Source organism: Bombina bombina, chromosome 10 (genome assembly GCF_027579735.1).
Source record: "Bombina bombina isolate aBomBom1 chromosome 10, aBomBom1.pri, whole genome shotgun sequence".
NCBI classification, from domain to species: Eukaryota; Metazoa; Chordata; class Amphibia; order Anura; family Bombinatoridae; genus Bombina; species Bombina bombina.
The window spans coordinates 181339083-181627440 of record NC_069508.1 but is presented as its reverse complement, the minus strand read 5'-3'; the positions used below and the strand labels follow the sequence as shown (position 1 = coordinate 181627440).

Sequence of the window (288358 nt, the reverse complement as noted above, 5' to 3'; positions counted from 1 at the left end):
AACTAAGAATACCAAGAGAAAAAAGCAAATTTGATAAAAGTAAATCGGAAAGTTGATTAAAATTAAAAGTCTTATCTGAATAATGAAAGTTTAATTTATACTAGACTGTCCCTTTAAGCAGAACAACTCAAAATTCTAAAGGTAGCTCATCCCATTAACAAACAATATGATTTTTTTATGGTAGACAGTGAGTCATTAGCAATGATTTAATGTCATTTTCTGTTAAATACAGTTCACACAAACATTTTGAGATTGTCAGCATGGATAAGATCATATAAGCGTTCAAAATGAGTATAGTAAATGAACAGCAGAAAATACTAGAGTATGCTAACCTGTGGCACTTGCACACTACAGTAAATATGGTTTTATACTTTATTATTATATATATATAAAAACACAACACCTTACTAAACCATCAGATTTTGTATTGAGGAGAAAATTCAATTCCTACAGAAAAGCTGATTTTTTTTTCTACTAATTAATCATTTTCATGGGAAAAATACATTTTAGTAGTTGTAAAGTGTTTTGTTTGATTTTGTAAACTAATATAAAGTGCAGGTTTATGTAAAAACTGATCCTTGAGACACAGCACTAACTGGCTGATATTAAAAGAACATTAAACACTTTGAGATGGTAATATAAAATGATAAATTGCATATATAAAAAGAAGTCTGCAATATACTTTCATTGTTTATTTTGTCTGCTTTTCCTGTAATTCTATTCTGAAATTGTGAGCATTTCAGTTCCTGTTAGAAATGGAAGTGCAGAACACTGTTATATTCCACACAGCCATTGGCTGCACACTCTAGTGACCTATTTATAACTGCCCCTAATTGGTCACAGCAGAGAAGGTAACCTAAGTTACAATATGGCAGCTCCCATTGTTTTATAGACACTAAAACTTTACACTTATTTTGTCACTATTTAAACAGCTAATGGAACTTAAAAAAATACATCTGTTTTTCTTAAAGGTGACTAATATTTTCTTTGAATGCATCATTCTATATAGCATTTATTTAGTGTTTAATCTCCCTTTAGCCGTGCGCAATCACACACACTCTATTTTACTTTTTTTTTTCCTTAGCACAAGAACTTATTTATTTTGCAAAGAACAAAAACTGCAACACATTTTAAAACATATTCTAAAAAACAAGAAGAAAAAAATATTTTATACCCCTTGAGAATCAAAATAAAATTCTATTTTTATATAATCAACCAACTCACCATTTTTTGTAGACGTATTCAAGGTAGGAAGCGGTAAAGCGAACCTCAAACTCTGAAGCATACTTGGTATCGTAGATTCCCGCTGGGAACATTTCTGACAGGTCTGCGATGAAATTGCCAAGACTGTCTGGTAGGTGAGCATAAAAGCACTGGTACAGGAAGGCCAAGTCTATGAGACCATTGTGAAGGACCATGGGCTTCCTGGCACGGAGTAGCTCCAGAAAGAGAGTGCGAACACTCTGCACGCGACTCTCGTCCCCCTAATAAACAGTAAATATAGAATCTATTCCATGATGTTGTAAAATGGAACATGATCAATAGAGCTGCAGACTGTCTTGGTTTTAAATAGGCTAATTAAACAACAACAACAACAAAAAAGTGTTTTGGGGAAAGAAGGATGAATACAAAGCAATTATAAACCCAGAACATAGTTCTTAAAAGGGACAGTATACTATAAAATGTTTTTTCCCTTAATGTGTTTCTAATTACTTGTTTTTACCAGTTGCAGAATATAAAATGTATGATATTTGCTTTATTTAAGGCTTATTTGTGTATTTGAATTAGGTGATTTTGTGTTTTGAAGCCACAACCTAATAAAATGACTTAAGCTTGTAGGTATAATCTCATTACTGTATCACATTGCGTGCATATACCTGCTTCTTAATCTTATATCTGTCTATAAACCAATCACCAAAACTTGGCGAGAACAATGGAAAATTAACATTTTATTACCTTATCTCTTCTATAACCCACTGGAAGTGTAATTTCTTCTGTTGGCTGTTTTTACACAGCTTGGCCTTAAGGCCAAAATCAGGATAGGACGGGATACCACAGGCTAAGTCAACTATTTCAAATGCCAATATAAGGTTAATGGAAATACTTGTAAACGATTGAATACACTCCAGCAGGTAAAGTGAATCATTGGGAACAAAATAAAGGGACACTGAACCCACATTTTTTCTTTCGTGATTCAGATTGATCATGACTTTTTAAGCAACTTTCTAATTTACTCCTATTATCAAATTTTCTTCATTCTCTTGGTATCTTTATTTGAAATGCAAGAATGCAAGTTTAGATGCCGGCCCATTTTTGGTGAACAACCTGGGTTCTCCTTGCTGATTGGTGGATAAATTCATCCACCAATAAAAAGTGCTGTCCAGAGTACTGAACCAAAAAAACAAGCTTAGATGCCTTCTTTTTCAAATAAAGATAGCAAGAGAACGAATAAAAAATAATAGTAAATTAGAAAGTTGCTTAAAATTACATGCTCTATCTGAATCACAAAAGAAAAATTTTGGGTTCAGTGTCCCTTTAACAGGAGGGAAATGTTTGAGTAAACTGTCCCTTTAAGGAATATGAAACACAAAAGGTTTCTTTCATGATTCAGATACATTATACATTTTTAAACAACTTTCCAATTTATATCTATTATCAATTTAGCTTCATTATCTTTATATCCTTTATTGAAGGAGCAGCAATGCACTACTGGGAGTTCGCTAAACACATTGGCAAGGAGGTATAAATATGTGCAGGTACCAACCAGCAGCTAGTTCCCAGCTCCTGAGCCTACCTAGGTATGCCTTTCAACAAAGGATACCAATAGAACTAAGCAAATGAGACAATAGAAGTACATTGGAAAGTTGCTTAAAATTGTATGATCTACCAGAATCATTAAAACATTTTGGGTTTTATGTCCCTTTAAGTATAGTGCAAAATATTATCAAAATAAACTGCTCATTTATATACCATGGTTCTGGCAATTGAATCATTACCTTGTCATTGCCTTTGTGATAAGGGATCCCCTGAGAGTACTGTTTGTTGAAGTCAAAGCCATGCTGGACAAGGAACTGAACTGACTGTGGCTCTATGGTGTAGTCCTCCATACACAGCAGAGTCAGATTATAGATTTGGGACAGATAAGCATTTTCCCCCTGGTAACAAAGGAAAACAAAAAAGAAACCTACATTACACCAAAGATACAGCTAATACGCGTTTTACTGCCTTGTTACATAAACCACTGAAGAAAAATAAATCACCAACATCCGATATCTCAGAAAACAGATTTAAGCAATTTTAGCTCCTATAAATTCCTTGCCACAGCATCCAGAAAACACAGTAAATACTTTTACATTGGAATATAAAATGCTTAAAAGGGACACTGAAGTCAAAATTAAACTTTCATGATTCAGAGAGTAGTCCATTAATGTGCACACTTTAAGGCACCAGCTCCTACTGAGCATCCGCAAGAGATCAATGTATATTAGGAATGTGCATTCAGATCCTTTGTGTGGAAGTAGGCAGCTGCTCAGATCTTTTCGTATCCATATTGATTCTAGTGTAAGATCACTACACTAAGATCTGGAACTGTGCATATCTTAGTGTGGTGATCTTGCACTAGAATCAATCCGGCTATGAAAACACCCAAACAGCCATCTACTTCCGCATTTGGATCCTCACAAAGGATCTGAATGCACAACTATTGTATTTACGATTTATGATTGGCTGATAGTCGTCACGTGATGCAGGTGGCATGGAAAATGGAAGAAACGGATGTCAGCAAAATATATATATATATATATATATATATATATATATATATATATATATATATATATATATATATACTCATTTGAAATATACAGTTGTGCTCATATGTTTACACACCCTGGCAGAATTTATGATTTCTTGGCCATTTTTCAGAGAATATGAATCATAACACAAAAACTTTTCTTTCACTCATGGTTAGTGTTTGGCTGAAGCCATTTATTATCAATCAACTGTGTTTACTCTTTTTAAATCATAATGACAACAGAAACTACCCAAATGACCCTGATCAAACGTTTTACTTACCCCAGTTCTTAATACCGTATATTTCCCCCTTTAACATCAAGACAGCTTGAAGTCTTTTGTGGTATTTGTGGATGAGGCTCTTTATCTTCTCAGATGGTAAAGCTGCCCATTCTTCCTGGCAAAAAGCCTCCAGATCCTGCAAATTCTTGGGCTGTCTTGCATGAACTGCACGTTTGAGACCTCCCCAGAGTGGCTCAATGATATTGAGATCAGGCGACTGAGATGGCCACTCCAGAACCTTCACTTTATTCTGCTGTAGCCTATGACAGGTCGACTTGGCCTTGTGTTTAGGATTATTGTCATGTTGGAATGTCCAAGTACGTCCCATGCACAGCTTCCGGGCTGATGAATACAAATTTTACTCCAGTATTTTTTGATAACATACTGCATTCATCGTGCCATCAATTCTGACCAAATTTCCTGTGCCTTTGTAGCTCAAACATCCCCAAAACATCAGCGATCCACCTTCGTGTTTCACAGTAGGAATGGTGTACCTTTCATCATAGGCCTTGTTGAAATGTAGCGTTTATGGTTGTGGCCAAAAAGCTCAATTTTGGTCTCATCACTCCAAATGACTTTGTGCCAGAAGGTTTGAGGCTTGTCTCTGTGCTGTTTGGCGTATTGTAAGTGGGATACTTTGTGGCATTTGTGTAGTAATGGCTTTCTTCTGGTGACTCGACCATGCAGCCCATCTTTCTTCAAGTGCCTCCTTATTGTGCATCTTGAAACAGCCACACCACATGTTTTCAGAGAGTCCTGTATTTCACAAGTTATTTGTGGGCTTTTCTTTGCATCCCAAACAATTTTCCTGGCAGTTGTGGCTTAAATTTTAGTTGTTCTACCTGACCGTGGTTTGGTTTCAACAGAACCCCTCATTTTCCACTTCTTTATTAACGTTTGAACTCTGCTGATTTGCATTCTCAATTCCTTGGATATCTTTTTATATCCCTTTCCTGTTTTATACAGTTCAACTACCTTTTTCCCACAGATCCTTTGACAATTTTTTTGCTTTCCCCATGACTCAGAATCCAGAATCGTCAGTGCAGCACTGGATGAAAGATGCAAGGGTCTGTCAGGAGTCCAGAAACTCATTGACCTTTTATACACACACACTAATTACAAGCAAACAGATCACAGGTGAAGATGGTTACCTTTAATAGCCATTCAAACCCCTTTGTGTCAACTTGTGTGCATGTTATCAGGTCAAAATCACCAGGGTATGTAAACTTTTTATCAGGGTCATTTGGGTAGTTTCTGTTGTCATTATGATTTAAAAAGAGTAAACACAGTTGATTGATAATAAATGGCTTCAGCCAAACACTAACCACGAGTGAAAGAAAAGTTTTTGTGTTATGATTCATATTCTCTGAAAAATGGCCAAGAAATCATAAATTCTGCCAGGGTGTGTAAACTTATGAGCACAACTGTATTATTGCATTTTCTTTTTTATTACACATTTGTTGACTATGCAATACCATTATATTTAGGGACAGTCTACTCCAGAATTTGTATTGGTTAACCCTTTGGCTGCTAAGCCATTTCCCACCTGGTGCTAATATTTTATTTTAATTTTTCTATTTTTTTAACTTTTATTTTTTTTACAGACCCCCAAGACTTACACTGTTGGAAAGGTTAGGCGATTACCTTTCCAACAGTGGGTCTTGAAGGTCTGTAGCTGCTTAGATGCCTGAGATACAGGCTTCTAAGCAGCATGCCCCCTCCTCCTATACTTAACATTGTTAAGTATAAATAAAGTTGCGCGGTGACATCATCACGTAATTGTGCGTGACGTCACCACGCATCATGTGAAGCCCCGGCGATGCCTGTCACTTAACAGGCACGATTGCCGGGGTAGAAGCAGTTAGGAGCCCCCAGATCTCCCTCAAGGTGGGAGAGTGCTCATGACGGCTCTGAGCCGTCATTAGCACCAGAGTGAGAAACTCTGTGACGGCTCAGAGCTGTCATTAGAACTCGAAGGGTTAAAAAGGATTTATAATCCCTTTATTACCCATTCCCCAGTTTTGCATAACCAACACAGTTATATTAATACACTTTTTACCTCTGTGATTACCTTGTATCTAGGAACCTTTTTCCAGCCCCCTGATCACATGACTGTGACTGTTTATTATCTATTGTCTTCAATTTAGCATTGTATTGTGCTAGATCTTAAATAACTCCCTGTGCCTGAACACAGTGTTATCTATATATGGCCCACATGTACTTTGTCTCTTTGTATTGAAAAGAGATTTAAAAAGCCTGTGATAAGAGGCAGCCCTCAAAGGCTTAGAAATTAGCATATGAGCCTACCTAGGTTTAGTTTAAACTAAGAATACCAAGAGAAAAAAGAAAATTTGATGATAAAAGTAAATTGGAAAGTCAATTAAAATTAAAAGTCCTATCTGAATAATGAGGTTTTTTTGGACTTGACTGTCCCTTTAAAGGTGATATCAGATCTCATTATGTTCTAAGTTTGTGTAAACAGACTTGCTTCCTTATCTTTTATTTGGCTGGAGCACCAAAGCTCAATACATAGAGAGAACAATGGAAAATGATCATTTTATTACTTAAAGGGACAGTAGTCTAGTCAAAATTAAACTTTCATGATTCAGATAAGACATGCAATTTTAAACAACTTTTTAGTTTACTTTTATCATCAAATTTGCTTTGTTCCCTTGGTGGTATTTTTGAAAAGCTAAAGCTAGCTAGGCTCAAACTGATTTCTAAACCGTTGAAAACCGCCTCTTAGCTCAGAGCATTTTGAAAGTTTTTAACAGTTAGACAATACTAGTTCATGTGTGTCATATAGATAATACTGTGCTCACTCCCGTGAAGTAATTTAGGAGTCTGCACTGACTGGCTAAACTGCATGTCCGTCAAAGCACTGAGATAAGGGGGCAGTCTGCAGAGGCTTAAATAAAAGGTAATTACAGAGGTAAAAAGTATATTATTATAACTGTGTTGGTTATGAAAAACTGGGGAATGGGTAATAAAGGGATTATCTATCTTTTAAAACAATACAAATTCTGGTGTTGACTGTCCCTTTAACTATCCTGCATCCCACTGAGAGTGTAATCTCTTCTGCTGGCTGTGTATACTTAGGCTATTCAATAGCCTATACTCCAGTATTAATTTGTTCAGTATAGGTGGCGATACCACAGGCTAAATCAGCTATTTCAAATGCGGAAATAGGAGTAAAGGAGCTACTTGTAACCAATTTAATACACTCTAGGAGGTTAAAAGGATCATTGGGAATAATTTAAAGGGGAGAAAACTTTTGGGTGAACTGTCCCTTTAAGTTTAGTTATTAACAAAGAATACCAAAAGAACAAAGCAAATTTGATAAAAGTAAATTGGAAAGTTGTGTAAAATGGCATGCCCTATCTGATTCTTGAAAATGTAATTTTGACTAGACTGTCCCTTTAATGGTTCTTTTCAGTAGTAAGACATTTCTGTAATATACTTTATTTTGTGCCCCTTTTCCTGCAATTTAAATTTGTGGGCTTTCCAATTCCTTTTAAAAGTAGAAGTGCAGGCTCCAGATTTAAAGGGGCATGAAAACCCATTGTTCCCCCCTTTCATAATTCAGACAGAGCACACAATTTTAAAAAACTTTCAAATGTAACTATTATCAAAATTGCTTCATTCTCTTAATATCCTTTGTTAAAGGAGCATCAACACTACTGGGAGCTAGCTGAACACTGGGTGAGCTAAGGACAAAATATTTTTTTGAAGACACCACAAACAAGTAGAGCATGGCTCCTCCTGAGGCTACCTAGGTATGCTTTTCAACAAAGGTTGCAAAGAGAACAAATTAAATAAGATACAAGAGGTCAATATAAATAAATTATATGCTCTATCTGAACCATGAAAGAAAAAAAAATGGATTTCATTGCTGCACATTAGTGATCTATTTATATCCGTCCATAATTGGCCTCAGCTAAGAAGTTGCTTTATTGATACTAAAACTTTAGTATGGTTCTAAAACGTTACACTTTTTGTTATTTATTTATACAATATCAAAATAACAAGAGTATTGCAGCAATACCCTTTTATTGGACTAACATTACATAGTAAAATACAAAATTTGGGAGATTCCTCTCTTCCTCAGGTCTGAAGCATTACTGATCAATATGATAGAATTTGTTCATAGATATCTTGTAAAAGAAGAGGTGTCTATGGGGACAGGAGGTGGGAGAGATAGCTGAGAAAATGAGCAGAGGGTCCTAAATAGCAGATCAGTCCGATGCTGAATAATGCTGGGGTGGGGGGCACTGGCAGGGTAAGTGCTGGATAATCTTATAACAGAATTGCATGCTGGGATATACTGTATATAAATAACATATACACACACAATGCCGAGCTATTATATATATCTATATCTATCTATATCTATAAAAATCATATATACACCACATGCTGTGCGCTGTATCATGTACACCACATTTGTAGACATACATGAGTACTCTGCATAAATATAAAGAGAGAAGCGCTCAACCTGAGAACAAACAATAACATAATAACTTGTTCTATGACTATTTACCGCCCAAGAAGCAGCCTCTTTTTGCTCAACATGTGCGTTTCACAGAGAACTTCCCTGTAGCATATAAAGTCTGATCCTGACCTTAACAGTACAGCACCTAAATACCAGGCAATCCCTCACTGAACGAGAGAAACGGAAAAACCCCAGACCTACGTTTAGGCCTATTGTGGGCCTCATCAGTAAGGTTCAGCCATATCCCTTCTAGGCACACTGAGCAATTGGCAGGGTCAGACTGATATGCTACAGGATATTTTCTCTCTGTAAAGGGGCATAGTGTGCTTAAAGAAAGCGCACCCTGAGTTGCAATATAAATGAACAGGCATGCTGTTCTCTCTCTTGACATTTATGTAAATTATGGGGAAACCAGACATTGACTCCGTGCACACATGCCCTTAGAGAATTACAACTGCACCTCACTGACGAGGCCCATAGAAGGCCGAAACTATCGTCTGGGGTTGTTGCTTCCCTTGTTCAGAGAAGAATTGCCTGGTATTTTGGCGCAGGACTGTCATTCGGCAGGGTCAGACTGATATGCTACAGGATAGTTTTTCTCTGTGAAGGGGCATAGTGTACTAAAAGAGTATGCACCCTGAGTTGCAATATAAATGAACAGGCATGGAAGCTATTCTAGCTTTTGTTCTATCTCAGGAGTGCTGTTCTCTCTCTTGACATACATGAGTAGTCTCCCTTAATGCTGTAAGTTTTGTGACTGGCTGTGCTGCTACTACATATGTAGTGACACAGCTTGCAAACTGCTTTATTTTAACGTTTGGTGCTATTCTGTATGTTATCCTGTTCTGAGATCAGGGCTGGATTGGCCTACCAGGATACCAGGAGATTTCCCGGTGTGCTGCAGCAGCTGGGGCTGGAAAGTTACAATTTAAAGGGGTGATTAATGGGCTGTAGGGTGCCTATATAATATCCCTCTGGCATTTTTATTTAATGCAAAGTAATATAATTTAATTATGAAAAACATATTGGGAAAGGAGTATCCCAGTAATCCCCTTTGAGAAAAAATGGGCATCTGCATTCTACCGACTAAACAGAAAATAGGGCTGGTCTTCATATTTTTCCAGGGCTGCATTTTATTCCCAGTCCGGCCCTGTCTGAGATCAGTTTATGTTTCAGGTTCGGGGGCTGTTTAAATGCCAATATTGGGGGGAAATTTATTTAAGTGTGGTATCCTCTTCAAGAAGTGGCTGTAGGTCTTATGATTTGGTTTATGTTCTCTAGAATCGGGTTGTATAGGACTACTGAAGGGGTCAGTGTTGTGCTTATCTTCATTTTGTATTGCAGTGGTTCTCGGGGTGCTTGTAGGCCAGATTTTAATGTTTATTGTCCTTGTCTTATATCCCTTTGCTCTGAATGATTCAGAAAGTGTCTTTAGATTTTTATCACGGTCCTCAATATCAAAGCAGATCCAATGGTATCTGATAGCTTGGCTATAGATAATGGCTTGTTTGGTATGACTGGGATGAAAGCTGATGCAGTGCAGGTAGCTACATCTTTTTTTTTGTAGATGAATGAACAGAGTTTCCCATTGTTTATGGATACTGTGCAGTCTGAAGCTAACACTGCTTTTAAAAGGTTAATTGATGGATGGAATGAGTTTAATGAGTTATGGAATGTAGCGATAATATTTATGAGGTTTATAGGGGCGAGTGGTTAGGAAACTGTGTTTAAGGTCAGACATAAATAGGTTTGCATATTGTGGGGCCGTTTTTGTGCCCATAGCAGTTCTAGTCATTTGTAAATAGAAGTTATTGTTGAAACTGAAATAATTGAAGGTGAGGATAAATTCTAGTTTAGTATTGTATTCAGTATTGTGTTTTTGGCTGTGTCTTTGGCATGTGAGGAATTTGGAACAGGCTTCAATTTCATCTTTATGGGGGATGTTGCTATTCAAGGATTCTACATCCATGGTAACTAGTATGGTATTGGGAGGTAATTCTAGGATCTGGCTAAGTTTATTTAACAACAAATGTGCAGATTATTTTAGATCATATTATTCTCAGGCTAATGTTTGCTGTGAATCATTCTATCTAACATTTATTTAGTGTTTAACATTCATTTAACTAATGGATAACCACAGTTAGAGATGTGACTCAATTTCCAGACTGATAAGCGAATCTAGCAGCATTTTCTGGTAAAGATGTTTCTAAGCCTGACGACTGTGACAGGAGCATGTGTTTACATACCTTTTCTGGCAGTTCTTTAAAGCAAGCAATACCCAAGGACAAAATGGAACGTGTTCTGGCAGCGTGGCATATTGCTTTATATCTCTCCTCAACGCACCTAGAAAACAACTCACATTTTATATTTATATGAAGACCAGTCACTGTGAACACATGGAGCGGAGTAAAAACAATTCAGTTAACGCGCAGCCTTCACTCTGCATCTCCAGTAATAAACTTGCAGGTAGGACATTAATTAAAGTCTAGAGCAGAGTTTCTCAACTCCTGTCCTCAAGTCCTAACAGGCCAGAGTTTTATGAGCGGAGGTGAAATAATCAGCTGATGGGTGAGAGCAGGTTAGTAACCATGGTTACTAATCAGCTGATTATTTCACCTGTGCTCTAATTTAGAGGATATGAAAATCTGGCCTGTTAGGGGTCCGGAGGACTGAGTTGAGAAACAAACACTTGTCTATACCATTGTTTCGCACCTGCGGTCCTCAAGTACCCCCAACAGGCCAGGTTTTCATTATAGCTGAACCAGTGCACAGGTTAAATAATCAGCTGATGGGTGAGAGCGGGTTAATAACCATGGTGTTACTGATAGGGATGGCTGAATAGGTTTATATTCGAATACTAGAACGAATTATTGTATAAATTCGATTTACATAATCAAATGTTAATAAGAACGAATATTCTTAAAAATTCTGTAATTTATAGGTTACAGTCTTCGAATTTGAATGTTGATTATTAGATTGAATGTAACATTTGATTTAACAAATACTATTCACAAATTCAATAGTTCATGTTTTAGGGAATTTAGTAAATTGATACATAATAGGTACAAATATATAAATTCAAATGTTTCTATTTTGAATATTGCATTTAAAGAAAGCATTAGAAATACTATTATATTAAACAAATGTTAGAACGTTGTACAAAAACTTGTTTTGTTTTTCAAATGTTACGAAACATTCGCCCATCTCTAGTTACTGATCAGCTGATTACTTCACCTGTGCACTGGTTCAGCTATAATGAAAACCTGGCCTGTTGGATGGACTTGTGGACCGCGGTTGAGAAACACTGGTCTAGACCACTGGTTTTCAAACCTGTCCTCAGACCTCCCCAACAGGCAAGATTTTCAGGATTACCTTGGAAGAGAGCAGGTAAAATAACCCAGTTTACTAATCAGCTGATTTCACATGTGCTCCAGTTCAGATATCCTCACAATCTGGCCTGTTAGAGAGGTCTGGTCTAGAGGATTGAGATTTGGCGAAGTGATGTTATCCTCCAGCATTTGATATTGCTTCCTAAACAATGCATACTTACTGGTTAAGTAGATTCTTTCTTGTGCCAAGGCCACTTAGTTCCTGAAAAGACACAAGTTGCATATTTGTGTTTTTATAGCTTAATGTACAAGTTCCTCATATGCCAGAGAGGCAAAGGGATAAAAATAAAATATCAGTAGCTTTTCCCATTCTTAAAAAAAGGATAATTTCTTTATTTTAGTGCTATCTGTGCAGTTACAATGTGTGTGTTAAGAAAAATTAAAAGGGCACTCTAGTTTAAACAAAAATTAAAGCTCTATTCCATCACAGCATTTTATTTTTAAAATGTATTAAGTTTCTCTGAAAAGGTTAAACACATAGTCAAGGTTACTCCACTGAACACCCCCCTTCTGCAAATACAGAACTTTAGGGATATAAAACACATTTTTCTTTCATGATTCAAATTTTTTTTGAGTTTCATATCCATTTAAGTGTATATGAAATCTAGACGCCAACTCAATGCAACACAGTCTTAATAGATATAAAATGTGCAAAGTTTAGAATCGAGTCAGAGCTCATTTTATTTTTTTAGAACAGTTATGCAGTTTAAGTCTATAGTGAAAGTAGTGTCACTGATGGCCATGTCAGGTGGTGCCTAGGATATGACGCTCAAAAATTCTCTTTTGTAATTTAGATTGAAAACATTTTATAAATTGTACTTTCTATGTACTTCTATTATCAAATTTGCTTAATTCTCATGATATTCTGTGTTGAAGAGATACCTAGGTACTAGGTAGGCATCTGAAGCACTACATGGCAGGAAAACTGCTGTCATATAGTGTTCCAGATATAGGCAGGCTCCTAAGCTTATGTCCCTGCTTTTCAACAAAAGTTACCAAGAGAACAAAGAAAATGTGATAATAGAAGTACTTTAGAGCATGATATTTGAAACAACTTTCTATCTGAATTATGTAAGAAATGATTGGGCTTTATGTCCCTTTAATATGGAAGTGTTATTACACACTATAATTATCCGGCTGTAACCTCACAGGTAAACTAGCACAGTACTACACAGTCCCTCTGTACACCTGCCAACTCCTCCCATTTCTCACTTTAGTCGATGATTCCATTTCAGTTGCATGAACTCAGCTACTTTTACTGCAAGTGTGCGCATAAGGGTCAGGAACCATCTGCAAACTTTAGTTTCCCAGGGGCTCGATAGGTCATTAATGCTAGACCTTCCGCTGCAACCGGTATCAGACTTAACAGTGCAGCTCTTGGTAAGCAGTATGCGAATATTTAAGGGGTACCAGGACCCCAAAATGTAGGCCCTATTTTAGAACACCAATGGTGAGTAGGAACCTTGGAAAATTTAGACCGACTAATAAATGGTAAAGGCTGCACTGCTGTGCCACTACAGATGAGGATGCATCTAGTGAGAAAATTAGGAATAAAAATAAGAACACAGATCAAGGGAGTGCTTGACTACTGACAAACGGCACCTATAAATGCGGTAGCAGGAGGTGACGTGCGTGTGGCTTTATTAAAGTGACAAAAAGTCCTATACCACCGATGAAGAGTTCGATGTTAAAAGGCTGTATCAACTGCACCACAGATTATGTGGTGTACGCGATAGAAGGCTCAGAACATAAAAAGCAATATATTGGGATGACAACTCGTGACGTGAGGACACGTATAAGAGGGCATCCTACATATATTGAAAATGATGTTCATGTGCTAATTAGGAAATGTATACTTTTGTATTTAGGACACATATATATCTATTGTGGATATTTTGTACCCTCTCATTTTAGGTAGATGGTTTGCCTATATATTGCATATAATGTAGAGCCAAAACTTATTTTGGTAGATTACCTATATAAATGTATTAATATATATCAGCGGCATCAAGATCAAACAACTTAGTCTCTGTGCGTGAAACACATATATACTAGCGGGTCTATGACTAATTCTAAAATGATATATTTATCCCTAACAATGAATCTACCTACATACGGCCAATATATGTATAATCAAGGTATTGGTTTTTATTGCATAATATTTCAAAGTTAAACTTTGTATTAAGCTATTAATTAATAATCTTAGTATTGTTAGTGGCTCCCGGGTTTGTCGAGCCCTGGTATAATGCATATTAAAAAAAAAAAAAAAAAAAAGTTATCAGCGTATATACAAAGCACTTATATTAGATAGAACTACTTAGCTATTGTATATGACTCACATAATTAGCTGGTTTATGACGGATCGTTATGTATTTATCCCTAACACAGAGTTTACTTATACATTGCCATTGTATGTAGTATCTAGCTGTTGGATTAACAGGTAACTTTTGTGGTTAAGCTGTTAAACAATTTCCATAATTTTGTCCAAATGTATGGGAGTGTAGCGGGTTAAAGCCCTATTGTTATTGAAAGTTTATGGGTTTACGGTGTGAACCAAAACTAGTCACTGAGGTATTGGGGTGAAAATAGTTAAGTGGAAGTGGTGTAGATACTTACTTGGGTTTATAAGCCACAGGTGTTAGGATTGCAAGTATGGTCTATGATTACGGCACAATTGTAAGCTGAAACACGTAAGACTGATCTCTTCACCACACTTGTTTTTTATTCAAATAAAGCGTGTTGTTTTAGAAACGCCTGGATCGTTTCCTTTTCTCTGATGAAATTTCCTTGCAAGTGAGGGGGAGCTTGCTACACGGATCCAGGTGCCGAGACGACACAGGACGATACCGAGGCTGGATAGCTTAGTTGCAAGTTTCCCCAGGTCTCAAATGTATGCAGCACTAGCAGTCCAGATACAACATATACAGCACAGCAGCAATTGCATAGGTAAAGGTGAAAGGAGACGGGTGCCACACTACAAACATAAGTTCTCTGAATTAAGAGGCTGCCATTTTCATGGATGGAAGTAGATGTAGGCTTAACCCCGTACATCTAGCTGTTGAGTTTTGTAATCTATTTGCTGCTGGTTTCCGTTGGACATTGAGTGTCTACGCTGTTAAAGTCCTGAGTATTACTTGAACTGATGCTCATATAGAGTTTGGGCTGGGGATTTGTATACGGAAAATGAGAAGCAGGCATACATGCATAGCCTCCGTTCATTGGCTATATCAGATTGGTTGATCCTTACCAATAAGCTGTTTTAAAAATACTATTATAATCAAACTATTATCTGTGCATAAATAAATATCTCTCACGGTTGATCTAATCCCTAGATAGGGGCCGGTATTTGCTCTTATTAATGGTTAACAACTAGTGTTAAAGTTACTGCATCCTATGAGCTGCTTGCACTTCTAATAATAGTGAATGCCTATAACTCACAGCAGTAGATGATTTGAAATTAACTGCATCCTAAGGGCTGCTTGCATTTCTAATACTAGTGCATGCTTATGACTCACAGCAGTACAAGACTTGTAATTCCATTAATTTATTCAGGTCTCTGCTATCCATCTACAATGGTGATAACTCAGTTGGATTAACACCTTATATTTTATTGATCAATTGGATTTATTGTATTCATGAGGTAAATATTAACTGAAGTTGATTCCATTTACAACTTCGTTTGAGCTATTTGTATCTAGCTAATTAATATAATACCTATTAACTAATTAGACCAAGTTGAAATATATTCTATATACAATATAATTTATCCAACCATATGTACATGGTATACCACAATATACCATAACCACTACACTTTTGTATACCGATACTCCATCTGATCACTATATCTGACCTATACCTAACAGCTGGAATTCCCACGTCTCACCAATAAGTAATATTTTATTAGCATATGAGTGTTAGGACTATGGATTAATTTGACATCCGAGGTCTTTTTAACCCATCTGACTAGCTGATATTTTATAACAACAAGGTGTTATCTTTCACTAGCTACCGTTGATCGTGCCCTCATTTAAGTTAATTCAGGTTCCTGTAATTTTAAATGTATTGTTTTGCCTTTGATTTTAAAAGTCCCAATAAAAGTTAGATTTTAATATACCTAGTTTATCCGCCATCCACATTCAGTCTAATATCTAACATAAAGGGAATGTGAGTGCTAACTATATGTGCTTATTTTGGAGGTTCACACCTCTTTGTTTCAATTGGCTGTATCCTTATCTGGAGCAGAGTGGAGGAATTCCAAGAGACTACTTGTTTAACCCTTTTTAATAAGGTAAATGCTTATCAAAAGAAGAGAATTTGTTTAAAAATAAAAATGCCTTATGCTATGTGATATTATGTGAGAACTCAGATATTTTTTATTTTATTTGGGTTTTAATATCAGTGTCATTTTCAAAATAAAAAGAAGCGAGCAACATCTTGTACAGTAATAAAACAAGTATCTAACACAAATGATTGTAATTACTGGTACAATAAACAAGAACAATAGCTGGTATTATAATATAGTGCAGGCGCCATTAAAGGGACATGAAACTCAAAAAATTTCTTTCGCCATTCAGATAGAGAATATAATTTTAAACAACTTTCCAATTTACTTCTATTATTTCATTTGCTTCCTTCTCTTGTTATCCTTTGCTGAAAAGTTTATCTAGGCAAGCTCAGGGGCAGCAGATAACCTAGGCTCTAGCTGTTGATTGGTGGCTGCATACATACAGTATATTGATTGTAACTGGCTCACCTATGTGTTCACTTAGAAACCATTAGTGCATTGCTGCTCCTTCAACAAATAATACCAAGAGAATGAAACAGATTAGATAATAGAAGTAAATTAGAAAGTTGTTTCAAATGGTATTCTCTATCTAAACCATGAAAGATTTTTTTGGGGTTTTATGTCCCTTTAATATGACTCAAAAAGGTGTTTAGGATTCTTTGTCCTCATAATTTTAAAGAAGGAAAAAGAAGGTGAGGGGAGAGATAGAAGGATGGGGGTGGAGGTAGTGGACAAGGGGTTCAATGATTAAAAGGGACATGAAACCCCCAAAAAATAAAAAAAATATTTTTTTTAAATAGAGAACAACATTTTAATCAACTTTCCAATGTAATTATATTATCTAATTTGCTTCATTCTCTTAGTATCCTTTATTGAAGAAGCAGCAATACACTACTGGGATCTAGCTGAATTATTGGGTGAGCCAATATCATGAGAAATATAAGTGCAGCCATCAATCGGCAGCTCCTGGGTCTAACTAGGCATCCCTTTTAACCAAGGATATCAAGAGAACAAAACAAAATTAGATAATAAAAGTAATCACGTGCTATCTGAATCATGAAAGAAAAATAATTGGGTTTTATGTCTCTAAGTATATATCTAGATATAGTTAAAGGATCATAAACTGCAGCAAACAAGAGTTAACCTGCTATTGCACATGAAGCATATCTAGATATTCTCAGAGTACCGGAATTTTATATACTGCAGCTGCTCAGAGTGCCAGTGGGGCTTGTTTCAAGTCAGCAATTAAACAGAGTCATTACCAGATGGTACAAGCACCTTAGGCTCTCTGAGCATGTGTTGTGTATAAAATGCTGGTGCACACTTAAATACACTTTTGAAGCAGCTATAGCTTTTATTAGAAGCATTTTTGCTAATACAAGTAAATTACAAAACAGTTTTTATTGAAAGCTGGAATATTCCTCTAAGCTTACTTTTAGTTGTAGACATGAAACAACGTTTTAAAAACAACGGCATCACTTACTGTATCAACGGCTATAAATGCGGATGTTTTCAGAGCCAGCAGGAGAGACGGCCAGAGCTCACTAAAGTTATCATTCTGGACATCAATCACAGGGACCGTCAAACATGTCATTGTCACCAGGTTATCTGCCAGTTTTACAAAAATAGTAAGATCTCAGCCCAATCTAAAAGAAAACTAAAGTGTATGCTCATATATACAAGAATACAATATAACAGATTTGTATTACATTTAAAGGGACACTAACACAATTTTTTTCTTTCATGATTCAGATAGAGCAGGAATTTAAAGCAACTTTCTAATTTACTTCTATTATCAATTTTTATTTGTTCTCTTGTTATATTTTTTTTTTTTTTAAAAACAGGAATATAAAGTTTAGGAGCTGGCCCATTTTTGGTTCAGAACCTGGGTTATGCTTGCTTATTAGTTTGCTAAATGTTTCTACCAATAAGCAAGCGCTATCCAGGGTGCTAAACCTAAAATGGGCTGGCTCCTAAGCTTTGCATTCTTGCTTTTTAAATAAAGATAGCAAGAGAACAAATAAAAATGGATAATAGGAGTAAATTAGAAAGTTGCTGCTCTAAATCATTAAAGAAAAAAAAATTGGCCTTAGTATCCCTTTAAAGTATTTCTATGGTAACCATAGATTCTCCAAGACTGCAGAGCAATAAACCTTATAGAAGCAATAGTATTTACAAACTGGGGTGTACTAATTAGTTTATAAACCAATGAATGGCTAATAAGTCTATTTTCCAATAAAGTATTAAAAAACCATTTTGCTTATCATATATAGATGTTTGTTTTATAACTGATGTCCTTACAGTCCTTTAAATTACCACTGTCGCCAAGGGGCGTTGATATTTATTAGATGTGGTTGTAAATAACTCACCTGTTACATGCAGGGAGATTATTTTTGCTTTTAATAACCTTGAGGAGAGGGTGGGCAACTCCCCAAATAAGTAGTAACCAAAAGGACTCCAGCATGTTGTCTCTCCCTTCAAAATAAGGTCAGCATGTTACCTGGAAGCAGGGAGGGAGCTTCCTCACTTTAAGGGACACTCAAATCAAAATTAAACTTTCATGATTCAGATAGCAGCAGTTTTATACAACTTTTTTTATTTACTTTACTTCCATTAACAAAATGTGCACCATTGTTTTATATTTGATCCTTTTTAAGTGACCAACTCCTACTGAGCATGTGCAAGAAGTCACAGAATATATGTGTTTGTGATTGGCTGATGGCTGTCAGATGATACAGGGGTGTGGAAATAGACATAACTGAAATTTGTAAGATAAAAAAATGCTACTTATTTACTTGTCCTTTAAACCATCTGCTGAAAAACTGAGTCTGTGCTGCTTATAGTACAATACATCTAAATGTAACCACCAATCAGCAAACGCTACCCAAAAATGGGCTGGCTCCTAAGCTTACATTCTTGTTTTTTCGAATAAAGATATTGCAAAGATTATGGTTAAAAACAAACACTTTATTAACATATATACAGACAAAACCAGTATTCTGATATTGGAATATTAAGAAAGTGGGATGATCACTACCACTTCTTCATTTAATTTATTCCAACACTAATTTAGTGTTGTAATAAATTAAATAAAGAAGTGGTAGTGATCATACTGGTTTTGTATGTATATTTGTTAATAAAGTGTTTGTTTTTAACCATAATCTTTGCAATATATAAGAGAGTCTAATTAAGCACTTGGCTTCAATGCCACAAATCCTATTTGTTGTCTCCAATATAATATTTTTCAAATAAAGATACCAAGAGAACGAAGAACTGTAATGAGTAAATTAGAAAGTTGCATGATCTATTTCACCGGTTTTCAAACCTGTCCTCAGATCTCCCTAACAGGCCACATTTTGAGTATATCTGAACTAGAGCACAGGTCAAATAATCAGCTGATTAATAAACAACATCCAAGGTAATCCAGAAACCCGGAACTGTTAAGGTGGCCTAAGGAAAGGTTTGAAAACCAGTGCTCTATCTGTATCATGAAAGTTTCAATTCAGTTTTCAATCTAACAATATTCAGAGTTAAATTACAGGAAAAGGGAACAAAATAAATTATGAAAATATATTGCAAAGTTTAACTACACTTTTATATTACATATCATACTGTGTAATATCTCTTTAACAAAACATGTGAAATTTGACCAGAGGCTAAGATTAGCTAACATTGAGAAAGACGTCACTAGTCTGGTGGAATACCATCAAGTTCACGGTAGCAATTAAAAGGACAGTAAAGTCAAAATTAAACTTTTGCGATTAAGAGAGAGCATGCGCGTTTAAACAACTTTCCAATTTATGTTATCTTATTTGCTTTGTTATTTTAATAAAGAGTAAAGCTTACTAGGCTCAAGAGCAGTGATGCCCTACTGGAACCTAGCTGAACCAATGACAATAGGCAGCCACAAGCTAGCTCCCAGTATTACATTATTGCTCCTGAAAACTGACTAGACCAAAGGGAAAAAAAATAAATGAGCCTCTCAATTATAAAGGGACAGGAAACCCCAAAATTTTCTTTCATAATTTGGATAGAACATACAATTTTAAACAACTTTCCAATTTACTTCCATTATCAAAATGTGCTTTGTTCTCTTGTTATCCTTTGCTGAAGGAACACTATTGTACTACTGTCAGCAAGATCTAGTCAGCCAATCACAAAAGACAAATGTGTGCAGGCACCGATTAGCAGCAGCTCCCACTAATGTAGGATATGTGCGTATTCTTTTTCAACAAGGCACATTTGAAAATAGAACAAAGCACACTTGAAAAAAGAAGTGAATTTAAAGTGAAGGTCCATTTTGATGAATTAGTGCCCGGTTTTTAACCCCTTAACGACCGAGGACGTGCAGGGTACGTCCTCAGAAAAAAGGCAGTTAATGCCTGAGAACGTACCCTGCACGTCCTCGGTGTGGAAAGCAGCTGGAAGCGATCCTGCTCGCTTCCAGCTGCTTTCCGGTTATTGCAGTGATGCCTCGATATGGAGGCATCCTGCAATAACCTTAAATGGCCATCCGGTGCAGAGAGAGCCACTCTGTGGCCCTCTCTGCACCGGACATCGGTGGCCGGTAACGTTGGTGGGTGGGAGCTGACTTGGGAGGCGGGTGGGCGGCCATCGATGGGCCGGGTAATGTAGAGGGGGGCGGGATCGGGGGCGGGGGCGCGCACAGGCGCGCGCGCGTGCACGTCGGGCGGGCGCGTGCACGGGGCGGGAGCGGGTGGGAACCGCTACACTACAGAAAAGACTGTTGTAAAAGTTTGTGTAAATCTTTTTATTTTCTAAACAAACCCAGTCAAAGGTATCTAGGAGGGGGTTGGGGTTTGTTCTTTGGTGGGTAGGGGAGCTACACTACAGAAAATGGGGGATAATAATAATAATAAAGCAACTATTTTTTTTTATAAACTGGGTACTGGCAGACAGCTGCCAGTACCCAAGATGGCGGCCATTAAGGCAGAGGGGGAGGGTTAGACAGCTGTTTGGTGGGGGATCAGCCAGGTTGGGGGCTAAGGGGGGCTCCTACACAGCAGCATATGTAAATATGCTTAAAAAAAACCCCAAAAAGCATAAATATATATTTTATTTTAGTACTGGCAGAGTTGCTGCCAGTACTTAAGATGGCGGGGACAATTGTGGGGTGGGGGAGGGAAGGGAGCTGTTTGGGAGGGATCAGGGGGTCTGATGTGTCAGGTGGGAGGCTGATCTCTACACTAAAGCTAAAATTAACCCTGCAAGCTCCCTACAAACTTCCTAATTAACCCCTTCACTGCTAGCTATAATACACGTGTGATGCGCAGCGGCATTTAGCGGCCTTCTAAGTACCAAAAAGCAACGCCAAAGCCATATATGTCTGCTATTTCTGAACAAAGGGGATCCCAGAGAAGCATTTACAACAATTTGTGCCATAATTGCACAAGCTGTTTGTAAATGATTTCAGTGAGAAACCTAAAATTGTGAAAAATTTAACTTTTTTTTTAATTTGATCGCAATTGGCGGTGAAATGGTGGCATGAAATATACCAAAATGGGCCTAGATCATTACTTGGGGTTGTCTACTACACTACACTAAAGCTAAAATTACCCCAAAAAGCTCCCTACATGCTCCCTAATTAACCCCTTTACTGCTTTGCATAATACCCGTGTGGTGCACAGTGGCATTTAGCATCCTTCTAATTACCAAAAAGCAACACCAAAGCCATATATGTGTGCTATTTCTGAACAAAGGGGATCCCAAAGAAAAATTTACAATCATTTATGCCATAATTGCACAAGCTGTTTGTAAATAATTTCAGTGAGAAACCAAAAGTTTGTGAAAAAGTGAACGATTTTTTGTATTTGATCGCATTTGGCGGTGAAATGGTGGCATGAAATATACCAAAATTGGCCTAGATCAATACTTTGGGATGTTTACTAAAAAAAAATATATACATGTCAATGGCTATTCAGAGATTCCTGAAAGATATTAGTGTTCTAATGTAACTAGCGCTAATATTGAAAAAAAATGGTTTGGAAATAGCAAAGTGCTACTTGTATTTATGGCCCTATAACTTACAAAAAAAGCAAAGAACGTGTAAACATTGGGTATTTCTAAACTCAGGACAAAATTTAGAAACTATTTAGCATGGGTGTTTTTTGGTGGTTGCAGATGTATAACAGATTTTGGGGGTCAAAGTTAGAAAAAGTGTGTTTTTTTCCAATTTTTTCTCATATTTTATAATTTTTTTTAAAGTAAATTATAAGATATGATGAAAATAATGGTATCTTTGGAAAGTCCATTTAATGGCGAGAAAAACGGTATATAATATATGTGGGTACAGTAAATGAGTAAGAGGAAAATTACAGCTAAACACAAACACCGCAAAAATGTAAAAATAGCCTTGGTCCCAAACGGACAGAAAATGGAAAAGTGCTGTGGTCATTAAGGGGTTAATAAACCTATTAAAAACAAGGGCACTTTAATTCATCAAAACTGACATTTCACGGTTTTCTTCAAAGACGTAACTTTTAATCCTGGCAGCCGCTCCAGGACTTCCTCTGCCCGTTGCAAGCCGTCTTCGCGGGTTCAAAATGACGAATCCGGCTTCTTCCAATCACAGCGTTGTATCAGGCCAAGATTCCCCAGGGGAATCGCTGGAGCGGCATTCAGGATTACAAAGGTACGTTTTTGAAGAAAAACAGTGAAATTTCAATTTTGATGAATTAAAGTGCCCTTGTTTTTAATAGGTTTATTAAAAACCGGGCACTAATTCATCAAAATAGACCTTCACTTTAAAAGGGTCTTAAAATTGCATGCTCTATCGGAATCATGCAAGTTTAATATTGACTTTCTTATCAATTTAAAAATGTGGAGGGGAGAAAAAAACCAATGTATTTACTCGTCCACTGCAATGTCTTACTCATCCGGTGTTCTGGTAAGAAGGCAAACTTTGGAAAAGAGCGAACCATGTCACTTCCCGTTACATCAGCTGTTTCACAAATTTTGGACCTAATGCGCATGCGTGCCAGTGTCATCACATACCTGGCCGTATACGTCACTGGTAAAATATTTAGAGCTGTGAAATTTCGGAACCCTTTCTAGAGCGCATGCGAAGGATTTTGTATCACAAATGGTGCGCTCATGGAAAGCCGTTTATTAGGCTTCTCAGCAATATACGGAACTCTGCCCCCCATTGCAACTACTCCCATTACTACTACTCTAAAGCTTAGTCTCCGTGCTCGTGCATGACAAACAGCCACTCAGCACTTTTCACAGGCTCCCTTTCAATGTCATTGTGTTTCACACATCTCCAATTCATTGTTCTCTTTGTTAATCAACCAATAGATTTACTGCTGCAACAAATGTTTAAACAAACACTGAGAGGCTGTTTGTCATGCACGAGCACGGAGAGACTCAGCTTTAGAGTAGTAATGGGAGTAGTTGCAGTGGGGGCGGAGTTCCAGATATTGCAGAGGAGCTGAATAAACAGCTTTCCAAGAGCGCACCATTTGTGATACAAAATCCCACGCATGCGCTCTAGAAAGGGTTTCCGGAATTTCACAGCTCTAACTATTTTACCAGTGACGTATGCAGCCAGGTATGCGATGACGCTGGTACGCATGCGCATTAGGTCCAAAATTTGTGAAACAGCTGATGTAACGTCACAGGAAGTGACATGCTTCGCTCTTTTCCAAAGTTTGCCCTATTACCAGAACACCGGAACTAGTGGGCTAAAGGAAATGTCTAACCTGACTATATTTATTAAATGCTAGTACCAATGATAAAAGTACTAAAAACAGACATCCCAACTCTCCCTGAAGTTCAGGGAGTCTCCCTGATTGTAATAGCGGCTCCCTGATGCCAGCAAATGGAATGCAATCTCCCTGAAACTCCAAGTACCATGATCCAATGTGGCTGAAATCCAGAAAAGTGTTTCTTTAAGGAATGCCTTTAGTTGCTGGGACGTTATAGAACCCTCAAAGCATCAGTAACCAAAAAGCCCCCAATGATTTTAATAAAATAAAACACAAATACTACCTTATTTACTGCACGTAATTAAAACTTCATATTCTAAAATATTTAAGCATTCACTGGAAAATAGGTTTGTTGTATGTGGTTGTGCAATAAAGCTACTTTTTTTTTAATGTGACTTTAGTGGAAAGCTACTTTAATGATAAGTCCCTATCTTATTTAGTGTTTCAAGGTGTCCAATATATAACTGGGAGGGGGGTGGGGGCACACAGTAGCGGGTGAAGCCACCTCCCTGAAATAATTTTTTGCAGGTTGGGATGTCTGTAAAATATAATACTAATGCGTTACAATGTTTTATTATTTCTGTGTTTATTAACTGTATTTAACTCCTGGAAATGGTTTAAACACATAAATAAAATCAGCTCCAGGGCAGCAATGCACTGACTGAACACATCTTGTGAGCCAATAAAAAGATGCATGTGTGTAGCCACCACTCTTCTCCAGTAGCGCTGCTTGTGAACCTAGATATGTGTGTTTTTCAACAAAGGATGATGATTAAGTACATTTTATAATAAAGGTAAACTTAAACGTATCTTAAAAGTTGTATGCTCTGTCACACATGAGTTTAATTTTGACTTGCACGCCTCTTAATAAATTACACCGATAAGATGTTTACTATATCAAACAAATGTACCTTCACATTTCCTTTACGTGAACGACCAACCTAGAAAACAATGACACATGAGAACGTTAAAATGATAAACCATTACATTCCTTACGTCAATCAGCTTCCTCTGCTCAACAAATTCACTTCTTCCGGCGCATGTCAGTGACGTCCCGTCATGCAGCTGCCTATTGGCTGGTATGGAGGCTTGTCAGCGATACCCACGCCTACATTCTGGCTATAATGAACCAACCAGAAAGTTTCAAAATGCTACTTCCATCGTTTATACTAGGAGAAAAAACACTGCTGAATTCATTTTGGCCAGAAGAGCTACAGCGAGTAAAGTGCGCCCTTACTTTAACCAATCACATCTTAAAACGTGAGTGTGTGGGCGTGGCTTGTATGAAGAACGAGGCGTGGAACTCATAACACGCTGACACGCACAGGAGTGAATGAGAGAAGACGTGAGTTTGTGTGTAAGATATTATGGTACTTCCAATTGTTCGGTTTTTTTATAGAGGCATTTTTGCTTGTACAGGGCAGTAACTAATGTTCTGCAATAAATGAGCAGAAATGGTGCTTGTATTCTATAAAGTTTTTTTTCCATTAAAAAACCCAAAACAAACAAACCTATATGGGTGGGAAAATATAATCGTGAAATACTGGTTCATTCAGTTTTAATTATAGGAAAATTCTTAGTTGTCATGATTTCCAGCAATGCAAGTAGTTTAAAAAAACACTTTGATTATTATTAGTAAAAAAAAAATGTCATGTACAGTGTCATGTGGCCCCATGAAATGTATCGGTTGTGTCAACGTACTAAAGTCAATTGACTATATTGTGGTCAACCATTCTAAAAACATGTCACTACACCATGGTCAATCTTTCTTCAACATCACAGGCTTGAGTTATTTGCCCATTCCGAGGTAGTATAATTTAATTATAAAAGGCTGGCCACTTCCCTATGTGAATATATAAATAATTCATATCAAATATAAAGATAAAATGTATCAAATTGATAATGTGGTCGGACATAAGGTTTATGGAATGAAACATTTACAGATTGAACTAAATTTATGTATCTGCAAAATTATTTATTAGAAGAACCCTGTTTTTCTCCTGCCAACTCCAAAACTCCCATTTAATATATAGGTTTTCTCAATTGTTGTATATAGGTCCCCTAAGTTTCAGTTTGTGAAATAATTTAGCAAATACATCAATTTTAGTTAAATCTGTAAATGGTTCATTACATAAACCTTATGTCCGATCACTCTATGTAGACACAACCGTTACATTTCGTGGGGCCAATTGTACATGATGTTTTTTTTAATGTAATCCGTCCTATACTTTAAAGGGACACTGTAAGCAAAAAATATCTAAGCTTGTAACGAACTAACTACCCTAATCAAACATTTTCTCAATATAATCTCATAATGAGATTGTTACCGTTTTGCCGATTTCTTTCTTCAATTATTTATTGCTTTCCAAACCCACTCCGTGGGTATCCTTAACTCCTGTGCAATCCGGGCTGACAACCGCGGTTTGAATATGGCGCCTCTAATAAGCTCTGCGCATGCGCAAGATTGCGCAACGTCACAGAAACCGTCACTCCTTGTAATGCGCAAGCGTGATTCCTATCTGTGGGTAACTTCGGATTCACTAGTTGAAAATGCGCATGCGATATTTCGCCGATTTTATGCGCAGTAGGACAAATTAGTCTCTTAATGAGATGCATAAACATGCAATATGATTGGTTACTGTATCCTAACACATAGTGCCGACATTTGTGGGCTGGATATCGTGACGTAATCACCGAAAACTAAATATGATTTTTCTACCGTTATGCTTCTTCGTTTTACAACATTTATAGGTCAGTATGTTTTAGTTTATGCTTATTACATGTTATATGGGGTTTGTTTATAATAAAAATAGTAAAAGATAGTAATCCTTTAACTGTTGATCATTTGGGCTTCACATATATTTTTAAATATTATTTTAAATTGTATGTTTTTTTTTCCATTGTACGCTAGTCACCGCACGCATGCGCACTGAAGGCAACGCGCCTCTATAAATCCTGAGCCTTTATTCATCTGATCGGGTTGCATGCGCGGAGTGTGCCTGGAGCGCAAACGCAATGAAGGTTATTGCCCATATAACTCCTCAACCCTTTGCTTTTACTACAACATCTGATTTTGGGAGGTTAGGCCTCTTGCGCATGCGCAGTGAGCGACACACACCTTCAACAGCTGGTGTCACGTCACTAGAAGTGACGCGGGTCAGGAATTCTTATAAGTCGACGCAAAATTTAGAACACCCCTAATATACCAATGTAATCTGCACCTGAGTTATCGAAAGTGGAGACATGTATAAATGTGCTTTTTTTTTTTAATTTACATTTTGTATTCCAAGCAGTAAAAACAAAAACAAAATATACATAAACATTGGTATTATATGTTTACACATCCGACGCAAAAAAGACACCACTTTCCAAAATATTATTAGTATATTGAACCGTATTGTCCTATACATATTTACAAAGACAATGACCCTTGCAAATATAAAACATGGTACCTTACAACTACATAACATGGACTCATCTGTATAAGCACCTTACTACATTATTAATGTCCAACCACTGAACAAGTTCAAATCCAATTCTTTCCCCCAGCGTCCATAACTATTTGTGTCACATATCAATGGTGACAAAATTTGTTTCTGAACTGGGATCTCTAAAACTTTAATGAAGCTATGTCATTTATCCGAATAAAGTTTTCTAATCTTTGTTCTTTTTCATACAAAACATCAAACACTTCAATAGGCGCTTGATTTTTTAAGGACTCTAAAATCTCTAATACTGGGGATGCTAGAGGAAAGCCACAATCTCAGAATACATTTCCTTGTTAAAGTGAAGGTAAACTGAAAGCAATCTCTAATTGTCATATGAGGCTATACTAAAAATAAACATGAGTTTAAGTCATCAAAACTTACAATGTTAATTTTAATATCTTTATTTTGAACGCAACACCTACTATTTACTGCTATCCGCCGACTGCCCCAAGACAAACAACAACAAAAATTTCTGACGATGATTGCGTTGTACAATCCAATCAATGGCGTTTTGGCATGTTTCAGTGAAAAAAAAATCAATTACTTTGCGCATGTGTTAGTGACGTCAGGCAGCTTCTCATCGTTCCTTACTCGCATGCGCAGTTTAACTTTGAAGACATATCTGCCCACAGTTCAGTAAAATATGGAGATTCTGCATAGTAAAGATTTTGATCAATCTTAGTATATCACTGCAGCGAAAAGGTAATAACTGCGTCATCAACATTTAGATTGCGGGTGCAGCCGTGATAGAAGTAACAGTGTCAATAGAAGAAAGTAGAGGGGGCGGAGCATAAGAATGAAGCAACAGATTGGTAAAGATTAAAAATTATTAATTATAATGCATATTAAAATTATTTATATATATATATATATATATATATATATATAGCGCGAGTAATACCTACTAGATACATTTAAAACAGATTAGATGGTATAAAATAGTGAAAATTACCATCACTTTAATCCCCTAACGACTCATGTTGTACAGGGTACGTATACAGCCGCTTTGTGGTTATTGCAGTGATGCCTCAATATCGAGGCATCCTGCAATAACCCTTTTTACCCCTCCGGTGCAGAGAGAGCCACTCTGGCCCTCTCTGCACCGGAAATCGATGGCGAAAAAATTGTTGGTTGGTGGGTGGGCGGCCATCGATGGCTTTTTGGATTAAGAGGGGGGCGGGATCAGGGGTGTGGTCGTCAGGAGGGAGCGGGTGGGAACCGCTGCACTTCAGAAAAAAATACTTTTAAGTGGGAGAAAGGGGGGAGGGAATGGGTTAATAAGTAGCTAAGGGATCTGGGAAGGGTGGGGGGGAAGCTACACTACAGAAAAAAAAAATATATATATATTTTTGTATAAACTGGGTACTGGCAGACAGCTGCCAGTACCCAATATGGCTCCAAATAAGGTAGAGGGGGAGGGTTAGAGAGCTGTTAGGGGGGGATCAGGGAGGTTGAGGGCTAAGGGGGGACCCTACACAGTAGCATATGTAAATATGCTTTGGGGGAAAAAAGATACCTTTTTATTTTAATACTGGCAGACTTTTTGCCAGTACTTAAGATGGCTGGGACAATTGTGGGGTGGGGGAGGGAAGAGAGCTGTTTGGGAGGGATCGGGGGGGGGGGGGTGATGTGTCAGGTGGTAGGCTGATCTCTACACTAATCCAACCGAATGGAAAGATGATATAAAGAATACCACAATTCCAAAAGTATGCACTTTTAGCACTCTGGGCCCTAAACTAAAGGGTGGGTGGTCCCTGCTGGGATTGGATAAAAATTAACTTTTATTGTAACCTTTAAAAAACCAAATTGTTGGTTGAAGTACACATACTATTAAAATACACTCCAGTACCATATACCAATCACTACACACTAAACAGGTGAATATATAATTAAATAAAATAAAGAGGAAAAGCCCGAGGAGTGCCACTATTCAATTTTGTGTGTGTATGATCTCTACACTAACCCTGCAAGCTCCCTACAAGCTACCTAATTAACCCCGGCACTGCTGGGCATAATACACGTGTGATGCGCAGTGGCATTTAGCGGCCTTCTAATTACTAAAAAGCAACGCCAAAGCCATATATGTCTGCTCTTTCTGAACAAAGGGGATCCCAGAGAAGCATTTATAACCATTTATGCCATAATTGTACAAGTTGTTTGTAAATAATTTCAGTGAGAAACCTAAAGTTTGTAAAATAAAATTGTGAAAAAGTGAACGATTTTTTTTATTTTATTGCATTTGGCGGTGAAATGGTGGCATGAAATATACCATAATGGGCCATCGATCAATACTTTGGGATGTCTTCTAAAAAAAAAAATATTCATGTCAAGGGATATTCAGGGATTCCTGAAAGATATCAGTTCCCCAATGTAACTAGCGCTAATTTTTTTTAAAAAGGGGTTTGGAAATAGCAAAATGCTACTTGTATTTTTTGCCCTATAACTTGCAAAAAAATCAAAGAACATGTAAACATTGGGTTTTTCTAAAGGACAAAATTTAGAAACTATTTAGCATGAGTTTTTTTTATTGTGGTTATGTGACAGATTTTGGGGGTCAAAGTTAGAAAAAGTGTGTGGGTTTTTTTTCTAATTTTTTCCTCATATTTTATAAAAAAATTTTATAGTAAATTATAAGATATGATGAAAATAATGGTATCTTTAGAAAGTCCATTTAATGGCGAGAAAAACGATATATAATATGTGTGGGTACAGTAAATGAGTAAGAGGAAAATTACAGCTAAACACAAACACCGCAGAAATGTAAAAATAGCCCTGGTCCTTAACGGAAAAAAATTGAAAAATGGCCTTGTCCGTATGGGGTTAACATTATCATTACCACAAAAGCCTCACATTAATTTTTTACTGCTAGGTTTGCCAAAGTTATAATATTTCGGAAATTTAATTGCACTCTTGTTTTCAGCACTTTAGAGACCCAATAGCTAATTTTAGCCCAGAGTTGTTTAATCTTCGGGCACTCCCAAAAATAGTGTTTAAGATTAGGGTTACCCAGTTTGCATTTAATGCATTGAGATAGTTTTAGCCAAGCAATGAGTTTTCCATATAGATGGGTGCTTTTGCAGAATATCATTAATGTAGTGAGAAATTTGACCATAGGCGAAATAGTAAAAATCTGGTATCTGAACCTTACGTTGTAACTCTTCAAAAGATATTATTTTCCTTTGTGGTATATTTATTAAGTCACCTATTGTTTGTATGTTTGCCTTATGCCAACCTTTTAGAAAAACCTGAAGACATACATGGTAAAAACAATGGGTTTCCCCTTATAGGTAGAAATAGTAAAAAAGTGCTGTTGAGCCCCCATAACCTTATGGTCTTTCTGCCAGGCCCTAAGTATACTCACATACATGATGTTATTTCTAATTGCGGGTAAGAGATCTTTCCATTTTTGATGTAACAACGAGGACACTGCTATATCTTCTAGAATTAAAGCATCCATAATCAGAATCATATTCATTGGGTATAATAGTTTCAGGAAAATTATCATCTTTATTAAATGGGCTCTACCTGTTAAACAAATAGGTAGCCCTTTCCAATGCATAAAATCCTTTTTGATGTCTTCAAAAAATTTGGCTAAAGTTTTATTTTGTACCAATCATTTGGGTTACTGGAGAATACCCAGGTATGTTAGTTATTTGTTTACTTCAACAAAGGGTACTTTACTTTTATTAATCCACAGGATCTCTGCTTTATTCTCGTTTATTTTATAGCCTGATAGCCGCCTAAACGCCTCATTTAAATGCAGTTCTGGATCTTGTATGAAAAGCAACATGTCATCCGCGTAAAGTGCAAGATTAAAACTACTCTCCTTTATCTTAAAGCCAAAAGGGATTTTGCAGAGTTTGACGGCTAAGGGTTCCAATACCGAATTAAATTATAAAGGCGATAAGGGACATCCCTGCCTTGTTCCCCTTTCTAGGGTAAACCTTGTGAATGACTCCCCATTAACAGACAATAGGGCAGTTGGTTTGTTATAAATGTTTTTAATAAGAGAGAGGAAGAATCCCTGAATATTATATTTTTTTAGACAGGAGAATAAAAATGGCCATTTGACCCTTTCGAAAGTTTTTTTTCTGCATCTAAATCTAAGAGAGGAGCATTCCTCTTAGGCTGTTCTGTCGGCTGTTTTTGCACATGCTCAATAGGAGCTGGTGACTCAAAAAGTTTTAACTATAAAAAGACTGTGCACATTTTGTTAAATGAAGTAATTTGGAAAGTTGTTTAAAATAGCATGCTCTATCTGAATAATGAAAGTTTAATTTTGATTGAGTGTCCCTTTAAGTAGCCAAAAATGATTTACTATGTATAACACTTTTCTCATGTTCTTTGCTGAGGATCTTGCTTGAACAAAACCTGACTGATCATTGTGTATTATTAAAAGGTAAATCTGTTTTTAATCTGTTGGCTAACATTTTTGCCAGTACAGTATTTTATAATCTTGGTTGAGCAACGAGATTGGTCTATGAGGCAACTTTAAGAGGATCCTTCCCTGTTTTTGGTATGACGATTATACATGCAGCTGAGAATTATTGAGAGGGCTGAATTTCTCCTGATAAATATGGGTTGAATATTTCTATCAAAATTTTAGAGGTTTGCTCTTGAAGTATTTTATACCATTCCATAGTGAGACCATCTGGTCCGGGTGCTTTTCCTAATTTTAACTCCCCCATAGTTTAAAGGGACACAATTCTTCTTTCACAATTCAGATAGAGCATGTAATTTTAAGCAACTTTCTAATTTACTCCTGTTATCAATTTTTCTTAATTCTTTTGCTATCTTTATTTGAAAAGCAAGAATGTTAGTTTAGAAGCCGGACCATTTTTGGTTCACAACCTGGGTTGTCCCTGCTGATTGAACAGCACTAATAAACAAGTGCTGTCCAGGGTACTGAACCAAAAATTGTCCGGCTCCTTAGCTTAGATGCCTTCTTTTTCAAATAAAGATAACAAGAGAACGAAGAAAAAATTATAGGAGTAAATTAGAAAGTTGCTTAAAATTGCATGCTCGATCTGAATTATGAAAGAAAAAATGGGTTTTAGTGTCCCTTTAATTAAATTCCTCTAGCGTAATTACTACATATAGATCTTACTGTTCTTTTGTAATTTCTGTCATGGGTATCGAGTCTAGAAACAATTTACTTTCTTGTTTTATATTGCTGTGTTTTTCTGATGTATACAGTGTTGCATAATATTTACTAAACTCTTCAGCAATTTCTTCCGATTTTGTTTAAATTCCCTTCTCTGATTCTATTTGAAGAACTTGCTTATTAGATTTACGATTTTTAACTAGACTAGCTAGAAATGTCCTTGCTCTGTTGCCCTGTCTATAGAATTTAGCTTAAGCTTTTTTATGTCTCTAGTGGCTTGATGGGACAAGTAAATATTAATTTCCTTTTTAATAGATAACTTTTTAAATTGTTATAAGAATGGTTCCCCAAGTTCAGTGCATATGCTGCTCCCAGTTTTTCACTTAGGTGCCTATACTGCCTTTGCATGATCTTATTGTATTTAGCTACAAAAGCAATAATGTGACCTCCCCATAGGCAGAACTTTCTTTCACTTTCTGCGATGAGATTTTTTTAGTGAAAATGTTTCTGCAGGTCATTTTTAAATAAAATTCAATTTTAAATTAGGCAGTTACACTAAAGCACCAGTACAATTGCAATGTGTTGATTAACTGGAGAATAAAGCCATTTGTAAAGTTTTAGACTTTAAAAATTGCATTGCAAATTAGCTGCAGACAAAAAAAGAAATTGTAAAATGTCTCTTAAATAAATTTGTTTCCTTTTCTCTTTGTCTAACATAGAAGTGCAGTATTAAAAACGGTGCATTGCTCATACGAACGTCTTACATTCAGAAAAAAACAGCTTTGCAGACTGGCAAAAGCTAGGGGGACGAGTTTGACAATAACCCCTGAGAGCCAGTTAACAATCAATACAATGCTGCTTTGCAGCACTACTGCATTATTTGACTGTTCTTCAAACAGCACTTTGCTCTGAATGCACTGTGTTAAGGAAAACTTACACAGCGCAGCCAGAGCACAGCTCTGTTTGAAAAGAACAGCCTAATGTGGAGCAGTGCTGCAAAGTTAAAGCACATAACAGTTCCTGCATGTGTCCTGTTCTTTCTGCAGATATGCTACATTTTCTGCGATGACATCTCAGATCACTGTATGTTCTGCCTTGGGGGTGACCTCTAATAACCGCTTTCCCTGCCTCCAAAATTGTTTGAAATATACAATCATCACCTTTTATTGTTCTCGATAAATTCTTCCCATTTTTCTTTTTAATAGAGCCTCAAATTTTTTGGAACCATATAAAAACTTGAGAAACTTAAATCTCAATGTTTGTTTCCTTATACTTGATAATGACAACATTATATTAATTGGTGCGTGTTCAGAGATTATAATTTCCCCTATTCTTACGTCTGATTTGTTGCGCTAGGTCCTTTGAGATAAAAAATAAATCTATCCTAGACATCGATCCATATTTTTTTGACATGCATGTAAATTGATTTTTGTATCTCCATGTATCTATTAGATCTAATGCTTCCATCAGTAGTAAGCTAATTTTTTTTTTGTCAAATTTACCTCTTTTATCTTTATTTTTCTTGGGTGACTTATTTTCTTTGTTTAATCTATCAATTTTGGAATTGGGGGTTAAATTAAAGTCGCCGCCTATGATCATTTTTGTATCACCAAATTTATTTAGTACTTCAATGATTCCCAAAAGGCTCTGCTGGACTCATTAGGGCCGTATATATATTACATAAAGTTAACACTTCATTATTTAATTCCCTGGGGATCACGAATTGTCTTTATCTGATAATCTAATTTTTTATTAAACAATATTGCTATACCTCTACTACTTTTCTTGTAGGATGAGAATATGATTTCCTTAACCCATTCTCTTTTCAATATCATATGTTCCTTGTCAAGTAAATGTGTCTCTTACCAAATCCGAATTAAAGCATTTTCTTAAGTGATTAAAAATATTTTTCCTTTTAATGGGGGATTTTATACCCCCCACATTCCACGATTAGGGATGCCCAGAAATAAAAAAATTTGGACCGAAACCGATACCGAAAATTCAGGATGCCCCCTGCCGAAAACCGAAACGAAACCGAAATTATTTTTTTCTTTTTTTAAATACAGTGTGTAAGTGTAGCTGATAGAGCTTGTAAGCGGGAAAGCTCTAACAAATGGGCATGGTCACTTGTACCGTAGGGCGCAATCTACAGTGAAACTGGTGGAGCTCTACAAGGGAGAGCGTGGTTATAGCCAAACAACAATACGAGGTGGACATGTGTTTTGTTTTTGGGTGTAGTTATCCGTGCGATAAGCATGGCTGCACCTGATCGTCTCATCGTATCTCCGCCTAGTTCCTGGTTTGGGTCTCACACTGACCCATCAGATTATATGTCCGGAGCCCCAAATGGAGTCTGCCTGTCACCTATCACCAGGACCACCGGACTTAGCTACGACCTTACGTGCAAGGTGGTTATAGAAAGTCAATGTGCTTTTTTGTATACACTGTCTGGTGGGTTCTAATTCGTACCAACTGTGTGCGAGCTTGGGACTTATGCATATATAGTGTGCACGGATATTTGCCTCAGGCGAATAGAATGTCTATGCACAAGAGGCTGATGTATGAGCACTGTATATAAGGCTTATACATATTCACTGTGTGTGCTTAGGGCTGTGTCTGATAATATCAAGTGTGTATAAACATGTTACGTATCCTCCTTTGAATCCTGTATTCAAAACTTTGGTTTCCTTCTTTAAAAAAAAAAAAGTCACTGCTGGTTTCAAATATCATCATGTCATGGTACTTATGTGTGTGCTCTGTGTACCATGCCAGTGCATGATAAGGATAGACATTTAACTCAATAGAACAGGAGAGGGCTGTACATTTTTAGCCATTTTGGGCCGAAATTGGAATTGCACGTTTTCGGCGGCCCAAATATCGGTGCATCGCTAGTTTTATTCTTTATTTAGTTCTGTGTAACAGAATCAGATTTAACCTTTTTTTTTTTTTTTTTTTTTTACCAATTATCAAAATAAAGTATAGTCCTAGAAAACTATTATTATATGCAAAACAGTAAGTCAAGTAATGAACTCAAACAGCAGCTCTAAGCTGGCATCAAATTTGAAATATGCTACACAATAATTTTACCGAAAAAAAAGGCAAATAAAAAAACAAATAACCAAAAATGCAATTTTCGTCCAAAACTTTCTGCGGCCGAAATTTTGGTGCATTCCTATCCACGATGTAACATTTAACATTCATAATAGAAAATAATGCCCGTAGCTTAACCGGCAAGGCGGGGAGCAGATAAAAAAGCAGAGGTGAGAAAAAAAAAACTTATCAGTGAAAACAGAGTGAATCTGATTAAAAAAAAAAATAACAGTTATGTGAGGGCAGTGCAAGCTTAGCTTGATATAAAATCATTTATTCTATGTAGAAGTCAAACATTTGTGACAAAATCTGAATCTGATCTCAATAGATTGAGGGTTCTTAGTAATGCTTAGTTGAAGTGAAATTCGTGATTCGTAAGTGTATATCAGTGTATCTTAAAGGGACAGTCAAGTACAAAAAACACTTTCATGATTTAAATAGGACACGTTCTAATTTACTTTTATCACCAATTTTGCTTTGTTTTGTAGGTATTCTTAGTTGAAAGCTAAACCTAGGAGGTTCATATGCTAATTTCTTAGACCTTGAAGGCTGCCTCTAATCTAAATGCATTTTGACTGTTTTTTACCACTAGAGGGCATTAGTTCATGTGCTTCATATAGATAATATTGAACTCATGCACATGAATTTACAGTGGAGTCATCACTGATTGGCTAAAATGCAAGTCTGTCAAAAGAACTGAAATAAGGGGGCAGTCTGCAGAGGCTTAGATACAAGGTAATTACAGAGGTATAAAGTTTATTATTATAACTGTGTTGGTTATTCAAAACTGGGGAATGGGTAATTAAGGGATTATCGATCTTTTTAACAATAAAAATGCTGGTGTTTACTGTCCCTTAATGTAGATATGAGCATTATGCTCTGTATTACAAGCAAGGTGAGAGAAACAAAAACACAACACTAGTGATACATTGTGTAAATGAGTAATTACTCTATATTGATCTATTGGTATGTTCCACCCTCTGCCCACCCCTTGCCTCACAAACCTTCACTAACAGGCCATCTTACACTTTAGAAGCTTCTAGAAAACTGTAGATCTCTTCTTTATTTTGCAGAAACGTTACCTCATCTTGCAAGATAACTGATTGTAGCTGGGAAAATAACAAAGGCTCTAAACTCTTTATTGTTCAATTCATTTCATAATGGGATTAGCTCTTTTCTAGCTTTGACTGTTTGAGCTGCAAAGTCTTGGTACAGAAAGATTCTATCACCCCGATATAGTAGCTTATCCGTTTGTTTATATGAAGATAGTATTTTTATCTTTAAAACTTGCAAATCTTACTATAACCGGCCTGGGTTGGTCTCTGTAAGTTTTCATGTTGATTCTATGTACTCAATTGCAAAGGTGCCCTTCTCTGTCTTAAAACCCAGCAAGTCTGGTAGTTCCTCCAGTTGCTGCCTTAACTGTTTCTGGGATACTCAATACTCTCAGATTTTTGAGTGTCAAGTGTCTATTTTGTTGTTCTAGCTCCCTGATTCTATCTAGAATATTTATTTGGGAGTCCTCTAAGTCAGAAATCCTTTGTTCAGCTTCTCTTAATCTTTGTTGAAAGTTTTTAATTTCTGCTGATAAATGTTGTATGTCTTTCTGAACTTCCCTTTGTACACCCTCAATTTTGTGGTTCAGGATCTGGGTTATCTGTGTGATAATTTTAGCATTTTCTTTCTCTACTGAACCTTCTAAACCTAATTGAGGATGCTCTACAAATCTGTTTAATCATTTCCTTAAACCCTTTTCTCCCAGTTTGTTTTTAGGTGGCCCCAGAGGCAGAACTTTTTTTCATTTTCTGCAATGAGTTTTTTTTAGTGAAAATTTTTCTGCAGTGTCTTTAAGAAGCTGGTGTTGCTGTCTTTGTTGCCCTTACTCGGTGTGCATGAGGACAGGTTCATGTACAGCCTGTGTATACACCATATATACACACACACTATACATACATCACATACACACACACACACACACTATACATACATCACACACACACACCATACACACACACACACACACACAACATACCATATACACACACACACACCATACACACACACACACACACACACAACATACCATATACACACACACACACAAACAAAATATACACACACACACCATATACACCATACACCATATACATACACACCATATACGCAACATACACACATACAACATATACACAACATACACACCATATATACACAACATACATATACACACACCATATATACACACACACGCCACATACACACACACAACATATACACACACACACAAGCTATATATATATATATATATATATATATATATATACACACACATACACACACCATATGCACACACACTATATACACACACACACACACCATATACAGACACACACACACACACCATATACAGACACACACCATAACATATACACATACACACCATATACACACACACACACCATATATATATATACACACACACACCATATATATATTAGGGTTGCAACGATACCGATACTAGTATCGGTACCGATACCAAGTACTTGCATGAGTACTTGTACTCGTGCAAATGCACCGATACTTAAACCGATACCTCCACTTACTACCCATATGCTATCTTGTGGTGTTTTTTTCAAACTGTATGTTCCCATTTCATTTAAAGCTGAAGTGGAGACTAAACTAAAAATTGTTTACTACTGTTCTGCCAATAGAATTGCTGTTATTTGTATTATTGTAGGAGAGATCACTGTACTGCGTTCAGACAAATCCCTGAAGTACTGGGCAGTTAATAAACTGAGATTTCAAGCTCTGGCTAAAATGGCCCAAAAATATCTTTCTGCCCCATGCAGTAGTGTGGAAAGTTGAACCTCCTTAGTGATAGCAAAAACAGACTTATAGCTGAACATGCAGAGATGCTTCTGTTCTGTTCCTTAAAAAGAACTTGCCACTAACTTTTGAAAAATTATTCTAATTGCTAGATTGCCTTTTATACTGCTAGTTCTCATCTTGCACAATTATGTTCAAAACATACTGTACTCTGAGGAACATCTTAGCTTATATAATTGCAGGAAGAGTACTCATAGGAAAAATTAAGTTAATCCCAATGAACACTTATCCTGCAATTATAGGACTAGATTTAGATTATATTTGATTGGTAAGCTTTACCAATGCTCTGTTCACATTTCCAATTCCATAGCCTTTAATGGAGTAGGACGTGTAATGAGAGCATTGGTAAAGTTTACCAGTCAAATGTAATCTAGTCCATAGTGTTGTTCACCATGATTAAACAGTATTCTGTTATATTTTTTACTGTATGGCACTTTTGGTTGGTTGCAATTTTATATTTGTTATTTATTGTTGTTGTTAATATATTTTATTGTAATATTTTTATTTCTAAACATGTTCTGTGAACTTTGTGACAAATAAAACCTGTTTTATTATTTCATAATGTCTTTTGAGCTACAGTCCTTCATAATTATAAAGAAGGAATCTTAAATAATTAGTCTGTATTGTGCTTGGTAAACTGTCACATGACATTAAAAAAAAGTATCGGTAATTGGTATCGGCGAGTATTTGAAAACAAGTATCGGTACTTGTACTCGGCCTTAAAAAAATGTTATCGGTGCAACCCTAATATATATATATACACACAACATAAACACACACACACAACATAAACACACACTTATTAAAGAACAAAACAAAAACACATCTAAGTATTTTGGTTGGCTCCTACACTCCTAGAATACATTTTGTTAAGCCCTGACTTACCTTTTCTGCAATGTGCTGTTCCCTGTACCGCACTGGAGATCAGGAAGTGAGAGGAAGGTAGCAAATATTTCCATTGAGATAGAACAGAACAGTGACACCCGCAGGCAGAAATTAAAAGTGCAGGCAAAATTATTTTTTTTAACTGACACTGCCGTTGTTTCTGCAGAGATCCTTCAGTTTCTGCGATAAGAACGTGTTCTGCCTTGGGGTAGGTGGCATATTGTTGTTCACCAAATTTTCAAACTGAAGAATAGGAGATTAACCCAAGCTAACCACCAGAGAAAAGTGCAGGGGTCATTTTTTCTGTTAAGATATATTTTCTGAATTAAAATGTCTCTTACTTTTACTTATAGGGTGCAATAATTTTTGGGCCAATTGAATTATTATATTGTTTAGCTTTTTTAAACGTTTTAGTGCAGTTTGGGAAAAAATTGTTGCGTTTTTTTATTTCTTAAAGGCGCAGTACACATTTTTCTAAAAGTTGTTTGAATCAATAAATGAGGGGATTTATGACTATTGTGGCTATTACTAGTCTGTTCAACATGTCTGACATTGAGGAAACTAATTGTTCTATGAGTTTAGAAGCCATTGTGGAACCCCCTCTTACTTTGTGTACCTCTTGTACTGAAAGGGCCTTACAATGTAAAAAGCATATTTTAGGTAAAGAAAGTGTGCCTAAGGATGATTCTCAGTCTGAAGAGAATCCGGATATGCCATCTAATTCTCCCCAAGTGTCACAACCTTTAACGCCCACACAAGCAACGCCGAGTTCCTCAAATGCGTCTAATTCTTTTACTCTGCAGGATATGGCTGCAGTTATGTCAACTACCCTTACAGAGGTATTATCTAAGTTACCAGTGTTACAGGGTAAACGTAGTAGGACAGGAATTAATGTGAATACTGAGTCCTCTGATGCCTTGTTGGCTATTTCCGATGTACCCTCACAGGGCTCTGAGTTGGGGGTCAGGGAATTGTTGTCTGAGGGAGAACTTTCAGACCCAGGAAGTATGTTAACTCAGACAGATTCGGACGTCATGTCCTTTAAATTTAAGCTTGAACACCTCCGCCTGTTACTTCGGGAGGTTTTAGCGACTCTGGATGACTTCTTTCACAGTTGTCTGTAAACCAGATAAAAACCAGACCCTATTGTGATACCACCAGAGAAATTGTGTAAAATGGACAAATATCTTGAGGTGCCTACTTACACTGATGTTTTTCCGGTTCCTAAAAGAATTTCGTAAATTATAAAGAAGGAATGGGATAGACTGGGTATACTATTCTCTCCACCTCCTAATTTCAAGAAAATGTATCCCATATCAGACACCATTCGGGACTCTTGGCAGACGGTCCCTAAGGTGGAGGGAGCTATATCTACCCTGGCTAAGCGTACAACTATTCCTATTGAGGACAGTTGTGCTTTCAAAGACCCTATGGATAAGAAGTTAGAGGGTCTTCTAAAGAAATTATTTATTCATCAGGGTTTCCTTTTACAACCAACAGCTTGCATTGTTCCAGTTACTACTGCAGCAGCTTTTTGGTTTGATGCTCTAGAAGAGTCTCTGAAGGTTGAGACCCCTTTAGAGGGCATTTTAGATAGAATTAGGGCTCTCAAGCTAGCTAATTCTTTTATTACAGATGCCGCCTTTCAAATTGCTAAGTTGGCGGCAAAAAAATGCAGGATTTGCCATTTTGGCGCGTAGAGCGTTATGGTTAAAATCGTGGTCTGCTGATGTGTCATCTAAATCAAAGCTCTTAGCTATTCCTTTCAAGGGGAAGACCCTATTCGGGCCTGAGTTGAAGGAAATAATTTCTGACATTACTGGAGGTAAAGGTCACGCTCTACCTCAGGATAAGTCTGTTAAGATGAGGGGTAAACAAAATAATTTTCGTTCCTTTCGAATTTTTAAAGCAGTACCCTCTGCTTCCTCTTCGTCCACAAAGCAGGAAGGGAATTTTACTCAGGCCAAGTCCGTCTGGAGACCCAACCAGGCTTGGAACAAGGGTAAGCAACCCAAGAAGACCGTTGCTGCTACAAAGACAGCATGAAGGGACGGCCCCCGATCCGTATCTAGTAGGGGGCAGATTTTCTTTCTTTACCCAGGCTTGGGTAAGAGATGTTCAGGACCCCTGGGCACTGGAAATCGTGACCAACGGGTATCGACTAGAATTCAAAAATTTTCTCCCAAGAGGGAGATTTCTTCTTTCACAGTTGTCTGTAAACCAGATAAAAAGAGAGGCGTTCTTACGTTGTGTAAAAGACCTCTCTACTATGGGAGTAATTCGTCCCGTTCCAAGATTAGAACAGGGACAGGGATTTTACTCAAATCTTTTCGTGGTTCCCAAAAAAGAGGGAACGTTCAGACCTATTTTAGACCTCAAGAGTCTAAACAAGTTTCTCAGAGTTCCGTCCTTCAAGATGGAAACCATCCGAACAATTTTACCAATGATCCAGGAGGGTCAATATATGACTACCGTGGACTTGAAGGATGCATACCTTCATATTCCTATCCACAAGGATCATCAGTTCCTAAGGTTTGCCTTCCTGAACAAACATTTTCAGTTTGTGGCTCTTCCCTTCGGGTTGGCCACAGCACCCAGGATCTTCACGAAGGTTCTAGGGTCCCTTCTGGCGGTTCTCAGGCCACGGCATAGCAGTGGCACCTTATCTGGACGATATTTTGATTCAGGCGTCGACTTATCTGACGAAATCTCATACAGACACAGTGTTGTCCTTTCTGAGAACTCACAGATGGAAGGTGAACCTAGAAAAGAGTTCACTAGTTCCACGGACAAGGGTTCCCTTCTTGGGAACTCTGATAGATTCTGTAGACATGAAAATATTTCTGACGTAGGTCAGAAAGTCAAGAATTCTAAATACTTGCCGAGCCCTTCAATATAATCCTCGGCCATCAGTGGCTCAGTGTATGGAGGTAATTGGATTAATGGTGGCGGCAATGGTCATCATTCCGTTTGCTCGTTTTCATCTCAGACCACTGCAGCTGTGCATGCTCAGACAGTGGAATGGGGACTATGCAAATTTATCTCCTCCGATAAATCTGGATCAAGAGATCAGAGACTCTCTTGTTTGGTGGCTGTCGCGGATCATCTGTCCCAGGGGACGTGTTTCCGCAGACCATCGTGGGTTAGAGTGACAACGGACGCCAGCCTACTGGGCTGGGGGGCAGTCTGGAATTCCCTGAAGACTCAGGGTGTCTGGACTCAGGTGGAATCTCTACTTCCAATCAATATTCTGGAATTGAGAGCAATATTCAATGCGCTTCAGGCATGGCCTCAGTTGGCTTCGGGCAAATTCATCAGATTCCAGTCGGACAACATCACGACTGTGGCTTATATCAATCATCAGTGGGGGAACGAGGAGTTCCTTAGCGATGACAGAAGTATCCAAGATAATTTGATGGGCGGAAGCCCACTCTTGTTATCTGTCAGCAATCTACATCCCAGGAGTAGACAACTGGGAAGCAGATTTTTTAAGCCGACAGGCCTTTCACCCGGGGAGTGGGAACTCCATCCGGAGGTATTTGCCTCACTGATTCTCCAATGGGGCAGACCGGAATTGGATCTGATGGCATCTCGACAGAATGCCAAGCTTCCAAGATACGGATCCAGGTTGAGGGATCCTCAGGCCGAACTGATAGATGCCTTGGCAGTGCATTGGTCGTTCAGCCTAGTTTATGTGTTTCCACCGTTTCCTCTCCTTCCCCGCGTGATTGCTCGGATCAAACAGGAGAGAGCTTCAGTAATTCTGAGCATGCCTGCGTGGCCACGCAGGACTTGGTATGCGGATCTAGTGGACATGTCCTCTCTGCCACCGTGGAAACTTCCATTGAGACAGGACCTTCTCATTCAAGGACCTTTCCAACATCCAAATCTAAATTCTCTGCAGCTGACTGCTTGGAGATTGAACGCTTGATTTTATCTAAGCAGGGATTCTCCGATTCAGTCATCGATACTTTGATACAGGCACGTAAGTCATAAGATATGGCGTAAATATCTTTTTTGGTGTGAATCCAAGGGCTACTCATGGAGTAAAGTTAGGATTCCCAGAATTCTGTCTTTTCTCCAAGAAGGTTTGGAGAAAGGGTTATCAGCGAGTTCCTTAAAGGGACAGATTTCTGCTTTGTCAATTTTGCTACACAAACGTTTGGCAGATGTTCCAGATGTTCAGTCTTTTTGTCAGGCTCTAACCAGAATTAAGCCTGTCTTTAGACCAATTGGTCCACCCTGGAGTTTGAATTTAGTTCTTAGTGTTCTTCAAGGGGTTCCGTTTGAACCCATGCATTCCATAGATATTAAATTGTTATCTTGGAAAGTTTTGTTTTTGGTTGCTATTTCTTCTGCTCGTAGAGTTTCTGAGCTTTCAGCGTTACAATGTGACTCGCCTTATCTTATCTTTCATTCTGATAAGGTGGTTTTAAGTACCAAGCCTGGATTCCTTCCTAAGGTGGTTTCAAATAAGAATATTAATCAGGAAATTGTTGTTCCTTCTTTATGTCATAATCCTCCTTTTAAGAAGGAGCGTCTGTTGCATAACTTGGACGTGGTCCGTGCCTTGAAGTTTTACTTGCAGGCAACTAAGGATTTACGTCAATCATCTTATTCATGTTTTTTTGGAAAGCGTAGGGGTCAGAAAGCTACGGCTACCTCTCTTTCTTTTTGGCTGAAGAGTATCATCCGCCTAGCATATGAGACTGCTGGACAGCAGCCTCCTGAAAGAATTACGGCTCATTCTACTAGGGCTGTGGCTTCCACATTGTCTTTTAAAAACAATGCTTCTGTTGAACAGATTTGCAAGGCTGCGACTTGGTCGTCTCTTCAAACTTTTTCCAAATTTTACAAATTTGATATTTTTGCTTCTTCTGAGGCTGTTTTTGGGAGAAAGGTTCTTCAGGCAGTGGTGCCTTCCGTTTAGGTCCCTCCCGTTTCATCCGTGTCCTGTAGCTTTGGTATTGTATCCCACAAGTAAGGATGAAATCCGTGGACTCGTCGTATCTTGTAGAAGAAAAGTAAATTTATGCTTACCTGATAAATTAATTTATTCTACGATACGAGGAGTCCATGGCCCTCCCTCTCATTTTTCAGACAGATTTAGATTATATTTTTTATAAACTTCAGTCACCTCTGCACCTTTTTCTTTTCCTTTCTCTTCCTAACTTCGGTCGAATGACTGGAGGTGGAGGGAAAGGAGGAGCTATATATACAGCTCTGCTGTGGTGCTCTTTGCCACTTCCTGTTAGCAGGAGGTTAATATCCCACAAGTAAGGATGAAATCCGTGGACTCGTTGTATCGTAGAAGAAATTAATTTATCAGGTAAGCATAAATTTCCTTTTTTCCCCTGTGACCAACACTAGCCGGTGTCGCCAACTGCACCTGCAATTAGATAGTTTTACTGTAGCAAATACCTCCAGAATAGATTATAGTAATACAGACTACAATTCATTTTCCCTGAATCCACCACTAGCCGGAGTCGCCAGCAGCACCTGCACTCAGTTAACTTCAGTATTTAAAAAAAGCACCGATTTTAACAAAAGTTAATCTTAAAGAGAATATGATGGGCCATACTGTAGTGCCTGTTCTTTAATAAGGGCCTGTTATAAGCTTCTTTTCTTGGTGAAGGACAAAGAGTATAGAAATACAGAGTCTGCGAGAACCTAGTAAATAATGTTCCTCTATGCCAGAGGCAGCTGCTACCTTAGTTGTAAATATTTCTTTTTTATTAGGTGTACATAAAAATACTTTTTTTTAACAATTGGCTTGATAGCTCTTTCCTCCTTTTTTTTTTTTTTTTTTTTTTTTTTGCTCGCTGTTACATTTTTACCCAGCAAGTGTGAACATTGCAAGCAGAATTCTGACACTTAAAGGGACAGTCAACACCATCATTTTTGTTGTTTTAAAAGATAGATAATCCCTTAATTACCAATTCCCCAGTTTTGCATAACCAACACAGTTATAATTATACACGTTTTACCTCTTTAATTACCTTGTATGCAAGCCTCAGCAGACTGCCCCCTTATTTCAGTTCTTTTGACAGACTTGCATTTTAGCCAATCAGAGCTGTGTCCGTGGTAAATTCAAGTGCATGAGCTCAATGTTATCTATATGAAACACATGAACTAATGCCCTCTAGTGGGGAAAAGCTATCAAAATGCATTTCGATTAGAGGCGGCCTTCAAGGTCTAAGAAATTAGCATATGATCCTCCTAGGTTTAGCTTTCAACTAAGAATACCAAGAGAACAAAGCAAAATTGATGATAAAAGTAAATTAGAAAGTTGTTTAAAATTACATGCCCTATTTGAAACATGAAAGTTTTTTTTTTTACTTGACTGTCCCTGACACTGAACCCACATTTTTTTCTTTTGTGATTCAGATAGAGCTTTCAATTTTAAGAAACTTTCTAATTTACACCTATTATCAATTTTTTTCTTCGTTCTCTTGCTTTCTTTATTTGAAAAAGAAGGCATCTAAGTTATATTTTTGGTTCAGAAACATGGAATGCAGTTTTTTATTGGTGGGTGAATTTATTCACCAATCAGCAAGAACAACCCAGTTTGTTCACCAAAAATGGGCCGACATCTAAACTTGCATTCTTGCATTTCAAATAAAGATACCAAGAGCATGAAGACAATTTGATAAAAGGAGTCAATTAGAAAGTTGCTTAAAATTGCATGCTCTATCTGAATCCCAAAAGAAAAAATTTGGGTTCAGTGTCCCTTTAAGTATATTAGTTATGTAACGTCTTGCTTGTCTGAATATACTATAAAATCAAGATTATTAAGGTATATTATACAGCTATAAATGAGCTTGTGTCTGCGCATGTTAATATTATTATTTAAAATGCATTGTATGTATTCTCCATGTGACAGTTCCTCATGTACGGAGCTCTGCACTTCCAGATGAACGATACTGAAGAATTTTAGCTTGATTTACCCATGTGAAGATCCCACAATGTACGTTATCTCACATATAAAGCAGGCAGTGAATATTACTAATACTATTTGCATCCTATAACCAGTGACTTGTCTCTGATGCAGAATGGGTCGAGCAGCAGTGGCAAGCGGCAAGATACAGAAGCAGGAAGATCAATCACTCAGTAGAAAAGGTGCAGCAAGTAAGGTGGCCAAGTAGAGGGTTAAATATTGGCAGGTCATATGAATTGTCTGTGGAACTTGAAACTCAAAATTAAACTTTCATAATTCAGAGTTTACAATTTGAAGAACAAAAAAACTTCTATTAGAAAATGTACAGTTTTCTCTTGGTGTCCTTTGTTGAAGAGCATGCCTAGGTATGTTTAGAATCATGCACATATCCCAAGCAATATATGGCAAAAATATATGTAGAACAGTGTTAATCAGTACACTTTTAAAATCTTAAAACACTGCTAGTATATAGTGCTAAGGACACGTGTTCCTCAGCCTAAAGGACATATAGGGAGTAGCAGTAGGGGGGGCTTTAGATGTTATCGGGACGTGTATGTATTAAGGGGATCATTAAGGGCTAACTAGCATTGCTGATTGGTTCAGCTGCAGTTTCCTCTCGGTACAAGCAGTGCTCTGTGGTTCCCAGGTGGTAATTCTACTGTGAGTTCAACCCCTTTGGGGAGGTAAACACACAGTAGTGCAGGGTCGATAGTTTTAAAATTGCATGCTTAAACGAATTAGAGCATTATTATAGACTATTACGGCCCTTTAAGTCTGATAAAAACAATATCAGTCTAAATAGATATATACAGCTCCCCCCTTTATGCTATTTAATTATTTTGTTATTGTGGAATAAGACAACACTCTCTCAGGGCAAACACAAATAATTTATCTCTGTACCCTCAGGTAGTTTAATCTGATATGTTGTTCTTGCAGATGCCCCACAACAAATCTCTCAGTATCACTGTTTTATAACTGAGGAAACAAAGATACTCAGGGAAAATCTGCTTGTGTGGTATGACCAGAACAAGAGAGAGCTGCCCTGGCGGACACTGGTACAGTATCAATAAACTGCACTGCTTCAGTACTCCACAATACTCTAGTATTATCCTCACTGCACCCTCATACCTGTGTGCATTACATATACAAATCCTTAATAACACTTCACCCTTTTACTCCTGCCCTGTTGTCTCAGATGTTTCCCTAACAAACCCTTCTCTCTCACTATCTCCCCTGCTGATGGACTTTTCTTCTGCTGAAATTCTCTGACAAATGCACATACCTAATAAATATGCAATTTAACATACAGAGAGAATGAACAATGCTTATTGGCTTTGGATTCCCTACCCTAAAATATTACCAAAGCTTTGGGACTATGGTTAAGACAGTAAAGTGACTTTCTAATACAATGGAAATGGTTTAAGGAGCGCCTAAAAAGTATATAAAATGTTTATTTACAAATAAAAGGTATTATAAAAACCCAGACTGTCCTAAAAAGGACAGTTAATACTTATTATAATACATAATATAGAATTATTTCAATTGATAGCAGGGAGTTGAGAAAAATAAAATAAATTAAAGGGAAAAATATAAAAAATAAGTGTACACTTGATGGTGTCAATGACCTATATCCACTAAAAGATATGAGTGGCATATATATATGTATGTATGAAGAGAGGGAGTAGGTAGTTGCGCCAAAATGAGAGAAGAGTCGTTTTAGAGTTAAATGCCTTATGGAAAAGTCTAACGAATGCTGCTATTAGTGGTGTCTCACCCCTCCTTGGTGAGACTAAAAGGGAAAGTGGTGAACAGGGTTTGTTCTAATAGCGCTTGCAGAAGACGTTCCTCATGTGCATATGATGGGGAGGATACAGAGAAATGCAAATATCCCAAATGAGTAATTGATCAAGTAGATAAAATAAATGCTTATAAATGCTCACCTGTTGATTCACAGGGTCCAGTTATCCACAGCGTCGTGTGACCTATATTAATACTTGTATTCACAAATAGATGACAAAGAGTACACCATTATGGGTGAAAAGTGGTGAAAAATATATAATATATATATATATATATTGATATATATTAATAAATGTAAGTTAGAAAAAATGGTCGGTAATCTTAACCGGGAGACTGCAAAAAGTATTTGTAGGACTTTCCCACTCTCTATGATTGGACAGAGGGTAGATGGTATGGAAATTCCTAATTAATATGAGCTGAGATCCAGAAAGAAAAAGATGTGAACTTTTATTATTTAAAAAAAAAATGGATTTATTAATAGGTTAAAAACAAAAAAATGCAAAAAGGTAAAAAAGGGGGAATTTAATTTATTATATATAATGTTTAAAAAATATATAAGGAATAAAGATAAATATAGTCACAAATGGTTTAAAAAAATCGGCTAAAATATAATAAGTGTGTAAATGGGTACAAAGTGAAGTAAATAAGTTAATAATTTAGGTATGATAAATATGTATATAATAAAGTAATAAATAACAGAATAAAAAGAAATTTAAATATAAATTGATGCAGGAATTGGCCCTCCGTAAACAACTAGGTTGTGATAAATAACAAAAATTAATGATACGTAATGTCAATAATTAAAAAGCTGGGTCTTTCTAAAGGTAAACCTGGAAAATGGCTGATGGACCAAAATAGCTAGAGTTCCCGGAGGTAGAGCTACACGTCCGTTAAGCTATAAACTTACTATGAGAAGAAATATGGGCTGTAGAGTGGTGGCGATGTGCAGTACTCAAAAGAAGCTGAATGAACAGCTGAAAAGTTTTACTGCACGGAGCTGCTGGCGAACACGCCTGACAGAGTGCCTTACGCGTTTCGTGAGCGTATCAGCTCACTTCATCAGAGGCTATGACTATATATATCTTTTTTTTTATTTTTATTTTTTTTATTCTTTATTAGAAAAATTGTATAAAATGTACAAAAGAAAAAAAGAAAAAGATAAGAGTGTGAGCAAAACTTCAAACACATAACAAGAAAAAAAGACATTTGGGATATTATTACATCTATAAAAATAGTTAACCATCACTGATTTATGGTACCCCACTGTTTCCCCTTCTTTCACTTCACTCTCTTTCTACTATAATTCAACAATCTTTAATCAAGACGCTAAATATCTTGGAACCTGTCCATTCCCCACTCATCCCCACCCCTCCAAGCATAAAAGAAAAGAGAGAGAAAGAGAAGAAAAAAAAACTATATATATCTTTATTCCTTATATATTTTTTAAACATTATATATAATAAATTAAATTCCCCCTTTTTTACCTTTTTGCATTTTTTTGTTTTTAACCTATTAATAAATCCATTGTTTTTAAAAAATAATAAAAGTTCACATCTTTTTCTTTTTGGATCTCAGCTCATATTAATTAGGAATTTCCATACCATCTACCCTCTGTCCAATCATACAGAGTGGTAAGAGTGGGAAAGTCCTACAAATACTTTTTGCAGTCTCCCGGTTAAGATTACCGACCATTTTTTCTAACTCACATTTAATAATATATATATATATATATATATATATATATATATTATCTTTTTCACCACTTTTCATCCATAATGGTGTACTCTTTGTCATCTATTTGTGAATACAAGTATTAATATAGGTCACACTACAACATTTATTTTATCTACTTGATCAATTACTCATTTGGGATATTTGTATTTCTCTGTATCCTCCCCATCATATGCACATGAGGAACGTCTTCTGCAAGCGCTATTAGAACAAACCCTGTTTTATTTATATATATATATATATATATATATATATATATATATATATATATATATATATATATATATATATATATATATATATGTAATGGGAAAAAATATTAAAAAAAAGTGAAAAATATGTTAGAGGTTTGAAAAAAAATCCAAACAGAATAGAGGGCAAAAATAGATATAAAGTATATAGTTTGTGTCCAAGATGCGAATAGTCTGTGATCCAAAGGTGAGAAAAATGGGAACAAAGTAATCCCAAACAGGTATATAGGGTGGTTGAGAGAGATTCCTTGTGTGGCTAATTCTTCCTGTGTACTGAAGAAATGCATGCAAGTAGAGAATCTGTTAAAACAAAAAGGAAAAAATGGTACACAACCAATGGAAACCGACCTGGATATGTAATATGCTTACCGGTCTACTCCCAATCAGGAAACTCGAGCTGGGTAGTCAAAAAAATGGTTGACGTGTTTCAGCCTTAAAGAAGGCTTTTATCAAGACAATTTTGATAAAGGCCAAAACGCGTTGACCATTTTTTGACTACCCTGCTCTGGTTTCCTGATTGGGAGTAGACCCGGTAAGCATATTACCTATATCCAGGTCGGTCTCCCTTGGTTTTGTACCATTTTTTGTTTCAACAGATTCTCTACTTACATGCATTTCTTCAGTACACAGGAAGAATTAGCCACACAAGGAATATCTCTCAACCACCCTATATACCTGTTTGGGATTACTTTGTTCCCATTTTTCTCACCTTTGGATCACAGATTATTCGCAACTTGAACACACACTATATATGTTATATACTTTATATTTATTTTTGCCCTCTGTTGTGTTTGGATTTTTTCTGGACATTACCTCATTAACATATTTTTCAATTTTTTCATATCTTTCCAATTTTTTATATACTCTTGTATCTTTTAGTGGATATGGGTCATTAACACCATCAAGTGTACACTTATTTTTATATTTTTTCATATATATTATTTCACACTTTTTTTTTTTTTCTTCAAAACTCCCTACTATCAATTGAAATAATTCTATGTTATTTGTAAGTGTTACCTGTCCTTTTTAGGACATGCTAGGTTTTTATAGTACCTTTTTATTTGTGAATAAACACATTTAATATACTTACCTATTGATTGCACACTTTCCATGCTTTTCTTCTAACAATCCTGTTAGGTCATCGCTGATACTATATTCTAAACAGACTTTCTAATACAAAGTAACATGCTCTATTTTGTTAGACCACGAAAAGTTTGCATTATTTACCATAGATAACATTGTGACAAACACATTGTAAAATCTCTCTCGGAAGCCTCAAGTATTTCAGCTTGAGAGCAAGAAACTAGTTAATTGGAGGATATGTCCGACTATCTCTCCTGATTGGCTCGAGAACCACAATGCCTGATGTTCTGGAGAGCACTTTGTGTTTAACTGAGAGGGCAATAAGTTGCATTAGTTATGGTGAGAGCGGATGAGCACTGAATAAGGATATATGTAAAAAAACATTTATTACATTCTCAAGAAAAACAGTTATGGAAACTGATTTAAAGGCATAGTCTAGTTGAAATTAAACTTTCATGATTCAGATAGAACATGCAATTTTCTAATTTACTCCTATTATCAATTTTTCTTCGTTCTCTTGGTATCTTTATTTGAATGTAAGCTTACGAGCCGGCCCATTTTTGGTTCAGCACCTGGGCAGCGCTTGCTGATTGGTGGTTACATTTAGACACCAATCAGAAAGCACTACCCAGGTGCTAAATAAAAATGGGCTGGCTCCTATGTGTACATTCCTGCTTTTTCAAATATAGATAGCAAGAGAATTGAAGAAAATTTGTTAATAGGAGTAAATTAGAAAGTTGCTTAAAATTGCTTCTCTATCTGAATCATAAAAGTTTAATTTTGACTAGACTATCCCTTTAATGTTAGAATATGTATGAAAGCCAAGCAGTGGGTTTGTTACCCCAGTTATCAGCCTGTGATATAACAACTGTGAATAAGACCTGCTTTGGAGGGTATATGTGGAATTATGGCTTTTACAAAAGACCCTGCAAAGCCATCCAAAGTGCGGTTTTATTTGGAAGCACCTAGTGTTCCCTTTGTCTAACTAATATTAGATCAGTGGTAGTTCCACATGATCAGCACATAACTCTGTAAGCTGCATCCTACAACACACAGATAACACTGTCTGCTTGGGACATACTACATCACAATTATACACAGCCATTTTATGCACCGGGTCTGACCTTTGTAACACAATTCTCAAACACAATCATCTCTGAATTGCATTTGTCATAAGCAGGAAGCATAATGTTTTGTGTAAACCTCTGTATACTTTGTATAATGCTAAATATAAAATAAAAATAATAAGGGAGTTAAACACTCAGAACTGTATTTTTTTCAGGCTTGTTCTGAATCGGACTTGGACCGTAGAGCATATGGAGGTGAGGGGGGCTGTGTGATATGTCGTTTATACCCTTAAAGCACCAGAAGTGTCTGTTTATATGCATCACCTTAACTGATGGCTCAACACTAACATTTTTCTCCACTTATTCCGGCACACCTGTCCCTAGCCTGATAACGATTTTAAAAAGAGTGTTTACAAAAGAATTGTGGCTTTGTTTTTGTGGTTTGAGTTATTTGTTGTTTGTTTCCTGCAGTTTGGGTGTCGGAGATTATGCTACAGCAGACACAGGTTGCCACCGTGATAGATTACTACAACAGCTGGATGAAGGTGATATATACAGTGTGTGTGTGTGTGTGTGTATATATATATATATATATATATATATATATGTATATTGTGTGTGTGGGACGGTGATTTAAATTGAAAAGTTAAAATTAAATATCATGATACAGATGGAGTGTACAATTAAAGGGACACTGAACCCAAATTTTTTTCTTTTGTGATTCAGATAGAGCATGCAATTTTAAACAACTTTCTAATTTACTCCTATTATCAATTTTTCTTTGTATCTTGCTATCTTTATTTGAAAAAGAAGGCATCTAAGCTAAAGAGCCAGACAATTTTTGGTTTAGACCCTGGACAGCACTTGTTTATTGGTGGGTGAATGTATCCACCAATCAGCAAGAACAACCCAGGTTGTTCACCAAAAATTGTCCGGCATCTAAACTTACATTCTCGCTTTTCAAATAATGATACCAAGAGAATGAAGAAAATTTGATAATAAGAGTAAATTAGAAAGTTGCTTAAAATTGCTGCTCTGTCTGAATCACGAAAGAACAAATTTGGGTTCAGTGTCCCTTTAACAAAACAAAAAAGAAAATTTATGCTTACCTGATAAATGTATTTCTTTTTAGACACGATGAGTCCACGAATCATCTTAAAGGGACAGTCTACCATAGAATTGTTATTGTTTTAAAAGATAGATAATCCCTTTATTACTCATTCACCAGTTTTGCATAACCAACACAGTTATATTAATATACTTTTTACCTCTGTGATTACCTTGTATCTAAGAACCTTCTTCCAGCCCCCTGATCACATGACTGTGACTGTTTATTATCTATTGTCTTAAATTTAGCATTGAATTGTGCTAAATCTTAAATAACCCCCTGTGCCTGAACACAGTGTTATCTATATGGCCCACGTGTACTTTCTGTCTCTTTGTGTTGAAAAGAGATTTAAAAAGCCTGTGATAAGAGGCAGCCCTCAAGGGCTTAGAAATTAACATATGAGCCTACCTATGTTTAGTTTAAACTAAAAATACCAAGAGAAAAAAGCAAATTTGATGATAAAAGTAAATTGGAAAGTTGATTAAAATTAAAAGTCCTATCTGAATAATGAAAGTTTAATTTATACTAGACTGTCCATTTAATTACTATTGGGATATTCACCTCCTGGTCAGCAGGAGGCAGCAAAGAGCACCACAGCAAAGCTGTTAAATAGCTCCTCCCTTCCCTCCCAACCCAGTCATTCGACCGAAGTAAAGGAAAGAAAGGAAGTAACAAGGTGCAGAGGTGTCTGAAGTTTATAATAACCAACAACCTGTCTTACAAAAAACAGGGCGGGCCGTGGACTCATCGTGTCAAAAAAGAAATAAATTTATCAGGTAAGCATAAATTTTCTTTTCTTTTTAATGACACGATGAGTCCATGGATCATCTTAATTACTATTGGGAATCAATACCCAAGCTAGAGTACACAGATGATACGGGAGGGACAAGATAGGGAACCTAAACTGAAGGCACCACTGCTTGAAGAACCTTTCTCCCAAAAGCGACCTCAGCCGAGGCAAAAGTATAACATTTGTAGAGTTTTGAAAAAGTGTGAAGAGAGGACCAAGTTGCAGCCTTGCAAATCTGTTCCACAGAAGCTTCATTCTTGAATGCCCATGAGGAAGCAACAGCCCTCGTGGAATGAGCCGTAACTCTCTCTGGAGGCTGCTGTCCAGCTGTATCATATGCAAAACGTATGATACTCTTCAGCCAAAAAGAGAGAAGTAGCCGTAGCTTTCTGTCCCTTACGTTTTCCTGAGAAAACCACAAACAAAGCAGAAGACTGACGAAAATCCTTAGTTGCCTGCAGGTAAAATTTTAAGGCACGGACCACGTCCAAATTGTGCAGAAGCCATTCCTTCTGAGAAGTAGGATTAGGACACAAGGAAGGAAGGAACAATAATCTCCTGATTAATGTTCCGATCAGAAACAACTTTAGGAAGAAATCCTAATTTAGTACGTAAAACTACCTTATCTGAATGAACTATAAGGTAAGGGGACTCGTACTGCAATGCTGAGAGCTCTGACACTCTGCAAGCAGAAGAAATAGCAACAAGAAATAAAACTTTCCAAGATAACAATTTAATATCTAAGGAATGCATAGGCTCAAACGGAGCCCCTTGAAGAACTAAATTAAACTCCATGGAGGAGTAACTGGTTTGAACACAGGCCTGATCCTGACCAAGGCCTGACAAAATGATTGTTCATCTAGAACATCTGCCAGGCGTTTGTGTAACAAAATAGATAAGGCAGAGATTTGACACTTGTCGATAATCCTTTCTCCAAACCCTCTTGGAGAAAGGACAAAATTCTAGGAATCCTAACTCTACTCCATGAGTAGCCCTTGGATTCACACCAATAGAGATATTTACGCCATATCTTATGGTAAATCTTTCTAGTTACAGACTTACGAGCCTGAATCATGGTCTCTATGAACGAGTCAGAAAAGCCCCGCTTGGATAAAATTAAGCGTTCAATCTCCAAGCAGTCAGCTTCAGAGAAACTAGATTTGGGTGAAGGAAGGGCCCTTGAATTAGAAGGTCCTTCCTCAACGGAAGTCTCCAAGGTGGCAGAGATGACATGTCCACCAGATCTGCATACCAAATCCTGCTTGATTCGAGCAATGACCCGAGGAAGAAGAGCAAACGGAGGAAATAGGTATGCTAGACTGAAGGTCCAAGGGACCGCCAGAGCATCTATCAGTTCCGCCTGGGGGTCCCTGGACCTCGACCCGTATCTCAGAAGCTTGGCATTCTGTTGAGATGCCATGAGTTCCAATTCCGAATGACCCCACTTGAGAATCAGGCCGGAGAACACTTCCGGATGGAGTTCCCACTCCCCCGGATGAAAGGTCTGCCTGCTCAGGAAGTCCGCCCCTGGGATGTGGATCGTTAACAGATAGCAAGAATGGGCCTCCGCCCACTGAATTATCTTGGTTACCTCTGTCTTTGCTAAGGAACTCCTCGTTCCTCCCTGATGATTGATGTAAGCCACTGAAGTTATGCTGTCCGACTGGAACCTAATAAACTGGACCGAGGCTAACTGAGGCCAGGCCAGAAGAGCATTGAAGATCGCTCTCAGCTCCAGAATGTTTATAGGAAGAAGAGACTCTGACTGAGTCCAAACTCCCTGAGCCTTTAGGGAGCCCCAGACTGCTACCCATCCTAGAAGGCTGGCATCTGTAGTCACAATCACCCAAGATGGTCTGCAAAAGCAGGTTCCCTGGGAGAGATGATCCAGAGACAACCACCATTGATAGTGCGCCACTGCAATGCCCCATAACCGAAGCACCGCCGACAGCGATCCCAGAACCTTAGTGAAAATTCTGGGAGTTTTTGCAAGACCGAAGGGAAGAGCGACGAACTGGAAGTGTTTGTCCAGAAAGGCAAACCTTAGGAACTTGTGATGATCCCTGTGAATGGGAACATGCAGGTACGCGTCTTTTAAATCCACTGTTGTCATAAATTGACCCTCTAGGATCAAAGGGAGAATGGAACGAATAGCTTCCATTTTGAAGGACGGTACTCTGAGAAATTTGTTTAGACTCTTGAGATCTAAAATTGGTCTAAAGGTTCCCTCTTTTTTGGGAACCACGAACAGATTGGAATAAAATCCCAGACCCTGTTCCTGTATCGAAACAGGAACAATCACTCCCAGGTCGGAGAGGTCTCCTACACAGTGTAAGAATGTCTCTCTTCTTGTCTGGTCTGCAGATAATCTTGAAAGCAGAAACCTGCCTCTGGGAGGAAAATTTTTGAACTCTAGTTTGTATCCCTGGGACACTATTTCTATTGCCCAGGGATCCTGAACAGCTCAAACCCAAGCCTGAGCGAAGAAGGAAAGTCTGCCCCCTACAAGATCCGGTCCTGGATCGGGGGCAGGCCCTTCATGCTGTCTTTGTTTCAGTAGCAGACTTCTTGGATTGTTTTCCCTTATTCCAAGACTGATTGGGTCTCCATGAAGGTTTAGACTGTTCCTGCTTGGAGGCAGAAGAGGAAGAATTTCCCTTGAAATTTTCGAAAGGAACGAAAATGACTCTGTCGTCTTTTTTTTTTTTTTTTGAAAATTTTCTTTATTAAGAAAAAACAAAAAGGAACAAAAGTACAAAAATAGACAAATAAACAAAGGAGCAACACAAGTTACAATGTATTCCTTGTATCCAGGATGATGACGTAATCAAAACAAATCAGTTATTACAATAGTGAAGAAGACATCCCAATACTCATGGCAAGTAGATACTACCAACCACTATGACTGTTTAGTTTATAACTCCCTATAATATATCTCATCACCTTATGACGTTAGATCCTAGCCACTTAAAACACAAAATCTTGTAGGATATAAATGCTTAACTTATCCTTCTGCCTGAGTTATATTTTGCCTGTTGAGCTTTATAGAGTTACAATAGTCTTCCCATATAAAATTTATGTTTAAGAAATCATCCATTCTTTTCGTTATAGCATAATGAGATCTTTCCATTGACAAAGTATGAGTAACTAAGGAGCGCCAATCTGATCTGTCGTCCTTTTTGTTTGTTTCTCTTATCCTGAGGGAGAAGATGACCCTTACCTCCAGAAATAACAAATTATTTCCATCATGCCAGGTCCAAACAAGGCCTTTCCCTTGTAAGGAATCACTAAAAGCTTAGACTTCGAGGATACATCCGCAGACCAAGGTTTAACCATAAGGCTCTGAGAGCTAGAACAGAGAAACCTGAAATCTTTGCTCCCAGTTTGATAACTTGAAGGGAAGTGTCCGTAATAAAGGAATTAGCCAATTTAAGAGCTTTTATCCTATCCTGGATTTCATCCAGGGAAGTTTCAGTCCTGATAGCATCAGACAATGCATCAAACCAATATGCCGCCGCACTAGTGACAGTAGCAATGCACACAGCTGGCTGCCTTTATAAGCCCTGGTGTACATACATCTTTTTAAGTAACCCTTCTAATTTTTGTCCATAGGATCTTTGAAAGTACAACTATCCTCTATGGAAATAGTAGTTCTCTTAGCTAAAGTGGAAACACCTCCTTCCACCTTGGGTACTGTTTGCCAAGCCTCCTTAACAGAGTCGGCTATGGGAAACATCTTTTTAAATATAGGAGATGGAGAAAAAGGTGTACCCGGTCTCTCCCACTCCTTAGCAATGATCTCAGAAGCTCGGTCTGGTACCGGAAAGACGTCTATCGAGGAAGGTACCTAAAAATATTTGTTCAGCTTACTGGATTAACAACGACCGTGGAGTCGCTGTTGTCCAAAGTAGCTAAAACCTCCTTAAGTAACAACCGGAGGTGTTCTAGCTTAAACCTGAAGGATACAACTTCAGTATCAGCAAGAGGCATTACACTGTCAGAATCTGAAATTTCACCTTCAGATGCTACTATGTTATCCTCCTCCTCAGGCTTCTGTGAGGGGACATCTGAAATGGCAACAACTGTGTCAGAAACCTCGCTTACTGAATGTCTGATTTTCCTCTTACGCTTTCCCTGCAACATTGGAAAAGCAGACAACGCATCTTAAACTGCAGAAGACATGAGAGAAGCGATGTCATTTAAAGTAACTCCAGCGGGAGCTAGAGAGGAAGCGCAGGGCGGTGAAATTTGGGATGCTTGAAGAGAAAGCTGCAGCATATATTGAACATTATCATTAGATTCCTGTACAGCATCCTCTTTAGAAAATGTTGGCTCAGAAAAAAGTCTCTCCCTATAGCTTAAAGTTCTCTCAATACATGAGGAACAGAAAGGGATTGGTGGTTCCACATTGGCATCAAAACACAAGGAGCAAGTGACATCTTGCAAGGCCCCTTGGTCCATTCTGAATCACAATAATACAATTATGAATTAAAAATGTTAATTTTGTTACAAAAAAATTTTAAGTGCAAAAACGTTACTGTCCCTTTAAATTTAAAAGTGTAACTTTTTTACTGTGTATGTAAAAAACTTACTCAAACGAACAGAAATAATAAAAAATGACACCACTACACCTCAGCAGCTTTGCTGAGGTGCTACCTGACTGCAAGACCAGAGACCTCTTTCTCTTTCAGGGAAACGATCCGGACTCGACAGGGGAAACGACACAGCTACTTTCCAGTCCTAGAAACGCATGTTTAACAAGAACCATGCGCTTTAGGCAGAGTCTGGAATTTCTGACCTGTCTGTGTCTGTATACTGAGGCGCAGTGAAAAGGCGCGCAACTCAGAAAGAACCACCCATCGTGGGCGTGGCTAACAATAACAAACTCTCCCGGTCGGCATTTTGCTATAGATAAACCGCCGAAAGAGTAAAACCGCCATAAAAATTCTTGTCCCAGCCCCAATGCCTGCTTAATGCTGTCCAGTTCTCTCAGTCTCTGAGAGTTTACATTGTCCCCACAATAAAGTGCAGGTTTCAATGAGCCCGTTATATTGTGTAACGTTCTGTAGTGAAGTGCTCCCTTTTTAGTCCCAGAATAATAAAGTCGCACTTACCTCATATGTCTGCCTGACGGCAAGGCAGTTCACCAGGTTTGAGAGGTCCTCTCCCTCCCATGGACCTGTGAAGGAAGAGAAATTCCTGAGTAAATATCCCTCAGGTTTTCAGGGTTAGGGCAGGAGGCGCAGTGAGAACTATGTCCCACCAGTTCCCATTGCTCTAAAGCCACCACTGCTCTACTGAAGAGACTGATATGGACTACGGCTACACCCTAGGACAAAGCAGCACAATCTTGTACTACTTTAAAAACAATAAACTCTTGATAGAAGAATCTTTACTAACACCTAACTTTACTACTTCCTAGCACTAACGTAGGCAAAGAGAATGGCTGGGTTGGGAGGGAAGGGAGGTGATATTTAACAGCTCTGCTGTGGTGCTCTTTGCCGCCTCCTGCTGACCAGGAGGTGAATATCCCAATAGTAATTAAGATGATCCGTGGACTCATCGTGTCATTAAAAAGAAAAAACTTTACTATTTTTTTTATTTATTCAGTTTACCTATTTCACTTGGGATCCTTTGAAATGTAGCTTCTTTCCATGAGCGTATACTAAGGTAGGCTCAGGAGCATGCACGTGTCATGAGCACTATATGGCAGCTCTGTATAACAATGGTTTACAGTTAGTACTCAAAGCACGTACATACTCCTGAGGCTACCAGCTTTCATGGAAAGGAGCTAAGTTTTAACAAATGATAGAAAGACAAATAAAACTGATATCAAAAGTAAATTAGAATTTGTTTTAAAAAAAATGATGCTGTATCTGAATATAATTTTGACTTGCATGTTCCTTTAAACAAATGGATTACACGTTCCTGTATGCTGTCAGTAGTACAGAGGGTGTAATTATTGTGGCCATTAAACTTTAATGATGTGCAGAGAGGTGCGATTACCGCCTTCAGTTAATGTACTGCTGTGTCACTGTGTGTTTATTCTTTGCACCTAGAATCATTCTGCTGAGGTTGCAGTGTCTGTTCTGCACTGAGCACTTTGTATCATGTTGTGTTTGCAGAAGCAGGAAGGTTATAAGAGATGCTGGAGCTCACTATACAACATATAATGTATTTTATGAGGTAGCAGCATTAAAGGGCATGAATATTAGTTTGTCAGGGTCAGTAAATGGTTATGGTTGTGCTGAGGTTCAGGAGCCGATTATAGTCACAGGGGTGGCAGGGCTGTGATACAGTGAGTGGGAAGTATGCTCTACTGCCAGTGTATTTCAGATAAATGAGTAACCTAAAGCATTTAAATGTTTTCTGCTTCTAGACGTGGCCAACTCTGCAGGACCTTGCCCGGGCATCTCTGGAGGTACAGTGAATCCAAAATCTGAGTATCTGAGCAGGGGAGTATGTTGCCCTGGGCCAGATAGACCCGTGCCTAGGGCAACAGGCTTTAGGGTGGCAGAAAACTTTAAGGAGTTGTTCTATGGCCTGATGCTATCCAGCTCCTGTTGTCCCCAAATCTTTTATTATCTATATTGCAAATGGGTGATACCGTGGGGGTGCAGGACCCTTGTATTATATGAGCTAAAACTGTTAATTATAGGAGTTCAGGGGCAGCAGATTCACCGTGCCCAGAGCAGCAGAAAACAATGTTATATGATATTATTCACCCTTAGGATCATATTTCTGCTTCGTGAATATTTTGCTGCCCGTCAATTTATAATCACTGAAATATTTAATTTTACACACGGAATCTAAGTAGTTAGCAGTTACTGACAATGTCTGTTTCAGGTAGTAACAGTAATGAGCTGTTGTTTATCTGCACACACAGGAGGTGAATGAGAAGTGGTCTGGGCTGGGATACTATTCCCGGGGAAGGCGACTGTATGAAGGAGCTCAGAAGGTCTGTACGATCTGTAGGGGTCTCTCTGTTTACCCTCATGTTCATCTGTAGAGTCTCATATGTGTGTGCGTCCCGTTATCCTTCTCGCAGGTGATATCAGAACTGAAAGGCCAGATGCCTCGGAGTGCGGAGCTGTTGCAGAAGCTTCTGCCGGGGGTGGGTAAATACACAGCAGGCGCCGTGGCATCTATTTGCTTTGGGCAGGTAATATTCCTCTTCATAATGTAATCCCGCAGTAGGTCTGATGCAGTGAAAGTAAAACCCCAGAGCCTTTAGCCTAGTTTTATATGGAAAGTGGCGCAAATGCTTACATGATACTTGCTATGCCTTGGTTCTTTCTAGGTAACGGGTGTTGTGGATGGGAACGTTATCAGGGTTTTGTGTAGACTGAGATGTATCGGAGCAGACTCCAGCACACCTGCTGTCATGGACAGGCTTTGGTGAGTTCAAGAGAGGGTTTGTTTAGCTCAAATGTAACAAAGCCCCTTTAAATGTTTCTGCTACACTTGAGATTACTGTTCTAATTTAAATGTGTGACAGGAGCTAGTTGATTCACTGTAGATTCTCACTTTATCTGATCTGTACTTCTCTCTGTCTGATACAGGGATCTGGCAAATACTATTGTGGATCCTGACAGGCCAGGAGACTTCAACCAAGCTATGATGGAGCTGGGTGCCACCGTGTGCACCCCTAAAAAGCCCCTGTGCACAAAGTGCCCGCTGCAGAGCCAATGCTGGGCCTTTAAAAAGGTAATGAGGTCATATTTGCATTGAAAACTGTTTCATACCTATTGTCAAATACTGCAACGTGATAAAGAACTGCCACATCCAACACAGGCTGCTCTTTTGTAGTAACATTTTAAGGGAAGTGAATTTAGTATAACGCCCCTTTTAATTTCTCCACTACACACTGTATAGAAAGTCTAACTAGTAACACAAGCAAAGGAGAACCATGATTTGGGCTAAGCTCGGGTGACTGCTTTGTTTCACAGGTAGCTAAGGAATTGACTTCAGCTACTGATAAACTTGTACAGAGAAGAAGCAAACACAAGGCTGAAACGATCCGAGATATAGAGGAGTGTGGTGAGTAGCATATGACGGGGCCCAGAGAGGTTCCTGTACATGTAGTAAGTATCTATGTCATTGTGTATATGTGCGCTAGAAGAAAGCTATTGGGTTAATTACATTTCAACAAAGGATAACTATGATATCAAAAAATATTTGAAAAAAAATGTGTTATTTGTGGTTTCATAAAACAAAATCTTCAACAAAGGATAACTATAATATGTTATTTTGTGCTTGCATGAAACAAAATCTTTAACAAAGGATAACTATAAAAATAATAGAATTTTCAACAAAGGATAACTATAATATCAAAAAATAATTGAATTAAAATATGTTGTATGTGCTTACATGAAACAAAATCTTCAATAAAGGATATCGAAATACCAAAAAAACAGTTTAATAAATATTTATAACAATCTTATGATTGTATTGCTCATAAAAATTCTCTTTAAAATGTACATAATATGACCAGTCATTTCTTTAGTTTGATTTTACTATATTCAATCAAATAAAAATATATAAAAACATAAAATGACAAAATATTACAAATACAATCAGTCTCAAAGCGCTTGCTAAGTCTCCTTTTGGGAATTCTCCTTTTGCAAAATGGAACCACCTGTATCAGTTAAATTGTTGGAATAGAAACTGAATAACAATGGTTTTAATGAAAAAGTCCAGCACTTAGGATTTTATCCTTTTTCATAGAAAGTTTAAAAGTGTCCCTTTAGAATTGTGGTATTTTTAACTCTTTAAGCTTAATTCAAGTAGTAGGTGAGATGTTCTAATATGTCATGGATATAGCCCCAGCAGCCTTCACATTAGGATCTCTTGCTATGGGGTATATTGTGAAATCAAGTCCAAAAGTATAGAAGAAATGTTTTTTCTGATTGTTCTATGAAGTGCCCTCTCTGTTTCTGATCTCTTGATAAAAGCTTAGCATGATGTGTATGAAAGAAATGTATTTCTTATTATGTATAGCTTAGGTTTAAGGGGGATATTACAGAATCCTTTGTGCATATTAAAGTATTCAATAAATATGAGGTTGAAATAGTTTGTCACATCTAGAGCAACACCAGGACAAGGTTCATGATCTAAGGTTGGATGGCAGTAGGTAGGCTCATATGCTAAGCCTTTGAACTGCCTCTTATCTCGGTGCTTTTTGACAATTGGACACTGCTAGTCCATGTGTGTCATATAGCTAACGTACTCACTCCCGTGGAGCTATTTAAGAGTCAGCACTGATTGGCTAAAATGCATGTCTGTCAAAATAACTGAAATAAGGGGGCAGTCTGCAGAGGCGTAAATGCAAGGTAATCACAGAGGTAAAAAGTATATTTATATAACAGTGATGGTTATGCAAAACTGGGGAATGGGTAATAAAGGGATTATCTATCTTTTTAAACAATACAAATTCTGGAATAGCAGTTGTAAATATTGTGTTGTGTTTAAAATTACTGCAGAAACATCCTTTCAAAATGAGCTGGGTTCTCTTTCTGACCCTCTATCTCTTCCACCCTATCGGAAAGTTGATGTTGTTGCCTCTTGATTACACATATTTTCTACAGCCAATACTCTAATATTGATATTTCAGCGTAGGTCGTGGTTTCAGAATGCAAAAGCAGCTATTTCATATGACAAAATAAACATAAAATTGGTATTTGCAAACAGTGTAATGCATTCCAGCAAGTAAATGGATCATTGGGACATATTAAAGGATATAAAATTGTATAGTACACTGTCAAGCAAGCAGGTATTTTAACAGCATGGCAAAAAGGTTTACTTCAGTGTAGATAATAAAGGATAAATATGGAAATAAACCCCCTGTTATAGTAAAACTCATGTTTTTATTAAAATCAGTATTAATGGGTTTTCTGAACTGTGCTACATAATTCTATACATTTAATTTATTCTGATTAGTACCATATTTGTTTCACGAGAAAGGTGCCAGCCCAGCCCTTCGGGTGATAGTTCTTGATAAGGAAAGTCCATTGATATTTTTCTGTTTGTAAAACATATTGGCTTTGATTACAAGTGGAGCAATACATTTTTAGGTTGTTGAGCGCTAACACTGCTAAAGGTAAATAAATAGCCCTCCCATGTTATCGCTTGAGAGAAAGACTCAGGCACACTAACATCTGGAGGTAAAATAACACAACTGCGCTAACTCCCTTTCTCCATAGACTTCTATGGGGTGTGCAAAATAAGCCTTTTCTTTCCTTCTTAATATAAGGAGAGTCCACAGCTTCATTCCTTACTGTTGGGAAATACTGAACCTGGCCACCAGGAGGAGGCAAAGACACCCCAGCCAAAGGCTTAAATACCTCTCCAACTTCCCCTATCCCCCAGTCATTCTTTGCCTTTCGTCACAGGAGGATGGCAGAGAAGTGTCAGAAGATTTCAGAGTTGTTTCTCAGGAGAGATATATGCCTTTCTTATGGAACTGGAGTTTTAAGTAGTCTTGTCAGCCTCTTAGTGAGAGCATTGACGAAAGTTAGAGTCTGGAGATGCAAGGAGAGTCTTTCTGCGACTACATCCAGACTGCCTGCTAACAGCTCCTTAAGCAACCAGTGTTGACGAGTTTCACTGTTTGTTTTCTTCACTCAAGTCCATGTCAGGAGCGATTCTACAAGACTGTCACACTTAAGAGGCTGTGTTTCTGTTCCACAGCGCAGATTCTGGTAAGATTGTTTCAATTTTTACTTTTGTTGAAATTGCTGAAAACAGGGTCACAGTGTGGCTCCTTTTATCTTTTATAGAATCATGGGTTAATATCTCCTAAGGGAGGTTAATGAACAGTGGGGATTAATCAAATGTGATGCTTTGATTTGATGCTGCTTTATGTGTGAAATTTATTTTTATGCGGTAACAGAACATACAGGTTTTTACTTTCACTTTAAACGCTGCGCAGCTTGGTGCACTTTTTCAAATAGCAGGAGCAGTTCCTGCCTTGCGCACCACGTGACCGGGTGTGGTCACACTTTCCTTTTTTTCTTTCCTGACCGAGCTAGCTGTCGGAGAGGTCGCTTCTTCTCTGGTTACCTGGGTCTAGGAGGTGGTGAGTGCCCCAGTCATTGGGGGTATATAGGTGCCGTTTTTGTGAGAAACAAAAAATTAATTTATTTGTATCCTACTGTTAGCGCAAGCTATGGAGGATCCTGATATGCTTGAGGGATCTCCCTCTAATCCTAATAGTAATCCCTGTCTATATTGGTGTGCCCGCCCTCTCAGCTATGTTCCATATGCATCAACAAGGTTATTATGTCTAAGAAGGTTAACCCCTTTAGTACGACTGAGGCGTCCACCTCTGAGGACTCGCCATCCCACGAGGTGCATACCCATCAATCATCTCCATTGTCACATGCAGCTTCTCGTAGCACGCCTGATCCTCCATCTGGAGGGAGCCTTTTACCATCAGACTTTCCCACGCAGTTAAAGACGGCGGTGTCTAAAGCCCTTAGTGCTCTACCTTGTCCTGCTAAGCGCAAGCAAAAGGTTAAACATAGCTCTACGGTCGAGGAGACATCCAGTGATTACTTGATTTGTCTGCCTTTCAAGTATCCCAGGATGGGTCACAATCTGAGTCTTCAGTGGGTGAAATTTCTGGTTCAGAGTCTGCTACCTCTAGGGCTCCGACTGCGGAGGAGCCAGCCCTTAAATTTAAAATTGAACACTTATGTTTTCTTCTAAAGGAGGTTCTGTCAACATTAGAGGTTCAAGAGGCCAAGTTGCCTGATGAACCTTTGATCCCTAAATTAGACAGAGTGTACGAGGACAGGGTAGCACCGCTAACTTTTTCTGTACCTGTAAAAATGGCGAATATTATTAAGAACAAATCAGATATAATTGGATCCTCCTTTTCCCCTTTGTCTGCCTTTAAAAAATGATTCTCGGTCCCGGACTCTCAGCTGGAGTTGTGGGGTTCCGTCCCTAAGGTGGATTGTGCTATCTCCACGTTAGCTAATCGGACTACTGTCCCTCTTGAGGATAGCTTGTCTTTCAGAGAGCCGATGGATAAGAAGATGGAAACTTTTCTCAAGAAAATGTTTCAGCATACAGGATATTTATTTCAACTGACAGCGGCTGTTGCTTTGGTTGCTGGAGCTGCAGCCTACTGGTGTGACTCCTTAGCGGAATTGATCGAGGTGGAGAGTCCCCTCAACGTTATCCAAGAAAGAATTAAGGCTATGAAAATTGCTAATTCATTTATCTGTGACGCAAACATGCAGATTATTCACCTGAATGCTAAAATCTCTGGTTTCTAAGTGCAGACGCGTTGGGCGCTCTGGCTGAAGTCCTGGCATGCGGACAAAACTTCTAAGTCTAGACTACTTTCCCTCCCCTTTAATCACATAGATAATAATAGGTTTATTAGATTATACCATAGAGAAACCTTCTTGGTCTATAAATTAAATACTCTCTATCCACAGGGTTTAAATTTGAATATAGACTTAGCAGCTTTTTGAGTAAGAAATTCATTCTTGTTTTTACATAAATATTACATTATGGCACTAGATGATTCTCTGTATGCTTAATATCAAGCTTACTTTATCACTAACACAATGATTTGATATTATTTAGTAATTTTTGTCATGTTTGATAATGGGATAAATTGATAAATATGTCAGTTTTTTAGTTAAAGACACTAGTTTAATTTTAAATTTCTAAATGTTAGGTTATAGTCACTTTTTGATATCCTAATTAGGTTTTTTTAGTTTTGTTATAATCACTAAATCACATTTATATTTAAATAATTATTATTTATTGTTATATTCAGAAAGAATTTTCTTTACTCTAAAGAAAAAGATCAAGGTTTTTATAAAGTTACTATGTGAGTAATTTTTAAATGAGCACATAGCCCTTATGAATGTTGGTATCCTATAAAAACCTATCATAATTAAATCTTATCAACTTGAGCGGTTATACTTCTAAACAAAACCTGGTCTTTATTTCTTAACCATTAAGTATAGATTATGTATTCTGCCCTGATATTCTAAATCCTCAAATATAAAGACGGTAGCTGGAATATTATTGAAATCTTATAATGGGGGTAATAACTTATTTAAATACGTCATGAAGATTGATAAAATGTGTGTTTGCCAATGTGATTATATATTGTAGCGTTTATTATCATGGAAAATTTCATCTAACGTGTTTATGAAAAAATTTATACTTTGTATATAATAATGTTGCAAAATTTGCAAATGGGCTCTGTATAAGTTACAATGTGAGTTTAAAGCTGCCCATTGTCTGATTACAAATCGGTCTAAGAAAAGGAGGAGATTATCACCATTGTGAGATTCGTTACACGCTGTTCACCTGTGTGATGTCACAGGAGGCTCAAGGTATAGATTGATTGGTTGAGAGTTCTTTTAAATAGGTAGCGGTAGTTTAGTGATATACAGTCTGAGATGCGTCACTGTTTTTAATATATGTTTTTATATTAAATTTGTTTTACAAATCTACTACCGCTATCGTTTGGGTTTGTGGAAGGTTCTTTATCCTCATATCCCCTCGTATTGTTGGGGGTCTTGCTGATCATTAGCAGGAGTTATTGCTGGTTGCTGAGCTTCGTACCCAGGCAGTGAGGAGACTGCACCACATACCTTTCATTTGTTGGCGATACCGGAGGTCGGAGTCAGCCGAACGGCTCAGAAGTCTCTGCCATATCTGCACTATAGTGTGCTTCACCAAATGTGAGTGTATATATCAATATATGTACTGTTGATTTTACCCTGCTTGGTGATACTGCACTTAGAGGCTCCTCTGTATTTCTTCCTTTCTTCAGGAACCTGTTTTATTTTGTCCAGACCTGGACTCCATTATTTCCACGGTTACAGGGGACAAGGGTGCCTTCCTACCGCAGGATAAAAAGAACAAATCTAAGGGACAAGGATCTAATTTTCATTCTGAAAAGTCCCAACATCAGCAGGCCTCCGCTAAGCCAGAGCAAATCAAGAGCACTTGGAAGCCGACTTAATCCCTGAATAAATCCAAGCAGAGCAAGAAGCCCGCCGAGATCAAGTTGGCATGAAGGGGCGGCCCCCGATCCAAAGCTGGATCGTGTAGGGGGCAGACTCTCACTATTTTCAGACGCTTGCTACAGGGATGTGCAGGATCCGTGGGTCCTGGAGGTCATAGCTCAGGGATACAAGATAGGTTTCAAATCTCTTCCACCCAAGGGCAGATTTCTCCTCTCAAGCCTGTCTTTAAAACCAGAAAAGAGGGAAGCCTTTCTGGGGTACATGCAGGATCTGTCCTCCTTAGGGGTCATTGTCCCGGTTCCTATCGCAGAAAGAGGCTTGGTATACTACTCAAACATGCTTGTGGTCCCAAAGAAGGAGGGAACTTTCCGCCCTATTCTGGACCTAAAGTGCTTAAACAAGTTTCTAAATGTCCCCTCGTTCAAGATGGAGACAATAAGGTCCATTCTTCCTCTAGTTCAGGAAGGACAGTTCATGACCACTATAGATCTGAAGGAGCCTACCTTCACGTTCCAATCCACAGGGACCACTTCCAGCTCCTAAGGTTTGCGTTCCTGGATCACCACTTCCAGTAAATTGCAATTCCGTTTGGTCTAGCTACAGCCCCAATAATCTTTAAAAAGGTTCTAGGAGCTCTCCTGGCTGTCACCAGAACCCAAGGTATAGCAGTAGCAGAGGACCATTCTGTATTTCTTCTCTCTCTTCTTTAATCACATGGATGGAAGATAAACTTAGAGAAGAGTTCTCTCATTCCAAGCACCAGGGTAGAATTCCTGGGTACTATAGATTCAATATCCATGAGGATATTTCTAACCGACCAGAGACGATGCACGCTAGCTTTGGCATGTCTTGACCTCCTTAAGGCCATCTGTGGCTCAGTGTATGGAGGTAATTGGTTTCATGGTGTCCAGCATGGACATAATTCCTTTTGCCAGGTTCTGTCTCAGACAGTGGAGCCTCCTCTATAGGAGCACTTGAGCACGTAAACCCCCTGATGGACTGAAAAAAAGGAAAAAAAAGAGTGAGAAATAAAAAAAATATATATTACATTTTTAAACCTTTTTTTTTTATTAAATAAAAAAATCTTTCAGGCTCCACTGTGTTTTTAATATAAAACATTAAAATTGCAGTTTTTAAATCTATAGGGTCAGTGAAAGTGGAATGGGCTTTTGCCTAATACTTCTATCTATCGCACATGCTGTGCAGTGCGATAGATAAAAGTATAGGCAAAAGCACTTTCCACTTTAAAACTGCATTGACTGCAGCGCCGCCTACAGGCCAGCCCATAGCCTTCTTAAGAGCACAGCTCTTAGTGTGCGGGAGCCAGCTGTCACGTGACACTCGCACACTAAGAGCTGTGTGGTGGGAGGAGCATCACTTCAATCAGTTCAGAGAGGCAGACACAGACTTCAGATAGTGACGTGCAGGAGGTGTAGAGGAGAACAGAGAAGCTGCTGGAACAGTTATCTCCTGTGTGTTAGGTGAGGCATATGATCCAATACTGTATATAATAGCCGGTAAACTGCAGCAGTGTATAGAAGGTTGCAGTCTCAGGCGTTTTTTACTTTCACTCCCTAATCTTTCAGTCTGTGTTTCAGCATGGCTCAGTCTCTCTCAGGCAGAGAGAATGTGGGGGAGAGGATTGCAGATCGTGTACAGACTATATTTGCATAGGGCTTGGCAGAATACAAACCTGAGAGACTGAGCCATGCTGCTGAAAGTGAAAGTAAAAAAAGTTACTTACAGAGGTAAGGGGAGCCAGGGGTTTGCTTGGCTTAATTATATGATTTATCATTTATGCTATGGTGCCAGCCTGACTTTTCTTGCCCTATGTATGCCAGATCCTTACTGTCTCTGTTTAGTTTATAACACTTAGTTTTGAAAGCTTAGTTTTTATTATTTTTCAATTATTTCCTCAGCTTACAAACTTGAACAGTTTATTTAACCCATTTGCTCCTACATGTTATGAGCAAACCTAAATTTTCTCATAACTTGTTGTAGGAGCAAATGTCAGGTAACATTTGTGTGTAAAAATATGAGTCACACAGCTTTCTAATCACACATCACACACCAAACACACACATATATATAATCATACTTTTTTATTTTTTATATATATTTTATATATATATATATACTGGGTACAAGAGTCCTGTCACTGGGGCAGTATAAATTTGTGTTTATGTATGTTAATATATTCTCTTCACCTACCAAATATATTTAGGACATAGAGCCAAATGACTGTTACCTATGTGTTTAACATATTTAAATTTGGTCATTTTAAGATAATGTTTAACTAAACATACTAATTTCCATAAGTGGAGTGATGTGGCTACATGTCATATAAAGTGTACTTAAAATAGTAAACAAGACGTTACCTATGTGTTTAAATTGATGAAGGAGATATTTCTAAAAGATCTAATCAATATGTCACAAACAGAGCTTTATCTATGTATTTAACCTAAAAAAATGAGTTGCACGTAGGACTTAAATTATATGGATTCAGAAACAGTCCACTATGTTGCGAGGAGCCAACAGGCACTTTCCTCTCTATTTAACTTGTATAAATGAGATATATTCCTCATAAGATTAAGCTAAACAGATTGATCTACATTTTTAAAGTGATCTGATAGTATGCTACAGCTTTCTATGCTACAACTATATAATTGTGAACTATTTAGTAAATAAATCAATACCCTGGAGCATTAATGCTGACATTTCAGAATTATGTAGGAGGACACTACATAATTCTGATGTGTCAGCATTAATGCTCCAGGGTATTGATTTTGTCCCCCTCTGGAGAAGAGGAGGAGATAGAGAGATGACCCTTGATAAAAGGGAAATTCTGTGGATGTTTAATCTACAGACCACTCATCCATCAGGTCTTGACCTTGATTTATTTACTAAATAGTTCACAATTATATATTCAGATCTCTGTAATTCTTACCTACATAGGTTAAACACACAGGTAAAAGAATATAACTCTTTTTACCCTTGTAGCATAGAAAGCTGTAGCATACTATCAGATCACTTTAAAAATGTAGATCAATCTGTTTAGCTTAATCTTATGAGGAATATATCTCATTTATACAAGTTAAATAGAGAGGAAAGTGCCTGTTGGCTCCTCGCAACATAGTGGACTGTTTCTGAATCCATATCATTTAAGTCCTACGTGCAACTCATGTTTTAGGTTAAATACATAGATAAAGCTCTGTTTGTGACATATTGATTAGATCTTTTAGAAATATCTCCTTCAACAATTTAAACACATAGGTAAAGTTTTGTTGACTATTTTAAGTACACTTTATATGACATGTAGCCGCTTCACTCCACTTATGGAAATTAGTATGTTTAGTAAACATTATCTTAAAATTACCAAATTTAAATATGTTAAACACATAGGTAACAGTCATTTGGCTCTATGTCCTAAATATATTTGGTAGGTGAAGAGAATATATTAACATACATAAACACTAATTTAGATTAATATCACCTAATTGGAGTTATGATACTACATTGATTAATGTCTAGCACATAGATAAGTTCCCTTAAGCTCCTTTAAGTATAGGCAATCACAGGTTTTGAAATATTTGAAGTTGTATCTCTTTAAGAAAATTGGCTATAAATTGCATCATGAACAGGTGTATAATCAAGCACATGAAACGTTTGCTGATCCACCTGTTCACTTACCTGTTTTTGCACTTTTTCTGTGCCTGACCACTTAATTTTGTATGTTTTTAATACAATTTAATAAAATATTTTTTTTTATGGGCTTGGAGCGCTGTTTCTTTTCCCATACCCTGGATATATTACCTACATGAGTGCGTTTGCGGACGCACTAGGAAAAGTGGCTGCCGTCTATATCTTTCATTGAAGCATCCTATTGGGATATGATCGCTATACCCTCTCTCTCTACCTGTGCCTCATGAAGATTACCCTCTTACACTGACATTGGGATCCATGTTGCGCTCCGTTGTGCAGTTTCATTTGTTTTAGTTTATATATATATATATATATATATATATATATATATTTATATATTTATTGGGTACAAGAGTCCTGTCACTGGGGCAGTATAAGGACTATATATATATATATATATATATATTTATATATATATATATATAGTAACTGGAGGGTGTATGTGGTGCTCTTGTCTTTTAATATACACAGGTTAGTTATGTACATACCTCACACACAGACTTTAACAACACACAGTAATACACATAACACACTGCCCTCACCTTGTACATACATAAGGATGTGTTAAGGTAACTGGCAGAGTGTGTGTGTGTGTATGTATGTGTATATACACACACACACATTAAAATGGGCGGAGCCATCTGAGGGGCGGGGCGGGGCTAGTGCTCCCCCATCTTCAAAAGTCACCAGCCGCCACTGGTCTCAGACCGCTAAAGCTGTGCATGCTGAGGCAGTGGAACGGCGATCGTTCGGATCTGTCTCAACAGATTTCACTGGACAACCGGTCGAGAGAATCCCTCTCTTGGTGGCTCTATCCAGATCATCTGTCACGAGGGACATCCTTTCTCAGACCTTCCTGGAAGATTGTGACTACGGATGCAAGCCTCTCAGGATGGGGAGCTGTTTGGGGTGCCAAAAAGGCACAGGGCCTGTGGTTTCAGGAGGAACGCTCCCTCCCGATCAACATTTTGGAACTTTGAGCAATCTACAATATTCTGATGGCTTGGCCTCTTCCGGGTTCGTCCCAGGTTTATCAGATTCCAATCAGACAATATAACCTTGGTGGCTTACATCAACCATCAGGGGGGTACAAGAAGCTCCCTAGCGATGAGGGAAGTATCTCAGATTCTTGAGTGGGTGGAGGCCCACAGCTGTTCGCTGTCAGCGATCCACATTCCGGGTGTGGACAACTGGGAAGCGGATTTTCTCAGCAGACAATCCTTTCATTCAGGGGAATCATCTCTCCATCCCGAAGTGTTTGCAGAGATATGCAACATGAGGAGGACGCCGGAGATAGATCTCATGGCGTCCCGTCTCAATACCAAGCTACCCAGATATGGGTAGAGGTCCAGGGATCCTCAGGCGGAGCTAATAGATGCCTTAGCGGTGCCTTGGAGGTTCAATCTAATCTACCTGGTTCCGCCATTACCACTCCTTCCTCGGGTAGTGGGCCGCATCAAATAGGAGCAGGCATCAGTAATACTGATTGCTCCATTGTGGCCGCGAAGGACGTGGTTCACGGATCTAGTGAGGATGTCATCTTCTCCTCCATGGAAATGACCTTGTCGCAGGGATCTGCTGGAACAAGGTCCTTTTGTTCATCAAAATATAGATTCTCTGAGGTTGACTGTGTGGATATTGAATGCTTAGTCCTAGCCAAGAGAGGTTTTTCTGAGAGAGTTATTGATACACTCATCCAAGCTTGCAAGCCGGTTACTCGTCGCATCTATCATAAGGTGTGGAGAACCTACTTATTCTGGTGTGAAGAGCGTGGATTTCCCTGGCATAAGGTTAAGGTAGCCAGGATTCTGTTGTTTCTCCAGGATGGTCTGGAGAAGGGTCTTTCGGCCAGTTCCCTGAGGGGACAGATTTCGGCCTTGTCTGTTTTACTGCACAAGAGGCTTTCTGAGCTTCCAGATGTTCAGTCTTTTGTTAAAGCTCTGATTAGAACCAGACCTCTATTCAGATCTTCGGCTCCCCCTTTGAGTCGGAATCTGGTTCTTAAAGTTTTGCAACGGGCTCCGTTTGAGCCTATGCATGAAATTGATATTAAATTATTGTCCTGGAAAGTTCTCTTTCTACTGTCTTTTTCTTCGGCACATGAGTATCTGAGATTGCCGCCTTGCAATGTGAGCCTTCTTATCTGTAGTTCCATTCCGATAAGGCTGTCCTACGTACCAAGTTGGGTTTCTCCCTAAAGTCGTGTCAGACCGCAACATCAATCAAGAGATTGTGGTCCCTTCTTTGTGTCCTAATTCTTCTTCGAAGGAACGTCTACTTCATAATTTGGACGTGATTCGTGCCTTTAAGTTTTATCTTCAAGCTACTAAAGATTTTAGACAAACTTCTTCCTTGTTTGTGGTATATTCTCGGAAGCATAAGGGTCAGAAGGTCTCTTTGACTTCCTTATCTTTTTAGTTGAGGAGTCATATGCGCTTAGCTTATGAAACAGCGTGGGATATAGACCTCCTCAGAGAATTACGGCTCATTCTACTAGAGCAGTGGCTTCCTCTTGGGCCTTTAAGAGCAAGGCCTCTATGGATCAGATTTGTAAGGCGGCTACCTGGTCCTCCTTACACACTTTTTCTAAATTCTACAAGCTTGATGTTTTTGCTTCAGCTGAAGCAGCCTTTGGGAGAGAGGTTTTGCAGGCTGTGGTGCCCTCAGATTAGGGTTCCGCCTCTCTTTTTGTCACTCCCGTTATCGTTCAGTGTCCCCTAGAGCTTGTGTATAAGTTTCCCAACAGTAAGGAATGAAGCCATGGACTCTCCTTATATTAAGAAGGAAAACATAAATTATGCTTAACAGATAATTTAATTTCCTTTTGTATAAGGAGAGTCCACGGCTCCCGCCCGTGTTTCGCCGATGGGCGGCCCCCTAAATTATGTGTTTTTTCTTCTGGCACCTTTTATACCCTGATATTTCTCCTACTGTTCCTTGTTCCTTCTGCAGAATGACTGGGGGATAGGGGAAGTGGGAGAGGTATTTAAGCCTTTGACTGGGGTGTCTTTGCCTCTTTCTGGTGGCCAGGTTCAGTATTTCCCAACAGTAAGGAATGAAGCCGTGGACTCTCCTTATACAGAAGGAAATTAAATTTTCTGGTAAGCATATTTTATGTTTTTTTTTGCACTTGAGCACTATCCTAAAGCTGCGCTAGGCCAACTGTGCTAAAGCCGTAGGTGCGTTAGGAATACTTCATATACACCTATGTTCTTCACTTAAAAGGAAAAAGAAATATAGCTCTATAGCTTTATATCTATATGAATATGTATAGATATAGATTTAGCTATATATTGTGTATATATAGAATATATATTTAAAAACAAAAAGAACATTTTCTTCTAAGTGAAGAACATAGAATTTCAACTATTTCTATTTGTATGTGTGTGTATATATATATATATATATATATATATATATATATATGTCCAATAGGGCCCACACTCTCACTTCACAGGACAACAGCTTGGATTCGGTCTAATGAAGATAAATACTCTTAGAAAAAAGACCCGCACTTACTGGACTTCAAATACAGTAAAACAATTCTTTAATGTGTGAAGTTTCGGGGACTTGCTCCCCTTCCTCAGACTAACAAACAAACAGTGCAACACAGCAAACATATAAAGACCATAAGTCCCTCCCCTCATGTTTGAAAATTGCGCCCAAACTTGGATGCCATTAGGGATAGACTGATTTTTGGAGCAGACGATTTTTATGGCTGATATTTGGAATTTCTGAAATAATCGGTATCGGACAGAAACTTATCGATTTATTACCGATATGGAGCAAATCAAAAGAAATTCATCTCTGTGTACTTCAGGGAAACTGTGTAGTTTTAAGTGACACAGATCATCACACAAATCATCTATAGCACATACTGTATACGTTGGACATAGCATAGCATTTAATAAATAAATAGCACTGATAACAGAGTCTAAGCCTGGGAGCTCAGATACCAACTACCATACCCCCAATGGCAGGCATGTAGATGGACTTGCATAAACAAACATATATGATTTGTGAAATGGAAAATGTGATCTTTAAGTGGCACTTAAAACTACATAGTTTCCCTGAAGTACACAGCGCTAAATCACTTTTGATTTGCTCATAGGTGTCAGCAATAAATCAAATTATACTGCTTTCTAATTGCTGTCAGAAATAGAAAATTATTTATTGCATTCTGATAAATTTTACACATTTGCAAAACTTTTTACTAAAGCTGCTATATTTGACGATTTTTAATTTAAATATTTTATTTTCCCCTTTGATGAGCATAGAAAAAAACATAAAAATATTTTTATAGTTCAGGCACAACAAACATTGAGTAGAAAGCTATGCAGTATAGGAAACTAGTATCAATATTCTCTAGCAGTGGATAACAATGCTCTGACCATTAGGTGGCGCTGTTACACATGTATAAAACTGCCCATAAGTGACATAATAAAGAAACTTATAAATAGTCCACTCCTCAGTACCAGGGAGGGGATTTGCAATCCAGTAAATATGAGTATTATTATTTATTTATTTTTTAACTTCACTTTTAACCCTTATCTGTAAAGTGTACCAAGTGAGCGTGTTTTTAGTGAAGTGGCAGCAATATATGAAAAAAACAGAAGACGTTAAAGAGGAGAACCTGCTGAAATGTTATGCTTTCTGCACTATAATGTTTTTCTACTTAACTGGGAATATTGAAGAAATGGTGTAGTGTCTAGCTTTGCAGTAGTGACTTAAATTTATTTTATATCAGTGTGCAGTATAAAAGGGATTTATGCCATTTTTCTATGTTTTGGGAAGCCATTTAATAAGTTAATTTTCAAGCACTTTATTTTTCCCAGTTGTTTACTTTTAATGTTTAAAATTTTAATAAACATGTTCAGTTTATACCAGATTTGTGTAGAAATTGTGTTGATTTTTCAAAACTTTAAATGTACAGAATATCGGCCCCTGTTGTCGGCCTGAAAGGCGCCAAATAATCGGTATTGGCCCTGAAAAACCAACACTGTCACACTTGAGAGGCTGTGTTTCTGTTCCACATTATGGATTCCGGTAAGATAGTTTCACTTTCACTTTGAAAATTGCGCAGCTTACAAGCTTGGCGCGCTTTTTCTCATAGCAGGAGCGGCCCTGCATTGCGCACCATGTGACCGGAAGGGTTGAGGCTTCCATTTCCTTTCTTTTGACCAAGTTACTACCGGAGAGGAGTTTTATATCTGTTCTGTCTGGGTCATAGGAGGTGGTGAGTGCCCCAGTCATTAGGGGTATAAGGGTGCCGTTTTTTTATTTAAAATAAAGTTCCTTTTTTCTGTAGTCCTCCGCATATCGTACTTTAGCTATGGAGCATTCTGATTCATTGGAGGGTTCTCCCTCTATTTCATAGAGTAATGCCTGTTTATATTGTGAGGAAGCTCGGGGATATCAACTCTCTCAATTATGTTCCATATGCCTTGATAAGGGGATTATATCAAATAAGGTTGTCATGTTTGATACCACTGAGCTGCCCACCTCCAAAAAGTCCTTGTCCAGTGAGGTGCACACCCTTCATGCATCTTTTTATACACATGCAGCTTCCCATTGCACTGCTAATCCTCCATCTGGAGGGGGCCTTTTTTTCACCAGACGTTACTGCGCAGTTTAATACGGCGGTGTATGCAGCCATTAGTGCTTTCCCTCGCACTGCTAAGCACAAGCGAAAGGTTAAACCTTGCACTCCTGCCCATGGGGCATCATGTAATTTTTCGGATATATCTGATCAGTTATCCGAGGATGAGGTTCTCTCTGAAAAAGTATGAACTTTCAGGGTTGGAGTCTGCTGCCTATAATCCTCCGCCTGTGGATCCAGCTTTCAGATTTAGGACATATAGTTTACGCTTGCTACTAAAGGAGGTTTTGACTACATTAGAGGTTCCTAGGCCGAGACGCCAGACGAACCTCTGGGTCCCAAATTTGATGGCAATCATTCTTAAGGACGAGTGGGACACGATTAGATTCCTCTTCCCGTCGTCTGCCTTTTAAGGATCCCGGTTCCAGGCTCTATATGAGGGTGGGTTTTCTTTTTCCCATCCCTACTTGGTTGGCGCTATTTTTACGTTTGCCACACGTAATACTAGCCCTGTGAGGATAGTTCATCGTTCATAGAGCCGCCGGATATAAGGATGGAAACTCTGTTAAAGAGGATGTTTCAACCTATGGGATATTTTCTTTTACTGGTGGCGCTTGTCACCGCAGTTGCTGGAGCGTCTACCTTTTGGTGCGTCTCCTGCTCGAAAATTGATCGAGGTGGAGGGTTTCCTCAACATTTTTTCAGGAAAGAACTACAGCCTTCTGGGTTACTAATTCTTTCATCTGTGCTGTTATTATGCAGATTAATTAGCCCAACGCTTAGACTTCAGGTTTTCTGTTCAGGCCCGTAAGGCACTCTGACAGATATTACTATCTACTATTACTTCTAAGTCTAGTCGCTTTCCCTCTCCTTTAAGGGAAAGAGTTTGTTTGATTATCTCCACAGTTTCAGGGGCCAAGGGTGACTTCATACCGTAAGATAACGAGAACAAATCTAAAACAAAGGTCGTATTTTCGTTCCTTTAGTTCTGATAAAAGCCAAGTGTCAGAGGCCTCCGCTAAGCCAGAGCAAACCTAGTGTTCTTGGAAGCTGGCTCAGTCCTGAAAAAGATCCAAGCAGAGCAAGAAGAACGCCAAGACTAAGTCCGCATGAAGGGGCGGCCCCCGGTCCTATTTTGGATCGTGTAGGGGGCAGACTGTCGCTCTTTCAGAGGCTTGGTTCGTGGGCGTGTAGGATCCTTGGGTCCTGGAGGTCATAGCTCAGGGTTACAAGATAGGTTTCAAATCTCATCCACCCAGAGGCAGATTCATCCTCTTAACCTGTCTTCAAGACTGGGAAAGAGGGAAGCCTTTCTGGGGTGCATAAGGAATCTGTCCTCCTTTGGAGTCATTGTCCAAGTGCCTATCGCAGAAAGAGGTTTGGGATACTATTCAAACATTTTCGTGGGCCCAAAGAAGGAGGGAACTTTCCGTCCAGTTCTGGACCTAAAGTGCTTAAACAAATTTCTAAATGTCCCCTTGTCAAGATGGAGACAATAAGGTCCATCCTTCCCTTAATTCAGGAAGGGCAGTTTATGACCACTATAGATCTGAAGGATGCATTCCTTCACCTTCCAATCCACAGGGAACACTTCCAATTCCTCAGGTTTGCGTTCCTGGACCAGCACTTCCAGCTCATTGCACTTCCATTTGGTTCAGCTACTGCTCCAAGAATTTTACTAGCAGTCGCCAGAACTCGGGATGTAGCAGTGGCTCCCTACTTGGACAATAATCTGGTACAAGCACCATCGTTTCGTCTGGCGGAAGACCATTCGGAATCTCTCCTCTGTCTTTTTCGGTCCCACGGAGGGAAGATAAATCGAGAAAAGAGTTCTTATTCCAAGCACCAGGGTGGCATTCCTGGGCACTATAATAGACTCCATAGACAAGAGAATATTTCTAACAGACCAGAGAAGTTGCAAGCTAGCTTCAACATGTCTTCTCCTCCAGACCTCCTTAAGGCCATCTGTGGCTCAGTGTATGGAGGTGATTGGTCTCATGGTGTCCAGCATGGACATCATTCTCTTTGCCAGGTTCCACCTCAGGCTGTTGCGACTGTGCATGCTGAGGCAGTGGAACAGCGATCCTTTGGATCTGTCTCAACAGATTTCTCTGGACAACTGGTCAAGAGAATCGCTCTCTTGGTGGCTCTGTCCGGATAATTTTTAAGACCTTCCTGGGTGACTGTGACTATGGAAGTCTGTTAGGATGGGGAGCTGTTTGGGGCACCAAGAAGGCGCAGGGCCTGTGGACGCAGGAGGAGAGCTTCCTCCCGTTCAACATTCTAGACCCTTGGGGCAATATTCAATGCTCTGAAGGCTTGGCCCCTACTGTGTTCGTCCCAATTTATCTGATTCCAATCAGACAATATAACCTTGGTAGCTTACATCAACCATCAGGGGGAACGAGAAGCTCCCTAGCAATGAGGAAAGTATCTCGGATTCTGGAGTGGGTGGAGACCCACAACTGATTGCTGTCAGTGATCCACATTCCAGTGTGAACATTTGGGAACCAGATTTTCTCAGCAGACAATCCTTTCATCCGGGGGAATGGTCTCTCCATCCCGAAGTGTTTGCGGTGATATGCAACAGGTGGGGAACGCCGGAGATAGATCTCATGGCATCCCGTCTCACTACCAAGCTGCCCAGGGATCCTCAGGCGGAGCTAATAGATGCATTAGCAGTGCTTTGGAGGTTCAATCTAATTTCTCTTTTCCTGCCATCACCACTCCTTCCTCCAATGGTGGCTCGAATCATACAGGAGCAGGCATCAGTGATACTGATTGCTCCATCGTGACCACAAAGTATATGGTTCACGGATCTAGTGGGGATGTCATCATCTCCTCCTTGGAGGTTACCTTGTCGCAGGGATCTGCTGGAACAAGGCCCCTTTCTTCATCAAAATCTAGATTCTCTGAGGCTGACTGCGTGGAGATTGAACGCTTAGTCTTAGCCAAGAGAGGGTTTTCTGAGAGTGTTATTGATACTCTCATTCAAGCTCGTAAGCCGGTTACTCGTCGCATCTGTCAAAAGGTGTGGAGGACCTACTTATTCTGGTGTGAAGAGCGTGGTTTGTCCTGGCACAAAGTAAAGGTTGCCAGGATTCTTTCTTTTCTCCAGGATGGACTGGAAAAGGGCCTCTCAGCTAGTTCCTTGAAGGGACAGATTTTAGCCCTGTCTTACTGCACAAGAGGCTCGCTGAGCTTCCAGATGTACAGTCTTTTTTGTTAAGGTTCTGACTAGGATCAGGCCGGTGTTTAGATCTAATACTCCTCCTTGCAGTTTAAATCTTGTTCTTAAAGTTTTGCAACGGGCTCTGTTTGAGCCTATGCATGAGGTTGACATTAAGTTGTTGTCTTGGAAGGTTCTTTTTCTACTAGCTGGTGTTCCAAGCTGATAAGGCTGTTCTACAAACTAAGTTAGGATTTCTTCCTAAGGTTGTGTCAAATCGCAACATCAATCAAGAAATTGTGGTTCCTTCCTTATGTCCTAATCCTTCTTCATCAAAGGAACATTTACAGCATAATCTGGATGTGGTTTGTCCCTTGAAGTTCTATCTTCAGGCTACAAAGGAATTTAGATAAACTTCTTCTTTGTTTTTTATCTATTCTTGGAAACGTAGGGGTCAGAGGGCCTCTTCGACTTCCTTATCTTTTTGGTTGAGGAGTATCATCCGCTTAGCATATGAGTCAGCGGGTCTTAAGCCTCCTCAGAGGATTACTGCTCATTCTTCGAGAACAGTGGATTCCTCTTGGGCCTTCAAAAATGAGGCCTCTATGGATCAGATTTGTAAGGCGGCTACCTGGTCCTCCTTACATACTTTTTCCAAATTTTACAAGTTTGATGTTTTTGCTTCTGCTGAAGCAGCCTTTGGGGAAAAAGGTTTTGCAGGCTGTGGTGCCCTCAGATTAGGGGCCGCCTCTCTTTTTTACCCTCCCGTTAGCATTCAGTGTCCTCTGGAGCTTGGGTATAATTTCCCACAAGTAAGGAATGCAGCTGTGGATTCTCCCTGTATTAAGAAGGAAAACGTAAATTAAGCTTACCAGATAATTTCCTTTCCTTCTGTACAGTCAGAGGCCACTGCTCCCGCCCATGTTCTCCGATGGGCAGCCCTAAATTTTAATTTATTCTTCTGGCACCTTTTATACCCTGATATTTCTCCTACTGTTCCTTGTTCCCTCGGCAGAATGACTGGGGGATGAGGGAAGTGGGGGGAGGTATTTAAGCTTTTGACTGGGGTGTCTTTGCCTCCTCCTGGTGGCCAGGTTCAGTATTTCCCCCAAGTAAGGAATGCAGCTGTGGACTCTCCCTGTACAGAAGGAAAGAAAATTATCTGGTAAGCATAATTTATGTATTTATATATATATATATATATATATATATATATATATATATTATTATTATTTTTTTATTATTATTATTATTTTTTAGCCCTTCTCAGTCCTTGACATATACTGTATCCCTTTTTAAAACATTATTTTCAATATTAAACTTATAATTTTTATTTAAAATCTTTATACTTATTTGAATGTGTTTTACATGTGTTTTTTGAAAATTTTATTTTAGCCCTAACACTTTACTTCATGTGTCCATTCACGCTTATTCTTCTAGTGATATTTTGGGTGTTTTGCTCGAGCACAAGCTATAACTTTCAACTTTTAATATTAGAGATGTTCAGCACGGTTGGGATAACCATTGAACATATAAGGCACGCTAAAGGGTTGTCGGACGCGTTAAACCTTCTCTCATAAATCTGTTTTACCATGGACATGTAATACCAATTTGCATGCTAATTTTTGCACGGTCCAGTAATATTGGTATCACACCCTGCACTATCTGTAGAGCTCCACTTGTAATCTGGGCAATTGACGTTAGAGAGGTCTTATTTCTTTAATGCTGGTCCATGTAGACATATTTGTGTTGCTTCTGCAGATCTAGTCTCTGGGTCATGTGCTCTGTGCTTGCCCACTTCTGAAACATGGGATAGCACCCTTGGTGTGGCCAACTTCCCTCGCAAATCTGCAAAGAAGCCCTCAAGAGTGGAACAAACCGTGACCTGTGTGTGGGAGAGACCTGGAGAGCAGGAAGAGGCGCAATACATGATCGTCCGGAGACCCAGCACAGGTATAGCAGCCGCTGAAAATGACTACTGCCCCAGCAACAATAACTAAGGTCTTTTTGATCAAATATCTGTTTGGAAAGGTCAGTAAAATTGCTTCTCCTCTACTGGGTTATACAAGGATGTGAAACATGCATAGTAATATTTTTAAAAAAATGAATAAATTAACTATTAAGGTACTTTAAAAATGATAAATACCCTTTAAATGACAGCTGTTATATATGAAAGACGAATTCAAGCACAGTTTCTCCTTAATAAAATACCAATTTAATCCGGTAAATAATGAGCACACCTCCCTCTTCCCACAGGCAGATTGTGAAAAAGGCAGAGCTTATATAACGGCACTTGCTGCACCCCACACATATCCTGCCGACTACAGCCCATTGTTTCTCTACAAATCACTATAAACAAAAGGATGGTGCCACATAGCTTATCCTGTGAGCAATAACAAAAAGCCCAACAATCACAAATTAGAGTAAAGCAAACCATTAGTGTCTGCATATGACCTGGGGCCCCTGAGTCACCCGCTGACGTCAATCCTATGTCGCCATCACGCTGGATCCAGTATCCAACACTAAAACCAACATCAAGCTAAGTAACCTGTTGCTCAGCTTTATTGGGGTTATTGCGCATGGTTGTTACTGCTCACAGGATACACTATGTGGCGCCCCACCTTTTATTTTATAGTGAATACAGTCCCTGTCATCTTACGGCACACCTGTCAGCATGCACCTCACGTAACATGTTCTTGCATCTCTTCTGCAGGCCTGCTAGCAGGTATGTGGGAATTTCCCAGCATGCTTTTGGAAAAGGAACTCGCTGCAAAGGATGGCGCGTCCACCGTCTGTCAGCGGCTGCAAGATTTGACGGGCCAGACAGTACAATTAAAAGAGCTGCAGTACACAGGCGAGGTAGGTGATCAAGCTCACAAGTTCAGTCACACTTTTTTACTCTTATAATGTACGAGATAAGAGTTTGGTCAGCCCCCAATTATTGTTTATTTAATAAGAGAAATACAAAAAGGATTAAAACATATAATCAGAAGCTGACCATGCAGGGAGCAAGTCTCTTATTATAAAATAGCACATACACAAAATATGCAAGTAAAAACTTAAAGGGATACTACAGCCAAATATTTGCTTTCATGATTCGGACAGAGCATGCAATTTTAAGCAACTTTCTAGTTTACTCCTATTATCAAATTGTCTTTGTTCTCACTTGCTGTACATTTAGCCACTAATCAAGCACAACGCAGGTGCTGAACCAAAAATGAACCGGCTCCTAAGCTTACATTCCTGCTTTTCAAATAAAGATACCAAGGGAATAAAGAAAATTTGCTAATAGGAGTAAATTAGAAAGTTACTTAAAATTGCTGCTCTATCCAAATCATGAAAGAAATAAGTTGGGTGTAGTATCCCTTTAACTTTATGCAGCAGTAGAAATGCAAATGATGTATTCTTCTCTGTATTGTGTTTTTTCTATAATTAATTTGCCATTTCTGTCTCTAACTTTTATCCTCTCTTTTTTCGGATTATATCTCTCTGTGCCAGACGTGTCCTGCACTCGCTGCCAGCGCCTCTGATCTCACATAAACAATGATTTCTTCTTTTTGCTGTAGGTGGTTCATGTTTTCTCTCACATCCACCAGACATATCTCGTCTACTTTCTCAGTCGGAGTCAAGCCGAGAGTATCTGTGTTAAAGAGGAGGGAGCAGAGCGCCCAGAGATCCGCTGGGTCACCAAAAAACAATTTCTGGACTCTGCCGTGCCCACAGCCATGAAAAAGGTAAGTGATTGACAGCAGACAGTATCATATCTTTCTGAATTTATAGTATCTCACTACCGGCTTGTTTGTTTAAACCCTACTGCTCTGTGAATAAACAATGGTAGTGTAGCCTATGTGTCTGCCTGATTCTGATTGCACCGAGTCTTCGGGGCACACTTCGGGGCACAGAGTCACTATAGTCCAAAAATGAGTAACCTCCTGTGAGGTCAGAAAAAAATAATAATATATAAGATGACACCAGATAAATATATTGTTTACATAGCTTTGCTGGGTATTGTTTTAAATGCATATAACAGTAAAGAAAGCATGTTTTGTTTTTCTAATAAATGTAATGCTATGTCCCCATTCCTTAATGAATTATAAAAGCTGAAGTGAGCTTTATAGACATCATCAATATATTTTAAATCTAGTAAACAATGGGATTTCCATCTTAATGGGAGGAGAGTCCACTGCTTCATTCATTACTTGTGGGAATTAAGAACCTGGCCACCAGGAGGAGGCAAAGACACCCCAGCCAAAGGCTTAAATACCTCCCCCACTCCCCTCATACACCAGTCATTCTTTGCCTTTTGTCACAGGAGGTTTGCAGAGAAGTGTCGGAAGATACGGAGTAGTCTTTTATGGAGGGTAGTACTCTTCGAACTGGGACTGGAGTTTTAAGTAGTCCTGTCAGCCTCTCAGTGAGAGCATGGGTGTATGTTAGAGTCAGGAGATGCAGGGAGAGTCTTTCTGTGAAACCATCCCGACTCAGATTAACAGCTCCTTAAGCAATCAGCGTTGACTAGTTTCGCTGCCTGCTTTGTGCACTCAAGTCTATATCAGGAGCGATGCTACTAACCTGTCACACTTGAATGGCCGTGTTCCTGTTCCACGGCATAGATTCTCGTAAGATCGTTTCATTTATACACATATGGTAATGCAAGAAGACAGGGTCACAGTGTGTCTCCTTTTATCTGTATAGAATCAAGGGTTAATATCCCTGGAAAGGGGATTATTGAACAGGGGGGGCTGATACATAATATATTTATTGTGTTTGGTGCTGCGTCATGTGTGAGATGAGGCTCTAGCAATGTGGAACAGTCAGGTGTAGATCGGAACTGCCTTTTTTTGATGCGTTTTGTCTATAGTGCAGGGACAGTCCTGCATGGCACTCCATGTGACTGGGTGTGGCCTCTTCAACTTCCTCTTTCCTGATCGGCAATTGCGGGAGACGTAACGGTTTCTCTGTGGTCCGGGTCATAATTGTGAGTGCCCCGGCCATTGGTTTATAAAGGTGCCTTTTTAATCTATCTAGTCTGTATTAAAGGCGCAAGCTATGGAGGACTCTGATATGTTAGAGGATACCCCCTCTTTAATTAAATCTAATACCTGAGTTTATTGTGAGGAGGTGCAGGTTGTTCCACATGCTTTGATAAGATTGCAATATCTAAAAAGAATAAGATATTTAGCACTACTGAGCCGTCCACCTCTGAGGGTTCTCCGTCCCGCGAGGTGCATTCCCTACATTCATCTCTGATTACACATGCAGCTCCCCAGGGTTCGACTGATCCTCCCATGGGAGGGGCCTCTTGGCCGCCAGATTTCACTGCCCAGCTGCAAACGCCGGTTTTTGCGGCCTTCTATGCCTTACCACGCCCTGCGAAGCGCAAGAGAAGGGAAAGACATAGCCTTTCGTCCCAGGGGTCATCTACTCAGTTGGCTGTCTCTGATAGATTATCTGCTGATGAAGACGCCTCCGACTCTTTGGAGGGCGCTTTCTCTGTGAAGGAATCAGCGTCTTCTAGACCTCCGGCTGCGGAGGAGCCCGATTTTAATTTTAAGATGGAGCATTTGCACTTTTTACTGAAATAAGTGCTTGCTACGTTGGAGGTTCCGGAGCCAAAACTTCCGAAAGAACCATCTATCCCTAAGCTAGATAGGGTTTACGAGGACAGGGTGGTGCCTCAGACCTTCCCAGTTCCCGTGAAGATGGCTACTATTTTTAAGAATGAGTGGGAGAAACTGGACTCGTCCTTTTTCTCCCTCTACCTTTTTTTAAAAAGCTGTTCCCCGTTCACAGAGGCTTGGATGCGAGACGTACAAGATCCTTGGGTTCTGGAGGTTATCACCCAGGGTTACAGGATAGAGTTCAAGACTTATCCACCCAGGGGCAGATACCTCCTGTCAAACCTATCCTCAAGACCAGAGAAGAGAGACGCCTTCCTAGAGTACGTGAGGGATCTCTCCTCTCTCGGAGTAATCGTTCCAGTACCCCTAGCAGAAAGGGGTCTAGGGTACTATTCAAACCTTTTCGTGGTCCCAAAGAAGGATGGCACGTTCCGCCCAATTCTGGACCTAAAGTGCCTGAACAAGTTTCTGTCAGTTCCATTGTTCAAAATGGAGATGATCAGATTGATTCTACCCCTAGTTCAAGAGGGGCAATTTATGACGACAATAGACTTGAAGGATGCTTACCTTCACGTGCCAATCCACAAGGACCACTTCAGGTTCCTAAGATTCGCTTTTCTGGAGCAACACTTCCAGTTTGTGGCCCTACCGTTCGGTCTGGCGACTGCCCCAAGAGTCTTTACAAAGGTTCTGAAAGTGCTACTCGCGGTAGCGAGAGCCAAAGGTATTGCAGTGGCTCCTTATATGGACGATATCCTGGTTCAGGCTCCGTCCTGCAGTCTCGCAGAGGACGACTCGAGGGCTATTCTTCTCCTTCAATCCCATGGATGGAAGATAAACGAAGGAAAGAGTTCTCTGGTTCCCAGCAACAGGGTGGAGTCCCTGGGTACGATAACAGATTCCATATCTATGAAGATATTCTTGACAGATCAGAGACGTTCCAAGATTGTGTCCAGCTGTCTTGTCCTTCAGACCTCCTCAAGGCCATCTGTGGCCAGGTGTATGGAGGTGATCGGGCTCATGGTTTCCAGCATAGATGTCATTCCTTTCGCCAGGTTCCATCTAAGACCTCTGCAGTTATGCATGTTTAGACAATGGAACAGTGATCACTCAGATCTATCCCAGCAGATCTCTGTGGACAATCGAGCGAGGGAATCCCTCTCTTGGTGGGTTCGTGCAGCACAGCTGTCCCAAGGGACATCCTTCTTGAGACCATCCTGGGAGATTGTGACCACGGATACAAGTCTATCAGGATGGGGAGCTGTTTGGGGCGCCAGAAAGGCAAAGGGCAGGTGGACTCAAGAGGAATCGACCCTACCGATAAATATCTTGGAACTACAAGTAATATTCCTCACTCTGAGGGCTTGGCCCCTCTTGGTCGTCCCGTTTCATCAGATTCCAGTCGGACAACATTACCTCGTGGCATACATAAATCAGGGGGAACGAGAAGCTCCCTAGCCATGAGGGAGGTGTCTCGGATTCTGGAATGGGCGGAGACCCACAACTGCTCGCTCTTAGCGATCCACATTCCGGGTGTGGACAACTGGACAGCCGATTTCCTCAGCAGACAATTGATTCATCCGGGGGAATGGGCTCTCCATCCCGAGGTGTTTGCGGAACTCTGCAACAGATGGGAGATGCCGGAGATAGATCTGATGGTGTCCAGACTCAACTTCAAGCTACCCAGATAGGGTCGCGGTCCAGGGATCCCCAGGCAGAGCTGATAGATGCCTTAGCGGTACCTTGGGAGTTCAACCTAATTTACATTTTTCCCCCGTTGCCACTTCTTCCACAAGTGGTGGCCCGCATCAAACAGGAGCAAGCTTCGACCATTCTGATTGCTCCATTGTGGCCACGGAGGACGTGGTTTGCGGATCCAGTGGGAATGTCGTTGTCTCCTCCATGGAGGTTACCCTGTTGCAGAGATCTGCTGGTTCAGGGTCCTTTTCTCCACCAAACTCTCGATTTTCTGAGACTGACTGCGTGGAGATTGAACGCCTAGTCTTGGCCAACAGAGGGTTCTCGGAAAGAGTGATTGATACTCTCATTCAGGCCAGGAAACCGGTCACTCATAGCATCTATCATAAGGTGTGGAGGACCTTTTTATCCTGGTGTGAGGAACGTGGATATCACTGGCACAAGGTTAGGGTATCCAGGATTCTGGCCTTTCTCCAAAATGGTCTGGATAAGGGTCTTGCCGCCAGTTCCTTAAAGGGACAGATTTTGGCATTATCGGTTCTGTTACACAATAAGCTAGCGGAGCTTCCTGATATTCAGTCCTTTGTTCAGGCTCTGGGGGGTAGTTATCAAGCCGTCAACCTCAAATACGCTGGAATTCCGCAGCGTATTTGTGGCGAGGCTGATTCGCCTTAGTTATCAAAGGCTCGAGACTGGCAAAAGTAGAATTTTGTGACGTAAACTTCGATCCGCCGGACTCAGTCCGACACAGATCGATTCTTACGTCACTCCAGATGTTCCGCACACAAGTGCGGCACAATCTCACTACTTTTGCTAGTTATCAGACATCCCATTGATTTCTATGGGAGCTGTCTACACCTAACACCCTAACATGTACCCCGAGTCTAAACACCACTAATCTGTCCCCCCCCTACACCGCCGCAACTAAATAAAGTGTTTAACCCCTAAACCGCCACTCCCGGAGCCCACCGCAACTATAATAAATGTATTAACCCCTAAACCGCCGCTCCCTGAACCCGCCGCAACCTATATTAAACTTATTAACCCCTAATCTGCCCCCCCCACACCGTCGCCACCTATAATAAATTTATTAACCCCTATCCTGCCCCCCCACTACCCCACTACGCCGCCGCCACTGTAATAAAATTATTAACCCTTAAACCTAAGTCTAACACTAACCCTAACACCCCCCTAACTTAAATATTAATTAAATAAATCTAAATAATATTTCTATTATTAACTAAGTTAATCCTATTTAAAACTAAATACTTACCTGTAAAATAAACCCTAATATAGCTACAATATAAATAATAATTATATTGTAGCTATCTTAGGATTTATTTCTCCAACATAGGTGTGTCCGGTCCACGGCGTCATCCTTACTTGTGGGATATTCTCTTCCCCAACAGGAAATGGCAAAGAGCCCAGCAAAGCTGGTCACATGATCCCTCCTAGGCTCCGCCTACCCCAGTCATTCTCTTTGCCGTTGTACAGGCAACATCTCCACGGAGATGGCTTAGAGTTTTTTAGTGTTTAACTGTAGTTTTTATTATTCAATCAAGAGTTTGTTATTTTGAAATAGTGCTGGTATGTACTATTTACTCAGAAACAGAAAAGAGATGAAGATTTCTGTTTGTATGAGGAAAATGATTTTAGCAACCGTCACTAAAATCCATGGCTGTTCCACACAGGACTGTTGAGAGCAATTAACTTCAGTTGGGGGAACAGTGAGCAGTCTCTTGCTGCTTGAGGTATGACACATTCTAACAAGACGATGTAATGCTGGAAGCTGTCATTTTCCCTATGGGATCCGGTAAGCCATGTTTATTACGATCGTAAATAAGGGCTTCAAAAAGGGCTTATTAAGACTGTAGACTTTTTCTGGGCTAAATCGATTGATTATTAACACATATTTAGCCTTGAGGAATCATTTTATCTGGGTATTTTGATATAATATTATCGGCAGGCACTGTTTTAGACACCTTATTCTTTAGGGGCTTTCCCAAAGCATAGGCAGAGACTCATTTTCGCGCCGGTGTTGCGCACTTGTTTTTGAGAGGCATGGCATGCAGTCGCATGTGAGAGGAGCTCTGATACTTAGAAAAGACTTTCTGAAGGCGTCATTTGGTATCGTATTCCCCTTGGGGCTTGGTTGGGTCTCAGCAAAGCAGATACCAGGGACTGTAAAGGGGTTAAAGTTCAAAACGGCTCCGGTTCCGTTATTTTAAGGGTTAAAGCTTCCAAATTTGGTGTGCAATACTTTTAAGGCTTTAAGACACTGTGGTGAAAATTTGGTGAATTTTGAACAATTCCTTCATGTTTTTTCGCAATTGCAGTAATAAAGTGTGTTCAGTTTAAAATTTAAAGTGACAGTAACGGTTTTATTTTAAAACGTTTTTTGTACTTTGTTATCAAGTTTATGCCTGTTTAACATGTCTGAACTACCAGATAGACTGTGTTCTGAATGTGGGGAAGCCAGAATTCCTATTCATTTAAATAAATGTGATTTATGTGACAATGACAATGATGCCCAAGATGATTCCTCAAGTGAGGGGAGTAAGCATGGTACTGCATCATTCCCTCCTTCGTCTACACGAGTCTTGCCCACTCAGGAGGCCCCTAGTACATCTAGCGCGCCAATACTCCTTACTATGCAACAATTAACGGCTGTAATGGATAATTCTGTCAAAAACATTTTAGCCAAAATGAACACTTATCAGCGTAAGCGCGACTGCTCTGTTTTAGATACTGAAGAGCATGACGACGCTGATAATAATATTTCTGAAGGGCCCCTAACCCAGTCTGATGGGGCCAGGGAGGTTTTGTCTGAGGGAGAAATTACTGATTCAGGGAACATTTCTCAACAAGCTGAACCTGATGTGATTGCATTTAAATTTAAGTTGGAACATCTCCGCATTCTGCTTAAGGAGGTATTATCCACTCTGGATGATTGTGACAAGTTGGTCATCCCAGAGAAACTATGTAAAATGGACAAGTTCCTAGAGGTGCCGGGGCTCCCAGAAGCTTTTCCTATACCCAAGCGGGTGGCGGACATTGTTAATAAAGAATGGGAAAGGCCCGGTATTCCTTTCGTCCCTCCCCCCATATTTAAAAAAATTGTTTCCTATGGTCGACCCCAGAAAGGACTTATGGCAGACAGTCCCCAAGGTCGAGGGAGCGGTTTCCACTTTAAACAAACGCACCACTATACCCATAGAGGATAGTTGTGCTTTCAAAGATCCTATGGATAAAAAATTAGAAGGTTTGCTTAAAAAGATGTTTGTTCAGCAGGGTTACCTTCTACAACCAATTTCATGCATTGTCCCTGTCGCTACAGCCGCATGTTTCTGGTTCGATGAGCTGATAAAGGCGGTCGATAGTGATTCTCCTCCTTTTGAGGAGATTATGGACAGAATCAATGCTCTCAAATTGGCTAATTCTTTCACCCTAGACGCCACTTTGCAATTGGCTAGGTTAGCGGCTAAGAATTCTGGGTTTGCTATTGTGGCGCGCAGAGCGCTTTGGTTGAAATCTTGGTCGGCTGATGCGTCTTCCAAGAACAAGCTACTTAACATTCCTTTCAAGGGGAAAACGCTGTTTGGCCCTGACTTGAAAGAGATTATCTCTGATATCACTGGGGGTAAGGGCCACGCCCTTCCTCAGGATCGGCCTTTCAAGGCAAAAAATAAACCTAATTTTCGTCCCTTTCGTAGAAACGGACCAGCCCAAGGTGCTACGTCCTCTAAGCAAGAGGGTAATTCTTCTCAAGCCAAGCCAGCTTGGAGACCAATGCAAGGCTGGAACAAGGGAAAGCAGGCCAAGAAACCTGCCACTGCTACCAAGACAGCATGAAATGTTGGCCCCCGATCCGGGACCGGATCTGGTGGGGGGCAGACTCTCTCTCTTCGCTCAGGCTTGGGCAAGAGATGTTCTGGATCCTTGGGCGCTAGAAATAGTCTCCCAAGGTTATCTTCTGGAATTCAAGGGACTTCCCCCAAGGGGGAGGTTCCACGGGTCTCAGTTGTCTTCAGACCACATAAAAAGACAGGCATTCTTACATTGTGTAGAAGACCTGTTAAAAATGGGAGTGATTCATCCTGTTCCATTAAGAGAACAAGGGATGGGGTTCTACTCCAATCTGTTTATAGTTCCCAAGAAAGAGGGAACGTTCAGACCAATCTTAGATCTCAAGATCTTAAACAAGTTTCTCAAGGTTCCATCGTTCAAGATGGAAACCATTCGAACAATTCTTCCTTCCATCCAGGAAGGTCAATTCATGACCACGGTGGATTTAAAGGATGCGTATCTACATATTCCTATCCACAAGGAACATCATCGGTTCCTGAGGTTCGCATTCCTGGACAAACATTACCAGTTCGTGGCGCTTCCTTTCGGATTAGCCACTGCTCCAAGGATTTTCACAAAGGTACTAGGGTCCCTTCTAGCTGTGCTAAGACCAAGGGGCATTGCTGTAGTACCTTACTTGGACGACATTCTGATTCAAGCGTCGTCCCTTCCTCAAGCAAAGGCTCACACGGACATTGTCCTGGCCTTTCTCAGATCTCACGGATGGAAAGTGAACGTGGAAAAGAGTTCTCTATCTCCGTCAACAAGGGTTCCCTTCTTGGGAACCATAATAGACTCCTTAGAAATGAGGATTTTTCTGACAGAGGCCAGAAAAACAAAACTTCTAGACTCTTGTCGGATACTTCATTCCGTTCCTCTTCCTTCCATAGCTCAGTGCATGGAAGTGATCGGGTTGATGGTAGCGGCAATGGACATAGTTCCTTTTGCACGCATTCATCTAAGACCATTACAACTGTGCATGCTCAGTCAGTGGAATGGGGACTATACAGACTTGTCTCCGAAGATACAAGTAAATCAGAGGACCAGAGACTCACTCCGTTGGTGGCTGTCCCTGGACAACCTGTCACGAGGGATGACATTCCGCAGACCAGAGTGGGTCATTGTCACGACCGACGCCAGTCTGATGGGCTGGGGCGCGGTCTGGGGATCCCTGAAAGCTCAGGGTCTTTGGTCTCGGGAAGAATCTCTTCTACCGATAAATATTCTGGAACTGAGAGCGATATTCAATGCTCTCAAGGCTTGGCCTCAGCTTGCGAGGGCCAAGTTCATACGGTTTCAATCAGACAACATGACAACTGTTGCGTACATCAACCATCAGGGGGGAACAAGGAGTTCCCTGGCGATGGAAGAAGTGACCAAAATCATTCTATGGGCGGAGTTTCACTCCTGCCACCTGTCTGCTATCCACATCCCAGGAGTGGAAAATTGGGAAGCGGATTTTCTGAGTCGTCAGACATTGCATCCGGGGGAGTGGGAACTCCATCCGGAAATCTTTGCCCAAGTCACTCAGCTGTGGGGCATTCCAGACATGGATCTGATGGCCTCTCGTCAGAACTTCAAAGTTCCTTGCTACGGGTCCAGATCCAGGGATCCCAAGGCGGCTCTAGTGGATGCACTAGTAGCACCTTGGACCTTCAAACTAGCTTATGTGTTCCCGCCGTTTCCTCTCATCCCCAGGCTGGTAGCCAGGATCAATCAGGAGAGGGCGTCGGTGATCTTGATAGCTCCTGCGTGGCCACGCAGGACTTGGTATGCAGATCTGGTGAATATGTCATCGGCTCCACCTTGGAAGCTACCTTTGAGACGAGACCTTCTTGTTCAGGGTCCGTTCGAACATCCGAATCTGGTTTCACTCCAGCTGACTGCTTGGAGATTGAACGCTTGATCTTATCGAAGCGAGGGTTCTCAGATCCTGTTATCGATACTCTTGTTCAGGCCAGGAAGCCTGTAACTAGAAAGATTTACCACAAAATTTGGAAAAAATATATCTGTTGGTGTGAATCTAAAGGATTCCCTTGGGACAAGGTTAAGATTCCTAGGATTCTATCCTTCCTTCAAGACGGATTGGAAAAAGGTTTATCTGCAAGTTCCCTGAAGGGACAGATTTCTGCCTTGTCTGTGTTACTTCACAAAAAGCTGGCCGCTGTGCCAGATGTTCAAGCTTTTGTTCAGGCTCTGGTTAGAATTAAGCCTGTTTACAAACCTTTGACTCCTCCTTGGAGTCTCAATTTAGTTCTTTCAGTTCTTCAGGGGGTTCCGTTTGAACCCTTGCATTCCGTTGATATTAAGTTATTATCTTGGAAAGTTTTGTTTTTAGTTGCAATTTCTTCTGCTAGAAGAGTTTCAGAATTATCTGCTCTGCAGTGTTCTCCTCCTTATCTGGTGTTCCATGCAGATAAGGTGGTTTTACGTACTAAACCTGGTTTTCTTCCAAAAGTTGTTTCTAACAAAAACATTAACCAGGAGATTATCGTACCTTCTCTGTGTCCGAAACCAGTTTCGAAGAAGGAACGTTTGTTGCACAATTTGGATGTTGTTCGCGCTCTAAAATTCTATTTAGATGCTACAAAGGATTTTAGACAAACATCTTCCTTGTTTGTTGTTTATTCCGGTAAAAGGAGAGGTCAAAAAGCAACTTCTACCTCTCTCTCTTTTTGGATTAAAAGCATCATCAGATTGGCTTATGAGACTGCCGGACGGCAGCCTCCTGAAAGAATCACAGCTCATTCCACTAGGGCTGTGGCTTCCACATGGGCCTTCAAGAACGAGGCTTCTGTTGATCAGATATGTAGGGCAGCGACTTGGTCTTCACTGCACACTTTTACCAAATTTTACAAGTTTGATACTTTTGCTTCTTCTGAGGCTATTTTTGGGAGAAAGGTTTTGCAAGCCGTGGTGCCTTCCATTTAGGTGACCTGATTTGCTCCCTCCCTTCATCCGTGTCCTAAAGCTTTGGTATTGGTTCCCACAAGTAAGGATGACGCCGTGGACCGGACACACCTATGTTGGAGAAAACAGAATTTATGTTTACCTGATAAATTACTTTCTCCAACGGTGTGTCCGGTCCACGGCCCGCCCTGGTTTTTTTTAATCAGGTCTGATAATTTATTTTCTTTAACTACAGTCACCACGGTACCATATGGTTTCTCCTATGCAAATATTCCTCCTTAACGTCGGTCGAATGACTGGGGTAGGCGGAGCCTAGGAGGGATCATGTGACCAGCTTTGCTGGGCTCTTTGCCATTTCCTGTTGGGGAAGAGAATATCCCACAAGTAAGGATGACGCCGTGGACCGGACACACCGTTGGAGAAAGTAATTTATCAGGTAAACATAAATTCTGTTTTTTATTTTACAGGTAACTTTCAATAGCTATTAAATAGTTATTAACTATTTAATAGCTTACCTAGCTAAAATAAAGAGAAATTTACCTGTAAAATAAATCCTAACCTAAGTTACAATTACACCTAACACTACACTATACTTTAATAAATTATTCCTATTTAAAACTAAATACTTACCTGTAAAATACACCCTAATATAGCTACAATATAAATAATAATTATATTGTAGCTATCTTAGGATTTATATATATTTTACAGGTAACTTTGTATTTATTTTAGCTAGTTAGAATAGTTATTAAATAGTTATTAACTATTTAATAACTACCTAGCTAAAAGAAATACAAAATTACCTGTAAAATAAATCCTAACCTAAGTTACAATTAAACCTAATACTACACTATCATTAAATTAATTAAATAAACTACCTACAAATAACTACAATTAAATACAATTACATAGACTAACTAAAGTACAAAAAATAAAAAAAGCTTAGTTACAAAAATAAAAAAATTAGTTAGAAACATTTTAAAAATATTACAACAATTTTAAGCTACTTACACCTAATCTAAGCCCCCTAATAAAATAACAAACCCCCCCAAAATAAAACAAAAGCCCTACCCTATTCTAAATTAAATAAAGTTCAAAGCTCTTTTACCTTACCAGCCCTTAAAAGGGCCATTTGTGGGGCTTGCCCCAAAGAAAACTGCTCTTTTGCCTGTAAAAGAAAAATACAACCCCCCCCCCAACATTAAAACCCACCACCCACATACCCCTAATCTAACCCAAACCCCCCTTAAAAAAACCTAACACTAATCCCCTGAAGATCATCCTACCTTGAGTCGATGTGGGTGGTGGGTTTTAATGTTGGGGGGGGGGGGGGTTGTATTTTTCTTTTACAGGCAAAAGAGCAGTTTTCTTTAGGGCAAGCCCCACAAATGGCCCTTTTAAGGGCTGGCAAGGTAAAAGAGCTTTGAACTTTATTTAATTTAGAATAGGGTAGGGCATTTTTTTATTTTGGGGGGGTTTGTTATTTTATTAGGGGGCTTAGATTAGGTGTAAGTAGCTTAAAATTGTTGTAATATTTTTAATGATAGTGTAGTATTAGGTTTAATTGTAACTTAGGTTAGGATTTATTTTACAGGTAATTTTGTATTTCTTTTAGCTAGGTAGTTATTAAATAGTTAATAACTATTTAATAACTATTCTAACTAGCTAAAATAAATACAAAGTTACCTGTAAAATAAATATAAATCCTAAGATAGCTACAATATAATTATTATTTATATTGTAGCTATATTAGGGTTTATTTTATAGGGAAGTATTTAGTTTTAAATAGGAATAATTTAGTTAATAAGAGTAATATTATTTAGATTTATTTAATTAATATTTAAGTTAGGGGGGTGTTAGGGTTAGACTTAGGTTTAGGGGTTAATAATTTTATTACAGTGGCGGCGGTGTAGTGGGGGCAGGATAGGGGTTAATAAATTTATTATAGGTGACGACGGTGTATGGGGGGCAGGATAGGGGTTAATAGGTTTAATATAGGTTGCGGCGGGTTCAGGGAGCGGCGGTTTAGGGGTTAAACTATTTAGTTGCAGCGAGGTGCGGGATCAGCAGGATAGGGGTTAATAATTTTATTATAGAGGGCGACGGTATATAGTGGGGGGGCAGGATAGGGGTTACTAGGTATACTGTAGGTGGCAGCGGTGTCCTGGAGCGGCGGTTTAGGGGTTAATACATTTATAAGAGTTGCGGCAGGGTCTAGGAGCGGCGGTTTAGGGGTTAATACATTTATAAGAGTTGCGGCAGGGTCTAGGTGCGGCGGTTTAGGGGTTAGTAACTTTATTGAGTTGCGGAAGGCTCCGGGGACGCCGGTATAGGGATAGAACAGTGTAGTTTAGTGTGGGTGCTTAGTGACAGGCTAGCAATAAAGCTGGGAAAAAGTCGAAGAGCAGCGAGATCGGATGAGTGATAACTCTCACAGTCCGCTGCTCATCGCCCCGCGGCTTTTTGACAGCTTTATTTGATAACTTAGGCGAACGTATTCAAGGTCCGCAGCGGCGAAGGTAGGCGAGCTTAGGCGGGCGTATTGGGCCGGCGAAGGCAGAAAAGTAGACGGCTTGATAACTACCCCCCTCTGTCTAGAATCAGACCGGTATTTAGATCTTCTGCTCCTCCTTGGAGCTTAAATTTGGTTCTTAAGGTTTTGCAGAGGGCTCCGTTTGAGCCTATGCATGCGATTGACATTAAGATTCTTTCCTGCAAGGTTCTATTCCTTCTGGCTATTGCTTCGGCTCGCAGAGTCTCTGAGTTAGCAGCCTTGCAATGTGAGCCTCCTTACCTGGTTTTTCATGCTGATAAGGCTGTGCTTCACACTGGGTTTGGGTTTCTTCCCATGGTGTTGTCAGATCGTAACATAGGTACAAAGAGAAAAGAGGTGTGTGTATGCGCTAAACAGCTACGGGGAAAAAAAGTTATTTTACAGTGGTAAAGTATTTCTTATAAATAAATGTGTTAAGGATGTGTAATACAGAACTAATAGGTTTAGAATCTAAATATTCTTATATAGATATATCATAAAATATGGCTAATCTTCTAAGAATGAATCTAGTAATAAAAAACAGGTGTAGCAAACATAAGATTTATTAATCTCAATTAAAAAGATATATTAATCCAGATAAAACATACATATAAACATATATGATTGGATGTTACTATGACCGGTCATACGTTAATACAAATCAACAAAAAATATATACAATATAAAATCGTGCTGATAATAGCTATAAATTTATAAGTGCAACTAAATCTAGAGAATAATAGAATCGTTGCCACATATATGAATAAATCCACCTTTAAAGTACTGACAAAAAAGGTTCCAATGTGTTGGTATAAAAAGTTCCGTTTTTGGAATAAGCTTATGTCAAATATATGTCAAAGTTCCGTTATAGGAAAACAACTGGTGTTAAAGTTCCTTTATAGGGAACTAACTGATGTTAGAAACAACAAATGGGGATAATGTTGTTATAGTTCCGTTCCGGTATTCCAAATGTTCAAACAAGGGGTATAAAAGAAAGTATTTTTCTTAAAAGTTTAAAAGTTACCTCTGACTTCCACGCTGTGGTGCCCTTACACCTCTGTGGTGCCTACCTGCTCTTGTCTCGAGCTGAATCCTCCGTCTGGGTACGGCACAGGTGTCCAAAGCGGCTTCCAGCTGCTGATGACGTCAGGATTGTTGGATGCGTGTCAAATGTAGGTCCGGTTAAGGATATGAAACTCTGCGCAGAGTATTTTAAAAGTTGACAAAGTAGTTCCCACGAATCCTTTGTAATCCTTGATAATAGTAATTTCTTATCACCTTGTGATTAATAGTCTAGCTCCATCAACGCGTTTCGCCATGTAACATGGCTTTATCAAGATCTGCTGGAAGCCGCTTTGGACACCTGTGCCGTACCCAGACGGAGGATTCAGCTCGAGACAAGAGCAGGTAGGCACCACAGAGGTGTAAGGGCACCACAGCGTGGAAGTCGGAGGTAACTTTTAAACTTTTAAGAAAAATACTTTCTTTTATACCCCTTGTTTGAACATTTGGAATACCATAACGGAACTATAACAACATTATCCCCATTTGTTGTTTCTAACATCAGTTAGTTCCCTATAACGGAACTTTAACACCAGTTGTTTTCCTATAACGGAACTTTGACATATATTTGACATAAGCTTATTCCAAAAACGGAACTTTTTATACCAACACATTGGAACCTTTTTTGTCAGTACTATAAAGGTGGATTTATTCATATATGTGGCAACTATTCTATTATTCTCTAGATTTAGTTGCACTTATAAATTTATAGCTATTATCAGCACGATTTTATATTGTATATATTTTTTGTTGATTTGTATTAACGTATGACCGGTCATAGTAACATCCAATCATATATGTTTATATGTATGTTTTATCTGGATTAATATATCTTTTTAATTGAGATTAATAAATCTTATGTTTGCTACACCTGTTTTTTATTACTAGATTCATTCTTAGAAGATTAGCCATATTTTATGATATATCTATATAAGAATATTTAGATTCTAAACCTATTAGTTCTGTATTACACATCCTTAACACATTTATTTATAAGAAATACTTTACCACTGTAAAATAACTTTTTTTCCCCGTAGCTGTTTAGCGCATACACACACCTCTTTTCACTTTGTACCTATTCTTTGATTATCTGCTTTATGGGAGCAGATTAGTGTGTAGTGCAGGGGCAGATTTGCGCACCTTATACCCACCGTTTTTTCCTTGTCAGATCGTAACATCAATCAGTAAATAGTAGTTCCTTCCTTGTGTCCTAACCCTTCTTCGTCTAAGGAAAGGTTACTTCATAACTTGGATGTTTTCCGAGCCTTGAAGTTTTATCTTCAGGCCACAAAGGATTTCAGACAGACTTCGTCTTTATTTGTCGTGTATTCAGGGAAGCGTAGGGGGCAGAAGGCCTCTTCCACTTCACTGTCTTTTTGGTTGAGGAGCGTTATCTGTTTGGCCTACGAGACTGCGGGACATAAGCCTCCTCAGAGGATTACGGCTCACTCAATTAGGGCTGTGGCCTCTTCTTGGGCCTTTTAAAAACGAGGCCTCTGTGGAGCAGATTTGTAAGGCGGCTACTTGGTCCTCCTTACATACTTTTGCAAAATTTTATAAATTTGATGTTTTTGCTTCGGCGGAAGCTGTTTTTGGGAGAAAGGTTCTGCAGGCTGTGGTGCCCTCTGTATAGGGTCCGCCTCCTTTTACCCTCCCATTTTGTTCATTCAGTGTCCTCTAGAGCTTGGACATTTGTTCCCACAAGTAATGAATGAAGCAGTGGACTCTCCTCCCATTAAGATGGAAAACATAAATTATGCTTACCTGATAATTTCATTTCCATCTGTAGGAGGAGAGTCCACTGCTCCCGCCCGTTTCTCCTGTGGGCGGACCTAAATTTAATTTTATCTTCTGGCACCATTTATACCCTGATATTTCTCCTACTGTTTGTTGTTCCCTTGGCAGAATGACTGGGGGATGAGGGGAGTGGGGGGAGGTATCTAAGCCTTTGGCTGGGGTGTCTTTGCCTCCTCCTGGTGGCCAGGTTCTTAATTCCCACAAGTAATGAATGAAGCAGTGGACTCTCCTCCTACAGATGGAAATGAAATTATCAGGTAAGCATAATTTATGTTTTCTGTACGGTTTGGGCTGAAAACAGAAATTATTATTTTTTTAAAAAGGAAAAAAAGTAATTACACACTTCTTGTTACACATATGCACCATTTGTACCAAAGTTTGTAAATTTGAGTATTGTAGACACTTAAAGTAATTAATCAAAACTCATTTTCAAATTGATTTGTAACTAAAGATATGTTTATAATATAAATGTGTCTTATTGCATTATCTTTAGCCATAAGCACAAGCAGAATGTAATGGGGTAAACAGCCAATCAAGCAATAGTGACTGTCCTGCCGTATACAAAACTTGGGAGCATTAAAAAACATATTTCAATAAAGATTAGCAAAAATTCAGCTGACTCTGAATAAATGTCTTCTTTACTACAGCTCTGGGTGGCGTATGTTTAATCTGTGACACTGTCCTTGATGCACAGCAGCAATATAATACAATAAGACTTGTTCATCCATCTATAACATGTTTGTATATAATGCTGGAGTGTTGCCTATATAACGTTTTACCATAGGCATAAGTATAATATGGCTCCTCTGTATAAAATTATATCTCTGTTTTCTCTTGCAAGGTGTATCCAGTCCACGGATTCATCCTTTACTTGTGGGATATTCTCATTCCCTACAGGAAGTGGCAAACAGAGCACACAGCAAAGCTGTCCATATAGCTCCCCCCCTAGCTCCACCCCCCAGTCATTCTCTTTGCCGGCTCTAAGCACTAGGGTCTCTCTCGGGAGTGTAAAGTGAATGTGGTGTTAGAGGTGTTCCACGCAGATAAGGTAGTTTTGCGTACCAAGCCTGGTTTTCTTCCTAAAGTTGTTTCTAACAAGAATATTAACCAGGAAATAGTTGTTCCTTCTCTGTGTCCTAATCCATCTTCGAAGAAGGAACGTCTATTATACAATCTTGATGTAGTTCGTGCTTTAAAGTTCTATTTACAAGCAACTAAGGATTTCAGACAAACATCTTCCTTGTTTGTTATCTATTCTGGTAAGAGGAGAGGTCAGAAAGCGACTGCTACCTCTCTTGCCTTTTGGCTGAAAAGCATCATCCGTTTGGCCTATGAGACTGCTGGCCAGCAGCCTCCTGAAAGAATTACTGCTCATTCTACCAGAGCAGTGGCTTCCACATGGGTTTTCAAAAATGAGGCTTCTGTTGAACAGATTTGTAAGGCAGCGACTTGGTCTTCACTGCATACTTTTGCCAAATTTTACAAATTCTATACTTTTGCTTCTTCGGAGGCTATTTTTGGGAGAAAGGTTTTGCAAACAGTGGTGCCTTCCGTTTAAGGTACCTGTCTTGTTACCTCCCTTCATCCGTGTCCTAAAGCTTTGGTATTGGTATCCCACAAGTAAAGGATGAATCCGTGGACTGGATACACCTTGCAAGAGAAAACAGAATTTATGCTTACCTGATAAATTACTTTCTCTTGCGGTGTATCCAGTCCACGGCCCGCCCTGGCATTCAAGTCAGGTAAAACATTTTTTGTTTAAACTACAGTCACCACTGCACCCTATGTTTTCTCCTTTTTCTTCCTAACCTTTGGTCGAATGACTGGGGGTGGAGCTAGAGGGGGTGCTATATGGACAGCTTTGCTGTGTGCTCTCTTTGCCACTTCCTGTAGGGAATGAGAATATCCCACAAGTAAAGGATGAATCCGTGGACTGGATACACCGCAAGAGAAAGTAATTTATCAGGTAAGCATAAATTCTGTTTTTTTTATTCTCTATATAAGAAGCTGTGATATTCTGTTTATAACATACTGTGACCATGTCTGCCCCTTTACAGATACTGAAATTGTGTGAGAGTAAAACCTTCAGGAAAAGTGACATTAAAATGGTGAGTGGTTTACAGCAATTCTAGAATAAGACCATTTGCCTGAGATTACTGATCTGAGTCATCATGTACTGTATGTATTTACTCTGATGAGCCTGTAAGTATGTGTATTTCTGTGCGCAGCGATGGTGACAAGTTTATGTATGGCGATAAATACATTTGTTTGTTACTGGTGACTGTTTGTGAGCGTAACAAACAAGTAACACGTAAATACATTTTGAAATTTATATAAAAAAAATAATAAAAACAGGTAAATTAAAACTAGTAAAAACGAAGTGCAGTCTTTAAAATGTGATATTTCTTATAAAGATATTGTTGAACGTCTATAACCAACCTGTTTTACTGTTTTTCACATGAAGTTCTCCTGATTTTTGCTACTGATGAGCGCTGCATGTTATCCTCTGTGCTTTGTGTGTGATTTGAGTTTACTTCTCATTAGTTTTGTCACTAACCTCAATGCTGTGTACCACAGTAGGGACAATTTCCATCTGCCCAGGTAGAAAGTTTTTATATTTTTGTCCTGAGTATTTTGTGTATTGATCCAGTGGTCTGCAGTCTTGTTATGCTTTGGGGAACACATTGTGCATTTTGAATATCAAGTGACAGACTATTTTATTTTATATGCCTGTGATGGGCCCAAGAAATCATCAAAATATAATATTAAACTACTACAAACCACAAATACAGGAAAAATGTAATTATATATAGTTTTTAACAATCTTACAAGTTTGGGATTTATAACAGAACATTAAAGAGCATTGTGCTTTCCTATTTTTATTTTTTGTCCGTCCGCCAAAAAAAAAAAAAAAAGGTTTGATAATTTTCTGTTTGCCTTAAAATGAAATAAAAAAACCTTTTACTATTTCATGCAAAAAGAAAAACATTTTTAAATAGTGTTACATGTCTATGATTAGAATTTTTTTAATACCCCTTTATAAGAACATAAAATGTGCACCATACTACACTGAGATCGGTCTTGTGCACTGCAAGTGCCGTGTATCGGGATGCTGGGGTGTGCATGTTTCTTTAAGAAGCCACCATTAGATAAAGTAGGCGGATTAAAGAAATCAAATTATTTTGTTCAATAATTTTCTCTCTTTTTTATTCAGTCTAGGAAACGAAAATCAGACTCCGCTGCTGTTCAGTCACCAGTGGGGAAATTAAAAGCAGAGCCTGGGAAGCAGAGGACAATACAGAGTTTCTTCAAGTCAGTCCCCAGCAAGTGACTTATTATTTAGCTTGTCACCGTGCGCAGATATGCACTGGCCGTACGTAGTTATACGCTCTATACATCCCAACTAGGAGCCACTGTGATCTCTCTGGCATCAGATCATCATTCTGGACACTAAAACATCTCTGTGTGACACAGTCCAAAAATACAGCAATAATAGGTGACAAACACAATGGCAATTACAATAAATGTTAACTGATTAAATGGACATTCTAATCTAAACTGAAATGAGTGTGTTCAGACTGTTACTATAAGCATTTTTGCAGTACACATCACAGTGATTTCTTTTACTGTGCACGTTCAAGAGTAGCTTACATATATGCTTCATGCACCTGCATTCAAACACTGCATTGTTTCCATCAATGCATCACTGCCTGGTCTGTGAGCAGGTGTGAATGCCGATGCACAGGACTTACAGACATATGCCTTGTGCACAGTGATAGCTTTTACAAGAAGCACTTTTGCAAAAAATGCTCCTAATCAGAATTGTAAAGCACGTTTGTATTTCAGTTTTCATTCAATTGTTATTTCGGTCTATATCTTTTTTTATGGTGTCATTTTTAATATGAAAGTACATTCATTTTTTATATATATATATGAATATTTATATAGATACAAAATAACCTTTGTCTAAAATGTGTTTTCAAGCAAATCTTATCGAACTTTCAAAAAGTTTTTGAAAATTTAGCAAAATGATGTTTTTTAAAATGAAAAAAATAAAACGTAATCAAACACGTTTACATAATAATGAAAGTTCATTTAGAATAGCACATGTTCTGTTCTGGCAGCTTTTAGCGCAATATTAAGATTTATTTTACTACATTTTTTCTAATCTAATGTTTGTATTTTTGTACATCAATAAAGTCTGATTTTCTATAATCGCGTGAGAAGTAATTTTATCTTTTTCTTAGACCAAAGATTGAGTCTTTATCAGCTGGTCTGTTGATCGTAAAACAGCTTGACGTAATCACACTGAGTAGACAGTTGCACAAACTCTGCCTATGGCAGTGTACCAAAGATATAGCCATTTAACAAACAGTTATTATATTGTAGGCAGGCAAGGTTCTAAGGGACGTTCCTGCCCAATTGTGCAATAGCAGGGCTGGTCAGTCATCATAAAAGGATCACTCCAGGATGTTTTAAAGGGACACTAAATACATTTCATGCTCCTCGCTCTAATCATGGTGCTGCCATTTTGGAACCTAGGTTACACTGCAGGTATCTGAAGGAGAGTTACTGCACATGTGCAAACACATCAGCTCTGGAATGTAGTGAAAGATAGATTTCAACATGGCAGCACCCATGGCTAGAGGGAGGTGGGGAATAACCTCAATACTAAGCTTATAAAATGTATTAAGTGTTTAATGTCCCTTTAAGTTTGTTTGACCACTGCTTCTTAGCTAACAGTTGCAGGGTCCCACAAGCTTCATAAATGGAACCCAAAATATGGGAAGTTCACCTGTCCTTAAGCCATGTGTGCAGTTAGATGTGTAAATGTGGTAAGGAATTTAAAGGGACACTGAACCAAATTTTTTTCTTTCGTGATTCAGATAGAGCAGGGGTCAGCAACCTTGGGCCCCCAGATGTTTTGACAGCCTGAGCATCATGGGAAATGTAGCAACTTTCTCATTTACTCCTATTATCAATTTTCTTCATTCTCTTGCTATCTTCATTTGAAATGCAAGAATGTAAGTTTAGAAACTGGCCCATTTTTGGTTCACAATCTGGGTTTTCCTTGCTGATTGGACAGCACCAATAAAAAGTGCTGTCCAGGGTACTGAACTAAAAACTGTCTGGCTCCTTAGCTTAGATGCCTTCTTTTTCAAATAAAGAAAGTAAGAGAATGAAGAAACATTTATAATAGGAGTAAATTAGAAAGTTGCTTAAAATTTCTAGCTCTGGGGGCGGAGCCTGACAGCAAAGGGAGCAGACGTGTAAGTTTGGAGCTCTCCTGATATATTTGGCTAAATATATACAAATATCTATTTTGGACCAGACTCAATGGCTAAAGTGTGCAGAAATTAAAGATCACTACATTTGCCAGCCCTTTGAGAAACAGAAATTTGAATTCTGAGTTGTGGAGTTATCGAAGGGGAGATACGATTTGGGGCCTCTGCCGTATCACTAAGAGATGAGGATAAGATCCCCCTTAACGTTTGCGAAGCTCTTTACTCTCTTTATGCTCTAAAATGGATCTGGAAGCAGCGTTATACAGATTTGAAAATAATACTTCTAGAATCCTGGAAGATCACTTCTCAACAATAAGCCAGCTGCTGGCGCAACTCTACAAACAGTGCTATACCCTGCATGGCAGACAAGATGGCGGCGACAGATTTGATCCCAGCATAGAAACGCGGTTGCAACCCCTGAATGCACCGGAAAGTTATGTCCCGGCAGAAATGTGCGAGCACTATTGTGGCTCAGATGATGAGCAATCGCTAAACAGCATGAGAATGCCGAGTTTTCAGGGCACCATACCGGAACCATTTCCAGATGAAGAGCTGATCAGAGCTGACTCTCTACAGGCCTGGTGGCAGGGCCTGGAGCAGTATAAGATCTACATCACGGCCGATATTCTCTGCATAGCGGTGCAACTTTATTTGCCACTCGAACACCCAGCCGTCAAGTTGTCAGAAACCCTGGCTCCTACCCGCTCTGGCTTATCTGACTCATCGCTCCCCCATGAACGGTCTCACATACATCTGCTCCTTGCCTATGCTGTAGATCCACAATACAGGAGAGGTATCGGATAATGTTTCACAAACCTGGAACATTTGTATATTGCTGCACTTAAGCTAACCACTAACTGTCTGCAGCAGTAGCAGAAACTAGCCGCTTAAGATAACAGAGACTCGGTAATATATGAAACCTTAACAGTTGATGCCACTGACCGAGTGCATACCTCTGAGTGCTGTGGAAATGTGTAGAATCTGATGGTTCTAATAAGTATCAGCATTCAGTAGAACTCATCGTTTATTGTATTGTCATGCTGAGTAACCATATTAATCCCTATTGTGTGTTTTTTCATGTTGGATTTCAGCTCCCATTAAGTTTTGACCACTCTGCACCTCCTATATTCCCAGTGTTTATGAAAGTTCATTGTATCACTGCAACACTTGTCTAGGGACTAACAGTTCTTTGCCATTGTTGTGCAATTTTAGATTCTAGACCAGTGCAATGCTATATTATGTTATCCCGTTGTTTAATGTTTGCACTAGCTGACTCTTATAATAGTTTGATATATTACTTATGGTTATGACAGGAATACTTTGCCTGCCTCAATAATGCTTCTATACTATATGCTCATATCACTGTACCCACATAGTAATCTAGCAGGGTATAGATGATTTTATTACACTATAAGAGTTTGCATTAATGCTGTGAGTACTTCTACACACTGCTCTTATACTAGCAAATATGCTATGCCATACTTCCAGTTGTAGAATTCTTCAGTATACTTATTATGAGAGTTATAACCCATAGATTTAATCTAGCCCTGCTTTAGTCGATTTTCTATATATTCAAACTCTTATATATATGTATAAACTGTCCCATATGGTCACAGGGCAATTGTTAAGTCTAAACCTCTTATTAATAGAAGCTGCACTTCCTATGTTACCCAGTAACCTTCTTCTGGTAATGGTCTTAGTTATAAGTAACAATTCTGTTATATGAAGATTGTTCATGTGTATTTATATTGTTTTATGTACTATTATCTATTAAGAGTTGTTAAATGAACCAGATTAGTAATTAGGGTTTGCTCTGTCATAGTATGTACACACCCAGTTGCTTGGTAGGCATTTATATTTCCTAATATGTAACTCCCCTTTCCAACAAGCACTAGATGTTCTGACTGCAGTGTTATTGTACTTATAATGGTTAGATTCTTTGCAGCTTATCACATATTAATGACCCAAAAGGTTATAATGCTAACTGAGTTACTTTAGGAGCCTATACAACGGCTCTCTATTAGCATTTCCCTATTTAACATAAAAATTGTATCCTGGAGTTTAACCATATACAGCTTGTCATTTTTATGTTCATTGGAACCCTAGTGTCCACTGATTTCATTGAGTCAAGCTCTCTAACTTAAATTAATAGCACAGGAGGGTAGTGTAAAACAAAGTGTAGTATTTTAAACTGATCTATGTTGAAGCCTCTCAGTTAAGACAGCTTGGTATTATGTATATGGTATAATTTAATATATCTTTATATTGGGCCCCTCTCCTTCCTTTGCCGCCGGTACTGGTTGCCTGCGGGTCATACCCCTTTTCCTTTTTCCCACATCGTCTATAGTTGACACTTCCCCAAGAGAGGGGCTCACCCAATATAACGTATGGCTCCGCCCCCCGCCCATAGTATTGTAAATATTCACCTACCTAGGTGAATCCTTCAGCGGTATTAATCCGCTCAGTTATTGTCTTGTCATAAGTTGCTCTTAGTCTTATATCTAACAAGAAAATGAGGTACTTTACCCCCGTTCACATGTATCTAATAAGAGCAACTTGTTATGACTCCCTCTAATTTGTCATGCTCCAAATAATAAATACACCTATTTTATAATTAATATATCACTCTATAGGAAGTATAATTTTCTCGGGATGTTTAAATTCTATAATTTCATTATGTATCTACATAGGAAATAAAAGGAAAAAAGAGGTAATGCTTGATCTCATGTATTTGATTTCTTATATGCATACAATGTTTTTTTATATTTTTTTATATTTGATTGGTGAGATACATATATAATACTTGAATTAAGATCTCTTTAGGATAAATAATGTTTTGTATGTAAAAATTACCAAAGTAATGCAAAATGTACATTGTGTTCATGTTTTCTTTCTCTTGTGTTGCCTCAATAAAAAATCTTTAATTCAAAAAAAATTTCTAGCTCTATCTGAATCATGAAAGAAAAAATTTGGGTTCAGTGTCCCTTTAATTGGACACTATAAAAAAAGAAAAAAATATTCTGTTTTGAAAGCATTTTATCTGTAACGAAAATCCTTTTTACTATGTTTAGCAACTAGAAAGGATTAAATAGTCAGTTTTGCATCTGAGCCACTACAGAAGAGGGTTCAGATGCTGAGCAAATGGGAAGCAGACGTGTGTGTTCACCAATCACTTGCCGTAACCTCATCCTCAGCAGAATTGAGTAGGGTACATAGGGTCTGTGTAAATAAAACAATATGATTTCCGAAGCTGCAAAGTGCTGATAATTAATTTCATGGTAAAATTACTGCACTACTGCTTTAAGGGACAGTTTACCTAAAAACTTTCCTTTAATTTATTCGCAATGATCCTTTTTATCTATACTGAAGTTTCTATACCTAGGTATAGGCTATTGAGAAACTATGTAAACACAGTCAGCAGAAGAAATTACACTCACAATGGGATGTGGAAGAGATAAAGCTCTAAAATGTTCATTTTCAGTTGTTCTTTCTAAGTATTGTACACAGAAAACAAAGTGAAACATTTGAGTGATAAGATAATGAGATCTGATCTGTCAGCAAGCCAAGACTATTTTGATGGGCTTTGGTTTCAAAGAGAAATATCCAGCTTTCTTTCATGTAATTGGCAAGAGTCCATGAGCTAGTGACGTATGGGATATACAATCCTACCAGGACGGGCAAAGTTTCCCAAACCTCAAAATGCCTATACATACACCCCTCACCACACCCACAATTCAGTTTTTACAAACTTTGCCTCCTATGGAGGTGGTGAAGTAAGTTTGTGCTAAGATTTCTATGTTGATATGCGCTTCTCCGCATTTTGAAGCTCGATTCCTCTCAGAGTACATTGAATGTCAGAGGGATATGAAGGGAGTATCACCTATTGAATGCAATGGTTTTCCTCACGGGAGATCTATTTCATAGGTTCTCTGTTATCGGTCGTAGAGATTCATCTCCAACCTCCCTTATTCAGATCGACGATATACTCTCATATTCCATTACCTCTACTGATAACTGTTTCAGTACTGGTTTGGCTATCTGCTATATGTGGATGGGTATCTTTCGGTAAGTATGTTTTCATTACTTAAGACACTCTCAGCTATGGTTTGGCACTTTATGTATTAATATAAAGTTCTAAATATATGTATTGTACTTATATTTGCCATGAGTCAGGTTTATGTATATTTCCATAAATAAAAAGAGAGAAGCGCTCAACCTGGAAACCAACAATAGCATAATAGCTTGTCCTATGGCTAGTTACCACCCAAGAAGCAGCCTCTTTTTGCTCAACATGTGCCTTTCACAGAGAAAAACTTTCCTGAAGCATATCAGTCTGATCCTGACTTCACAGTACAGTCCAGCCCCGAAATACCAGGCAATTCTTCTCTGAACGAGAGAAACAGCAAAACCCCAGACGTACATTTCGGCCTTTTGTGGGCCTCGTCAGTGAGGTGCAGCCATATCCCTCTAGGCACACTGAGCAACGGGTCCACGTCTGGATTCCCGCATCACACTCAGGGAGACTTCCCAAAATGTCATAATTTGCATACATAAAAAGAGAGAAGCGCTCAACCTGGAAACGAACAATAGCATAATAGCTTGTCCTATGGCTAGTTACCACCCAAGAAGCAGCCTCTTTTAGCTCAACATGTGCCTTTCACAGAGAAAAACTTTCCTGAAGCATATCAGTCTGATCCTGACTTCACAGTACAGTCCAGCCCCGAAATACCAGGCAATTCTTCTCTGAACGAGAGAAACAGCAAAACCCCAGACGTACATTTCGGCCTTTTGTGGGCCTCGTCAGTGAGGTGCAGCCATATCCCTCTAGGCACACTGAGCAACGGGTCCACGTCTGGATTCCCGCATCACACTCAGGGAGACTTCCCAAAATGTCATAATTTGCTTAAATAAAAAGAGAGAAGCGCTCAACCTGGAAACGAACAATAGCATAATAGCTTGTCCTATGGCTAGTTACCACCCAAGAAGCAGCCTCTTTTTGCTCAACATGTGCCTTTCACAGAGAAAAACTTTCCTGAAGCATATCAGTCTGATCCTGACTTCACAGTACAGTCCAGCCCCGATATACCAGGCAATTCTTCTCTGAACGAGAGAAACAGCAAAACCCCAGACGTACATTTCGGCCTTTTGTGGGCCTCGTCAGTGAGGTGCAGCCATATCCCTCTAGGCACACTGAGCAACGGGTCCACGTCTGGATTCCCGCATCACACTCAGGGAGACTTCCCAAAATGTCATAATTTGCTGACCTGATCCTGACCACAGTATTTATGCAAATTATGACATTTTGGGAAGTCTCCCTAAGTGTGATGCGGGAATCCAGACGTGGACCCGTTGCTCAGTGTGCCTAGAGGGATATGGCTGCACCTCACTGACGAGGCCCACAATAGGCCGAAACGTACGTCTGGGGTTTGGCTGTTTCTCTCGTTCAGAGAAGAATTGCCTGGTATTTCGGGGCTGGACTGTACTGTGAAGTCAGGATCAGACTGATATGCTTCAGGAAAGTTTTTCTCTGTGAAAGGCACATGTTGAGCAAAAAGAGGCTGCTTCTTGGGTGGTAACTAGCCATAGAACAAGCTATTATGCTATTGTTCGTTTCCAGGTTGAGCGCTTCTCTCTTTTTATTTATGCAAATTATGACATTTTGGGAAGTCTCCCTAAGTGTGATGCGGGAATCCAGACGTGGACCCGTTGCTCAGTGTGCCTAGAGGGATATGGCTGCACCTCACTGACGAGGCCCACAATAGGCCGAAACGTACGTCTGGGGTTTGGCTGTTTCTCTCGTTCAGAGAAGAATTGCCTGGTATTTCGGGGCTGGACTGTACTGTGAAGTCAGGATCAGACTGATATGCTTCAGGAAAGTTTTTCTCTGTGAAAGGCACATGTTGAGCAAAAAGAGGCTACTTCTTGGGTGGTAACTAGCCATAGAACAAGCTATTATGCTATTGTTCGTTTCCAGGTTGAGCGCTTCTCTCTTTTTATTTATGCAAATTATGACATTTTGGGAAGTCTCCCTAAGTGTGATGCGGGAATCCAGACGTGGACCCGTTGCTCAGTGTGCCTAGAGGGATATGGCTGCACCTCACTGACGAGGCCCACAATAGGCCGAAACGTACGTCTGGGGTTTGGCTGTTTCTCTCGTTCAGAGAAGAATTGCCTGGTATTTCGGGGCTGGACTGTACTGTGAAGTCAGGATCAGACTGATATGCTTCAGGAAAGTTTTTCTCTGTGAAAGGCACATGTTGAGCAAAAAGAGGCTGCTTCTTGGGTGGTAACTAGCCATAGAACAAGCTATTATGCTATTGTTCGTTTCCAGGTTGAGCGCTTCTCTCTTTTTATTTATGCAAATTATGACATTTTGGGAAGTCTCCCTAAGTGTGATGCGGGAATCCAGACGTGGACCCGTTGCTCAGTGTGCCTAGAGGGATATGGCTGCACCTCACTGACGAGGCCCACAATAGGCCGAAACGTACGTCTGGGGTTTGGCTGTTTCTCTCGTTCAGAGAAGAATTGCCTGGTATTTCGGGGCTGGACTGTACTGTGAAGTCAGAATCAGACTGATATGCTTCAGGAAAGTTTTTCTCTGTGAAAGGCACATGTTGAGCAAAAAGAGGCTGCTTCTTGGGTGGTAACTAGCCATAGAACAAGCTATTATGCTATTGTTCGTTTCCAGGTTGAGCGCTTCTCTCTTTTTATTTATGCAAATTATGACATTTTGGGAAGTCTCCCTGAGTGTGATGCGGGAATCCAGACGTGGACCCGTTGCTCAGTGTGCCTAGAGGGATATGGCTGCACCTCACTGACGAGGCCCACAATAGGCCGAAACGTACGTCTGGGGTTTTGCTGTTTCTCTCGTTCAGAGAAGAATTGCCTGGTATTTCGGGGCTGGACTGTACTGTGAAGTCAGGATCAGACTGATATGCTTCAGGAAAGTTTTTCTCTGTGAAAGGCACATGTTGAGCAAAAAGAGGCTGCTTCTTGGGTGGTAACTAGCCATAGAACAAGCTATTATGCTATTGTTCGTTTCCTGGTTGAGCGCTTCTCTCTTTTTATTTATGCAAATTATGACATTTTGGGAAGTCTCCCTAAGTGTGATGCGGGAATCCAGACGTGGACCCGTTGCTCAGTGTGCCTAGAGGGATATGGCTGCACCTCACTGACGAGGACCACAATAGGCCGAAACGTACGTCTGGGGTTTGGCTGTTTCTCTCATTCAGAGAAAAATTGCCTGGTATTTCGGGGCTGGACTGTACTGTGAAGTCAGGATCAGACTGATATGCTTCAGGAAAGTTTTTCTCTGTGAAAGGCACATGTTGAGCAAAAAGAGGCTGCTTCTTGGGTGGTAACTAGCCATAGAACAAGCTATTATGCTATTGTTCGTTTCCAGGTTGAGCGCTTCTCTCTTTTTATTTATGCAAATTATGTATATTTCCGATGACGCAAATTCATAATTTCCGGCGTCTTATTTCAGTTTGTGTTGTACGTCATACTTGGCACCAAATAATTTCATTATTTAAAACCCCATTCCTATATGCCTCTTGCCTTTTCTTCTATCAGAGGGCTATGCTGTTTGCATTTTTTTCCCATTCCTGAAACTGCCATATAAGGAAATTGATCATTTATATGTTGTTTTTTTCTCTTACATTTGCAAGATGTCTCAATCTGATCCTGTCTCAGAAACCACTGTTAGAACCCTGCTGCCTGATAACAGTTCTACCAAAGCTAATTGCATTTGTTGTAAATTTGTGGAGATTATATCTCCAGCTGTGCTATGTAATAGTTGTCATGATAAGCTTTTACATGCAGTGAATGTGTCTATCAGTAATAGTACAATGCCTGTTGTTCCTTCAACATCTAATGTACAAGCAGTGACGTCAGAGGCTGGTGAGGCAGTGGCTAGGATATGCCTTCATTCTTTAGATATCCTTTGTTGAAGAAATAGCAATGCACATGGGTGAGCCAATCACATGAGGTATCTATGTGCAGCCACCAATCAGCAGCTACTGAGCATATTTAGATATGATTTTCAACAAATCATATCAAAAGAATGAGGAAAATTAGATATTAGATGTAAATTGGAAAGTTATTTAAAATTGCATGCTCTTTCTAAATCATGAAAGAGAACATATGGGTTTCATGTCCCTTTAAATGGTGTCTTGGAAAACTGGTCAACTTAGTAAACATCTGATTTTAGTCTAAAGGATTGTAACAGAAACTCTTTCCAGATAACAAAATGCTTGCTCTGATTATGAGATCTAGAAATCCAGGCCCATTAAAATGTTTAAAACATACTTTTTACTTTAATGCTGCAAATTATGCTTATAGATTCTTTCATTATTCAGTAAATATAAAAATGTCTTGATCCAGTGGCGACTGGTGAAATTTAAAGATGGTGGGGCACTTGACCCCACCCCTTTAAATAAAGCCACACCATCAGATGGCACGACCAATTCATTAAATAAATAAAAGGTTGAGCATCCTATTACATAAATCTATTCCATTTAAAGTGCTGCATATTAATAAGGACAATGAGGGTAGATATCTGGGAGTCATGGGAATGTTGTATGGAAAACCTGTCACGATAGTGAATTTGTACGCCCCCAATAGACACCAAGAAGGCTTCATGGACAAAGCCAGTTCAAAAATTCTAGAAATACTAAAGGGCCCGCTCATAGTAGGGGGGGACTTAAACTCCCCACTAGTCCCCAAGATGGACTGTTCTAGTGCCAAATCTAATGTTCCCCAAATAACTCTTCAATCTCTATGGAAGAATTTTAAGTCATTAGCCTTACACGACGCTTGGAGGTACCTGCGTCCAGACAAAAGAGACTTTACTTTTTTCTCCCATCCACATAACGTTCACTCGAGACTAGATTATCTGTTGGTTGACCATAGCGCCCTTTATTTCATCATTCAATGCCATATAAAACATACAACTTGGTCAGACCATTCCATGGTGGAATGCATATTAAGATGGCCTTCTATGCCCATTAGATCCTTTAGCTGGAAATTGGAAGATGCTTTATTATTGGATTCAGCTAACTTAGAAAATTACACTAAACAAATAGAAACATACTTTGACATTAATAACACAAAAGACACGAAACCAGACATGCTCTGGGAAGCGCATAAAGCGTATATGAGAGGCGAATTTATAAAATCCAGGGCAATTAAACAAAGAGAAAATAGGAAGGCTTATTCTAACATGGCCAGGGAAGTCTCAGAATTAGATTATTTAGTTAAAATGAACCCGGTAAATACTCAATATCAAAAATTACTTGCTGAAAAAAGGAACAATTTAAACAAATTACTACTCATCGAAACACAACGAAAACAACTGTTTTTAAAACAGAAGTTCTATGGGGAAGGTAACAAGTCTGGGAGATTTTTGGCAAGGGCCTTAAAAAAACAGAAGTTAAAATCTTACATTCATGCACTAAACTCTCATACCGGCAAAAAGGTAGAAGACACAGTGGGTATTGCAAAACTATTTCACGACTTTTATCACAGACTATATAACATTTACCCTGATAGATCATTTAATGCGCATAAAGAGGCATGTGATAAATACCTGCAAAACATAGAGCTCCCCCACATTTCTGATGAGGAGGCGTCCGCATTAGAGGCACCTATATCAGTAGAAGAAGTTATAGCAGCTATAATAGATATCAAACCCAACAAGGCACCAGGCCCAGATGGCTTTACAGCCTTATATTACAAAACATTTAAAACTTTATTAAGCCCACATCTAGCTGATCTGTTCTCACACATAGCTAATGAGCACACATTCCCTGACACTATGCTTCAGGCACATATAACTGTACTTCCGAAACCCGGAAAACCAGCTTCTACGCCAGCAAATTTTAGGCCAATATCTTTACTAAACGTAGATTTAAAAATTTATGTGAAAATTTTAGCGGAAAGATTAAATAAGTTGTTGCCTGAATTGCTAGATGGGGATCAAGTGGATTTTGTCCAAAATAGGGAAGCGAGGGATAATATAAGTAAAGTCGTCACTCTTATAGATTATATCAAAGCTACAGGGACCCCAGCTGTATTACTGTCGACAGATGCTGAAAAAGCATTCAACAGATTGGATTGGACCTTTTTACATACTACACTGATTAAATTCGGCCTCCCTCCCAAATTTATCTCCCTAGTTTTTGCTCTGTATTCTAACCCTACCGCCCGAATTAGAGTAAATGGCCATCTATCTGAAGAATTTGGAATTCGTAACGGTTCGAGACAGGGTTGCCCACTGTCCCCTTTATTATTTGTTTTGGCACTAGAGCCACTCGCAATTAGCTTGCGAAACAACCCCAATATTAAAGGTATAGAGGTTTCGGGTCAGTCACACAAACTAGCTATGTTTGCTGATGACGTTTTGATGACACTGTCAAGTCCTGTCGAATCCCTACATTATGTCCAGAAAGAACTTCAAGTATACGGTACAGTGTCAAACTTTCTAGTTAATCCCACTAAATCAGAACTCTACCCAATCAATATCCCACCTTTCACACTAGGGGTGATCAAGGAGCAGTGTCCTTTTAAAATTAATACTAAAGCCCTAAAATATCTTGGGGTATATCTAACCTCTGACAACGAAAAGCTAAGGAGCTTAAACTATGGGAAATTATTAGAGGAGTTTCAATCTTTAACTTCCAAATGGATGCCTAAAAATAATATATCATGGCTAGGTAGGATAGCGGCAAAAAAGATGACACTCCTGCCCAAGGCACTGTATATAATGCAAGCCCTCCCGATATCTGGGGTATCTAAATACGTCCAGAGGCTACAGAGGGTACTAAATACATATATTTGGCAAGGGAAAAAACCCAGATTATCACAAACAACTATATACACACCTAAAGTAGATGGAGGCCTGGGGGTTCCCAATTTGAATTGGTATAAGTTAGCCATATCCTTGTGTAGGGTAGTGGATTGGGTTGGACAGGGCAAACACGCTTTCAAAAAGGTAACAACTCTAGAATCACAACTACTAAAACTCACACACATGGGGGGGTTATGTTGGACGCCCATACAACCAAGTACAATTGTGGAGGGTAAGCCCTATACCATTTTTAGTGAAACCTGGAATACCTTGAAGAGCCTTAGAAACAAGTTCCCCAGATTATCCACGACATACTCACCCCTCACCACATTGTCAGACAATAGAGAGATTGGCGCAAACTGGTCCCAGAATAATCTCATGGATGGGGAAGTGAATGAGTTCTATGATTTGATTCCTATATTTGTGCATTGATGGAAGATGGGAAGATTAGTGATAGACAGAAATTGTTGGATAAGGGATTTTGTGGTTTCTCAAATTGGTTGACTCTACACCAGGTCAGACATTACATTTTAACCCATAGAGATAGAGGTAATTTTTTGCGGAATTTTACACCTTTTGAGGACTTATGTCTAAAAGGTAAAACAACAAAAAGGGGCATTATGTCCTCAATATACCAGCACCTCTTGATGTTGGGCCTACCAGATAAACCGAAATATATTAGGAAGTGGGAGGAAGAACTGGAGATACAGATTAGTACACAACAGTGGAAAAAATGGGCTAGATTTACAGCAGGTTCTGCGCGCTCGGCGCATTACCTAGAGACGAATATGAAGATCTTAACAAGGTGGTATCTCACGCCACATAGACTAAAGTTTATGTTCCCAAAAGCAAGTAACAAGTGTTGGAGGGGATGCGGCCAAATTGGGACACTATCACACATATGGTGGGACTGCCCACGTCTTTACCCCTTTTGGAGATCTATTTTTGAAGCAGTTAAGCTTACCACAGGTCTGACTTTAGCTTTCGACTTCACGATTCCTCTGTTTAACGACTTCTCCAGTATCCCATGTAAGATAAGGCGCTGCATTGCTCAGATTATGTTTAATGTAGCTAAGAAATTGATTCCTACTTTCTGGAAGTCAACTGAGGTTCCCAGTTTAGATAAATGGAGACAACAGGTGGATCATGTCTTTGCAATGGAGAGATATTTTTACCTATCCCAGGGTAATTTAAATGTATATTATGACATAGTATTTCTATGGGAACAATACAAATATGTTAACATTGGATAAATGGGAAAATTATCAGATATCTGGAGGGAGGTGGACATGCCTTGTGTTATTTGAAAGGTGACTTTTTTGCTTGATGTGTTATGAGTAATAGAAGCGTTAGGTCATTATTCTCGTTACTGTGGAAGCACCCTGGAGGAAAGATTTTTGTTTTTGGTTCATTCTTGTTTTTGTTAATGTTGTTTTCTTATAAATAAGTTTCTCAAATTGTTATGTACATTATAATTTCTATTGATCAGACCCACCTAGTCATGCAATGTCAATTTACAAATATATGTGATTAAACAAGAAACTTTGGTGACCTACAGTAAGTAGATTTTACTAGATGCTAACACATGATGTGAGTAAAATACGGTCACTTTTGTTTAAATGATAAAAGACATTTGTGAACAAACCATAATGGACTCTCAGACTTACAAATCCCCGCTATACAGTTGGAATATATTGTTGTACTTTTATTTTCATGGTTTGACAGAGATACCTTGTATATGACTATAATATTGTAATGTATGTTCAATGTTGTTTTCAATAAAAATGAATATATAAAAAAAAAATAAAAGGTAGACAAAAACACAGAAAAGCACTCGGGGGAGAGGGAGAGAGATACGGGGGAGAGAGACACAGAGGGTTAGTTTGTGTGAAGTACAGAGGCAAGCTGCTAAGGTAACATTAATAAGTCAGTAAGAGAGTGAGACTATATACTAGTGTGCAGTACAGAGGCAAGCTGCTAAGGTAACATTAATAAGTCAGTAAGAGAGTGAGACTATATACTAGTGTGCAGTACAGAGGCAAGCTGCTAAGGTAGTGGGTGGGTGTAAATTTTGAGTAAACAAAATACAAAAACGATCCTTAACCCCTTAATGACCGAGGACGTGCAGGGTACGTCCTCAAAAAAAAAGGCAGTTAACGCCTGAGGACGTACCCTGCACGTCCTCGGTGTGGAAAGCAGCTGGAAGCGATCCTGCTCGCTTCCAGCTGCTTTCCGGTTATTGCAGTGATGCCTCGATATGGAAGCATCCTGCAATAACCTTACATGGCCATCCGATGCAGAGAGAGCCACTCTGTGGCCCTCTCTGCACCGGACATCGATGGCCGGTATCGTTGGTGGGTGGGAGCCGACTTGGGAGGCGGGTGGGCGGCCATCGGTGTGCCGTGTGACGTTGAGGGGGGCGGGACCGTCGGGGGCGCGCACGGACGCGCGCGCGTGCACGGAGGGTGGCGGGCGGGCGCGTGCACGGGGCGGGAGCGGGTGGGAACCGCTACACTACGGAAAATGAATAAAAAGTTAAAAGTGGCATAAGCACAACAAAAAAAAAACACAAAAAGAGATCGTGGAGGGGTGGGGGGTTGGTTTTTGTGTGGGGGGAAGCTACACTACAGAAACGTTAAAAAAATGTACAACAAAAACATTTTTTCTTATAAACTGGGTACTGGCAGACAGCTGCCAGTACCCAAGATGGCGCCAATTAAGTTAGAGTGGGAGGGTTATAGAGCTGTTTGGGGGGGATCAGTGAGGTTGGGGGCTAAGGGGGGACTTTTACACAGCAGCATATGTAAATATGCTTTTAAAAAACCCACCAAAAAACAAATATAGCTTTTATTTTAGTACTGGCAGACTTTCTGCCAGTACTTAAGATGGCAGGGGACAATTGTGGGGTGGGGGAGGGAAGAGAGCTGTTTGGGAGGGATCAGGGGGTCTGATGTTTCAGGTGGGAGGCTGAGCTCTACACTAAATCTAATATTAACCCTGCAAGCTCTCTACAAGCTACCTAATTAACCCCTTTACTGCTAGCCATAATACACGTGTGATGCGCAGCGGCATTTAGCGGCCTTCAAAATACCAAAAAGCAATGCCAAAGCCATATATGTCTGCTATTTCTGAACAAAGGGGATCCCAGAGAAGCATTTACAACCATTTGTGCCATAACTGCACAAGCTGTTTGTAAATGATTTCAGTGAGAAACCTAAAATTGTGAAAAATTTAACGTTTTTTTTAATTTGATTGCATTTGGCGGTGAAATGGTGGCATGAAATATACCAAAATGGGCCTAGATCAATACTTGGGGTTGTCTACTACACTACACTAAAGCTAAAATTACCCCAAAAAGCTCCCTACATGCTCCCTAATTAACCCCTTCACTGCTGGGCATAATACACGTGTGGTGCGCAGTGGCATTTAGTGGCATTCTAATTACCAAAAAGCAACACCAAAGCCATATAAGTATGCTATTTCTGAACAAAGGGGATCCCAGAGAAGAATTTACAACCATTTGTGCCATAATTGCACAAGCTGTTTGTAAATAATTTCAGTGAGAAACCTAAAGTTTGTGAAAAAAATTGTGAAAAAGTGAACGATTTTTTTTATTTGATCGCATTTGGCGGTGAAATGGTTGCATGAAATATACCAAAATGGGCCTAGATCAATACTTTGGGTTGTCTACTAAAAAAAAATATAGACATGTCAATGGATATTCAGAGATTCCTGAAAGATATCAGTGTTCTAATGTAACTAGCGCTAATTTTGAAAAATAATGGCTTGGAAATAGCAAAGTGCTACTTGTATTTATTGCCCTATAACTTGCAAAAAAAGCAAAGAACATGTAAACATTGGGTATTTCTAAACTCAGGACAATATTTAGAAACTATTTAGCATAGGTGTTTTTTGGTGGTTGTAGATATGTAACAAATTTTGGGGGTCAAAGTTAGAAAAAGTGGGGGGTTTTTCAATTTTTCCTCATATTTTAAAAAATTTTTTATAGTAAATTATAAGATATGATGAAAATAATGGTATCTTTAGAAAGTCCATTTAATGGCGAGAAAAACGGTATATAATATATGTGTGTACAGTAAATGAGTATGAGGAAAATTACAGCTAAACACAAACACAGCAGAAATGTAAAAATAGCCTTGGTCCCAAACGGACAGAAAATGGAAAAGTGCTGTGGTCATTAAGGGGTTAAACTGCTGTAAAAGAGTAAAAAAAACACTAAACCACATTCATTAAATTATCATTTTCACTAACAGAATCCCTTTCAGCAAAATCTAAGGTTGCAGAACTTCCTTCAATAAAATGTGGCTAAAACACTGCTCACTGCATCTCTTCCTGGCTGCTCTGTAAGGAAGTGACAGCGTCATATTCCACTGCACTTGGAAGGGTAGTACAGAACTCTCTTTTTCACTTTAGCAAAGCTGGCGGCTTCACAGGACAGCAACAAAATAAATTAAAGTTGTTTTTTTCCGTTTTTGTTTTGTTTTCCATCATTTAACATCCAGCCCCAACCCTAAGTTCCACTTACTAATGCCTCTTACTGGATTGGGCCAGCCCAAATAGGACTGCCTCAAATAAGCAGTTATGTGCCATGCAATGATCTTAACCACTTTCATCCAGTAGGTGGCGCAGCGTGATGTGTAATGGTGGGCAGACCTGCTTGTTCCTCTCCATTGCACAACATGTAGCTGTGAAAAAAAAATGCTGGGGGGAAAAAAATTGCATTTTTTTTTTAAAGCCAATAAAAAAAATATATTTTTGCCCATATGAGAGGTGAAGCTCTGCCTCACCTGCCTCTAGTGACTGCACATCATACAAGATATACCTGTGAATATAAAATATTTTATTACTGATGCGATTCAGAAGGCTTTGTCTGCCATCCCGCCTTCTAATGAACGTAAAAGGTCTTTTAACACTTCTCATAAAGTCGATGAAATTTCAAATGACCGACAACATAATGAATTATCCTCCTCTGACGAGGATCTATCTGATTCAGAAGATCCTTCCTCGGATATTGACACTGACAAATCTACTTATTTATTTAAAATGGAGTATATTCATTCCTTGATAAAAGAGGTGTTGATTACATTGGATATTGAGGAAACTAGTCCTCTTGATATTAAAACTAGTAAACGTTTAGATTCTGTTTATAAACCTCCTGTGGTTACTCCAGAGATTTTTCCAGTTCCTGATGCTATTTATGATATAATTTCTAAGGAATGGAATAGGCCTGTACCTTCTTAAAGGTTTAAAAAGTTGTATCCTTTGCCAGCAGTTAGATTGGAGTTTTGGGAAAAGATCCCCAAAGTTGATGGGGCTATTTCTACTCTTGCTAAACATACTACTATTCCTATGGAAGATAGTACTTCTTTTAAAGACCCTTTAGATAGGAAACTTGAATCCTATCTAAGGAAAGCCTATTTATATTCTGGTCATCTTCTCAGACCTGCCATTTCTATGGCTGATGTTGCAGCTGCATCAACTTTTTGGTTGGAAAGTTTAGCGCAACAGGAAATGGATCCTGATTTGTCTAGCATTGTTCGCTTGCTTCAACATGCTAATCATTTTATCTGTGATGCTATTTTTTTATCTCATCAAAATTAATGTTAAATCTATGTTTTTAGCTAGAAGAGCTTTGTGGCATAAATATTGGAATGCTGACATGGTATCTAAGTCTATATTACTATCTCTTTCTTTCCAAGGTAATAAGTTATTTGGTTCTCAGTTGGATTCGATTATTTCAACTGTCACTGGGGGGAAGGCAAGTTTTTTGCCTCAGGATTAAAGACCTAAGGGTAAATCTAAAGCTTCTAACCGTTTTCGTTCCTTTCGACAAAATAAGGAACAGAAACCTAATCCTTCCCCCAAAGAATCTGGTTCCAATTGGAAACCTTCTTCAAGTTGGAGTAAATTCAAACCGTTTAAGAAACTAAAGCCAGCCCCCAAGTCTGCATGAAGGTGCGGCCCTCATTCCAGCTAAGCTGGTAGGGGGCAGATTAAGATTTTTCAATGACATTTGGGCAGATTCTGTCCAAGATCAATGGATTCAGAGTATTGTCTCTCAAGGGTACCGAATAGTATTCAGAGTAAGACCTCCTGTGAGAAGATTTTTTCTCCCACGCATCCCAGCAAATCCAGTAAAGGCTCAAGCTTTTCTGAAGTGTGTTTCAGACCTGGAGCTTTCAGGGGTAATCATACCAGTTCCGTTTCAGGAACAGGGTCTGGGGTTTTATTCAAATCTATTCATTGTCCCAAAGAAAGAAAATTCATTCCGGCCAGTTCTGGATCTGAAAATTTTTAATCGTTATGCAAGAGTGCCAACTTTCAAAATGGTGACTATAAGGACTATTCTGCCTTTTGTTCAGCAAGGGCATTATATTTCCACAATAGACTTACAGGATGCATATCTTCATATTCTGATTCATCCAGATCACTATCAGTTTCTGAGATTCTCTTTTCTAGACAAGCATTACCAATTTGTCGCTCTTCCATTTGGCCTAGCGACAGCTCCAAGAATCTTTTCAAAGGTTCTCGGTGCTCTACGCTCTGTAATCAGAGAACGGGGTATTGCGGTGTTTCCTTATTTAGACGATATCTTGGTACTAGCTCAGTCTTTACATTCTGCAGAATCTCACACAAATCAACTAGTGTTGTTTCTTCAAAGACATGGTTGGAGGATCAATTTACCAAAAAGTTATTTGATTCCTCAGACAAGGGTCACCTAAAAAGGTGACCCTTGTCTGAGGAATCAAAGAACTTTTTCCAGATAGATTCAGTGTCCACGACTCCATCTCTAACAGACAAGAGACAATTAAAATTGGTTTCAGCTTGTCGGAAACTTCAGACTCAATCATTCCCTTCAGTAGCTATGTGCATGGAAGTTTTAGGTCTCATGACTGCAGCATCGTACGCGATCCCCTTTGCTCGTTTTCACATGAGACCTCTCCCGCTTTGTATGCTGAACCAATGGTGCAGGAATTATACAAGGATATCACAATTAATATCCTTAAATCTCAATGTTCGACTATCTCTGACTTGGTGGTTAGATCACCATCGTATAGTTCAAGAGGCCTCTTTTGTGCGTCCAACATGGACTGTGATTACAACAGATGCAAGTCTTTCAGGTTGGGGAGCTGTCTGGGGATCTCTGACAGCACAAGGGGTTTGGAAATATCAAGAGGCGAGTTTACTTATCAATATTTTGGAACTCTGTGCTATTTTCAGGGCTCTTCAGGTTTGGCCTCTGTTGAAGAGAGAACCGTTCATTTGTTTTCAGACAGACAATATCACAACTGTGGCATATGTCAATCATCAGGGTGGGACTCACAGTCCCCAAGCTATGAAAGAAGTATCTTGGATACTTGCTTGGGCGGAATCCAGCTCCTGTCTAATTTCTGCGGTTCATATCCCAGGTATAGGCATTTGGGAAGCGGATTATCTCAGCCGTCAGACTTTACATCCGGGGGAGTGGTCGCTCCATCTAGTGGGTTTTCTCAGATTGTTCAGATGTGGGGTCTTCCAGAAATAGATCTTATGGCTTCCCATCTAACAAGAAACTATCCAGGTACCTGTCCAGGTCCAGGGATCCTCAGGCGGAAGCGGTGGATGCGTTAACAGATCCTTGGTGTTACCAACCTGCTTATATTTTCCCGCCTCTAGTTCTTCTTCAAAGAGTGATCTCCAAAATCATGGAACAATCGTTTGTGTTGCTGGTAGCTCCAGCATGGCCTCACAGGTTTTGGTATGTGGATCTTGTTCGGATGTCCAGTTGCCAACCTTGGCCACTTCCATTAAGGCCAGACCTTCTGTCTCAAGGTCCGTTTTTCCATTAGGATCTCAAATCATTAAATTTGAAGGTATGGAAATTGAACGCCTAGTGCTTAGTCATAGAGGTTTCTCTGACTCAGTGATTAATACTATGTTACAGGCTCGTAAATCTGTTTCTAGGATAATTTATTATTGAGTTTGGAAGACTTATATTTCATGGAGTTCTTCTCATAAATTCTCCTGGCATTCTTTTAGAATTCCTAGAATTTTACAGTTTCTTTAGGATGGTTTGGATAAGGGTTTGTCTGCAAGTTCCTTAAAGGGACAAATCTCTGCTCTTTCTGTTTTATTTCACAGAAAGATTGCTAAGCTTCCTGATATTCACTGTTTTGTACAGGCTTTGGTCCGTATCAAGCCTGTCATTAAATCAATCTCTCCTCCTTGGAGTCTTAATTTGGTTTTAAAGGCTTTACAGGCTCCTCCTTTTGAGCCTATGCATTCTTTGGACATTAAACTACTTTCTTGGAAAGTGTTGTTCCTTTTGGCCATCTCTTCTGCTAGAAGAATTATCTGCTCTTCCTTGTGAATCTCCTTTTCTGATTTTCCATCAGGATAAGGCGGTTTTGCGGACTTCATTTAAATTCTTAGCTAAGGTTGTGAATTCTAACAACATTAATAGAGAAATTGTTATCCCTTCTTTATGTCCTAATCCTAAGAATTCTTTGGAGAGATCCTTGGATGTCTTTGGAGAGATCTTTGGATATGGTAAGAGCTTTGAAATATTATGTTGAAGCTACTAAAGATTTCAGGTAGACTTCTAGTCTATTTGTTATCTTTTCTGGTTCTAGGAAAGGTCAGAAGGCTTCTGCCATTTCCTTGGCATCTTGATTAAAGCTTTTGATTCATCAGGCTTATTTGGAGTCGGGTCAGGCCCTGCCTTAGATAATTAAAGCTCATTCTACTAGATTAGTCTCCACTTTGTGGGCTTTTAAGAATGAAGCTTCAGTTGATCAGATTTGCAAAGCAGCAACTTGGTCTTCTTTGCATACATTTACTAACTTCTACCGTTTTGATGTATTTGCTTCTTCGTAAGCAGATTTTGGTAGAAAAGTTCTTCAGGCAGCTGTTTCAGTTTGATTCCTCTGCTTATGTTTTAAGTTTTTTCTTTCATTTATGAGAAAAACTTATTTTTTTGGTTGCGGATTTAATTTTTTCAGCGGAAAATTGCTGTTTTTATTTTTTCCTTCCCTCTCTAGTGACTCTTGTGTGAAGTTCCACATCTTGGGTATTTCTATCCCATACGTCACTAGCTCATGGACTCTTGCCAATTACATGAAAGAAAACATAATTTATGTAAGAACTTACCTGATAAATTCATTTCTTTCATATTGGCAAGAGTCCATGAGACCCACCCTTTTTATGGTGGTTATGATTTTTTGTATAAAGCACAATTATTTCCAAATTCCTTTGTTGATGCTTTTTACTCCTTTCTTTTTCACCCCACTACTTGGCTATTCATTAAACTGAATTGTGGTGTGTGGTGAGGGGTGTATTTATAGGCATTTTGAGGTTTGGGAAACTTTGCCCCTCCTGGTAGGATTGTATATCCCATACGTCACTAGCTCATGGACTCTTGCCAATATGAAAGAAATGAATTTATCAGGTAAGTTCTTACATAAATTATGTTATTTATTTTGCAAAAAGAATTATAAATGAGCAATTTATCATACATTTTATACGCTGCAGCTTGTACAACAAGGACCTGCAATTTTTGCATACCTCAGTATGTCAAATAATAAAAAGTGAGGTTGATGACTTTGTTGGTTTGACATGGAATGACTCAGGTCAATATAATCAGTGTACAATTAACCCAATGTGTTTTTATGTCTTTTGTATAAAACAACAGAGATCAAATATGCAGTAACATTAAAGGACAAAACAGCATTTTATCAAGGCACAATTGTTTGCATCAAAGTATAAACTTAAAGGGATATGAAACCAGAATGTTTTATTTTATGATTCAGATACAGCAGCAATTTTAATCAACGTTCTAATTTACTGCTATTATCAATTTTTCTTTGTTCTCTTGGTATCTTTTATTGAAAAACAGGTAGGTAAGCTCAGGAGCGTGCACATGTCTGGAGCACTATATGGCAGCAGTTCTGCAAGAATGATATCCATTTACAAGAGCACTAGATGGCAGAACTATTTCCTGCTGTGTAGCGCTACAGACACCTACCTAGGGATCTAACACAGAATTTCATGGGAACGAAGCAAATCTGATTATAGAAGTAAATTGATATATGCTCTAAAGGAATCCCTTTAACCCTAACATAATGTTAATGCTCCCTAGCAGACTGCAGAGGCTGTCCTCAACAGAGCAAAGCCAGTGATTGGCAGCTTTGTACATAAACCTCTCTTGATTGGCTAATCAGCCATGTCCTGTTTAGCAATGACAATGCCCTTAAATTGACTTTAAAGGGACAAACCCCACATTTTTCTTTCATGATTCAGATAGAGTTTGCAATTTTAAACGACTTTCCAATTTACTTCCATTATATAATTTGCTTCATTCTGTTGAAACCCTTTGTTGCAAAACATACATAGGTATGCTCAGGAGCAGCAATGCACTACTGGGAACTAGCTGTTGGTTGGTGACTTTACATATATGTCTCTTGTCATTGGCTTTCCTGACATGCTCATCTAGCTCCCAGTAATGCATTGCTGGTCCTTGAATTAAGTACAGTATAACAAGAGAATAAAGAAAAAGTAATAGAAGTAAATCGCAACATTGTTTAATATTCTATGTTCTGTCTGAATGATGAAATGAATAAAGCTGTTGCTTGTCCCTTTAAAGAGACACAAAACCCACATGTTTTCTTTCATGATTCAGATAGATCAGCAATTTTAAACAACTTTCTAATTTACTGCTATTATCAATTTTTCTATGTTCTCTTGCTGTCTTTATTTGAAAAAGCAGTTATCTAAGCTAAGGAGCCGGCTCATTCTTGGTTCAGCATCTTGGATAGCGCTTGCTGATTGGTGGCTACATTTAGCCACCAATCAGCAAGCACAACCCAGGTGCTGAACCAAAAATGGGTTGGATCCTAAGCTTACATTCTTGCTTTTCAAATAAAGATAGCAAGAGAACAAAGAAAAATTGATAATAGGAGTAAATTAGAAAGTTGCTTAAAATTGCTGTTCTATCTGAATCATGAAAGAAAAAGTTTGGGTTTAGTGTCCCTTTAACTGTGTGTTTAACCTCTTAGATGCAAATAAAAAAGTCCTATGGGATTAGAGCAATCTGTTCTCACACAACTCTCTTTAACGTTCCACATCTAATTTTATACAGGAATTAAACAGTCTGCTCCAAGCATTTTCACAATATTTATTTATTACAATAATTATTATTAGTATTATATTACAGTATAGTAGTATATTAAACACTTGGAAGTAGTAATATAAAATGATACATTGTGTGTGTGTGTGTATATGTGTATATATATAAATAATAAAAAACTCTACTATATATTTTGTTTATTTATTTTTTCCCCTTTTCCTATAACTCCATTATGAAATTGTGAGCTTTTTGTTTCCTGTTAGAATTGGAAGTGCAGAACACTCTAGTGACCTATTTAAATGTCCCTAATTGGTCTCAGCAGAGAAGGTAACCTAAGTTACAATATGGCAGCTCCCATTGCTTTATAGACACTAAGGGGCCGATTTAATAATTTGCGTGCGGACATGATGCGCTGTAGCGGATCATGTCCACCGCACATCGATAAATGCCAACTTCATTCGCTGTCGGCACTTATCATTGCACAAGTATTTCTAGTGAAATGCTTGTGCAATGCCGACCCCTGCAGCTTCGCGGTCAGGGGGTGTCAATCAACCCGATTGTATCCAATCCGGCTGATTGCTTTCCGCTGCTTCTTAACTTCCGCTTCAGGCAGACTTGAAGCGGAATGGGTCGGAAGCAGCATCCGCTGCTTCATAAAAATCGACCCCTAAAACGTAACACTTATTTTGTCAATATTTAAACAGCTAATGAAACTGTAAAATATACATCTACCTGATATTCTCAGACTCACCTTTTCTTTACATCCATTATTCTATCAGCATTTATTTAGGGCCAGATTACAAGTTGAGCGCAAAATATCGGTTCCACAAAAGCCATATTTGCGATCAACTTAGTAATAGCAGCGTGTGCAAATGTGAGCTGGTATTACAAGTGGGGTGCAATGCGAGGAGCAATTCCAATGAGAGCCTCGTTCTCATGCCCTCAGACACGGCAGCGAAGGGGTATTTATGTACCCATATTAACACATAAATAAGCATATACATATTTATTGAAGAAGGTAAGTCCCACCAGGGGGAGGAAAGATAGGAGACCCGGAGACAGGAAACTTGATGCAAAAAGTATCTTTATTCAGCCAGATTGCCAAATAACAGGTACAGGTTCAGATGAACACCTGACGCGTTTCGCGCATGCGCACATGCGCTTCATCAGAGGCTAAAGAGTCTAGGTAAGTCAAGACCTATATAGGGGCCAGCAGCCAATCAGCAAATAAACTATGTAAATTGCAATTAGCCAATAGTAAATTAATGGCAGTTTGTGAAAGGGTGTCAGCTCCTACATAGGTCTCACAAGAAACAATACTCATATCTAGCAATAAACACAATAACATATCTTAACAATAGAAACAAGGATAAAATAATAATAATAAACATTGTACATTTTCAAAAGAACAAATAATTTTAGGACAAATTTGTTTTTGCTTAGGAAAAATAAATGTAAAAGTGAACAAATAATATACAAAGAATTAAATGAATATATTATTTTTAAAAATGAAATGTTTTTTTGAAAATAAAAAACATACATAGTTGCTTAAAATAAAAACCCAGATAAATGTTATAACATAATTAATAATAAATAATAATCATTGCAAAGAATTGTCCCATGGTAGTATGGTAAGGATTATTGTTGGTATCCAAAAAAGTGGCTAACATTACTGCTATCAGGCAATATGCACTAGTGAATTAGGGAATGGCCATGTCTATAGTCAAGGATTACTCTGTGTAGTAAAATCTGGTTTAGAAAGTTACATAACCAAACCAATAACCTCGATAAAAAGACACTTGATAACAGTGGTGTTGTGCAATGTCACCGCTGTGAATCAACATCACACTTCAACTGTCAATTAAAAATGCATTAGGACAGTGACAAAAACTGTGGTGGCATTGCACAACTACCTAAAACCTTACATACTAAGACAATCACATATCCTAAAAAATATATTATTGTTTTCTTCCCACAGATGACTAACTTTAATGTGATATAATATAAAGGATATGTATAGATATGAACATAAATAAGTCAAGGAGGAAGAGGACTATTCTAACAATTCTGTTAGGAATCAATTCAGAACACTCTAGAGATTGTATTTAAGGTCTAAGCATGATCTAGACAACCAAAGAAACCTGTGAAGTAAAAAAGATGTTTACCTATGGGGAATCCAAACTTATTTTTATGTGTGTAGTCATATGGTAATTTATACATCTCGACCTAAACCTTTAAGTTTACAATCAACATGCGAGGACAAAATGTATAAAATTATTCAGTGAAAAGGTCCACATCCATTCTTTTATTTATTCCCTCTGGGGCCCTGGTTCCACAAAAAGCCATATTTGCGATCAACTTAGTAATAGCAGCGTGTGCAAATGTGAGCTGGTATTACAAGTGGGGTGCAATGCGAGGAGCGATTCCAATGAGAGCCTCGTTCTCATGCCCTCAGACACGGCAGCGAAGGGGTATTTATGTACCCATATTAACACATAAATAAGCATATACATATTTATTTATGGAGAACACACAGTCCCCGTAGACCGCTATGTAAAGGCACACCTCCCAAAAACTGCCTAGTGCAGTTATTTAATAAAACATTTTTTTTGTAATATTACTAAAGGCACTGCACTATTTTTGGAGGGGGGCAGTTGGGGTACATTTAAAAAATTAACCAGAGGTCCGACATCTGGTTAAGTTTTTGAGTGCTAATTGCTACCGCGAGCTTGCACTTCCACTTGGCTGGTTTAGTTATCGTGCGCCCGTAAAGAGGTGAATTTGCCCGTTTACGTGCGTGCAATAAATGAGCACTCCTCTTGTAATCTAGCCCTTAGAATTTAACCCCTTCCCGACGTTAGGACGTTCCATCCCATCCTAACTGACCTGGGTTTAGTGCCATTAAGAAAGCATGGAACTTCCTAGCCATTTGGCTGTACTGAAGCCAATGGTGCTTTCTAAATGGGATCACTGATGTAGACAAATAAGAACCATTATGAAAGGGTTAATGCCCCTTTAAATACAAATTCAGTAACTAATATAAACAATGATATTAAGGTTTTATGGGAGATAAATGTATTTGCACTCACCTACAGTTCACTGTTATGCCAGATAAGAGAACCTTTAACTCACTGACTGACAGACAAAGCTGCAACACAGCCCTGCTCATCGCAGTCCTCACTGGCAGAGAATGGGTTAAAAATAAGAACACAAGCAAGGTAACAGAATACATATTACACAAGACCAACTGAACCTATTGGGCTATATATATATGAGTTATAGTTCGGTGAGTGCAGCTGTTTAGCACGGTGCTCGGACAGAATGCCGAAGCATGTTCCGAGTTCGGCCAAGGGCAGATACGCTCCAGAGTGCTCTATTGTAATCAGAGCCTCGGGCGCTGCAACCGCCTCTGGGAACCTAACCATGGGTCCCAGTCCGCACATCTTGTAATTCTCTGTTTGGGAAATTATCTAATCTATCTATCAAATTTATCTATCGAATCTATTTATTTAATCTATCGATTCTATCTCGTGGCCGGACTGTTATCTGACAGCCACTTGTCCGTCAGCTAACAGTCCGACCGCTGTGGGTGCAGCTGTCTCCACCTGCTCTTTCTCCTTCAAGCACTCCTGCATAGACTGCCAGAGAGCTCGTATATTTCCTTCACCAAACCCTGATGCTCCCCTGCGCTCTACTAACTCTAGGTAGAAGGAATCCTTACTGAAGAGAGGCTCAGCGAACACCTGCAGAAGAAAACCTCCAGAGGTTCCTGCTGTCCCCACAGCAGAGGTATCCAGCAGTATCCCAAACTCTGAAAGCAACTCAGGCTCTAAGCCAGCGCTATGGATTTCCAATTGCTTTCTAGAGTTGGTATAGTACGTGTAAGGCTGGCTTGCAAACTGCACCCCAGACTCTGCCATGGCTCTTGCACTTTTGAAGATGTTTGAAGTAGAGAGTCCAACATGCTGAATCCCACCACCTTCATGATGTTTCAGGAACTGGTCCACCTGGTTAATGCCTTCCTGTGGAAGTGACTCACAAAAAACCGCCTTGCTCCTATCTTTAAGTGTTGGGGACTCAACAGAGGTCATGCGGAGGCCTATCTGGGGTCCAGTGATCTCAAAACCATATAGAGGGTCCTCCCCTTTATTGAGTGGGAAGTGCTGGAAACCAAGGCAACGCTGGTACCACTCTAGGACACGTGGCGTATCTCCCCTTGGGAGGACATATGTAACATGGTCAATATGGGTCATATCTTCTGAAGAAAAATGTTTGCTTTTATTTTCCAGATGCTGGAATCCGGGGAGAAAGCTGGCTCCATATTGTGTTCGATCAATGAGAGTGTGGCTCACATTTCTTATTGCAGACTTCACCACACAGTACATTACTGAACCAAAAATATCACTGAGTTTTGTAGGGGGTACCAAGAGCTGGCAACCATTACCAGCCAAGTGTTGGCACAGGCTGGGTACATCCTCTACCTCATAGCTGACATTGCAGGCCGTGTCTGGATAAGGTTGTGAGATGGGGTAATCATAGAGCAAAGACGAGCTTTCTGCTGTGTCTCCAGGGTTTTCATTCACCATAAATATGACTCCTCCATTTCTCAGTGCAACTTGGCACCAGCTTCTCCCATCCAAACCACAGGAGGCAAATGGGTGAAATCGGTACTTGGTCACCAGGTCTCGGATGACTTTCTGAGCATTAGATACCTGGAGAGAGATATGGCTAAGCCTCACCAGTGGGGAGATCATGGTGCAGAGATCAGTGGTTTTATCTGTCAGACAAAGTAGAGATAAGTTAGACATTATATATATATATATATATATATATATATATATATATATATATATATATATATATATATATATATACACACACACACATATATTGATATATATACTGTACAAGAAAAATAATTATGTTAAAGGGACAGTCATGTCAAAATAAAACTTTCATGATTCAGATAGAAGTGAATTGGAAATTGTATGCTCTATTACCTAAATGTGCATGTTCTGAAACACCAGCTCCTATTAAGCATGTGCAAGATTCACAGGATATACGTACATGCATTTTGTGATTGGCTGATGGCTGTCACATGAAGCGTTCAGAAGGAAAATGTAACTGACATTTGTCAGAAACATATGTATTACTCATTTGAAGTTCAAACTAAGTGCGTCTACATTCTCTTTTTTATTATGCATTTATTGTTTTTGTTCCTAAAAGCTTGAAAATCCTAGGTTTCACTTTTTAATTAAAGAGACATTCTGGTCAAAATTTAAATACACATAGATGAATTACATTTTGAATAGAAACTTATTTGGAATATACATATATGTATTGGCAAAAAAATGCTTCTAGTAAAAGTTATCACTCTTTTAGTGTTAACATTTCTTCTACAAAATAAGACGAGTCCACAGATTTCATCCTTACTTGTGGGATATTATCCTCCTGCTAACAGGAAGTGTCAAAGAGCACCACAGCAGAGCTGTATATATAGCTCCTCCCTTGACTCCACCCTCCACCTCCAGTCATTCTCTTTGCCTGTGTTATACTAGGAAGAGGTAAAGTGAGGTGTTAGTTTCTTCAATCAAGAAGTTTTTTATTTTAAATGGTACCGGTGAGTACTGTTTCCCTCAGGGGGGTTTGGAAGACGAATTCTGCCCTGAGGTTGATGATCTTAGCAGCTGTAACTAAGATCCATGTTGGTTACCACAGATCTGAAGGTAATACAGGAGACATCTTCAGTGTGGAGACCGTTTCATGCTGTCTGCAGCATTTGAGGTATGTGCAGCCTTTTATTCTGAAGAGACTTGGTATGTCAGAAAATGGCTGAATATGTATTCCCTTTTAGGGAAGGGGTAAGCAGTAGACCTATTTTCAAGGGGGGTGTTACTGAAACCTGTTCATTTTTTATTTTTTCTGTTGACATTTTGGCCAAGGTTTATAATGAGGGCTATGTGCTGCAATTTTCATTATAAGACACTGGGGATTTATATGTTTATGGTGGTTGTTTCACATTATGACCGTTGCATGTTATTTGGGGTAATCATTCCACATGGCTAGTTTGCTAAACCGCTCCTCCATGCGGTTGTTTGGGCCTACTCGGTCATCGGTCCTGATGGGAGGGGCTTATTTTCGCGCGCTCAGACGCGCTCTGTATTCTGGCTAGGAGGCAGCAGGCTTTAGCTCCGGTGGAGCTTAAACAGAGTTCTTTCCTCTCCGGATTGTTGTTGAGTCTTCTCGAAGTACCCTGGGGGCAGGTAGGCGCCACAGCTGAGGTGCAGAGGGTATTTTTGTGCTGACTTATTATATATGGCTATAAATACTGTTTAGCAGTTAATCCTTCCCTTAATACTTAGGGTGCAATCATTTTTGGAAGCCTTATTTAGGATTGTGTTAATTTTGAAGTCAAAGTAACGTTTTTACACACTTATTGGTCTGTTCAGCATGTCTGACATTGAGGAATCTCAGTATTCTATGTGTTTAGATGCCATTGTGGAACCCCCTCTTACATTGTGTACCTCTTGTACTGAAAGGGCCTTACATTGCAAAGAGCATATTCTAAGTAAAGATAGTGTATTTCTCAGTTTGAAGAAAATCAGGATATGCCATCCAATTCTCCCCAAGTGTCACAGCCTTTAACGCCGACACAAGCGACGCCAAGTACATCTAGTGCATCTAATTCCTTTACTCTGCAGGATATGGCTGCAGTTATGTCAACTACCCTTACAGAGGTTTTATCTAAATTACCAGTGTTACAGGGTAAATGCAGTAGATCAGATATTAATGTAAATACTGAATCATCTGATGCTTTATTAGCTATTTCCGATGTACCCTCACAGTGTTCTGAGTTGGGGGTCAGGGAATTGCTGTCTGAGGGAGAAATTTCAGACTCAGGGAATGTATTACCTCAGACAGATTCGGACACTATGTCCTTTAAATTTAAGCTTGAACACCTCCGCCTGTTACTTCGGGAGGTTTTAGCGACTTTGGATGATTGTGACCCTATTGCGATACCACCAGAGAAATTGTGTAAAATGGATAAATATCTAGAACTAAGAGAATTTCGGAAATTATAAAAAAGGAATGGGATAGACCAGGTATACCGTTTTCTCCCCCTCCTAATTTTAAGAAAATGTTTCCCATATCAGACGCCATTCGGGACTCGTGGCAAACGGTCCCTAAGGTAGAGGGAGCAATATCTACTCTGGCTAAGCATGCAACTATACCCATTGAGGACAGTTGTGCTTTCAAAGACCCTATGGATAAAAGATTAGAGGGTCTTCTAAAGAAATTATTTATTAATCAGGGTTTTCTTTTACAACCTACGGCTTGCATTGTTCCAGTAACTACTGCAGCAGCTTTTTGGTTTGAGGCTCTAGAAGAGTCTCTTAAGGTTGAGACCCCGTTAGATGACATTTTGGATAGAATTAAGGCTCTCAAGCTAGCTAATTCTTTTATTACTGATGCTGCTTTTCAAATTGCTAAATTAGCGGCGAAAAATGCAAGATTTGCTATTCTAGCACGTAGAGCGTTGTGGCTCAAATCTTGGTCTGCTGATGTGTCATCAAAAACTAAGCTTTTGGCTATTCCTTTTAAAGGTAAGACCCTTTTTGGGCCTGAATTGAAGGAAATCATTTCTGACATTACAGGAGGTAAAGGCCATGCCCTACCTCAGGATAAGTCTGTTAAGATGAGGGGAAAACAAAATAATTTTCATTCCTTTCGGAACTTTAAAGGAGGACCCCCGCTTCCTCTTCTTCCACAAAGCAGGAAGGGAATTTTACCCAATCTAAGTCAGTCTGGAGACCCAACCAGAACTGGAATAAAGGTAAACAATCTAAAAAGCCCGCTGCTGCTACTAAGACAGACTCTCGTTCTTTGCCCAGGCTTGGGCAAGAGATGTTCAGGACCCCTGGGCACTATAAATAGTGACCCACGGTTATCAATTGGAATTCAAGGACTTTCTTCCAAGAGGGAGATTTCATCTTTCCAGATTATCTGCAAACCAGATAAAAAGAGAGGCGTTCTTACGCTGTGTAAAAGACCTTTTTACCATGGGAGTAATTTGTCCTGTTCCAGAATTGGAACAGGGACAGGGGTTCTACTCAAATCTATTCGTGGTTCCCAAAAAAGAGGGAACTTTCCGACCCATCTTAGACCTCAAGGATCTAAACAAGTCTCTCAGAGTCCCATCATTCAAGATGGAGACTATACGAACAATTTTACCATGATCCAGGAGGGTCAATATATGACTACCGTGGACTTAAATGATGCTTACCTTCATATTCCTATCCACAAGGATCATCATCAGTTTCTAAGGTTTGCCTTCTTGGACAAACATTATCAGTTCATGGTCCTTCCCTTCAGGTTTGCCACAGCACCCAGAATCTTCACAAAGGTTCTAGGGTCTCTTTTGGCAGTTCTCAGACCGCGAGGCATAGCAGTGGCACCTTTATCTGGACAATATTCTGATCCAGGCGTCAACATATCAAGTGACAAAGTCTCACACGGACACAGTGTTGTCTTTCCTGAGAACTCACGGTTGGAAGGTGAACATAGAGAAAAGTTCACTTGTTCCACAGACAAGGGTTCCTTTCTTGGGAACTCTGATAGACTCGGTAGCCATGAAAATATTTCTGATGGAGGTCAGAAAATCAAAGATTCTAAATACTTGCCGAGCACTTTAGTCCATTCCTCGGCCATCAGTGGCTCAGTGTATGGAAGTAATTTGATTAATGGTTGCGGCAATGGACATCGTTCCATTTGCTCGCTTTCATCTCAGATCACTGCAGCTGCATGCTCGGACAGTGGAATGGGGACTATGCAAATTTATCTCCTCAGATAAATCTGGATCAAGAGACCAGAGACTCTCTTCTTTGGTGGTTGTTGCCGGATCATCTGTCCCAGGGGACTTGTTTCCGCAGACCCACGTGGGTAATAGTGACAACGGACGCCAGCCTTCTGGGCTGGGGTGCGGTCTGGAATTCCCTGAAGGCTCAGGGTGTTTGGACTCAGGTGGAGTCTCTACTTCCAATCAATATTCTGGAACTGAGGGCAATATTCAATGTGTTTCAGGCGTGGCCTCAGTTGGCTTCGGCCAAATTCATCAGATTCCAGTCGGACAACATCACGACTGTCAAGACATAAAGAAAACCAGCGAGCCTCAAGTTAAGGTAAATGAACCTTTATTACTCCTTCATAGAAACAACGATGGTAGGTAGTTAAAACTGCACACAGGCAGTGCTGTCAGAATTCATCAGATTCCAGTCGGACAACATCACGACTGTGGCTTATATCAATCATCAAGGGGGAACAAGGAGTTCCTTAGCGATGAGAGAAGTATCCAAGATAATCCGTTGGGCGGAGTCCCACTCTTGTCATCTGTCAGCAATCTACATCCCAGGAGTAGAGAACTGGGAAGCGGATTTTCTAAGTCGACAGACTTTTCATCCGGGGGAGTGGGAACTTCACCCGGAGGTATTTGCCTCATTGATTCTCCGATGGGGCAGACCAGAATTGGATCTGATGGCATCTCGACAGAATGCCAAGCTTCCAAGATACGGATCCAGGTCGAGGGATCCTCAGGCCGAACTGATAGATGCCTTGGCAGTGCCTTGGTTGTTCAGCCTAGCTTATTTATTTCCACTGTTTCCTCTCCTTCCACGCGTGATTGCTCGAATCAAACAGGAGAGAGCTTCAGTAATCCTGATAGTGCCTGCGTGGCCACGCAGGACTTGGTATGCGGATCTAGTGCACATGTCCTCTCTGCCACCGTGGAAACTTCCTTTGAGACAGGACCTTCTCATTCAAGGTCCTTTCCAACATCCAAATCTAATTTCTCTGCAGCTGACTGCGTGGAGATTGAACGCTTGATTTTATTGAAGCGATGATTCTCTGATTCGGTTATCAGTACTTTGATACAGGCTAGAAAGCCTGTCACTAGAAAAATCTATCATAAGATATGGCGTAAATATCTTTATTGGTGTGAATCCAAGGGTTACTCATGGAGTAAAGTTAGGATTCCTAGGATTCTGTCTTTTCTCCAAGAAGGATTGGAGAAAGGGTTATCAGCTAGTTCCTTAAAGGGACAAATTTCTGCTTTGTCAATTCTGTTTCACAAATGTTTGGCTGATGTGCCAGATGTTCAGTCTTTTTGTCAGGCTCTATCTAGAATTAAGCCTGTATTTAGACCAATTACTCCTCCCTGGAGTTTAATTTTAGTTCTTCGAGTTCTTCAAGGGGTTCCGTTTGAACCTATGCATTCCGTAGATATTAAATTGTTATCTTGGAAAGTTCTGTTTTTGGTTGCTATTTCTTCTGCTCGAAGAGTTTCTGAGCTTTCAGCGTTATAGTGTGATTCGCCTTATCTCATATTTCATTCTGATAAGGTGGTTTTACGTACTAAACCTGGTTTTCTTCCCAAGGTTGTTTCCAATAAGAATATTAATCAGGAAATTGTTGTTCCTTCTTTGAGTCCTAATCCTTCTTCTAAGAAGGAGCGTCTCTTGCATAACCTGGACGTGGTCCGTGCCTTAAAGTTCTACTTGCAGGCAACTAAGGATTTCCGTCAATCATCTTCATTATTCATTGTTTATTCTGGAAAGCGTAGGGGTCATAAAGCTACGGCTACCTCTCTTTCTTTTTGGCTGAGGAGTATCATCCGCCTGGCATATGAGACTGCTGGACAGCAGCCTCCTGAAAGAATTACGGCTCATTCTACTAGGGCTGTGGCTTCCACATGGGCCTTTAAAAACTATGCTTCTGTTGAACAGATTTGTAAGGCTGCGACTTGGTCGTCTCTTCATACTTTTTCCAAATTTTCCAAATTTGATACTTTTGCTTCTTCTGAGGCCGTTTTTGGGAGAAAAGTTCTTCAAGCAGTGGTGCCTTCCGTTTAGGTCTCTGTCTTGTCCCTCCCTTTCATCCGTGTCCTGTTGCTTTGGTATTGTATCCCACAAGTAAGGATGAAATCCGTGGACTCTTCGTATCTTGTAGAAGAAAAGGAAATTTATGCTTACCTGTTTGATTTCTTCTACGATACGACGAGTCCATGGCCCTCCCTGTCAATTTAAGACAGATTATTTTTTATTATTTACAACTTCAGTCACCTCTGCAGCTTTTCCTTTCTCTTCCTATAACCTTTGGTCGAATTACTGGAGGTGGAGGGGAAGGGAGGGGCTATATATACAGCTCTGCTGTGGTGCTCTTTGCCACTTCCTGTTAGCAGGAGGATAATATCCCACAAGTAAGGATGAAATCCGTGGACTCGTCGTATCGTAGAAGAAATCAATTTATCAGGTAAGCATAAATTTCCTTCTCTGTATGTGAAGCATAACTAGATATTCTCAGTGCACCAGCATTTTGAATACTGCAGCTGCTCAGAGCATCAGTGGGGCTTGTATCATGTCAGCAATTAAACAGAGTCATTACCAGATGGTACAAGCACATTAGGCTCACTGAACCAGTGCTGTGTTTAAAATGCTGGTGCACGTTGCATACTTAAAGTGTCAGTAAACCTAAAAAATAATGTTATATAATTCTGCACATAGCACTAAAATAATGTTATATAATTCTGCACTATGTGCAGAATTATATAACATTATTTTTTAGGTTTACTGTCCCTTTAAATACACTTTTGAAACAGCTATAGCTTTTATTAGAAGCATTTTTGCTAATAAATGTATACAGTATTATAAAAATGCTTCTTTTAAAAACTGAAATGCATCTATGTGGATTCCAATTTTGTCTGGAATGTCCCTTTAATAACACTATGTGCATCCCTCCCACCCCATATACTGAATACAGAATTTGCTTTTCGACCTATCTAGGTAAACATGGGGGGGGGGGGCAAATATTTTAGACAAAAGCAAGAGGTGTTTAATGGGTGTCACTCCTGCCCCTGGTCAGAATACGTATGTATGCCACCCCTGATTTGCTCACAAGCTTCATCCTTCTTATAGGCAGCACTTTTGTAATGTGTGAAACCCCCTACAGGGGTCATACATACAGCAAAACAAGAATATGTATAAAAATAAAATAACAGAACAGAACATGTTCTTTTTTAATATCCCAGAAAAGACATAAAAATGCCATAATAATATGCTGTAATGCATTACAATGTTTATCATTGCATTAATTCTAGATGTGAATTATGTGTTTAACTCTTACAGCTCGTTGTTACAAATGTAGCAATACAGCTCATATAAATACATAAGTTAAACTGTATTATGTCACCACTGAGAGCAGCAATATAGTGTCAAATAGGGCTGCCAGCTGTCTTGCACAGCAATAGTGATCAGAGGGTGAAGTGTAAGGTGAGGTCAGAAATCAAATAAAACTATCTGCCCTCTTCCCCCTGTCAGCCATATGTTCACAAGGGACTTTGTGCACATTAGGTTTGTGTCAATTTATACTGGGCACGTAGCACGCAATTTATACTGGGCACGTAGCACGCAATTTATACTGGGCACATAGCACGCAATTTATACTGGGCACGTAGCACGCAATTTATACTGGGCACATAGCACGCAATTTATACTGGGCACGTAGCACGCAATTTATACTGGGCACGTAGCAACGCAGATTATGGCAATCATAGTACTTTTAAGCTCCAAGATATTGCCCTCCTATTGCTTCCAAGCAGGGTAGAACTACCACAGGGCCCAAGTGCTGGGGTGGCCCATAGCAGCCAGTTTATACATAGGCGTGGGCCTATGTGGTCATTACCTGCATATATATAAAGTCAGGATCCAGCACTCAATATGTCTCCAACCTCCAGGGTGCACTCCAAAAAATGATACACTGTAGAAATAGAGAAGGCACTCGCCGTTTTGACAACAATAATTTTAATGAACGGTAAACGTTTTCAGGGTTTCTCTCTGAGAACGGGGGAGACCCTGAAAACATTTACAGTTCATTAAAATTATTGTTGTCAAAACGGTGAGTGCCTTCTCTATATCTACAGTATATATATATAGTTTACTATTAGTGTATAGATATTCCATCATTATACAGCACAACATATTCATCAGAGTATACATACAGAGCAGTATAGAAGTGCACATCATTATACAGCACAACATATTCATCAGAGTATACATACAGAGCAGTATAGAAGTGCACATCATTATACAGCACAGCATATTCATCAGAGTATACATACAGAGCAGTATAGCAATGCATATCATTATACAGCACAGCATATTCATCAGAGTATACATACAGAGCAGTATAGAAGTGCACATCATTATACAGCACAGCGTATTCATCAGAGTATACATACAGAGCAGTATAGAAGTGCACATCATTATACAGCACAACATATTCATCAGAGTATACATACAGAGCAGTATAGAAGTGCACATCATTATACAGCACAGCATATTCATCAGAGTATACATACAGAGCAGTATAGAAGTGCACATCATTATACAGCACAGCATATTCATCAGAGTATACATACAGAGGAGTATAGAAATGCACATCATTATACAGCACAACCTATTCATCAGAGTATACATACAGAGCAGTATAGAAGTGCACATCATTATACAACACAGCATATTCATCAGAGTATACATACAGAGCAGTATAGAAGTGCACATCATTATACAGCACAGCATATTCATCAGAGTATACATACAGAGCAGTATAGAAGTGCACATCATTATACAGCACAGCATATTCATCAGAGTATACATACAGAGCAGTATAGAAGTGCACATCATTATACAGCACAACATATTCATCAGAGTATACATACAGAGCAGTATAGAAGTGCAAATCATTATACAGCACAGCATATTCATCAGAGTATACATACAGAGCAGTATAGAAGTGCACATCATTATACAGCACAGCATATTCATCAGAGTATACATACAGAGTAGTATAGAAGTGCACATCATTATACAGCACAGCATATTCATCAGAGTATACATACAGAGCAGTATAAAAGTGCACATCATTATACAGCACAGCATATTCATCAGAGTATACATACAGAGCAGTATAGAAGTGCACATCATTATACAGCACAGCATATTCATCAGAGTATACATACAGAGCAGTATAGAAGTGCACATCATTATACAGCACAGCATATTCATCAGAGTATACATACAGAGCAGTATAGAAGTGCACATCATTATACAGCGTAGCATATTCATCAGAGTATACATACAGAGCAGTATAGAAGTGCACATCATTATACAGCACAACATATTCATCAGAGTATACATACAGAGCAGTATAGAAGTGCACATCATTATACAGCACAACATATTCATCAGAGTATACATACAGAGCAGTATAGAAGTGCACATCATTATACAGCACAGCATATTCATCAGAGTATACATACAGAGGAGTATAGAAATGCACATCATTATACAGCACAGCCTATTCATCAGAGTATACATACAGAGCAGTATAGAAGTGCACATCATTATACAGCACAGCATATTCATCAGAGTATACATACAGAGGAGTATAGAAATGCACATCATTATACAGCACAGCCTATTCATCAGAGTATACATACAGAGCAGTATAGAAGTGCACATCATTATACAACACAGCATATTCATCAGAGTATACATACAGAGCAGTATAGAAGTGCACATCATTATACAGCACAGCATATTCATCAGAGTATACATACAGAGCAGTATAGAAGTGCACATCATTATACAGCACAGCATATTCATCAGAGTATACATACAGAGCAGTATAGAAGTGCACATCATTATACAACACAACATATTCATCAGAGTATACATACAGAGCAGTATAGAAGTGCAAATCATTATACAGCACAGCATATTCATCAGAGTATACATACAGAGCAGTATAGAAGTGCACATCATTATACAGCACAGCATATTCATCAGAGTATACATACAGAGTAGTATAGAAGTGCACATCATTATACAGCACAGCATATTCATCAGAGTATACATACAGAGCAGTATAAAAGTGCACATCATTATACAGCACAGCATATTCATCAGAGTATACATACAGAGCAGTATAGAAGTGCACATCATTATACAGCACAGCATATTCGCAGAGTATACATACAGAGCAGTATAGAAGTGCACATCATTATACAGCACAGCATATTCATCAGAGTATACATACAGAGCAGTATAGAAGTGCACATCATTATACAGCGTAGCATATTCATCAGAGTATACATACAGAGCAGTATAGAAGTGCACATCATTATACAGCACAGCATATTCATCAGAGTATACATACAGAGGAGTATAGAAGTGCACATCATTATACAGCACAGCATACTCATCAGAGTATACATACAGAGTAGTATAGAAGTGCAAATCATTATACAGCACAGCATATTCATCAGAGTATACATATAGAGCAGTATAAAAGTGCACATCATTATACAGCACAGCATATTCATCAGAGTATACATACAGAGCAGTATAGAAGTGCAAATCATTATACAGCACAGCATATTCATCAGAGTATACATACAGAGCAGTATAGAAGTGCACATCATTATACAGCACAGCCTATTCATCAGAGTATACATACAGAGCAGTATAGAAGTGCACATCATTATACAGCACAACATATTCATCAGAGTATACATACAGAGCAGTATAGAAGTGCACATCATTATACAGCACAGCATATTCATCAGAGTATACATACAGAGCAGTATAGAAGTGCACATCATTATACAGCACAGCATATTCATCAGAGTATACATACAGAGCAGTATAGAAATGCACATCATTATACAGCACAGCATATTCATCAGAGTATACATACAGAGCAGTATAGAAGTGCACATCATTATACAGCGTAGCATATTCATCAGAGTATACATACAGAGCAGTATAGAAGTGCACATCATTATACAGCGTAGCCTATTCATCAGAGTATACATACAGAGCAGTATAGAAGTGCACATCATTATACAGCACAGCATATTCATCAGAGTATACATACAGAGCAGTATAGAAATGCACATCATTATACAGCACAGCATATTCATCAGAGTATACATACAGAGCAGTATAGAAGTGCACATCATTATACAGCACAGCATATTCATCAGAGTATACATACAGAGCAGTATAGAAGTGCACATCATTATACAGCACAGCATATTCATCAGAGTATACATACAGAGCAGTATAGCAATGCACATCATTATACAGCACAGCCTATTCATCAGAGTATACATACAGAGCAGTATAGAAGTGCACATCATTATAGAGCACAGCATATTCATCAGAGTATACATACAGAGCAGTATAGCAATGCACATCATTATACAGCACAGCCTATTCATCAGAGTATACATACAGAGCAGTATAGAAGTGCACATCATTATACAGCACAGCATATTCATCAGAGTATACATACAGAGGAGTATAGAAGTGCACATCATTATACAGCACAGCATATTCATCAGAGTATACATACAGAGGAGTATAGAAGTGCACATCATTATACAGCACAGCATATTCATCAGAGTATACATACAGAGGAGTATAGAAGTGCACATCATTATACAGCACAGCATATTCATCAGAGTATACATACAGAGGAGTATAAAAGTGCACATCATTATACAGCACAGCATATTCATCAGAGTATACATACAGAGGAGTATAGAAGTGCACATCATTATACAGCACAGCATATTCATCAGAGTATACATACAGAGGAGTATAAAAGTGCACATCATTATACAGCACAGCATATTCATCAGAGTATACATACAGAGGAGTATAGAAGTGCACATCATTATACAGCACAGCATATTCATCAGAGTATACATACAGAGCAGTATAGAAGTGCACATCATTATACAGCACAGCATATTCATCAGAGTATACATACAGAGCAGTATAGAAGTGCACATCATTATACAGCACAGCATATTCATCAGAGTATACATACAGAGCAGTATAGAAGTGCACATCATTATACAGCACAGCATATTCATCAGAGTATACATACAGAGCAGTATAGAAGTGCACATCATTATACAGCACAGCATATTCATCAGAGTATACATACAGAGCAGTATAGAAGTGTACATCATTATACAGCACAGCATATTCATCAGAGTATACATACAGAGCAGTATAGAAGTGCACATCATTATACAGCACAGCATATTCATCAGAGTATACATACAGAGCAGTATAGAAGTGCACATCATTATACAGCACAGCATATTCATCAGAGTATACATACAGAGCAGTATAGAAGTGCACATCATTATACAGCACAGCATATTCATCAGAGTATACATACAGAGCAGTATACAAGTGCACATCATTATACAGCACAGCATATTCATCAGAGTATACATACAGAGCAGTATAGAAGTGCACATCATTATACAGCACAGCATATTCATCAGAGTATACATACAGAGCAGTATAGAAGTGCACATCATTATACAGCACAGCATATTCATCAGAGTATACATACAGAGCAGTATAGAAGTGCACATCATTATACAGCACAGCATATTCATCAGAGTATACATACAGAGCAGTATAGAAGTGCACATCATTATACAGCACAGCATATTCATCAGAGTATACATACAGAGCAGTATAGAAGTGCACATCATTATACAGCACAGCATATTCATCAGAGTATACATACAGAGCAGTATAGAAGTGCACATCATTATACAGCACAGCATATTCATCAGAGTATACATACAGAGCAGTATAGAAGTGCACATCATTATACAGCACAGCATATTCATCAGAGTATACATACAGAGCAGTATAGAAGTGCACATCATTATACAGCACAGCATATTCATCAGAGTATACATACAGAGCAGTATAGAAGTGCACATCATTATACAGCACAGCATATTCATCAGAGTATACATACAGAGCAGTATAGAAGTGCACATCATTATACAGCACAGCATATTCATCAGAGTATACATACAGAGCAGTATAGAAGTGCACATCATTATACAGCACAGCATATTCATCAGAGTATACATACAGAGCAGTATAGAAGTGCACATCATTATGCAGCACAGCATATTCATCAGAGTATACATACAGAGGAGTATAGAAGTGCACATCATTATGCAGCACAGCATATTCATCAGAGTATACATACAGAGCAGTATAGAAGTGCACATCATTATACAGCACAGCATATTCATCAGAGTATACATACAGAGCAGTATAGAAGTGCACATCATTATACAGCACAGCATATTCATCAGAGTATACATACAGAGCAGTATAGAAGTGCACATCATTATACAGCACAGCCTATTCATCAGAGTATACATACAGAGCAGTATAGAAGTGCACATCATTATACAGCACAGCCTATTCATCAGAGTATACATACAGAGCAGTATAGAAGTGCACATCATTATACAGCACAGCATATCCATCAGAGTATACATACAGAGCAGTATAAAAGTGCACATCATTATACAGCACAGCATATCCATCAGAGTATACATACAGAGCAGTATAGAAGTGCACATCATTATACAGCACAGCATATTCATCAGAGTATACATACAGAGCAGTATAGAAGTGCACATCATTATACAGCGTAGCATATTCATCAGAGTATACATACAGAGCAGTATAGAAGTGCACATCATTATACAGCACAGCATATTCATCAGAGTATACATACAGAGCAGTATAGAAGTGCACATCATTATACAGCACAGCATATTCATCAGAGTATACATACAGAGCAGTATAGAAGTGCACATCATTATACAGCACAGCATATTCATCAGAGTATACATACAGAGCAGTATAGAAGTGCACATCATTATACAGCACAGCATATTCATCAGAGTATACATAAAGAGCAGTATAGAAGTGCACATCATTATACAGCACAGCATATTCATCAGAGTATACATACAGAGCAGTATAGAAGTGCACATCATTATACAGCACAGCATATTCATCAGAGTATACATACAGAGCAGTATAGAAGTGCACATCATTATACAGCACAGCATATTCATCAGAGTATACATAAAGAGCAGTATAGAAGTGCACATCATTATACAGCACAGCATATTCATCAGAGTATACATACAGAGCAGTATAGAAGTGCACATCATTATACAGCACAGCATATTCATCAGAGTATACATAAAGAGCAGTATAGAAGTGCACATCATTATACAGCACAGCATATTCATCAGAGTATACATACAGAGCAGTATAGAAGTGCACATCATTATACAGCACAGCATATTCATCAGAGTATACATACAGAGCAGTATAGAAGTGCACATCATTATACAGCACAGCCTATTCATCAGAGTATACATACAGAGCAGTATAGAAGTGCACATCATTATACAGCACAGCATATTCATCAGAGTATACATACAGAGCAGTATAGAAGTGCACATCATTATACAGCACAGCATATTCATCAGAGTATACATACAGAGCAGTATAGAAGTGCACATCATTATACAGCACAGCATATTCATCAGAGTATACATACAGAGCAGTATAGAAATGTACATCATTATACAGCACAGCATATTCATCAGAGTATACATACAGAGCAGTATAGAAATGCACATCATTATACAGCACAGCATATTCATCAGAGTATACATACAGAGCAGTATAGAAGTGCACATCATTATACAGCACAGCATATTCATCAGAGTATACATACAGAGCAGTATAGAAGTGCACATCATTATACAGCACAGCATATTCATCAGAGTATACATACAGAGGAGTATAGAAGTGCACATCATTATACAGCACAGCATATTCATCAGAGTATACATACAGAGGAGTATAGAAGTGCACATCATTATGCAGCACAGCATATTCATCAGAGTATACATACAGAGCAGTATAGAAGTGCACATCATTATACAGCACAGCCTATTCATCAGAGTATACATACAGAGCAGTATAGAAATGCACATCATTATACAGCACATCATATTCATCAGAGTATACATACAGAGCAGTATAGAAGTGCACATCATTATACAGCACACCATATTCAGAGTATACATACAGAGGAGTATAGAAGTGCACATCATTATACAGCACAGCATATTCATCAGAGTATACATACAGAGCAGTATAGAAGTGCACATCATTATACAGCACAGCATATTCATCAGAGTATACATACAGAGCAGTATAGAAGTGCACATCATTATACAGCACAGCATATTCATCAGAGTATAAATACAGAGCAGTATAGAAGTGCACATCATTATACAGCACAGCACATTCATCAGAGTATACATACAGAGCAGTATAGAAGTGCACATCATTATACAGCACAGCACATTCATCAGAGTATACATACAGAGCAGTATAGAAGTGCACATCATTATACAGCACAGCATATTCATCAGAGTATACATACAGAGCAGTATAGAAGTGCACATCATTATACAGCACAGCATATTCATCAGAGTATACATACAGAGCAGTATAGAAATGCACATCATTATACATCACAGCATATTCATCAGAGTATACATCATACAGAGCAGTATAGAAGTGCACATCATTATACAGCACAGCATATTCATCAGAGTATACATACAGAGCAGTATAGAAGTGCACATCATTATACAGCACAGCATATTCATCAGAGTATACATACAGAGGAGTATAGAAGTGCACATCATTATACAGCACAGCATATTCATCAGAGTATACATACAGAGCAGTATAGAAGTGCACATCATTATACAGCACAGCATATTCATCAGAGTATACATACAGAGCAGTATAGAAGTGCACATCATTATACAGCACAGCATATTCATCAGAGTATACATACAGAGCAGTATAGAAGTGCACATCATTATACAGCACAGCCTATTCATCAGAGTATACATACAGAGCAGTATAGAAGTGCAAATCATTATACAGCACAGCATATTCATCAGAGTATACATACAGAGCAGTATAGAAATGCACATCATTATACAGCACAGCATATTCATCAGAGTATACATACAGAGCAGTATAGAAGTGCACATCATTATACAGCACAGCATATTCATCAGAGTATACATACAGAGCAGTATAGAAGTGCACATCATTATACAGCACAGCATATTCATCAGAGTATACATACAGAGCAGTATAGAAGTGCACATCATTATACAGCACAGCATATTCATCAGAGTATACATACAGAGGAGTATAGAAGTGCACATCATTATACAGCACAACATATTCATCAGAGTATACATACAGAGCAGTCACAGTGGAGGCTCCTCCATTTGTGCACATTCGCACGTGAACCCCCAGCCAGGGCAAGAGGGTGAAAAAAAAATTGAGCCAAAAAAAAAAAAAAATGAGAAAAAAAAAAAAAAAATTACCTAAAAAAAAATAATATTTGTTTAATAAAATATAATTTTTCAAATAGTCTCCTATGATCCTATCTGAAAAATTAATATTTTATTATTATCCCCAGCAAGTTAGTATTTATTACTCCTCAGGCTCTGTCACTGTGTTCTGTATCTGTACGTTATAGGGACTAGGAGGCAGAGGCAGGAGGGAGGGAGCTAGGACCGGGCAGACACAACAGCATAGCAGACAGTATTTGGCTCTGCTCTGCCTGACAACAGCTGACGTCACGGTCACTAGCTTCCAGACTCTCACTCTGTCTCCTCCTCTCCCGACCCGACCAGCAGACTGCTGTGCGCGCACACTAGAATTCGTCGCACGTGCGAATAGAGGGAGACCCTATCCTGCACAGTGATCTATGCTTCACTGTGCAGGCGTAGCTCCTCCCAGGCCCGTCACTCCCATAGACCCATAATCGCACAGGCTGAAGTGTGCGGTCTTGCACGTCAGCCTGTGCTCTGCCTATGCCTCCTCCCACTGCCTTATCCAGCCTCACTGTGATACGCTGTTGCGTCCACGTGACGGCCCCCACAAGGCTCCTCCCCCTCAACGGCGCGAAAGTCGCATTGATGAGATAGCCGTTGAGGAGAGAGGAGTCTTGTGTTGGTGTTGCTGAGACACTGTGACTTCAAATTTCTTTGAAAATCCATTCTCATCTTTAGTTTAACTAGTCTTGTTGACACGAATTTGAACTTGGTGCACCGTGCTATATTTGCTAACCTGCCTCTTGGCTGCAACTTGCAGCAAGCAATCTCTATATTTGCTAACCTGCCTCTTGGCTGCAACTTGCAAGCAATCTATATATCTACAGACAGACAGACGTCTGTGTTGTAACTTGTACTGTTACTTAACTGCTGCAGCCTGCAGTGCTGCTGGCTGTCCTGAGTGAACTGTGAGAATAGATAGATTAGAGTCACACACAGTCACTCCGAGTTAGTAGGCAGGAGGGTGGTAGGGACTAGGGAGAAAGCCTATTTTTTTTTGCTGCAGGCCTGCAGCTTATTAGACAGTTATTTATAATTTTATTACTAATACTAGTAGTTAATACACTACAGAGCAGACCAGTTGGTTCTTGAAGTTGAAGAGAGAGAGTGAGTCAGTCAACAAACAGTTTAAGTTTTTTTAGACTACAAGAAGAACAGTAGTCAGTCTAGAGAGAGTAGACTACTTAGACAGGGTCTAGTGTCAGTGAAAAACAAAGTTAATTTTTATATTTACTAAAAACAGATACAGACAGACAGATTAGAGAGTTCTTTAGTGAGTAATTTGGGAATAATAAAATAATTTTTTAGCAGATAAATTAATGCAGATTCATTGCAATTAGAAGTTTTGCAAAAAAAGGTGATTTTTCAAAAAATACAAAAATAAAGTTAACTGCTGTGCTGCTGCTTGCTGATACTAGTTGTTGACCGTTGACGGCTGTCACGGTAGCTTACCATTAATAAATTTAAGTATTTTAGCAGATTAATTAATTAGCAGATTGCAATTAGAAGTTTTGCAAAAAAAGGTGAATTTTTTTAAAAACAAACAAACAGTTAACTGCTGTGCTGTTGCTTGCTGATACTAGTTGTTGACCGTTGACGGCTGTCACGGTAGCTTACCATTAATAAATTTAAGTATTTTAGCAGATTAATTAATTAGCAGATTGCAATTAGAAGTTTTGCAAAAAAAGGTGAATTTTTTTTAAAAACAAAAAAAACAGTTAACTGCTGTGCTGCTGCTTGCTGATACTAGTTGTTGACCGTTGACGGCTGTCACGGTAGCTTACCATTAATAAATTTAAGTATTTTAGCAGATTAACTAATTAGCAGATTGCAATTAGAAGTTTTGCAAAAAAAGGTAAAACTTTAGTGAAAAAAAACCAAACAGTTAACTGCTGTGCTGCTGCTTGCAGCTTGCTGATACTAGTTGTTGACCGTTGACGGCTGTCACGGTAGCTTACCATTAATAAAAAGTATTTTAGCAGATTAATTAATTAGCAGATTGCAATTAGAAGTTTTGCAAAAAAAGGTAAAAATTATTTTATTTTTTTTAAAAAAAAAAGTTAACTGCTGTGCTGCTGCCTGCTGATACTAGTTGTTGACCGTTGACGGCTGTCACGGTTGCTTACTTACCTACAAGTTATATATTATAAAAGAACCGCAAAACTATTACTTCAAGTTGAGTTGTTTATTTTCTAACAGCTGCAGAGCAGCAGAGCTACCTACCTACAAGTTATATATTACATAACAACCGCCAAACTATTAAACTATTACTTCAAGTTTAGTTGTATATTTTCTAACAGCTGCAGAGCAGCAGAGCTACCTACCTACAAGTTATATATAACAACCGCCAAACTATTAAACTATTAAGTAGTATATTTTCTAACAGCTGAAGAGCTACCTACCTACAAGTTATATATTACATAACAACCGCCAAACTATTAAACTATTAAGTTGTATATTTTCTAACAGCTGCAGAGCTACCTACCTACAAGTTATATATTACATAACAACCGCCAAACTATTAAACTATTACTTCAAGTTGAGTTGTATATTTTCTAACAGCTACAGAGCAGCAGAGCTACCTACCTACAAGTTATATATTACATAACAACCGCCAAACTATTAAACTATTAAGTAGTATATTTTCTAACAGCTGCAGAGCTACCTACCTACAAGTTATATATTACATAACAACCGCCAAACTATTAAACTATTACTTCAAGTTGAGTTGTATATTTTCTAACAGCTACAGAGCAGCAGAGCTACCTACCTACAAGTTATATATTACATAACAACCGCCAAACTATTAAACTATTAAGTTGTATATTTTCTAACAGCTGCAGAGCTACCTACCTACAAGTTATATATTACATAACAACCGCCAAACTATTAAACTATTAAGTAGTATATTTTCTAACAGCTGCAGAGCTACCTACCTACAAGTTATATATTACATAACAACCGCCAAACTATTAAACTTAACTATTACTTCAAGTTGAGTTGTATATTTTCTAACAGCTACAGAGCAGCAGAGCTACCTACCTACAAGTTATATATTACATAACAACCGCCAAACTATTAAACTATTAAGTTGTATATTTTCTAACAGCTGCAGAGCTACCTACCTACAAGTTATATATTACATAACAACCGCCAAACTATTAAACTATTAAGTAGTATATTTTCTAACAGCTGCAGAGCTACCTACCTACAAGTTATATATTACATAACAACCGCCAAACTATTAAACTATTACTTCAAGTTGAGTTGTATATTTTCTAACAGCTACAGAGCAGCAGAGCTACCTACCTACAAGTTATATATTACATAACAACCGCCAAACTATTAAACTATTAAGTTGTATATTTTCTAACAGCTGCAGAGCTACCTACCTACAAGTTATATATTACATAACAACCGCCAAACTATTAAACTATTAAGTAGTATATTTTCTAACAGCTGCAGAGCTACCTACCTACAAGTTATATATTACATAACAACCGTCAAACTATTAAACAATTAAGTTGTATATTTTCTAAAAGCTGCAGAGCTACCTACCAGTACCTACAAGTTATATATTAGATAACAACCGCCAAACTATTAAACTATTACTTCAAGTTGAGTTGTATATTTTCTAACAGCTGCAGAGCAGCAGAGCTACCTACCTACAAGTTATATATTAGATAACAACCGCCAAACTATAAAACTATTACTTCAAGTTGAGTTGTATATTTTCTAACAGCTGCAGAGCAGCAGAGCTACCTACATAAAAGTTATATATTACATAACAACCGCCAAACTATTAAAATATTAAGTTGTATATTTTCTAACAGCTGCAGAGCTACCTACCTACAAGTTATATATTAGATAAGAGCAAAGGACTGTTCTTTGTGTGTAAACTAACAGTTAAGATGGCACTTAGTAAAATTAGTGTGTCTGAGCTAAAGCAATTACATTTTTCAACGTTGCCCATTGAAAGAAAAATGGAAATTAAAATGCTCAGGCCAACACCTATGCTTAACCTTACCCAGGTGACAAAATGTAAAACTAGAGATTACAAAAGAGAATTCAAACCCGAGGTATATGATAAATATCCATGGATTTGTGGTTGTGAATTATCTAACAGGCTCTTTTGTTTTTATTGTCTCCTGTTTGCAAAACAAAGTGGGGATTCAAGCTGGGTGAGTTATGGTGTCGCCGATTTATCACATTTAAGTCAAAAAACAAATAAACATAATTGCTCCCAATCACATTTAAACTCCACATTAGAGTTTAATTTGCTAGGAAGGGTTGATATTCGGCAACAACTTGACAGTGCATATCGTTTGAATATTAAAAAACATAATGAGCAAGTAACGAAAAATCGCTATGTTCTTTCAAAAATAATTAATTGTATTTTATTTTGCGGCGCATTTGAGCTTGCACTTCGAGGACATGACGAACGTGATGATTCATTAAATCCAGGCATTTTCAGAGGTCTTATAAACTTCTCAGCAGAGCTTGATGCATCTCTAAAAGAACATCTCGCTAGTGCCACTGTTTTTAAAGGAACGTCAAAAGAAATTCAAAACGATTTATTAGACTGTATGCTTACTGTTTGCCAGAACCAAATAAAGAAGGAAATCTCAAATGCAAGTTTTGTAGCAGTGATAGCAGATGAAACTACTGATGTTTCATCTGCCTTCCAATTGGTTGTTGTTTTTAGATACATTATAGGTAACGGACAACCGGTTGAGAGATTCTGGGAATTCACTAATCCAGCTGGACATGATGCAGAATCTTTAGCTACGTGTATTCAAGCTACTTTGGAAAAAGTTATAGACAACCCAGAGAAACTCATATCGCAGAGTTACGACGGTGCAAGCGTGATGAGTGGTCAGCATGCAGGTGTTCAGGCTATAATTAAACGTACCTACAAGAATGCACATTTTGTGCATTGCTACGCACATCAGCTTAATTTAATTGTCAGCCAAGCAAGCAGTCAAAATCAACAAGTTCGAGTTTTTTTTTCAAATCTAAGTGACATTACTAACTTTTTTAGTAACTCGCCACAAAGGATAGCTATTCTAGATGAAACTGTTAGAAGAAGGATACCTCATGGTTCAGCCACCAGGTGGAATTTCAAGAGTAGAACCGTCAATACAGTTTTTGAAAACAGGGAACAGTTAATTGAATGCATGGAAAAAATAGAGTCAACATCGAAAAAAGAAATAGCTATAAATCAAGCAGGGGCTATTCGGCGTATGTTACAAGACTCGGTATTCGTGTTCTGGCTTACAGTTTTTCACAATATTATGCCACATGTAGATGTGTTATACAACCAACTTCAGAAAACACAAACAGATGCGGCACTTATTCGAAAACATATTAACACTTTCCAGCAGACAATGGAAAACGAAAGGAATAGAATGGACACAGTGACCATGACGATATCAGAAACAGAGGAAACATCTAGGAAAAGGAAGAGAGAAAATATTCACATTGCTCAGACTGTGGCAGCTAAAGAGATATGCGATGTTATCACAAATCAAGTAAAAGATAGATTTTCTTTTATAACTCACTACTCGGCTGTTTCTCTCCTCCAAGCGGAAAAATTTGCGGATTACGAGAAAAATTTTCCAAATCAGCTTCTTGAACAAACATCAGCGGTTTATCACACATTACAGAAAGATCGCCTGAAAACTGAACTAGGAGTAATTTACAGAAGACCAGATTTCCGAAATATGAATGGTGCCATCAGTCTTCTACAGTTTGTAATAGAAAATAACTTGGACAGTACTTTCTCGGAGACCTACAAACTGTTGCAAATTATTTCGACTATTCCCGTGACAACTGCTGAGGCTGAGAGATGTTTCTCAACTTTAAAACGAGTAAAGACATTTCTAAGGAGCACCATGACTGAGGAAAGACTGACTGCTCTAGCCATGCTCACAATTGAAAAACAATTGATCAATGACATGCCTACATTCACCGAAAATGTTATTGATTTATTTGCATCAAAAAAAGACAGGCGGATTGACTTAATTTACAAAAATTGTACTTGAGTTATCAACATTCTCTTTTAATCTTTACCTTTGAAGTTAATTATTAAGCACTAGTGTTATAGAAATAATCTTCTTTTGTAGAAAGTCAAATGTTGGTGTTTTTATCTTAATGTTGCCACAGCCTTTGGCTGCATTGCCTAATATCGAACACTGGGGGCTAGGGCAACAATAATTGAGATGTGGTTTTATTTCTCTATGAAGTGGAAGGTTCTTTAAATCCAGGAATATATATATTTTCATAAATGTACATTCAAGATACTTATTATTTCGCAGCTTTGATTAATCATTTGGTTAATATATATGTTATTATATAATTTAACTGAGCATGTATATTTTAAGACTAGACATGGGTATACTGAAGAGTATGGATTCTTGTATATTAATTTAAATATTAGACATGGTCATAATATTAAATATTATAAATATATATATATATAAATATATATATATATATACTTCCTACTGATAATATCTTAAGAGATTAACTTAATAGTCATTTTGCAAACAGGATCTTGTTTTTATTGTCTCCTGTTTGAAAAACAAAGTGGTGATTAAAGTTGGGTGAGTTATGGTGTCGCCGATTTATCACATTTAACTCCAAAAATATAAATAATTGCTACCAATCACATTTATACTCCCCATTAGAGTTTAATTTGCGATGAAGGATTGATATTCGCCAACAACTTGTCAGTGCATATTGTTTGAATGTTAAAAAACACAATCATCAAGTAACCACAAATCGTTATGTTCTTTAAAAAATTATGAATTGTATTCTATTTTCCGGCGCATTTGAGCTTTCACTTCGAGGACATGATGAACGCGATGATTCATTAAATATTGGGAGACTTAAAAGGATTGTAATTTAATACTTAGTTAGTATGATACTAATAATCAGCTATACTATTAACTATTTGAAATCAATTGATTACTCATTTCATATTCTGATATTACATTGCATTTAATTAGAATTCTGTAGTGATTGTAAAGATATTTATATTTCCTTCTTATCCCACTTTAATATAAATATATTCCATATTTGAAGTCATTCCTTAATAAAGTATAGGAGTATATAAAACTATATGAAAATTAGGTACAAGTCATTTCATATGAAATTTTGTCTTCTACATGCTTGCATCGATTCTGAGCTAGAAAACCTTTCCAGACGTATATGTGGATTCACACCTTCAAAAGTATTGTTAGTCTCATCATTTGTATATCATACAAGGGATAATTACTTACTTTCCTGAAGATTGAGCATATCTGAACTAAAGTACAGAATTGTTTCGCTGTCACCCCAGAGAGGTAACATGGTTATCTTGTTTGTAGAGATCTAATCTCATTAAGCGATGAAGTAAAGAATCTTTTGAAGCTTAAACTTTAACAAATGTTCCCTTTGTATATTTTTTACATATCCTGCCTGTGAGCTGTATTGGAGCATAGTATTTATATATAATTGATGTTACATTTCATAAAAATATATTTCATAATTCATATCTGAGTACATTACTTTAATACAGTTTGAGTGAATGAAATCATATACAGTTGTATGCAAAAGTTTAGGCACCTCTGACAATTTCCATGATTTTCAGTTAAAAATAATAGGCTGTTTGGATCAGTAATTCCATTTTGATCTATCAAATAAATGAAGGACACAGTAAAAATTCAGTAGTGAAATTAGGTTTATTGGATTAACAGAAAATGTGCAATATGCATCAAAACAAAATTAGACAGGTGCATACATTTGTGCACCCTTGTTATTTTGTTGATTTGAATACCTGTAACTACCTAGCACTGATTAATTGGAAGACAAAATTGGTTTGGTGAGCCCATTAAGCCTTAAACTTCATAGACAGGTGTATCCAATCATGAGAAAAGGTTTTAAGGTGGCCAATTGCAAGTTGTTCTCTATGACTCTCCTCTGAAGAGTGGCAACATGGGGGCCACAAAACAACTCTCAAATGACCTAAAAACAAAGATTGTTCAACATCATGGTTTAGAGGAAGGCTACAAAAAGCTATTGCATAGATTTAAGATGTCAGTGTCCACTGTGAGGAACATAGTCATCATGGTGAGGATATGGAAGACCACAGGCACAGTTCTTGTTAAGGCCAGAAGTGGCAGGCCAAGTAAAATATCGGATAGTCAAAGGATGATAAGAACGGTCAAAAACAGCCCACAGACCACCTCCAAAGACCTGTACTACTGGGAATATTGTTGAGGGTCTCATGGATTCCACTCAATATCAGCAGATACTTGAGAATAATGTTGAGGAATCAGTCACAAATTTCAGTTGAAGTTACCCCCAGGCCGGGGCTGGATATTTCAAGAAGACGATGACCAAAAACACTGCTGGGTCAAATGTGTGGGGCCATTTGATGAGCGTGACTTTCGCAAAGGGGTGTGGCTTTTAAAAATGGGTGTGGCTTGTTAAAAGGGGCGTGGTTTTTCAAAGGGGCGTGGTTTTTCAAAGGGGCGTGGTTTTCTAATAGGGGCAGGGTCTTGTGCACCCCCATCCTAAAAATTCACCAGCCGCCACTGGAGCAGTATAGAAGTGCACATCATTATACAGCACAACATATTCATCAGAGTATACATACAGAGCAGTATAGAAGTGCACATCATTATACAGCACAGCATATTCAGAGTATACATACAGAGCAGTATAGAAGTGCACATCATTATACAGCACAGCATATTCAGAGTATACATACAGAGGAGTATAGAAATGCACATCATTATACAGCACAGCATATTCAGAGTATACATACAGAGCAGTATAGAAGTGCACATCATTATACAGCACAGCATATTCAGAGTATACATACAGAGGAGTATAGAAATGCACATCATTATACAGCACAGCATATTCAGAGTATACATACAGAGCAGTATAGAAGTGTACATCATTATACAGCACAGCATATTCATCAGAGTATACATACAGAGCAGTATAGAAGTGCACATCATTATACAGCACAGCATATTCATCAGAGTATACATACAGAGCAGTATAGAAGTGCACATCATTATACAGCACAGCATATTCATCAGAGTATACATACAGAGGAGTATAGAAGTGCACATCATTATAGAGCACAGCATATTCATCAGAGTATACATACAGAGCAGTATAGAAGTGCACATCATTATACAGCACAGCATATTCATCAGAGTATACATACAGAGCAGTATAGAAGTGCACATCATTATACAGCACAGCATATTCATCAGAGTATACATACAGAGCAGTATAGAAGTGCACATCATTATACAGCGTAGCATATTCATCAGAGTATACATACAGAGCAGTATAGAAATGCACATCATTATACAGCACAGCATATTCATCAGAGTATACATACAGAGCAGTATAGAAGTGCACATCATTATACAGCACAGCATATTCATCAGAGTATACATACAGAGCAGTATAGAAGTGCACATCATTATACAGCACAGCATATTCATCAGAGTATACATACAGAGGAGTATAGAAGTGCACATCATTATACAGCACAGCATATTCAGAGTATACATACAGAGGAGTATAGAAATGCACATCATTATACAGCACAGCATATTCAGAGTATACATACAGAGCAGTATAGAAGTGCACATCATTATACAGCACAGCATATTCAGAGTATACATACAGAGGAGTATAGAAATGCACATCATTATACAGCACAGCATATTCAGAGTATACATACAGAGCAGTATAGAAGTGTACATCATTATACAGCACAGCATATTCATCAGAGTATACATACAGAGCAGTATAGAAGTGCACATCATTATACAGCGTAGCATATTCATCAGAGTATACATACAGAGCAGTATAGAAATGCACATCATTATACAGCACATCATATTCATCAGAGTATACATACAGAGCAGTATAGAAATGCACATCATTATACAGCACAGCATATTCATCAGAGTATACATACAGAGCAGTATAGAAGTGCACATCATTATACAGCACAGCATATTCATCAGAGTATACATACAGAGCAGTATAGAAGTGTACATCATTATACAGCACAGCATATTCATCAGAGTATACATACAGAGCAGTATAGAAGTGCACATCATTATACAGCACAGCATATTCATCAGAGTATACATACAGAGCAGTATAGAAGTGCACATCATTATACAGCACAGCATATTCATCAGAGTATACATACAGAGCAGTATAGAAGTGCACATCATTATACAGCACAGCATATTCATCAGAGTATACATACAGAGCAGTATAGAAGTGCACATCATTATACATCACAGCATATTCATCAGAGTATACATACAGAGCAGTATAGAAGTGCACATCATTATACAGCACAGCATATTCATCAGAGTATACATACAGAGCAGTATAGAAGTGCACATCATTATACAGCACTGTTTGCTCACTGCCAGTGTACAAATTCTCAGTATCGTTATAAAGTGTAGCATGCTCATTATCACTGTGTATGTATTAATATATATATTAAAAGGGATACTGGACCCAAATTTATTCTTTCATGATTCGTATAGAGCAGGCAATTTTAAGCAACTTTCTTATTTACTCCTATTATCAATCACCGAGATTACAAGTTGTGCGCTAAACCGAGTGCATAAATAACGCAAAAAAATAAGCGGTATTGCAGTTTCCATAGCGCTGCCATTACAAGTTACTGAAAAACCTTCTTTTGTTGTGCGGCATGGTGCGTTAAGCTCCATACCGCACAAAACCCAAGGTCTGACTTGACGTGCTCGTGCATGTTTTCCCCAATGGAGAGAAATTGTTAGAAAAAAGCGATCGCCGTAATGCAATCCCCATTGATGTCTATGGGGAAAATAAAGTTATGTTCAAACCTAACACCCTAACATAAACCCCTAGTCTAAATACCCCTAATCCGCCGCCCCCGACATTGCCGATACTAAATAAAACTATTAACCCCAAAACCGCCGGCCCCCCACATCGCTACTACTATAATAAACCTATTAACCCCTAAACCGCCGCCCCCCACATCGCTACTACTATAATAAAGTTTTCTTTCATGTAAGTGGCAAGAGTTCATGAGCTAGTGATGTATGGGATATACATTCCTACCAGGAGGGGGCGAAGTTTCCCAAACCTCGAAATGCCTATAAATACACCACCAACCTCACTCACACCTCAGTTTTACAAACTTTGCCTCCTTGTGGAGGTGGTGAAGCAAAATGTGCTTGATTTTCTTCTGTGAAAGGCGCTTCTAAGCATTTTAAAGCTCAATTCCTCTCTGAGTACAGCGTTTGTCTGAGGGATGTGAAGGGAGTATTGCCTGACGACACTATGTTTTCGCCTATAGGAAATCTATTCTAAGGCTCTCTGTAAATCGGTCACAGGGATTCATTTGTTGCCTCCCTTTACAGATCGACATTATACTCCTCTACCATTACCTCTGCTGATATGTTTCAGAACTGTTTTAGTTGTCTGCTATATGTGGATGGGTGTCTTACACAGTAAGTATATGCCTTTATTATATAAGACACTCTAAGCTATGGATAAGACACTCTCAACTATGGATTGGGCACTTTTTAAGTAAAGTTGTTATATACAGGGAGTGCAGAATTATTAGGCAAATGAGTATTTTGACCACATCATCCTCTGTATGCATGTTGTCTTACTCCAAGCTGTATAGACTCGAAAGCCTACTACCAATTAAGCATATTAGGTGATGTGCATCTCTGTAATGAGAATGGGTGTGGTCTAATGACATCAACACCCTATATCAGGTGTGCATAATTATTAGGCAACTTCCTTTCCTTTGGCAAAATGGGTCAAAAGAAGGACTTGACAGGCTCAGAAAAGTCAAAAATAGTGAGATATCTTGCAGAGGGATGCAGCACTCTTAAAATTGCAAAGCTTCTGAAGCGTGATCATCGAACAATCAAGCGTTTCATTCAAAATAGTCAACAGGGTCGCAAGAAGCGTGTGGAAAAACCAAGGCGCAAAATAACTGCCCATGAACTGAGAAAAGTCAAGCGTGCAGCTGCCAAGATGCCACTTGCCACCAGTTTGGCCATATTTCAGAGCTGCAACATCACTGGAGTGCTCAAAAGCACAAGGTGTGCAATACTCAGAGACATGGCCAAGGTAAGAAAGGCTGAAAGACGACCACCACTGAACAAGACACACAAGCTGAAACGTCAAGACTGGGCCAAGAAATATCTCAAGACTGATTTTTCTAAGGTTTTATGGACTGATGAAATGAGAGTGAGTCTTGATGGGCCAGATGGATGGGCCCGTGGCTGGATTGGTAAAAGGGCAGAGAGCTCCAGTCCGACTCAGACGCCAGCAAGGTGGAGGTGGAGTACTGGTTTGGGCTGGTATCATCAAAGATGAGCTTGTGGGGCCTTTTCGGGTTGAGGATGGAGTCAAGCTCAACTCCCAGTCCTACTGCCAGTTTCTGGAAGACACCTTCTTCAAGCAGTGGTACAGGAAGAAGTCTGCATCCTTCAAGAAAAACATGATTTTCATGCAGGACAATGCTTCATCACACGCGTCCAAGTACTCCACAGCGTGGCTGGCAAGAAAGGGTATAAAAGAAGAAAATCTAATGACATGGCCTCCTTGTTCACCTGATCTGAACCCCATTGAGAACCTGTGGTCCATCATCAAATGTGAGATTTACAAGGAGGGAAAACAGTACACCTCTCTGAACAGTGTCTGGGAGGCTGTGGTTGCTGCTGCACGCAATGTTGATGGTGAACAGATCAAAACACTGACAGAATCCATGGATGGCAGGCTTTTGAGTGTCCTTGCAAAGAAAGGTGGCTATATTGGTCACTGATTTGTTTTTGTTTTGTTTTTGAATGTCAGAAATGTATATTTGTGAATGTTGAGATGTTATATTGGTTTCACTGGTAAAAATAAATAATTGACATGGGTATATATTTGTTTTTTGTTAAGTTGCCTAATAATTATGCACAGTAATAGTCACCTGCACATACAGATATCCCCCTAAAATAGCTATAACTAAAAACAAACTAAAAACTACTTCCAAAACTATTCAGCTTTGATATTAATGAGTTTTTTGGGTTCATTGAGAACATGGTTGTTGTTCAATAATAAAATTAATCCTCAAAAATACAACTTGCCTAATAATTCTGCACTCCCTGTATTGTTTGTATACATGCCTTGGGTCAGTAATTCAGTGCTCTTTTTTAGCGACTTTATTTGTGGCTAAATATTAGTCAAGGTTGGTAGAGTCTGTGAAACATACAGGGTTTTTTTTAGCTAGTAATTTATTTATAAATTAGGATGCTAAGTATTATGTTAGTCTCATGAAATGTTGAAAATCACATTTTATGCATCTATAATAGAAGTATCCATTAAGCTTTATTTTGGTACATTTTTGTTTTTTGTATATACAATCAAAATTCTTACATGCTTTTTAGATTGATAGGTGTTTTAGAAATCCTCTTCAGCTTTGCATGTCACGTATGTGATGATGCTATTTATGTCATAGGGTGACGTGTCATCATTGTGTGCCATATTTTTGGTCCAATAAATTTCCAGCTAAAAATTAAATTTTCCAAATATTTTTCTGCCAATTTTTCTCCGCCAAAATTGCCGTTATAATTTCCCCCAGCTCATTCAGTGTTCTCATAAAAGAAAGAAGAGGGGCTGGGATAGCGCTAACAAATCAAAAGAGAAGTGATAATAACAGTGACTGTGCTTACAGGGATTAACTCAAATAAATATAATAAATCATATAGATGCTCAAAAAGCTAAAAATGTGGTATCCTACCAATAGGGATATTACAATGTGAAATGGTGACAGATTAAATAAGTTATTTATATAAAAGTTGATATAAAAGGTTTTTATTACAATATATATGTGTATTACAAAATAAAAGATAGGATGCCGGCATCAGAGTTAAAAAGACATATAAAACTTATATATTCTGCTATAAAAAATACATAGACGTGGAAGTATCGTTGTACAATATTCTGTCTGTTATAATGACATATGTAAGGAGCCAAATAACTGCAGTTGTGTATAGATACCTTACAATGTAAAAATCAGTCCAGGGTAGATTGGGACTCTCAAATCTGTGATGTGCAAAAAAAAACACAGAATGTTGGAAACTTCCTCAGAAAGTCGTGGCGTCAGGTCCTTGGAAGTGATGTTACAATTTCAGATGTTTGTGGCAGAGTTCCTCGTTGGAGTCAAAAACTGTTATTGTATGGCAACAAAGAAACAAGTAGGACCGGAGTGTTTTGTTTGAACGCCAGACTGTTTGGCGGTAACTCACGGTCTATACGTACAATTGGTTCTGGTGCAGAGGTCATTGTAAATTAATCCAATGTGAGGAGATGACTGACAGTCCGTTGTAAGATCTTTGTTATTGCACAGTGACTGACAGCTCCTTTTGAAGTATCCGTATAGAGAGCAAACAATCACAGTTGGTGGGTTAGTAGATCCTGGGGCAGGGATTATACTTATAGAGACTATTCAGGGTATTAAAATAGCTCAAAGTACCTGACCTACTACAAGTCCTTACCAACTTAATCCAAGGTATATAGTGAGCAAAATCAACGCGTTTCAGCCGCCTGGGCCTTTATCAAGATCATTCACTGTTCTCAGTAAACACTTAGAGAGCTTTCATGCATCATTTTATGAATCAGTTTTCTTTTTCATAATTTTTTTCGCTCTGTTTCCCATTCAAGCCTGTTATATATTTATCATACATATGTCAGGATGCCAGGCATCAGACTGAGACGAGAAGTGTAAAAATAATCACACCTTTATTAATAACAATGAAATAATAAAAAGTCCACAAGTCAAATAACAAGCCAGGAGTCAAAGCCAGAGCTGGTAGTCAGACGAGCCGAGTCAGGAGCCAAAGCGAGTAGTCAGGATCCAGGAGGGACATCAGACAGCCAGGTAATACACAGGAACAGGAACTCACAAACAGGTCTGAGGGAACACAAGGGCAAAGTATACTGAACAGAGGCCCTTTAAATAATAAGTGATGTCATCACAATACTGAGACTGCAACCTGTCTCACACGGATGATGTACATCAGTCCGGCCATAAGAGGGCATGCAGGAAATGAGCAGCATCAGACACTCTGCACCAGATTCAGTAAGAGGTAAGTAAAATGGCTGCCAGCAGCACATGGCAAACAAAGCAGGGGAAAAACCCTGACAGTACCCTCCCCTCAACGACCCCTCCCCTGCAGGAGGACAAAAGGCTTATTGGGGAAACGGGCATGGAAGGCACAGAGGAGGGTGGAAGCATGAACATCAGAGGAGGGAACCCATGAACGCTCCTCCGAACTGTAGCCCCTCCAGTGAACCAAATAATGTACGCGGCCCCTGGACATACAAGAGTCAATAATGCTGCTGACCTCATATTCTTCATGGTTGTCAACAGAGAGAGGACGAGGCAACACAGTGGTAAACCGATTATAAACCAATGTTTTCAAGAGGGAGACATAAAAAACATTGGAGATGCGCATTGCAGGAGGAAGGTCAAGAGCGTAGGCCACAGAATTGACCCGTCGGAGTATTCGAAAAGGACCAACATAACGGGGAGCCAGTTTATTGGAAGGCACCCGAAGGTTCAAGTTGCGGAAAGACAGCCAAACCCTCTCACCAACCTGGTAGGAAGGCGCAGGCAGACGCCCACGATCAGCCTGGAACTTTTGGTGCTGCATAGAACGATGAAGGCAATCCTGAATCTGCGCCCACGTGGAACGGAGTTACCGGAGATGCTCCTCCAAAGCTGGAATACCCTGAGACATGAATGAATCGGGCAACAAGGATGGTTGGAACCCATAATTCGCCATGAACAAGGATAACTGGGAGGAAGCATTAATTATTACGAGCGAACTCTGCCCAAGGTAACAGTTCAGGCCAATTATTGTGGTGATCTGAGACATAGCAACGGAGGAACTGTTCCAGAGCTTGATTAGACCCATTGGATTGAGGGTGATATGCCGAGGAGAATGAAAGCTGGATCCCCATTTGAGCACTAAAGGAACTCCAAAATCTGGAAACAAACTGGCTACCCCGGTCCGAGACTATCTCTTTGGGTAACCCATGTAAATGGAAGACCTACCAGGCAAAAATGAAGCAAGTTCCTGAGCAGTAGGCAGCTTCTTCAATGGAATGCAATGCGACATTTTAGAAAAACGGTCAACCACCATTAGGATAACAGTATTGCCATTTGAAACAGGGAGCTCAACAATGAAGTCCATGGAAAGATGTGTCCAAGGACGCTCACCATTAGCAATAGGTTGAAGAAGACCCACAGGAAGACGTCGAGGAGTCTTATTCTGTGCACAGACTGAGAAGGAGGCAACATACGCAGCAACATCATAACGAAGACCTGGCCACCAGAATTGTCGAGTGACAGACCAAATTATTTGGTTCTTGCCCGGGTGACCTGCGGCTTTAGGATAGTGGTAAGTGTGCAATAGTTTAGTTTGAAGATTCTCAGGAACAAAGCACTTACCACTAAGTTTTTCAGGACGTGCATTGGTTTGTGCAGCCAAGATCTCCTCCCCCCAAGGGAGAAGTCAAATTAGTACATATGGTAGCCAAAATATGGTCAGGAGGTATAACTGGAATATGTACAGACTCCTCCTTGGACAGAGGCGAAAATTGTCGAGAGAGGGCATCAGCCCTAACATTCTTACTACCAGGCAAGTAGGAGACCACATAATTAAACCAAGTAAAAAATAGCGCCCATCTGGCCTGTCGGGGTGACAAACATTTTGCTTCGGATAGGTAAGTCAAATTCTTGTGGTCTGCAAAAATGAGCACTGGTACGCTAGTACCCTCGAGAAGGTGCCTCCATTCTTTGAGTGCCAAAATTATGGCCAGTAATTCCCTGTCGCCAATTTCATAATTGCACTCCGCCAGAGACAATTTCTTAGAGAAAAAAAACACACGGATGCAAGGAACCGTCAGGCATAGGACGTTGAGACAAGAGGGCACCTACTCCCGTCTCAGACGCATCGACCTCAAGAATGAAAGGCAGGACAGGGTTAGGATGAGCCAGAACTGGAGCGGCAGCAAAATCTTAAGACTCTCAAAAGCCTTATTGGCAGTAGGTGACCAATGGAGTGGATCATTCTCCTTACGGGTCATGTCAGTGATAGGTTTGACCAAGGAAGAAAAGTTTTTAATAAACTTCCTATAGTAATTGGCAAAACCCAAAAAACATTGAATAGAGTGAAGACCAACTGGGTGAGGCCACTGCAGGACTGCAGACAACTTGTCAGGATCCATGGAGTACCCTGCAATGGAGATTACATAACCTAGGAAGGTTCCTTGAGTCTGATGGAACTCACATTTGTCGAGTTTACAAAACAGGCCGTTCTCACGTAATCTCTGAAGTACCCATGTAACATCAGAATGATGAGCCTCAAGAGTGGGTGAGTGTATGAGAATATCATCTAAGTACACCACAACACACTGTTGCAACATATCTCGTAGGACATCATTAATAAATTCCTGGAAAACAGCTGGAGCATTACATAGGTCAAAGGACATTACAAGATACTCATAATGCCGCTCCTGGTGTTAAATGCTGTTTTCCATTTGTGGCCCTCCTTAATGATAACGAGATTGTATGCTCCTCTCAAATCAAGTTTAGAAAAGACCGTAGCTCCCTTGAGGCGGTCAAAGAGTTCCGTAATGAGCGGAATAGGGTAAGCATTCTTAATGGTAAGACGATTAAGACCCCTATAATCGATACATGGTCTTAACTCGCCACCATTTTTCTTCACAAAGAAGAAGCCAGCCCCTGCAGGAGAGCAGGATTTGCGGATGATCCCCGCAACAGAGCATACTCCTCCATAGCACAATTCTCCGCAACAGACAGAGGGTAAACCTGGCCCCGAAGAGAAATGGCTCTGGGTTGCAGGTCTATGGCACAATCGTAAGACCGGTGAGGAGGCAACGTACCAGCACGCACCTTGTCAAAAACATCTAGGAACTCTTGGTACTCCTCTGGCAATTGAGATACCGAAGAAGTGCACAAGACTTTGACTGGTTTCCGAAGACAAGTGGAGATACATTGCAGGGACCATGACAAAAATTCAGACCTGGGCCAGTCGAGACTGGGATTGTGCTTTTGGAGCCAGGGATACCCCAGAACAACCGGAAAATGTGGAGAGTTTATCACCTGGAACTAGAGGGTTTCAAAATGGAGAGCCCCAACAGCCATGGATAATGGAGCGGTTTCGTGAGTAACATGTGCGGGCTGAAGGGGCCTGCCATCAATGGCCTCAATAGCAAGCGGAATGGACTGAGGCAATACAGGAATGGAGGGCTTTGATACAAAAGCACTGTCAAATAAATTGCCCGCAGCCCAGGAGTCAACAAGAGCCTGGGTGACTATGGAGGAGTCTACCCAGGAATGGACAACCATGACCAAAGGTTTCTCCTTTAGCGGTTCCGGGGACGAGGATAAAACACCCAAGGTCTACCCCCAACAGGACCTTAGGTGCGAGCGTTTCCCGGCCATGTAGAACAAGACTTTAAAAGGTGGCCCTGTAACCCACAATAGAGGCAGAGCCCCTCCCTCCTCCTAAAGGCCCTCTCCACCGCAGAGAGATGCATGAATCCCAACTGCATCGGCTCAGCAGTACCTGGTGACTCGGGACCAGGAGGCATGGGAGGAGAGGGAGGCATGGGTAGGAATGAACACGTAGGAGACAACATAACAAGAGGCTTCCGCAAGCGCTCCTTGAAAGAGGACCTCTCACTTAGTCTGATGTCAATTAAAAAAGACACCAATGCCTTGAGATCCTCTGGTAAATCTCTGGCAGCAACTTCGTCTTTAATCGCATCAGAGAGCCCATGAAAGAAGGCGGCAACAAGGGCTACATTGTTCCAACCTACCTCTGCGGCAAGCGTACGTAACTCAATGGCATACTGATCAACAGATCTCGTACCTTGCTGAATTGACATGAGTCGTTTAGCAGCAGAGGAGGAGTGAGCCGTAACATCAAAAACCCTCCGAAAGGAGGCCACAAATTCAGTGTAATTTGAAATCACAGGTTTATTAGTCTCCCACAAGGGATTAGCCCAGGAAAGAGTTGTGTCAGAGAGTAACGAGATGAGAAATCCCACCTTAGCTCTGTCAGTGGGAAACACCTGAGGTAACATCTCAAAGTAAATGCCAACCTGGTTCACAAACCCTCTGCACTGAATAGAATCACCTCCATATCGCTGAGGTAGAGGTGCAGAACCGAACATCCTGGTAGGACTAAGTGCAGCAGCGGAAACAGGAGCAGCCATAACTTGTGGGACACTCTGGTCCAAATGTGCAGTGCGAGTCAGCAAGGTTTGCAGGGCTAGTGCAAATTGATTCAAGCGGTGATCCTGTTTATCCATCCTGGAAATGATGGTAAAGGTGGATTATTAGCACCATCAGGATTCATGGCCCTTGCGTAATGTCAGGGTGCCAGGAATCAGTCTGAGATGAGAAGTGCAAAAATAATCACACCTTTATTAATAACAAAGAAATAATAAAAAGTCCACAAGTCAAATAACAAGCCAGGAGTCACAGCCAGAGCTGGTAGTCAGACGAGCCGAATCAGGAGCCAAAGCGAGTAGTCAGACGAGCCTAATCAGGAACCAGGAGGGACGTCAGACAGCCAGGTAATACACAGGAACAGGAACTCACAAACAGGTCTGAGAGAACGCAAGGGCAAAGCATACTGAACAGAGGCCCTTTAAATAATAAGTGATGACATCACAATACTGAGACTGCAACCTGTCTCACACGGATGATGTACACCAGTCCGGCCATAAGAGGGCATGCAGGAAATGAGCAGCATCAGACACTCTGCACCAGATTCAGTAAGAGGTAAGTAAAATGGCTGCCAGCCGCACATGGCAAACAAAGCAGGGGAAAAAAAATGACAATATAGGAGCATGGATATAAATTTGCAGAATTGCCGTTATAATCTCCCCCAGCTCATTCAGTGTTCTCAGAAAACACTTAGAGAGCTTTCATGCAGCATTTTATGAATCAGTTTTCTTTTTCATAATTTTTTTCGCTCTGTTTCCTATTCTCTCAAGCCTGTTATATATGCATCATATATAGGAGCATAGATATACATTTGCAGAATTAATTTATTTTCATTTTTTTCTAATTTATTTTTTTTGCAATTATGTCTCAAACCTAAACCTGCCTCTGATGTTACCATATGATTTGAGCTGCCTAAACAGGTATTTAACAAAGCTAAGTATGCATGTTGTAATTAAGCTGATTTAAATTATTCAGCTCTATTATGTGGCTTTTGTTTAACAAATTGTTAAATATATCTATGAGTACAGATACACACACTGTTATTCTATCTCAGTCTAAATGTACATAGCATTACCGCAGAAATGTAAGATTTTATTGCTACAGCTAAAGAGAAGGCAATGACTGCTATTTTGCCTTCAAATAAATGTATAAGGTTTTTGCAACATTTTCCTAAACTTAGTGAATTAAGTTCTGACCTTCAGCATACTGACGTATCCTCTTACTGATGGGGTCTCCTCTGATTCAGAGGATGCCACGTCAGAGACTGATATAGATAAATCTTTTTTATTTAAGTTAATATATTCGTTCTCTCTTAAAGGAAGTTTTGTTTACTTTGGGTATTGAGTAGTCTAAATCTCCTTATGATAAAGCTAGTGATTGTGTAAATTCTGTATTTAAGACTACTGTTACTACTCCTGAAGTATTTCCTATTCCTGAGGCTCTCTCTTATGTGATTGCTAAAGAATGGTCTAAGCCTGGTACCTATTTTAACCCTTCTTCTAGGTTTAAGAAATTGTATCCTTTACACCTGTAGCCAAGGATCCTTTAGATAGGAAGTTTGAATCTTATCCAAGAAGGGCATAATTACATTCTGGCTATATTCTTAGACCTGTTATATTTACCTGTTATATTTATGGCTGATGTTGCTGCTGCTTCTACTTTTTGGTTGGACAGTTTAGCACATAAGTTGTCTTCAGATTCTGAATTATCTAACATTATTTTTTTACTTCAACATGCAAATCATTTTATTTGTGATGCTATATTTGATGTTAGGAAGATCAATGTCAAATCCATGTCTTTATCCATTCTAACTAGAAGAGCTTTATGGGTTAAATCTTGGAATGCTAACATGGTCTATAAAACTAGATTCTCTCTCTCTTTTCAAGGTAAAGATCTTTTTTGGTTCACAACTGGATTCTATTATCTCCACTGTTAGGGAGTTTTTCTGCCCCAAGACAAGAAATCTAAGGGTAGATTTAAAGCTCCCAATTGTTTTCGCTCCTTTCGTCAGAATAGAGAACATAAAACCACTCCTTCCCCTAAGGTCTCTGGCTCTAATTGGAGACCATCTCCTAATTGGAATAAATCCAAGCCTTATAAGAAACCAAATCCTGCCCCAAAACCTATATGAAGGTGCGGCCCTCAAGCCAGTTCTTCTGGTAGGAGGCAGACTAAAGCTATTTCAAAGAGTTTGGGCATACTCTGTCCAAAATCAGTGGATTCAGAATATAATTTTCCCAGTTCCACAGCAGGAACAAAGATTGGGGTTTTTATTCAAATCTATTTATTGTACCTATGAAGAAAAATTCTTTCAGACCTATTTTGGATCTGAAAATTTTAAATGGTTTTGTAAGAGTCCCAACTTTCAAAAGGACTATTTACCTTTTGTTCAGCCAGGTCACTTTGTGTCCACAATAGACTTACAGGACGCTTTTTACAGTTTCTTCAGGATGGTTTGGATAAAGGGTTGTCTGCAAATACTTTGAAAGGACAATTTCTGCTCTTTCTGTCTTATTTCATAGAAAGATTGCTAAGCTTCCTGATATTCACTGTTTTGTTCAGGCTTTGACTCGTACCAAACCTGTTATTAAATCTATTTCTCCTCCTTGGAGTCTCAATTTGGCATTGAAGATTTTACAGGTTTCTCCTTTTGAACCCATGCATTCTCTGGATATTAAAGTACTTTCTTGGAAAGTGTTATTTCTTTTGGCTATCTCTTCTGCTAGAAGAGTTTCTGAATTGTCTGCTCTCTCTTGTGAGTCTCCTTATCTGATTTGCCATCAAGATAAAGTTGTTTTGCGGATTTCATTTAAATTTTTTCCTAAAGTTGTGAATTCTAACAACATTAATAGGGGATTTGTTGTTCCTTCCTTGTGCCTAATCCTAAGAATACTCTTGAAAGGTCTTTACATTCTTTGGATGTGGTAAAAGCTGTGAAATATTATGTTGAGGCTACTAAAGATTTCAGAAAGACTTCTAGTCTATTTGTTCTTTTTTTCTGGTTCCAGGAAAGGTCAGAAAGCCTCTGCCATTTATCTGGCATCTTGGTTGAAAGTTTTGATTCACAAAGCTTATTTAGAGGGGATTCAGTCTCCGCCTCAGAGAATTACAGCTCATTCTACTAGATCAGTTGCCACTTCTTGGGATTTCAAGAATGAAGCTTCAGTTGATCAAATTTGCAAAGCAACAACTTGGTCTTCTTTGCATACATTTACTAAGTTTTACCATTTTGTTGTGTTTGCTTCTTCGGAAGCAGCCTTTGGTAGAAATGTTCTTCAGGCACCTGTCTCAGTTTGATTCTATTGCCTTTGATTTGAGGGTTCTTTTTTAAGAAAAACAAATATTTTGTTTGGATTTAATTTATCAGCGGATATAGCTGTTTTTATTTTATCCCTCCCTCTCTAGTGACTTGTGAACTTCCACATCTTGGGTATTATATCCTATACGTCACTAGCTCATGGTCTCTTGCCACTTACATGAAAGAAAACATAATTTATGTAAGAACTTACCTGATAAATTAATTTCTTTCATAGTGGCAAGAGTCCATGAGACCCACCCTATATTTTTGGGGTTATGATTTTTTGTATAAAGCACATTATTTTTTCCAGTTCCTCTTTTTGTATGCTTTTTACTCCTTTTTTTACACCTCACTACTTGGCTATATGTTAAACTAAGGTGTGAGTGAGGTGGGAGGTGTATTTATAGGCATTTTGAGATTTGGGACTCTTTGCCCCCTCTTGGTAGGAATGTATATCCCATACGTCACTAGCAATAAGATTGGACGTTTGGGGCCTGGAGAGGCGGCTCATAACAGGCGGCGTTACCCCCCTCGGGAAACCGAGGTAAACTGCCTGACTCAGGCACTACGGTACTAACATTATAATATAAAATAGCAGAACTCAGTAACAAACGCAGAAGGGGAAAGCTGCTGAACTAAGCGGGATAAACGCAATTTACTATTACGTTGCTGCATGTCCAAGATGGCGCCCGAACAAACAGAAGGCCCTCTGGATCGCATTGATCGCTATCTGGAACGACTTGAAGATTGCCTACAGAACCTCCTAAATAGAGCACCCTGGGACTACTTTGTAAACCTACACTCTCTACATCGTAAGAGGGCAGCCGCCGTGGACCTGGCTCGGGTCTCTGAAGGTGGGGAGGAGGCAGTCATGAGCGCTCCCGCCGAACCTCTCTGCCGGAGGGAACCACTGCAAGGAAAAATCCTTCTAGCTGATCAGAGGTACTCAGGCTGCGAGGAGACATCTCAGAGGAGTAAAGATATTCTTGCAACTGCTATTTTTCAGGACGGCGATCGTGCCTCACCGAATCAACAGAAAACCAACGAAAGCACAAGTCAGCACGCACCTGGTATGGATCCATATGCGATCACATCGTTACATATGCAGCTTTCTGTGGACTCTGGGATCTTGCCGACTTCTAAGAACTCTACAGGTACTGTGCCCCGGCGGGGGCTTGGGGGGGGGGGCCTGCTTTGGTGCATACACCAGCACTGCCCACGCCTGGCTTGCCAGAACACCCTGGGCCGGTCCCGGTGTTCCCTATATGCCTTATGTGAACAATACTATGAACCCAGGGAACAGAGTCTACAATAAACTCTTAGGAACTAAGGTTGTAGCGCCCCTTAGCCCAGAAATACAGCAGCATTACAACTACCTGCCCCGGCTCCAACAAATCCTCTTTTTTTATACATATGAAGGGGGGCTTCGGATCTCTGGGCAGCCCCACTCACAACTTAATGTTTCCATCTTTTCTATAATTGGAGAGGGCTAATATATAGCATATCTACTAAGCAATACAATACAATGTTAGTGGGTAAAGTTTCCATTCCGGTTACTCTTGTTTTTGTCAGTTCAGAGTGTGTTAACTTGTTTTCCTTTGCTCACAGGTTCATCTCAACGTTGTTAGTAGATAGCAGTAATTAAGCTAACAAGTATATGTGCTAACCAACATATTCAGCATTAAAACTAATGTAAACTTAAAAGTATATGGGTATACCTATATCTACAGCATTCTTAGAACTGAATGGCAAAACTAATGCCTAATTCTAACTGGCAAAAAAAACAAAACAAAAAACGGGCAAACCAACCATTCAGTGTAATGCCACAATGATATGGGTCCTACAATGTATGGAAACCTATAACAGATAGATGTACATGTTTTATATAGTATAATGACCACGGGAGTTCTGTATCCTGGGTGGGATTCGCTGTCGTGGCCTGCGGCCGGGGCCATGGCGGGGAATCGTGTCCTGGCGGCTAATCCAGTGGTCCATACTTGTCCCAATTATAAGACTATAGGATTAATATTATGATATAGACCATACAAGTTTAAATTGCCTAGAGTAAGCCTCTGTGATATGATCAGGATACCCCTATAGGTTACGACAGATATACCAATCTCTCCCTTAATACATTATTTATGCTAATCATAAGTAGCTTGTGTTGTTGCCTTTTAAATAACTGTTTTGAGCTTTATAAAAATGCCTGGGTCAGGCAGGTGTATCGAGATTACCAGAATGTTAGCAAAATTAACAGTGATATTTATTTAGATACACCTTTTTTGTTTTTCTCAATGTTTATTTTTTCTTATGTTTAAATCACAACCCCTGTGAACTTTGAATTAGATTGTTACATAGGTCCAAAAGTGGCCTTACACATTGACAGAAGGGGAAGAAAAAATGAGGACTATTATTATTATTTATCTTTGTCCATAAATGTATTGAGCTTTCAAGGTATCTCTTTGTGTTAATTATGCTTGTAGACCTCAATAAAAACATTAAAATAAAAAAAAAATCCTAACACTACAAAACAATTAAAAAAACCTAACATTACCAAAAATAACAAACACTAAAATTACGAAAGATAACAAAAGACTAACATTAGCGAAAATAACACACTAAAATTGCAAAGAATTTAAAAAACACTAAGATTATAAAAAGAATGAACGAAATTATCCAAAATAATAAAAATTAAACCTAATCTAATAGCCCTATAAAAACAAAAAAGCCCCCCCCCCCAAAATAAAAGCACCCCCTAATCTATCAATAAACTACCAATAGCCCTTAAAAGGGACTTTTGTAGATAATTTCCCTAAGTTAAACAGCTCTTTTACCTTCAAAAATTACAAATTCTCCCCTAAAAGTAAACCCCCCACCCAACCAACCTTCCAAAATAAAAGTCTTAAAAAAAACCTAAGCTACCCATTGCCCCTAAAGGTACATTTGTATGGGCATTGCCCTTAAAGGGCATTCAGATCTTTTATGCCCATTAAAATAAAAAAATCCCTAATCTTAAAAAAAAAAACACCCAAAAATTATAAAATAAAGCTAAATCTAATCCCCAAATAGGTACTCAACGTTCCTGAAGTTCGGCAGAGAAGGTCTTCTTCCAGGCGGTGAAGGTCTTCTTCCAGGTGGTGAAATCTTCATCCAGCGAGGGGACCTCTTCTATCTTCATCCAGGGCAAAGACAATGCAGAGCGGAGGTGACCGCGGAATAGGACCGGCAACCGCGGAGCCATCCAGCATGGAGGATCCTCTTCATGTGATCGTCGCCCCACACTGAGGATTGACTGCAAGGTGCCTCTTTTATATTGGGGTACTGTTGCATTCCTATTGGCTCAAATCAGCCAATAGGATGAGAGTTGCTTGAATCCTATTGGCTGATTTGAACAGTACCTATTTGGGGGGTTAGACTTAGGTTTTTTTTTTTGTTATTTTGGGTTGTGTTTTTTTTTTCTAGATTAGAGATTTTTTATTTTATTGGGCACTTAAGGGCTGAATGCCCTTTTAAGGGCAATGCCCATACAAATGCCCCTTTAGGGGCAATGGGTAGCTTAGGTTTTTTTTTAGACTTAGTTTTTTTTTTTTTTATAACTTTATTTATATATAGCGAGGACAAAATGATCCACTACATACGTGGCTGAATAACAAGGAAGAATGCAATGACATACGTAAGATTCACAGAATCCATCATAATAACAGATAAGATTAAAATAGAAAGTAGGATGATCACCAATTCATCCTGCAAAGGCAAGGATTCAGATTGTCCACACAATTTTCTTTTTTCCTTTTTAACAATAAAGAAACAAAACAGAACAAAAACAATGATTATACAGATATCTATAGCACTTACCCGGGGCGCCTCCGACTCACCCTCCACAGACCCAACGACAGGAATTAGAATTTACAATTGCCTGAGCTCCCAATAGAAACCTAGTCATTATGTGGGCACCATTTACCTCTGAGGTTCTCATTCAGGATGTAAAGGCTGTTTCTAAATGGGTATATGACACTATCCCTAACTCTGGGCAGTAGAAATAAAAGATAAGCCTCCCATTTGTGGAGAAATCCTTTAATTCTTTTTTCTGGGTCTCCCTTTATGTCTGCTTGCTCAATCAGCATCTGGGCGTGTATCTTGCTAAGTAGTTGCTTGAAGGGAAGAGTTCCCCGCTAGAATGATTATCCTGGCAAGCATGAGGACTGTGGTTATAAAGATGTCAAACTTATAAATTCTATATTTGGGTATCAGGAATATCACGTGTTGTGCCATGAGCTTCACCTGTTGATTCGTCACCCTTGCCAACCAGTAAAAGATTCTATTCCAGAATATTTTCAGCTTGGGACAGTCCCATAGTAAATGAGTCCAGTCAGGGGATGGATATCTACATTTATTAAAAATGTTTTCTGCCCCGGAACCCACCTGGAACGGAGACCCAGCGTAATATAGGATTGATGCATAAACTTCATGTGTGCCTCCCTCAGATTTGCAGAAATTGTACTAGCATGTACCTTCCTAAGACTAATTTTAAGGAGATCAGAGTCTACCAACAGGTCTCTATGATTCGACCATTTCATTAGAATTCCCTGCAAGGCAAAGTCCTCATAATGTTTAAGCAGCAGATCATAGGTATGAGAGATCGTATAAGAACCCTGCCTGGCCGGAAAAAACAATTTATCTATGTTAGAGGGTTCAGTAGTTAACAGTTTGTCTGAAATCAGCTTATAAAGGTAGTGTCTACACTAAAAATATGCAAACCTATGTGTCCCGGGGAGACCATACAAATTTTGTAGCTCGTTAAAAGGCATGATATCTAGGGTGAGTGGGTTAAAGAGTTGATGAAGCCTCGTGAGGTGTTGATGGTGCCATGCAACAAACACTTCTGTCGTGTAGCCTGGGAGGAACTGTAGGTTACATTGAATCTGTAAATATTTAGTCACTGAGTTTTGCGTCCCCCATAGCTTACAAATCTTGGACCATGCCCTCAAGGGATCCCTAAATAATATGTGAGATTGTATATACGGGGGAAGAGAGTTAAGAGCCGCATGGGGCAAAAATGCCAGGTGTATTGGCTTAGTAAGGCTGGCCTCCAGCTTAGGGATAGTGAAATGTTCATTCCCCACAAGCCAGTCTAAGGTAATTTTAGACAAGGCAGACCAATTGTACCACATGATGTTTGGAAGGCGAAATCCACCCCCACCCGAAGGCATAAATAAGTAAGTTTTGCCTAGCCTGTGTTTTTTACCTTGCCATACGAAATGACCAAGAGAAGCTTGAAGTGACTCAGCCTCTTTACGCATCAGGAGGAGGGGCAGCATTTGCAGCGGGTAGATGAGCTTAGGAAGAGCGACTATTTTAAAAAGCTGGATTCTACTTGGGAGGGAAAGGGGAAGCCTCGTCCAGCTGGACCACAACTGTTTGATATTTGCAATAATGCCTGGGAGATTGAGATGGTATAGCTTAGTAGGATCAATGTGTAAGTGGATCCCTAGGTATTTAAAGAGCACCTCTGGGACCTTTAGTCCTGTATCTGACAATGTGGTGTTATGAGAATTTTGCAACCAGGTGACTTCAGACTTATCGACATTAATCCTATAACTCGAAAAGGACCCAAAATTTTTGATAATGTCTAGGAGAGGTTGGAGGTTGGTGTGAGGGTCACCCACAAACAGTAGCAAGTCATCTGCATATAATGATAGGTGATATTTGTGTCCAAGAATATCAAGGCCTTTACAATATTGCCTAATATAGGAGGCTAGGGGCTCTATGGCTAGGTCAAATAGCAGGGGGGAAAGGGGACAGCCCTGCCTAGTACCCCTCTGTAATATGAAGGAGGGTGAGAGCCCTCCATTAACCATAAGGGATGCCATAGGGGCCTGGTATAGTCTCCGGAGGAAGTGGGCAAAGCTCCCTGTAATTCCAAACTGTTCTAAAGAAGTGTGCAGGTGGTCTCACTCTATCCTGTCGAATGCCTTTTCCGCGTCAAGCGCTAAAAGACAGGCATCTTGTAATTTGGAAGGGGCTTGTGAGTGTGCATTATACCAGTAATGTGATGTGATAGCTAATGTCTTCCTAATATTGACCACTGAGGATCTACCCTTGACAAAGCCTGTCTGGTCTATGTGTACAACAGAAGGCAGAACCCCTGCCAGACGATCAGCCAAAATCTTAGTTAGTAGCTTATAATCTCCGTTAAGTAGGGAGATTGGTCGGTATGATGATGTCTGGGTATGGTCCCTATCTGGTTTGGAAATCAGACAGATGTTCGCCTCTGAGAAGTGCCTATCCATTCACGCCATACCTTCTAGGTATGCCGAAAATAGGGAGGCTAAAGTGGGTGCTAGTTCCTCGCTCAAGAGCTTAAAATATTCAGAAGGTAGCCCATCCGGGCCCGGAGCTTTCCCCGGTTTACTATTCTGTATGGCCTTAATGACTTCCTGTAGATGTATAGGGGCATTAAGGGTCGACTTTTGCTCCTCAGAAATGGCAGGGAGCTGCATCGAGCCCCAGAACTTTTGCTTCGTCTCTCGGTCCACTGTCTGACTAGTATATCATTTCGTGTAGTATTGCACAAATTCTGTCATGATTTCTTTGTTGTCTGAGGTCAATTTGGACTGAGAGTTGATAGTGGCTATATGGGATTTGGGCCGGTAAGAGTGAACCAATCTAGCTAACAATTTGCCAGACTTGTTACCCTGGCGAAAGTATCTACCTTGCCTATGTATATTAAACTTAATATTTTGTTGGGCTAGAAATGTGTCTCTGGACTATTTAAGCTCATAATACTTTCTTTTTAATGCGGGGGTAGGGTCAGAGAGGTAATCATTATATGCAGCAGTGAGTTGCAGAAGAAATTCACTGTCTATCTTCCGGTTGTTTCTATTGTAGTGAGCCGTGAAGGCCGTAATGTGGCCCCTCATTACCGCCTTAGAGGCGTGCCAGAACAAGTCAGGGGTACCTTTATGCAGGTCATTGTCAGACGCATAATGTGACCAAGAGGACTTTAAATGGTTACGGAAGTTTATGTTACTATAAAGGTAGGAGGGGAATCTCCAAGATTTCTCAGGGGTACTCATGGGTGTGGGTTGTAGCAATAGAGTGATCGGGGCATGCTCCGAGACTGTGATCTGTCCTATGGTAATGGTATGAACCTGAGGTGTCAGTGCAGAAGTTGTCAGGAAATAGTCGATCCTCGACATAGTATGATGTGTTTTTGATAAGCAAGTAAAATCTCTCCCATCTGGGTTCTGTGCCCTCCAGACAATGAGACTCCTTAAATGAGTTGATTAAGGTCACCTCTCTATTATGTGAAACATGTTTTCGCAAGAGGCCTGCCACTGCAGGGTCCCTAAACCTGTCCAAGGGGAGAGCCTGGGCCAAATTAAAGATCTTGACAAAGGCCTAAAGCCGATACGCGTGGATGTACTGATTTCCCAAACACCTGCGAGATTGTTTGCAAACCAGGGAGAGGCTGATTGAGAGCCTCGTATGAACTGCTACTGAGCTCCCAGAACCGCACCATCAAGCCAAGATCAACAGCTTGAACTAACCAAGCAAGAAGGGAGGCTGATTGGTTGAACGGTAGGAGCGGGATTTTTAAAAATAGTGCGTGCACTGAGTCTCTACACAATTCATATAGTAGAAGGAATTTTTCTTACGGCTAAAGTAGAAAGCTGCTGACTACACTTTACCTTTCATCGAGGAGCAAGGTCCAATTGTTAAGGAGATAACCCGGTGGTTATTTAACATTGGGATCCGACTGTGTTCCATTAAGGGATTACCTGGCGTGTAGGTGAGAACTGTTAATCTAAAACCTATCTACACTGTTTTGATTCACCTCTAACCTGCTATAAAGTTACAAAACTAAAGTTACAAAACTAAGTTACAAGCACACTAGAAGAAAAAAAGTCAAGTCATTTGTAATATATGTTGCAACATTACCATCTTTTATCTGGAACGGGATTAACTGAAACATTTTAGCACTCACGCTGCAAAGCTATTTAAAGGGATATCAAAGCTATTCAAAGGGACATTAAGAGATGCTGCTATATTAACTCTCTTATAATTTTTGTTTCTGTCCTACCGTTTATTTTTCAATGCTGTTTTATTCTTATGAACTAATGTATCTTTGTTTGTGTATTTAGCTCTGTATGAAATAGTGAAATAGTCATAGCTAATATTTATGAAATTGCTTTTTAGACCTCTTATGAATTTAATATATGTTTAATTGATGGCATTTTAGTTTACTAGCACCGGTGCAATTATAGCTATATGTATTTGATTGTTTATTGATTTTATGTATTAATATTAAATTAATTTTATTATCAAAATCTCTTTTTGTAATTTGCATTAATTATTTGAGCATAGAAGGTTTAGTGATACTGTAAGTTATTACCTTACATTTAGACTTTAGGGGCTTTTTAACAAATAATTTTTGGCATTTGATCGTAATTGACTTACAGCATTGGTATTGTATTAATTATTTATACTATTTATTTTATTTGCTACACAGTTAGCCTTCAGTGGCACCACCCACAACCCCTTTTTCTAAGGGTCCCTAAACCTGTCCAAGGGGAGAGCCTGGGCCAAATTAAAGTCCCCCCCATGACTAGCGGTGCGTTATAGGTTAGTAGCTTTGCCAATAAGGCTGACCAGAAGCTGGAGTTAACCTTGTTCGGGCAATAGATGTTACAAATAGTGTAAGTGAACGTATTAATTTGTAAAAGGGCTATAATTTATCTGCCTCTCTGGTCTATGTCAATCTGCGAGAACGATATTGGAAGTCCCTTCCTCACTAATATGGCCACCCCCCTCTTCCTACCCTCTGATGGAGAATATAAAGCCTGACCCACCCAACGTATTTTTAACTTCTCATGCTCTTCTGCTGTCTAACTGGTCTCCTGGAGCAGGGCTATGTCTGCATGTAAAGAGTTCAGGTGTTGTATAATTGTACCTCTCTTTGCAGGCGAAGTGATACCTCCCACATTCCAAGATATTATTCAAACAGGTAATGCCATAGGATGGATGTAAAGGTGTTATGTAGGGGTCTACTATGTAGAGGCATGTTATACATGTTAGGAGTCTGTGCCTTGCAGCCCTCAGGTATAAGGTAGGTAATATGTAATAAACCCATGCAGGTAAAGAAAGACCCCCAGGACACATCTGGTACATGATGAAACTCACTGCGATATACCGCTAAGTATAAAAGCTGGCCGTATGTCGTGGAAAGGTGGTCTGCAGAGGGCAAAGCCAAAGGCCCCCGAGGTTTCCTATGGTGGTAGCTGGAAGAGAAACAAGAGTAAAAAAAATGCAAACAATACAATGATACCCACAGCATATCTATTTTAGCATGAGGCAATAACTGTGCAATGTGAAAGTCATAAAACCTGAGACAGAAAAATCTTTGGCAATTTGAATATATAAGGCAGATAGGGTGGTCCTTAAGCATAGGAGGGGCCGGGGAGGGGGGGGGAAAGCCAGCCAAGACATATGAGTGGTGTTCTAAGCGGAGGAGCATTAGCTCCCCCCATAAGCCTTGCTGGGAAAGATAACTGTTCATTAAAGGGCCGTAGGTCCCCAGCCACTTCTATAAGGTGAAATAATATAGAATCATTTAGAAATATTAGAGATGTCACATAACACCCAGGGGACTGACCCAAAAGGGGGCAAAAACTCCAGAGAATTATAACCTGCAATAACAAATCTGTGGGAATACAAAAACAGGGTATGTCAAATAGCATATCTAATAACCAGAGAGGAGAGACCTCGCTCAGGTAATAAAGGGCTATGTGGCCCAAACAGCAAGGGGGAGAGACCATTATAAACCTAGTAACCAGGGAAGAGCGCAACAGGCAACTCAGCTGCAATAGATTTATCCAGGTGACATTCAGGGAGCTATGTCGGCAGCCCTGGTGCGGGGAACCTTTTTCAATATAGGACATTGAGTTATGGGTTTGATCACCCTTGCCTGTAATAATAAGGGGGGGGGTATGAAAAACAAGAGCACCTGAAAGAGAAAAAAAAACATACATCTTGTAGTAAAACATGAGCTAAATTTTAAAGATACAAACTCCTATCAGTGAACATATCAGCCTTTGTCCTGTCTCCGTTCAGATGATAAGTAGGCCTGCACTGCAGCAGGGGAGTGGAAGATCTTGGGACCAGAAGAGGTCTGCAGCTTAAGCTTGGCTGGATACAAGAGGGCGAACTGACGACCCTTTTCATGAAAAAGAGAGCAAAGTGGTGCAAAGTCCTTGCGTCGTCTGGTAACCTCTACAGAGAAGTCCTGAAAGAGTAGGAGACTGTGCTCCTCATATTTAATTTCCTTTGCAGTTCGATAAGCCCTCAATATGGCCACCTTGTCCTGATAATTCAGACATCTGAAGATCACTTGGCGAGGTCTCTCTTTGTAGTTTCCTAAGTGTCTGTCGGGACAAATGCGGTGAGCTCTCTCTATGTCGAGGGGCTGGTAATCCTGAGACATTCCGAGAAGTAAGGGGAGGGTAGAGGCTGTGAAGTCTAGCAGGTCCTTATCTTTGACTGTTTCTGGCACACCTATGATGCGTAGGTTATTTCGCCTGCTGTGATTTTCTAGGTCCTCCACCTTATCTTGCAAGTACTGGTTTTGCTTTAATAGATTTTCTTCAGAGACACTTCGGATTCCTGTTGTCTATCTTCGACTCCAGAGATTCTCTGCTCAGCAGCTGTTAAGCGAGTGGAAAAGGCCCGTACTTCGCTAGTTAGCGTGTCTACTCCTGCTTGTGGATTATCCATTTTAGGCAAAAAGAAAGCTTTCAGCTCCTGCAGCAAAGTAGCGTGGTCACCTGAGGAGCTCCCCTCACCCTCCTGCTGGGAGCTATGGGTAATGCTTTCCGCTTCCTGTTTCAGCCTCTTTTCCTGTGTCTTTGATCTGCAGCTCATGTTGTCAGTCCCAGACTTGGATATTCTGTGGAAATAATTGTCAACTTTCATAGAATATAATGCAAAGGGGCTATGTAGATATTGTATGCCTTGTCAGACCTAAGGGGTTTGAGCAAGTACTCCCCTCAATCTCAGTCCTATGAGAGATGGAGCATAGGGTGCGCTCAGAACAAATTCCAGATGAACTTGAGTATGAACTGTTTTTTCTCTCTATCTGCTATAGGCAAACTTGATGTACAGTGTAAGCCACAAGATGGCGTTATTCACCAATTCATAGTGTAGAAAGTTATGGCAAGCAGGCAAAAAGACACGTGTGCACACTGCAGATTTCCAAAAAGACAGTAGAAAGTGTGTGCAAGCATAAGACTGAGTTGATTTATAGATTTATGGAATAAAACTTGTTCCCAAACATAAAGTCCAGTGAGGTGTCAAAGATGAGTAGTTAATGCCCGTTACAGAGTGTCAAAAAGCATGTCCCTTTAATCTGTTTGCTTGGCTAGTATGTATAAAACACAAATGCAATGTAGACAATGAGTGGATCTGCAGTGCCCTTCGCACTACTATATTACTCACTCACTGTCTTCCTCCAGGTGCTGTTCTTCCCTGGGTGTATAGCAGAAGAATAGCCCCACGTGCAGAGTGAGCGGTTCTGGATTGCTCCGCGGAAATAGGGGACTTGGTAGCTGTTTATGATTTTAATGTAGCTGGTCTGTGGTGAGGGCCGGAGCTCAGGCCCTGAGAAGGAATGCCGGAGCCGCTTCCAAGATGGCGCCTATTCGCGCCTTCACTGTCTGCCTCCTGGGGGCCAGGAAGAGGTGTCGGGTCCTGCGTGGTGTAAATTCAGCCAAGTGTTGCCGGGAGCACTACTAACCCCAAGCCTGGCAAGATTGAAGGTCACGGGGGAGGCAAAGCAGCAGCAATAGCCTGTATTATGTACAGAAGGTAGCGGAGCTCTGCACCGCTGCTGCTTCCCCTGCCCACCGGAAGTCAGACTTAGGTTTTTTATTTTGGAGGGTTGGTTGGGTGGAAGGGTTTACTTTTAGGGGGAAATTTGTAATTTTGTAATTTTCTTTCATGTAAGTGGCAAGAGCTAGTGACATATGGGATATACATTCCTACCAGGAGGGGGCAAAGTTTCCCAAACCCCAAAATGCCTATAAATACACCTCCTACCTCACTCATACCTTAGTTTTACAAACTTTGCCTTCGTTGGAGGATGGTGAAGCAATTAGTGCTTGATTTTCTTCTGTGAAAGGCGCTTCTAAGCATTTTGAAGCCCAATTCCTCTCAAAGTACAGTGTTTGTCTGAGGGATGTGAAGGGAGTTTTGCCTGATGATGCCATGTTTTCACCTATGGGAAATCTATCCTAAGGCTCTCTGTAATTCGGTCATGAGGATTCATCTGCCACCTCCCTTTACAGATCAACATTATACTTCTCTACCATTACCTCTGCTGATATGTTTCAGTACTGGTTTGGCTGTCTGCTATATGTGGATGGGTGTCTTCAGGTAAGTATATATTATTTTTTAAGACACTCTCAGCTATGTTTGGCACTTTATATTTTAAAGTTTTAATATATAGTGCATGTATTTGAGATGAATCAGGTCTTTGTTTATTTCCATTTGCAGTCTAACAGTTTCAGCATGGAAATTATATTTTTTGGGAGTAATTTAGTAATTTTTTTCTTACCTGGGGTTCCAGCTAGTTGTAATTTCGGACTTGTTTTTTCAAATTTTCACCGGCAAATTAGGCTCGCGATGGCGCGAAATGCTTCTATTTATTGCGTAATTATTGGCATGAATATTTTTGGCGCGGAGGTTACGTTTGTTGCGACGTGAGTCATGTCATTTCTTGCGTCTTTGGTGACGCAATTTATTTTGGCGCAATGTTGCGCTTGTTATGACGCGAGTCGTGTCATTTCTTGTTAACTTTGGCGCCAAAAGTTTTTTCTCTGCATTTGCGTCATCTTTGTTTGTGTCATTATTGGCGCCAAAAAATTGTTATATTAAGTCTCTCCCTCTTTTGCTCTCTGCTCTCATTTGTTTACAGAGGGCTATGATGTTTGCCTTTTGATTTTATTTTCATTTAGGCATTTTAGCATAAGCATCTTTTTCCATTCCTGAAACTGCTATTTTGAGGAAATTTGATATTTTGTTTAAATGTTATTTTTTTATTACATTTTGCAAGATGTCTCAAACTGATTCTGCCTCTGGTGTTACTGTAGAAACTATGCTGCCTGTACACAATTTCTACCAAAAAAGCTAAGTGTGTATATTGTTTATTTAGCTGATTTTATTTCTTCAGCTCAAATATGTGGCACTTGTTATGTTTTATTATTCATGCTGATAATGTTTCTATAGTACAAATACATCTACTGTTAAACCTTAACAGTCTAATGTACATGATATTACTATTGATATAAAGGATTATATTGCAAATGACATAGAGAGGGCTATGACTGCTATTCTGCCTTCAAATTAACGTAAACAATCTCTCCTAACTTCTCATAAACCTATGAAGTTTGTATTGATCGACAGCATACTGTAGTATTTCTGCTGATGTGGTTTTCTCTGATTCAGAGGATCCTATTTCAGAGACTGATTTTGATAAATCAACCTGTCTATTGAATGTATTCATTCTTTATTAAGGAAGTATTGTTTACTTTGAGTATTGAGGAATCTAGTCCTCTGGATAACAAGAATAGCAAATGTTTGACAGGAAGCGGGTAATATGGGCCACATATGGTGGTCGTGTGAGAATATAAAAACTTTCTGGGAAAAAATAATCGAAGAAATAAACATTGCAGTGTCCTGTAATATTTCTTATGACCCATTGGTCTGCCTTTTCAATAAGCTGAGAGGCGTACAGTGTGTTATTAGAAGGAATGTTATACACATCATGCTGAATTCAGCAAAACAGCTCGTAGCCTCTTTGTGGAGATCGGATACGGTTCCCACAGTTGATTCATGGAAAGAAAAAGTTAGGGGAGCCCTGATGCTAGAGAGATACTTTTATCTTAAGACAAATAGATTGGCAATGTTTCAAGATATGATGTTCTACTGGGAATCTTATGCAGGTATTTAATTAAAAAAAAAAATAGCGAGGTAGCTACCCATGAATATTTCTTAAATCATAAATAAGAATCATAGATTGAAGCTAACAAACAGGTTAACAGGATGTTTTATCTTCACCTGTAAACGAACAGAAATGATTTAAAGTCTGCAAGTTGTTGTTTTGGTTAGTGATGTTAATGATGATTTATTTTATGTTTAGCAAAATATTCTTGATCAATACATTGACATGCATCAAGGGAAGTGCATATGTAAAGAAGAACTTTTCAGAATATCTAATATTGGGTTTGTCAATAACTAAACAAGTTATCGCAGATATAGTTGTAAGAGAATACAGAATAGAGTAATAGAAATGACTTTTGTTCATTTGTACTATTGTAACCCATTGATGTCTGCATATTGTATTTCTTGAAAATTTCAATAAAGAAATAATAAATAAAATAAAAAAAAAGAATAGCAAATGTTTGAATTCTGTTTTTTTAAGTTTCTGAGGTAACTCTTAAAGTTTTTCTTATTCCAGATGCTATCTATCATATGTTTAGTAAGGAATCTAAACTTAGTGCTTCTTTTTACCTTTCTTCTTACTTCTTCTAGGTTTAAAAAGCTATATCCTTTACCTATGACTAATTTAGTGTTTTGGGGTAAAAGTCCCTAAGGTGGGGCTATTTCTTCTCTTGCCGAACGTACTTCTATCCTATGGAAGATATTTCTTCTTTTAAGGATCCTTTAGATAGGAAGTTTGTTTCCTATCTTAGAGAAGCATATGTACATATTGGCTATATTTTTTAACCTGCCATTTCTATGGCTAATGTTGCTGCTGTTTCAACTTTTTGGTTGGACAGTTTAGTTATCAGATCTTGATTTGTCTAAGCATTGTTCTTTTACATCAACATGCTAATCATTTCATATATGATGATATATTTTATGTAATTTTAATTGATATTAAATGTTTGTTTTTAGCCATTTTTACTAGAAAAGTGTTAAGTGTTATAAATCTCTGATATGGTGTTTATATTTAGATTACTATTTTACGGCTAGATTACGATTTTTGAGCGCTATAGGAAAATTACCGAACGCCCACATCTACACACGCTGTGAGGAGTCAGATCCACAAACACTCTAGCCGGCTTGTGAGTGTTCAGTGGTAATCTGAGTGATTCTGGCGTTTTAAGTTTTTTATGTGATTTTGCTAAGAGACTCTTGGACACATTAACATTTAAAGAGACTCTGGGACATTGCAAACACGGTTTTGACTGTGACACTTTGACTGGAGACCACGGACCTTTGGGAATAATATACAGCTTGACGGAGAGCCGCAGTCCGTATATATGGTGACTGAAGGGGAAATCCATTACACCGGAGGGGGTTCGTGGTGAACCTGACTATTGGTCCATTTGCTTCTGTGCCTTATACATAGCTCATTTGTTTGAGGGTGAAAAGTGTGAGTGTGTTTCTTGTAATTATTTTTCATTAAAGTTTAAATTATACTACACTCAGATCAGTCCCTTGCGCTCCTGTCCTCTTTTCTTCTGAACGCAAGAAAAGTGGCGTTATTTAATCCTCTATAGCGCATCCATTACAAGTTTTTCAAAACCCGGCTTGTGCGTGCGATATGGGGTTTTTAAGCTCCATACCGCACACAAAACAAGCGGTGTTTTGACGTGCTCGTGCACGCTTCCCCCATAGACATCAATGGGGAGAGCGGGTTAGGAAAAAACCTAACACCTGTGATCGCGGAAAGAAAAGCTTCGTAACGCAGCCCTATTGAAGTCTATGGGGAAAAGAAAAGTTATGTTTAAACATAACACCCTAACATAAACCCTACATCTTAACACCCCTAATCTGTCGCCCTCGTCATCGCCGACACATAAAGTTATTAACCCCTAATCTGCTGCTCCCGATATGGCCGCCACCTAAATAAAGTTATCAACCCCTAATCTGCCGCTCCCGATATGGCCGCCACTATACTAAAGTTATTAACTCCTATTCCGCCGCACCCCAACATCGCCCACACTATATTAAAGTTATTAACCCCTATTTCGCCGCTCCCCGACATCGCCGCAACTAAATAAAGTTATTAACCCCTAAACCTCTGGCCTCCTACATCACTACCAATAAATAAACCTATTAACCCCTAAACCACCAGCCCCCCACATCGCAACAACCTAAATTAAACTATTAACCCCTACACCTAACCCTAAACCTAACCCTAACACATACTAATTTTAACATAATTAAAATAGATCTAGATTAAATTTACAATTATTAACTAAATAATATCTATTTAAAACTAAATACATACTTACCTGTGAAATAAAACCTAAGCTAGCTACAATATAACTAATAGTTATTTTGTATCTAGCTTATGTTTTATTTTTATTCCACAGGTAAGTTTGTATTTATTTTAACTAGGTAGACTAGTTAGTAAATAGTTATTAACTATTTACTAACTACCTAGTTAAAATAAATACAAACTTACTTGTGAAATAAAACCTAAGCTGCCTTACAATAAAACCTAACATTACAAAAAATAAAAACCACTAAAATCACAAAAAATAAAAAACTACCATTACAAAAAATAAAAAACCTACCATTACAAAACAAAAAAACAAACGAAATTATCCAAAAAAAATTAAAATTATTCCTATTTGAATGCCCTTTAAAATAAAAAAAACAGCTTAATCTAGAATAAACTACCAAGGGCCCTTAAAATGGCCTTTTGTAGGGCATTGCCCTAAGTTAAACAGCTCTTTTGCTACAAAAAAACAAACACCCTCTAACAGTATACAAACCCCCACCCCCCAAACTACCAAGGGCCCTCAAAAGCGCCTTTTGTAGGGCATTGCCCTAAGTTAAACAGCTCTTTTGCTTCCAAAAAAAACAAACACCCCCTAAAAAAATACATTGCACAAAATAACAAACAAATTATCAAAAATAATAAAAAAATATTCCTATTCTAATACCCATTAAACAAAACACTCCAAAATAAAAAACCTAATCTAGAATAAACTAAACGAAAATAAACTACCAATGGCCCTTTGTGATGTGGGGGGCTTTCGGTTTAGGGGTTAATAGGTTTATTTTAGTGGCGGCGGAATTAGGGGTTAATAACTTTAGTGGGGGCGATGTGGGCGGATGGCAGATAAGGGGTTAATAATATTTAAATAGTGTTTGCGATGCGAGAGGGCGGCGGCTTAGGGGTTAATAAGTTTATTATAGTGGTGACAATGTCAGGGAGCGGCGGAATAGGGGTTAATATTTTTTTAGAAGTTGCAGCGATATCAGGAGCGGCACATTAGGGGTTAATAAAGCTAATATAGTATTTGCAATGCGGGAGGTCCTCGGTTTAGGGGTTAATAGGTAGTTTATAGGTGTTTAGTGTACTTTGTGACAGTTCAGTTATGAGTTTTATGTTACAGGTTTGTAGCGTAAAACTCATAACTACCGCTTTTAGATGTCGGTATGGATCTTGTAGTTTTAGGCTGTAACGCTGTTTTTTTAGCCAGAACGCAAAACTCGTAATGGCAGCGCTATGGGAATCCCATGAAAAAACGTAATTTTTACGAGTGCGGTACTGACGTTGCATTACAGGCTAAAAGGCTTGCAGTACGCCTATACCGACAAGACTTGTAATGGCTGCGGTGCTGTTTTAACAGTGAAAATACCATATTTTCAACGTTAAAAGACGAACGCACAAACTTGCAATGTAGCTGAAATTTTTTTAGGATAGTAATTTTTTAGGTTTTCTATTGGATTTTATAATCTCCTCTATTACGTGGGGAAAGGGCGTCTTTTCTGCCCCAAGATAAGAAATCTAAGTGTAATTTTTAAGCTCCCAATTGCTTTTTCATTCCCCTAAGGCCTCTTCTGATTTGAGATTTTTTTCGAATCTGAATAATTCCAAGCTTTATAATAAAACTAATTTTTAGCCCCTTAGACTGCATGAAGGTGTGGCCTTTTAACCAGTTCTAGGGGGGGGGGCAGATTGAATTTATTTCAACACATTTGGACAGTTTCTGTTCAAATCAGTGGATTCAGAATATTGTTTTCTCAGAGGTATTAAATAGGTTTCAGAATTAAAACCTCCCATGGAAAGATTCTTTCCCATGTTATAACAAACCCTGTGAAAGCTCAGGTTTTTCAGGGGTGATGGTTCCAGTTCCTCTGCAGGAGGGTTTCTATTCAAATCTGTTCATTGTCCCAAAGAAAAAATTCATTCAGACCAATTCTGGATGTGAAATTTTTAAATCGTTTTGTAGAGTCCCAGCTTTCAAGATGGTGACTATAGGGACTATTCTGCCTTTCTGTTTAGCAAGGTTACTTTATGTCTACAATAAACTTACAGGGTGCTTTTTTTCACATTTCAATTCATTCAGACCACTATTGTTTTCTGAGATTCTCTTTTCTAGATAAGCATTACCAATTTGTTGCTCGTCCTTTTGGGCTAGCGGCAGCTCAGAGATTATTTTTCAAAGATTCTTGGTGCCCTTCTATCTGTAATCAGAGAGCAGGGTATTGCGGTGTTTCCTTATTTGGATGATATTTTGGTACTAACTTTAATCTTTTCCTTCAGCAGAATCTCACTTGAAACAACTAGTGTGGTTTCCTCAAGATATGGTTGGAGGATCAATTTCTTGATTCCTTAGACAAGGGTCACCTTTTTAGGTTTCCAGATAAATTTTAGTGTCTATGTGTCTCAGGGGGCCTCATTTGTTCATCCTACCAGGACTGTATTCTCTACAGATGTAAGTTTTTCAGGTGGGGGAGCTGTCTGAGAGTCTCTGACAGCACTAGAGGTTTGGAAACCTCAGGAGGCGAGGTTACCAATCAATATTTTAGAACTCTATGCTATTTTCAGGGCTCTTCAAGCGTGGCCTCTATTGAAGAGACAACTTTTACATTTTTTTGTTAAATAGACAATATCACAACAGTGGCATATGTCAATCATCAAGGAGGGACTCGCAGTCCTTCAGTTATGGAGGAAGTATCTCGGATACTTTCTTGGACGGAATCCAAATCTTGTCTAATGTCTGCGATTCATATCCCAGGTGTAGACAATTGGGAAGGGGATTATCACAGCCGTCAGACTTTATATCTGGGGGAGTGCTCTCCATCCAGATGTGTTTTTTTCCATCTTGTACAGATGTGAAGTTTTCCAGAAATAGATCTGATGGTCTCTCGTCTAAGCAAGAAGCTTTCCAGATACCTTTCCAGGTCCAAGGATCCTCAGGCGGAGATAGTGGATGCTCTAGCAGTTCTTTGGTTTTTACCAACCTGCTTACTTTTTTTCTGCCTCTGGTTCTTTGTTCAAGGGTGATCTTCAAGATCATAATGGAACAATTTGTATGTGTTTCTGATAGTTCCAGCTTGGTCTCTAAGGTTTTGGTATGCGGACCTTGTTAGGATGTCCAGTTGCCAGCCTTGGCCACTTCCTTTAAGGCCAGACCTTCTGTTTCAGGGGCCGTTTTTTTCTATCAGGATCATAAATTTCTAAATTTGAAGGCATGGAAATTAAACGTTTAAGTGTTTAGTCATAGATGTTTCTCTGACTCAGTTATTAGCACTATAATACAGGCTCGTACATCTGTTTCTAGGAGAATTTATTTTTGGGTTTGGAAAACCTATATTTCATGATGTTCAACTCATGATTATTCTTGGCATTCTTTTAGAATTCCTAGGATTTTACAGTTTCTTCAGGATGGTTTGGATTAACGTTTTGTCTGCAAATACTTTGAAAGGACACATTTCTGCTCTTTCTGTTTTATTTCATAGAAAGATTGCTAATCTTACTGATATTTACTGTTTTGTTCAGGCTTTGATTCATATTAAACCTGTTTTTAAATCTATTTCTCCTCCTTGGAGTCTCAATTTTGGTTTTGAAGATTTTTCAGGCTCCTCCTTTTGAGTCTATGTATTCTCTGGACATTAAATTACTTTCTTGGAAAGTGTTATTTCTTTTGGCTATCTCTTCTGCTTGAACACTTTCTGTATTGTCTGCTCTCTTTTGTGAGTCTCTTTATCTGATTTTCCATCAAGATAAAACAGTTTCATTTAAATTTTTACCTAAAGTTATGAATTCTAACAATATCAATAAGGAAATTGTTGTTCCTTCTTTGTGTCCTAATTTTAAGAATACTCTTGAAGGGTCTTTACATTCTTTGGATGTGATCTTTGAAATATTATGTTGAGACTACTTAAGATTTCAGAAAGACTGCAAGTCTATTTGTTATTTTTTGTCTCCAGGAAAAGTCAGAAAGCCTCTGTTAATTCTCTTGTTTTTTGGTTCAGACTTTTGATTCACAAAGCTTAGATAATTACAGTTCATTCTACTAGATCAGTTGCCATTGCTTGGGCTCTCAAGAATGAAGCTTCAAGTTGATCAAATTTGCAAAGCAGCAACTTGGTCTACTTTGCATACTTTTTCTCATTTTACCTTTTTTATGTGTTTGCTACTTTGGAAGTAGCCTTTGGTAGAAAGGTTTTTCAGGCAGTTGTCTCAGCTTGATTCTAATGCCTTTGATTTAAGTTTTTTTTACATTTTTAAGAAAACGTAATTATTGTTTGGGATTTAATTTCTCAGCGGAAATAGCTGTTTTTATTTTATCCCTTTTTTTAATTTTACCACATCTTGGGTATTATATCCCATATGTCACTAGTTCATGGACTCTTGCCACTTGCATGAAAGAAAAGATAATTTATGTAAGCACATACCTGATAAATTAATTTCTTTTATAGTGGCAAGAGTCCATGAGACCCACCCTATTTTTTGTGGTTATGATGTTTTTGTATAAAGCACATTATTTTTTTCCAGTTCCTCTTTTTGTATGCTTTTTACTACTTTTTATACACCTCACTTCTTGACTATCCGTTAAACTAAGGTATGAGTGAGGTGGAAGGTGTACTTATAGGCATTTGGGGTTTGGGAAACTTTGCCCCCTCCTGGTAGGAATGTATATCCCATATGTCACTATCTCATGGACTCTTGCCACTATGAAAGAAATTAATTTATCAGGTAAGTTCTTACATAAATTATGTTTTTATAGGTAAAAGAGCTGTGTAACATAGAGCAATGCCCTACAAAAAAACCCTTTTAAGGGCTATTGGTATTTTATTGATAGATTAGGGGGTGTTTTGATTTTGGGGGGCTTTTTTGTTTTTATAATTTCCTTTATTATTTTTTGTAATCTTAGTGTTTTTTTATTTTTCGTAATTTTAGTGTTTGTTAGTTTTGGTAATGTTAGATTTTTTTTTGTAGTGTTAGGATTTTTTAATTTTGAAACTTAGGTTTTTTATTTTTCATTTATTTATTTTTTAAATAGTAATGTTAGGTTAATTTATAGTTCAATCTTAGTTTTTTTTATTTCACAGGTACGTTTTTATTTATTTTAAGATAGTTATATTGTCATTTTAATTTAAATTTAGGGGGTTTTAGGTTTATGGCTTAATAGTTTAATTTACTGTTTTGCAATGTGGGGGGCTGGCAGTTTAGGGGTTAATAAATGTATTTATTAGTAGCAATGTGGGGGCCGGCAGTGTAGGGGTTAATAGATTTATTTAGTGTTGATGTGGGGGGGCGGCAGTTTAGAGTTTAATAGGTTTATTTAGTGTTGGCTATGTGGGCGGCTGTTTAGGGGTTAATAGGTTTATTAAATAAATAATATTTGCGATGCAGGTGGATGGCAGTTTAGGGGTTAATAGGTAGTTTATGGGTGTTAGTGTACTTTGTAACATTTTATTTATGAGTTTTGTGAAACATTTTTGTTTCGCAAAATCCATAACTACTGGTTTCAGATAGCGGAATGGATTGCGGCGGTATAGACTATAATGCTAGCGTTATAGCCGCACAACCTGTAATACAGGCGCAATGAAAATCCCGCACTCAAGTCATTTTTTGAGTGCGGAATAGAGAGTTGCGTAAAGGCTAAAATGCTAGCGGTATAGCTGTACCGCCGTGACTTGTAATACGGGAGACCTGCATACTCCGCACGCAATGGCCAATTTTTCAGCAGTATAGCCGTACAGCACAACTTGTAATTTTGCCGAATTTTTCTTAATTCTCTTGGTATCTTTATTTGAAAAAGCAGGAATGTAAACTTACGAGCCGGCCCATCTTCGGTTCAGCACCTGGGTAGCTACATTTAGATACAAGGTAATCACAGAGGTAAAAAGTAAAAAGTAAGTAAAAAGTAAAAAGTAATCACAGAGGTAAAAACCGTCTTGGTTATGCAAAAATGGGGAATGAGTAATAAAAGGGATTACCTATCTTTTTAGACAATAAGCATTGTGGGGTAGACTGTCCCTTTAAAATAAACAGACAATAGAATTTGGAAAAGGCTGAAGTGATGTTGTTTGTCAAGTTATAAATTTATAAGTTATTGCAAAAATTGACAGGACTAGATCACAAAGCAAATGACACAACATTAAAATATTACAGTAAACACAGGACTTATTTGGCAACCTAGAATCACAGAGTACACAGAGGGGAAAATGTTATTTTACGTTACAAACCACTTTTTCTACTACCTTTCAAAGTCACCTCCCACGTGCAGAACTTCATTCATATCAATGTCATTTTAACCCCAGCTACTTCCCAGCACTGCCTTGCAGTTGGAATAAACCATTGAGTTAACAGAGGGGTGTTTGTTTTTTTACATAATATATGACAAACAACACTATATCTCTGTAAATTAACATGACTCTATATTATGTACCTCAGTCTGCATTGTTTCTCAATATAATGAGATGTATGTTTGTATATGTGAGCGTGATGGGCATAACACCAGGCTGTCTCTCCCCCTACCCAGCTGTGAAATAGGTTTTCCCATTCTTACTCTAATGCTATTGAGTTGTAAAAGTTCTGTTTAATACTCTGTAGAGGAAGTAAAATTCACCTCCTTTCACAACCAGACGGATGGAAGTCCTGTCTGGCTGCTATGTCATTATATCCAGTTACAAACAGTGAAATGGAAGAGCTTTAGTGAATCAGCTTCACTGAATAACATAGGGACTTGTGATGCTGGAGATACCTTAGTGAAACGTCAGCTGGGTAATCCCTCCCCCCTATTCATTACAAAAAGTGGTATTAACAATAATTTGGTGAGGGGGGGGGGGTCTAACCTGTCATCAGCCCCCCTTTAACAACAAATTGCATAGTATATCTAACATAATAAATCATACCTAATCTAACAAAGGTATATTAGCCTGAATGATTTTTTTGTCTGATGTTTTTAAGTGGGGGGAACTAGCCTCTAGTTTAATACCTAATATCAACAAAATAACTAACTGATGATATCTGATCAAACTAATATCTATCAAATTATATAACTTTTTGTCTAATTTATGTTAAAGGGACAGTCTACACCAGAATCTTTTTTAAAAGATAGATAATCCCTTTATTACCCATTCCCCAGTTTTGCATAACTAACACAGTTATAATCATATACTTTTAACCTCTGTGATTATCTTGTATCTAAGCTTCTGCAAACTGCCCCTTTTTTCAGTTCTTTTGACAGACTTGCAGTCTAGCCAATTAGTGCCTGCTCCCAGATAACTTTACGAGCACAGTGTTATCTATATGAAATACGTGAACTAACACCCTCTAGTGGTGAAAAACTGTTAAAATGCAATCTGAAAGAGGTGGGCTTCAAGGTCTAAGAAATTAGCATATGAACCTCCTAGGTTAAGCTTTCAACTAAGAATACCAAGAGAACAAAGCAAAATTGGTGATAAAAGTAAATTGGAAAATTGTTTAAAATTAAATGCTCTATCTGAATCATGAAAGTTCATTTTGGCCTAGACTGTCCCTTTAAGGGGAGCTGATGATAGTTTAGCGGCCCAGAGATAATTGTTAATACCACTTCTTGTTTTACAATTCTGACAATTTGAAGTGCACACTTCAGACTTCACAACCCTAACCCAGCTGTATATTTCTTCCTAATTAGCCTTAGCAGAGGGAATAAACCAAGACAGTGCAAGTTTGCTATATAAAAAACAGGGTCTACTCCAGTAACAAGTCTAGAATTGCACCAGCAAATAACAAGTGGTTGGGGGAGTTTGAAAACAATCTTAAAGGGCCATAATACTCAAATGTTTAAACACTTGAAAGTGATGCAGTATAGCTGTAAAAAGCTGACTAGAAAATATCACCTGAACATCTCTATGTAAAAAAGAAAGATATTTTACCTCAAAAAATCCTCAGTAGCCACCTCCCATTGTAAAGGATTTCACCAATCAGGTAAAGGAAGCTTACTATGAAATCTCATGAGAGTTAAGTCAAATCTCATGAGATCACAGTAAGAGTTCATGACCTCAGCACTGCTGATGCTGATTGGCTGCTGTTCATTTCTTCATTTTTTTAATTTTTTTACCTGCAACTGGGAGCAGTTGAGTATAACTTTTTACACAGAACTTACTCTGCTGAGCTGAGGAGATTGTGAGGTAAAATATCTTCCTTTTTTACATAGAGATGCTCAGGTGATATTTTCCTGTCAGCTTTTTACAGTTATACTGCATCAGTTTCAAGTGATTTAGCATATGAGTATTATGTCCCTTTAACAAACAAGTTATTAAAGGTATGTGAAACCTTAAAGAAAAGTTCATTTGAAATAGAAGATCGTCATTAATAAAATGTTTGCTCAAATATATTACAGTTTTAAAAATGTTCAGTTTTAGCTCAAACTGCACCTGAATAATTATTTCCAAACCCCCTGAGGGACTCATTATATGAGTCCTATCACGGGGGGCTACCTAGGTAGCTGCAGTGTCCGCCATCTTTAAGCTCATATCCGGCTTGTGATGATATCTACGGTGGCCGTGTGGATCCAAGAAGGATCGGTTTTGGATGTTACAGAGCGCTATCAGCTGGAGGATCATTGCTGCTGTGTTGCAGATAAGTGTTGCGGCATGAGGTTAATTAATACACCTTGACTAACGAGCAGTACTTTATAGAAACAGAAAGAATTGAGCTTCAACATATATGGGAGAGCGTTAGTGTTCAAAAGCAAGCACAACTGATCGTTACAAAGTGAATGACTGAGAGGATATAATATATCAAATGCCTCAAACCATCAGCTGTAACAAAACAATCCCAGTTCCCTGTAGCCAAATCACACATATAAGCAGTACTTACTTATACTGTCAATATTGTAAACATGATGTGCCTAAAGTAACTGTAATTGTAGTAATAACAATGGCAGGCTATGTAACGATAATAGGAACAAAAAAAAATTACTTACTGTGAAGCTGAGTTACAGAGCGGAAATGAGCCAATCTTGTATAACATCACTGACACGCCTACCTGCTTACATCATTTGACTAGGTGCTGTGTGTCAGACTGTGTAAAAGATCCGGCCAAACGACCCATAATGTGTATTATGTCTGTTATGTCCGTGTAACAGAAGAATAATTGCTAAAGCTTAGCAAGTATTACTCTGCTGTTATTGGGGGCGAATGCATAACTCAAACAGACTATGTTATTACACTCAATGAGGTCTAAGGTTTTAGACATAATAGGTTAAGCCGGCCTTTCCATTCAAACAAAGAGCAGCTCACTATTGTGCACTTAACACAAGTATACACCAATGCTTAAACATAATGCACATTATTTAAATCTGAACTAATAGATATATCTATACTGGTTGTCTTCAAACAGTGTAAATCTATTATATTGCTCAAATCTGATATGGTGTATCAAATATATTAAATTTTACAGATGTGTGAATGCCCCTAAGTTATGTAAGGGTGTACCAAAGATATAACATATAAAATTGTGTACAGCATATAGCTTCTTGAGTTACATAAAGGCCCGTCCTTATTGGCCAATCAAATGCATTTGTTAAGATAAATTGTCAGATTGTGGTAAAAAACTATACAAATAAAGAGCGTTCACTGTTGGGCACTTAACACAAGTATACACCAATGCTACTACATAATGCACATTATTTAAATATGAACCAACAGATTTATCTATACTGGTTGTCTTTAAACAGTGTAAATCTACACTGTCAGACAAAAATGTGCAAAAATTTTACTTTTAGGGGTACAACAGCTTGTCACTAGGTCAGCCGCTGTACCCTTTAACATGGGCACAAATTGGTACCCTTGCAGATTGTACCTTTCCAAGGCAAATATGTACCTTTGGTGAATAGATTGGACCTCAGTGCTATGAAACCATATTGTACCCTTAAAAAGGGTCCAAATCTGTCCTTTTAAGGGTACTGTGACAAGTCCTTTGTACCTCATGATGGCAAATTTGTACTCAACGCAGCATATTACAATGCTGTTCCATTAAATTTATTATATAATATTCAAATATGCATTCATTTAAAGGGTTATAAATCTTTGAAAAACCTATACCAAAAAAAATGTAGTATGAAAAGAAATATTAAGTATTATAAATTCACTTTTAATAAAAAATGAAGTTTAAAAATTAATTTCTTATATTACATTCTCCATTAACTAGCAGCATTGACTGCCTATAAAAGAGGCGGATTATTGCACAAAGTCTGCACCGTGCTTCATCCAATCATGATGGAGAAGGAGTATTCTAATTATAATATTCATTATGCTATTTGGTGCCCAAAATCGCATGCGCAATAACAAAAATTGATAAACGCATACACACTTATTATCAACCTTCCTGATGGACATCTTTGTTAATCCAAATTATCACATGTGCAATTGAAGCACCACAATCAAAATTGCATTTATATTCCTTGCTCGTTAGCCTAAGGGTGCTTGTTGTACTTTACTAGTTTACATAGCTTCTGCTGCTGCTCCTCCGTCTGCTCCCTCGGCAGTGTCTGCAGTCTGGTGCGCTCCTCCTCCTGACTGTGACGTCACAACCCTGTTCCCTCTGTGGTCGCCACTTGGTTGACGATGTGCCTCAATGCAGAGCACAGAGGGGATCCATATTGCGCAAACATGAGCCGGCTGTGGACTACAACTGCACATGCGGGCCGCCATGATAGTTCTACCTTGGTAGACCATCATCATAGGGCCTGTATAATGAGGAAAACTGTGGGTTTGGCAGCAATAAGAATTTTGAATCTAAAATACTGGTGAACGGTAAGAAACCTTTAATAACTCATAATTACAAATAATATTGATTTTTAATAATGTTTTAAAATAGCTCAAATATTTTTTTGAGTTTACTATCCCTTCAATGTGTACTTTTACAGACAGTAATTGCAATAGCCACACTGCCAGTTTTTAAAAAAAGTTTGGATACTGTAGCCATATAGCAAATCCAAAGACTGCTAAACAACCAGTTCCAAAAAGGGCTACTCAATGTGTTTTATATCACTCTGTTCCAATATCCCATAATTACAAATAATTTTTTGAGTTTACTATTCCCTTTTTCAGACAGTATTATATTAGCCACACTGCCAGTTTTTTTTTTTTTTAAAAGTTTGAATACTGTAGCCAATCATAAAGCAAATCCTAAGACTGCTACAAAACCACCTGAATAAATCAGGCTAAACAACCAGCTTCAAAAAGTAACTCATTATTGTATCACTCTGTACTAGACTCTAAAAACATCCCATATAATTTAGGGTGACATGCCACATAAAACATAAATATATAGAAAACATATTGAAAACAACATAATAATAATAATAATAATAATAATAATAATAATAATAAAATATAACTCTAACGAAAAAAAGGGGGATTCAGGGGAGGGCTAAATGATAAAACTCACAACCATACATTGAATTGTCACTCTATGCAAACTATATGCAAATGAGTCTATTTCCCCACATTTTGGTGATGACCATGCTATCAATAGATGGAGCTGTGTTACACATGTCAAGGAACTTTCAACCAACAGATGGCACTATGGCGTGTTACGCAATGTCCATGTATGTGACGGGAATGGTTACAATTTTTTTTTTTTTAAATTGGTTCTTAAACAGCTCTTGTTTATTTTTTAGAGTTTAAAACTAAATTTTTTCTTTGTAATTTTAGTTAATACATTTGCTTTATGTTTAAGAGTTAACATCTTGATGCTCTAAATATAAAGATTAAAATGTTAAGTGCTTGTTTGCTATTGCAACACAGTATCATTGAATATATGGGTTGTCAAGTATTTTTTTTTGCTTTGCCCGCTTCTTGCATATTACCAACAATGATTGAACATAATTATTTTGCTGTACAACATGTATGTTGCATTCATGTTGGGTGACTACCAGGTATGTGAATATGAATAATTGAGGTGTACAAATGATATGGACTTGCAGGGTTTGGCAGCCTTGAACCACCCATCCCCCTCAACCTTTTAGTCACACAAGTGATTGTACCTTTTGGGGGTTTAAATGGTACAGACATGTACCCTTTGACAGTTGGAAACATATTTGTACCTTATTTACCACTAAATGGTACATATTAGTTCCTTAAGTAATAATTATGATCCATTTGGGGTACAACCACAGCAGTTGTACCCTAAGTGTTCACAAACAGACCCCAACCGTACCCTTTTTTCTGACAGTGTATTATATCGCTCAAATCTGATATGCTGTATCAAATATATTAAATATTACAGATGTATAAATGCCCCAAAGTTATGTAAGGGTGTACCAAAGATATAACATATCAAATTGTGTACAGCATATAGCTTCTTGAATTATCTAACTTCCTAATCCTTATTGGCCAATCAAATGAAAGGTTAGATACATTTAAAAGGGACAGTAAACCAAAAATAGATATTTACTTTAATAAACATTACGGCATACTCAAGCCTGTTTTATGAATATACATTTGACCTGTGTGAGGACGTTGTATGTAAACTGTCCACTTATCTCCCTTACTTTGATGGAGATTTGGAATGGTTCAGTGCAGACTCTTAAAGGGACAGTATACTATAATATTTGAATCACTTAATGTGTTTACAATTCCTTATTATTTTATTAGCAGCTGAGTATATTATGTATGAAATTATTTTTTTTCCTGTTTGTCTCAATTATTATTTTGAAGCCACAACAAACTTACATTTTATTAGCTTGTAGATATAATCTGATCTCCTAACTGTATCCCACTGTTTACATATACATCATATATCTGCAAAATAATCAACCTAAATTTTTAAATCTTGTATTACCTTATAAATTGTATGCCCCACTTGGAGTGAAATATCTTATAATGGCTGTGTTTACACAGCTATGCCTTAAGGACAAAAACATTATGAATAGCTGGAGATACCCTAGGAGAAAAACTATTTTAACATAAAAATGAAGGGTAACATAAATACTTGTAAACCATTTTATACACTCCTGCAGGTAAAGAGGATAATTGTAAGACATGATATGTTGAAATATCTATGAGTTAACTGTCCCTTCAAATGACTTCACTAGAGTGAAAAGTCATCATCAATATGGCATACAATAACTAGCTCTGACTAAATGTGAAAATAAACTTAGCTATCATGTTTTCTTTGAAGATCATTTAATCTACCTAGGTTACCTTGCAAATAATGATACCATAACTAAGCTTTATTTATTTTAAGAATATGTTAAAGAAATATTTTTTAAACAATTATAGATATTAGAATGTGAATATATATATATATATTAACCTACACTGTCACCTTAATCTAACAAGTTCTCCCTACACATTTCTTAAAAGTGACATGGCCAAAGTTGTTATGTAGACTTTATACTGCATAGCCTCGTCATTAACATTTTAGGATTTGTACATCTCTTAATCACACAACCGAAAATTAGATGGCTGTATCTAACTCCACCTTCACTTTTCTAAGATACAAGATTTAAACACTCATTATCTGCTTGAGCTTTGTTGATCTTTGATTTTTTTTTTACTGAAAATTACAACTGTATTATATTTAATATCATGCATGTGCTTGTAAAAAAGATACTTTAACAAACATATATATAGGAGCACCAAAGGCTAAGGTATACAACAGGTTAATACTTCAGCAACACCACTAGTTATTTATGGGTGTGTAAAGACAACTATATGGAATCTATTAATTACAATACAATCCACCAACAAAAGTTCATATAAATGAGTTCTATTAAATACAATACAATCCACCAACAAAAGTTCATATAGATGATACTTTAATTCACATATAATAAAAACATTAAAAACAATATAAAAGACATAGATGATCAGACCTATCTAGGTGGGATAGAAATCTGAGATCAAAATTATATATGATCAGATCTATCTAATTAGTATAAGGATCAAATAATCAATTTATGGTTCAGATAATTATTCAATTATCCCAGAGAATGGTCACAACATTAATGTAAATTGTACATATGTGATCTAAAACTAAACAATGTGTTTATCAAGTGGTAGCCCACATGTGGGTAAAAAATGTGTATACAAATATTGTGAAAAAAATAAAAACAATAATGAGTGAGTAAAGAATTCAAATGGAGCAAGATAAATTGTGCTTAGCCCAAATTAGATCAAATACCGGTATGATCAAAAAAGAAAAAATGACAAAAAAGTGGTAAAAAAGTGTTCACATATAATCTCAAAAACGATTACTAAAAACTGTGTGTCACAATCCTAGTGTCACAATTACACTTGCAGTGACATAGTTGTCTCTGATAAAAATAATAACTAAACAAAGAAATCTAATATAATAAATCCCTATCTAATCCTACAGATAACACAGAGATATCTAATACAATCGATCTTTATCTAACAGAAAATGATCTAACAAAAAATTAAATCATACAAATAATTGTTGTGGACGATTTGTTCAATCCATCAATGAATTAAGCATAAGTCCCCAAAACCATCAAATTGAGTCCAAATTCTTATAATCCTATATTGATCCGATGGGTAACTTCAATTCTTATAATTAGGTAGAAATAGTCCCAAATTCCCAGTCCGTGGAAACAAAATCCTGTGGGAAAAAAACAAAGTGCACTAAACAAAAAGGCCTATGGGATATGGTCTATTGGTACATAGACTTACCCAAGTGCCGTGGTCCTAGGAGTATATTGAGCCTCACAAATCTACTTTGAGTCGTCTATGCATTTCAGCCCTTAAATAGGGCCTTTTTCAAGACATATTGAGGCTCAAATACTTACTAACCTTAAATACCAGATGTGGTGGGAGTAACTGGCAAAAAAAAAGGCGCCAAACTGGGTCTGACGTGGTCAAGTCAACCACCGCCGTCTACCGCACTTCCGTTTCCCTAATCTGAAGTTAGTTTATCCGGTGTTTCCGGTTCGTCACTTCCGGTTGTTACGGCTCCATTTTCGTATAGGGCATACTAGAGGCAAGTGTGGGCAGGCGGTAGGGGCCAATCTGACATATAAATGTTATGAATATATTCCAGTGGATGAGAATTTCCAATGTTGGTGTTAATAATTAGCTATTAGGTCCAATTAAAAACAGGTTGTGGGAACCATTTTATTAGGTATATAAATAGAAAAATATTTAGAAAACTATTTGACATTGTAGTAATTAATTGTTTATTTAATGAATAAACTATTTGGAAAGTCAAGGATTATTTATCCAAATAATATCTTTGCTAAAAGATCAAATATATATGTCAACAGTTTATGGATATATGTTAACGATATATTAGAATATAATAATATATTACAAGCTAACCTACTCATCAATTAAGATCTATTACAGTGGTTTGGGATGGTTACATATATCCTTTTAGATTTTAGGCTCATATACTCCAGGACTTACATATTTCTTTTACAATACAGGATATTGGATCAATAGGAAAAAAAATTTTTGTGAAAATACATGTTAAAAACATGTTAAAACGTATTAAAAAATATATTAAAAATATTAAGAAACACATTAAAATTATGAAGGACATTAAAATAAGCGGTTTATGTAACCATATTTTTCAAAATGAATTCTAGCTTTGAGATGTATCCTCAATAAAGAATACTTGTATATATTTAATATAAGCAGCGCAAACAATACATATCTGACTAATTGAAACCTTAAGATCAAAGTGTGGAGTGAATTATAGAGATTTCTAATATGGCAAGTTCCTGACAGCTGGCACTAAGATTTTGGACAGATTCCTGACAACTGGCAACAAGATGCCCCCTAGGTATATATATTTTTTCTGGAAGGAGGTGGTATCTTAGATTTCCCTTGAGGATAATGATGTTACTAAGGAGGTTTCTTTTCAAGTCTTGGACAAATGGAATTTAGTTTAAATGGTGCTAGAATAGATGTACTATTTCAAAGTTGGCATTAAGCCCTTTAGGATGGATACAGTCCAAATTGAAGATCCATTTAGATTCTGTCTTTAACATTCTCAATTCCATGTCGCCTCCCCTCCAATCTTTAGTTAATTTACATATCCCCATGTATTTGAGGCTTTTATCACTACCTCCATGTGCTTCTTTATTATTATTATTATTATTATTATTATTATTCTTTATTTATAAAGCGCCAACAGATTCCGCAGTGCTGCCCATGGGTACAAGGATAACAGTACAGTGGAGAAACAATACGATAAGACACAAAATTTTACAGACAAATACAGGGGGAGTTGAGGGCCCTGTTCCCGTGGGAACTTACAATCTAGATGGGTAGGAGGATTGGAAACAGGAGGTGGGGACTGCAGAGGTGAGAATGATATTAGTGAGGAGATAGAGGGCAACTGTTAGTTAATTGGTTAGTTTGTTAATAAGTCGGGTGATAAGCTTCCCTGAACAGAAAGGTCTTTAGGGAACGTTTAAAGGAGGAGAGGTTAGGGGCAAGTCTGACATCTCGAGGAAGTGCGTTCCAGAGGGTTGCCGCACGAGAGAAGTCCTGTAGTCTAGAATGAGAGGAGGTGATGGTAGAGGATGCAAGAAGCAGGTCGTTGTTGGATCTTAGGGGACGGGCAGGAGTATATTTGTTGATGAGTGAGGACAGGTAGGGTGGGGCAGCATTGGTGAGGGCTTTGTAGGTCAGGGTGAGAATTTTGAATTTAACTCTGTTGTGAATGGGGAGCCAGTGAAGGGACTCACAGAGAGGCGCAGCAGAAACAGAGCGTCGAGAGAGGTGGATTAGTTGGATGTGGGGAATGAAGGACAGATTTGAGTCAAGCGTGACTCCGAGGCAGCGGACTTGGGGTGATGGGGAGATAGTGGTGCCGCCAACAGTGATAGAGAAATTAGAGACGGGAGTGGAGCTAGAGGGGGGAATTAGAAGTAGTTCGGTCTTGGACATATTTATTTTTAGGTGGTGAGAGGCCATCCAGGAAGAAATGCCAGATAAGCAGTCGCTGATGTGAGAGTTGACAGAAGGAGAGAGTGCAGGGGTGGAAAGGTAGATCTGGGTATCATGAGCATAGAGGTGATAGCTGAAGCCATAGCTGTTGACAAGTTTACCCAGTGAAGAAGTGTAAATAGAGAAGAGTAGAGGACCCAGGACAGAGCCTTGAGGTACTCCAACAGACAGGGGCAATAGAGAGGAGGAGTCACCAGCAAAAGAGACTGAGAAGGATCTGTTAGAGAGATAAGAGTGAATCCAGGAGAGGGCAGTGTCACAGAGACCAAGAGAACTGAGAGACTGTAGGAGAAGGGGATGGTCAACAGTGTCAAAGGCAGCAGATAGGTCAAGTAAGATGAGTATAGAGTAGTAGCCTTTGTTTTTAGCAGAAAGGAGATCGTTAGTAACCTTGGTGAGAGCAGTTTCAGTTGAGTGTTGGGGACGGAAGCCAGATTGCAGGGGGTCAAGCAATGAGTTGGACGACAGGAAGTGGGTTAGGCGATTGAAAACTAGTTTTTCGAGGAGTTTTGAAGCTAGTGGGAGCAGTGATATGGGGCGGTAGTTTGCAGGGGAGTTAGGGTCGAGGGAGGGTTTTTTGAGGATGGGGGTGACCTTCGCATGTTTGAAGGAGGCAGGGAATGAGCCGGTAGAAAGGGATAGGTTAAATATGTGAGTAAGAGCCGGAGTGAGGGTGGTAGACAGAGGAGGAATTAGATGTGAAGGAATAGGGTCAAGTGGGCAGGTAGTGAGGTGTGAGGAAGACAAAAGGGAAGCCACTTCACTCTCAGTGGTTGGGAGGAGGGTGCAGAGAGTGGCAGAGGGGGTGACTGGGAGCGGAGTTGGGAGATTGCAGGTTTGTGTTGGGATGTTTCCTCGGATTGCAAGTGTTTTATTGAGAAAATAGTCAGCGAGGTCTTGAGCACTGAATGCAGATGAGGGGGGTGGTGCAGGTTGGTAGAGGAGAGAGTTGAAAATAGAGAAGAGTCTTTTAGGGTTTGAGGAGTGAGTGGATTAAGAGAGGAGAAGTAGGTTTGCTTAGCTAAGCGAAGGGCAGAGGTGTAAGAGTGGAGAATGAACTTATAGTGCATGAAATCATGTTCAGAGCGGGATTTCCTCCAGGCACGCTCAGCAGTGCGGGAGCATTTTTATAGGTGACGCGTTTGTTGGGAGTGCCAGGGTTGGAGCTGATGACGTGGGGCTTTGCAAGGTTGGGGTGGAGCGAGAGTGTCAAGTGCAGCAGAGAGAGTATTGTTATAGTGGGTTATAGCAAGGTCAGGGCAGGATATCGTGGAAGTGTGGGGGAGGCGTAGTTGAATAAGATTGGAGAGTTGGGGAGCGTCCACAGTGTGCAGATTTCTGCTGGTGCGGGGGCGAGAGGGGGAAGTAGGTTTAGTATCTATATTAGGATTAAAGGTGAGCAGATGGTGGTCTGAGATGGGAAATGGGCGACATGCAACATTAGAGAGAGAGCAGAGATAGGAGAATACCAGATCAATTGAGTGTCCTTCGCGGTGGGTAGGTAATAGGGTGGATTGTGACAGGCTGAAGGAGTTAGTGAGTGAGAGAAGTTTAGAGGCAGCAGGGGCAGATGGGTTGTCAATGGGGATGTTGAAGTCCCCTAGAATTAGAGCAGGTGTATTTGTGGAGAGAAAGGAAGGAAGCCAGGCAGCAAAGTTGTCAAGGAATTGGGAAGTTGGTCCAGGGGGGCGATAGATAACTGCCACTCTGAGAGAGAGAGGGGAGAACAGGCGAATGCAGTGCACTTCAAAGGAAGAAAAGGAGAGAGATGGAAATGGGGATAGGTACTGATAGGAGCAGGAGGGGGAGAGTAAGATGCCAACACCGCCACCGTGTCTCTCACCTGGCCTAGGTGTGTGGCTAAAGTGAAGACCACCATGTGTGAGAGCAGCAATGGAAGCAGTGTCAGAGGAAGATAGCCAGGTTTCAGTAATAGCTAAGAGGTTGAAAGCGTTGGAAACAAACAGGTCGTGAACAGTTGTAAGCTTGTTACAGACGGAGCGAGCATTCCAGAGGGCACAAGAAAAGGGAGGGGTTAGGCGCTGTGTGTTAATTGAGATGAGATTGTTGGTATTGCGTGACCTAGGATTTTTGCAGTGGGAGATGGAGCGAGAGTGTAAAAGTGTGGCGATTGTTGCAGGGCCAGGGTTAGGAGAGACATCACCAGCAGCAAGCAGTAGTAGCAGTGAGAGAGACAGAAGGTGAGAGTGAGATTTGTAGGAGCGGGAATGGTTAGACACAGGAGAGTTAGAGGGGGAAGAGTTTCTAAGGAAACAAAGTAGTTCATGAGAGGACAGCATAGGGGATGAGAGAAGGGAGGGGGAGATATGGATAGTGTGGGGATTGTTGTTATAGGGACATGCAGTGATTTTTAGGAGAAGGGAAGACAGAGAGAGCAGAAAAGGCATAGAAAGCATTTCTTCTTTGAAATTTTTGTATAGAGGTAGCTCTACTTTTTTCCACTTGATCTGTAATAGGTGTTCACGAATCCTATCTCTTAATTTCCATGTAGTTTGACCCACATACTGTAAGCCCCAGCCACATTCGATCAGATAGACAACAAATTGATCAGTACATCTTATGGTCTGTTTGATGTTAAATACTTCGTTGGAGACCTTAGACTTGAAGGTATCGGTTCTCATCCCATGAGCGCATGCTTTACATAAATGGCACGGATAAATGCCATGTAGCTTCTTTCCCAAGATTCCCATAGAGCTTGTAGATGTTTTATTCTTTGGAATGCTGGGGGCCAGGATTGACTTTAGGTTGTTAGCCTTCCTATAGATAAAATGTGGATGTACTGTAAGATGTTCACCCAAGATATCCTCGTCCTTGAGGAGATGCCAGTGTCTTCTTATTATGTCTTCAATGGATTTCTTTCTTTCACTATACTGAGTAATGAAAGGAACCATTAGACCTTCAGGGCCATCTTTATTTTTGTCTTGTTTCAATTTGTAAGTCAGTAGAGTATCTTTTTATGCTGCTTATCTCTTCGATGGTCTTGTTAATGAGTGATTCATCATAACACCTTTCCAGGAATCTGGCCTTCAATACCGAAGATTGTTCAATCCAACTTTCTTCACTTGAACAGTTCTTCCTTATCCTCATCAACTTTCCCTTAGGAATATTGGAGATCCATTTTCTATGGTGGCAGCTTGTCTGGTGGATATAATTGTTTGAATCTACCTCCTTGAAGTGAGTGGATGTTTCTATTCTTCCATTGGTCACCTGGATGTTCAAATCTAAGAAGGTTATATAATCTTTATTTATGGTGTTAGTAAATTTTAAATTTGACTGGTTTAAATTCATGACCTCTAGTGTGTATCTAAGGTCTTCCTCACTACCTTTCCAAATTATGAGGAGGTCGTCTATATACCTCTTGTATAGGACCAGGTCCGCGCCCGCTGGGCAAGATTTCCAAAATATGGTTTCCCATTTGCCCATATAGAGATTGGCGTAGCTGGGCATGAACCTGGTCCCCATGGCTGTGCCACATATTTGACGGTAAAACACTTTTTCACAATAGAAGTAATTGTGTTTGAGAATATAGTCTATGCCGTCTAATATAAACGTCCTCTGAGATTGGGGCATATTGTCATCTTTGTCCAGGTAATAACTGATGGATTCCAAACCCCTCTCGTGTGGAATTGAGGTATATAGTGATGTCACATCGCTAGTGACCATGATGTAATTCTCATCCCATTCCATATCCCTTAATAGGTTCAAAACTTTGGTAGAATCCCTCAGGTAGGATGGTAAAGACCTGACATAGGGTTGTAGCTTTTTTTCAATGTACTCCGATAAGTTACTTGACAAGGATCCAATGCCCGATATTATCGGTCGCCCAGGTGGATTGACCAAACTTTTGTGGATTTTGGGCAGGTAGTAAAACACTGGAATCTTGGGGTGTTTTATAGTCAAATAACTTGTCTCTTTGTCATTCAGGATGCCTATATCGTTAGCTTCTGTGAGTAGAAGATCTATCGTTCTCTTGTAATCATTGGTGGGGTCAGTTTTCAAAATTTCATATGTCTCCTTATCTTTCAAGATCCTTTTGGATTCCTTCAAATAGTCAATTTTGTTCAATATCACTATCCCTCCACCCTTGTCCGCTGATTTTATAACGATATCATGGTTATGTTCCAATTTTGATATTACATGAAGTTGTTTTGTACTAAGGTTCTTTTTGTGTGCCTTGTTTGATTTCAGTCTCTTAATGTCGTTACAAACCATGGTCTCAAAGGTCTCAATGGCTGGTCCCTTACAATGAGTGGGATAGAAACGTGACTTAGGTCGGAGGTCTGAGTGTATATACTGGTCTTCATTAGAAGTTTTCGGTATAGATGATATACTTCTTTCAGTTGGGGAACTCAGAAAATATCTTTTGAGAGTAAGTTTCCTTACAAATTCTTTGGTGTTGAGATATGTCTGGAATTTATCCAATCCTCTGGATGGAGCATATGAGAGACCCAACCCTAATACTGCCTTTTCTTCTGGTTTCAAGATGATGTCACTCAAATTAAATATACCTTTTACTTCATTTTCAATCTGGTCGGTGTTTGAGTTGGATTCAACATTATCAGACCTCCCTGTTGGACAGTCCAGTTGGAGTCTGTTCTTAAATCTGGACCCTGATCTTCGTCCCCGATGTATCTTCTTTTTATCGGGGTGTTCACGTTTTCCAACGTCACCTGTTTTCTTTTGCCTTTTTGTTCCCTCATTGGTGGATTGTTGTGACCCATCCCTAAAAAAGAAGTAGAAGAAGATGCTTGGTTACTACCTTCTCTAGGGGTATCAACAGTCTCTCTAAATGAGGGAGTAGCCAGGGGAGAGAATCTGTTTGGCATTTCTCTATAGTTCCCTTTCCACTCATTTTGTTGTCCTCTCCGACTTCCCTGGGGATGATAGTCAGCCATCTGATCATGATATTGTCGTTGTTGTCTAAACGGGTTTCTTTGTTGGTATTTCATCATGGTCTCATTATGATTATCAAATTCAGATTCATTAAATTGTTGTTGGTATTGTCCATAGTTTTCTCTGACCCAATACGGTTGATATGGTCTATTTGGACGCCCATTACTCCAATATGATGAGTGGTATCCCCTTTTAGATTCATACTGGGGGGTGTTGTCATATCCATGACCTCCATATGGTCTGTGTTGAATATTCCTCTGCCAACTGTCCTTATGTATAAAATTGCCTCTATTAAAGAATCTCAGATTCCCAGTATTGTAATTGAATTTGTTGGTATTACCTCCTTGGTAACTGCCTTGATATTCCTCACTTTGGAATCTCCTTTGCTGTATTCTGTTATTCCTATTATGTGGAATGTTACCAGGGGTTTTATTACCCCCAGATCCTCCCCTTCTTCCAATATATTCATTGCTGGGATACATTTTGGGGGGTACCTCAATCCAATCTCCCTGGGTCGGTAGCTGAGTTGCAGGCCCTTGTTGAACTGACTCTGGTGCCACTGAGTCACAACTAATACCCATATCCGGACTTTCTTGGGCAGCATTCAGATCTCTGTTTATTTTCTTAGTTTTTTTAGCGATGGTATCATCTTTGAGTTTATTAATTTTGTATATAGGTGCTCTTGCTTCTCTTTAAAGGTTTGCGAGTCTTTAAATAGTTCCATATTTTTCTCTTCAATTTGGATATCGGAATCTATATGGGTTAAGAGGAGTTCCCTATATTTAATAATGAGTCTCATTAACTCTTGGGATGCCTCAGTTATAATTTTATTCCAATTGTCAGTGAATTCTTTGGAATTAGTGTTAAAGGAGTATTTCTTGACAATCATCAGACCTTTTGGTACAATATTTAGCTCTAAACATTTTTTAAAAAATTATATCTCAATTTTATACTTTGTCTCAGAGATCAATAGTTTTTCTAAATTTTTAAATATAGTATTTATGTCAATCACAGTATTGGTACCTGTAGAATTATCCCTATTAAGGGCTATGTTGATATCAGAGCTAACATCTGCTCTAAGGTTCCTAATGGATAGTGTGGATTCCATTTCTATAAAAAGACAATTAACCTATATCCGACTGCTGTTGCTAAAATTAGGTAATGGGATAGAGTACAAATAGAAATAAGCAACTAGCGCCTAGATGAGTGTACGTGCTACACTATAAATAGACCCCCTAATAAGGTCCTAGAGAAAAATGCAATACAAGAATATATATAGGAGCGCCAAAGGCTAAGGTATACAACAGGTTAATACTTCAGCAACACCACTAGTTATTTATGGGTGTGTAAAGACAACTATATGGAATCTATTAATTACAATACAATCCACCAACAAAAGTTCATATAAATGAGTTCTATTAAATACAATACAATCCACCAAAAAAAGTTCATATAGATGATACTTTAATTCACATATAATAAAAACATTAAAAGCAATATAAAAGACATAGATGATCAGACCTATCTAGGTGGGATAGGAATCTGAGATCAAAATTATATATGATCAGATCTATCTAATTAGTATAAGGATCAAATAATCAATTTATGGTTAAGATAATTATTCAATTATCCCAGAGAATGGTCACAACATTAATGTAAATTGTACAAATGTGATCTAAAACTAAACAATGTGTATATCAAGTGGTAGCCCACATGTGGGTAAAAAATGTGTATACAAATATTGTGAAAAAATAAAAAAAATAATGAGTGAGTAAAGAATTCAAATGGAGCAAGATAAATTGTGCTTAGCCCAAATTAGATCAAATACCGGTATGATCAAAAAAGAAAAAAAATGACTAAAAAAGTGTTCAAATATAATCTCAAAAACGATTACTAAAAACTGTATGTCACAATCCTAGTGTCACAATTACACTTGCAGTGACATAGTTGTCTCTGATAAAAATAATAACTAAACAAAGAAATGTAATATAATAAATCCCTATCTAACAGAAAATAAATCATACAGATAACACAGAGATATCTAATACAATCACATGATTGTATCATGACATGAGCCTACCTAGGTTTAGCTTTCAACAAAGAATTCCAAGAGAACAAAGCAAATGTAATGATAAAAGTTAATTTGAAAGTTGTTTAAAATTGCATGTCCTGTCTGAGTTATGCCCCTTTAACGAGCAGTAACAAAAAAAACTCTCAATGCATCATGGGTATGCAAATGAGGGGCAGTTTTATGCCCATGCAGCTGCCAGTAGAGCTCTGGATGGACATTCTCAAACCTGGAGCATTATCCAACCAAAAAAATATTTTATGATGAAGACCGGATAAAGGACACCTTGGTTATTCTCCACATAAAGTAAACATAAACCAAACATAATATAACAAAAATATTTCCAAATAAGTAACTAGTTTTGATATTCAGCAGCACATGTTAGTAAACACTGATAAAGTGTAGCACAAAAGAATACAATGTTAATAAATATAGTTAATCAGGTGACCAAGTGTGACTTGATACAATGTTAGTAAATACAGCTAAGCAGGCACCAGGTGTGATTCAATGTTGCAATGTTAGTAAATAGTCCCAGTAACTCATCAGGGTAACATACCATGGGAGATGCTGGAGATATATTTTTTCTGCACAACAGATTCACCTGCAACCTCTCAAGCTTCGTTAGTATTGTCATTTCAGCCTCTCACATGTTATTTTATGCTGTTGATTTTCCGTGGTACTTTAGCAACAGTCTTGTTTATTTTATCAGGTCACATCTGATTATTTTTGTTCATTATTCATATAATTTATTAGTGTTTCCAAACGTGTTACTGAACTGCAAAGATATTGACCTAATATAATTTAGGCTTGGCTAGTGAGTCACTGAGTCGAATCACTGACTCGACTCTCTACATACAGTGATCTGAGTGAATGGAATCATGAGTGATTCAGATTCAATTCATTGCCTGTGCTGTGTAAAAGTCACTTCCTAGTGAGTGAAGGTGGAGCTTAGGACGCAGCTTTCAAATCAGCTCAGCTCATGACCAGTAATATAATCTGTGTGTGTTTCACTCAGCAGAGAGCTTGTATGAGTCTTTGCCTGAATCACACAGCGTTATATAACAGTGCACAGCTCTGCTGTTTCTAGACAGTGAAGAAAGTTATTCATGTGTATTGTTATTTTTAACCTGTTTTTAATGTTAAATGGATATCTGTTTGTATTAGATTTTTACTGAAACTTATAATAATAATATCTGACTCACACACAGCACACACTGCAGTTTATACTAATCCTGAGCTGTTCTGTGCTGTGTGTGACTCAGACTCAGTAAAAGCTTGTGCTTTACCTGGGACTTGCAGAGTTGTCTGTAACTCATCTTGGGAGTCAGTGATTCAGTGACTCATTAGGACAGGAGGGAATCAGACTAAATGGAGGGAACTTTAAGTGCTGGCAAAAGAGTTAGGAAGGGAATTAAAAAGCACATTTGTCTATGATTGTGTATTGTGCAATCTAATACATTCACACAGTTTAGATATCAAACATTTCATGTGAGATATATTTTCAAAAGTATTAAACAGATTAATACATTTATCTGAAATGTATATTATAATTATAATCACATAGTGTAATAGGGAAACAGTTGTGACTGAAATACAGAAAAAAATATATATTTATAGTTAGAGAGTGTTTGTTTCTCTTCATAACACTGATTCCCTATTAAACTGTGTGATTCAAAGATCTGTTGCTGCACAGAACTCCTCTATGAATCTAAAGAACTGCTGACACTTTCAGTACTGAGTGTGTCAGACTCACTAGTGGCTGTGCCTGGTTTGCAGGAAATGAACCGGAATTTGATTCAGTGATAAGAATAATTTGACTGATCTGATCCAAATGATTTGAATCACTAAAAAGAATCACTTTGCCCAAGCTGTTGTAAAAAAGAATATTTCTCAATTAGCTAATTAACAGACTGTTGAGCTATACATTTTGTGAATAGTAAGTGATATAAATATCACAGCTTATAGAAAAGCACAGGTATTAATTATAAACAAACTTTAAAGTGAATGTCAATTTTGATGCTAAAGTTCCCGGTTTTTAAAAATTTGATTAAAAACAGGGGCACTTTAATTCATCAAAATTTACATTTCACTCCTGTTGAGAAAAAATACTTACCTTTTAATCTTCACAGCAGCTCCAGCTTCCTCCACCCGTCGCAAAGCCTCTTCCTGGGTCTAAAATGAGGAATCCGGCTTCCTCCAATTACGGCATTGAATCAGACACTGATTTCCCCGGGGGGGAAGCCGTGATTGGAGGATGACCTATCCATCATTTCTGATGTCAGAAATGGCTTGCAACTAGTGATGTCCAGTTCGTGAACAAATCGTTCTTTTGAACCGGTTCTTTTTACTGAACTGTATGAATCAGTTCACCAGACTGAACTGATTCGTTTGCAAACAGTTCACTTCCTGGGTCTGCAGCAGCACTTGTAATATGATCCTAGAGTGATTCCTGCTTCTGCTAACTCCTTTGCAATGAATCACACAGCAGAATCAGACAGCCCCACTCTAGGATCATATTACCAGTGCTGCTACTGACTCAAGAAGTGAACTGTTTGCAAATGAATCAGTGAACTGTTAACTAACTCCTTTGCAATGGATCATTCAGTTCACAGTGAATCAGTGTACTGTACTGTTAGCTAACTCCTTTGCAATGGATCATTCAGTTAACAGTTCACTGATTCAAATCAGAAGTTTCCAACAGACAGCAGTTCTCACAGATGTCCTGTTAAGAAAAATATAATTATAAATTAATAAAAAAAAAAAAAAGTATTTTACAATAAAATATTTTATATAAGTATCCATTTATGAATGCCACTTTTTATCTTCAAAGTTGTATTATACATTTAAGATGTGTTTTTAATTTATTATTCTGTGTATGATCGTTAATAATCATTTTTTTGTTAGGTATGCAAATCTTAGACAAATAGAACATATGCTGCTTGTGTGTATGTATTATTTGTCTAAGAATTGTATATCTAACAAAAAACTGATCTAAATAACGCTGTGTGGTCAGGAGGAGTGGAACTGTCAATCATACAGAGACTAAAGAGTCATGAATGATTCAGGAAGAATCGGAACGGTGATTTGGTGGGCAAAGCTTCCTCAAAATTAGAATCTGCGGCTAGGTGAACTGATGAATCGGTTCATGAACCGGTTCAGTTAAATGAGCTGAACGAAATGAACCGATTCATCAAGATGAACCGAACTTCCCATCTCTACTTGCAACAACCGGAGGAAGCTGGAGCTGCTATGAAGATTAAAAAGTAAGATTTTTTTTCACAACAGGAGGGAAATTTAAATTTTAATGAATTAAAGTGCCCCTGTTTTTAATAACCAGGTACTTCAGCATCAAAATTGACATTAATTCTATTAACTCTTTCTTTTACCATCAGAAGTAGCTCTGCATGTGGCAGAGCCTCAAAAAATTGATGAAAACTCATAATTGTTCCTCTCCACGGAAATCTTTAGTAAAAGGCGAAAGATTTATTCGATCTGAAGAGAAACCAGAGTATACCTAATAGAAAACAAATTAAAAGGGGGGATTACTTCAAACCCTTTTAAAATAAGAGAGAGGAAAACATTACATGTATTATTTAAAATATATATATATTACTACCTTTTTATGTATGGAAATGGTAAATAAAATCCCAAGATATGCCATTAATTATTTTAACAAGTTAACATATTTGTATGATTGTTACAGCAAGGAGCACAGGATTATGGGTATGCAAATGAGAACAGTCTAGGCATGATTAGTCTTGTGTTGCATAACAGCTGTAAAGGGTCAGTGTACACAGTAATCACAAGTCTATGTTCCAAATACAGTGACTAAAGAAATGGGACATATATACAGTAGTTAAACTTGCTAACAATACATTTTGTAAATGTAAGCTTTCTATTCCTGCTCATGTGAGTATTCTCCACGGCCACGGGGCTGGCACTCCCCCAGGAAGGGGCTGAGCTGTGCTTTAGTTTAGCACGCCCACTCGCCAATCATAGGCTATATGTAAATTCCTATGTATAATGAACATTAGAACTTTGCCTGCACAAATGCTCTATAATTCCTGCTAAACAATGAAAATGCATCATCTTTAAAAATTCCTACAAGTAATAAATGTCAGAGTTTTGACTGCAGACATCGTCTCTGTAAGATTGATGAAATTAGGACAGGCTGTAGAACTATACGGCAAGACAAACAGAGAAATAACTTCAGTTCAACTTCTCACAGCCTGCTCGTAACCTGATACAGCAAGACTGAAACAAAACAGAAATCATTGGAGCTGAAGTTCTTACCTCTGTATTTATAACTTGCGCATTACCCGGTCCTGCTTTATCAGGTTACAAGCAGGCTGAGAAGTTTAGCTAAAGTGATTTCTCTGCTTGTTCTACAGTCTGTCCCAGTTTCCCCAATCTTACAGAGATGTCTGCAGTTAAAGGGATAGTATACAATCATTTTCTTTTTGCACAAATGTTTTGTATATGATCTAATTATATATCACATAACGGTTTTTGTTTTTTTAAATGGATAGCTTTTATTTATTTTTAAATAACATTGCCCTGATTTTCAGACTCCTAACCAAGCCCCAACATTTTAGGAGAATACCATCAGATATCTACTCCAGCGTGCTCCTGTTTGTGTAAAGGGTCTTTTTATATGCAAAGGAAGGGGGGAGTGTCTTATTTCCCACTTGCAGTGGGCTTTCTGGCTAACTTTTCAACAGAGCTAAACTGAGAGCTTCTAAGTAAGTTTTTAAACAGTTTTATACTGGATTTTTATAGAAACATAGAAACATAGAATTTGACGGTAGATAAGAACCAAAAAGGCCCATCAAGTCTACCCATATCACATGTTACTTTTTCCTTAGGATAGCCTTATGCATGTCCCAGGCATTTTTAAATTCCTTTACGGTCTTTGTGTTTACCATCTATCATACTATTAAAACATGCAGATGCCTGGTTGGGTTAGTAAAGTATAACAGAGTAAGAAATCCACTGCTCAAATACTACCTAGGTATAAGGTGGATTGGGATTTCTCTCTGTTATTCAACTTATGGTTAATAGGTAAAGGTGTAGTAATAATTTGTTTATCGCTCTCAACAATGAAGGAGTATGTCCCAATGGGTGCAAATATTGCAAATAACTTCTCTGGGAATCCCAGAGTTGTTTACCAATTAGTTACCGCTATGAGTTTTCTCTAGGTATACCCGAGACCCATATCAATTAGTTACCACTGTGAGTTTATTTGTATGAATAGATGGGTACTCAGAATGAAAAGAATAAAATGATGAATAAACAAATTTCCTATCTGGTGATACTTTTTCTTGATACCTTTTAGTTACCGCTATTGTTAGAAAAAAACCATATCACAGTGGCTAACCAGTGTGTATAGAAAAACTGTTGGTCTTTACTCTTAGTTTTTCTGGTTATGTCACCTGGTGAGAGACCTTCAAAAAAGTGCCAATTACCTATTAATACCAATTATTAAGCTCTGTAAAATCAGGCATTGCTCTTAAAAATAGAGGGGGAGAAGGGGAACAGGGACGTCACTATTTATATCAATAACTTAAAAGCTTAATAATTGGTATTAATAGGTAATCAGTATTAATAGGTAATCAGTATTAATAGGTAATCGGTATTAATAGGTAATTGATATTAATAGGTAATTGGTATTAATAGGTAATCGGTATTAATAGCTAATTGGTATTAATAGGTAATTGGCACTTTTTTGAAGGTCTCTCACCAGGTGACATAACCTGGCATCTTTAACTTGAGCCTTTATATTTTCCATAACGGTATTTAACAGGTATAGGTCTCTGGTATTACCAGATAGGAGCTTTGAACAATCTGGCTCCTTTATTTAAGCGCCTCTATATTTATACCAATAACTTAAAGTGGTAACTAACTGATATAGGTCTCTGGCATTTCCAGAGAAGGAAATTATCCATTCACAGTGGTAACTAATTGGTAATAATCTCTGGTATCTCCAGAAAAACTAAGAGTAAAGACCAACAGTTTTTCTATACACACTGGTTAGCCACTGTGATATGTTTTTTTTCTAACAATAGCGGTAACTAAAAGGTATCAACAAAAAGTATCACCAGATAGGAAATTTGTTTATTCATCATTTTTTTCTTTTTATTCTGAGTACCCATATATTCATACAAATAAACTCACAGTGGTAACTAATTGATATGGGTCTCGGGTATACCTAGAGAAAACTCATAGCGGTAACTAATTGGTAAACAACTCTGGGATTCCCAGAGAAGTTATTTGCAATATTTGCACCCATTGGGACATACTCCTTCATTGTTGAGAGCGATAAACAAATTATCACTACACCTTTACCTATTAACCATAAGTTGAATCACAGATAGAAATCCCAAGCCACCTTATACCTAGGTAGTATTTGAGCAGTGGATTTCTTACTCTGTACTTTACTAACCCAACCAGGCATCTGCATGTTTTAATAGTATGATTATTTTATGCCCCCCCTTTAAACTTATGTAGTAAAAGTTAAGTTTTAATTTTCTTTCTCTGCCTCTGTCCACAGTATCTATTATAATAGAATATGAGTGCTAAATTTGTACTCTTTTTTTTTTTAGTCTCTTACTGATAAGCTTTGAATCCATTTTCTAGTACAAGCACCATCCCCTTTTTCGTGATTTATCTAATACTTTATAATCAATTATATGGGAACGTTCAGTTTATTTAAGTAGTGCCATTGGTTTTCTCTCTATTATTTATATAAAAACTACTCCGGATGAAGTTTCTCTCTCCTCACTCTTACTACAAAAGAACCTGCTCACACCTAGGATAGATCCTTTAGCAGTGATATATTAGAAAGATTGGTTCATGGATTCTAATAAATTCAAATGATAATTGAAGGCCTGCTAATCATAGGTTCTTAATAATGTAAAGAACTTGTAATTATTGGTTACATCTTTCAGGACAGTGTCATAATGTCTACATTAGAACAATGTTCTCATTGAACAAATTGAAATCCCGTGATTGTGAGATTTCAATAATGAGATTGGGTCAGGGGGTCGTCCCTATGATGCTAGGCACACCCTTCAGACCGCGATCACATCCAGGAAGTGCTGTTGGCTTCAGGACAGCCAAACGGCTATGACGTTGTATTTCATCCTAATGGCGCTAAATCCCAGCACCGTTTGGACAGAATATGACGGCGTTAAAAGGTTAAAGAATTAAAATGCAAATACTATGATATTGTGTACCTGGAAGCCATTGAATCTGCTAGATTTTTCCATAATTTCAATAGTATTATTATTTCATTTTCTGTACAGAAACATCTGGTGTTGTCGTGTTATTTTTAGCTGCAGATTATATTTGTTGTGGTTTAGTCACATATCTCTTTTCCCTATGCATACAGTTAATTATTGTCTGCAGTTGTTACTGAACTGCAAATCTATTTACCTGATATCATCTTAGGCCAAATCATAATCACACATTTCTGGCATTTATTTCTTTTGGAGTTAAAGGGATAGTAAAGTACATATTAAACTCACATGATTCAGATAGGGCATGCAATTTTAAACAACTTTCTAATTTACTTTTATCATCAAATTCGCTTTGTTCTCTCGTTATTCATAGTTGAATGCTAACCCTAGGTAGGCTCATATGCTAATGTCTAAGTCCTTGAAGGCTGCTTCTCATTTGAATGCATTTGACAGTTTTTCAAAGCTAGAGGGCGTTAGTTCATGTGTTTTATATAGATAACACTGTGCTCATGCACTAATTGCCTGAAATGCAAGTCTTTAAAAAAAATCTGAAATAAGGAGGCAGTCAGCAGAAGCTTAGATACAAGGCAATTACAGAGGTAAAATGTATATTTCTATAACAGTTTTGTTTATGCAAAACTGGGGAATGGTAAATAAAAGGATTATCTATCTTTTTAAACAATAACATTTTTGGTGTTTACTACCCTTTTAACAGCCTATAGGGGAGTTGTAATTGCTGAGGTGCTCTGGGGTTTCATGTAATACAGTATTTATTTTCTCTTGATACCAGCACTAGGTTTGCTTTATCTTGTATAGATCATATGAGGATCGGTGAATCTAGAAAGACCCATTAGTAAATCTGCTCTGTGTAATAAACTAGATCACTTGTGTGGTCAGTGAGTATGCAGCACTCTCTCATGATAGCAACACCCTAATAGAAAAACTTAGGTATCATTTAAAAAAGAAATAAAAATAAATATATATATAATGAAGATAGATGATCCAGCGTTCCCTGTTATTTTTGATGCCTGGGTGCTCTCATACTAGTGAAGAAGGGGCACTCTCAAGACTTTATGTTGATGCAATAACTTCAAACTTTTTATTTTCAGTTTCTTATCATGTCCAGGTCAACGTTTCGGTCCACGCAGGGACCTTTTTCAAGACCAATTATTTTCTTATGTTGATTTATTATTATTTTTTATTATTTCTTTAAAGAACAAAATAATAAAGTAAATAAGAAAATAATTGGTCTTGAAAAAGGTCTCTGCATGGACCATAACATTGACCTGGACATGGACCGAAACTTTGACCTGCATGGACCGAAACGTTGACCTGGACATAGAGCTATAAAAATTATATTAGTGATTACTTAAAGGGACAGTATACACTCATTTTCATATAACTGCATGCAATAGACACTACTATAAAGAATAAGATGCACAGATACTGATATACTGATAATCCAGTATAAAATGGTTTTAAAACTTACTTAGAAGCTGTCAGTTTAGCTCTGTTGAAAAGGTAGCTGGAAAGCCCACTGCAAGTGGGAAATAAGACACTCCCCCTCCCCCTTCTTTTGCATATGAAAAGACCCTTTACACAAACAGGAGCAAGGTGGAGAAGGTAGCTGAAGGTATTCTCATAATACTTTGGGGCTTGGTTAGGAGTCTGAAAATCAGAGCAACGTTATTTATAAATAAGCAAAACTATACATTAAAAAAAAAAAAAACTTTATGGGCTATATAAATAAATCATTTACAAAACATTTATGTAAAGAAAAAATTAGTGTATAATGTCCCTTTAATCTGTACTTTATTTATAGAGGTTGATAAGTAGGTGATTGAGGTTAATACACAGTTAAAGGGATACTAAACCCAATTTTTTTCTTTAATGATTAGGATAGACCATGCAATTATAAGCATCTTTCTAATTTACTCCTATTATCAATGTGTCTTTGTTCTCTTGCTATCTTTATTTGAAAAGCAGGGCTGTAAAGCTTAGGAGCCAGCCCATTTTTGGTTCAGAACCTGGGCAGAGCTTGCTGATTTGCAGCTAAATCTAGCCACCAATAAACAAGTGATATCCAGGATTCTGAACCAAACATGGGCTGTCTCTTAAGTTTTATAATCCTGCTTTTCAAATAAAGATAGCAATAGAGCAAAATAATAGGTGTAAATTAGAAAGTTGTTTAAAGTTGCATGCTCTTTCTGAATCATGAAATAAAAATGTGTAGATTTGCATAAACAACAAATGCATGATAAGAAGACAATGCAATAGCACCTAGTCTGAACTTCAAATGAGTAGTAGATTTTTTTCTAACAAATTTCAAAGTTATTTCTATTTCGACTCCCACTGCATCATGTGACAACCATCAGCCAATCACAAATGCATATACTTATAATCTGTGAATTCTTGCACATGTTCAGTAGGAGTTGGTGACTCAAAATATGTAACTATAAAAAGACTGTGCACATTTTGTTAATGGAAGTAAATTGGAAAGTTTTTTTAAAATTGCTGCCCTATCAGAATCATGAAACTTTAATTTTGACCTGAGTGTCCCTTTAAAGACACTGCTTTGTAAGTCTAGAGGCAAATCAGACAAATTCTGTTTTATGTAATGAATTATGAAGAATGCTAATTTATGGGAACCTTGGAAAATGTTAAAAAAAAAGATTAAAACCGAAAAATGTGCAAAGCATTTTGGGTGTATAAATGATCATACAGTAGAGAAAAAGCATCTAACTGGCTAGGTCAGTGCAGATGCTTAGGGGACTGCAGGGGAAATAATTATTTATTAACAGTCTCCCCAGGTTTACTGGCATATCAGCTTCTACAGTTCATAGCTGATTGCATGAAGATTATTCATTAAAGCTGATTAATTTCTCTGGTTTTAGACTGTTGTCACTTGCTAGTGCTGTGTGTGTCCTGCAGGGGGGTGGTAAAACAAATGTGCCTCTTTTATTATATTGTTAATAGCTTCTTACAAAAACCTTTATAGCAACTAATAGCTCTATTAATATCTGTACAATAATTTTTACAAAGCCAACTTGTATTTGAGTAAAACTAAGAGATATATATGTCATCCGCAAAATTTAATGAATTTCTTTATTCTGTGTTTTACCAACATGTGTAGCTCTGCATATGACAGAGCCTCAAAAAATTGATGAAAACTCATGGTTGTTCCTCTCCACAGAAATCTTTAGTAAAAGGCGAAAGATTTATTCGATCTGTAGAGAAACCTGAGTATACTGACCCATAAACAAATTAAAAGGGGGGATTAGTTTGAACCCTTTTAACATACGAGAGAGGAAAACATTAACTGTATCATTTAAAATTTACATTACTAAGTATTTAGGTAAGGAAATTGTAGAAAATAAAAATAAAAATCCCCAGAGACGAAATTAATTATTTAAAAAGACAACATATTTGTATGATTGTTACAGCAAAGCGCACAGAATTATGGGTATGCAAATGAGAACAGTCTAGTAGTTATTAGCCTTCAGGTGAGTACTAGCTTTACCCAAGAGTTGTCAGTCTTGTGCATGCGTACTGGGCATTCTACAAACTAAAGTGTAGCACAAAAGAACACAGATAATGAGGTGACCAGGTGTGACTTGATACAATGTTAGTAAACAACCCCAGTAACTCATCAGTTTAACATAACATGGGAGAGACTGAAGATATACTATTTTTTGCTGAATAGATTCACAAGTAACCACTCAAGTTTAGTTAGTTTTGTCATTTCAGCCTCTCAAGTTATTTTATGCTCAGGGCTGGTGCTAAGATTTTTGGCTACACAGTAAAGAATACATTTTTTTTTAAATTTTATACTAATGTTTAATAAAACTCAAAAAGAAACCAAAATATACAACTCAGTAGACAAATTAAGTGTGTGTGTGGGGGGGGGGGGTAAGCTCAAAACTTTTTAAAATAAGAGAGAGGAAAACGTTGACTATTATTTAAATATATATTACTATTAGTATTTAGGTATGGAAAGTGTAACTATAAATAAATAATAAAATCCCAAGATGAAAATAATTATTTAAAATGTCAATATATTTGGATGATTGTTTGTTACAGCAAGGAGCACAGAATTATGGGTATGCAAATGAGAACAGTCTAGCTGTGATTAGCCTTGTGGTGAGTACTAGCTTTACCGAAGCCTTGTCAGTCTTGCGCATGCGTACTGTGCATCCTACAAACCAGTGGTCGCCAACCGGTGGTCCGCAGACACCATCAAGCAGGAATTAATCTCCTCGGATGGCGTCACCAGTGACGTGCACTCATAGGAGGCAGGTGAGGCAGTGCCTCCCCTGGCCAATGTGGGTATTACAGCCTTTTTTTTATTAAAATAATAATAAAAAAAAAATCTTTTTTTTTTTTTACCATTTTTTTCCCCCCATCATAAAAGGTGACCCCCCACCCCTCCAACAAATTCATTATTTTATTGAAATTTATTTTATTTATTGTTTAAAAAAACGTTAAGTAATAACAATTACAATTACATTCATATTGCGCAAGGAAGTAGAGGCTAGCTATACTTCCATTGCGCAATATGAATGTAATTGTAATACTGTATTGTATGGGCCGCAAGAGACTGCCACCCAGTGTAGAATAAGAGCCAATGCAGCAGTCTCTCTTGCGGCCCATACTGCTCCCACCGGAGGCTTGTATCTTCAAGCCTCCGGGAGCCCTCAGCCCTGCCTGCCCGCCCCTCAGCCAATCAGAGTCCCTGTATGTCTGAGTGACTGAGTGTCTCAGTCTCTGGGCTGGCTGAGTTGCTGAGTTGCTGGGTGGGAAATTGAGGCGGCACATTGAATTGGATGGCAGGCGCAGCGCACTGGTGGTCAAGTGTGGTGTCACGGCCTTTATGAGTGTTGTTCGTCGGCATCAACAGTCATAAGGAGGATCATTCAGGAGGTGTCTTCTGCTGCAAGTTAGTCAGTGTGTCCTAGTGTGAGCCGGTGACCCCCGGGCCCCGTGTCGTGTTAACTGTCAGAGTGTCTACTCTAATAACAAGGTAGGTGGTGAGTGACACTTCACACTATTGCCACATATGTGTCTTTTGCGTTTAGCGTAATTACCTGTCACTGTGCTCTCCACCAGCTTTTATCGCTAGTTCCTGTCTGAATTTGTATGAGCATGTGTCTTTTGCGTTTAGCGTAATTACCTGTCACTGTGCTCTCCACCAGCTTTTATCGCTAGTTCCTGTCTGAATTTGTATGAGCATGTGTCTTTTGCGTTTAGCGTAATTACCTGTCACTGTGCTCTCCACCAGCTTTTATCGCTAGTTCCTGTCTGAATTTGTATGAGCATGTGTCTTTTGCGTTTAGCGTAATTACCTGTCACTGTGCTCTCCACCAGCTTTTATCGCTAGTTCCTGAATTTGTATGAGCATGGCCATGCATGCCTATTACTAAGCTGTAACAGCACCAGGATATGCGGGCACGCTATTATTGTGTACATCGTGGCGCCTGGTGGACTTCACTGGACTCTGATGACGACGGTGACATAACATAATTTATACTGAGACTGACTGACTCTGAGACTAACTGTTGACCTGTATTAATGTATTTATATTTATTATGGTACTACTGGCCCTGCCGCCCTGGCCGGTTGTTGTTGTGTTAGTCTCTTTCCTATATTCACTTATTGTAGCTACTAATTCAGATTAAAGTTATCCATATCGTGCTTGGGAATGCATTGACATTTATGCAACAGTCCCCTGTGTCTCTTTCCCCCTCCCCTGTGTCTCTCCCCCCTCCCCTGTGTCTCTCCCCCCTCCCCTGTCTCTCTCCCCCTCCCCTGTCTCTCTCCCCCCTCCCCTGCATCTCTCCCCTCTGTCTCTCTCTCTCTCCCCTCTGTATGCCTCTCTCTCTCTCTCCCCTCTGTCTGTTTCTCTCTCTCTCCCCTCTGTATCTCTCTCCCCTCTGTCTCTCCCATCTGTCTCTCTCTCCCCTCTGTCTCTCTCTCTCCCCTCTGTCTCTCTCTCCCCCCTCTGTCTCTCTCTCTCTCCCCTCTCTCTCTCTCCCCCTCTGTTTCTCTCTCCCCTCTGTCTCTCTCTCTCTCCCCTCTGTCTCTCTCTCCCCTCTGTCTCTCTCTCCCCTCTGTCTCTCTCTCTCTCTCTCTCTCCCCTCTCTCTCTCTCTCCCCTCTGTCTCTCTCTCTCTCTCTCTCTCTCTCCCCTCTGTCTCTCTCTCTCCCCTCTGTCTCTCTCTCTCTCTCTCTCCCCCTCTGTCTCTCTCTCCCCTCTGTCTCTCTCTCTCTCCCCTCTGTCTCTCTCTCCCCTCTGTCTCTCTCTCCCCCTCTCTCTCTCTCTCTCTCTCCCCTCTGTCTCTCTCTCTCTCTCTCTCCCCTCTGTCTCTCTCTCTCTCCTCTGTCTTTCTCTCTCTCTCCCCTCTGTCTCTCTCTCTCTCACCTCTGTGTCTCTCTTTCTCTCTCTCCCCCTCTCTCTCTCTCCCCTCTGTCTCTCTCTCCCCTCTGTCTCTCTCTCCCCTCTGTCTCTCTCTCTCTCCCCTCTGTGTCTCTCTTTCTCTCTCTCCCCCTCTCTCTTTCTCTCTCCCCTCTGTCTCTCTCTCTCTCTCTCTCTCTCTCTCTCTCTCTTCTCTCTCTCTCTCTCTCTCTCCCCTCTGTCTCTCTCTCTCTCTCTCTCTCCCCTCTGTCTCTCTCTCTCCCCTCTGTCTCTCTCTCTCCCCTCTGTCTCTCTGTCTCTCTCTCCCCTCTGTCTCTCTGTCTCTTCTCTCTCTCTCCCCTCTGTCTCTCTCTCTCCCCTCTGTGTCTCTCTCCCCTATGTCTCTCTCTCTCTCCCCTGTCTTTCTCTCTCTCTCTCTCTCTCTCTCTATCCCTCCCCCTCTGTCTCTCTATCCCTCCCCCTCTGTCTCTCTATCCCTCCCCCTCTGTATCTCTCTCCCTCCCCCTCTGTATCTCTCTCTCTCCCCTCTGTCTCTCCTCTCTCTCTCTCTCTCTCTCTCTCTCTCCCCTCTGTCTCTCTATCCCTCCCCCTCTGTCTCTTTATCCCTCCCCCTCTGTCTCTTTATCCCTCTGTCTCTTTATCCCTCCCCCTCTCTGTCTCTCTATCCCTCCCCCTCTATCTCTCTCTCCTCTCTCTCTCTCTCTCTCTCTCTCTCTCTCTCCCCTCTCTCTCCCCCCTCGGTCTCTCTCTCTCTCCTCTGTCTCTCTCTCTCTCCCCTCTGTCTTCTATCTCTCTCCCTCCCCCTCTGTCTCTCCCTTTCTCCCTCCCCCTCTGTCTCTCTCCCTCACCTCTGTCTGTCTCTCTCTCCCCTCTGTGTCTCTCTTTCTCTCTCCCCCTCTGTGTCTCTCTCTCTTCTCTCTCTTTTTCTGTCTTTCTCTCTCTATCCATCTCTCTCTCTCTATCCATCTCTCTCTCTCTATCCATCTCTCTCTCCCTGTCTCTCCCACCCCCACTGTCTCTCTCCTTACGTGTCTCATTCTCCCCATGGTCTCTTTCTCTGTCTCTCTACCCTCTGTCTCTCTTTGTCTCTCTCTCTCTCCCCTCTGTCTCTTTGTCTCTCCCCCTCTGTCTCTCTGTCTATCTCTCTCTCCCTGTCTCTCCCACCCCCTCTGTCCAATTTTCATCTAATATCTAATTTCCTTCATTCTCTTGATATCCTTTGTTGAAAATCATATATAAATATGCTCAGTAGCTGCTGATTGGTGGCTGCACAATAGATACCTCATGTGATTGGCTCACCCATGTACATTGCTATTTCTTCAACAAAGGATATCTAAAGAATGAAGGCATATCCTAGCCAGTGCCTCACCTGCCTCTGACCTCACTGCACGTCACTGGGCGTCACCCCTGTTGCGCTGCTGCATCTCACCTGGGCCAGTCCGGACATCGCAGCAACTTCCTACAGTGCCTGGCTGGACATCAGTAAAAACTGATGGAGGAGTTAAATTACAATCTCCCTACGCACATTGCATAGTACTGCGCAACTTGCGTAGCTAGATTGTATTTTTAACTCCTCCCGCCTGGCGTGCTGCTCAGAGGAAGATGCTTTCATTCTAAAGCCAGCAGAGGTTGGTATAGTCCAGGCTTAAAATAGTGGAATTAAAGTATATAAAAAAGAAAATCTTAAAAAAAAAATCTCTCTTATATTTCATTTATTTTCTTCCCTTTACCTGTCTCTTTGAAGTAATTTTCCTAATTCCTTCAGATGGACTTACATCACTGTTTGTCTTCCCTCCATCTTCTTTTTATTTTTATTAAATATGAATAATTTTTCATTCTAATTTTCCTGTGCACAAAGCCATTCCACCTGAATTCCAGTAATTGCCATCCAGCAGATCAGCCATATCCCACCAGTATTATAGTAATTGCCAGTAACATCAGTCATGGTTAGCTCACATCCATATTGAGAGCGCTCTGATATAAACTTAATTTATAACTCCAATGTCTGTCCATGATCAGAAGTAGTTTTGAATAATTCCTAACTGGGGAGATAACTTGGAAGTCTTTTGGTCCTTTTAAACATCATTCTTTTTTTCTCCACTTTCTGCCTCTCTGTTTCCAGCTCAAAAGTTTGCACTCACCCTTCATCTGTCATTTGGAAATATTCTCTCAGTTCTGTCATTCAGTTAGTTAATTCCAAAAAATAATTCTTAAAAATGTGTAAATATATACATAATGTAAATATAGCTATGGTTATACTAGTTATGTACAGTGTGTGTGTGTATGTGTAAATATATACATAATGTAAACTTAGCTATGGTTATACTAGTTATGTACAGTATGTGTGTGTATGTATATGTGTATATATATATATATATATATATATACATATATACACACACATACATAATGTAAACTTAGCTATGGTTATACTAGTTATGTACAGTATGTGTGTGCATGTATATGTGTATATATATATATATATATATATATATATATATATATATATACATATATACACACACATACATAATGTAAACTTAGCTATGGTTATACTAGTTATGTACAGTATGTGTGTGTATGTATATGTGTATATATATATATATATATATATATACATATATACACACACATACATAATGTAAACTTAGCTATGGTTATACTAGTTATGTACAGTATGTGTGTGTATGTATATGTGTATATATATATATATATCTATATACATATATACACACACATACATAATGTAAACTTAGCTATGGTTATACTAGTTATGTACAGTATGTGTGTGTGTATATATATATAGGACTCTTTTTCTATTTCCACCACTTTAAAATAAGTGACCTACCTATCACGATTATAATGTTGATAAAACTCAAATTAATTTGTGATGTTGTGTCATTTCTATTGTGTATCTGCTGTGGAGTAAAAGTTTATATGACATAGTGTTATAAGCATTATTATGTCATTTAAATGTTTATCTCCTGTACAGAAACATCTGGTGTCTACACATTGTTTTTAGCTGCTGATTTTATATGGTGATTTAGTAACATTCTTATATATTCTATCAGGTCCCATATTATTACAGAAAAATACCGGTGTTTTAGTGTAGCGCTAATTGAAACCCTTGCTACATATTCATTAGTGATTTTTGGATAGAAAACAGTGTATATGTGCGCTAGACGAAAGCTATAGGGTTAAATGTAATTTCAAATATTTGATGCATATCAAATGATCATAAGTGAAATGAAAATATTTGCAAAATGTTTGCAAAAATTTGTGCAAAGTGTGTTTGCAAATTATTTGCCGATATAAAATAGAAAATAATAAAATAGAAAATAATTTAAAAATGTGTAATTTGTGCTCGCATGTAACAAAATCTTCAATAAAGAATAATTATGTTATCAAAAAATTTGCATTTTCAACAAAGGAAAACTATGATATCAAAAAATAGTTGAAAAAAATGTGTTATTTGTGGTGTTACGGTTACCCTTAGTCTCGCTGAGAGATGGACCGCTTAGTAGCCTGGATCCCTATTGCTAAAGAGGGGAGAAGCTGCTTTCCATAGTATTCTATATGAGTCTCGCAAATATAGAATAATCTCCCTTAGCTGCAGTACAGCTAGGATACCCTTCTGCCCACAAAAACGAGTCAACGCTGCGATTGAGGGTCAAACAAGAACTCAGGACTGGGATGCCCAGCCTGCTTTTTATTAAGGTTACATGCACACAGGGCACTCCCAGGGGGAGAGGGGGGGAAGCACAAAATCCCCCATCACACATTTAGATAGAGAGCACTGTCCTTTGACAGGCCACAATAGGATTATAGTACTTAAGATAACAAGTTTACAAGTTCATCTTATCAATTAGCAGTCTGGCTCCAGAGGTGATTAGACAATAGTTTCTAAAAGCTGAAAAAAAAGAGTTAACTCTTTATGAAATGATACTTGTTACGGTTTTCTTGGAGCCCTTCTTAGGCGCTGGCTTGCTGGTTCAGGCATTGCTGCTGGGAAATAAGCTCTTCACAACAAAATAACTAATGCTTCTGTAACAGTGCTCCCTTTCTGTGGAACACTCTGGCAGACACGGTCTGACCCCTTTTCGGGGCAGACTAAGGCTGTCCAGACCGCTGGTTATGCGGGGCTGAGGTCGGTTTGTCTGGACAACCCGTCGGCGTTGCCATTCTGTTTCCCAGGTCTGTAAGTAATGGTGAAATTGAAGGGTTGCAACGATAAGCTCCAACGTAATAGCCTGCCGTTATCTCCAGAGACCCGGTTCAGCCACACCAACGGGTTATGGTCGGTGACCAGAGTGAACTCCTGACCATATAAATAGGGAGTCAATTTCTTTAATGCCCACACCAAAGCCAAACACTCCTTTTCGACCGCTGCATAGCTGACTTCACGGGGCAGGAGCTTCCGGCTGATGTAGGCAACTGGATGCTCCCCTCCATCTTCGCCTACTTGGCTGAGGACGGCTCCCAGCCCGAACATGGAAGCATCTGTATGGACGATAAAACGTTTGTTAAGGGCTGGGGCCGCCAAGACAGGAGCGTTAATTAGAGCATTTTTGAGAGCCTGGAAAGCCGTTTCACAGTGGGGAGACCACAGGACCTGTCGAGGTAAGTTCTTCTTGGTCAAGTCAGTCAGGGGTTTGGCAAGTGTGCTGTAGTCTGGTACGAACCGTCTATAGTACCCTGCCGTGCCCAGGAAGGCTAGGACCTGAGTCTTAGTGATGGGGGTGGGCCAATTGGCGACAGCTTCTATTTTGGCCGGCTCTGGTCGCTGCTTTCCACACCCCACCCGGTGACCCAGGTACTGTACCTCGGCCATCCCAAAGTGGCATTTTTCTGGCTTCAGAGTCAGGCCAGCAGCCCGGATCTGATCCAGAACCATTCCCACATGAGCTAAGTGGTCCTCCCAGGACTCACTGTGGATCGCTATGTCGTCCAGGTAGGCGCAAGCAAAACTCTGGAAGCCATCCAGGAGCCTATCCACCAAGCGCTGGAATGTAGCTGGGGCATTCTTCATCCCAAACGGCATTACCCTAAACTGATATAAGCCGAATGGGGTGACGAATGCCGACTTGGGGATAGCCTCCGGGGCCAGGGGAATCTGCCAGTAACCTTTGCAGAGGTCAATAGTGGTCAGGTAATTTCCCCTGGCTATACGATCGAGTAGCTCGTCTACCCTGGGCATAGGGTAAGCGTCCGTCACGGTATTTTCATTGAGCCTCCGATAGTCTACGCAGAACCGGGTGGTCCCATCTTTCTTGGGCACCAAGACAACTGGGGAGGCCCAGGGACTATCGGAGGGCTCAATTACCCTGAGCTGGAGCATCTCATCGATCTCCTTCTTCATTCCTGTCCTAACTGCTTCGGGGATTCGGTACGGAGCCTGGCGCAAGGGAGCTTGTCCCGGAGTATCTACCTGGTGGGTGGTTAAAGTAGTGTACCCTGGCTTCGGGGAGAAGGTGAGGTGTTTGGACTGGAGGAGTTGGTTGAGCTGCTCCCTTTCAGTGGGGCTAAGTCGGTCCCCTATCTGAACCTGCGCCACTATACCTGTGGGGAGGCTCTTTTCTAATAGGTCTGGAATGGGTAAACTGTCGGGGTCTTCCTGAGGGGAACAACATACGGCCGTCACGTTCTCTGGTCGCTCAAAATATTCCTTGAGCATGTTTACATGGAATGTCTTTCTAAGATTGTTGTCGTGGCAGCTAGCTATCACATAAGTGGTGTCTCCCCTTTTCTCTACGATCTGGTAGGGACCCTGCCAGGACGCCTGCAATTTGTCTGTCTTCACCGGCTTAAGTACTAACACCTTTTGTCCTATGGTGAAGATTCTCTTTCGGGCCCCCCGATCGTACCATACTTTCTGTCTTCTCTGGGCCAACTGGAGATTAGCCCGCACGGATTTGGCTAATTGCTCCATTCGGTCCCTGAGTTCCAGCACGTATGGCACAATTGGGACACCGTCAGCCTCCATCTCTCCCTCCCAGTGCTCCCGGATCAGGTTTAGGGGTCCCCGTACCTTTCTTCCGTAGAGCAACTCGAAGGGAGAGAACCCTGTCGTTTCCTGGGGCACCTCCCGATAAGCAAATAGGAGGTGCGGCAGGAAGCGTTCCCAGTCTCGGTATTCCTGAGTGAACGTCTTGAGCATTTGCTTGAGGGTCCCATTGAACCTCTCACACAGCCCGTTCGTCTGGGGGTGGTATGGGGAGCTCAGGAGGGACTTAATTTTGCAAACCTGCCAGAGTTGTTGGGTCAATTCAGCCGTAAATTGGGTGCCTCGGTCGGATAGGATTTCTTTTGGAAATCCTACCCGGGAGAACACCTGTACTAGTGCATTCGCTACCGTATCCGCTTGTATGTTGGATAGGGCGACAGCCTCTGGGTACCTGGTAGCGTAGTCCACTACGGTAAGAATGTATCGCTTACCGGAGGGACTAGGGGTAGCCAGTGGTCCCACTAGGTCAATAGCAACCCGGCTGAAGGGTTCCTCTACAATGGGCATATTTACTAGCTGGGCTTTAGGGTGATCGCCTCGCCTTCCTACTCGTTGACACACATCGCAGGTGTTACAGTAAGTTCTAACGTCAGCGTGCACCCCTGGCCAAAAGAACGTGTGAGTAATGCGGTGTAGGGTACGGGTTACGGCTAGGTGGCCTGCTAAGGGGATGTCGTGGCCTATTTTGAGGATTTCTTGACGGTATTTGTGGGGCACAACCAGCTGTCGCCTACGCTGTCCCCTTTTCTCTGTCCAGCGGTATAGTTTCCCTTTTTCCCATAAGAATGTTTCGTTATCTGCCCCGCCCCCTCCGGTCTCTGCTCGTTCCCGGTACTTTTGTAAGGTCGGGTCAGTCTTAGACTCTGCCTCAAAAGCATCTGGGGTGTCCCAGGGTATGGGGCCTAACCTGTCAGGCAAGGTCGGGGTAGGTCTTACCTGTGTCTCCCGCACTGGTGAGAGCTCTCGCTCCGTCCGGGCTTGGGCCCGTGTAGTCACTGGGTCCGCCTCATTGTTGCATACTGGAGCATAGGCAGAAGTCATGGGGCCCAAATCGTTGCCCAGTAGTACTTCGGCAGGTAAATTATCCATTAGGCCCACGTTCACAGCCCCCTTTCCCGCTCCCCAATCAAGATGCACTTTAGCTGTTGGAATTTTGTACACATCCCCCCCCGCCACTCTAACGGCCACAGTCTGTCCGGATCGCTTGTGCTCTGGCACCAAATGACTCTGTACCAGCGTGATAGTAGCCCCTGTGTCTCGCAATCCCTCGGTAGATCGCCCCTCGAGCCATACCCTCTGCCGATGGTGCTGGCGGTTATCTGAGGCAGCATATACAGGGTCTGCCTCGTGAAGCGGCCCCACATATCCCTCCATAGGGGCCTCTTGGTTAACACAGAGGGCCCGGGCCGGACGATAGGACCCAGAGGGGTAATTGTAATTCCTGGGGGTCTGGTGCGTATTAAGGGGGCAGCTAGCCATGAAATGCCCTGGTTGCTTGCATCGGTGGCAAGTCGGTCTGGGACGCTCAGAGCTGTTATTGGGTGGTCCTGAGTGTCGGACGGGCCCTGTGGGCACCGGGGCTCGGAATTCAGCACGAGGGGGTGCACGGTAAACCTCTCTGGGTTCGACCCGTGCTGGAGCTCGGTAGTTCATGGGTTCGTGAAGACGGGAGTCATAATGTTCATCGGCCAATTTGGCTGCTTCTTCTAAGGTAGAAGGCCGCCTGTCTCGCAGCCATTCCTTCCCTTGCTGTTCCATGCCATTATAAAAATGTTCTAAGAGAAACAATTGTAAAATTTCCTCCCCAGTCACCGCTTTACTTCCGCTCAGCCAGTGATTTGCCGCTCTCCGCATTCGGTGCGCCCATTCCATATGGGTATCGTTAGGCTTCTTTTCTGTGCCCCGAAACTGTCGGCGATACGTGTCCGGAGTTACAGCGTACCGTCGCAACAGTGTCTCCTTAACTAGCTCATACTGTGTCACTTCCTCAGCACCCAGAGTACGAAAGGCTTCCAGGGCTCGCCCGGATAGTTTCCCAGACAATATCGTGGGCCACTCTCTGTTGGGAATCTGGTGCAGGGCACATTGCCTTTCGAAGTCCGCCAAATATTCATCAATCCCTGTCTCGCTCTCTAGAAAGGGTCGAAATGCCGCATAGGGTATCTTGGGCCTCCCAGCATTTTCGACAGGGATGATTACCTGCGGGGCTTCAGCATTGCGGTGTGCGTTCGCTAGGTTGAGTTCGTGGGCTCGAGTCTCTCGTATATCCTCGTCCGCCTCCGCCATCAACTGCTGTACCAATTCCATGGAGGGGTTCGGCCCGTATAATGAGAGCCTTTCCCGAACAATCCTGGTTTTTTCGTCACTAATCGTGGTCGGTGTTTCCGCCATTGTGAAGCTCTGATCCAGTTCGGTCAATTCTGCGATCAGCTCTTTCCTCGGCCGGTTGCTGGCGTACCCCCCTCTGCTTTCAAGTAAATCCTTTAGGGTTGTACGCTTCAATTTTTCGTAAGCGCTCTCCATCCGTTCTGTACCTCTCCTAGGAAATCCAGGAAAATCCCGCCGCTGCCGCCAAATGTTACGGTTACCCTTAGTCTCGCTGAGAGATGGACCGCTTAGTAGCCTGGATCCCTATTGCTAAAGAGGGGAGAAGCTGCTTTCCATAGTATTCTATATGAGTCTCGCAAATATAGAATAATCTCCCTTAGCTGCAGTACAGCTAGGATACCCTTCTGCCCACAAAAACGAGTCAACGCTGCGATTGAGGGTCAAACAAGAACTCAGGACTGGGATGCCCAGCCTGCTTTTTATTAAGGTTACATGCACACAGGGCACTCCCAGGGGGAGAGGGGGGGAAGCACAAAATCCCCCATCACACATTTAGATAGAGAGCACTGTCCTTTGACAGGCCACAATAGGATTATAGTACTTAAGATAACAAGTTTACAAGTTCATCTTATCAATTAGCAGTCTGGCTCCAGAGGTGATTAGACAATAGTTTCTAAAAGCTGAAAAAAAAGAGTTAACTCTTTATGAAATGATACTTGTTACGGTTTTCTTGGAGCCCTTCTTAGGCGCTGGCTTGCTGGTTCAGGCATTGCTGCTGGGAAATAAGCTCTTCACAACAAAATAACTAATGCTTCTGTAACATGTGGTTTCATAAAACAAAATCTTCAACAAAGGGTAACTATATTATGTTATTTTGTGCTTGCGTGAAACAAAATCTTTAACAAAGGATAACTATAAAAAATAATAGAATTTTCCACAAAGGCTGACTATAATATCAAAAAATAATTGAATTAAAATGTGTTGTATGTGCTTACATAAAACAAAATCTTCAACAAAGGATATCGAAATACCAAAAAAAAAGTTATCTGAAACCACAAATAATATATTTTTTTCAACTATATTATGATATGATAGCTATCCTTTGTTGAAAATGCTATTTTTTTGATAACATAATTATTCTTTGTTGAAGATTTTGTTACATGCGAGCACAAAAATAGTTATCCTTTGTTGAAGATTTTGTTTCATGCAAGCACAAACAACACATTTTTAAATTATTTTCTATTTTATATCAGCAAATAATTTGCAAACACACTTTGCACAAATTTTTGCAAACATTTTGCAAATATTTTCATTTCACTTAAGATCATTTGATATACATCAAATATTTGAAATTACAATTAACCCTATAGCTTTCTTCTAATACACTGTTTTCTACCCATATTATTACCTCATTATCTCTGTTCCCTATTCATACAGTTTATTATTGTCTGCAGTTGTTACTGAACTGTAAAACTATTTACCTGATATCTTATTAGGCAAAATCATAAACACACATTTTTGGTATTTATTTCTCTTGGAGTTAACAGCCTATAGGGGAGTTGTAATTGCTGAGGTGCTCTGGGGTTTCATCTTATACAGTTTTTATTTTCTCTTGATACCAGCACTAGGATTGCTTTTTCTTGTATATAGCATCAGCTTTAAGTGACACCTTTCTCCATAAACAAATGAGACATCATTAGTGACAGACAGTGACAACAATCTCAGGAATCACTGGCTCTGTACCAGGCAGAACAACATCAGGAACCGGGACTGGCACCAGAACCATCTCAATAGCAGCGTGCAGATGGCAGTGATACTATATTGACATCACCTATATGGTTCAGACCACATAGCAAGGTGAAGGTAGCACAATATATACATCAGGTATCCTCACATACTGTTGTAATATTATACTAGATAGGAATGACTCCAGATCTATCTCTAAGAAGCCTAATTATTCTGGTGCAAAACACACACATAAAAATTATATTAGTGATTACTTATAGGCTAATAAGTAGGTGCTGGAGGTTAATGCATAGAGTGAAATCAGATAAATTCTGTTTTATGTTATGAATTATGAAGAATGCTAATGTATGGGGACCTTGGAAAATGTTCATAAATGATATATTTCAGAGAACACAAAAAAAGCTGAAAACAGCACAAAACATTTTGGGTGTATAAATAATCATACATTACAGAAAAAACATCTAACCAGCTAGGTCAGTGCACATGCTCTGGGGACTGCAGGGGAAATAATTATTTATTAACAGTCTCCCCAGGTTTATTGGGTATCAACTTCTATAGTTCATAGCTGATTGCATAAAATGTATTCATTAATGTGACATTTTACACTAGATTTTCTTTGTATAAATGTTATGTAGATGATCCATTTATATAGCCCATAAAGTTTGTTTTTTATTTAAAATGTATAGTTTTGCTTATTTTTAAATAAACTTTCTATGATTTCAGACTCCTATAACCAAGCTCCAATGCTTTAGGAAGAATACTGATGTATACCTACTCCAGTTTGCTTCTGTTTGTGTAAAGAGTCTTTTCATATGCAACGGAAGAAGGGGGAGTGTCTGCTATTTCCCACTTGCAATAGGTGTTCCAGCTACCTTTTTAACAGAGCTAAAGTAACTTTTTAAACGGTTTTATACTGGATTTTTAGATCAGTATCTGTGCATATTATTCTTGACAGTAGTGTATATAACATGCAGTTATATGAAAATTGGTGTATACTGTCCCTTTAAAGCTGATTAATCTCTGGTTTCAGTGCTGGGAAACTGCATTGTAATATTCAGCAGAAGTTACTGTTGTCACTTGCTCGTGCTGTGTGTGTCCAGCAGGGGGCGGTAAAACAATGCGCTTCTTTTACTTATATTGTTAAAGTTTCTACCTTGTTGTAAAATGTCTTATAGCAACTAATGTTTTTATTATCTGTAAAATAATTGTTACAAAGACAACTTGCATTTGAATTAAACAAAGTGACAAACATGTGATATAAAGAGTGATGACTTTCTTTATTCTGTCTTTTACCATAATGTTTAGCTCTGCATGTGGCAGAGCATCAAAAAATTGATGCAAACTCATGGTTGTTCCTCTCCACGGAAATCTTTAGTGAAAGGCGATTTTATTATCAAAACATCCATATACAATGAAACATCAACAATGGAAAAACCACATTAAAACTTAGTGATCATTTAAACAAATTCAATAAAATCATAACAGATGTAAAACACACAATGCATAAAATCAAATCAATAAAATGCAAGATAAAAATATTAAAACATCTGTTAAGACATCTTTTGTATTTTCCACATGTTTATACACCAAAGTTTCCCATCTGTTTACAATCTCTTAGATAATATACTTTCATTTCATTGTATGCCATGGCAAGGCAATCTTGAACAGATAATAACTCTTTTTTAAACAATAAAATATTTCTTGCCTTCCATAAAGCCTCTTTTAAACAATTTAAAACAATCAATAAAACATGCGACTGGTTACCTGAAGGACAAATAAAAAGGCCGTATAAAACCACTTCATGATCTAAAGCTCTTAGACCTGTAATCCATTTTAAAAGGGGCCCGGCCAAGTGCCACACCTCCTGCGCATAAAACCAATTCCAAAACAGATGAAGGACAGATTCATCAGAGGCACAACCTGCACGGGGACATATTGCCCGTGCCACAAAACCTCTCCTGTGCTGAAAAGCCCTGGTTGGCAGACACTGATGAACTATAGACCAGGCTAAATCTTTTTGAGAGTTTGACAAAAAAGGCAGGGACAAATTTTGCCAAATCTTCTTTGACCTGGCCTCTGACAAATTAGCCACCGGCTCTAATCTTTGCTCATTTATTAAGGCAGACGTTAATTTCTTTTGATCACATAAAATATTAGGACTAAAATGCTGGCGACGATAGAGGCGGATAATTTTTTCTAAAATAACGTACTGCCGAGGTGGATTTAAAAGCGTAGGAAATGTAAGAGATATTGTATAAAATTTATACTTTCTAAAAAGATGACCAGTAGCGTATCTTAAAAAGGCAGCAAAAGTACTTTGTTTGTTAAAATGATTAAAACACAGGGTAAAGAACTTTACATATAAAAACAAAGTAATATCAGGGGCACCTTTATCACCATTAGATTTTGTTTTACAAGTAATTGTTCTTCTTAATGTTTCCACTTTAGAGCCCCATAAAAAGTGCAAACACACTCGCATTAGCTTTCTGATGTACATGTAGGATGGAGGGAAGACCAAAGCCACATAGAGCATTAAGGGCAATAAAATCATTTTAATACCTAAGATATTTCCCTCAGCTGCCACAACGCAACTCTCTTCTTACATTTCTCTAAATCTACATCCCAACTTTTAAAACCATTGTTAATATCATCAAACAGAATTCCCAGTATTTTGATTTTGTCCCTCTGGATTGGAATATTAAGGGTCTGAGAAACATCCCAATTCCCCATTGCAAGACAATCACATTTTGTTACATTCAACTGTAATCCAGAGGCACAACTAAAATATTCAGTAGTACGTAGAGCTCTCTTTAAGGACTCAGGGGTAGTACAGTACAGGTAGCCCTCAGTTTACGCCGGGGTTAGGTTCCAGAAGGAATGGTTGTAAATCGAAACCGTTGTAAATTGAAACCCAGTTTATAATGTAAGTCAATGGGAAGTGAGGGAGATAGGTTCCAGACCCCTCTCAAAATTGTCATAAGTAACATCTAATACATTATTTTAAATGCTAAACAGCATTATAAACCTATTAAAATAATCACACAACACAGAATATATAATTAAACTAAGTTAAATGAACAAAAACATTTGCTAAACAGCATTATAAACCTAATAAAATAATCACACAACACAGACTTCATTTTTCTGCAAACAGTTATTTTTATGCATTCCAATCTGGACTGATTTATAGACAGGAAGATCTTGTTCTTTTGAAATCTGCTAGATTGCTCAGGTCTGGTTAAACTGATTAATTTCAGCTTGCTTGGCTTTGCTGCAGCACAAGCAGACAGCTCCACCTACTGGCTATTTTAATAAATGCACTGCTTCTCAATGCTTTTCAATAGCAGTCACATGACTGGAAAAAAGGTTGTTATTCTGAAACGGTGTAAATTGAACCGTTGTAAAACGAGGGCCACCTGTACACAATAACATCGTCCATATACCCCAGAGCCTTCACTTGCACACACCCTCCACCCGGAATGGGCACACCTCTTATAAACGTATCTTTTCTGAAAAGGCATAAAAGTGGCTCAATGGCACAGATAAAAAGCAGGGGAGATAATGGGCACCCCTGTTTAACTTCAGACTTTAAAACCACCTGCTCAGATAAAAAAACATTGATTAAAACTTCACTAAAAGAGAGCTTATATAAAACAGAAATAGAATGAATAAAAACATCAGGGAATTCAAACTTTTTTAAAACTTTAAAAAGAAATTCATGAGACACACTGTCAAATGCCTTTTTAAAATCAAGTGATAAAATAGCTAAACTGTGACCTCTTTCTTTTTGGTACCAGATCAGATCACGAATGACATTAAGGTGCTCCCAAATTGCACGTCCTGGAACACCATAGACCTTATCTGGATGAATTAATTTGTAATAACAGTTTTAACACGATTAGCAAGAAGCTTAGCCATTATTTTATAGTCAACATTTAAAAGAGTGATAGGACCCCAGTTTTCTAATTTAGCTCTATCACCCTTTTTAAAAATTAAAGTAATAATCCCTCTTCTCCAGGAAGAGGGGGAAACATTAACCTTAAAAGCCTCTTTAAAAATACATTAAATATCATCCTTTAAAAAATCCCAAAACTTTACATAAAATTCTATAGGGAGGCCATCTTCAACTGGGGTTTTCCCTGCAGAGAAACTTTTTAAAACGTCATAAATTTCACACATATTAAAATCTCTAGTTAAAAACTGTTGATCTTCTGTCCCCAGCACATTTGTTAAAACACCCAAGGCATCATTTAAAAGGAACTGATCTACACATTTAACATTAAAAAGGTCTTGATAAAAGGCACAAGCAGAATTTAAAATGCCCTGAGTGTAGGTCTGACCCTCCATATCTAAAATTAGTCCTTTAGTTTCCGCCACTTGTTTAAAAAAGAATTTAGAGCACTTCTCATCTTCCTCCAGACGTTTAACACGGGTATTAAAAATAATCTCTTTACCTTTCAAATCTAAAAACCTTCTAATATCAGCTTTAAGGTTAAAAATAATGTTATCAACACCAGAAACACCAGAAACACCAGCTTCCCTGAACTTATTAAAGGTCTGCAACCTGACATTCAAGTCTTTAACCCCTTAACGACCGAGGACGTGCAGGGTACGTCCTCAGAAAAAAGGCAGTTAATGCCTGAGAACGTACCCTGCACGTCCTCGGTTTGGAAAGCAGCTGGAAGCGATCCTGATCACTTCCAGCTGCTTTCCGGTTATTGCAGGATGCCTCGATATCGAGGCATCCTGCAATAACAATTTTTGCCCCTCCGGTGCAGAGATAGCCACTCTGTGGCCCTCTCTGCACCGGACATCGATGGCCGCATTCGTTGGTGGGTGGGAGCGTAAATGGGAGGTGGGTGGGCGGCCATCGATGGCTTCTTAGTCAGAGAGGGGGGCGGGATCGGGGGCGGGATCGCCGGGGGCGCGCACAGGCGTGCACAGGGGGCGGCGGGAGGGCGCGTGCACGGGGAGGGAGCGGGTGGGAACCGCTTACACTACAGAAAATTGTACATATTTTTGTACAATATAATAAAAATAAAACGTAATGGAAGGGATCTGGGAGGGGGTGGGGGATTGATCTGGGGGGGGGGGGGGAGCTACACTACAGAAAAAACTGAAATAAATGAAAAAAAAACCATTTTTATATGCAAACTGGGTACTGACAGCTGCCAGTACCCAAGATGGCCCCCAATAAGGCAGTGGGGGGGGGGGGGTAGAGAGCTGTTTTGGGGGGGATCAGAGAGGTTGGGGGCTAAGGGGGGATCCTACATAGCAGCATATGTAAATATGCTTAAAAAAAAAAAAAAAAGTAAAAAAAAAAACCTTTTATTTTAGTACTGGCAGACTTTCTGCCAGTACTTAAGATGGCGGGGACAATTGTGGGGTGGGGGAGGGAAGAGAGCTCTATGGGAGGGATCAGGGGGTCTGATGTGTCAGGTGGGAAGCTGATCTCTACACTAAAGCTAAAATTAACCCTGCAAGCTCCCTACAAGCTACCTAATTAACCCCTTCACTGCTGGGCATAATTCACGTTTTGTGCGCAGTGGCATTTAGCGGCCTTTTAATTACCAAAAAGCAACACCAAAGCCATATATGTCTGCTATTTCTGAACAAAGGGGATCCCAGAGAATCATTTACAACCATTTGTACCATAATTGCACAAGTTGTTTCTAAATAATTTCAGTGAGAAACCTAAAGTTTGTGAAAAAGTTGACTATTTTTTTTAATTTAATCGTATTTGGCGGTGAAATGGTGGCCTGAAATATACCAAAATGGGCCTAGATCAATACTTGGGGTTGTCTACTACACTACACTAAAGCTAAAATTAACCCTACAAGCTCCCTACAAGTTCCCTAATTAACCCCTGCACTGCTGAGCATAATACACTTGTGGTGTGCAGCAGCATTTAGCGGACTTCTAATTACTTAAAAACAACGCCAAAGCGATATATGTCTGCTATTTCTGAACAAAGGGGATCCCAGAGAAGCATTTACAACCATTTGTGCCATAATTGCACAAAATGTTTGTTAATGATTTCAGTGAGAAACCTAAAATTTGGAAAAATTTTACTTTTTTTTTTATTTGATCGCATTTGGCGGTGAAATGGTGGCATGAAATATACCAAAATGGGCCTAGATCAATACTTTGGGATGTCTTCTAAAAAAATATATATACATGTCAAGGGATATTCAGGGATTCCTGAAAGATATCATTGTTCCAATGTAACTAGCGCTAATTTTGAAAAAAAGTGGTTTGGAAATAGCAAAGTGCTACTTATATTTATGGCCCTATAACTTGCAAAAAAAGCAAAGAACATGTAAACATTGGGTATTTATAAACTCTGGACAAAATTTAGAAACTATTTAGCATGGGTGTTTTTTGGTGGTTGTAGATGTGTAACAGATTTTGGGGGTCAAAGTTAGAAAAAGTGTGTTTTTTTCAATTTTTTCCTCATATTTTATAATTTTTTTTATAGTAAATTATAAGATATGATGAAAATAATGGTATCTTTAGAAAGTCCATTTAATGGCGAGAAAAACGGTATATAATATGTGTGGGTACAGTAAATGAGTAAGAGGAAAATTACAGCTAAACACAAAGACCGCAAAAATGTAAAAATAGCCTTGGTCCCAAACGGACAGAAAATGGAAAAGTGCTGTGGTCATTAAGGGGTTAAAACAATTCTTTCTTTCTTTAGCTTTTCTCTTGCCAACTCTAATAAAAAAGTTCTTAATTTTGGGCTTAACATCTTCCCACCAGTCTAAAAAGGATTGCTGGGGATATTTTAGCTTACGCCATCTGTTGTATAAAATGGTAAATTCATTTTTAACTTGCTCATCTTCTAACAATAGAGTATTGAGCTTCCAGGGGCTTTTTTTAACTTTAGGTTCACCCTTTAAACCCAATACAACTTTTAAAAGCCCATGATCAGAAATAATGTTATTTTCAACTATTGCATGCATTAGATTAAAATCACTTGAAGCAAAGAACTAACCTGACCATTGGACCATGTTTATCCAGGGTCAGAGGGATGCAGTTTTCTAAAAACATCATGTATTTTAAAATCAACAATAAAATTATTAAGTTGGCAAGAGAATTTGACAGGCTTACGGTTAAAACTACCACCTTGCCTACCCTCTCCCTCCATAACACAAATAAAATCTCCTACAACAAGTAAGGGAGAGGAGCCAGGGGAAGACAAATGTCCTTTAGCAGTTCACTTCTTTCTTTACCATTCGGGGAAGCATAAAGTAAAAAAAAAAATATTTCATGATTTAAATAGGGCATGTAATTTTAAACAACTTTCCAATTTACTTTTATTACCAATTTTGCTTTGTTCTCTTTGTATTCTTAATTGAAAGCTAAATCTAGGAGGTTCATGTGCTAATTTCTTAGACTTTGAAGACTGCCTCTAATCTGAAAGCAATTTGACAGTTTTTCACCACTAGAGGGCATTAGTTCATGTGTTTCTTATAGATAACATTGAGCTCAGGAACGTGAAGCTCCTAGGCGTCAGCACTGATTGGCTAAAAATGCAAGTCTGTCAAAAGAACGAAGGGGGCTGAAGAAAGAAGGGGGCAGTTTGCAGAGGCATAGATACAAGGTAATCACAGAGGTAAAAAGTATATTATTATAACTGTGTTGGTTATGCAAAATTGTGGAATGGGTAATAAAGGGATTATCTACCTTTTTAAACAACAAAAATTCTGGTGTTTACTGTCCCTTTAAACGAAGGTTAAAACCATTAAAATTAATGTCTGCTAAAAGTGCCCTTCCAGGCACAATCTCGGTCACGGAGCGATTGTCCACAAAACGTCCTTTAAAAAGAATTCCCACTCCAGCTGATCTGCAGTCATTGGAACCTGACCAAATGAAAGGGCCTGCAGTCCAATCGCTCTTTAAATGTTTATATCCTAGATCATGGTCAATACCACACTCCTGCAAAAAGAAAATGTCAAACTGCAAAGTCATTAAATAGCCAAACAAAGCGGCCCTTCTGATGGGGCCCTTTAAACTCCTCACATTAAAGGGACAGTCAAGTCCAAAAAAAACTTTCATTTTTCAAATAGGCCATGTAATTTTAAACAACTTTCCAATTTACTTTTATCAACAATTTTGCTTTGTTCTCTTGGTATTCTAGTTGAAAGCAAACCTAGGGAGGCACATATGATAATTTCTAAGCCCTTGAAGGCCGCCTCTATTTTATTTACTTTTCACAGCAAGGGAGAGCAAGCTCATGTAGGCCATATAGATAGCATTTTGACCACACTTGTGGCTAGTGGCAAACACTGCACTAATTGGCTAAAATGTAAGTCATCAGATAATAACTAAAAGTCATGTGATTAGGGGCGGTCAGAAGATGCTTAGATATAAGTTAGTCACAGAAGTAAAAAGTGTATTAATATAACAGTGTTGGTTTTGCAAAACTGGGGAATGGGTAATAAAGGGATTATCTATCTTTTTAAACAACAAAAATTCTGGTGTTGACTGTCCCTTTAAGGGAAGCGACTTTACGATCTGGCATAAGGAGGTTCTTAGGATAACCCGGTTAAGGCCCCAAAGTCAGATTGCGAACCAGAGTCTACTCCTATTAAACTGTCCATATCTTCAGATGAGGAGAAAGACAGCTGAGTCACATCCAAGTCTAATACAGATCTTCCAGCCCCATCACTGGTGCCAGAGACTTGGCGCTTAAAGGGACAGTATACACTCATTTTCATATAACTGCATGTAATAGACACCACTATAAAGAATAAGATGCACAGATACTGATATAAAAATCCAGTATAAAATGGTTTTAAAACTTACTTAGAAGCTGCCAGTTTAGCTCTGTTGAAAAGGTATTTGGAAAGCCCACTGCAAGTGGGAAATAAGACACTCCCCCCTCCCCCTTCATTTGCATATAAAAAAGACTCTTTACATAAACAGGAGCAAGCTGGAGAAGGTATCTGACGGTATTCTCATACAACTTTGGGGCTTGGTTAGGAGTCTGAAAATCAGAGCAATGTTATTTAAAAATAAGCAAAATTATACATTTAAAAAAAAAAAAAAAAAAACTTTATGCGCTATATAATTAGATCATCTACAAAACATTTCTGCTAAGAAAAAATGAGTGTATAATGTCCCTTTAACATTAGGCCCAGAAACATCACCATCCACCTCTGCCATCTCCTGAACAGGAGCATAGCAAACATTTTCTCCTCTGCAAAGACCCCAAGATCCACATCTGAAACCACTGACTCCACAGATACACCTTTCTCAAAAACAGAGGAATTTTCACACTAGTAGTGATGTCCAGTTCATGAACGAATCGTTCATTTGAACTGGATCTTTTCAGTGAACTGTATGAATCAGTTCACCAGACTGAACTGATTCGTTTCAAACAGTTCACTTCCTGAGTCTGCAGCAGCACTGGTAATATGATCCTAGAGTGTGTACTGCTTCTGCTAACTCCTCCTTTGCAATGAATCAGACAGCCTCACTCTAGGATCATATTACCAGTACTGTTACTGATTCAAGAAGTGAACTGTTTGCAAACGAATCAGTGTACTGTTAACTCCTTTGCAATGAATCATTCAGTTAACAGTACACTGATTCAAAGATACCCCTAACTGCACCTAAATTAACCCTTACAAAAGTAGCAGGTCTCAACCTTATATTTATAAACCAAAACTCTGTATGGCTTATAAATAAATATAAGGTTGAGACCTGCTGCTTCTGTAAGGGTTAATTTAAGGTGCAGTTAGGGGTATATTTGAATCAGTGTACTGTTAACTGAACGAATCATTGCAAAGGAGTTAGTTAACAGTACACTGATTTACAGAAGCAGCAGGTCTCAACCTTATATTTATTTATAAGCCATACAGAATTTGGGGCTCTTTTGTCACTTTTATTAAAGTTAATGAGAAGTCTTTTATTAGATATGCATATCTTAGGAAAATACATACAACACAGTACATAGAACAGAGTATACAGCATGCTCTGTTCTATGTACTGTGTTGTTTGTATCTGTGAAGGAGCCGATTCTGCGTGTGAGGACTCAGGAGGAGCTGAACTGTTAAGACACTGACTCAGGAATCAAGATTCAAGCATCGGATCAGCAGGCAGAGAGTCTGCAGTAAGAGAATCTGCAGCTCTGTATCACGTGCTCAAGTTCAGTTAAACGAACTGTCCGAAATGAACAGATTCATCAAAATGAACCCAACTTCCCATCACTACACACTAGGAACATGCTACACAATCTAAAGAGAAACCAGGTTTAACAAAAAGTAAACAACTTCAACTTAAAAGGGGATTAGTTGAAATCCTTTAAATATAAGAGAGAGGAAAACAATGATTGTATTATTTAAACTGTTTATTACTATAGTATTTAGGTATGGAAATTGTAACAATAAATAAAAACATAAAATCCCAAGAGATTGAATAATTATTTAAAAAGTCAATATATTTCAATGATTGTTACAGCAAGGCACACAGAATTATGGGTATGCAAATGAGACAGTTTAGTTGTGATTAGCCTTGTGGTGAGTACTAGCTTTACTGAAGCGTTGTCAGTCTTGCGCATGCGTACTGGGCATCCTACAAACTAATGCTAATAAACCTTATTACCTCATTAACTTTGTGCATTATTGTTACAGTTTATTAATGTTTACAAAGATTTGTTACTGAACTGCAAAACCATTTACCTGATATCTTATTAGGCAAATTCTTGTTCTTTCATTGTTTGTTTTTGTTCTTATTGGAGAGGTATTAGGCAACAAGCTCAGTACTAGCACATCTGCCAGTTGGATGGTAAAATGTCAGGATATATTTTGTTCCTAGCTGATTGCATGAAGTTTATTCATTAAAGCTGATTAATCTCTCTGGTTTCAGTGCTGGGAAACTGCATTGTAATATTCAGCAGCAGCAGTTTTTGTTGTCACTTGCTCGTGTTGGGAGTGTCCAGCAGGGGGCGACAAAACAACTTGCTTCTATTCTGAAATAGAAGTAACAAGTTTCTAACGTAGTATAAATTCTTATTTAGAAACTAATGTTCTTCACTTTCTCTGGAAACAAATAAATAAAGAGATAAAGAATATAACTAAAGGAAACTATATAACCATTATAAAAAGAGTAAGGAGCCCCAGTAATATGAAACTGCACATCTCTCCCAATACTATTAAATGCTGAGGTAAAATAATATAATAACATTGTAACTAATTGTTACTTTTGCTTTAACTCAAATTTACTATGTGATAAACATCCAAGAAATGTTCTATGATGGTTACAGTTGCCTGTAGTATAGATATTAGTTTGTTACGTTTTACTGTTATTTATGCTATTTTACAACTCTATACTAGGAAGAGCATCAGAAAATGAATTTATTCTTTTGGTTGTTCCTCTCCACAAAAATTTTCAGTAAAAGGCACACAGAAAAACACATTATTTTATTTTTTTTTATCTACAAAGAAACATGAGTGTTAAACATTAAGGGAAGGGGGGGGGGATCTAAGGTACAAAAAGTGCAAACCTGTTTCAGATAAGAGAGAGAAAAACTCTGTCTATATAATTACAGAATAACTTATTAGTAAATGATTCTTTTCTTTACAAGGATGAGTGAGATATATTATTTACTGCACAACAGATTCACCAGGAACCTCTCAAGCTTTGTTAGTTTTGTCATTTCAGCCTCACGTTATTTTATGCTGCTGATTTTCTGTGGTACTTTAGTAACAATCTTGTTTATTTTATCAGCTCACATCTCATTAGCTTTGTTCATTATTCAAATAATTTATTAGTGTTTGTAACTGTGCTACTGAGCTGCAAAACTATTTACCTAATATCTCATAGAGTAACATTGTAGGTAACACTGTTACTCAATTAACAATTCAGTTGAATTATGAGCTGTAACTGGCTAGAAATACAAAAATACATTTTATAAAGAGGCAAATCTGGAAAAAGATCGCCAGTAACCAATAATCTCGTTCTATCATTTTAAAATAAAATGTAGCTCTGCACTAGTGATGTCCAGTTCATGAACTAATCGATCTTTTGAACTGGATCTTTTCACTGAACTGATTCATTAGAAACAGTTCACTTCCTGAGTCTGCAGCAGCACTGGGGATCCTAGAGTGAGTTCTGCCTCTGCTAACTCTTCCTTTGCAAAGAATCACTCAGCAGAATCAGAACTCCTCACTCTAGGATCATATTACCAGTGCTGCTACTGACTCAAGAAGTGAACTATTTCAAAGGAATCAGTGTACTGTTAACTCCTTTGCAATGAATCATTTAGATAACAGTACACTGATTCAAATATCAGGTCACATCAGTTCTCAACAGACCTCTGCATGTACCCCTAACTGTCCCTTAAATTAACCCTTACTCTCCCTTACAATAAATATGCCATTAATAATTAATACAATTACTTAACCCTAAAGACCCCTGTTAAGTGCCCCTAAATTAACCACAACTATTGCTTTGGAGCTATATAATAATAGTTAATATGTTAATCTAAATGTTTTATAATACCTATTAGGTAAATAACGTTTTTATGGGGATCACTATAACAGGTTACAAGCCTCACAGCCGTCCCGCAAATTGCGATCTCCCCACAGATACCTCTGCATTTCTAAGGGACAGTACACATGTCAACTTGTACCCCCTGTTAGCTGCACTTTTAACTGTGGGACTGTCACTGAATTAGCCTCTGTCAAATATTAGACAAACACAACATATTACATAAAACAGAGTATGCTGAAGGTCGTGAGACCCACACAGCATGCGGCATACTCTGCTCTATGTACTGTGCTGTTTGTATTGCCAGACAGTGACTCACAAATCGGACCCCAGAGCATCTGTAACAGAAGAATTTGCGGCTCTGCCCCTTAGGGATCACGTGCCAAAAAGTGAACTGATGAATCGGTTCATGAACCGATTCAGTTAAAGGGACACTGAACCCACATTTTTTCTTTTGTGATTCAGATAGAGCATGCAATTTTAAGCAACTTTCTAATTTACTCCTATTATCATTTTTTATTCGTTCTCTTGCTATCTTTATTTGAAAATGAAGGCATCTAAGATTTTTTTGGGGTTTAGAACTATGGACAGCACTTTTTTATTGGTGGATGAATTTATCCACCAAGCAGCAAGGACAACCCAGGTTGTTCACCAAAAATGGGCCGGTATCTAAACTATAATAGGAATAAATTAGAAAGTTGCTTAAAATGTCATGTTCTATCTGAATCATGAAAGAAAAAAATTGGGTAGTGTCCCTTTAAGCAAACTTCCCATCTCTACTCTGCACGTGAAAAAGCCTCATACAATTAGTATTAAGTCATGGTTGTTCTTCTTCACAATAGTTTAAGGAGAAAAAGCAAACACTTTATTCAAAAAGTTCTAACCATTTTAACATAAAAGAGAGAAAGACATTGACTGCATTATTTAAATATAAGTATTACTAAGTATTTAATTATGAAAATTGTAAAAAAAAAAAAAAAAATTCTAAGAGATACAATTATTTATTTAAAATGTCAACATATTTGTATGATTGTTACAGCAAGGAGCATGGAATTATGGGTATGCAAATGAGAGTAGTCTAGCTGTGATTAGCCTTGTGGTGAGTACTAGCTTTACTGAAGCGTTGTCAGTCTTGCGCATGCGTACTGGGCATCCTACAAACTAATGCTAATAAACCTTATTACCTCATTACCTTGGTGCCCAATTTCTACAGTTTATTAATGTATACAAACATTTGCCACTGAACTGCAAAACCATTTACCTGATGTCTTATTAGGCAAATTCTTGTTCTTTCATTGCTGGTGTTTGTTCCTCTCTGAGAGTTATTGGACAACTTGCTCAGTACTAGTAAATCTGTTAGTTAGAGGAGAAAATGTCAGGATATCTTTTACCAAACTCTATTGATTGGATCTGAAAACAATTGTCCCCTCTAAACAGTTATAAAGGCTGTCAGAAATATATTTTTATTGTTACATATCAGATACAACGTTGTAAGTGATACATTAAATCCAGATTCACTTTTACCCAAATAACTTACTATTCATAGTAGTACTAGAATCGGTTTCATATTCTTTTTCCCCCCCCAGGGTTTCCCTAAATCCTCCTCCAGCATCTCCAGCACTGAATTGTAACTGCACTCTCAGCTTCATATTAGGTTAATTTGCATAACCATGATGCATTGCAATGTTTATTTAAAAAGAAAAGGTACTTATTTGTATACTATTTGTTTTAACATTCACACTTATTTACATGTTGCACATAATGATATTATTTTCCTACTGTATTTACATAAAAGCTAGTCAATATGAAGTTTCTTACTCCTCACTCTCAGTACAAAAGCTCCTGCTAACACCTAGGATAGATCCTTGAGCAGTTACAATTTAGAAAAAATGGATCGTGGACTCTCATTAAATTAAATAATTTTTGGATGCCTGCTACTCATGTAGTAGGCTGATAATGAAGTTAAAAACAGATTAAAATCTAATCTTAAAGGGACAGTATACTGTAAAATAGTTTTTCACTTAATGTGTTTACAATTGCTTTTTTTACCAACTGCAGAGTAAAAAATGTACGAAAATTAGCTTTTTAATGTTTATTTCTGTATATTAAAGCTCTGATTTTGTATTTTGAAGCCACAGCCTAATAAAATAGGTTGAGCTTGTAGGTATAATCAGATCTCATTACTGTATCACATTGTGCACATATACCTGCTTCTTTATCTTATATCTGTCCTTAAAACAATCACCAATACTTTGAGAGAACAATGGAAAATCAACATTTTATTACCTTATCTCTGCTTTATCACACTGGGAGTGTAATTTCTTCTGCTGGCTGTGTTTACAAAGCTTATCTATAGCTGGTACGCGCGGCCACAAACTTTCAGAATAGGTGGGGATACCACATGCTAAATTAACAATTTCAAATGCCAATATAAGGGTAAAGGAGCTACTTGTAAACAATTTAATACACTCCAGCAGGTAAAGTGGATCATTGGGAACAAAATAAAGGGGAGAAAATTTTTGAGTAAACTGTCCCTTTAAATTAAAAGATGATATATATTTAATTTTGGGCACATGGGAGTTTTTGAATCTGCTGGAGATTAGAAAATTAGCATTATTTTATCATTTGACTTCTCATCTCCTGTACAGAACCATCTGGTGTCTTTACATTATTTTTAGCTGCTAATTACATGTGGTGATTTAGTAACATTCTTGTATATTCTATCAGGACACATATTATTACCTCATTATTTCTGTTCCCTATTTATACATTTAACCTTTTAACGCCGTTATGCCGTTCTATTCCGTCATAATTACACTGGGCTTTAAAGCCGTTATGACGGAATAGAACGTCATAACAAACGGCTGTCCTGAAGCCTTCTGTGCTTCAAGGACTTGATCGCGGTCTGGAGGGCGTTCCTAGGGTTGTAGGGACGCCCTCCAGATGCGATCCAATAATTGAAATCTCGCAATCGTATGCACGATCACGTAGTTTCAATTTGTCTACATCGGAACAGGTGTTCCGATGTAGGCACTTTCACCCTGTCACTAAAGGGTTAAAGGGACCGTCTACACAAAAATTGTTATTGTTTAAAAAGATAGAAAACATAATTTAGGTAAGAACTTACCTGATAAATGCATTTCTTTCATGGTGGCGAAAGTCCACGATTTGTTACATATGGGATATACTTTCCCACCTGGATGAGGCAAAGTTTCCCAAACCTCAAAGCCTATAAATATCCCACCTACCTCACTCATATCTCAGCTTAACCCTTTGAGTGCTAAGCACTTTCCCACCTGGGTGCTAAGTTGTTTTTAAGGGCTTTTTTATTTTTGAATTATTTTTTTTTAACTTTTTTTTTTCAGATCCCGAATACTTACACTGTTGGAAAGGTTAGGTGATTACCTTTCCAACGGTGGGTCTTGGGGGTCTGTAGCTGCTTAGATGCCTGAGATACAGGATTCTAAGCAGCATGCCCCCTGCTCCTATACTTAACATTGTGAATTTGAAATAAAGTTGCGTGGTCACGTAATCACACGTGACATCACTGCGCATAACGTGAAGTCCCGGTGATGCCTGTCACTATGCAGGCCCGATCGCCAGGGTAGGAGCCCCCAGATCTCCCTCAAGTTGGGAGAGTGCTAGCGACGACTCTGAGCCATCGTAAGCACTCAAGGGGTTAACGTATAGCCAAGAAGTGAGGCATAGAAAAGGAGTAAGAAAAAGCCATAAAAAAAAAAGGAACAGGAAAAAGATGTGCTTTGTTAAAAACAAACTATAATAGGGAGAGGACCTCATGGACTCTCACCACCATTAAAGAAATGAATTTATCAGGTAAGTTCTTACATAAATTACGTTTTCTTTCATATAGGTGGTGAGAGTCCACGATTTGTTACATATGGGATATAATACCCAAGATGTGGAAGACCACAAGTAACAAAATAAAAAGGGAGAGATAAAATATAAACAGCTTTTTTTTTTGCTGAAAAATAATATCCAAATTAAAGTTCTGAAGAGGTAAAAACATCAAAATGGTAACATTTGGTAAAAGTTTGCAAAGAAGACCAAGTGGATGCTTTGCAGATTTGATCAACTGAAGCCTCAATCAACAAGATGTGGCAACTGATCTCATAGAATGAGCAGTAATTCTCTGAGGTAGCGACTGACCCAAATAAGCTTTGTGAATCAGAAGTTTTAGTTACCAATACCAAGGGGTAGTGTATTAGCGCTAATCTGTAAGACCTATATAGAAAACACACAAATAAAAAGGGATATCTCCTTAAATACCTATAGACTAAGAGGGTAATTTAACTTAAATCTGTTTTTAGATATAAGAAAAGATTATTGTGGCGGCATCCAGCGGCTGAATCTATATAGGTTTAACTGAGATAACCAATAAATGGTATTCTAAAGGATTATATTAATCCTTATCTTAGATTGGCTGGTGGGAAAAATATATATATTATAGGCTCAAATGGGGTCTGAATAATGATTATTATGGAATGGACCTGGATACGATTGGGATAATGGTGCCCAAAATATACAAGGTAAGGATCATCTGACCTCTTATATCAAATGCTATGAATGAGTGATAAAACAGGGAGGAGTTTATATAATAACCTATCTAATAAAAGTATCATATATACTCAATGCTAGTTTAGTAAAAAAAATATTTTTATATATATTTATATTTTATATTCTGTATTAAAATAAAAGTTTATACACACATCAATAAAAAATTACAATATGCACATGCACAATAAAAAACAATGTTGCAGTTAGCCGCAATACCCTTTTCTCATTCGGGGTAACTTTATTAATTCAATCTGAGAGTCCAACAGATGAAAAGGGAAAATGTCTTTCTCCGATTTTCCTGAAAGGTAAACAAAGAAGGACATGGAATCCTTGTCAGATGTATGGCAAAGTTTTTAACAAGGTGTCTTTATTTACTTACACCATAACCTTGGTGCTGATAGATGAGTATAGGGAATAGGTATGTGATGAAATGTAAACGTGTACTATATGATATTGATGGTCAGTTGGTCCAAAAAATACAAAAGTTTTTGAATCCTTTAATTCAATAAGCAGAGTATTACCGTTTTTTTGGCAGGTTATTGGAGGAGCATAATCATGTGAGCCGCTCCCCAAATATTCTTATAGACGGTCACGATATCTAGTGGGCAGCCTCTGACAAAGTAGGGAGTTCCCCTACAAAACGTGTTAGGCCACGCCCACCATCTATGCATCACTCGCTCACAGCTGATCTCTTAGCCGGCTGAACTTCACTGAGCGACTGTGAGTTGGTTTGTGGCGATACACACTGGAAAGTGTTTTACCTATTGCTATCTTATATTGGACACTGTGAATCTACACCACGCTTTGGAGTTGCCCAGCTGGATCAATAAGACTCTTGGATCCTTGGAGACACCTCTGGGACACTGTGGTAGAGCTGTGAGATTCCTAATGTGTACCTATTTGTGCTTATATCATACATCATAATTGTTTGAGGTTTGTATGTGTGAGTGTGCATTTGTCATTACTACAATAAATTCCTACAAGTTTTAACCTACTACGCTTATAGGAGTGTGCTCCCCTGTTCCTTTTTTTCATATTTGGATGATTGTTAAAGCAAGATGCACAGAATTATGGGTATACAAATAAGAATAGTCTAGCTGTGATTAGCCTTGTGGTGAGTGCTAGCTTCAACGAAACGTTGTCAGTCTTGCGCATGCGTACTGGGCATCCTACAAACTAATGGTAACAAACCTTTTTACCTCATTAAAGTGTCAGTAAACCTTAAAAATAATGTTATATAATTCTGCACATAGTGCAGAATTATATAACATTATATTAGCGCAATCTTTATAAAACAAAATTTCCCCTTTGAATTTTTTAAAAAACCTGCTGTTTTACAGACCCGCTCTCTGTGATCTGCTGAGCGGGTCTGTTTTTTTTCAAACAGTGCATCGGGCCAGCTGTATAGTCACAGCCCGGCCCGACCGCGCCATAGCACTAAGTGCAGCTCGCTCCTGCTCTGTCAGACAGCAGGGGGCGACAAAACAACTTGCTTCTATTATGATATAGAAGTAACAAGTTTCTAACGTGGTATAAATTCTTATTTAGAAACTAATGTTCTTCACTTTCTCAGGAAACAAATAAATAAAGAGATAAAGAATATAACTAAAGGAAACTATATAACCATTATAAAAAGAGAGTAAGGAGCCCCAGTAATATGAAACTACACATCTCTCCCAATACTATTAACCTCTTAAGGACATAAGACGGAATTTTTCCGTCATAAAACAATTGAGCAAACTGAAAGTTGTGTCCTTAAAGGGTTAAATGCTGAGGTAAAATAATATAATAACATTGTAACTAATTGTTTCTTTTGCTATTACTCCTCTTATCAATTTCTCTTTGTTCTCTTGCTATATTTAGTTGCAGAGCAAGACTGTAAGCTTAGGAGCCAACCCGTAATACAGTATTTATTTTCTGTTGATACCAGCACTAGGTTTGCTTTAGCTTGTATAGATCATTTGAGGATCGGTGAATCTAGAAAGACCCATTAGTAAATCTGCTCTGTGTAATAAACTAGATCACTTGTGTGGTCAGTGAGTATACAGCACTCTCTCATGATAGCAACACTCTAATAGCAAAACCATATTTACACCAGAAACCTAACTGATTACACTCTCTATATTATTGTATGAATTCCCATTCTACTTTATTTTAATGATAATGTAGCTATGAATGTGACAAATCCTCAACAAATTCTATTAGTCTTATAATTGTTCCTCTCCACAGAAATCCTTAATAAAGAGTAAAAGATTTAATAAATCTGGAGAGAAACGCGAGCATGTAAAGGAAATTAGTAAAATTAGAAGGGGAGATTAGTGCAGACAGATCAGAGACAAAACTTGGTGTCATTTAAAAACATATATATATAAAACTATCCATGTATGGGAAATTGTAAAAAAAAAAAAAAAATTGGCGCTTGCTGCTGGCTCATTACAGGGAGTTCGGCAAGGGGCTGTCTAGCTGAAACATTTTCTAAGGAAAAAAATAATAATATTTAAACTACCTTTAATGTAGTCCCTAAATATGATTGTACTGAATTGCATGACCCTTTAATGCTATCACTATATTAACCTCAGTAAACAAAAAATCCTCACCCTCAGCTTGTTAGTGTCTGCAGGGAACCAGCTCAGTAACTTTACAGAACATTCTTCAGTATCTCCACTAGGAGAAGGCAAAGAACACCCCTTTTTATTAAAGGAATTTTTGTAAGCCGGCGATGTAAAGTGGGCTTTGTATTGAGTACAAAAGTAGAATAGACATTTACTCATGCAATACATTGCAAATAAACTGGTGTAATGGAAATAAACATGGTTATACAAAGTTATTGTGTAAGCACTGATAATGATCCAATAGAAACAAAAAAAATATTTTTTTCAATGGTCCCTTTAGTTTGCTTTGTCACTCAACAAATTATTTCAGGCTGTCTTCAGGTCACAAGTTAAATGCTTTAACCACAGTATTTTGTGTCCCTATTTACAACAGGGCAGTTACAAAGCTGAGTAACAAATATATCACAGATCTGTATTGTGACGCTTCTTGCAGTGCTTATTATATACAGTATGTAAACTTAAAGGGACGGTCAACTCTAAATGTTTTATTGTTTTAAAAGATAGTTAATCCCTTAATTACCCATTCCCCAGTGTTCAGATCAGAGCAAATGTAAATAATAATAATAATTTGATAATTGAAATTAATTGGAAAGCTGTTTATAATGACAAGTTCTACCTGAGTCATGATCATGTGATGTGAGATGTTATTTAGCTCTATAACCTGTGAAATGAGTTCTCTGTGCAAGTGGGATCTGTTATTACTGAACATTATGCAGCTCAGTAAATGCTGCAGTAATGGGATCTGACTGATCCCTCCCCTGCAAGACGGACACGAGTGGGGTGAGAGAGTAACAGCCCTTAAAGAGATGTTAGTGAATCTATCCCAGCAAATCACTTCCAGTTCCTCAAAAAGCACAACAGCAACAATGGGATTTGTATTTGCATACCCACAATGCTTTGCAAAACTATTGCAGCGTTTTTATCTTTTTAGTGATTCATGAGCGTTATTGGTTCTGTATTAAAACTGTAAAATATCATTAGTAGAAGAATGAAGGGACATGAAAACCACAATTTTTTTTAATGATTTAATTTAATTACATATTATTATATTTTGTCTCTATCCTAACTTGTTTTATGTCCCTTTAACAGCCTATAGGGGAGTTGTAATTGCTGAGGTGCTCTGGGGTTTCATCTAATATAGTATTTATTTCCTCTTGATACCAGCACTAGATTTGCTTTTTATTGTATTTATCATATGAGGATCAGTGAATCTAGAAAGACCCATTAGTAAATCTGCTCTGTGTAATAAACTAGATCACTTGTGTGGTCAGTGAGTATACAGCACTCTCTCATGATAGCAACACTCTAATAGCAAAACCATATTTACACCAGAAACCTAACTGCTTACACTCTCTATATTATTGTATGAATTCTCATTATACTTTATTTTAATGATAATGTAGCTATGAATGTTACAAATTCTATTAGTCTGATAATTGTTCCTCTCCACAGAAATAATTAATAAAGAGTAAAAGATTTAATAAATCTGGAGAGAAATTTAAGCATGTAAAGGAAATTAGTAAAATTAGAAGGAGAGATTAGTGCAGACAGATCAGAGAGACAAAACTTGGTGTCATTTAAAAAATATATATATATATATAAAACTATCCATGTATGGGAAATTGTAAAAAAAAAATTGGTGCTTGCTGCTGCCTCATTACAGGGAGTTCAGCAAGGGGCTGTCTAGCTGAAAATTTTTATAAGGAAAAAAAATATATATTTAAACTACCTTTAATGTAGTCCCTAAATATGATTGTACTGAATTGCATGACCCTTTAATGCTATCACTATATTAACCTCAGTAAACAAAAAATCCTCACCCTCAGCTTGTTAGTGTCTGCAGGGAACCAGCTCAGTAACTTTACAAAACAGTCTTCAGAATCTCCACTAGGAGGAGGCAAAGAACACCCCTTTTTATTAAAGGAATGTTTTGTAAGCCGGAAATGTAAAGTGGGCTTTGTATTGAGTACAAAAGTAGAATAGACATTTACTCATGCAATACATTGCAAATAAACTGGTGTAATGGAAATAAACATGGTTTTACAAAGTTATTGTGTAAGCACTGATAATGATCCAATAGAAACAAAAAAAAATATTTTTATCAATGATCCCTTTAGTTTGCTTTGTCACTCAACAAATTCTTTCAGGCTGTCTTCAGGTCACAAGTTAAATGCTTTAACCACAGTATATTTTGTGTCCCTATTTACAACAGGGCAGTTACAAAGCTGAGTAACAAATATATCACAGATCTGTATTGTGACGCTTCTTGCAGTGCTTATTATATACAGTATGTAAACTTAAAGGGACGGTCAACTCAAACTGTTTTATTGTTTTAAAAGATAGTTAATCCCTTTATTACCCATTCCCCAGTGTTCAGATCAGAGCAAATGTAAATAATAATAATAATTAGATAATTGAAATTAATTGGAAAGCTGTTTATAATGACAAGTTCTACCTGAGTCATGATCATGTGATGTGAGATGTTATTTAGCTCTATAACCTGTGAAATGAGTTCTCTGTGCAAGTGGGATCTGTTATTACTGAACATTATGCAGCTCAGTAAATGCTGCAGTAATGGGATCTGACTGATCCCTCCCCTGCAAGACGGACACGAGTGGGGTGAGAGAGTAACAGCTCTTAAAGAGATGTTAGTGAATCTATCCCAGCAAATCACTTCCAGTTCCACAAAAAGTAAACAGCAACAATGGGATTTGTATTTGCATACCCACAATGCTTTGCAAAACGATTGCAGCGTTTTTATCTTTTTAGTGATTCATGAGTGTTATTGGTTCAGTATTAAAACTATAAAATATCATTAGTAGAAGAATGAAGGGACACAAAAACCATATTTTTTTTAATGATTTAATTTAAGTACATATTATTATATTTTGTCTCTATCCTAACTTGTTTTATGTCCCTTTAACAGCCTATAGGGGAGTTGTAATTGCTGTGGTGCTCTGGGGTTTCATCTAATACAGTATTTATTTTCTGTTGATACCAGCACTAGATTTGCTTTTTCTTGTATTTATCATTTGAGGATCGGTGAATCTAGAAAGACCCATTAGTAAATCTGCTCTGTGTAATAAACTAGATCACTTGTGTGGTCAGTGAGTATACAGCACTCTCTCATGATAGCGACACTCTAATAGAAAAACCTTATTTACACCAGAAACCTAACTGCTTACACTCTCTATATTATTGTATGAATTCCCATTCTACTTTATTTTAATGATAATGTAGCTATGAATGTTACAAATCCTCAACCAATTATATAAGTCTCATAATTAATAAAGAGTAAAAGATTTAACAAATCTGGAGAGAAACTCGAGCATGTAAAGGAAATTAGTAAAATTAGAAGGGGAGATTAGTGCAGACAGATCAGAGACAAAACTTGGTGTCATTTAAAAAAATATATATATAAAACTATCCATGTATGGGAAATAGTAAAAAAAAGTTGTTAAAGATGCAATTAGTGCTTTATAAACAAACAAATTTAGAGCATTGCTACAACAACGAACATAGAGCTATGGGAATGCAAATGAAAACAGTCTAGCTAAGGCTACAAAAGCCCTTGGTGAGTATAAGCTTTACCGAAGCGTTGTGTGCGCATGCGTACTGAGCATATTATAATAAAAATATCTGCACATGCGTACTGGGAGCTACAATAACTATACTAAGCAAAAACAAACTTAATAGTCATTCTAATACTGCTACATACACAAATGGTTCACATGCTATTTGTACAGCAACATCTGGTGACTACAAAATGATCCACCTTAACCCATGGACCTCTGGAACCACATTAGATATCAGTGATGTACAAGAAGCCCCATCCAACATCAGATCTATGTGACACCTTTCTCCATAAACAAATGAGACATCATTAGTGACAGACAGTGACAACAATCTCAGCAATCACTGGCTCTGTACCAGGCAGAACAACATCAGGAACTGAGACTGGCACCAGAACCATCTCAATAGCAGCGTGCAGATGGCAGTGATACTATAAACAGCACCTAAATGGTTCAGACCACATAGCAGGGGGAAGGTAGCACAATATATACATAAGGTATCCTCACATGCTGTTGTAGTATTATAGTAGGGGGTCAATTTATCAATGGCTTTGCAAGACTTTGAAGCCCTGCAACTGCAGGTTCCCACAAGAGAACCTACAGTCCGTATTTAACAAGCAGCAGTCATCAGCGCTGCTTTTCTAACCTTTCGCCACCTCTAAGGTGGCAAATTTCAATTTCCCATGGTCTCGTCTGACCAGGGAGATTGACAGCTCCTGCCCACGTGTGATTGGCTGTGCGCGGGCACTGGCGGGATTGCAAGTGAGCACAAAATAGCGCTCGTGTGTAATGCTGAATTCCGCCATATATGCGCGTCTGTGCGCCGCAGCTTGATAAATTGACCTATAGATAGGAGCAATTTCAGATCTATCTTTATGAAGACTACTAGGTCTGGTGAAAAACACAGACGTATAATAATTATATTAGTGATTAATTGATGTGTAGTTTATTAATAGAGGCTAATAAGTAGGTGCTTGAGGTTAATACATAGTTAAAGACACTGCTTTGTAAGTCTAGAGGGAAATCAGATAAATTTTGTTTTATGTAATGAATTATGAAGAATGCTAATTTATGGGGACCTTGGAAAATGTTCATAAATTATATATTTCAGAGAACACAAAAAAAGATTAAAACCTAAAATGTGCAAAGCATTTTGGGTGTATAAATGATCATACAGTAGATAAAAAGCATCTAACTGGCTAGGTCAGTGCAGATGCTCAGGGGACTGCAGGGGAAATAATTATTTATTAACAGTCTCCCCAGGTTTACTGGCATATCAGCTTCTACAGTTCATAGCTGATTGCATGAAGATTATTCATTAAAGCTGATTAATCTCTCTGGTTTTAGTGCTGGGAAACTGCATGAATGTGATTATTTTCAGTGATTTGGATCAGATCAAATGATTCAAATCAGGGACAGCCACTAGTGAGTCTGATACACTCAGTACTGAAAGTGTCATCTGCTTTTTAGATTCATAGAGACATTGTGTGCAGCAAGATATCTTTAAATCACACAGTTTAATAGGGAATCAGTGTTGTCAAGAGAAACAAACACTCTCTAACTATAAATATATTTTTATGTATTTCAGTCACAGCTGTTTCCCTATTACACTATCTGATTTTAATTATAATATACATTTCAGATAAATGTATTAATCTGTTTAATACTTTTGAAAATATCACATGAAATGTTTGATATCTAAGCTGTGTGAATGTATTAGATTGCACAATACACAATCATAGACAAATGTGCTTTTTAATTCCCTGCCTAACTCTTTTTGCCAGCACTTAAAGTTCCCTCCATTTAGTCTGATTCCCTCCTGTCCTAATGAGTCACTGAATCACTGACTCCCAAGATGAGTTACAGACAACTCTGCAAGTCCCAGGTAAAGCACAAGCTTTTACTGAGTCTGAGTCACACACAGCACAGAGCAGCTCAGGATTAGTATAAACTGCAGTGTGTGCTGTGTGTGAGTCAGATATAAGTTTCAGTAAAAATCTAATACAAACAGATATCAATTTAACATTAAAAACAGGTTAAAAATAACAATACACATTACTTTATTAATAACTTTCTTCACTGTCTAGAAACAGCAGAGCTGCGCACTGTTATATAACGCTGTGTGATTCAGGCAAAGACTCATACAAGCTCTCTGCTGAGTGAAACACACACAGATCATATTACAGATTCACCTTCACTCACAAGGAAGTGGCTTTTACACAGCACAGGCAATGAACTGAATCAGAATCACTTTCATGATTCAATTCACCCAGTTCACTGCAGAGAGTCGAGTCGGTGATTTAAATCAGTGATTCCCTAGCCAAGCCTATTGCATTGTAATATTCAGCAGCAGTTACTGTTGTCACTTGCTCGTGCTGTGTGTGTCCAGCAGGGGGCGGTAAAACAATGTGCTACTTTTACTTATATTGTTAAAGTTTCTAGCTTGTTGCAAAATATCTAATAGCAACTAATGTTTTTATTATCTGATAAATAATTGTTACAAAGACAACTTGCATTTGAATTAAAGTAACAAACTGAAATAAAAAAGTAACCTGCCAATTAGAAGTGAATTACTTTCTGTCTTTAACTATAATGTTTAGCTCTGCATGCGGCAGAGCCTCAAAAAATTAATTGTAACTCATGATTGTTCCTCTCCACGGAAATCTTTAGTAAAAGGCGAAAGATTTATTCGATCTGAAGAGAAACCAGAGTAGTGATGTCCGGTTCATGAACGAATCGTTCATTTGAACCGGATCTTTTCACTGAACTGAATGAATCAGTACATCAGACTGAAAAAAAGAAAAAGAGGGGGCGCCCTAAGTGTAGGAGAGAAGATGTGACCAAATAATTCTATACTTCTATAATAATTCTATACTTATGTATCTAGATGTTAGATTAATATTAAAAAATGCTAAAGTGATAAATCAAGGTGATATACTGTGGGAACCAGTGTCAATGTGGTTTTAAAGTGATAAATCATACAATGTGCAATGTTATACAGTGTTAATCGATAGCAATGTGATACAGGGTAAAAGTAATAAACAATCAAAACAAACACAGTGATAATAAAGTGAAAGTCTCTATTGGGATGGGAGGCAGCTATCTGTGATGATCCAGGCCAGGATCCAGGAGCAGCAATCTATGAAGAGAAAAGACAGAAGCGCCACATGGCCCAATATTGTTTGATCCAGAATAAATAGATCTTAAGGTGATGAGTAAACTCACGTTTAGTAGAGCACCTCAGTTAGTGCTAGATATACGGTCTGGGATCTATTTGGTCACCCAGAAGACCAACTTCCTGCACAGGAGCTGATGTCTGTATAGGCAGAAGGAAAACACAGGTGCCAATGTGGCCTAGTATTGCTGGTGCAAAGGTGTCAATACAAGCAAAGAGATGAATAATACTCACAAAGTGTAAAGCACCTCTCGTGGTGCTATAGAGGCATGAAGGGGTCAATTCAGTCACCCAACAGACTTGTAGCCAGACATCCAAATGGATCCAGAGGTGCAAAAGGATCCCACAATTGATCCAGAAAAGGAATTAATCCTCAGGAAAAGGATAAAAGATATATATCCCAAAGAAAGATGCAGCAAGTGTTCAAAATATTAAAAAGTGACTTTAATAAAATTGTAAAAATAACAGGCAACGCGTTTCTCAGCCAATGGCTGTTTCATCAGGCTTCATAAAATGTTTACTGAACACTTGCTAGATATACCCTAAACCTAAATTAATTGATATTAAACAGGTGGTAGTGGGATGGGTCTACTTAATCAGTAATATGATCCCAACCAATCAATTGCTACCATATAGAACACACATTAAAATATAAACATAAACAGTGTACAATATAATATACAATGCATAATACAGATTTCATACATTCCTAGTTAACATTATTCATGCTACATTTTATTTAGTCAAATATACTTAAAAAAAAAAACCTTTATACCTTATTTTTTAGAAAACAATAATAATGAAGCACACATTAAAACATACAGCATAATGTCAACCATACACAGTATGGGAGGCAATGCTGAATAGCAATTTTTGTATATATATATTTTCCTAGTTGGTATTACATTTGATTTTAAGCTATCATTTCACTAAACTTATAAAGGTCATACCTTGTTATGAGTGACATGTTGTATAAAGGCAAATTAATTTCAGATGACATGTGTGATTGGGAACAGACAGAGCACAGCAATTCCAATACTAGTGAACGTTAAGTTCTTTTGAAAAAATAAGTAGATGTCTCAATCAGCTATTGTCTCATAGTTTCAAGTTCTGTGTAATTTAAATTCGCCGCTAACTAAGTCGGCGTCCACAGGCGCTCAATGCGCATGACAAGCTACAGTCAGATGTGGCCCAATCGCTGCATACGCTCAAGAGTAGGCGTTGGCGATGTCTACATTCCTCCTCTGCGCTGAGTGCGCATGCCCGGCTTCAATGTTTCTGTCAAGTCAGGATCGCACAGCAGCGATCCTGATCCAGATACGTGGCACTGGCTGATAGGATTATGATGATAAGGGGCGTGAGGTGTATCGCAACCATAGTGCATCCTTCTAATCAGTAATATGTGGAGCCAATATTGCACCAATAAAAGGGCCAGATAAAGATATTAACTAAGGCGAGTACCAGAATTATCTAGTAGAGAGAGAAGATCTCTTGTTACACCAATAAAGGGGCCAAAAATAGAGCGTAGTGAAGGCAAAACACTAAAATTATCTGGTGGGGAGATAAGCATTACTGCCAATTCATACTAATAGTGTCATATGAATTACAACAGTGGGGCATAAATCACCCAAGTCTGCAGTTAAACACTACAACTGCATAGGTTTCTAACACTGATTGGATATATAAATTGGGATGGATCAAGTGATATACTAAAGTAAAATGTTGAATTCCAGTAATAATAATAGATAAATGTATACAATATGCATAACATTCATATATAACTGCTACTGAATCTAATCGCAGTTAAATGTCTGAGTGCATCCAGATGGAAAGCATAAGATATACCACTTCAAAAACAGAGATAATATTAATAAATACCAATAGATGGTCAAAATCATATGTTTAAAATAAATTAATGTGATAGATATGATAGCTATTATTATAATATCAGATCCAGTCAAAGTTAGCACACTGGTCTATAATGAGTTAATGAGACATTTAACTGCGATTAGATTCAGTAGCAGTTATATATGAATGTTATGCATATTGTATACATTTATCTATTATTATTACTGGAATTCAACATTTTACTTTAGTATATCACTTGATCCATCCCAATTTAGTAGACTTGGGTGATTTATGCCCCACTGTTGTAATTCATATGACACTATTAGTATGAATTGGCAGTAATGCTTATCTCCCCACCAGATAATTTTAGTGTTTTGCCTTCACTACGCTCTATTTTTGGCCCCTTTATTGGTGTAACAAGAAATCTTCTCTCTCTACTAGATAATTCTGGTACTCGCCTTAGTTAATATCTTTATCTGGCCCTTTTATTGGTGCAATATTGGCTCCACATATTACTGATTAGAAGGATGCACTATGGTTGCGATACACCTCACGCCCCTTATCATCATAATCCTATCAGCCAGTGCCACGTATCTGGATCAGGATCGCTGCTGTGCGATCCTGACTTGACAGAAACATTGAAGCCGGGCATGCGCACTCAGCGCAGAGGAGGAATGTAGACATCGCCAACGCCTACTCTTGAGCGTATGCAGCGATTGGGCCACATCTGACTGTAGCTTGTCATGCGCATTGAGCGCCTGTGGACGCCGACTTAGTTAGCGGCGAATTTAAATTACACAGAACTTGAAACTATGAGACAATAGCTGATTGAGACATCTACTTATTTTTTCAAAAGAACTTAACGTTCACTAGTATTGGAATTGCTGTGCTCTGTCTGTTCCCAATCACACATGTCATCAGAAATTAATTTGCCTTTATACAACATGTCACTCATAACAAGGTATGACCTTTATAAGTTTAGTGAAATGATAGCTTAAAATCAAATGTAATACCAACTAGGAAAATATATATATACAAAAATTGCTATTCAGCATTGCCTCCCATACTGTGTATGGTTGACATTATGCTGTATGTTTTAATGTGTGCTTCATTATTATTGTTTTCTAAAAAATAAGGTATAAAGGTTTTTTTTTTTTAAGTATATTTGACTAAATAAAATGTAGCATGAATAATGTTAACTAGGAATGTATGAAATCTGTATTATGCATTGTATATTATATTGTACACTGTTTATGTTTATATTTTAATGTGTTTTCTATATGGTAGCAATTGATTGGTTGGGATCATATTACTGATTAAGTAGACCCATCCCACTACCACCTGTTTAATATCAATTAATTTAGGTTTAGGGTATATCTAGCAAGTGTTCAGTAAACATTTTATGAAGCCTGATGAAACAGCCATTGGCTGAGAAACGCGTTGCCTGTTATTTTTACAATTTTATTAAAGTCACTTTTTAATATTTTGAACACTTGCTGCATCTTTCTTTGGGATATATATCTTTTATCCTTTTCCTGAGGATTAATTCCTTTTCTGGATCAATTGTGGGATCCTTTTGCACCTCTGGATCCATTTGGATGTCTGGCTACAAGTCTGTTGGGTGACTGAATTGACCCCTTCATGCCTCTATAGCACCACGAGAGGTGCTTTACACTTTGTGAGTATTATTCATCTCTTTGCTTGTATTGACACCTTTGCACCAGCAATACTAGGCCATATTGGCACCTGTGTTTTCCTTCTGCCTATACAGACATCAGCTCCTGTGCAGGAAGTTGGTCTTCTGGGTGACCAAATAGATCCCAGACCGTATATCTAGCACTAACTGAGGTGCTCTACTAAACGTGAGTTTACTCATCACCTTAAGATCTATTTATTCTGGATCAAACAATATTGGGCCATGTGGCGCTTCTGTCTTTTCTCTTCATAGAGTACATCAGACTGAACTGATTCGTTTGAAACAGTTCAGTTCCTGAGTCATCAGCAGCACTGGTAATACGATCCTAGAGTGAGTTCTGCTCTGCTAACTCCTCCTTTAATGAATCACACAGCAGAATCTCACTCTAGGATCATATTACCAGTGTTGTTGAATCAGTGAACTGTTAGCTAACTCGTCTGCAATGAATCAGTCTGTTAACAGTTCACTGATTCAAAAGAAGTGAACTGTTAGCAAACTACTCAGTGTACTGTTAACAGACAGATTCATTGCATACGAGTTAACAGTACACTGATTCAAATATCAGGTCACACTCACAGCGGTTCTCAACAGACCCCTGCATTTACATTAACCCATTCAGCATCCCATGTTGGTGTATATATAATATATTATATATATATATATATATATATATAATTTGTTGTTCTTCCTCTATATCTAAGCTAACTTTTACTTAGCAACAGCTACAAATTATATATATATATATATATATATATACACACAAACATGGGATGCTGAATGGGTTAATGTAATTGCAGGGGTCTGTTGAGAACCACTGCGAGTGTGACCTGTTATTTGAATCAGTGTACTGTTATCTAAATGATTCATTAGAGTTACAGTACACTGAGTCATTTACATACAGCACTTAGCACTGCAGGAAACGAATCTGCGGCTCTACAGTTCACCTACTGAACATGAGGTAGAGCCTCTACCTCATGTTCAGTAGGTGAACTGGTGAATCGGTTCATGAACCAGTTCAGTTAATGAAACCGTCCGAAATGAACCGGTTCACCCAAAAGAACCGAACTGCACATCACTAAACCAGAGTACACTGAATATTAAACAAATTTAAAGGGGGGATTAGTTCAAACCCTTTCAAAATAAGAGAGAGAGAGAGATAATTGTTGATTGTATTATTTACACTATATATTACTAAGTATTAAGGTATGGAAATTGTAACAATCAATAAAACCCTAACAAATTAAAAAATGTATTTAAAAAGTAAACCTATTTCAAAGATTGCTACAGCTAGGAGCACAGCATTATGGGTATGCAAATGAGAACAGTCTAGCTGTGATTAGCTGTGCAGTGAGTAATAACTTTACTGAAGCTTTACAGAGCATGAAAAAGCAACAAATAAAATTCTGATGTAAAAAGTGCAAACCTGTTTCAGATAAGAGAGAGAAAAACTTAGTCTATATAATTACAGAATAACTTATTAGTAATTGATTCTTTTCTTTACAAGGATGAGTGAGATATATTATTTACTGCACAACAGATTCACCAGGAACCTCTCAAGCTTCGTTAGTTTTGTCATTTCAGCCTCACGTTATTTTATGCTGCTGATTTTCTGTGGTACTTTAGTAACAATCTTGTTTATTTTATCAGCTCACATCTCATTAGCTTTGTTCATTATTACTAGAGTATCATAGTGGTGCTGTGACTATTGTAAGTTTTTATCTTATAAAGTAACATTGTAGAGAACAATGTTACTTAATTAACAATTCAGCTGAATGATAATCTGTAAGTTTTGTGACTGGTTAGAAAAATAAATATTACACTTTATAGAAAGGCAGAGAAGAAAATAAATAATTAATAATCTTATTCTTCTATATTTAATTTAAAGGGACAGTCTAGTTAAAATTAAACTTTCATTATTCAGATAGGACTTGTAGTTGTAATCAACTTTCCAATTTACTTTTATCATCAAATTTGCTTTGTTCTCTTGGTATTCTTAGTTAAAACTAAACCTAGGTAGGCTCATATCCTAATTTCTAAGCCCTTGAAGGCTGCCTCTTATCACAGGCTTGTTTAATTGCTTTTCACAACAAGAGTCTGTTAGTTCATGTGGGCCATATAGATAACGCTGTGTTCATGCCAGGGGAGTTATTTAAGAGTTAGCACAACACAATTCTAAATGCAAGTCAATAGATAATAAATACAAAGTGACAATATGCAGATTACTTTATATTGTGTGCCTGAGAACTGTTGTATCTGCTTGAGAGTATAAAGTGTGTTTTACATAGTGCTGTTAGCATTATTATGTCATTTTCTGTACAGAAACATCTGGTGTCTTTACGTTATTTTCAGTTGCTGATTTTATGTGGTGATTTGGTAACATTCCTGTATATTCCATCTGACCACATATTATTATCTCTGTTCCCTATTAATACAGTTAATTATTGTCTGCAGTTAATACTGAACTGCATAACTATTTACCTGATATCTTATTAGTAGTGATGTGCAGTTTGTGAACGAATCGTTCATTTGAACTGTTTTTTTTCAGTGAACTGTATGAATCAGTTCACCAGACTGAACTGATTCGTTAGAAACAGTTCACTTCCTGGGTCTGCAGCAGCACTGGGGATCATAGAGTGAGTTCTGCTTCTGCTAACTCCTTTGCAAAGAATCACTCAGCAGAATCAGACAGCCTCACTCTAGGATTATATTACCAGTGCTGTTGTATCAGTGTACTGAATCAGTGTGCTGTTAACTAACTCGCTGATTCATGTTGTAATATTATGTTTAAGGGCTCCATGTACTAAGCCGTCAATTCATCCGTCATTTTAGACGCGGATAAACTCGCCGTTACTCGCCGCGGGCGAAATGGTGTCCGCTGTCACTATGTACTAATAATCCCCCAATAAATAGACAAGTCTAGCCCGCCGCGAGCAGTGGCGGATTATTGATAAATTTGACGTCTCGCTCGCCGCGACTAAGCTGATGTACTTTTAACTTTCAGTTGAATTGTCTGGCCAATTATTAACACGTGACATGCAAGGTGTCACGAACATCATAGTAGTCGTGGGAATAGAATTTTGCTCCTATAAAAGTTCAACTTATCTAAACAACTTTATTATTGTTCTAAATTTTTTGAAGAGTGATAACAGCGTTATTTTTGTAATATTTATTTACAATTTGGATATGGCTTCATCTGGATCTGATAATATATAAATATTAATATAAAAATAATTATAAAGATTGACAACTATACAATACAAATTTAAAATATAGATTACTCTTTAATTACAGTCGACAAATTTGGCGCAATTTATGTACATGGAAATGAGAGACAAATTAGACGCCAGTTATGCTGTACAATGCTGATATTACTGCCTTTTATATATGTCTAGACTGGCGTCTAGATTGACATTCCTATTGTTTTGTACCTTGCCCGCCACCTAAAAGGTGGCGAGGCAAAAATAACGAGGTGGGAGCGGAAATTGTAGCGAGCGGACAAATAGATTTTTTAGTACATTCGTTTTTGGCGAGTTGGTGGTCAAATGTGTCTAATTACAGTGAAAAATGGAGCGGTAGCGAGGTTTGGCGGATAAGTACGCTCGCAATTTTAAAGATGCGAGTTTTAACATAATTGACGGCTTTGTACATATCAGTTTGCGAATTTTGACGCGAGATTTGTTGCGGGTAGCTCGCTGACTGCTTAGTACATGGAGCCCTAAATATCTGTATTGTGTTTATTATTAGCAGAAACGCCTAAATATGTTTATATTGATGGCATGCAATACTGAGCATTTTCTTCCTCTTGGGCTGAACCTCCTGATCTGCTCCTTAACCTATATGTTCTGTTTCTATCACTTCAGAGGGACTTACACTGTCACAATCAAAAGCATTTTTGAATCCATATTTCTTTCCCCCAAATTGCTTTGGAAAACCACAATATATGCTAGACAAGCAAATTGTATAACCATTTTCTACTTAAACAACTGCAAGCTGGCAGTGCTGTAGCTACATACTGAATATGTATTGCCTATTGCATATGTATAGCCTGAATCGGACTGACACAGTGACTCAGGACTCACAATCCATGAATCCGATTCATGAATTCATTGTTTCAGTAAAACAAGAATCTGTGGCTCTATGTGTTCATTTGGTGAACTGATTAATTGGTTCATGAACCGGTTCAGTTAAACAAACTGAACCAAATGAACCAATTCATCCAGATGAACCGAACTTCCCATCTCTACTTATTAGGCAAAATCATAATCACACATTTTTGGTATTTATTTCTCTGAGACTTAAGAACTTATAGGGGAGTTGTAATTTTTTGATCTTGTTATAATGTACAGGGATAGCAGATTAGTGGATCTATTTTGCCTGAACTTTTTCCGTGATACCCGTGCTTGGTTTGTTAATTTGCATATTACAAACTTCAGTTTTGCATCATAAGATTTCAAGTTGTGGAGAACAATACATTTTTACACTTTCACTCTATATATATTATTTAACAGTCTTAAACCATAACAATTATAATTGAATGAAAACAAAATACCAGTTTGCTTTAGCTGAGAAATTGTACCAAGTCTGGAATCCCCAGACATAAAGACCATCATGAAAACCTGACCTCTTATTGACATATTATTGACATATTATATTATTTACATATGATGACCAAGATATATTCAGTAAACCCAAAAAAACACATTGCAAATATGGAAAGAGTTAATAAAAACATTAGAATGCCTTATAGGCATTGTATTTTCCCATTAATGTAAACATATTTTGAATGATACATTAATTATGCATACAGCTCATTTAAATAAGAACTGTGATTGGTGCTTGCTGCTGGCTCATTACAGGGTGTTCAGCAAGGGGCTGTCTAGCTGAAACATTTTATTAGGGGAAAAAAAATTGTTTTTTTTTTTTTTTATACATTTATTATTTAATTATATTAACAGTACAAAATTCCAATACATAATTGCTTTACATATTGTCATAAAAGACAGCCTTTTACATCAGAAAAAGAACAATTTAACAACATAATCATTCTTTCTTGAATAAAATGTATTTATCCTTAGTCCTAACATTGACCAAGGAGATACTTCATAAATGAGTTGTTTGTCACAATATCTAGGGATGTGCTAAAAAAAAAAAAAACCATAGGAACCTGCTACTATCTACAAGTTAACCCCAAAAACAAAATTCCTCTCAGTCCCCTCTCCCCTCCTCTCCAACGAAAAATTCACGGCTTGGGGATGCTAATAATCCGATTAATATGATTCATATAGTCATTACCCATAGATTTAATAAATGGACCCCAGACATTAAAGAATTTGTCTACCTTATAAGGGCAAAATTTTTATAGTCATATGCTTCAAGAATATCTTCTTTCATCATTGCTTTCCTTAACTGATTAACATTTGGAGATTTCCTATCGGTCCAACACGAAAAAATCAGTGATCTTGTTTTCACTATTACTTTATGTACAAATCCATTATTTCCCTCCCATAAAGATGAATGTGTAAGGAAAAATACATTTACTGCTGATAGTTTGATATCTAATTTTAGAATACTAGAAAGCCAGAAACCCACTTTCAACCACAATTGAGATTGTTTAGGGCATTCATATATCAAGTGGAGCAGATCGGGATTGTTTCTTGAGCATTTAATACACTTATTCTCCACCTCTTTATTCCACTTACGAACTCTATTGGGAGTTAAATAATCTTGGTGCATAAGTCTAAGATGCGATTCCCTCACTGCCATTGAGTTCTCCAATTTATGTATTGTCCCCAAACTGATTTGTATGGTTTTATCTTCTCTGCAGATAGGTATACTATTTTCCCATTTACTATAAAGATCTTCTAACTGCCCTAACCTAAACCCATTTAAAAGTGTTTAATAAATAATTGAGAGTGGCCTCTGCCTGATTTTTGGATGGTCTAAGAGAGGATGTGGCTGGAAGAATAAATCAGGGTCCTGGTAAAGAAATGACTTTAGGTAATGTTTTGCTTGTATAAAATAAAACCTATCCTTACCAGGAATTTGATAAAGCCCTTGAATTTCCTCAAATTTGAGTATTTGTTTAGTCTTCCAGTTACATAAATGCCCTAAATTGGATAATCCACAATCTTCCCATCGTTGAAATGTTGAGTAGTTTAGGCCTGGTATAAATTGGGAATTCCCCACCAATGGTACCCATCTAGAATGCATTTTCTTTTTTATTGATACAATTTTCATAACTGCAGTCCAAGCAACCAGAATATCTTTCAACATGGGGTGTTGATATATTTCCCTCCCTCGTTCTTTATTAGATGCATACAAAACAAATTCTAATGCCAGTGATTTACACAATCTTTTGTCTAATGAGCAATTTGTATAAGTATTAGAGTGGAAAATCCAGTCCAATGGGAACCTCAGCAAAGTGGCATAATTATATAGTAACAAATTGGGCAAAGCTAAGCCCCCACTAATAAAGGGTAGGTATAGTTTGTCAATCTTAATTCTAGGTTTCCTACCTTGCCAGATATAATATCGGAGAGCTTTCGTGAAGGTATTCAAATCCTGTTGTTTAATTAATAAAGGAAACGCACGTAGAGTATAAAGTATCTTTGGGAGGATAAACATCTTATAGACTGCCACTCTCCCTGAAAGGGAGAGTGGCAGGTTTACCCAGTTTTTAAACTTATCTATACATTGGTTTAAGACATACACTATGTTATCCCTATACCAGTTTTGGGGGGAGGAAGATAAATATATACCTAAATACTTTAATGTATCCGTTTCTACAAATGGGTAAGCCACATTGATTTTTGTTTTTTTAAGCCACAATATACTGGATTTGGAGAAATTTATTTTATATCCTGAAACCTTTCCATATAACTCTAACTGAGAGATCACTTCATTAGTTTGAGAGTTTGGTTCTGATACACATAATAAGAGGTCATCCGCAAAGATAGATAACTGAAATATCTCCTCATCCAGTCTACAACCCAGTACCTTCCTCCTGAGTTTCATAGCCAGGGGATCAAGTACCAAATCAAAAAGCAATAAGAATAATTTGACTGATCTGATCCAAATGATTCGAAACACTGAAAAGAATCACTTTGCCCAAGTCTATTGTAAAGCTGTTGCATTTAGATGCTGTGTATTGCCTGCTACACCATAAAAATACATCACCTTTGAATGTCAAAATCACAGAGGTAAAATTCTCCATGCCAACGATTTCTGTTTTGTTTCAGTCTTGCGGCATCAGGTTACTACAAGCAGGCTGTGAGAAGTTTCGTTAAAGTGATTTCTTTGCTCGTTTTGCTGCATCGTTCCTGTCCCAGTCTCATCAATCTTACAGAGACGATGTCTGCTGTAAAGCTCTGACATTTATTACATATAGGAATTTTTAACGTTGATATATTTTTACTGTTTAGCAGGAATAGAGCATTTGTGCAGGCAACGTTCTAGTATACATTTGACATAGGAATTTACATATAGCCTATGATTGGAGAGTGGGCGTGCTGGACTAAAGCACAGCTCAGCCCTTTCCTGGGGAATACTCACATGAGCAGGAATAAAACGCTAGCAAGTTTAACTATATAGGTCTAACGTCTTTAGTCACTGTATTTCCTTTAGGAACATAGACTTGTGATTGCTGTGTAAACTGGCCCTTTAATGATGCATATAGCTCATTTAAATATGAACTGTGATTGGTGCTTGCTGCTGGCTCATTACAGGGAGTTCGGCGAGGGGCTGTTTAGCTGAAACATTTTATAACGAAAAAGAAAATATTTAAACTACCTTTAACGTAGTCCCTAAATATGATTGTACTGAATTGCATGACCCTTTAATGCTATCACTATATTAACCTCAGTAAATAAAAGTGGCTTCAGTCCTCACCCTCAGCTTGTTAGTGTCTGCAGGGAACCAGCTCAGTAACTTTACAACAGGGTCTTCAGATTCTCCAATAGGAGGAGGCAAAGAACACCCCTTTTTATTAAAGGAATTTTTGTAAGTCGGCGATGTAAAGCGGGCTTTGCAATGTGTTTAAAAATAGAATAAATATTTATTCATGCAATACATCTCCAATAAACTGGTGATAATGTTGAGAATACACATGGTGTTATTTAATGTCTGATAATGATCATTTCAATGTTCTATTTAGTTTGTTTTGTCTCTTAACAAAGTATTTCAGGCTGTCTTTATACTACAATTTAAATGCTTTAACCACAGTATTTTGTGTTCCTATTTACAACAGGGCAGTTACAAAGCTGAGTAACAAATATATCACAGATCTGTATTGTGACGCTTCTTGCAGTGCTTATTATATACAGTATGTAAACTTAAAGGGACAGTCAACTCAACTGTTTTATTGTTTTAAAATATAGTTAATCCCTTTATTACCCATTCCCCAGTGTTCAGTTAAGAGCAAATGTAAATAATAATGTGCGCATGTGTACTGAGCATATTATAATAAAAATATCTGCACATGCGTACTGGGAGCTACAATAACAATACTAAGCAAAAACAAACTTAATAGTCATTCTAATACTGCTACTTACACAAATGGTTCACATGCTATTTGTACAGCAACATCTGGTGACTACAAAAAGATCCACCTTAACCCATGGACCTCGGGAACCACATTAGATATCAGTGATGTACAAGAAGCCCCATCCAACATCAGATCTATGTGACACATTTCTCCATAAACAAATGAGACATCATTAGTGACAGACAGTGACAACAATCTTAGGAATCACTGGCTCTGTACCAGGCAGAACAACATCTGGAACTGGCACCAGAACCATCTCAATAGCAGCGTGCAGATGGCAGTGATACTATAAACAGCACCTAAATGGTTCAGACAAAATATCAGGGGGAAGGTAGCACAATATATACATAAGGTATCCTCACATGCTGTTGTAGTATTATACTAGGGGGTCAATTTATTAATGGCTTTGCAAGACTTTGAAGCCCTGCAACTGCAGGTTCCCACAAGAGACCGCTGCTTTTCTAACCTTTCGCCACCTCTAAGGTGGCAAATTTCAATTTCCCATGGTCTCGTCTGACCAGGGAGATTGACAGCTCCTGCCCACATGTGATTGGCTGTGCGCGGGCACTGGCGGGATTGCAAGTGAGCACAAAATAGCGCTCGTGTGTAATGCTGAATTCCGCCATATATGCGCCTCTGTGTGCTGCAGCTTGATAAATTGACCTATAGATAGGAGCAATCTCAGATCTATCTTTATGAAGACTACTAGGTCTGATGTAAAACACAGACGTATAAAAATTATATTAGTGATTAATTGATGTGTAGTTTATTAATAGAGGCTAATAAGTAGGTGCTTGAGGTTAATACATAGTTAAAGACACTGCTTTGTAAGTCTAGAGGGAAATCAGATAAATTCTGTTTTATGTAATGAATTATGAAGAATGCTAATTTATGGGGACCTTGGAAAATGTTCATAAATTATATATTTCAGAGAGCGCAAAAAATAGATTAAAACCGAAAATGTGCAAAGCATTTTGGGTGTATAAATGATCATACAGTAGAGAAAAAGCATCTAACTGGCTAGGTCAGTGCAGATGCTCAGGGGACTGCAGGGGAAATAATTATTTATTAACAGTCGCCCCAGGTTTACTGGCATATCAGCTTCTACAGTTCATAGCTGATTGCATGAAGATTATTCATTAAAGCTGATTAATCTTTCTGGTTTTAGTGCTGGGAAACTGCATGAAAGTGATTATTTTCAGTGATTTGGATCAGATCAAATGATTCAAATCAGGGTTCATTTCCTGTAAATCAGGCACAGCCACTAGTAAATCTGACACACTCAGTACTGAAAGTGTCATCTGCTCTTTAGATTCATAGAGGAGTTGTGTTCAGCAACAGATCTTTGAATCACAGTTTAATAGGGAATCAGTTTTGTGAAAACAAACACTCAAACTATAAATATTTTTTTATGTATTTCAGTCACAACTGTTTCCCTATTACACTATGTGATTATAATTATAATATACATTTCAGATAAATTTATTAATCTGTTTAATACTTTTGAAAATATCTCACATGAAATGTTTGATATCTAAACTGTGTGAATGTATTAGATTGCACAATACACAATCATAGACAAATGTGCTTTTTAATTCCCTTCCTAACTCTTTTGCCAGCACTTAAAGTTCCCTCCATTTAGTCTGATTCCCTCCTGTCCTAATGAGTCACTGAATCACTGACTCCCAAGATGAGTTACAGACAACTCTGCAAGTCCCAGGTAAAGCACAAGCTTTTACTGAGTCTGAGTCACACACAGCACAGAACAGCTCAGGATTAGTATAAACTGCAGTGTGTGCTGTGTGTGAGTCAGATATAAGTTTCAGTAAAAATCTAATACAAACAGATATCCATTTAACATTAAAAACAGGTTAAAAATAACAATACACATAAATAACTTTCTTCACTGTCTAGAAACAGCAGAGCTGCGCACTGTTATATAACGCTGTGTGATTCAGGCAAAGACTCATACAAGCTCTCTGCTGAGTGAAACACACACAGATCATATTACAGATTCACCTTCACTCACAAGGAAGTGGCTTTTACACAGCACAGGCAATGAACTGAATCAGAATCACTTTCATGATTCAATTCACCCAGTTCACTGCAGAGAGTCGAGTCGGTGATTTAAATCAGTGATTCCCTAGCCAAGCCTATTGCATTGTAATATTCAGCAGCAGTTACTGTTGTCACTTGCTCGTGCTGTGTGTGTCCAGCAGGGGGCGGTAAAACAATGTGCTACTTTTAGTTATATTGTTAAAGTTTCTAGCTTGATGCAAAATATCTAATAGCAACTAATGTTTTTATTATCTGATAAATAATTGTTACAAAGACAACTTGCATTTGAATTAAAGTAACAAACTGAAATCAAAAAGTAACCTGCCAATTAGAAGTGAATTACTTTCTGTCTTTAACTATAATGTTTAGCTCTGCATGCGGCAGAGCCTCAAAAAATTAATTGTAACTCATGATTGTTCCTCTCCACGGAAATCTTTAGTAAAAGGCGAAAGATTTATTCAATCTGAAGAGAAACCAGAGTATACTGAATAGTAAACAAATTTAAAGGGGGGATTAGTTCAAACCCTTTCAAAATAAGAGAGAGAGAGAGATAATTGTTGATTGTATTATTTACACTATATATTACTAAGTATTAAGGTATGGAAATTGTAACAATCAATAAAATCCTAAGAAATTAAAAAATGTATTTAAAAAGTAAACCTATTTGAAAGATTGCTACAGCTAGGAGCACAGCATTATGGGTATGCAAATGAGACCAGTCTAGTTGTGATTAGCTGTGTAGTGAGTAATAACTTTACTGAAGCTTTACAGAGCATGAAAAAGCAACAAATAAAATTCTGATGTAAAAAGTGCAAACCTGTTTCAGATAAGAGAGAGAAAAACTCTCTATATAATTACAGAATAACTTATTAGTAAATGATTCTTTTCTTTACAAGGATGAGTGAGATATATTATTTACTGCACAACAGATTCACCAGGAACCTCTCAAGCTTTGTTAGTTTTGTCATTTCAGCCTCACGTTATTTTATGCTGCTGATTTTCTGTGGTACTTTAGTAACAATCTTGTTTATTTTATCAGCTCACATCTCATTAGCTTTGTTCATTATTCAAATAATTTATTAGTGTTTGTAAATGTGCTACTGAGCTGTAAAACTATTTACCTAATATCTTATAGAGTAACATTGTAGATAACACTGTTACTCAAGTAACAATTCAGCTGAATGATAATCTATAAGTTTTGTGACTGGTTAGAGAAATAAATATTACACTTTATAGAAAGGCAGAGAAGAAAATAAATAATCATCTTATTCTTCTATATTTAATTTAAAGGGACAGTCTAGTTAAAATTAAACTTTCATTATTCAGATAGGACTTGTAGTTGTAATCAACTTTCCAATTTACTTTTATCATCAAATTTGCTTTGTTCTCTTGGTATTCTTAGTTAAAACTAAACCTAGGTAGGCTCATATCCTAATTTCTAAGCCCTTGAAGGCTGCCTCTTATCACAGGCTTGTTTAATTGCTTTTCACAACAAGAGTCTGTTAGTTCATGTGGGCCATATAGATAACGCTGTGTTCATGCCAGGGGAGTTATTTAAGAGTTAGCACAACACAATTCTAAATGCAAGTCAATAGATAATAAATACAAAGTGACAATATGCAGATTACTTTATATTGTGTGCCTGAGAACTGTTGTATCTGCTTGAGAGTATAAAGTGTGTTTTACATAGAGTTATTAGCATTATTATGTCATTTTCTGTACAGAAACATCTGGTGTCTTTACGTTATTTTCAGTTGCTGATTTTATGTGGTGATTTGGTAACATTCCTGTATATTCCATCTGACCACATATTATTATCTCTGTTCCCTATTAATACAGTTAATTATTGTCTGCAGTTAATACTGAACTGCATAACTATTTACCTGATATCTTATTAGTAGTGATGTGCAGTTTGTGAACGAATCGTTCATTTGAACTGTTTTTTTTCAGTGAACTGTATGAATCAGTTCACCAGACTGAACTGATTTGTTAGAAACAGTTCACTTCCTGGGTCTGCAGCAGCACTGGGGATCCTAGAGTGAGTTCTGCTTCTGCTAACTCCTTTGCAAAGAATCACTCAGCAGAATCAGACAGCCTCACTCTAGGATCATATTACCAGTGCTGTTGTATCAGTGTACTGAATCAGTGTGCTGTTAACTAACTCGCTGATTCATGTTGTAATATTATGTTTAAATATCTGTATTGTGTTTATTATTAGCAGAAATGCCTAAATATGTTTATATTGATGGCATGCAATACTGAGCATTTTCTTCCTCTTGGGCTGAACCTCCTGATCTGCTCCTTAACCTATATGTTCTGTTTCTATCACTTCAGAGGGACTTACACTGTCACAATCAAAAGCATTTTTGAACCCATATTTCTTTCCCCCAAATTGCTTTGGAAAACCTCAATATATGTTAGACAAGCAAATTGTATAACCATTTTCTACTTAACCCCTTAACGACCGAGGACGTGCAGGGTACGTCCTCAGAAAAAAGGCAGTTAATGCCTGAGAACGTACCCTGCACGTCCTCGGTGTGGAAAGCAGCTGGAAGCGATCCTGCTCGCTTCCAGCTGCTTTCCGGTTATTGCAGTGATGCCTCGATATGGAGGCATCCTGCAATAACCTTAAATGGCCATCCGGTGCAGAGAGAGCCACTCTGTGGCCCTCTCTGCACCGGACATCGGTGGCCGGTAACGTTGGTGGGTGGGAGCTGACTTGGGAGGCGGGTGGGCGGCCATCGATGGGCCGGGTAATGTAGAGGGGGGCGGGATCGGGGGCGATGGGGGCGCGCACAGGCGCGCGCGCGTGCACGCCGGGCGGCGGGCGGGCGCGTGCACGGGGCGGGAGCGGGTGGGAACCGCTACACTACAGAAAAGACTGCTTTAAGTTTCAGTGTAAAGCTTTTTATTTAAAAAAAAAACAACAGTCAAAAGGTATCTAGGAGGGGGTGGGGGTTTGTTCTTTGGTGGGTAGGGGAGCTACACTACAGAAAATGGGGAAAAAATAAAAAAGCAACTGTTTTTTTTATAAACTGGGTACTGGCAGACAGCTGCCAGTACCCAAGATGGCGGCCATTAAGGCAGAGGGGGAGGGTTAGACAGCTGTTTGGTGGGGGATCAGCCAGGTTGGGGGCTAAGGGGGCTCCTACACAGCAGCATATGTAAATATGCTTTAAAAAAAAACCAAAAAGCCTAAATATATATTTTATTTTAGTACTGGCAGAGTTGCTGCCAGTACTTAAGATGGCGGGGACAATTGTGGGGTGGGGGAGGGAAGGGAGCTGTTTGGGAGGGATCAGGGGGTCTGATGTGTCAGGTGGGAGGCTGATCTCTACACTAAAGCTAAAATTAACCCTGCAAGCTCCCTACAAACTTCCTAATTAACCCCTTCACTGCTAGCTATAATACACGTGTGATGCGCAGCAGCATTTAGTTGCCTTCTAAGTACCAAAAAGCAACGCCAAAGCCATATATGTCTGCTATTTCTGAACAAAGGGGATCCCAGAGAAGCATTTAGAACAATTTGTGCCATAATTGCACAAGCTGTTTGTAAATGATTTCAGTGAGAAACCTAAAATTGTGAAAAATGTAACTTTTTTTTTAATTTGATCGCAATTGGCGGTGAAATGGTGGCATGAAATATACCAAAATGGGCCTAGATCATTACTTGGGGTTGTCTACTACACTAAACTAAAGCTAAAATTACCCCAAAAAGCTCCCTACATGCTCCCTAATTAACCCCTTTACTGCTGGGCATAATACACGTGTGGTGCACAGTGGCATTTAGCATCCTTCTAATTACCAAAAAGCAACACCAAAGCCATATATGTCTGCTATTTCTGAACAAAGGGGATCCCAAAGAAAAATTTACAATCATTTATGCCTTAATTGCACAAGCTGTTTGTAAATAATTTCAGTGAGAAACCAAAAGTTTGTGAAAAAATTTGTGAAAAAGTGAACGATTTTTTGTATTTGATCGCATTTGGCGGTGAAATGGTGGCATGAAATATACCAAAATTGGCCTAGATCAATACTTTGGGATGTTTACTAAAAAAAAATATATACATGTCAATAGATATTCAGGGATTCCTGAAAGATATTAGTGTTCTAATGTAACTAGCGCTAATCTTGAAAAAAAAATGGTTTGGAAATAGCAAAGTGCTACTTGTATTTATGGCCCTATAACTTACAAAAAAAGCAAAGAACATGTAAACATTGGGTATTTCTAAACTCAGGACAAAATTTAGAAACTATTTAGCATGGGTGTTTTTTGGTGGTTGCAGATGTATAACAGATTTTGGGGGTCAAAGTTAGAAAAAGTGTGTTTTTTTTTCCATTTTTTTCTCATATTTTATAAATTTTTTTAAAGTAAATTATAAGATATGATGAAAATAATGGTATCTTTGGAAAGTCCATTTAATGGCGAGAAAAACGGTATATAATATATGTGGGTACAGTAAATGAGTAAGAGGAAAATTACAGCTAAACACAAACACCGCAAAAATGTAAAAATAGCCTTGGTCCCAAATCGACAGAAAATGGAAAAGTGCTGTGGTCATTAAGGGGTTAAACAACTGCAAGCTGGCAGTGCTGTAGCTACATACTGAATATGTATTGCCTATTGCATATGTATAGCCTGAATCGGACTGACACAGTGACTCAGGACTCACGATCCATGAATCCGATTCATGAATTCATTGTTTCAGTAAAACAAGAATCTGTGGCTCTATGTGTTCATTTGGTGAACTGATTAATTGGTTCATGAACCGGTTCAGTTAAACAAACTGAACCAAATGAACCAATTCATCCAGATGAACCGAACTTCCCATCTCTACTTATTAGGAAAAATCATAATCACACATTTTTGGTATTTATTTCTCTGAGACTTAAGAACTTATAGGGGAGTTGTAATTTTCTTGATCTTGTTATAATGTACAGGGATAGCAGATTAGCGGATCTATTTTGCCTGAACTTTTTCCGTGATACCCGTGCTTGGTTTGTTAATTTGCATATTACAAACTTCAGTTTTGCATCATAAGATTTCAAGTTGTGGAGATCAATACATTTTTACACTTTCACTCTATATATATTATTTAACAGTCTCAACCCATAACAATTATAATTGAATGAAAACAAAATACCAGTTTGCTTTAGCTGAGAAATTGTACCAAGTCTGGAATCCCCAGACATAAAGACCATCATGAAAACCTGACCTCTTATTGACATATTATTGACATATTATATTATTTACATATTATATTATTTACATATGATGACCAAGATATATTCAGTAAACCCCAAAAAAACACATTGCAAATATGGAAAGAGTTAATAAAAACATTAGAATGCCTTATAGGCATTGTATTTTCCCATTAATGTAAACATATTTTGAATGATAAATTAATTATGCATACAGCTCATTTAAATAAGAACTGTGATTGGTGCTTGCTGCTGGCTCATTACAGGGTGTTCAGCAAGGGGCTGTCTAGCTGAAACATTTTTTTTTTTTTTTTTTACTTTTATTATTTAATTATATTAACAGTACAAAATTCCAATACATAATTGCTTTACATATTGTCATAAAAGACAGCCTTTTACATCAGAAAAAGAACAATTTAACAACATAATCATTCTTTCTTGAATAAAATGTATTTATCCTTAGTCCTAACATTGACCAAGGAGATACTTCATAAATGAGTTGTTTGTCACAATATCTAGGGATGTGCTAAAAAAACAACAAAACCATAGGAACCTGCTACTATCTACAAGTTAACCCCAAAAACAAAATTCCTCTCAGTCCCCTCTCCCCTCCTCTCCAACGAAAAATTCACGGCTTGGGGATGCTAATAATCCGATTAATATGATTCGTATAGTCATTACCCATAGATTTAATAAATGGACCCCAGACATTAAAGAATTTGTCTACCTTATAAGGGCAAAATTTTTATAGTCATATGCTTCAAGAATATCTTCTTTCATCATTGCTTTCCTTAACTGATTAACATTTGGAGATTTCCTATCGGTCCAACACGAAAAAATCAGTGATCTTGTTTTCACTATTACTTTATGTACAAATCCATTATTTCCCTCCCATAAAGATGAATGTGTAAGGAAAAATACATTTACTGCTGATCGTTTGATATCTAATTTTAGAATACTAGAAAGCCAGAAACCCACTTTCAACCACAATTGAGATTGTTTAGGGCATTCATATATCAAGTGGAGCAGATCGGGATTGTTTCTTGAGCATTTAATACACTTATTCTCCACCTCTTTATTCCACTTACGAACTCTATTGGGAGTTAAATAATCTTGGTGCATAAGTCTAAGATGCGATTCCCTCACTGCCATTGAGTTCTCCAATTTATGTATTGTCCCCAAATTGATTTGTATGGTTTTATCTTCTCTGCAGATAGGTATACTATTTTCCCATTTACTATAAAGATCTTCTAACTGCCCTAACCTAAACCCATTTAAAAGTGTTTAATAAATAATTGAGAGTGGCCTCTGCCTGATTTTTGGATGGTCTAAGAGAGGATGTGGCTGGAAGAATAAATCAGGGTCCTGGTAAAGAAATGACTTTAGGTAATGTTTTGCTTGTATAAAATAAAACCTATCCTTACCAGGAATTTGATAAAGCCCTTGAATTTCCTCAAATTTGAGTATTTGTTTAGTCTTCCAGTTACATAAATGCCCTAAATTGGATAATCCACAATCTTCCCATCGTTGAAATGTTGAGTAGTTTAGGCCTGGTATAAATTGGGAATTCCCCACCAATGGTACCCATCTAGAATGCATTTTCTTTTTTATTGATATAATTTTCATAACTGCAGTCCAAGCAACCAGAATATCTTTCAACATGGGGTGTTGATATATTTCCCTCCCTCGTTCTTTATTAGATGCATACAAAACAAATTCTAATGCCAGTGATTTACACAATCTTTTGTCTAATGAGCAATTTGTATAAGTATTAGAGTGGAAAATACAGTCCAATGGGAACCTCAGCAAAGTGGCATAATTATATAGTAACAAATTGGGCAAAGCTAAGCCCCCACTAATAAAGGGTAGGTATAGTTTGTCAATCTTAATTCTAGGTTTCCTACCTTGCCAGATATAATATCAGAGAGCTTTCGTGAAGTTATTCAAATCCTGTTGTTTAATTAATAAAGGAAACGCACGTAGAGTATAAAGTATCTTTGGGAGGATAAACATCTTATAGACTGCCACTCTCCCTGAAAGGGAGAGTGGCAGGTTTACCCAGTTTTTAAACTTATCTATACATTGGTTTAAGACATACACTATGTTATCCCTATACCAGTTTTGGGGGGAAGAAGATAAATATATACCTAAATACTTTAATGTATCCGTTTCTACAAATGGGTAAGCCACATTGATTTTTGTTTTTTTAAGCCACAATATACTGGATTTGGAGAAATTTATTTTATATCCTGAAACCTTTCCATATAACTCTAACTGAGAGATCACTTCATTAGTTTGAGAGTTTGGTTCTGATACACATAATAAGAGGTCATCCGCAAAGATAGATAACTGAAATATCTCCTCATCCAGTCTACAACCCAGTACCTTCCTCCTGAGTTTCATAGCCAGTGGATCAAGTACCAAATCAAAAAGCAATAAGAATAATTTGACTGATCTGATCCAAATGATTCGAAACACTGAAAAGAATCACTTTGCCCAAGTCTATTGTAAAGCTGTTGCATTTAGATGCTGTGTATTGCCTGCTACACCATAAAAATACATCACTTTTGAATGTCAAAATCACAGAGGTAAAATTCTCCATGCCAATGATTTCTGTTTTGTTTCAGTCTTGCTGCATCAGGTTACTACAAGCAGGCTGTGAGAAGTTTCGTTAAAGTGATTTCTTTGCTCGTTTTGCTGCATCGTTCCTGTCCCAGTCTCATCAATCTTACAGAGACGATGTCTGCTGTAAAAGCTCTGACATTTATTACATATAGGAATTTTTAACGTTGATATATTTTTACTGTTTAGCAGGAATAGAGCATTTGTGCAGGCAACGTTCTAGTATACATTTGACATAGGAATTTACATATAGCCTATGATTGGAGAGTGGGCGTGCTGGACTAAAGCACAGCTCAGCCCTTTCCTGGGGAATACTCACATGAGCAGGAATAAAACGCTAGCAAGTTTAACTATATAGGTCTAACGTCTTTAGTCACTGTATTTCCTTTAGGAACATAGACTTGTGATTGCTGTGTAAACTGGCCCTTTAATGATGCATATAGCTCATTTAAATATGAACTGTGATTGGTGCTTGCTGCTGGCTCATTACAGGGAGTTCGGCGAGGGGCTGTTTAGCTGAAACATTTTATAACGAAAAAGAAAATATTTAAACTACCTTTAACGTAGTCCCTAAATATGATTGTACTGAATTTCATAACCCTTTAATGCTATCACTATATTAACCTCAGTAAATAAAAGTGTCTTCAGTCCTCACCCTCAGCTTGTTAGTGTCTGCAGGGAACCAGCTCAGTAACTTTACAACAGGGTCTTCAGATTCTCCAATAGGAGGAGGCAAAGAACACCCCTTTATATTAAAGGAATTTTTGTAAGCCGGCGATGTAAAGCGGGCTTTGCAATGTGTTTAAAAATAGAATAAATATTTATTCATGCAATACATCTCCAATAATCTGGTGCTAATGTTGAGAATACACATGGTGTTATTTAATGTCTGATAATGATCATTTCAATGTTCTATTTAGTTTGTTTTGTCCCTTAACAAATTATTTCAGGCTGTCTTTATACTACAATTTAAATGCTTTAACCACAGTATTTTGTGTTCCTATTTACAACAGGGCAGTTACAAAGCTGAGTAACAAATATATCACAGATCTGTATTGTGACGCTTCTTGCAGTGCTTATTATATACAGTATGTAAACTTAAAGGGACAGTCAACTCAAACTGTTTTATTGTTTTAAAATATAGTTAATCCCTTTATTACCCATTCCCCAGTGTTCAGTTAAGAGCAAATGTAAATAATAATGTGCGCATGTGTACTGAGCATATTATAATAAAAATATCTGCACATGCGTACTGGGAGCTACAATAACAATACTAAGCAAAAACAAACTTAATAGTCATTCTAATACTGCTACTTACACAAATGGTTCACATGCTATTTGTACAGCAACATCTGGTGACTACAAAAAGATCCACCTTAACCCATGGACCTCGGGAACCACATTAGATATCAGTGATGTACAAGAAGCCCCATCCAACATCAGATCTATGTGACACCTTTCTCCATAAACAAATGAGACATCATTAGTGACAGACAGTGACAACAATCTTAGGAATCACTGGCTCTGTACCAGGCAGAACAACATCTGGAACTGGCACCAGAACCATCTCAATAGCAGCGTGCAGATGGCAGTGATACTATAAACAGCACCTAAATGGTTCAGACAAAATATCAGGGGGAAGGTAGCACAATATATACATAAGGTATCCTCACATGCTGTTGTAGTATTATACTAGGGGGTCAATTTATTAATGGCTTTGCAAGACTTTGAAGCCCTGCAACTGCAGGTTCCCACAAGAGACCGCTGCTTTTCTAACCTTTCGCCACCTCTAAGGTGGCAAATTTCAATTTCCCATGGTCTCGTCTGACCAGGGAGATTGACAGCTCCTGCCCACATGTGATTGGCTGTGTGCGGGCACTGGCGGGATTGCAAGTGAGCACAAAATAGCGCTCGTGTGTAATGCTGAATTCCGCCATATATGCGCCTCTGTGTGCTGCAGCTTGATAAATTGACCTATAGATAGGAGCAATCTCAGATCTATCTTTATGAAGACTACTAGGTCTGATGTAAAACACAGACGTATAAAAATTATATTAGTGATTAATTGATGTGTAGTTTATTAATAGAGGCTAATAAGTAGGTGCTTGAGGTTAATACATAGTTAAAGACACTGCTTTGTAAGTCTAGAGGGAAATCAGATAAATTCTGTTTTATGTAATGAATTATGAAGAATGCTAATTTATGGGGACCTTGGAAAATGTTCATAAATTATATATTTCAGAGAGCGCAAAAAATAGATTAAAACTGAAAATGTGCAAAGCATTTTGGGTGTATAAATGATCATACAGTAGAGAAAAAGCATCTAACTGGCTAGGTCAGTGCAGATGCTCAGGGGACTGCAGGGGAAATAATTATTTATTAACAGTCGCCCCAGGTTTACTGGCATATCAGCTTCTACAGTTCATAGCTGATTGCATGAAGATTATTCATTAAAGCTGATTAATCTTTCTGGTTTTAGTGCTGGGAAACTGCATGAATGTGATTATTTTCAGTGATTTGGATCAGATCAAATGATTCAAATCAGGGTTCATTTCCTGCAAACCAGGCACAGCCACTAGTAAATCTGACACACTCAGTACTGAAAGTGTCATCTGCTCTTTAGATTCATAGAGGAGTTGTGTTCAGCAACAGATCTTTGAATCACAGTTTAATAGGGAATCAGTTTTGTGAAAACAAACACTCAAACTATAAATATTTTTTTATGTATTTCAGTCACAGCTGTTTCCCTATTACACTATGTGATTATAATTATAATATACATTTCAGATAAATTTCTTAATCTGTTTAATACTTTTGAAAATATCTCACATGAATTGTTTGATATCTAAACTGTGTGAATGTATTAGATTGCACAATACACAATCATAGACAAATGTGCTTTTTAATTCCCTTCCTAACTCTTTTGCCAGCACTTAAAGTTCCCTCCATTTAGTCTGATTCCCTCCTGTCCTAATGAGTCACTGAATCACTGACTCCCAAGATGAGTTACAGACAACTCTGCAAGTCCCAGGTAAAGTACAAGCTTTTACTGAGTCTGAGTCACACACAGCACAGAGCAGCTCAGGATTAGTATAAACTGCAGTGTGTGCTGTGTGTGAGTCAGATATAAGTTTCAGTAAAAATCTAATACAAACAGATATCAATTTAACATTAAAAACAGGTTAAAAATAACAATACACATAAATAACTTTCTTCACTGTCTAGAAACAGCAGAGCTGCGCACTGTTATATAACGCTGTGTGATTCAGGCAAAGACTCATACAAGCTCTCTGCTGAGTGAAACACCCACAGATCATATTACAGATTCACCTTCACTCACAAGGAAGTGGCTTTTACACAGCACAGGCAATGAACTGAATCAGAATCACTTTCATGATTCAATTCACCCAGTTCACTGCAGAGTCGAGTCAGTGATTTAAATCAGTGATTCCCTAGCCAAGCCTATTGCATTGTAATATTCAGCAGCAGTTACTGTTGTCACTTGCTCGTGCTGTGTGTGTCCAGCAGGGGGCGGTAAAACAATGTGCTACTTTTAGTTATATTGTTAAAGTTTCTAGCTTGATGCAAAATATCTAATAGCAACTAATGTTTTTATTATCTGATAAATAATTGTTACAAAGACAACTTGCATTTGAATTAAAGTAACAAACTGAAATCAAAAAGTAACCTGCCAATTAGAAGTGAATTACTTTCTGTCTTTAACTATAATGTTTAGCTCTGCATGCCGCAGAGCCTCAAAAAATTAATTGTAACTCATGATTGTTCCTCTCCACGGAAATCTTTAGTAAAAGGCGAAAGATTTATTCGATCTGAATAGTGATGTCCGGTTCATGAACGAATCGTTCATTTGAACCGGATCTTTTCACTGAACTGTATGAATCAGTTCAGCAGACTGAACTGATTCGTTTGAAACAGTTCAGTTCCTGAGTCATCAGCAGCACTCTGGTAATACGATCCTACAGTGAGTTCTGCTCTGCTAACTCCTCCTTTAATGAATCACACAGCAGAATCTCACTCTAGGATCATATTACCAGTGTTGTTGAATCAGTGAACTGTTAGCTAACTCGTTTGCAATGAATCAGTCTGTTAACAGTTCACTGATTCAAAAGAGTGTGCCAATGAAAAATGCATTTTGTTGCTGTGATCAGTATGCCAGACTGTCTTAAGTCAAAAGATTTACCCCCTAACATACTGTTGTTGCTTTTTCTGCGTCAGTGAATGGGAACTTGCTAAAAAAAAATTAACACATGCAACATGCGCACAAAAAAGCAGTGTTTAAAGTTAAACATATAAATAATATATATTTTTTGCAAGTGCAAAAGAGAAAAAATACTTTTCTTTTTTTTTTTATTCATAAGGAAGCAAATTGTATTAAATCTGTAAAATGTTCTCAAACAAATTGCAAGCTGGTAATGCTGTAGCTACATAAAGTTGCCTGATTCGGACTGTCACAGTGACTCATGAATCATTTAGGAGGAATCGGATCGGTGATTCTGTGGGCAGAGCATCAGTAAGACAAGAATCTGCGGCTCGGCCTCATGTGCATCACATTTCCAGTAGGT

At 38.5% G+C, this 288358-nt stretch overlaps 3 protein-coding genes, 5 non-coding genes and 1 pseudogene across 16 annotated transcripts in view; 1 reads left to right on the top strand and 8 right to left on the bottom strand.

Annotated features, from left to right (window-relative positions):
• TOE1 (target of EGR1, exonuclease) overlaps positions 1 to 39440 on the bottom strand; it is a 42234-nt gene extending 2794 nt beyond the window's left edge. Inside the window, exons 1-7 of one of the 4 annotated variants that reach the window (XM_053693570.1) lie at positions 39424 to 39440; positions 24882 to 24911; positions 17727 to 17851; positions 12117 to 12157; positions 10813 to 10909; positions 2997 to 3155; positions 1225 to 1484 (exon numbers count right to left, since the gene is read on the bottom strand). In XM_053693570.1, the coding sequence (XP_053549545.1) occupies positions 1225 to 1484; positions 2997 to 3155; positions 10813 to 10909; positions 12117 to 12157; positions 17727 to 17837 (668 nt within the window). In that variant the 5' untranslated portion in view covers positions 17838 to 17851; positions 24882 to 24911; positions 39424 to 39440. Of the gene's footprint in view, positions 1 to 1224; positions 1485 to 2996; positions 3156 to 10812; positions 10910 to 12116; positions 12158 to 17726; positions 17852 to 18612; positions 18744 to 24881; positions 25189 to 39423 lie in introns of those variants that run through there. The other 3 variants (XM_053693568.1, XM_053693569.1, XM_053693571.1) reach the window with 3 other exon arrangements.
• Positions 25152 to 104345, top strand: MUTYH (mutY DNA glycosylase). 2 transcript variants are annotated; one of them, XM_053693573.1, is made up of 17 exons: positions 25152 to 25315; positions 46307 to 46390; positions 46475 to 46542; positions 47297 to 47415; positions 52508 to 52547; positions 52764 to 52837; positions 60570 to 60611; positions 61077 to 61148; positions 61239 to 61352; positions 61491 to 61588; positions 61753 to 61897; positions 62140 to 62230; positions 82425 to 82616; positions 83377 to 83522; positions 84230 to 84397; positions 102188 to 102238; positions 103345 to 104345. In XM_053693573.1, the coding sequence occupies exons 3-17, from the start codon at positions 46476 to 46478 to the stop codon at positions 103459 to 103461; spliced, it is 1536 nt and encodes a 511-aa protein (XP_053549548.1). In that variant the 5' UTR covers positions 25152 to 25315; positions 46307 to 46390; position 46475; the 3' UTR covers positions 103462 to 104345. The 2 variants fall into 2 exon arrangements, with proteins under 2 accessions (XP_053549548.1, XP_053549547.1); XM_053693572.1 differs by having other exon boundaries at positions 46475 to 46551.
• Positions 104346 to 128452: 24107 nt separating this feature from the next.
• HPDL (4-hydroxyphenylpyruvate dioxygenase like) lies at positions 128453 to 283931 on the bottom strand. Of its 5 annotated transcripts, none has more exons than XM_053693563.1 (2): positions 283719 to 283931; positions 128453 to 132163 (listed from the first exon to the last, which is right to left on the bottom strand). In XM_053693563.1, the coding sequence occupies exons 1-2, from the start codon at positions 283753 to 283755 to the stop codon at positions 130929 to 130931; spliced, it is 1272 nt and encodes a 423-aa protein (XP_053549538.1). In that variant the 5' UTR covers positions 283756 to 283931; the 3' UTR covers positions 128453 to 130928. The 5 variants fall into 5 exon arrangements, with proteins under 5 accessions (XP_053549538.1, XP_053549542.1, XP_053549541.1 ...); XM_053693567.1 differs by lacking the exon at positions 283719 to 283931 and adding an exon at positions 272528 to 272551; XM_053693566.1 differs by lacking the exon at positions 283719 to 283931 and adding an exon at positions 246064 to 246236.
• LOC128641538 (U5 spliceosomal RNA) lies at positions 215045 to 215160 on the bottom strand. Its single transcript, XR_008399554.1, has one exon. It is a non-coding gene; the product is annotated as a U5 spliceosomal RNA (small nuclear RNA).
• LOC128641555 (U5 spliceosomal RNA) lies at positions 222018 to 222133 on the bottom strand. Its single transcript, XR_008399569.1, has one exon. It is a non-coding gene; the product is annotated as a U5 spliceosomal RNA (small nuclear RNA).
• Positions 254616 to 254731, bottom strand: LOC128641467 (U5 spliceosomal RNA). Its single transcript, XR_008399499.1, has one exon. It is a non-coding gene; the product is annotated as a U5 spliceosomal RNA (small nuclear RNA).
• LOC128641551 (U5 spliceosomal RNA) lies at positions 261231 to 261346 on the bottom strand. Its single transcript, XR_008399565.1, has one exon. It is a non-coding gene; the product is annotated as a U5 spliceosomal RNA (small nuclear RNA).
• Positions 276319 to 276434, bottom strand: LOC128641552 (U5 spliceosomal RNA). Its single transcript, XR_008399566.1, has one exon. It is a non-coding gene; the product is annotated as a U5 spliceosomal RNA (small nuclear RNA).
• Positions 283932 to 287509: 3578 nt separating the features above from the next.
• Positions 287510 to 287619, bottom strand: LOC128641562 (uncharacterized; annotated as a pseudogene).
• Between the last annotated feature and the right edge of the window lie 739 nt (positions 287620 to 288358).

Bases quoted from the DNA above. Each gene is read 5' to 3' on its own strand.
- MUTYH (XM_053693572.1), top strand. From the start codon at position 46,476: ATGGGTCGAGCAGCAGTGGCAAGCGGCAAGATACAGAAGCAGGAAGAT. The intron at 47,416-52,507 runs GTACAGTATCAA...TATTTTTTTCAG, and splicing joins AGCTGCCCTGGCGGACACTG to GCTTGTTCTGAATCGGACTT. The intron at 84,398-102,187 runs GTAAGTGATTGA...GCCCCTTTACAG, and splicing joins TGCCCACAGCCATGAAAAAG to ATACTGAAATTGTGTGAGAG.
- HPDL (XM_053693563.1), bottom strand. From the start codon at position 283,755: ATGGAGAATTTTACCTCTGTGATTTTGACATTCAAAA. The intron at 132,164-283,718 runs GTGATGTATTTT...TTTGTCTGACAG, and splicing joins TGTGATTTTGACATTCAAAA to ATAAAACCACTGATCTCTGC.